Source organism: Larus michahellis, chromosome 4, assembly GCF_964199755.1.
Source record: "Larus michahellis chromosome 4, bLarMic1.1, whole genome shotgun sequence".
NCBI classification, from domain to species: domain Eukaryota; kingdom Metazoa; phylum Chordata; class Aves; order Charadriiformes; family Laridae; genus Larus; species Larus michahellis.
In genome coordinates this window covers 9119466-9407823 of record NC_133899.1, presented here as the reverse complement: position 1 = coordinate 9407823, position 288358 = coordinate 9119466, and the positions used below count along the sequence as shown (strand labels likewise).

At 37.1% G+C, this 288358-nt stretch overlaps 4 long non-coding RNA genes across 4 annotated transcripts; all 4 read right to left on the bottom strand.

Annotated features, from left to right (window-relative positions):
• Positions 1 to 63527: 63527 nt before the first annotated feature.
• Positions 63528 to 160041, bottom strand: LOC141741818 (uncharacterized). Its single transcript, XR_012586488.1, has 5 exons — positions 159810 to 160041; positions 111746 to 111820; positions 95077 to 95194; positions 67968 to 68156; positions 63528 to 64718 (listed from the first exon to the last, which is right to left on the bottom strand). It is a non-coding gene; the product is annotated as an uncharacterized LOC141741818 (long non-coding RNA).
• An 8494-nt stretch (positions 160042 to 168535) lies between these two features.
• On the bottom strand, positions 168536 to 191776 carry LOC141741816 (uncharacterized). Its single transcript, XR_012586486.1, has 5 exons — positions 191749 to 191776; positions 181233 to 181294; positions 178033 to 178172; positions 173589 to 173698; positions 168536 to 172971 (listed from the first exon to the last, which is right to left on the bottom strand). It is a non-coding gene; the product is annotated as an uncharacterized LOC141741816 (long non-coding RNA).
• Positions 191777 to 202488: 10712 nt separating this feature from the next.
• On the bottom strand, positions 202489 to 212370 carry LOC141741817 (uncharacterized). The gene is made up of 3 exons (XR_012586487.1): positions 212161 to 212370; positions 203650 to 203748; positions 202489 to 202563 (listed from the first exon to the last, which is right to left on the bottom strand). It is a non-coding gene; the product is annotated as an uncharacterized LOC141741817 (long non-coding RNA).
• Positions 212371 to 220996: 8626 nt separating this feature from the next.
• Positions 220997 to 287355, bottom strand: LOC141741815 (uncharacterized). Its single transcript, XR_012586485.1, has 3 exons — positions 287216 to 287355; positions 236360 to 236471; positions 220997 to 222363 (listed from the first exon to the last, which is right to left on the bottom strand). It is a non-coding gene; the product is annotated as an uncharacterized LOC141741815 (long non-coding RNA).
• Positions 287356 to 288358: the final 1003 nt, after the last annotated feature.

The window sequence follows — 288358 nt, the reverse complement described above, 5'->3', positions numbered from 1 at the left end:
CAAATTAGCTGATTTTGGTGACGATAACAAAATTTCAAAACAAGTTTATTTCAACCAGTCAGAAAAAAAAATAAAATTTGCCATTTAACTTTTCTGTGTGCCGGAGTCAAATCACATTTCTCAGTTTCTAATGAAAAGCGTATTTGGTCATAAGCATCTACTCTTTATTTATTACTGCCTGGCAGCCTTAGGGCCACTGATTTACTGCTAGAGTGTAGTTTTATGGGTCTATGTGATACACAACATCATTGTATTTTAAGTATGATACACTCTGAATCTAAAGTCTTATTCCTTCAAGAGTATGTAATTACGGAGTATGATTAAATTAGTTTATAATTTATTAGAGGACTTATAAAGCCAACAAGCATTGAAAAGGTATTACACCAGCATTCTTTCTTAGTGAGCTGTGCATTTTCTATTTTCTCCCAGTACAAATCTATACGTACATACCAAACACATTTTTTTCTAGGTTAAGAAGTATTTTTATTAAGAAATGAATATTTTATTAATGCCAAAACACCGTTACAGATTATTTATTTGTATGAAATATAGTCGGCACTGAACCGAAATGCCCAGGACTCTTATTCAGCTGCTATACTTTTTAAAACACTGTGTCAACAGATTCAGATGAACAGAACTTTCTTATCACTGTTGGCAGACTTTCATTCACAGCATGAGATAAGAAAAAAAGGAGCTATATTGTAAGTGTTTCAAACTGTGATTTATACTAACTCACTCCCCTAATTCTATTTATTCTATTGCCAAGTTAAAAAATGAGTAGACTGTAAATAAATCTGAGTTGTGCTATTCTGATCTGTCAACTCAGTTTGTTTAAAAGATGATACAATAAGAAATGAAGTATTCATTTGTATTCCTTTGCAATTTCTGTTTTCCTCCAATTCATCTACATAAAAATAAAGTAGAATTTAGATCTAATTTCTACATGCCTCTACACCCCCATGCTGTATAATAGATCTGATTAATGCAAGACCCCTGTATCAGCCAAGAATTGCAGATTTCCTGAGAACAAGAATTCTTGATTCAGCACAGGTTTTCCTGTTCTCACAAGAAAGAGTATCTGGGTTTTTTTTCTGAGAAACGTAACAATTTTAAGAGGAAGTAAAAGCAATAATGGGAGAAGAAAGGAAATGCAAAGTGTATAAATGAGAACTAGACAGCTCTTATTTCCTCAGGGTAGAACTTTCAAAAGGTTAAATTTCCTTCCTTAAATAAGTGAAGTGTTAGCCCTGTCTGTTGCTAAACGCTTAAGGATTTAAATAGATGCAGAAAACAGAGTTTTATCTTATGTCAAAAGTGCAAGGGTTTAACCCCATAGGTATTGATTTCAGGAAGCCTCCAACCAGATTAATAAATTCAAGCACATATTATTGATCCACTTTTGTACTTAAGCAGGAACTTAAATACTTGCCTAATTATTTTGGATTATGTCTGTAAAAAGGCAAGCAAGATACAAAGACAGACTGATGGTGCAAACTCGTATTTTCTATATCTGGACCACTCAAATATCACCATCTGTTGCTTTCCCTAAAACAATCCAAAGGTAATAAAGACACCCTGACTATTCTGATTATGTGCGATTCATATTTTGAGGAAATAACAGAGAAACGTGGGCAAGAGCAATGTGTCAGTTATAACGAGCCTTCCCTGTAACAACTTCTTTCCAAGTGAAAATTAAACTCATTCACAAGTTTTTTAAACTCAGGGATACAAATATGCAGAGACCACGAGGTTAATTATACTTGCAGTCTTGTCCTTCAAACAGAACTAGTTCAAATTAGTCCAAATGAAGTGTTTTAACTGCAATGTTTCTTTTAATATATGTCTACAGTTTAGCTCTCACTTTCTGAAATACATAAATATTTGGAGTTTTTAAATAATTTTTTAAGCCAAGGTATTTGCACATGCAATCATTTTGATGCAATGCATTTCTGGTTTATTCTCCTACCTTGTTTCTACACCGTAGCTAGAGCTTTAAAGAATGGCTTTCTCACGGACGCCAACCACAGATATATTGGTTGAAGGAGGGGAAGCTGTCTTGAACTCGGACCAAGACCGTAAATGTGAAGCACACACAGCAGTGCAAATGTCCCAGGAGACCATTTTCTCATTCCAGTTTTTACTGCATTACTTGTTTATATTAAACAAATATTCCAGGCTTCTGTCTTTTGTTTCAGTGCGATTTCTTTCACCAAATAAGAAACATCCCAGAAGTCCAGAAGATAAAAAGCAGCAGTGAGGGGAGTGAGTGGTTTCAGAGCAGTTGTCCCTCTGACTTGGAGCCGGATAGGACTACAGATCCCTCACTGCTTCCTGCTTCTTCATGAACTCTTCACTTTATAAACATACCAGACCTAGCTGGCTTTAATGCTCTGTCTTCCTTTTTGACTGCTGCTGAATATGAAGCAATCCACCATTGCTTCACAGCTTTTTCCTCATTTCAAGGTAGAAAACGTAGAGCCCATCACTTTGAATTTATTAATTCATCCACCGCAGATGCTTTTTGCTTTTTCCATTGTCATTTGTCTGCTTCCTCCTTTTTCATTCCTCCTGCTTCTTCTCTGTTTTTCAAAAAGGATATATACACATGCTCAAATCTCATGAAGTAATGACCAGATCCACTGTAAATCACACCATCCCTTCTCCTATCACATATACTTCAAATTTTAACTCAATTGGCTAAAAGGTTGCCTACAATGTACAGAATATATTTTTAACCAGCTAAATATTTGAAGATTATGATGATATAATGTTGTCCTTATAAACTAATCCTTGTCATAAGAAAAAGCATAAATGAAAGCTATACTCACTTCTGTTAAACTATTTCATTTGGACATACAAAAAATATAAATGATTAAATATTAGTATGTGCACTTTGAGGGGCCTCTTAGGGATGTTACAGTTCCCAGTCTTCCTTCTTGTTCTGTCTAAAATAGGATTTAGAGGTCTTTAATAGAATTTAGATGGGTTTAAAATCTCCATATATGAGTTGTACTTTTACTCATGTATTGCATGAATTTCCTGTTGAATTTTTATGTGACACTTGATCTCCCCTGAGGGACTTGTTCAGTTCCGATTGGATAATGTAAATTTCCAATGGAGATTAAACACAAATGAGTATGAAATTGATTTATTATAATAAGTGAAATTGAGGTCTGAGGTCTTGCTTCTCTTTTCTTTTTTACCCCAACCAACCCAAGACTGTCAGATGAAGGGTTTTTTATAATATTTTGCCAACAAAGAACAAAGAAAATTAAGAGCACATTTCTCAATTACACATTGGAAATTAGATGAAATATTGTTCCAAACTCGTTTGATTTCACGTGCACAAGAGAGTTGTTGGAATAGCTTAACACAGCTATAATTACATCACTGTGGAGCCAACATGTTGTCTTACATGATTTCTTCAGAATTCAAACTCAGTATCAATTTAATGGAGGGAACGGGAAACAACCTTTGTCAAAATCTTATGTTCGCATCTCCACGTTGGAATATTAATTCTAAACTGTTATGCAGTGGACCATTGAAAACGTAGATGGATTGACTGCAGTAAAGACTTTTTTGGTATCGCTTTCAGATGCAGCCTCGCTGGCACACAGAGGTGGGTTCATCCACGATGTATCAGTCTCAGCTCCACATTCTGAAGCAATTCAAAAGAATCTGTGGTCTCCGGTGAGAGCGCTCCTTGATGCACACACAAAAGCTGGCTCTGCGGATACTGAGCTTCTGTACCGACAAAACCACTTCTCCTGCCTGGATTTATGCATCACAAAAAATTAGAGAACTCTGATTTGCCCAAAGAGCAATTATGAACAGAAAATCATTGTCAGCTGTACCATGTAATCCCAGCTGATGAAAGATCACTTCCAGAACAGCAGGGACGTTCAGTGCTGGCATCACACTGTTTCTTGATCTCACAACAAAGGCTGAAAAAAATCATCTTTTCTGAGTATGTATGTTCCATCACTAATGCAGATGCACATGTGCATGAAGTTATGCACACTGAAACAACTGCTAGTATTTATGCCTCTAACAGTCACAATACATTTGCTAAAATACTTGGAAATACTATACTTCTGCCAGGGGAGCTTAAGCAGAAATTCCATCAATTCCACAGCATCCAGCATGCACTTTACTGTTAGCCGAAGTGAGCTAACAATATGAAACATTCAATGTCATGAGAATGGCTGGGCGTCCAACCCGTTGTGTTGGAAAATGTTATTCAGCACAGAAACCTCTAATGTCAGTGGACAGACACAGTCGATGACCCACAAGCCTAAGCTATTAATATATAAACTGAGCTTACTCTCAGTCACTGCTGTAATTTTAGGAAAAAAGCTTCCACGCTATATCCAAGAATACCGAAAGAAAAAAGATACAACTCGTACGGAGAGCCAGCCTGTGAAATCTGCATTTGCTTTAGCCAGTTTATTTTTTTCCCTTGGTTTAATTCCATTAACTTGACCATTAATAGGCCAATGGTAGGTACAATGGTGAAGATCATACAGTTCCCATCCCTCGGAATGCTATCTATGCAAATTGGGAAAGGCTGCATAAGTACCATAAAGTACAACAGCTTTTGCTGAAAAATAATCTGGCAAATTTACTTCTGCAGTTAACTCCCTTGCCTACTGTTTGAACAAAAAACTGCCCTTTGGAAATGTTAAGTTTTACACAGCAGGTACGGCAGTGGGCACAATATTTATGCTGCTTGTAACAATGTCCTGGAATCAATACAGTCATTTCTAAATGCAAAAGACTTGTATTGAAAGGGAGATGAGAATGTAAGTACAAAACCCTGAGAATCCAGTCCTTAATCTCCTTGGTGGGTTTTAAAAGGGTTTCAGATTCTCTCTCGAAACATTCACCAAAGTTAGGCCAGAAGAAGTCAAAGTAATTTAGATCCAATCTCTTTTCAAAAATGAAATGAACAGAAGTTTTATTAAAAGGAAATGAAGAGGAAATTGAACTTTCATATTTCATGGTGCAATTGTGATGACAGAAAACAATATTCGTCGATAGAAAGTTTAGAAGATAGTTATTTATATGTCTATGCTGCTGTACTGTGGGAGTTGTGTCACAACAGAGGGCAGGTAATTTTTAAAAATATAATGGAGCTGTAGTAGAATTACTTGTCGGGTATTCCATGCAAGTTCAGAATATAAAACTTTTTTACATTCTTATGATCAGGAATCAGAAACATTAATTGAAATGTGTACTTTATGAGGAATTTTATCTGGAGATGCTTATGGGTAATGCAAATTTCATCTGCATAAAAGCTGCATAGTGCTATATCTTTATGACATAAAAAACTAAATCACTTAAACTGAAATCATGGGGCCGAGCGAGATTGGTAATATAATGGAAACGTCATAATTCTGCCATGCAGAACAGCCAGAATGAAAAGGAGAAAACATGCAGCCAGACAAAAGGTGTGAATCACAGCGTGTCACGACAGAAGCAAAGGAGAGGTATTTGCATTTAGTCCTAAAATTGAATGGTTCCATAGTTAATCTAAGGATAGGAAAAGCAATGGCTTGAGTAGATGACTTTTGCTCAGGGGCGGCTCCTGGTTGTGAACTACACGCCCTGCTCTGACGCAGCGCACAGTTAGCTCACCTGCCATTTACACACTCTCTACAGGAGACTGCCGTGCGTGATCCTTCTCAGACACTGGGGTGGATGTTTAGGCATAAATTTTCAGAAATGTCCAATAATTTTGATCCTTACCACTTCAGGCTACTTTATGAAATATTTTTAAACGCAGTTCATCAAGGCATACGATTATGAAAAAGTGGTCTGGATGACTCAATCTGGGCCTGAAAGACTGTCATCTTACAGATAAATAGAAGGCACTATTTTTTCCTCTTACTGCACTGTAGCACAAACAAAAAATGTTCCTCTATCACAGGTGAAAGGAATGAAATTACATTCTTACACTTTTCTGCACTAGGTGCAGAAGTAGTAGTATATGTAGTAGTAGCATATGTAGTGCAGGTAAAGCACTCAGCTTAAAAAATAAAAAAAATTAATTTTAAAGTTTCCTAGTGTGGGGAAAAAAGTACAAACCTAAATCTTTTCCACAGCCTTAATAGTACAATATTGCCTAAGAAAATTAGTCAAAATATTCTTTAGTAAGAAAAGAGAGAAATCTGTTCTGACTCACACAATTCAACATAAAATAATGTACTTTCCCTAATACACATGTATAACATCATTACAGCTGACAGAGAAAAAGAAGAATCTATATGCCACCAAGATTTACCACTGCCACCTGATGTTCTTAATGCTTCAATTTTAAGTGTGTACCTTGAAAGAGTTCTTTATATTTAACAGAAGATTTTCCAAATACATTAAGTACTTCTAGTATGTTTGTGTTGAAAAGAAACAGCTCTCTACTTCAAAGCTGCTCCAACTCATACAATAGCCTGTAGTATCTGAGAGTCAGTGGTGAATGATGGCAAGAAAGAATTTTGAGGCGGTGTTTGGTTATGAAAATACAGACAAAAATGCTACATGACGTTATTAGCATTCCTTGAGACAACTGTGGGTTAATTACCATCTATGAGCACTATGAAAACGTTGGAAACTTGTGCATCACCGTGTCACACTAATTAGTCCATTTAGCAATTGATTTTTGATACATAGAGGACATTAAGAATCACGCAAAAAATTACCATTGAGTAAAGACTTGCAGAGTATGTGGGCGTGAGGAGAGCATGTGGCAGCTGAAAAGCATCAGACTAACACTGGTTAATAAAAATATAACTAAAAAAAAAGTGACACGGAAATGAACCTCCAGCAGCAGAAGTGCTTCTAAAGCCCATTTCAACTAACTATTTTAACTAACGAAGAGAGCAAAAACTGATTTTATGGTCCGTTCAAATACAGAAGAACCTTGTGTGTAGGATGTTCATATATTTTAAAAACATCAGGTGTATCAGTCAACTGCAGTCTTCCAAGACATCTGAAAATATTCCAGAATGGAATGGATTTTGACATACTGCTCTGTACGATCACTGTGAACACAGCCAGCTAACTACAAGAACATTTTTCAAAATTAATTTCATCCACATGTGAACATCCTACGTGCCCACCCTGAGTTTATTTAGCAATGATGCATGTTATTTTCCCATTTAATCTTTAAGAAATATTATCTTTCTTGGACAGAGGTATAGGATGGAATTTAAGGAGATGTAGGAATTGTGGCCAGAATGAGGATAACTGAAGTGATAAACATTTGTCCTGTGGTGGTTGGGCAGAGAACAAATTCATAACAACAACATAGGCACTGTGCAATGGCAGGATTCCTTACTAAGTCTCTTTTGCATGCAAAGCTTCCAGAATAATCAGATACGAAAACTCAGAAGTGGAAAGTAAAAATAAAAACAGACAATAGATTTAACACGGATTTAATCATTCCCTAAATCATTGAGAAAGAGGCCACATTCTAAACTCCCTTAATATGAAATTAATTCCAAGCATGAGAAATGTCTTTAACATCTCAGTCATGGTTTTTCTATTTGTAAATTATGAGGTGTTCACCACTCTCAGGGGATTGAGCTTTTAATCACACAGATGTCCATTATAAATCCTCTGTTTGCTTAGTAGTATAATAGGTGAACTCACAGCATCTTTGTGCTATAATAAATCTGCAGGCTCAGACAGAATGCTCATGATTACCTTCTAAATTCTTTCAAGGTCATTCTACATGATTTCATGCTACATAACATCCTTTCTCAGTCCATTTCACACTGAGAAAAGATCATGATAAACATTGATTTTTCCCCGCTGGTGTACCTGAATTCCACCACATCACCCCACTGCAGGTACACACGCACACTCTGACACACCATCTTTTAGTCATTTGATTCTAAGTTATTGTGTAGAACCTGAAAATTCAAAACCCAAATACGATAAGAGAAAAAGAAGCTGTATTTGGTGCAATTATTTGAAGACTAGACTGAAAAAATGAGAAGAAATAGGTGTTTCTTCCAGTGGGAAAAGCATTACTGGAAGAAGATAAAGAAACCCTCTGCAAAATTACTCAACAACAACCTGGGAACAGGACTAGTGAAGCACGTGGGGTAAAAAGTCCTCTGAACAAAGAATTACTTAACAATAAAATATGTTGCAAGTCCACAGTTTACAAATGCAGACAGAAACACGCTTCAAATTGTTGAAACATTTTACATGTTAAAACAAATAGACAAATTTAGACTGAATGTTTGACACGTTTCGATTAGCAAATGCTCTTCATGAATTACTCACCATCAAACACCAGACATGAATGCCTGCAAGAGCACTGAGTCCCAGCCCTAGGTGTGGTTCCTCAAGCATTCTGGCACGAAAGGAGCGCAGAAGGTGCTAATAATACTTCTCTCAAGAGAAAGAGTTAGGAGTCCTGAAAGAAATATTCACAGGCACAGACAAAAATTAGCTGCTTGATTTCTACTGAATCTTATTGCCTCAGGTGACTCATTATCTCAATGACTTCCTGTCTATGAAGAGATTTAAGATTAATGGATTAAATTCCCTAAATTCTTGGTGAATTTTTAAGCTAATATGATACTGCTGTTTGCCATCTGATTAAAAATTATTGAGAGTTCACTTTATCCTTTTATAAAGACCAGAATTATCTTCTTTTAGTCCCAGCAACCGTTTCTCACTGCCTGAGGGATAACAGGGACAACGTCAGCTCCCCAGCAGCCTCTCACAGTCCCCAGCAGTGCTTGTGATTTATACAGTTCCTCTCTCTAAGAGCTACCAAAAATCTGGGTTTTCTTCTCCTTTTCTACCTAGAAGTCCTGTTTGGGCAAAATTTAAAGCCTCTAAAGCAGTCAAGATGCAGAAAATGGTTTTCACCAGCAGCAGGTAACATTCGTCTCACACTTTTCCCAGCTGTCCTGTAAACTGCGCAATATTGCCCCTCTCTAGCTGAACAACGATTAATACAATTGCTGTTAATCAATAGAGATATTGATTCCGTTTGCAAAAATGTGCCATAGTGAGTAATACTTATCCCTTGACCTCTATCTGCCTCATGATATGGCTGTACTCAGTCATATCATGTAGGAAACAACTCCCCTTACGATGAGTTCTCCTAATGTGCTATTGCCATTACTCATAAAAAAGCAAACTTTTGTAAAATGCCTTTGGTAAAAATGAATTGGTTTCACTTTCCATGGGACTACCTTAGGAACAGGGCTCTACTACTAGTGCCACACTACCACCACATACTGAGTTTTACTGCGTTCTTGCCATACCCAGGTAAAACCCACTACACAAGACCCGTTTATGGAATGTCCACCTGTGTATGGGAAGACACTTTCCTCCTTACCACCCCAAGAACCCAGTCCTCCCACAGCATATTCCTCAGCTCCCATGTCAAGTTTAGGAGCTCTCTCAGCTGCCGCTTGCTTGTAGATCATCGTGTTTAGCTGCAACGAACAGATTTAGCTAAACCCTTTTTGCAACCCATTTACTCTTTCAGTCTCTACAGTCTCTCATGGCAATAAATTTTGCAACTTAACTACATGTTGTGGAAAAGGTAGTTCCTTTTATCTGCTTTAAACCAGAAGCTGTATTTTGGATAGTCTATAGCTTTTCTTCTCATATTTAAAGACAGATTATCAATAGCTTTAGAATAAGCCAGAAAAACAGTATTTTACCTAAATGAATGACAGAAGTCAATTCTTTGTTGACTAGCAAATAATGATTATAGTACCCCAGATCAAACCTACCAAAACTTATATTGTACAACTTACAGTGATGCATTTTCTAACAATTTCCACAGCCAAAAAATTCCTTTTTAAAGAGTTTTAAGTTCAAGACAACACACCAGAGCAGACAGATCTGGGCCTTCGAGATCACAAGACTTTGCAATGACAGTATGAAATCATAACTCTGCCAGCCACATGCTAAAATTCCACTCGGCATCTTACCGGCTTCAGAGAGCTGATGACAAGAGCACGCAGTGGGCTGATGTCTACAAAGGCAACCACCGGGCTTCAATGCAACACCACGAATGGGCTTCAGCAACCCCAGCTGATCCATCTCCACTGATCCATTGGGATCACCCACAAAACTCTACATAAGTCACACTGGTTTCAACATTAATAAAGAAAAGCTCACAAAGAAGAAAGTATTTAGCTCTGAAGCATCTTCTCAGGAGAGTTGTTTTTTGTATTTTAAAGTAGATCAAAGAAACTACAGCAGAGATACAATAAAGGGAAAGTTTACATTCGCAGGGTGGCAGATGATCTAACGAGCATTGCCCGCTTTATTATCTTGAGACATCATGCACCCAATTTTAAAAACCTGAATTCTTGAGTTAAAACTATGACTGAAAAAAGCAAGACCACACAAATGGGCCAAGGTAACAGACTGTCTATATATTTTGAAAATCAGAAGTGATTGCAGTCTAGTAACTAATGTGATCCATTATGCTCTTTACTGGGAATATTTCTGAGAGTCCTGCTAAGGTTCAGGCATAATTTACAAGAGCATTTTCAGGACAAGCATATTCACTGAGTGATTAGAGATCACAACTGAATGACAAATGCTGTCCCTGAAAATTTTGCATAGTAAAAAGGATGTACATTATTCCTTTGGCATTTTTTGTTGTTCTTGGGTTTGGTCTTAGAAAGGAGGAATGCTTTGCAAGTGGAGCACTCAGAAGGTCAGCTTTTCTGAGTCCTGTCAGCTCCCTTGAGCCAGAATTATGGGAGAAATTTCTGTTACTGTAGAAATGAAAATGAAGAGATGCATAATACACATATAGAAAAATTTATACAGAGTATGTTATTAATCTACATTCCAAGTCAATATTAGAAATAGAATTCTAATGTGGCAGAGATAAATTATCTATCTTACACTAAAATTCAGTGTCAGAATGGGTACATTTTGAGATAAAGTTCAGAATACTCAAACAAGCAGACACACATTGTTTTGTTTAGAGCCTGAGCTTTCATTCTTCACTCTATGAAAACTCCCACTGAAGTCAATTGTCCCAATCTGATTTACACCTTGGCACTACTACTAATGCACCCAGCGCCCACCAAATAGCCCAGATTCTTCCCTGCTTAGAGGCAGCTTTGTGCAAAATATCTCTAGAGCGACCCTAAGTAGCCGTGAAGGAATGCCCTCCGAGCACCGTCCATTTATGCTGTAGGTGCTGTGCTGCCACACAGGCATCCCTGTTGCAATGGAGAAGAGGAGTCATTGTGGTAGGGCAAGGGGGATTAAACCCAATCCCTCCCTCACAATAAAGACTCTCCATCTTGATGAAGCAGAAGAGCTGCAAGCTGTGGATGTGAGACCCCACTTGGCAATGGGAAAAAATAATTTCCTCCCAGGAATGCATCCACAAGTGGAAAACAATCCTGCTCAAGCTGCAGGACAAAGAGTGAGGAAATTACTGCTGAGAAGTGGAATACAACCATCGCTGAGGGGTACAGTTAAGGCAGCAGGTCCTGGGATCCTTTGAAAGGGGTCTGGGAAGAGATAATGCAATGTGTAAGGAGGGAGAGGTGTTAACTGACACATCTGAATATTCTGATACACTGATTCAATTTTCCCCTCAGATTTGAAAAAGTGGGCTCTTGGCAGGTAGACATTTCAGATTCCCAAATTTTGTGCACTGGAGGGCAAACACAGGTGGCCTCATGAGGCAGAAAAGATGGGGTCTGCAAAATTAAGCCCTGTCCTAACAACTTTACTTCAGTTAAACCTTTCATAATAGTATGAAGCTCCGAAAGTTTTAAGGGCTAAAAAAATTAAATGCTTCCCAGGAGGATTAATTCAACGAATAGCAAGTAATAAGATCACCAGCCCCAGGGAAATTCGGCAAGTTTCTTGTGTTCAGAGACTTAACAGGCCCCTGTACAGAGCACACAAAGAATAGGATGTAATTTTCTAATCCTACAGTGAAATTCAAAGTGAAAACTCAACAACGTTACAAACCATGAAGCAGTTTGTGGTAAGATTTCTGACTCTATACCTTGCAGAGAAGCAGGTATCACTCTAAATGACTTTGAGAAAGCAAGTAAAAATGTACTTCTGAAGGCCATCCTTAGCCAGGAACAGATGTAACACCCCCACGTCTCTTGGTGATTTCTGCCAAACGTCTGCAAGACATGCGATTCAAGCAATTTTCCTATAATTCTGATGACGTACGAGTACATTCAGAAAATACACCAACGCCTTTAGCAATTATTTCCCATTCTTCTCAGTCTAATCTCTGTTCCAGTCTCCTCCTAAGACTGGTCTCCCAAGTGCTTATCAGAACATACTCTACCATTTGGAACATTTATTTCTCTGTGTTATCTCTTGTTTTAAAGTTAAATATCTGTGGCTTTCTCTCTACAGAGCCCAGTTGAATGAGCAGATCACACTGATGCTATGACAACAGAAAAATGAGTACTACTAGTAATACATCTTTGCTTATATGTTAGATAGAAACATTAGATACATAGATAGAAAGCAGCATGGGTGCAACGTTGTGATACAACGACAAATGCTCACTGAAGCAGCAGCATCAGTTATCAGTATTATAATTTCTGAAACAAACAATTTTGCAGTGACACAGTGAACAGTTTTCCACAACTGTCAAAGTTTTTCTAATTTCTAAAGAAAGGAAGGTGCAAGAGAAGAATCTTTTTCTATATTTGTGCTTCAAACAGCATGAAGTTTGAGGATATTGAAGTCAGGCAACAAGATGCAATGTCTAGCTGTAAAATTCAGCTCCAGATGACCATCTAGGTTTATAGCGATGTCCAATTTTGTGGGGTAGCACTATAGACGTGGAGCCTGTTTGGACCGTCACTTATTTTATTTCTCAGAGCTAAGAAGAATTGTAACATTATATAAATGACACCTCTTTGGCTCTTAAATCACTTTGCTGTCTATAATGGATGTAATAAATGTTTCCTATTTCAGTACTACAAAAAATGGTCTAGGTGGTTTTATCCATTTGGCAGTGGAACTCACTTGACCGTGATGTATGGCACACTTGTTATTTATTTGCAGAGGCTAGAAGGCAAATGCGCTATAAGAGAATAGCTCTTTAATGTAAAGCATGAAATTAAAAGCTCACCCTCAGGACTTTGACTGCCAACAGTAGTAAATGGATGCCCAAGATAACACAGGAGCTGTTACTATTTAAAAATATGCCTTTTGATATTAAACTTTTTTATTTAACAGCAGATTTCCATACTGTCCCCCTTCCTGCAGCATTATAGACTGTATCCTTCCCATGTAGGTTTACACGAGTGTTGGGAATAACACTCGTCTCATTGTACAGATCTACATCACATCATATTCTTTAATATTTTTGCATTTTTGTAATTTTAATACTTCTAGCTCAAGGTGTTTCAAGGGCTCATGTTAAGACAATATTTATAATTCTTACAATTTAAAATGATCTCACCCATGAGGGTAGTGCTGCTATCCCCACATATGGAGTGTAGCCGAAGCACAGAAAGGCTAAGATTCCAATTTTTAAAGACTGCCTTGCTCAAGGACTACACCAAATTTGGAATATTTTTTTCCAGGAATGACTCCGGATTTGACAGATTGTGGCAGATTGTTCGGGAGTGTCACCTGAACTGCAAGTCTTCCCATCCCAGCTGACAGCTAACGATAATCTTCTCCACCCAAATTATCTCAGAGACAAGATCAGACCCACACGTTCTCAGCTCATGAATCACAGCAAACGTATCACATCCATTCCCATCTTACAAAGCATCCAAATAATTTTTTTCCATCAGTGTGGTTTTTTACCATTTATGTAAGACCTTTACAGTTTGTCAAGGGATTCCAGGAAGTAGCAAATCAGAATCTAGTATCGTAGAAAGAACTCCTATATTCAAATAAAGAAGCTAACAAACCCCAAAACAATCAAAACCCCACAAAAGACAGTAACAACCAACCTTTACAGATCATTCCGGAATGGCATAAATCAGGGCTTTTCTCTACTGTTCTGCAGATCAGGATGAAACTTGAAATAAACAGTTACAATGCTGTTAAGACCATTAGATAGAGCAAATATATACCCATGGTCAAACACCCGTCCCCCATTGTTTTCTTTCAAAACTATTTTTCAAGCTACAGAATAAAAAACAAAACAAAACAAAAACAAAACACCCAAAACATGCAAGTAATCAAGATGTTTTTATAATTTCATTCATTATCTTACCAAGTTGTTAAAAAAAGCCAGTAGATACTTTGTACAGCAGCATATTTATAAATGCAGTTATCTGCTCTTGTTATCATTTATCACCAGGCAGTGTTCAAGGCTCCAGATGTGACTCTGAAGCAAGCTAACGAAAAATTATCACTGCTACTAAAATATACGTATATTAACAGGAAACCCGAAACATTAACACAATGCCATTATCTTCCAACGCCTGTCAGCTGAACAAGCTAAATATGATTTTTTTTCCTTGTAAGAAGTTGCAACAGAAATATAAAGGTTTTCAAGTTTCTGTTCAGAAAGAAATGACTGCAGAAATTTTGTCTCTTTCAATTTGTTCTATATTTGAAATAAATCTACTGAATGTTGAAACAACTATTTTTGAGACGTCTGTGTTGATGCAGATGTTATAGAAGTTTTCTACTGTCAGCTGGATGTCTGACTCCACTTGGAAATATAGCAAAAATCTGACTTTAGCTAAGGGAATTTTCCACAGAAAGGAAAAAACAAAAGCCCAACTATTACAGATCTCTCCCCCTAAAAGGCTCATTTAATGACCACTTCTAATAACGCAGTGAGCAACAGCAACCTGAGGAAGAATTGAAGGAAGGAGATAATCTTCTGCAAGACCAAGTTCCAAGATTCCCTGGAAGAGGAGCAGCCGCCACCACCGATTCCAATCCTTGGGGGATTATTTCTTGTCCTAATAGAAGATCAGACCACAGAGATAAATGAAGGCAAACACAGTATTTGTTCCACTAGGGGACTGAAATGAAGACTCAATACTTAAATTTCACAGCGTGGTCTTCCTCCTAGTCCCCTTATCCCGGGGCTAGTGACACACCAGGGGACCATGCGCAGGGACACAGAGTCCTGGTGCGCCCCGGTGCTGGGCAGCTGTGTACCACAGAAAACCGAAGACATATTAGGTCTCCTGGACATGACACAAATCTCACCAAAGACATAACAACGCAAACCCTTGCTGCCAGTAACAGAGAGAGGATGGCAGCTGCGGGCATGGTAGGAACAATTGAGGTAATAAACCAGGCAAAACCCAAACCACTAAGAACAGACAAGAAAGCAACCAGCGATCATAGTGATCAGTGGTCTGGAAACTCTTCTCTACAGCCTGTCAGTGAAAGATCTACAAGTGCACCAGGGTTTGCCTTGCTGGGGGTTCGCTGTTCTTACAGATTAACTCACTCGGAGCTTGTGGGTGAATTTCTCAATTGAACCCTAAATAAAATGTTGTTTAGCAACTATTAGAGGGCACAGTTAAATGGAAGAAATCGCTAGCACAGCAACTAAAAGCAAACTCAAATCATTAAACCCATCAGCTCAGTCAATCACCTCAGGACAGTGGCAGTTCAGAAAGCAACAGGATGCTGCACCACCGCTGAGGATGGACACAAGGAATACAAAGCTGATATATACTTCCCACAGGAATTACTCGTTAGGTATTACTCAGAATATTAACTTAAACCTGACCACTATACCATGAATACTTCCCAAACTTTGATCAATAGCCTTTTTTATACTACTTCTTCAAATTGCCTAGTAAGTTTTGATTCCTTTTTTTCTAATTATATGAATTTTAATTCTCTTGTTTTAGTTTGACAGGGTACACAGGAAACATATCATTACTTAAAGTATTTTACCTCTCCATTTATTTTCAGAAGGGATGGAAAGGTGTTGATAATATTTAGGCTAGCTTAGGGTAAGATTAGGTTTAAATCTGAATCATGGTTTGATTTCAGAAGTGCAATAACTCCTCAAGCAGTTCCCACACAGATACTTCAAAATTACCACTCACTGGTAATCACATTACTTAAATCCATATCTAATAACATTTCTGCTGCAAATAATGGAAAAACGAAGTTAGGAAGCAGTTGATCTTGTAATACATCATCCAAATTGAATGTCAGAAATCTTGTGGGAAGTTGGGTATTCTCGCAAAATTCTGCCAATTTCTGCAAACTTATCTTTTTGCAAATGGACCGTAAAACAATCTTAGATTTAGGGTCCCAGCCAGAGTTAAATTTGAGGATGAAAAACTAATACATGCAGTTTATCAGTCTTTTATTTATTTGTGTGTTAGTCCTTTAAATTTCTATGATCTCAGTGTAGCTGAAGAGACTATACACACAGCGGAGATCCTCCTGCTCTGCTTTCTGTCATTAATGGCTCAGGTGCTTTCTTTCATCTCAATTAAAAGCTGGTGCAGAGTGAAAATGTTTTTCCTCTGCAGGTAAAAAGAAGAGGACAGAGACAATGAGGGAAGGAAGAGAGCTGCCTCAATGCGGGTTCAATTCTCTCTGTATTTTAGGAGAAAACCTTAATCCAGTTTTCAGACGTCTGCGTAGACAGATCTGCTGATCCATCCCAACGCGGCAAGGCGACGGCACCTTTGCTCCTCTTTTTAGTACAGGAGGTGCCAAGAATTATACTCCTGCCATCTCTTATTGCTGTAGGAGTGGGAGTGGGGGAGAAAACTAATTACTTCAAGTGCATTAGGTACATTAGAAGGTTAAATTAAAATTTAATTTTAAAAATGTTAGCAATGACATAGGTTTCTTAATGAAGAACCTGAAAACCACTTCCAAATCAGAAAGGGAAAGTAAGATATGTAAGGGAAACTTCTCTTCTCTCCCAGCAATTCCATTATACTTCAGCACATTGCTAAACACCGCATTCACCCGCTACTTTAACACTGGCAAATGCAGGGGTCTCGCATGAAATAGGCTATTTCATCCAAGATGGTTTAAGCTGGCCGAAGGAGCAACAAGAGAATAGAGCAAGCAGTCAGTGCTAATGACAGCATCCCATTTGCAGAGACCAAAGGTTGAGCAATGAATTTCAATTACAGAGTGTCAGGGTGCCCAAATGCAGGTACCTGATAACAAGCCTGAAGCACCAAGCTTTTGCTGATTTTTTCTTTAGAATTTCAATAAAGCCTTTTAGCCTTTAGCACTGATTTTTTTTTTTTTTTTTTTTTACCAGAAGCCACTAGATGTAATCTTTTATGAGAAACTCCGTTTTTGCTTCCCTTTAAGAGAAATTGTGTTCAGGGTAAATGAAGCATAATTATGAAATGTGGACGGTCATGAGATTGAAAAAAAAAAAAAGCAAAACCCCCAAACAAAATCCTTGCTTTATCTGTGCCTGATCCCAATACATAGCTCTATTTCATTTGCTTTTAACGTAGCATCTTTTAAAATATCTCTTTGGTTAAAAGTAGCAACTCTTATGACAGATTTTGTTAATTTAGAGCAAACACCATCATTCTCATCATATATATTTATATCACAAATAAATGAAATTATATAAGAATTTAAAAATTGCAGTCTTGACCTTGTAAAACTTTTGCATATTCTTCTGAAAGTTTTCAATTACATCAGTCCTTGCCTTTATAATTCTATCACTCAGTTCCCCCACCTTAAAAAGAGTTAATTCTGTATCTAATCTACTTAATTTTTTTTTTTTTTAAATACATAATTTCGGCTTTGTTCCTTCTTTGCTTTTACTTCGATCTTATATTAAATAATTATTTATTATGATTTAGTTACTATTTTCAATTATTTATCTTTCTCACTTTCTTTTTCTGCTAAGTCCTCCAAATTTATATTCGGAGATAATTTCTCACATGTAATTCAATGTTTTCAACAGACCTAGCTGACAAAACTTTGAAGTTATCATATATTTTTATGAAAATCTTCTTCCATAAAAACATTAACATTGTCTGAAACTAGGGAAGTTTATCAAAGTTTCATTCCGAGGTCCTCCCCCCAAAATGAATATTTTGTATTTGAGACTATATTTAACTTCCACTACGTTTTGATGACAATCAAAAAATTTAAATAAAAATAGAACCTTCTTTATTAACTTGAGGCAATTTATTCAAGGTTTTCCTTTGCAGCCCCTCATCCCCTCCCAATTCAGTTGCAGAAGAATCTTTCTAAATAGTTTCTGAAGAAGAGTAGTCATATCATCTGATCCCGGGCATATAACATAGGTGCATAAAATAGGAACATAAATTGCCATTGGAGAGCTGCACCCATAATCTGCTGTCTAGGGGAGATGACTTCTTTCTGACTTTCTGGGAGCCTATACTTTTAAAACAGGCATTTTACTAAAGGCAGGCAATATGAATAACCCACACAACGTACAATCTCAAGCATCTAGAATCACCTCTTCACCACATGGACAAGAGGAAGCAGTTTGAGAAGAGCATGATGCAAATCGTACAATATATTTATTAGTTTCTTCCCCTAAAAATAATTATCTTAAAGGAGCTTAAAAGGTGAAATACCTGCCAAAGACTTCTACTGATCCAAGGTAATTTAGGGAGGTGGGGAAAGGTTTTGTCATTGCACATACTGTTCTAGTCTTCTGAAAAACTAGGCTAAATGTCTGTATGTCCAACTAATAAGGAAAATACACTTTAAAAAGCACTGACGGTAAATGCAACCATAGTTTCAGGTTAAGCCTGTATCACATACACAACAATTTTTGGCACATAAATTAAAATCCTGTCCATTTTGCTTTTTCCAGCAGTGTGAAACCAAGTAAATATTTCTCACCATGAGTGAACTGATGTGAAGTGTACTTAAAACTAATTTTTAAATTGCATTTGATGGAGATCCCAGCTTTGAGTTTCCTAACAGTCTTTTTATGGGAAATCTCTCCAGTAACAGGAAAATACACTGTAATGATGTACCTACTTTACTTCTAATTTGACAATATTAACATGTTGCAAACAGTAAAAAAATAAAATTTAATATCAAAGATAAAAATAATGCAAGTCTCACACACCATGATGGTATCTGAGTCACCAGAGCACTGAAAAAGGTATTCTAGACCCATCCTGACCCACTCCTCCCCAAAGAAACTACAAAGCTTTTACACCTAGATGCTCAGCTTAATAAAAAGGAGAAAACCAGAATATTTTAAAATAATTCAAAACAGAGAATGAAGAGAGAGCAAAGAGTAACTCTTCCCACCTGCCGTGTCCTTGGAGGTGTGTCATCGACTCCAGGGATGCTTGCAATTAAATCCTATCTGAACAGCAGCAAATTTAACGGACCAGTCTGGTCCATAGGAGGCTCTTTCCATCCCTTTTAAGGCCCAACCAGCAGTTTACTGCAGCAGCTGCCCCTTGTCACCATCCTTTTTCCACAGATCACAGTCCTTCCATCCCTCCAGGGACATCTGCTCCACCATACCATCAGAAAGGTGAGAAATTGTGAAGGAAAGTTGAAAAAAATAAAATAAAATAAAATAAAATAAAATAAAATAAAATAAAATAAAATAAAATAAAATAAAATAAAATAAAATAAACATACCTTCATTCTTTGAGGCCTTTTAGCAATTTTATAGAACTCAGCAAAGCATTGACAGAACTGAGATAAAATGGCTTACACTCTTGATAAAGAAATCACTTCAAATTAAGTTGCCCTATACACTGCAGAAACTATTTGGAACAAGGTGGAATTACTTTTCTAGAGTGATATGCTATGATGAGAAATTCCAGATAAAAGACAGATGTAATAATAGGAGATGTAGTTACCCTGAAATGATGTTATTAGTGAAGGAACGTGGCAAGTTTGAACATTATGTGAGGCATCTGCCTTCCTTCCCATTTGCACTTAAGGTCAAAAATATCGAATAATTAAATTGGTAGAGAAATTTATATCCTAACCAACATAATATTTTGATCACTTGGAGTCTAAATTTACCCACTAAAGTACATATGATACCCTTATATAAATGAAGAATAGTATAATGCTATCTTTTTGCTTCCTCTTTTGAATGAATGATCAGTACAATAGTTAATTCCTCTTGTGTTTAATGAGATACACTTAAACGCTGAAACAGTACCTCAGATTCTTAATCTCTCTGAGAGTGGGTCAGGAGGAGTTACTGTCCTTGGCTCATCCTGTAGTACGGCTCTGCAGGTGAGATTCAGATCACGTTCTGTCTTTCAGTATAGAACTGAGAAATTAAAAGGTCCCAATTGTTACCTCCCACATCTGTTGCTGCCTGACCATATGGGTGACAGCTTGGAAGGGAAAGTCTTTGCTCCTTTCTGATATTATACCTATTGTTTAATAGCTAAATAATCATTACTCCTTTACCTTGAGATCTAGGGGGAAAAAAAGTTCATAGTCCGGGATTCAGATCCACATCCAGACTTCTCCTCTAGTCCCGTAAGCGTAACTCATAAATAAGTCTACTTCGTATTGCTTCCTTGGCAAATTCTGCATCTGCTATTTCCAAATAATCCCACAGTTATCTACAAACATTTTCGGTCATGTTGCTGCAACCTTACCGATCCCAGGGGTTTGCAAGGCAATAAGGGAGAGCACAAAATAGTTCTGCGAGTGGAACTTCATTAGCCATTACATTAACAAGACAAGTCGGAAGAGAACTCTTGGTCCGTCTACCCGAGCTGTGTGGCTTCTGCAGGAAGATAATTGTTTAGTTTCATGACAAATAAAGGCAAATCGAGCTGAATCCACCTGGGGAACTGATCTGCTACAGAGTCATTCCTTACAGTGGGACTGTGCTTTATGTTGTCACATCGAGCCATCAATACAACTCTTGTTTATCACAAAGAGCCTCCCATATTGAAAATACTTATCTTCTGCTTGCAACTGTTGATCTTACTTAATGAATATTTATCTTGCATAGTCCTGGAGGAAGTCTTTGTGATTATTCACACAAAGCACTTTATTTTATTTATTTCATTAGAAAAAGTAGTATTCTTATCTGAACAACTGTTTCACATGGTTATTAATTAAAATCCAATACTTCCTGAGTAACATTAAGCTTCAAATATTTCCTTCGCTATATTAGAAAGGCAGCAGGTTCTGATTGTTCATAAAAATGTGTATATAGCTATAAATTCAGATTATTAGATGAATACATAATATGGCAAAAGCCCCCCTTCCCCCGCAAATCGCTGAATTAAAAGCAAGAAACAAATGTATATTTCAATGATTTGTTTACAGTGATAAACTTTTAAACTAGAAACCTCATTATCCACAATTACCATAAGAATCCTAGTGGAATAATTAACTCTTTGCATAGTATATTGCACATATATTGCCAATTTGTCCAAAAAAATTATAAAAAACAATATGCCAGTTTAATAAAGCAGGCTCACAGGACTGTAATCTCAAAATATTAGGGAATTAAACAGTAATTTACTGTGATGTCTCTGCCCACATGAGCAGCAAAACTGAGCATCTGAATGCTCCAGAATAGAAGGTGAAATCAAACAGAGAGCCTATCATGGTCTAGCTCATTAAAATGGTAAATAACTATAATCTGCATCTTTTATTGTCAAGTGTTTTATAAATCTAAACCCAGTAGAAACTCCGTGACCCTCTCCATGAGTTTTCATTTTGCTCCAGGTGCAGCAGTAGCTAAGAGCCTACACTGCTTTATGCCAGGGTGTGGATCTCTATTGTTCTGGCTGCACAGATATTCAGCTGTGGATTCCCTCCCTCCTCTCCTTCCCGAGCCTTCAAACAGATTAATCGTTCTAACTATATTTTCCATGATACCTCACTTTTTCGGCATTCACAACATTAACTCCGAAAAAATCCATGTCCTCAGTAAAAAAATATGCAGGAAAACAATATTAATATCATAATGTACCACGCCAAACACTAGGGACGCTAGCTGCCCTATGAACAGAGGATGCTAGAGGGTAGTGCAGTCCAGTATCAACGTAGAGCAGCACTGAGGAATTCTTAGTGCTGGCTGATGTAAAATTCATAAAATCTTTGTCTTTTCACTTAGTTCATGCCTCCTGAGAAAAAGTTTCCCCATTGACCTCAATGGTCATACAAGGAAACTGATTCAACACATGTGCCTTGAATGAGAAGTGAGTTTGTAGTCAACTCATTTCTCAAATGGAAATACCTGCTGTATAAAAAATGGCAGCATAAAGAACTGTTGCCATTTGGCTCTTCATGACATTTCCATAGATTAGCCAGACTGTTCTTGCAACATTTCAAATCAGATCTGCTGAAATACTTTGCCAAATCATTATGGCGTCACGACAGTGAAACCTTCATTTTCAAGTGCTGTAAATACTAACAAGAGAAGGATGCAAGGTGCGCTTCAATTCAGTATGACATTTCCTGTTTAGAAACTGCACACCGTAGTTTTCCACACACCACAGTGAAAAACTAAGGAGCAGGTTCTTCAATACTTGAAGAATGGTATAAAAATGCTTCCATACTGTTAGAAGACAAATACACATTAATAAAACTTGATTTCATTCTGCCTGAAACTAGGTGTGATACAGTTACCTTGCAGATGTTCGCAAAAATTAAATAATGTGTAGGAAAACATTCCCACTTTGGCACAGGAAGACTTGTCCAAAATTCTCAGCTGGATTTCGTCTAGGGTTTTGAATGACAGAGTATGTTATTTTTTCATTACATCATGAACAAATAGGCGCTTTCTTGCCCAAAGAAGGAACTGTCACATTACCTCAGCTGCAGTGATATCTCAGACTCTCCACTGCCTCATTCTGTGTGAACTTTTCCCATACCTCCTGAGGACTTATTTGTGAAATACAAAAACAGTAATATGTTTATGAAAAAAACCTTGACTAACCAGTAAATAGTTTTGAAGATCATAATATTTAAAAGAGCACACTTGGATTATTTGTTAATTGTAGACTTGCTCCTACACAGCCTAAGAGATGATGAAATTCATTTCAAGAGGACTCCAGAGTAGTTTAATTTCTTTTTTTAAAACAGATTTCTGTAATTATAATGATAATAATAATTCTGTCAATTATGGAAAACTTAAGCTGACCCTGTGTTGAAGTCCAACAGGCTACTTGTAAAATATGTCCCGTAACATTGGTGGATATAACTTTTAAATAAATAAAGCTAGGTTCCCATTTCATCCCTCCTTTCTCTAAAAGGCATTTTGAGTTCTTCAGTCAAAAGAGCTAAGTAGTGCTGGGAACAAAATCAGAATTCGTAGAATTAAGGGGGAAAAGAAAAGAGAAAAAAGAAGAGGCTGGATAGGACCTCAAGACATACTAATCATCTTCTGTCCCCCAAAATAAACCACAATTATGTCATTCCCAGTAGCTACTTGTCCACTCTGCTCCTAACTATTCCTAAATTTGGAGACTCTATAACCTCCTCAGGCATTCTATTCCAGCAACAGCCTACCCAGCCATTAGAGGATTTTTTTCTCATTATGTCTAACCCAAGCCACACTTATTAATACCATTATTTTTATCCTCTCCATCATGGACATAACTGAGTAACATATACCTCTTTTACAATAACAGTTTTTGAATAATAAAACTAAAACTGTCCTGATTTTAGTGTTTTTTCCCTTAGACTAAACAACCTTAATTCATTTATTTTTTATTCAAAAGATATGCTCTGATATCTTTTGAAGCTGTCTTAGTGGCTCGCTTCAACTGGGCCACAAGTGCATGTCCTTCTTGAAGTGCTGTGCCCCAGACAGGGCACATCACTTCAGCCTGGTCTCACTAATGCTAAACAGATTTGAAATATTACTTCCCATCTTACTCTGAGTCCACATAACTACATGAATTTATATCTCAGTGAAGCCGAGACAGGAAATAAACAGATGAAGTAACTGTTCTGCAGTTACAGACTTACCTGCTATTTTGTGGAGATGTATCTCTTTGATTCCAAAAATCAAAAGGTATTTTCTTTTTCTCAGATCTAGAACTGTTTGGAATTTGTTGGAAAAATGCTTTTTCTCACCTTGATAGAAAACGTGAATGACACTTTTTTCTTAATTCTTCTCAAAAAGGATATAAAAATGCTTGGATGAATAAATTTCCTCTATGACCCACTAGGTCCTTATGAAATGCCCTCTTAAAATCATAATTAGACATTTGTCTTTTTTCTACCTTGTCTGTTCTTTTTATATAAAACACTTATCTTGCCCACAAATATAAAATTAGTACTTTTTTATTCCTAATCATTTATAATCACTGGAATTGTTACAAATACATTAAAAGTAATTTTGTACAGCCTGCTGTCCACAGAGGAATACAAAATAAGTTGCATTTTAAACCTATGTTATGAATTTCAAAAGCTATTAAAATACCTTGAATAGATGTTCAAATCACAAAAGCACATTAATAAAATAATTATTTTCATCCATTTCCTAGGTAATTTATGTCCATAGTCTTTTGGGGTTTGGGTATTATTTAAAAGTGTATAGAAAACAAAAAAAGTATCCCAGAAATCATTAGAGCGACTTAAGTTAATTCACTTCACACATCGTTTGGATATAAACTCAGAGCAGACTAGACAGGAGATATAAATATAGTTGAAGTAACATTGATTATTCTGCAGTTACATACTTCATATTTTCCTGTAAAATATCTATTTTGTTCCAGAAGTCAAAGTTTTTCTCTAAAAGAGCTCTAGATATAGAACCAATAGAAATAGAACCTGTAATCCTCATTTTTTGCTCTCTTACTGCTCAAGAAAACCCCCAAAAATGCAAAATTAAAAAAAAAAAAGTATGACATACTTGTGAAAAATCAGAATATGAAAGTTATCTGGAGTGCTGTAAGAGCAGTTCAGATGCCTCTTTCCAGGCTAACGTTATACATCACTTCAGATGCTCTCGGCTATTCCCGCTGGTGTGCAGGGACAGTGCCAGAGTGGGAATAGGCTTCCTCTCGGGTCGGAGCATTGGAGGGGACAGGCATCTCCTCTGAGGCACAAGCTGCGCTCAAGCCAACAGAGAGTAATGCTCCTCCAGAGAGCTACTGTAGAGGAGTACAGAATAATAATACAGTAACAGTAATAAGTATATAGTAAGAGTGCATATAGCACAATATGTACTACCGCACAACTTGTTAATACATAATAATTTAACTTCTTCCACAATGTCGCGAATACTACAGACTTCTACTAGGAAGTGGTGTGCTACTGGTAAGTAGGAAGCACACCACAGCTTCGGGTCCTCATTTTCCACGTCATAATCAAGGATGAAAATTTTAGTCTGAAACCACATTGAGGTTTCCCACTACTTCTCTTTTTTTTGAGGTCACAATAGCTGCAGCTCTTCTCATGTGACATCTGACAGAAAAATAAACACTAATCTATGTGTTAGAGGAGAGGAGGGGCTGCAGAGCTAGCTAATTTTGTTAATTAATGCATTTAGTCCACCACAGGGAGCGATGTGTTTTCTCCCTTTTTACATGTATGTGTGGGAAAAATTGGACACAATGAGATTTGTGCATTTTCATATCTTTACCTAGAGCAGCGTCATACTTTTTAGACACGACTTCCTGGAGTAAATCAGAAGTAACTTTATCCAGCCCCATCTCTTTACACTCATAAACTGACCCGTGTGAACTCAAACTCCCCCAATGTGAAACTATAAACCAGCTGAGTCCATCACAATGTACCAGAGATGCTGATAATGGAGAAAACTGTAACTAGAAATGTTGCCTCAAATGTCCACTGAAAGTGGTCATAAGTAATGTATTTCTCCAAATTTTGCAGCATATATTCCGTTACCCTTGGGGGTTGACCTGTGGCACTAGAAGATGACAGACATTCAATTTTAGTGTCGCTGCTTTTAATCAAAGGTTGTCAGTCACACCATATTATTCAACAAAAATTAAACAGAGGCTTGGCCATGTCAGCAAACGCTCTCTGGTAACGGACAAGTGTTTCATATGTTGCTGTATTTGCATTCAAGTCCAAGTTTTCATAAAAATACCCTGGGGTTTTAGGACTTTTACTGCCATTCAGTTATCACTTCCAAAGTGCATCATATCCTAATGGAAGAGTGTATGAAGTTAAGGTACTGCTGACATTAAACCAAAAAGATTTTCTTTGTTTCTCTAGGTTCAGAGTAAGAAATAAATATTTAAAAAAAAAAAAGGCAGATAGAAATGAGCCTTATGAAAGTTCATAGAAGGTAAAAACAACTCAAAACAATCCTTTTTTGGGGTTGTTTTGTTTAATAAAGTTAAATTAATTTGGGATGCAATAGCCTACTGGAGGTTCATGCATGTGTCTACACAAAATTCACTATTTCACTCAATCAGCTCAAAAAGCCTTTATTCTAGACACTGGCCACTGGCCACAAAGAGCGAGCTCCCTGAGAGCTGCTTTTGCAAGCCAAGAGCTCGCCAAGGCTGCTGGCTCCTGAGCCGCTGCCACAGGGGACAGTCATTTGAGCATTCCTGACCAAGTCCAGTTTACTTCCTACTTTCCTGAGAGACTCTTACTGAAACACTAATTTAGTTTAGGAATATACCTACAGTAATTAGTAAATGTACGTTTCAAAAAGTACAAGGGTAAAACAGACCTTTTAATAAGAAGGGCAAATTAAACAAGGTAAACACCACTGTATCCAAGTAAAAAATATCATCTTAAACTGAAGATTATTTCACTTGTTTCTTCTATTCAGTGTTAGACAGTTTATGTACAAACTAAATACTACAAGCTTTCCAATGGTCTCATTAACTTTTGATTAGTTATACTATGACAAACTGATCTGTGTTTTAAATAATGGACAACAAAGTCTACCCTTTGGTTTTAAAACTGCTTCAGGTCTTCAGGTATCTGAAATTTTCCAGCTCAAAAGTATTAATTAAAATGTTTTTCATCTTACATTAGCATCTGTTTCCAATTAAGTGATCACCATTTAAAAAGTCAACAACAAAAATCATGTTTTTACTATAGCAAGAATAAAACAGCCCACTGGACGGCTATAAAAAATAAAAGTGCTCACACTGCAATAATCTGAAAGGCTGAATTAGGCTGTAGACTGTAGTTATTAAAGGAAGTCATGCAGAAACATGCCCTTTAGCGTGATACTTATTCTAAATTATATTACTCTTTTAAGTGCTTCTTTTACCATGTGAATCTTTAAATTAAAAATGAGGCAGTTTTAGGTATATCCTGGAACGGCTTGTTTTCATCTTGTTAACCTGCAACCTTTTATCAAATACGATCAGCCAAGTTCACTAACTACCTATGCAAAACAGTTGTTCTGTTTTAAATCCATCACCTCTGCTCTTACTTGTTTTTCCTCCTTTCCTCTGAGCCTTGGGTTGTTTCCTACACACTTAGAAATCCATGCAGTGCAGCCCCAAGAGACGGAGATGAATGGGAGGACGACGCAGTCCGTGCTGGGCTGGTGTGGGTTGCCGGAGCCTGACCAAGGGCTGTATGGAGTTATTCTCACAGCTGTAGAGATGCAGGACTTCTCTAGTTTAGTTTTAAAGGTTCCGTTTTTGCCTGAAGGCTGCAACAGAGTCAGAATGATTATTATTATTACATGAAGTATCAATTTGGAAATTAATATAGTTACAAATATGGACAAAATGCAACAAGATTGTGGAGCAAACGTACCCAGGGACATATCTGTCCAAATTTCACTTAATATATTTGAATATTGGTCCAGAGTTACCCCACAAAATGGGAGATTGAAACACTTCTACTACCTCCAGGTAAATGACTTCCTGGCAGTATCTAACCCCTCTGAACACCAAGTAAGCAGAAAGTAAGCAAGCTCTTTAAATGCAGTAGTAACCTGAAAGCCTCTGCATCAATTTGGGTGCCTAAATGCAGGCATGCAGCCGTGAGTTGGCCGATGGACAAATTTTACTTCTGCTCTGAAGAGCAAAGGAGGTGGGAAAAGTGCAGAATGACCAGAGGCTTCGTTCAACTGACCATTTCAGTCAGAACAAGGCTCTGCAAGTGTGTAGGCTGGAAATAATTGAGCACCATGTAGAAATGCAAGAAGTAAATGCAGGGACAAATAGCGCTGGATACACCCTGTGGGTACTCGCAGGGTGGAGAAGCCTTTCTGCTAAGCCTGAATCCTGTCCTACCTCACCATCCTGGCACAACACTGCCGCAGGATCAATACTCCTCCTTCCCATGTCCCTGGCCTCTGGGGAGTGCTGTCTGGAGCGGGAACCATGCCATCTCATGGCTTTTATTTGCAAAGCGTTTATCACAGTAGGGCTCTGACTCTGATTTGAGCCTCCGGTACTACTGCAATCCAAACACGAAATAAGAACAACAACATAACCACAGGAAGAAGCAGGGGAGTTAAATGAAGTAAAGACTTAATACATGCCACATTTTAGCAATTCCCCTTAACCACGCAGTTCAGAAAAGGTCATTTCATCTAGAGTGGTTTGATTATTGGGTTGTAACAGACAAAGCTTTAGTTTACCCTCCAGGATAAAAAAAATAGGTCAACTTTTCATTAACAAAAAAAAAATAGTAGTTATTTAAAAATTGTTATGATATGTTAGACCATAAATAGCAATATCATAAGCACAGTTAAGTAGGTAAGAAATAAGTTACTATGAGGAAGTAGGCCACTAAAACATCACGAAGTGATTTACCTTATCTCTAATTAATGGAAATGCTGGATTTGTTTTATTCACACTACACAATTTATGATTTCCTCTTAACAATTTGTTTTTCCTCATTCCTTAAACTTTGAAGTTGCACATCTTTCACAGCCTGGTATATTACCGACTAAGATAACTGTCATTTGATAATAAGCCCAAGTGATAAGTTCATTCTTACCCTTTTGGTGGCCTTATGTTGAAATCTATTATGTCCTTCCTACACCAGGATTTTATTATAAATACAAACATAGCTTCCTCTTTATCTTTTTTTTTTAAACTTAGACTATTGGCCAGAAGCAAAGCTGATGCTTCTTTTATTGTTACACAGCAGTAAATCTTCTCCTGCTGCCTAAAGAACTAAAATACAACTGGAGACTGTCTTGCTACTTTAGTGTATGAAATTCTTACAGGCTGCTTTGTGCTTACAGTTTCTTGCCACCAGCCATCCTTTACTTGGAAGTAGAAGAAATGTGGGTTTTCCCTTATGAAGAAATTTATGACCATTTAATTGTACTTTCCTGCAAGCCCAAATCACCTATTGTACCGTCATTAGGACTAAATCTTCCTGCTTTATCTACAGCATTTTCCTATGCATCTCAGATAAAGAAAATATGGTAATATGTAATTAATGATATCCTGCAACTTTTGCTTTTACAAAAAAAAAAAAATTCTTTGAACTCCTGTGAAGCAGTTAAAAACAGTTACTGACAAATAAGAATAACTACAGACTGAAGAAGTCCAGCTCACACAGTCGCAATGAGAAAGAACTAAATAAAAGACTTCTGTAATTCTTGCAAGAGGAATCTCCAACCCAGCTACTTCAATTTTCACATTAGTTGTATTGTTATATATGGGCCAAAGTGGGTGTTAATTATAGATGAGGAAGATAAAGTGCCACAACCAGACCTGCATTATCATGCAAAACGTGTGAAAACTGAAATACTCAAGCCTAGAAGTTCTATGTCAATGATGTATCACCTCTGCAAGTCAACTGAAAGAAGGAAATCCTTTTAGAGGTGTGCATGGGCAGCTTGTTTTTATCACTGAAAGTAGAAGTAACAGATGAATTTCAATATTTGCTCTTGATTTTTTATGTTACTGAAAACTATTTGCGATGTATTTTTTCTCTCATATGCCTTGGTGACTTGCTGGATTGAGGTAAAGACAGGGAAAATAAATTTTATGGAAACATTTGCAATTGTAGTCTCAGCGTCTTTTCAGTTAATGGGAGGAATGTTCCTAAATTACAGAGATGGAATACGGATGCTCTACTGGCATAATTCTGCACACAATAGTTTAATAAAGCTGTAAAGGTCTAAGAATAAAGAGTAAGAATGAAATATCACTAAAAATATTATTGAAATAGCACAGCCAAGCAGACTTTTCAGTGAAATATTTGAGAGTGCACAATCCTATTGCTTTCTCAGACCAGGCAAAAGAACTAGAGCAATCAGAGCTATACTAAGTTTGGTAGAAAAAAAATCCCCAAAATTTGTTATTTGCTTCTTTCAGCACAAGGCGGCCAGACAGGTATCTTGACTTTTCTATCAAATTTTAAAAGATGTCGCCAGCAAACTGCAAACATTAAGAAAATATACTTTGAAATAAGCTTCAGTATGAGAGCTTGAATGTGACAGAAATACAACTGTGCAAAGGACACTTCTGTAATAATACAAGAGGCATTTGTCATTTCAATGCAACCCATGAATGATGAAAACAGTAATGGATAATAGGAATTAATTGCTGGTCATAAGATTTAGGACAAAGATCACAATACGTCTGAAAAAAGAATTATTAATCACACAGTGATTATTCCTTTTTTCCCTTAAAGGCATTTAAAGTACATAGCTATTGCATGATGTAGAATTCAGAAGGACAATCCAGATTTATCATTTACATGATGGGCTTCATAGATCTAACAATAATCATAGGGTTTCACTAGAGCACATGCAAGAGTCTCTTGTTGCAGTCATTACAGGAATTTCACCCTGGTAGTGTTTCAGTAAATTGCACTAATCTAAGTAATTTTAATCAGTGCAGGCTATCAAAGAGGACAGGGTTGGGGTAGGGATCATGAGTTTCCAATTGCCTCATCAGACTTAGTCAAGGCTTATTTAAGGCAAGTATCTGAAAAAAAAAAAATCACGTGTGCAGATTTATAAAAGGAACAGATCCTTGTTTAAACAACAGCAAAACCAGGTTAACTCTTTTAAGTGGACTGCTATTCTCTCCATCTGTCCTGAACACGCAATGTGCCTCCTCTACTCGTATCAGCCCTTAGGCCCACCAGTCATCATTTGAAATATTGCAGTTCAGAGTGTGGACTATTAGCAGTGCTGCCTATTGGACCTCCACGATACATTAGCTCCATCTGTAGTAATTCCATGTCTCATTGGCAGATGCAGACCCTCATTAAATAAATAACTGAATACATTTAAAAGAAATTTTTACAACTCTTCTCCCGCCTCCATCTCTACAAATGATACATCAAAGTGCTAGCTTATCAAGCGGCGTGATTAACAAAAGATGACCCCACGAAAAAGTAGCAACATTAGCAAATATTAAGCCTTTTTCCTTTTCTTCAGTCTGTACATTTCTGTCATACTTCATCCAAAGCAAAGTCACGTACTTATTGTTTCAGAAATTCCTTGACTTTGCAAAGGAAAATTTGCATCCTTTCTCACTTCCTTATTTTCAGTTTTTTAACGACAGCTTTTATGTTAACCCTTGCTACAGTATCGGCACAGTTAGTTTAGGAAAGACAACTCCACAACTGACAGACTTAAAAAAGAACCATCACATCCATCCCATGGAAGGGATCTTTGCTGCAGTCTTTATAGGAACCTCTGGATAACATCACTTTCACATTCTGCCTCATTCTGTGCTCCTCATTTTCAGCTGGTGTTTGCCGCCCTAGAGGAGTCATGGGGCAATGAGTTTTCCAAGTGGGCTCTACTTCCTTTCCATATAGGACTTTCCCCACAATTTCTCCACTTTGCTTAAAATGAAGATCCTTTTCTTCCAAACCAACAGAGCCCAGACACTTCCCTCTAGTTGCTCACTCAACACAGCAAAACAGTAAACAAACACTTAAATTGAAACTCAGGAGCAAGTCACCTAACCATGTGGCCGGTTTCCTGTGTCTTCAGTTGTACCTCTCACACCAGTATACCAGTTAAGTAAATGCTTAACATACATCTAGGTATGAAATACTTTATCGATAGTAACAAATACAAGCCGCACATTTAAAACTGAATGTATAATGTGAAGCTTCTTTAAGTCAAAGAACTTTCAGTAACTAGAACTTGTATTCAAAAACTTCAGACCCTGCTGCTGATGTCTGCAATTTTAGGGACCTGAAAATATGGTAAACGAGCAACTCAACACCAAAACCCAAAGCCAATCCATCAAGAAAGATGAGTAAGGTTATTGTCTTGCACAACCTCATTGCTCCAGAAACTGAGAATCAGAGAAAAAAAAAAATCTTCATTTAAATGAGCTTTAAGATCAACTAACATTGAGAAACTCCCGTGGAAAAATATGAGTCACTTCAGTTCTTTAGCCAGACCCCAGCAGATGGCATCAGCTGGCCAGCAAAGTCATACGCACATGTTTTCATGTAGTACAAACTCACAGCACGAGGAGGCACTTATTAACAAACAAGGTAATCTTTACTCCAGTAAGAAAAAAGCTAATCACTGAAGGACAACACCATTGGTTTGGTTCTTTAGAGAAAAAGAAATAGATCATTGTTGTAGAAAAGCTATGTCCTACACACAAGATCTTATTTTTACCTATAAACATTTCAAAGTATGAGAACACTTGCTTTATTGCAAGTGGAGATATTTTTCCTAGATATTGGACATATCCCGGATATTCTATCCTGTATCGCGCACAAATGGGATCCCGATTCATGACTTGGAATCTAGCTGCTACTATAATATAAATAATGTTACTTATGGGTGGTACCTTTTTAGAAGATGAAGCAGAGTTCCAAGAAATTATATAGAAAATAAGTCCGGATCATAAAAAATTACTGTATTTGCCTCTCATATTTGGAATATAAAAATGCTTATGGTTACTATTTGATTTTAGATTAAAAAAAGTATACAAAATAAAATTAACAAGGAGCTGACCTTCCTTAGCTAGTAAGAGCTCTGGCTTTTATACCTATGCAACAAGTGAAAGCAACCAAGGCAGATGCTCTGTCACTTGTTGTTTATTGCACAGACTTTTCTCCCTCATGCTGGTTTTCAAAACTAGCTGCAGTGTTTTTCTTTTGCACTTTGAATTAGTTAAAATACTTCTAGCACCAAATAATTTATCATGCTACTCGAATTTGCTAATCATTCTTGTAATTAAATCCCTAGATTCTATTTGTAAACTCATTGTTATCATCTATAGAATGATATACCTAGAAACCGGTTTTTCTGTGAGTTAACAATCTCTTGATTAAATTCTATTTACGCCGGCAGCAAATAATGAAAAGGTACCTAAAGGTAGCTTTCAATTTTCTCACTTCTTTATTAATTTCCTCAAAAGCTAGAGGCTTTACAATGAAAAGTCAAAGAAGTCGGCTACAGTGAAGGAGTAACAAAACGCTGTTGCTCACAGTACATCTCTCTGCAACTTTTATTAATGACTTGTGCTTTTCACTTTAAAGTGTGATATAGTCATTCACTTAATGAGCTTAATATTAGGCACATGAGTGATGCTGCTAATGTGTTTGTAATTAGACAGATTTCATACACTTTATTGGGCCTAAAGCAGCATTCAGGTCACTGAGGCAGAAACAGGCACAACTGAAGGGCTAAGGCTACGTCGCACATTTGGTGATGTGGCTGATAGGAGCATTATAAGCCTCTGACAGGGAGTGAAGTCAGGTCAGGACTTACTCTTCTGCACTAACAAGAGCATCTTCCACTGTTACCAAGCTGCTTCCTTCAATTCCCTTTTCCTCCCAGAATGGAGGAGTGTTTCCCTCCCGCTGAAAACATTGTGCACACCAGAGCCTGGGCAACACCGCTGCTTGGCAGAAGAATGCCCATGTCCCTGTCCCTCTGCTGCCCTGTTAGGGAGGAGGAGGGCAGGTCCAAGGTGGCAGAAAAATGAGTCAAGCCCTGGTCCCCTGGTTGCCCCCTTAGGGAGGAAGGGGGCAAGTCCAAGGTGGCAGCTCTGCACAATTTCCACCTCTGCAGCCATGGGACACTCTTTCTCAAAGTGGTGCTTGGCTGCACACCCTCCTTGCCACAGCTGCTGGTACAGGGTCGAGATATGAGTGGGTCTAAGTTTCAATGTGTTTTTTTCACAATATAAGAAGTGAATAAAAATGTGCTAGATACAACAAAAGTTGGGATGCATCTGCTTTTTGTCCACACATCTGGCTCCAATAGACTTATTTAGTACACCATCATGCTATGCAAACTTTCCTTTCTAGCTGAACTCAATGATATCATCATGTTGAAGGAAATGAGATATTCCGAATCAACAGTATTAACTTCTATTTTTGGAACTAGCTGAACATGTGGTTCACTTATCACTATTTGATAACATTTTTTCTTTTGTTGATTTATTTCATGTATGGTAAAGCAAAACTATCAGATTTAGTATTCCCACTTATTGAGTACTATGCACTTTCTAAGCCTCTTGCATTCAAAGATTTCGTACCACCTTACAGATAAACATGTATTTTCTCTTCCCTCTTGCAAAATGATCCACACTTCCTTGCTGCTGCTCCAATTGTGATATAATAAATGAATACTTTTAGAACTATTTTAAAGTTATTTACTGTTATAATAAACTCCATCTTTTAACTTTAATCAAAACATGTTGAATATAGTCCAGTAAACGGCTGACTATTTTGATTTACTTTGCTGGAGTCAAGCTGAGGCATTTTAGTTATAGGAGAGGAAAGGGTTTGTTTCACTGTCTGTTAAGGAAAGAATTAAGCAAATTAGCTCATGAAATGGGAAAAGCACTGGAAGAACTAGATGCACAGATCTTCCATTCATATCATGCCTTCACTTAAAAGAATACACAAGCCCACAGGCTGTTAGAAGTATAAAGGGATATGACTGACAATGAGTCCAGATGTTGCTGGTCAAAAGTTTTACATCGAACACATCTTTCAAGTAAGTTTTTATGACAGTGTCTCTTACACTTTCAGGGATGTGTTTGTGAAGCATTTTCTGCACTGTGTATGGTACAAAGTGATTTCAATGCATTCTGACACCAAGTTGTGGCATCTCTACAGCCGTGGGCATAATGTAATCATCTTAAAGGTAACCTTTGTGGAGGCTTTACAGGACATTTTGATAGATATTTCCTTTCCTTGGGTATTTATTTGAAATTGAGATTGTTTTCTAGCATATTGTCTGGGTCTCATGGGCAGAGAGAAGGAGCAGAGGACTGTGGAACAGGGAGTGTATCTGCCTTTACTCACAAGTGGCAACTGAAATATTATGCTTTTTTCTCCAGGTGTTTCTTAATGATGTGGGTTTACCCTCACTTGACCAGCTTTCTCAGACAATGGAAAACCATCTGCAAGTTCTAAATAGTAACATTCACTTTTTTTATCTTGTCTGATTTCTTCAGACCACCAACTACAGCAATACTCTAGGGCAAACAGTAGCCATATACAAGTGCTTTCCTTTCATAGTTAAAAAAATTATTAAAAAGGACACTATTCCATGTCTGAACTGTCAAATTATGTTCTCTTGTGTACAAGCACTACTCATGGTGAAGCTGTTTTGCAGATATAAGTAATTGCTTCTTGTAAATTACTGTCATTTAGTTACAGAGAACTCATTTTAGCTTCTCTGATCACTCTCCATTTTTCTATTCCTCCTCATTGGCTTGTTCAGATAATACATTGTAACAGTCATTAAAGGATAAGAACAAGAGTAAAAAAAAATAATCGTATTCTTCTGATTTGATTGCCAAAATTAGTAAATATCTGGTTAAAGATAAGAAAAATTATGATCCACATGAGTTCTAGCATCAGGCACTCAACTTGAACGTTAGGAATGATAGATTCTTCATTTTCCCTCCACTTTCAGATACACTTTAAATTCACATGAACAGAGAAGCAGAAACAGGTTTTCTATGACGGGGTTCTTCACTCAATCGTTTTGACGTACAAAGGAGAGGTTACCCATAGCCTGCTAAAAATTAAACTCACATCATGTGCTTCTAGTCTTACAAAACAGCAAAAAATTACAGGTGGCCTTCTCATTCCAAAAGGCTGAAATAGGAAAAGTTACTTCTGATCAAACGTAATCATCACGTAGGAACATTTAATTTAAAAAAGTAATTATGGTACAGGAAAAGAAATTACTGTGATCATTACTGTGATGTTCTTCAATAAAGAAATTAGGAATATATTTTTATTGACTGCTTTATATTAAGCATTTTCCTGCAAGAGCTTTTATTACTATTGGAAAAAATAACTCACCTCCTGTTGCTTCATATTCATTCGTGCTTTAGGTGTACACAGGATTTCTCAGCTCTTCACAACCGCGGCATTCTCTGTACATCCACAGTATGTCTCAGGTACAGCTGCCTGCGTGAGAGCTCTGTCCCAGTGCAAAGTCAGAACGTTAATACAAACCACAAATGGGCCAAAATGCCAGCAAACACATCCAAGCTGTGATTTGCCTTGTGCAACTTGTTCAGAAGGTTGAGTTTCTCAGACCGGCAAGTTTGAGCCTGAGCAAGGCAGACGGAGCGACCTCGGGCAGAGCCTTCATGCTCCAGAGTGGCTTACAGTGACTGTGCCAGGCTGGTCTTCAGGCAGATGGAATCCAGCCTTTCTCAATCCACACGTACGTCTGGTCCTATGCCTAATGCTATGCAGAAACTGGGGTTGAACTCTCGACCAGTATTTAATGCTAGACAGTATTCAGGCTGAAAATGGAAGTACGTTTACTGCCGAACTCAGACAGCTGCTACCCTTGTATCAAGAGTCTTTAAAATTTATACCCAAAACCTTGGATTTTAATTTTTTCACAACTATTCAACTTTGAACACTTAGAATTAAACTTCTTAAACTGTCCTCAGTCTTTGACTGGAGTGTTTTATGTAATTATATACCAAGAAGCATATGATTTGTCAGCTGTATCATTCCTTTAAATAGTTACCTAGAATCAATTTATATTTAAATCTCTTCCTTTCCATATCCATAAGAATTTCTGCTAAATTTCTTTCAGAAGTTGGCAAAACATTCTATATAATTGAAGTTAAAATCTCCATTTATTTCTAATTTTAGACGGAGGTTTTATTGCTCCATGTTTGAAACATTTATATGTAATGAATATGCCGGCTTTTTAGTAGGCTGTACTATATTATTTGCTTTCAGGCAAACACAAAAGTGAAACGCATTTCTGCCTTGTAAGCCTTCATTTACATTTAAAGAGTAATTTTAAGATAATAGGATTTTGAGGATGGAATTTAGCCATGGACTAGCTGTTTGCCAAGAACTGTTCTGTCTCCTAAGCAGGCAAGGCTGCTGCTTCTTGGTAAGAATTTTATTTAATTCTGTATAGATGACTACAACAGAGTCACAATGTGAACATTAAAGGTCACACTGAAATTTAGTAGAGAGATGAGAAATGCAATAATACATAGAAACATGCACTGACTTTGAAATTAAGGAGAATTAATAAACTACTCGATTCAATGCTGAAAGACTGTCTTTCTATGGAAAGAATCTCTTTCATTGGCAGTTAGTAGTTTCTCAGAATAGTTTGTATTTCTTTGTTTCACTTACAACTAAGATGATTTCCTAAACTGAACATACAATTGAACAAATCTTTTGGATAGTAACCAAACATGCCTTTAATCCTCTAATATTTTCTGTTTGCATGTGTTGAGAGTATTGATAGTTTCATCCACCTTGAATCTATGTAATCATTTGTAGTTTGTCTCTGGATACGGTCCAGCCTGTGAGCTTAAACTACCATTCAAGATGGTTAGTGAAACTCTGCAGCTATGTCTTGAAATGGCTAGAACACCCAGCCCTGCATCTTGGCAGGGAGATGGGAAAGCTGAGAAAAGCTTTAAAATCTCTCCTCGTATAAAAGTATCTTTGTCGGCACTTCTAATCTCTCTCAAGTTAAAGTTGGAAGGTTAGTTTAGTCCACTTGTGTCAAAAATGGCCTGCTTGGCTTTGCACAGAAATGGAAGAGGAGGTCTCATCATCAATGCTGCCTCTCAGCTGGGGGCTCTGGTTCTTAACGGCTGCTTTGCTGCTGCCACCCACCTCCAAAAGTCATAGTTCAGTTCATGGAAAAACATCAAACCGATTAATTTAAACTACTACTGAAAATACTTGAAACTAACAAATCTTAAGGAAGTTGCACCATAATTTCCATTAGTGCTTAGTTTTCATCCAGTCTAGAGAGAAGTAATTTAGGGAATATGGATGTGCCTCAAGCAGAACAATGAGACACTGTCAGGAAGAGTTATAGACAGAGCTTAATGAGAGTGAGTCGTGGAAGCAAACAGACCCTTTGATGTACAGGTAGGCATAGATTTGCACCCTTGTTTTTGTTTTTATAGTTGTAGCTTAATAGAATTGCTTTGGAAATCTGCAGTGGTTTGGTAGAAGTTTGTCATATCCTGTATATTCTGAAAGCAATAGGCTCAACAAATTGGTACTTCTTTCATGAAACTTTGCTTTAGCAGAGAGTTTCAATTCATTCAGAGCAGGTATTCCTACTCCAGCCCAAGCTTCATCCTTTCCATTGTCTATCAGTAATAGATGCATGGATATAAAATAAAGGGGAAATTGTGACTGAGATCCAGGATTTGAATTCCCTTGCAACTGCTAAATCAGTATTTGTTTATCCAGCCAAAACTCATAAGGGTTCAATAGAAAAAAATAAAATTATTATATTTACACTCAATCAGAGCTACAGCAACTTTACGGAGTCATGTTCCTGTGCTTCTTTATGTATTTTTTTCACCCTAAATCTTATTTAACTCCAGTTTAGGCAGATTGACAACTAATCAAAAGATATGCCTGGTTCTGGAATGAGTAAGTTCTATCTTACTGAAATCTTTAGGGTATTTCCATACCTTACAGTGAAAACAGGATCATATCCAGTAATTTTAAGAATAATTTTGTGAACATTACGTTCAGTTGTACCATCTAGAGCAATTTAATGGATTTCCCATGGTAAACATTAAGCTGAATTTTACCGACAGGAACTGATTGCCTTGATCATGATTCCATCAGGCAACTGCAACATTAGCACTTATATATGAGCAACAACAGTCCAGTTATCTAAATAACTTGCTGTCTGCTTTTCCATCTTGATCCTGTACAGAACTATCACAAGTGGGTTAAAAGAAATCTTTTTTATGTTCTCACCCATACTTGTTGATTAATAGCTTTTTATAATATTCAGGGCATTTGTCTTTTGTACAGTAACAAATATTAATGTGTTGTTCATACTTAGAATATTAGCCTACTAATTCAGGAGAATAAGCTGAAAAGCTATAGGGTAGAAATATAATTATGTGAAATGTATTAAAAGACTTCGATTTCAGTGCAGATTTAACACATAGCATCCTGTCTGTGCTTTTGCATAGGAGTCAAAAGGATTCTTCTTTTGGTTCTTTTTTCACATACTTGTTTTAATCCAGCTTCGTAAAGTGAATATTGTAGCAAACTGAAGAGATTAGGCCTGTATATGAAGAAGCAGCTGAATTAATATCTTGTGTATGTTTGGAGCAAAGAGCAAGCAAAGGTGAAATTTAGCTTGGGAAACAAAAAAAGGAAATCAAATCAGCCTTCTCAGGAGGTAACAGTAATTCAAAACAGATACTTTCTTTTAATGGAAGCTCAATACCTTTAGACTAACTGATCCTAAGAAAAAAACTTTTCATTAAGGATTATCTGTCTCTTTTGCGGAGACATTATTGAAGATTAATGAATTTAATGAGAAGGCCCATGTAAGAATCAAACTAAGAATTCCGCTGCTAAGACAGGGCAGCTGACTTCCTTCAGTTAAATCACACTGTTACCATTCGCATCTAATGCTAAGCAGGTGAACTTACTGTTTAATGGATAACTCTGAACAGCAAACTCATAAAAAAATTTGGCCTGCACTTCCAGGCAAGAAAGAAAGCGAAAGTAAAGACAATTAGTGAATTGCTGTCAATTTTCACTGAAGCTGTTGCTACAGAAGTGCTTAAAACAAATTGTGGAGAAACTTTTACTTATAGAAGCACAGAATCATAGGGTTGGAAGGGACCTCTGGAGATCATCTGGTCCAATCCCCCTGCCAGAGCAGGGTCATCTTAGAGCAGGTGGCACAGGAACGCGTCAACCACTTACATATTTTTGAGACACTGTACTGTTTTTCTTAGGAAAAAAAAAAGCATTGTTTTTTTTTCTTATTATAGTTGATATTTTTCTGTTGCTTAAGTTCCAAAAACAAAAAAAAGCATTGTTTTTTTTTCCTATTATAGTTGATATTTTTCTTTTGATTCAGTTCCAAAAACATATGGTGCGACAGTTCTCCTTTTTCTTCCCAACTTACTTACTTTGGAAGTGCACTGAGCGCTAGTGTGAGGTGACGGCTGACATCTGGGGGGCTGAAACCTTCCAGCTTTATCCATTAGAGGATCCCGCCAGCACTGCAGTCCTCTGTGTGCTTCCATAGATAACCTGCACTCCCGCCTCACAGGCTGTTATCTCCGGGAAGGGTTACAGGCACTCAGCTTTACTTGAAAGAGAGGAGTGGATGGCAGTGGTTTATCAGCAATGAAAATTGAAATTAAAGCCTTAAAGCAGGAACCTCTACACCTGTAGCTGACTCAGGCCATGGATTCTCCCAGCACCAAAAGGATACACTACAAATAGGTGTAGCACACTGACGAAACCATCTTTCAGACTCCCTGTGCATCTGGAGTAAAACCCAAAAAAGCACCCAAAACTGCTGAAAAAGCTTGACTTTATATCATATCATAAGAATTACTCAAAATTCAGACAACTAGAAGGACTCAAAAAGCTATGCATAGTTTGGAAATATAATATACATTTAGCTAAAGACAATAATACTGGAGCTATTGTTTCTGCCTATTTCAGTTTTTAAACAATGAAATATTTCACCTGCCAAAAGTCAGGAGAAAGAAGGGAATTAAAGAGAGACATTTCACCCTCAGCTGAACTCTCTCATTTTTCTGGCATCAAGTCATTCCCCCTAATTGCCTATGAATTTCCTCAGAGGCTTAATATTATTTATTTTTAGTCCATAAAATTCTCAAAAATCCAGATGTTTGAGGTAATGCTCTATTGGCCCTAATCTTTAGTATCAACAGATACGCTGTATTGATTTCAATAAGTCCAAATGATCTCTTTTTCCCCCTTACTCCCTTTCATAAAAATAGAAAATCAGTTATGACTCGCTTCTGTTGCTCAAATTTCAATGATGTGACTTGGTTTTTTTTGATTTAGCAACTGTAAAAATACCTAATATATAGCAGTATTTAAAACTATACCATTGCATTAAGAGAGCTTACATGAATCCAATTATTCTATTTTAGAAGCCAAAATAAGACAACTACTTCAAGCTTATTTCTTACCGTAGCCCTGTATCTTCTGTAGATAACTTTTACCAGACTTATCCAACGTGCCAACACAGAGCATAAAAATATCATGTGTAACCTATCCTAAGCAGCTTAGATAGGCTTGACTTTTAAATATCTCTTATTGTCCACTATGGAAAAAAGGTATTGAATATCTGCTAGGGAACCCTATCTTCTCAACAGAGTGCAAGAGAGCAACGGAACTGTATTTTTACTGTTGATCTCTGGAGATGAATTTTAAGTTACCTGCATAGCTTCATTTAGTGAGAGCATCACTTTCAGAGATGAGACCAATGACATTTTGATAAAAGCGTGCCTGCAACTTTTAGATTGCGTTTTACTCATATATGAAAAAACTACATCCCATAAGCAGAGGCAGTACATGCAGTTGGAGACTCTGTGGCGCCGTTAGGTAAACGCTGGGAAGCAACATATAAAAAGTAAGTTTTTCACAGTAATTTTTTGATGACTTAATTCTTAAATGCTTAATTCAGATATTTACTGGGCAGGCATTTGGCACTTTTAAGTTTCTATCTAAAAGTTGAGGTTCTGAGAATTTTGAAACACTCTAAAAAAATATCTTAGATCAAGCTTGCTGTTCGGCCTAGGCCAAAAATCTTTAAATCTGTAAGCAATGCTGATGAAAGCAATCTGATTTTACTCAAACATCTACCGAAGAACTAGAGTCACATACAAGAAAGAAAATACCCCCTCCCCAGTTAAGGGCCTGGTACTGCTACCCATCGTATCCAGGGAATCTCTCATTCTGAATTCTGCTCCAAATTTGTAGCTTCAAATGAGTACACTTTCCAAAGCTTTAATGTGATATAAATGGAAGTGTTCACGTCTTATTAATTCTGTAGGGAAAATAAAGTTTATCCATCCAGATACCTTTTTATTTCTTTGATAGAAATATGCATAGTCTTACAGAAAGCATTAAGTGCCTACCTGAGGACTCAAACTATCGCCAGTTACTGGGACTTAAAATGTTAGAACTAGACCAGACAAAGCACCTGTGGTATGTAAAGACAGATATAAAAGTAATACATTCTATTTTTTCTGTGCTTGTTTTCTTCCATGGTTAGTGGCTTCATCCTTTCCTGTTATCAAGGATTCTGCTGGAAAAATTCCCTTGACTTCTAGTATAAATTTAAAACTAAAATAATTAACTGTGCAAATACCTGATTCTTTTTCCTTCAGTTCAATGGTAAGCTGGAAAAAAAAGAATCAACATGTTGGACATTTAGCTGAACTAACTGTTTAGGACATCTGATTTTTAAATATTTTTTTAATTTTATTTAGTTTTCAATCTGTTTCAAACTTGAAGCTAATAAAAAAGGATTTTTTTTTTTGCTATCTTGTATTTAGATTTTTTTTTTCATAGCTTTTTACGGAGACAATTTATTGAAACTGACACAAATACATAGAAAATTTCTGATACATTGAAGCTACAGTTTTCAAGAAAGTTGCTATCAAATGTCTTTCCTAGCTCTATCTGTAACCTTTAGAAAAAGGCCTTCTGGATCAGAAAATACTACAATAAGCTTGGGTTTCTGCTCCCACCCCCTAGCTTTCAGTAAAATTATCACATTATCATGAGTATTCTACAATGCTGGGTTGGAATAGTAAAGAGGTTTCTGTTGTACTGGTGAAGACGGATCACAGCCTAAGACAAAAACATACAGCCCTTCTTGTGCAGTGACAGCAAGGATTTTCCTCTGCATTAAATGTTAATTATGCCAGTTGTTATGCTTAATATGTACACTGACTGCATATACACATGAATGTGTATCTATATATGAACATACCACATATATGGTGTGTCTGGAATTTTCTCATTGCCAATGTAAATATTTCTCTCTTATTCTTTCAAGCAGAAACATCAAGTAAAATGATACATATTGTATAGTCTCCTCTATAGCATATCACATGGGAAAATGGACTGGAGATTTCCAGTATCAGTTATTAAAATAATTTAAAAGAAATAAGATTATGTTTCGCTTTTTGAAACCACTGTGACATGACGACCAAATTCCCAGATTTTTTCCTAAGCAGCCTCCAGTGACTGGCACTGGAGTTCCAAAAAGGTCTCTCCCACGCTTCAGTATTAACCCCATGTATGAGAGGAGCCACTAGTAACAGGTGACAGTGTGCTGGTCATCTGGCTGCAGTCTAGAGAGTGCCACCAGTGGAAGGGTTAATGTAAGAGTAACGGGTTACCGTTGCTCCTCTCCCTTGGGCTGCACGCAGTGTTTTTGGAATGTTATTCAAAGGCTAACCCTGTCCCCAACCCATTTTTTCAAACAAAGCCTGCAGTACTTGAACCTGTCTACTTCAAGCCTTGATTAATGTCGTTAACTGCTATTCTTGCTCTCTCCTCATAGCTGCCAGATGGAATGCTGAAGATTATTCTGCATCACTTAATTGGAGTTTATAATTAAAAAATGGTGAGTGTTATGGACTACGCTTTGCCCCTTTGATCCCTACACAGACAAACAAGCTTCTCTAATCAGTAATTCCCCCATGTCCTTTTCCAGAGAGTGTCTGAGATCATACGCCTCTGATGTCTACAGTATATAATATTTTTACATCATCTCAAAAAATTGTGGAGACAAATTCTAGTCATACATTTTTGTGCCCTTCAAAAAAGTAATCCTACCTATGGAAATGTAGTTCTGCATATGGCCTCCTGGGCATACCTCCCACAAACATGCAGCAATACACTTTCTGTACAGAAAAAGAGCAATACGTGCCAAACTATACATACGGCTCCTGTGAAGTCAGCTCCAGGACATCTTTTTACAGTTCAGTTGAGGACAATTTTGAGACATGACTTTCTGTATCATTCTGGAGGACAGCCAAACTGAGCAAAGGCAATTATACCTCTGCTTCTGTTTGTAGCACTAGTCAAAATGTATGTGCGCGCACAGAGGAATGTATGTACGTGGACAGAAGTTTGCATTGTGATTTTAAAGCAACTGCTCCTACATTTTTCTATGTAAGCAATAACACTGCAGGCAGAGTTAACACAGGTATAACGTAATTTGCATCTGTTGTAAGAAAGTGGGTGGTCCAGACCTCTGTTTTTCTTCTGAATATGCAAGGCAAGCCATAAAACACTTCGAAGAGTCTTCTAATACACATAAAATCCTCAGTAAAAAAACAAGTCACAACAACTGAAACAATTCATTCAGAGAGAGAGACAGGTATATGAAAGATATTGTCATCGGCCTTCAATCCTATGGTAGCAAAACTGTAATGGTAGACTGTAATGCTGAGGTGAGGTAGGAAATCAACTATTACTCACATTATTGCTGAAATAGTGTGACCATTCAAGCAAAAGACAAAACCAGAACCAAAAGCCAAACCTGCCACTGCAGGGAAAACCCCTTCCTGCTCTTTCCTGAGATGAAGTTGTTCAAGGTGACACAATGACTCCAAGTCGGTGCTAAGGCTTCTGAGCTGTCTTGAAGTTAAAGCACTTGCATAGTATGGCAGCAGGCAAGAGTCCCGCTGTCTAAGTAAGGAAGAAAAATATGTCATTGTGAGCCACTGTGGCCAGAGAAGAAAGGAAATTCTTTTAACTAACAAAATGGGTCACAGACACGCAGACAGGCATTCTGATTGTAAAGAGTTAACACATGGTATACTAACATCTACTCCAAATTTTATACATACTAGACCAAGATGGACTCTAACTTATTTGCATATATGATTTTAGCTCTGATATTTGCATGGAGATACCACATAGGATTACATTGATTTGCTCATATTTGACTGTTGCACTTCCATCAGCATGAAAATAACTACCACTGGTAAGGGAAATATGTTTCTTTAGAGTGGGCATGTGGCAGGTCTGCAACCTGCTGCAAATTCCTACAAAGGTTCCAGACCCAGAATTTCCTCAGAGGCCCAGGGAAAATGTTACAGAACCAGCAACACCCAGAAAACACCAGGAAATGTCCAGAAAGGTATCAGAAGAAATTAGAAGAAAATAAAAGGCCAGATATCCTAGAAAGAGCTGAGGACCTCTTAGAAAGCTAAGGGGGAATCCTAGAATGGATCCAGATGCAGAAAGTCCTAGAAACCTTTATGAAAGATTCCTACAAAACAGGGAATTCCTAAAAAGCTGCTGGGGATACTCCTAGAAAGCTGAGGGAGGAGTGTCCTAGAATGGTTCTAGGACAAGGGAATTTTAGCAAGCCACAGCGAACTTCTAGAAAGGTTCTAGGTGTAGGAAATCCTGCAAAGCTATGGGAAATTTCTACAAAGTGAAAGAAATTCCCAGAAAGCTTGAGGAAAATTCCTATAAAGCTGTGAGGAAGTTCCAGAAAGCAAAGGGGATTCCTTAGAAAAGTTCCAGATCTGGGAATCACTAGAAATACAACCCAAACACAAAAAATATTTTAGATCAAGAAATGGCTAGGAAGTGCTGGATTACTTCTCAATTGGCATCAGATCCATAAATCCTTAGAATATCACATGAAATTTCTGGAAATATTCTAGATCCAGGTGTTGCAAGAATAACAAATCTTGCATCTGCAAGATTTTTCTGCATCACGCAACTAGTCTGGAGTCTACGTTAACAGAAACTAGCACGTCAGGTTATTATTCATAAAAAATGGCATGGAATCAGTTAATAAGAAATAATACAAAAATAATATGTTGAATTTAAGAGTGGTACACATTTTCTTTTTAATTTCCTCTTATGTTGTCACATACATACACACATATTTCTAATTGTATGATCTTTATCAGAATAGAACTTCCTATCTGTATGAAAGAGAGAGCACATTAAGAATATCATAATTGTATATACGATACCGTGATCAAGCCCCAAATTGCTTTTTGACTAAAGAAAGGACACTGTCAAACCTGATTTATTCTCATGAGGACTGTAGTCCTGACTCAGGGAAGCGTTTGAATATATGCTTTGTAAGTACTTAAATTATGCATGTGTTTATCAGTGGCATTAAATAGGTTGCTTTCTTAAAATAAAGCTAGTTATGTAATAAATCTGTATTAGTTAAGACAGCTTGTTGACTTTCACACTTACATCCAACTAAAGGAGAATTACACATTAGGGCAAAAATGAAAAACGACAGTGTAGTAGCTCATGGAGAACATACAAGATAGTAATAAAGCCGAAGCAGCCATCTAGTCCCGCATTCAAGGTCAGGTCACAGCTGTTCATATTCAGTTTGTGGACCTAGAGAAGAATCTGAGGTTTGGATTTATTTTCTTAAGCAAATGTTATTAATTGCAGTGCCCCACTTTGATTCGTTTAGCACACAGCTGTTCTCATCTAGAGTGACTTATCAAATAGCAGATCCTCAGAAAGCAACATAGGAAAAAGGACGCTACTACTGTAACATCATTTAGTGTACGTTGTGCGGATGATCTTTAAGCTGAATGTTTTATGCCCTGGACGGAAAGAACAGAACATTGCTTTTATAAAAAAAGCAAAATCCCAGAAATGACATTTGGGTATATTTTGTAATGGTAAATGATGAGCTATTTAATTACCTTATGGAGAGAAACATTTTCCCTTAAGGTTCTATTGTGAACTCACTTTGTAATGACTAGATTTTGAAGTTATTCACTTCAAAATGCTTTAGAAATATGGCACTATGGGACACTTTTTCTTTTGTTAAGCAGCCCTATGATTTATACACTGGATTGTTAACCATGCCACATTTCTTATGGAAGCATCTCCCCCCCTCCCCCCCCAATTTGCCTCATACTAATTCTTCTCTTCCATAGCTAGTTTTATTATTCATGAAAGAGCAGTGCTTCAGAGGAAGCTAGAGCCAAACTGCTAAATGTCATACAGAGCTGGAGGAGCTACGGAAAGGCTGAAAAAGGATCCACAATCCCAGAAGAAAAACTAGGTAATCCCCAGAGCAAGCCTGGACCCTCTTCAGGCCTTGAGGGCTAAGAAAACAACTGCGTACCCATCAGCTCTGTGTATCCATCAGCTCATGTACCTTTCACAATGTCAGCAGTCAACAATGGAAAATCTAATACACAGATTTTCCTGAAAAAATTTTGGTCCTGGAAATGGTTTCCTGTGTTGTTCAAACCATAAAGAAGCAGCCTAACTACCTAGCCTGGAGGTGGCAAACCTCAGCAACGCTGTCCTACAGGCTTCTGCAAACCGCAGTGAAGTATTGTCCCCAAATGGATTTACCTATACACATTCAGGGCCCATAAGTTATTATATGGTTCTCACAGTACCGGAAAAAAAAATCTGAAAATACCGAAATGATCATACTTATAGTTTAATAATATAGTTTTCAAGGAAAAGTATTCAGCTTTTAACTATAATATTTAGTGTTGTTCGAGTATAATGATTAGATACTTGAGATTCAAGTCTTTATGTGTAATTAGCTTAATCCATAAATTCTAATCCATGAAGGTAATAAAAACAGTCATTTTGAAAATCAACCAACAGAGCCCATAATTTCCTGCAGTTACTGCGTTCAGTAACAGCAGCACACAAAAGTCAAAATGCTGGTTGTTAAGGAATGCTGCTCATCACTACCCGTATTAAATTATTTGACAAAACAAGGTCCACTTTATGTTACACTTGTGGTTTCTTTGCCAATTCTCCAGATAACTGGTAAAGAAAGAGAAACCAGAAATGGAGAATGACTACTGGTTCCTCCCTTGGCCAGAGTTTATGTATGTAGTCAAGATCCTGGCTAGAAGCAGATTTCTTCTTCTGAAATTACTATTATTTCAGCATTTTATATTTTTCTATGAACAGCTATGATTGGTAATAAGGCTCAGTACTAACCTATACTTAGCAAAAAGAGTGTTTCTTTGTAATTAGGGTGTTTCATTGCAATTTAGGCCAGAGCTATGATTGAGGTACTTACTTTTTTATTTAATTCAGTGCTTTTCCTTCTAATCGTCTGTCCTTGTATGTTTTTTCTTTCATAACTTCTAAGTTCTGTAAAATACAGTGTTATAAGACAGACAATATGGAGCAGGAGGGCTGGAAGTGTGTCTTTATTTCACGTGTCCATCAGCCATAGCTTAAATGAGAATGATGCATTTATTTTTTTGTTGCATATTTTTGCGAGAAGTCAGAACAACTGTAGTGCTGGGGTCGTTCTCTGAATGACAAAATTCAAACAACTTAATGAACAGTTTAGTCAAAAATAGTTTCCTAGGCCATAATCATGGCATATAAGGAAATCAAGTGTTCCTCTAGACAGATCTGCAACATCAATGGATTTGTGCCACAACACTACTATCTGGAAGTCATTATGGTAAATTGTGTCACTGCTTATTAAATTGCAATGTATAATCAAATGTTTGATTATGATACCTTATAATCCTTAATATGCCATATACTATATTTCTATTTTTAGAATGTATGGGTTAAAATTTTAAAATGTGTTACTTGCTCACTCATTGAAGTTGTTCGTAACACTTGACAACTATGGATCAAACATTCTTGACTTACACATAGATCTAAACTTCAAATGGGCAAAAGGTAAGACTGTATATTGAAATTCACACCATTTAGTAGACACGGTTAAATCCCCAGTCTTACTAAAAATGAGTAAGTTTTTTCTTCCAACTTATGGAGACAGGATTTCACACATAATACTGCAGTATAACAATGCCTAATGCACTTCACAAATGGATATGTAGAAACTTTTAAATACGTACTTTGCTGAATTAGAATTAAAGCACATGCATGATACTTCCTATGCTTAAGTTTCAAAGAAGAGGGGCTTAGCGGGAATGTTATGTGAACTGGGAGGTGTTTAAAGTTGACACTTTCTTCACCTCCACTGCCTTGGATCATCAGTTTCTAAATTGCTTCCAGTTACAATCACACTTTTATGGTTACCCCCCAAACCAAAATGAGCAGTACATTTGTCAGATTTGTGACCCCATTCATAACAGCTGCAATCCACAACGTCGTAACCATTGCCTTAGCTAAAATTCCAACTAAGAGGCATGGCTTTTTTAAGTTCTAGAAAAGGCAAAAGAAAACACTCCTATGGGATATACAGGAGGTTCTGACTTTATGGGACTTTTCCAGAAGAGGTGAGATTCAAGAGATTTTTTTTAATCTCTTTTGCTCTTTTCTTCAAAATATTTTTTGAACTGCTAACAAACATGTCTCACCTGCCTGAACAGAACATCTGGCACATTACCTTGGGGTGCAAGTGATGGAGAATCAGACTGAAACAGATGTGGCCGCTTATCTACCACAGCATTCCTCTTGTAGTCAGGGCTCCTTAGGCAGTACTACAAAGACAACACAGCCTTCCTGAGAGACTCTGAAAACTTACATGGAGCTAGCAGAGTTTGAAAAATTCAGGTACAAACATATCTAAGGGAAAAAAAAAAAAGAAGCCAGTGATAGGTCACTGTGCAGTTGCTATTGATTAAAATGCCCTGTCCTCAGTATGGTAATATTTCATATAACTGCAAGAAATATATTTACTTTGTTCATTATAAAATGATGTGCACAACTCTTTTATTTAAAATCCCTCAGTAAAGCTGCTGCATAATTAAAGTTCCTAATGCTTAAATACTCTTTCTGCATAATCATACAAAGCAACTCTACAATCGTGTGGTCTACTTTGCTCTGAGAATTAGAAGAAAACACTACAAGGCAAAACATGATTTTTTAACAGACTGTGGTATAATGAGTTTCTGTGAGAAAGGCTTCCTGAGAAAGGCTAAAGTATTTTAAACAACAGTGCTTTTTTATAGAATAACAATAGAACTTCCAGTTTTCTTACACCAGTTAGTGGTAGCTTTTAAAGAATCATAATGTATATACTTTTTACTATTTGTATCTGTGTATTTAAACTGTGTTGTGTTGTTACACAGAAACAAAAAGGACCAACACATTAGCCGAACTATTCTTTATATGAATATCAAATTCTCTAAAAAGTTTCAGTATTTGTAACCGCTCCCAAAGATTAAATATAAGAAATAGGTAAAACTGTATTGCAATAAGAGCTGAGCATCCCAAAAAGGATTAAGGATTGAAAAGTTGTGCTAATACGTGCCATGAAGCAAGCAATAGCCTGTGATGTAAATGTTGCGCCCTCAAAATTGACTTCAATACAGTATTTGTTTCGCAAAGCAAAAGGAAAGATTCTGGTCCATGCTTTTCAGTTGCAACAGGTTCTTTCCATCTTGGCAATTTGTTGGTCCTCATTGCCTCCTTTTGTTAAAGAGAATTTGGAAGAAGGTATGGTTCCAGGTTGAGGGTGGTCAGATACCTCAAAAGAATCTACAACAAGGGACAGGAACAATGCATAAATACACTTGGCGGTTAACACTATCAGAAGTTGGCTTATTCCTTCTGCTTAGATTGCTGTCATTTGCAGTAAGGCATCAGCCTTACTGCTGTAAAGTAGCAGGAAAGCAAGACCTGTCATTGGGACCAGCCAATTAGAGTTATGTCTGCCTCTGTAGGGTGCTTGCATAAAAGGCTGAGCCATTTTCACAGATAATCCATTTATAAATCACCGTAATAAAATGGCCATCTTGACAGCAGCTCAGTAGCATTCTTCCACGTGTTCCAGTTGTATCCAGGCAACAGAAACATGCTAGCCAGATGAAAGCAGAGGTGGGGATGTAAGGGCAGGGGTTCTGGCACGTTTTCAGTGACTAGGGTGGGAAGGGCAAAGGGATAAAGATAGAGTATTGATTAACATTTGAATCTATTAGCATATTGAAATAGTTTAGTTGCTTGTTTGAGATACATGAACATGATCCAACTAATGTATAAAGACACACTGGAGAATTATTTTAGGTGAATGGTTAACTGTAAAATTACAGCTTCTTGCAATATGGATTCTTTAATGTTTTTTCCTTCCCTCTTCTACTTCATATTTCTATTAAACATTGACTCTCTGGTAAGTTCAGCCCACTGCATTAGCCAAGACTGTAGGACCAGATGGCAGAAATTTAGGTACATACTATCCAGCTGTTAGGAAAGGTATTTTGGTTTCCTACGCATTATGGAATACTAATAATAAACAGCTTAGATACAACAAGCACAATAGTAATTTTTCAAGCACAATTACAGTGAAAAATGGTGACAAGGATATCCTTCCATGAAGGAAAAGCTTTTGTAACTTCTCTATTCTATCACAGAGACAATTCAAAATCAATGAAAACTTGGTTTAATACCCAGAGATCCTTTTGAAAATGATCAGGCTTGACTATCATATAACCTAGTACAGAAATGCCAGTCCCAGTTATAAAAGCAAACGTATTGGCAGTGTTACATGTCAGTGAATAAAATATCTCCATTTAAAACAATAAGTCTGTGTAATTTAGATCCCAATTTTATTTAGTTCTGTAAATTGCCAAAACAGTTCTCCAGAATGGAAATCTTTTTTCTAATTTTGAGAAAGCACTTGCATGCAAAAAAATCCAGAGCAAAGTACTTGTAACACGAAGCAGGCTGAAAATAGTGTAACATTGGTTTAGATTGCTATTGAATAGCCTTCTTTCATATAAAATATCCTTTCTGTATATAAACAACAACCTGAAGTCAAGAGAAAGCACCTGTATGCTGGAACTTACCTGCATCTTTTTGAAAACACAGTAAGAAAAGTAATCCCCATTGCAATTCTCTAGCATGGTGAGAGGTGAGAGGGAATATCGCCTACCATGACATCTACAGCCTAACGCCGAGGAAACCAGAGGAGCCTTCAGAAAGCGCCGCACCTCGGCAGAATCTCAGCTAAGCGGGGAGCCAACTCCACAGCTCTCATGGAGGTGTCTCTTCGGCTTTGAGTCACCCTCCAGACACGCATCAAAGCATATTACTGCTAAATTGTTGAAAATGCATTTAGTTCTTATTTTATCCAGTGTATTAAAACATTAGGTGGATTAGAGAGCAATGTCCGTAACCTGACTGTGGCATCATATTCTAATAGTGTCCTGGCTCTCTGACTTCGTAGTGAAAGACAGAAAAAAAAACCATTTTGAATCAGATCGTGCCTGTGGCTACAGAAAACAATCTGGAGGGTGAAGATTTAATTGGCAAAATTAAGCCAGCTAATCAAAAAGTGCTGAAGAAGCATAAATACAAAAAAGGCTGTCCATACTGTAGAAAGTGTGCTGCTCCATTGCTTATGTCTACAAAACTCTTAGCTATGCATCCCTTGAACTATTCTCATGAAAGTACAACCTAATTAATTACTTGTGCTCTCCTGTAGTCTTGGTACTTAGAGCAGAGCGTAAGTGACTCTAGCCTGCAGTTCAAGCCCAAAACAAGGGGTTTATAAATGGAAAGCTGCACACAAAATCTAAGAACGAGGGCAAAATTTCCTTTGAAAAAAACTCTGAAGAAAAATGGTGGCATGAATTACTCTTAATATAAACACGTTGAAATTATCTGCAGAAAAGAAAGAATTGACAATAAGAATGGGACTTGCTGCAGGTTTATTTTCTGAATAGTTTAACCACTTAAGCAAATTGTGGTATCTGGGCTAAGAGACCACACAAGGCAGCAAGTTGCTGTACATTGGGGCGATTTATGAAGCATGCCTTTGCGCTCCCATTTTCCTTTCAGAAAAATGTCAAGGCTGGATTTAATTCCTTACATATAAGTGCTTATTGCCATTTCAGATGCCCTGAGGTATCCTGCCTAGCCTCACGCTGGTGATCCAAAAAGGCATAGGTCTCCTCTGAGTCCTGCGTCATACCTGCCAGGTCCTTGCCAATGTTTTGGGTGCCACAGGACACCCAAAATGGCACTAGACACCTATGATCAGGCTACTGCATTTTTCCCTCAATGTCTCATGGGTTTCTGTCATGAAAATTCTCCCATTTAAGTGAATATATGCAACACAAAAGTTCAAACAGCACTGAACAACTTGGACAACAAATTACAAAAAAAGCAAGACATACCAGACAGATGGAGTATCAAAGGAACTTCTTCTAGAAGGAGTCTTTCAAAAATCTAAAGATTTGTTACATATCTTTATTCACTGAAGAAATAAGAATAAAAAATGGAATTATATGGGGGTAATTTCTGAATAGATGCACAATTAATTCCAGCAATATAGTACATGAAAATAGTGCAAAATCTCAGTTGAAATAACAGTTAAATATTAGCTGTCTGAACACTTCATGTATTTGCAGCCTGTTTTTCATTAACAGTGACCAAAGTATGAATTTGTTTCATTCATTTCTTGTCTTGTCAAACTATTTGCTTAGTTTTTAAAGTAAGCAAATAACCATTGTCAATCAAATGAATTGAGTATATAATTATGTACAAGCAGGTTTTAAACAGCAAAATATGATCATGTCAAAAAAGGTTGCTTAACTACCAGTTTTGTGAAAGTCATGATTTGAATATCCTCTGACTGATATCCGAGCAAGACATGTCTTCTTACAGTTTGGATGACGTAATTTCCCTTGCGAGTCTCACAATTCGAGAAAAAAGGCTTGGAAAGTTTTCTATAAAATTTTCCATTAAAAAAATCAACAGTTAAATTTATTTGCCCATATTCCTACTTTCAGTTCAGTGTCAAAATCTGTTCCAAGTGTTTCCTATTTACACACTTTTTCAAGGTTAACAGGAGAAATGCAAGATTTCTACCGTGGATTTTTTTTTTTTGGTTGGGGTTTGGGTTTTTTTTATTTAATTTAACAGCAGACCTTCATTCACTGACTCTTCTCCCAAACAGAGCTCAGAAATAAATTGGTTCCTGAGCTCCAATTCATCCAGTCATCTATTGTGCAATAGCATCATGGACAAGTTCCTTTCAAAATAATATCGACATCCTTTTTCTTCTCCAGTAAGACTTCGTATTGCATATAATTGATCATATTTCTTTTTTTTTTCCATTTAATTGTTGCCATAGCGCTTAAAGAAAAGGTCCTAAAAACCTTGAGCTGGTGGCAGCTGCTTCATTCACCTGGGTAAGATGACCAGCAGTGGAAACACAAATGCCATCTCCTTGGCTTCTCCCTCTGGAAGGGCCAGGAAGGGAAGATATCAGAGGAGCACAGCGTGCCTGGGACGATGTGATATTTCATCACGGTCTGTAAGTAAGTGACAGGCAGAGAAAGTCATTGCCTTCTGCTTTCCCCTCTAATATGAAAACATCCCCACACTGAGCTGTGAACACATTCAAAGTCTGTCAAGGAGTAATAAAGTTCAGCGAGAAGGGACGCGAGAGGTGTTGCTGTGGTACCTCACATGCTTCCTTTGTTAGCAGAATTTGGCTAAGCACCACTAGGTCTTTATTTCTATTTACCAGTCTCTTATTTTTCCAGAACTGTTATCTACTTTTTCAGTACTTCAGGTAAAACTCCCTTCAACACAAACTCAACTAAACCTAGAAGAATTGAAAAATTATTGGGAAAATGGGAGCAAAAAACCCTCCAAACTTAAAAGAATTTAAAATATTTTGCAATTTTGTTAGATCAAGAATTGGCATACAGTCTTGTGATACATGCTCATATGGAAGGAATACGAAGCATAATCTCCAGGACTCCTAACCTAGCCTAGCTTTTCGCTCTACTTACTGTTAAACAAAATACCCCACTTTGGCTGTGCTGGTCTCACATACGCTCTGTGAGAGGGTGGGAGGAGGAGGAACAGAGAGAGAAACACCCTGATGATGTTTAAAACACCACATGTGAAGCGAGTTCTGTGTTTGACTTTGCACTGCTTTTTGTTCCTAATCCCACCAGCAACAGCACTGTCCTGGGCCAGTGAGTCACTAAGACACCCAGTGTTCCCCACCAGTTACTCCAGTTGGAGCGAGAGAGACTGACACTTCCCTCTTTTTCAGGAGCGCTTGCCTGCAGATTTGGCTCACATCCAGAACAGGATTCCAGTTCAGACAAATCCTTTTAATCTCTTGGGAGCAGGAGCTGCCGTGTGAGACGGATGACATATTTCAGACCACTGATATCATTATTTGGAGGCATTTATTGGTGTCTGCCTAATATTTGAAATATGGTGCATCTAGCAAAGAAGTTTTCTTTCTACAATGCCTCAAATACGTCACATAAAGTAATTCAGATAAAACAGATTGTGAGAACTACTGGTCAGCCTGGAGCTTACTTGTTCAGATATAAAAAGTCATAGCCCATTGATTAGATGTCTAATTAGATACTACTGACTCTTAGGTCATTTTGGAAATCTCATATCAAATACACACCATAAACTTCTGAGTATTAAAGAAATGGAATCACCTCTCACATTCTGGAAGCATTAACCACTGGTAATAAGGGGGGTTAGATGTGTGTGCAAGAAAAGGCTGAAGTGGCAGTAATCAGCCTATTAAATATTTCACATATGGTGTATTTCCCTTAGTTTAAACACATGAAATCATTTTAGATCCAAGCTGAACAAAAAAAAAAAAAAAGGAAAATGTCAAGCTATTATGCTAACATCTTCCAATTTCAGGTCTTTATCAACTTTCTGAGACAATGACCAGATCGAGCTTTCATGTCTGAACATGGCGAGTAGGATACAGTTGGTACAGCACTACTGTCAGACATTTGGATCATTCTTTACCGAGCATAGGGAAAAATGTCAGCTAAGATGTTCACACAGAACTTGACATTTGAGTAAGTGAATATAACCTTCAGATCCAGCTTTCCTTTTACACGCAGCAGAAAAATAAAAAAGTAATGGAGGCAGGCAAAGCGGAGTTTGAAATAATCATAGCACAACATCTTATTAGTCCAGATCCTGTCTACAGGGTCCATCTAAATACTTGTACCAGGAGCTGTATGTCACTGTAGAGAAAGAATTACAAAAAATTAAAAGAGAGAGCAACATGGTGTGCTTTTCAACCAACACTGGTGATATGCAGAACATGGAGGACTCTCTCTCTCTCTCCGATAAAGGAATTCCACACTCTCCAAAGAGAAGATGCCTCTCCCTTACAGTGCACAATCATGTGCCTGTGAGGCTGTAAGTAAAGTCTGTAAGCTGATAAGCTTAGCATCAACATCTATAAAGTACCCTCAAATTTATATTAAGTTCATAATGGAAGGGGTAAATAGCATTGAAGGGTGGTAGACACCCACCACTGCAATTGTCCAATTCTGAAGCATCAACCTGAACTTCCCCCTAAGCTTTACTATCTCAAAACAGTTCAGCAAAGTAAAAAGTTAAAAGAAAAAAAAAAGAAAAGAAAAAAAAATGAAAAGAAAAAAAAAAGGAGGGAGTGCCATTATGAGCACTGACTCTGGCTAGTGCTCTGGACGAGTGCTATTTAAAAAAATAACCAACACAGAGGCAGATTCTTCATACTAGGTTTGTTTCTGTAATTTAGAGGATTGCAACTCCATTTTTTAGAACACATTAGTGATCTGTATTATATCTTTAATGGGTTTTAGAGTTGAAAGTTACGAAAATAAATAAAACCTGGGAGCCAAATTTCAGCTAATGTCTATTTTGTCAAAAAAACTTTTGATAACATTTGAAAATTTCTCATTGATAAAATTATTTTATTCTAGGATATGCACTTTAATTACTCCATTTTTTCATGTCTTCAGAATTTTCCAGATGTCTTTTTCCCTGATACAATTTTGCAAAAGTCTTTACTGATGTTTTATGGCAGCAGAGATAAGACTATGTACATAAACCAATATTACTAAATCTTATTCCCCCAAACAAGATCTAAGAGATGCTATCAAAATCAAATAAGGGGAAAATACTGATCAGGGCTTATTCTTCTAAAACACATACTTTCAGCCACCCGAGAAGTGTGGCTGAAGGTGAGAACACAACATCTTACTGCAGGGCTCCACAGCCTGCAAGACTGAGCTTAAAAGGGATCTTAATTTTCAAGGTGCTTGACGGCAGTAAAATTTGGGAAATCTGCATCACTTTTGAAAAGTCTGTTCACTAAATGAGAATTAAGCTTTTGAAATTTGTATCTTAAATTTTCAATACATGCAAGCAAGTTCACAATGATATGCTTTTCCATAGCTTTCCTCCATAGCAGCAGGGTAATTTCTGTAAAAGACTTACTTTTTGGAAAATGTGGTCTTGCTTTTACTCTAATTCTCAAATTTTTAAAAATATAGACTTTGCTGATAGTAGTAAATTCTGCTATGTAACCTCAAAGACCATGACGTAAATCGCTTTACCATGCAATCAAAATAACCTCCCCTGCAAAATAATTGCTAACCAAAACATTAAATCAAGCAACCTTCGCTTCTCATGCATGACTGACCAAATAAGCTGGCCTCAGTTCAGCAATGACATAAATGTACAGAATCTAACAGTAAATAAATCAAAATTTCTGTCCTACCAGGCACTGAAATCATCAAGAATCAATATCTCTTTGGAGTTTTCAACATGAAGGCACAAGAGGGATTTGAAAACCTCATCAAGGACAATTCTCCTATTCAGCAAACTAGGAAAATATTAGATCTGTCAAACCGAACATAAAAGGAACAACAAATCATGGATTTGTGTTACGAGCCATGTTGTATATATATTAAAGGGACTCAGATTCTGAGCGATTTTAACTCTGACTCATTTAAAATGTTTTTCAAACTGTATCTCCTCTTATTAACTTGGTTAATAATGAATAAGCCTACTCATAAGACACGTAGCAACATTAAAATCCCTGCACAACAGGAGCTGTAGTTACCTTCAATAAATGTATTTGTATGACTTACAAAAGGTGTAACTGTGCGGTTATACCAGTATAAAGCATATCAGCATATATATCACAGATCAGCATATCTTCTATCAGAACGCCAAATGTCTTTAATTACATAATAAAGTTATCATAATCTTTGGCCTGATTTTTTAGTCAGAAACATCTCCTTGAAATCAAATGGAAATTACTCACCAACAGTCCTCGCTGGTTTTTTTATATGTTGTTCCGGCACTTGTTTCCTCCGACTTGTTATATTTCTGTCTCCTTGTATTAATCAGTTGAATAATTACCTCAAAATAGAATAAAAAAATCTAAAACTTTTCATTTCAGTAGTATCTAAATGAAACACTGAAATTTTTTTTATTTTCTAGTACTACATTCAGCTGCTTTTCCTACTTTCTGTATCAGGAGGAAAAATGAAAAGTCAAACCTTATTTTCACTTGCTTGTTTTCTGTTTAGTTCATGAACTTAGAATATCAGACCTTGTGTTCCTGCCTCTAAAGAACTAAAACTATGGACACGATAACTCAATGTAGTGTTCCAAATTTTAGTGAAGTATCCTGAGAATGACAAATGTAAAGGTTACCCTTTCATTTGGGTTATGTCTGTCTTCAGTTTTTCTTGGTGGAGAAGAGCTTTAAATAGAATTTGCATTTCTTTTATTCTGTTTCCAACTTTTTATTGTCCCACACCATAACTTAAGTAACATTGCTTTAAGTAAAACTGCATATTTAACAAGAAAAAAGATATGCTTTCAGTGTCTATCAATAAAAAGAAATATAAAACTACCTATTCAGTAAGGGCAGCTGTTGCACTAGGTGCAAGGGAAAATACTGGGAATATTAGAAGGCCATTTGGTAATAAATGACCCTATAACACTATGTACATGTCTAGTGGGAATCCAATTCAGTTTACATCTGACATCCAAGGAGAAGCACAGAAGGTGTCAATGATTATACTACCACTAAACATCAGGTGCTCTGTGTCCACTGTGCTCAAGGCAAAACCCATTCAAAATCAATGTGTTTCCAGCAGTGTGATTTTAACTCATAGAAATATGACATTAAGACGACAATGTTTTGTGGTTTTATGAACATTATCTCAAGATTAATACAAAAGTTATGTGAGAAGTTTTCAGTAAAAGCTATCTGAGGACTAAGATCACAGGAGACAACATTCTGTAAAATTAAATCCTTCTAAAGAGTTTGAGATGAGGTGTGAAGTCATTTGGAGTCTTCTCATTTTGTGTTCTATGTGCCAGAGAACACACAGCAAAGAAGTTCAGATGCGCTTCAAATAAGGTTTAATTACTTTCAGACTAGAATAAAGGTATTAAAATATGTTCAAGGATTATTAAGAAAGAACATTTAAGCGGATAGATACCACTTCTAGCTACAAATCATGAATTTCAACTGAAAAAGGCAGAAAAGCAAAAAAGTTATAAATATAATGCCATTCTAAACTTCTATCAATTACTATGTTTACAGCAAATTTAAGCTTGCTGTGGAAGACCTGCTTGGTTCTCTAGTCACTAGAGGTCACTATTACAGTTTTGAATCTTTCAACTCTACCACCTCTTATTATTTTCCTCAGTAAATTTGAAAACTTCCCTCTATAAAATGTATTCCTGTTCGAATAATGGTACTTGAAATACATACGTAAGTGTCTTCTTCAGAAAAATAAGTCAGAAGTACTAGTCAAAAGTTCTGTTTAGGAGATCACTTTAAAATAATCTATTGTGGTTCTGACAGTGACAGGTTTATCCTAATAACACCAGCAATAAGCATATTGAGATGAGCTGCCCTCAAGAGCAGCAAAGATTATCTTGACATTACAGCACACTCATGCGAGCCATAACCCACCAGAAAAAGAAAATAAATATATCAGGCAGAGTGGCTGGTTCTTGAGATACTCAGGTACTGACTCATAGGGCGTCCTTAACACAAACAGAACGAGACGTGATGGCATCTGGTGAAAAATAAAGGCTTTTTAGATGTTTTCTGGACCTCGCCTAATATCTGTTGTCACTTTGACCTACAGTAAAGTAATTTGGGGGGGGGAGGGGCTGGGATTAGCTGCAAAGCGGTGACTGTCACTCTCCCCACACCACATTTCTGGCACAGAAGTCACTGTTTTGTTCTGGTTCCATTCCACCCCTTCCTGGGTGAAGACTAAGCACAAGCACAAAAACCTTTTAAAATTATTTTCCTTTTATAAATGCAAACACAAGAAGGCATGAAGTTAATGGGTCTGATCAAAATCTCAGGTAGATCCAGTGTCTCTCAGGGACTCTGTGCTGATCATTAGGTGACCTGATAGTTCACGGATCATTGACATGCCATCACAGTGGTCAGAACTGCTGGGTAGGGATGACAGAGAAGACATGGCAACCATATTTGGGCACCAAACCCCATTAGTGCCAGCACACCAGAAAACCACAAACCAACAAAGGAAACTGGGCTCCGCAATTTAATAAGTATGTTCAGGTGCTCAAATGCGTCCAGAGGAGGGAACAGAGCTGGCGACAGGGCTGGAAAGCGTGTCCTGTGAGGAGCAGTACTTGTCTAGTTTGCAGAAAAGGAGGTTTTGGGGCAACCTCATTGCTCTCTACACCCTCCTGAGGAGGGAAAGTGGAATGGTTAAAAGTTGCGCTAGGGGAGGTTCAGACTGGACATTAGGAAACATTTCTCTACCAAGAGGGCAAAAGCCCTGGAACAGGCTTCCTAGAGAGGTGGTCGATGCCCCAAACCTGTCAGTGTTCAAGGGGCATTTGGACAATGCCCTTAATAACATGCTTTAATGCTTGGTCAGCCCTGAACTGGTCAGGCAGTTGGACTAGATGTTTGTTGTAGGTCCCCTCCAACTGAAACAGTCTATTCTGTTCTATTCTATTGAAAGTCAAAGGTGGAGGCGTCAGGATAAAAGAGCATCTATACAAAAGTGACAGGTGAGCCAAGACTGGAGTCAAAAGTCAAATTTTCTGTTACAAAGAACGTTGAGGCTCCCTATGGGCTTGGGGCTGGAGTTAGGATTCAGAGTTCACAAAAGAGAAAGAAAATTTTGGAAGTGATTATGGCCATTAAGCAAATTCCCTGCCTGGGAAGGGCAGACCATCAGTAGTTAAAGTATAAACCATGTCTGAGCTGCAAGTCCCATAATTACTGCCAGCTGCACCATCTGAAGCCAAAGATGTCATGTGAGCAGATTTTGCCTGCTGCAGGGAAAGCTGCAGGTGCTCTCTAAAAATGTCTAATTCCCTGAGACAATTTAGAGAAGAAAAAGCGCTCTCTCACCTTCAAGGCCTTTCTGGCTGGGCAGCTTCCTGGGATAATTTTACCTTGTTTATGTAGGATTAAGGACCTCTAGGAACCAGAAGGTACAAACACAGTTTTTCACATTCTTATATTTTTGCTCTTATAATGATTGATTTTTTATCTATTGACAGTATTTGTCAGATTTCTGACCTTCCCTTTCAGCATGAACTTCACCTTAATTTTCCTACCAGGAAAAGCAAACAACCTCCCAGACAAACAAAAGCAACAAAAATCCCACAACTAACATCACAGGCACTCTTTCTACATCTTCCATGCCTTTCATGAGACAGTGTCAGGGAACTTACACTTAACTGTGAATCACAACCATCACAGGAGTTCCCAAACTGATGCATTTATTCAGTAGGTGACTCAATGCCATGACACAAGATGAACCCAGCCATCCCAGCATCCTGTCTCCATTTCCATACTGTCAGTCCAGTTCCTTTCTCCTAGAGTACTGTATTTCTTGCCTTTTTTTTTTCCCCATTTAATCTTAGAATAAGAATATAACGCTATTAAAATTACAATAGTTTGTGTTGCTGGAAAATTAAATCCTGATCAGTTCTTTGTTATGTCTCTAAACAAAATACGATGAGTTTGACACAAGAAGCCCTTTTAAGGGAGCCCAAAGAAAAAGATGCAGCCAGATGTGCACAGTTTGCACAACAACTGTTTTACGTGCTTATGCTCTCAAACAACAAATGCTTAAAAATCATAAATCTAAGAATTAATTCCACTTTCACAATAGTGGAAAATGAATCTCTCCTTACGAAGAATGAGAAGAGACACAGCCTGAATACATGCTGTTAAAAGATATGAATGGATGTCTCGCCCATTCATAAGTTCTTTGTGCAGTAAACTCAGTAAAGAAGGAAATTTAGAGAGGGAACATATTCACAGATGAAGAGCAGGGAGACAAAACATGCAGGAAAACTAAAAATATTCCATCACAAAAAAGTTCTGATTGCAGAAAACGTAATCCCATAATCGGAGATTTGCAATCCTCATGGCTGGCATAAAAACATTATATTCCTATTGAAGATCAGAGTCTGTACCAAAGCATTCTTTGTATACAAAATTTTCAACAAATATAATTGTATATGCATTCAACAAATGCTCATGCAATACTAAGAAGAATTAAAGCCAGACAGTGCGGTGAACATAAAGGTCAATCAGACTTACATTAAAAACATTCTGTTCCATCTTTTATCCATTCAGCATGCAGGGGAGGTCACTATGCTTTGGAATGAAAAAAGAAGAGAATGTATGGGGGGCAATCATTTCTTCTTACCATGGAAAGAGCTGGTAGCAAGGAAAAGGCTGTTTAATGGTTTTATTTGCAGAAAAATGAAAGTGAGAGAAGAGCTGTGCTATAATGCTGTTTGCCCTTGCTGTTAAACAAAGCATAATCACTATACATGACAGTTGTAGAGAAAAAATAACCAAAGTTAAGTCTTGCTCAAGCCTTTGCTCATTTCCAAATCATTTTCCTGTTTCAGGTCTGTTCATTTTAGGCTCCCTGCTCCTAGCAGAATCGTAATTCCTCTCACAATACACAGATTTTTTTCACTTCAACAAGTTCAAGGGCTGACACTACTTTAACACTGATTTTACCTTGTACTAACGTCTCTGGCTCCTAGTTAACCCTTGTTCCATAAGATAGAAGAATAAGTTCATCCATCATGTTTTATCTATTTTTTTACTGTTCTTGAGTTTGAATAAGGTTACCTTGCTTCAACATTTTTTTTAATTATAGGGTTGAAATTACGGTGACAGTAGTTGCACAAATAGACACATCAAGATCAATAGTCAATTTGATCTGGAGAAGCTTTCTTCTTTTGTACCATGTCAGATGAAAGAGAATATCCATGGTTACTGCTATTAATATTTATACCACTCTCCTAAAGGAAAGAAAAATGCTAGACAACAGACCTGGACATTGATTCCAGTTATTGTGCAGCATTAGAAAAATGGCATCTTAAGATGGAACTGGGAATAGTTTTCTACGTTACCTAAACCTCAGAGAGCTGAGAAGGGATGACTGAGTAAAGCTGATTTCTCCAGATGCAGAACATCCAATACCTGCTGTTAAAAAGGCTTCTTTCAGTTCTCTGCCTCTGAAGCACCGGAAAATCCTGGAGAAGGTGCTGCAAGGGCACAAGGATCTGAGGACATTAGATGGCAAATGCCCAACCCATTCAAACCACAGGTTTTCCTCCTTAGCATGCTCTGAAGCTTGCTTCAAGTCAGTGAGTAAATTTGCTTTCTCCTGTTAATTTGGGCTAAAGTGCAAGTTGAGACCCACACTCATAGTTAATTCAGCTCTAGGAATGATTTTTTTTTTTTTTTTGGTATGAAACCTGTGTTTTAGGGAATGCTTTGCCACAGTGGGTTGCCAGAGAATTGCACTGGATGGATGGCACCAGGCAGCTGAAACGTATGTATCTGCCCTACTGCCTTCCTACCACAATTTACACCTATGCCAAACACAGGCCTTTGAAAACCATCCTTTTAGAGTGCGGATCTTAGCAATGGCAATGAACACGTAGGATAGATATGTATGAACATCAAGAAAAAAATAACAACAGGCAGAAGAGTATTTGTGCCAGGGATTCTTATGGTGCTTATTTATCCACTCTTTAACATAACCTTCTATAATTGCCAAGTGTGTTTTACGGTGGTAGTTACAACAGCATCATTGATGCTGCCCCTTTCCTTGGAAGGACTGCAGAATAGGCAGTTCTGCTTTAAGTAACACACAGATCACCAATTAACAGCGTTGTCCTGGAAGCTTCTGCTTCTGTAGGAGCTGCATCATCAGTCGGATTCTGTGCATTTGACTCAGCTGCTGTGGCCACGGAGCAGAAATGACACATTTTAGACGCACACATGCAGTACATGTATCACAAACTCAGATGGCAAACACAGACAGCTGAGGCAAAAATGGCTCGCTTTATTTACAAATATATATCAAGCCTGGAATATAAATAAATCATTCACAGCAGACACCTGCCTCGCTTCTTCCACCCCAAAATCTCATCCTGCATCAATAAAAGCCAGTAAGAACCGATTCTGCCTTCAAGAACCGATTCTAATAAGAGAGATTAAAGTGGAGAAAAAAAATCTCTGCGTAGTCACTACTGCCTCTCTCCAGTGACTACTGAGTTAGCAGACTAACAATACATTTCGACCTTTCTGGGAAAAATCAAATCTCACCTGAACACGGAGAAATACTTGCAGAACTATGAGTAACAGGGCCATCCCCCGTCTCCTGACATAACAGTTAGGGTGGAATAGAAATGAGTAACAAATTATAAAGGAAGCAGTAGGAAAGGAGACAAGAACAGCAAAAAAGAACCACTGCTAGGAGACAAACTAGAAGTTGACGACAGACGGTAGATTTGTTTCTGTTGCTGCAGTGAGGAATAACAGGATGGTGGGAGGCGAAGGGGAGACGTAGCCTGCAAGAAAACGGATCTGCTGACGCTGCCTGCTCTCCAGGAACGTAGCCATACTGTCACCAGTCCCCACGACCCTAATGCTGAAAAAGGCGAAGAAAATAAAATCAGGCTTCAGGGAGACTACTTTATATTGCTGTAATAAAAAAAGATGAGGAATCGCAAAAAATAACTGGCATCCTGGCTTCTAATAAATTTGACAACATATAGCGATTCTGTGTGCAGATTATGAAAAGATGAACACTCCCATTTAAGAATGATTTTTAGCTGTTGTAGACTGGATACTGCTCTACTACTACAAGGGGGAAAAGAGAACATTTGTTTTCTCTCATCTTTGTAACTCACATCTCAAACTCTAAGCTGACAGTTTATTAATTAATTAGTCTAGTTTGCAATTTTAACTAGTCTATTTATACCATCATTTATCATTCATGTTTCCTACAGTATGCCGCATGGTAATTTAGAGCAAATTTGGGCTCATGAGCAACAGCTATTGCTGCTAGCCCTTTAACATTAACATTTGGGCAACTTTCAAATTTAGGGGCAAGAGGTCAGGAAGCTTTTTATCAGTGTTTCAGAAAAGATCATGGATTATTTTTTTTCCCTCACTCTGAGACTGTACATGGCTATTTATTTAATCAGCTCCTCTGATCACTGAATACTGTTTCTTAGCCTTTCAGAAGGCATTTATTCCTATTTTAAAGGACAAGGAAAGGAGGGTCCTCCAAAGTTTAAAGTTTAAGAGGACTGATGGATGCATTCAAGTCTCCAACTCCTTCCTAAATACTGCTTTTGTTTATTATTAAAAATTATCTAAAGCTTTTTTATGCCAAAAGTATTACATTAGGAAAACAATATAAGAAACGTATAGATCTCTGTTAGATCAAGAATCAAAACCTCCAAGCCTTATCTCAATATTCTTACTTATTTCAATTGAACTTCATTAAATTTTGAACTCAGCAATTAATTTGCTTACATGGAATTCTTAAATAATCATCCAATTTGTTATAAATAGATAAGGTATATTTGAAAATACCAGAATTTATTTTTAAAACCTGTTTTATTTTTGGATAGGATTTGGTTTGTGTGGCTCTCAAAAGCGACCTGTAAATTTCTCAGATCAAGGTTTTTCCGAGTGATAAATGCTCTTACCACACGCATCATCCATTTTGAAAAGTGCTCAGCTCTTTATGAGAAGAAAAATGTGTTTTGACTTGGACTTGCAGAAACAGTGAACTGAAAGTCACTTGTCACGTTGGCAAAGCTTGGCTAATATTTGTTGAAATTAAATTAACTGTAATGACTTTAGTCGATCATACTTAAGTTGGTACTGTACAAGTACCTGTACATAATTTTCTTTTTGTTTTCATGAAAGCTAGAGAAAATTAATCCTAATTATTTTAAATGGGGCTGTGCTGACTGTTTAATGTGCTGGTACTTCAGCAAAACACCTACTCAACATATTGCACATTAACAAAGTTACCACTCTTTTCTGGGGCCAGTGCTGTAGCATTTGGAGAGAAAGACAGCTGTGCAGGAGTGCAAACCATCAAACTTCTCTACATTTAGAAGGTGTAGAAAAGGGATCAAGGGAGTAGGTGTACCTGATGTGTAGCATTAACTTTATTAGTTTGGGCAATTTTCTACGTTGTATGGAAAATGTCACTAGTCATCAATTTAGGACATACGGAGAATTGTAGGAAAACCCAATTAAGACCAAATCTATACTGCAGAGTATAAAATAAGGATACTATTATGTTATATAAAATAAGGAGTTTGTTTAGAAAATATTGTTATTACTTTACAATATGATGCACACTCCTCTCTTCAAAAGCAGCTCTCTTCAGGTGTCTGCAAAAAGACCAACTTATCTCCTAATAATTATTATATAATTTTTGCACAACCTTCCAAGGTCCTCAAACAGCAAGAGTAATAAGGTAACTAGAAATGGATGACTTAAATGGTGACATTCTACCATTGCCCTCTAGATGGAACATGACTGATATTCACATGGAAACAGCAAATGCATTCCGAGTGGGAAACAAAAACACAAGTTTGTCCACATAAGGGGGGGGCCTGTCCAGTACTATCATGACCCATTCTAGGATAGCTCTGATTTTAATAGGAGACACTACCTTCATGTATGGAGATGATAAAATCACATTCGTCGCACATCATCAGATCCTCAGATGCATTTTAAAATAATATTAATGATTGTGGTTGTGCAACTTCCTCCCCTTCCACCTTGGGCTGCTCGGTACTCAGCACAATTTCCTGCCCCCAGCCACACGCCAACCTAAGTCGGGCGTGAATTGCAAAAGGCAACGGACCAGAATGTTATGGCACCTCCTTAACGCACCTGGCTCCCATGTTCCCTCTCGCTTGGGAACAGTAATGACAACCAATTACTCCCTGACAGCCCTGTACACCTCTACCTGGATCGTGGCCCAAAGGCGGGGCACATGAGAACTTCAAGATCTAAGAAGTTCTGGGCCTGCACAACTGGTGGAAAGTACCAGAATATTTCATTGTCCAAGTGGGGCCAGAATGGAAAAGTACCTGATGAAAGTCAATTATCTCAGACCCTATAAACAGCAACCTTAATTGAGACCCTTTGAGCTCTCCTGGACTGCAGTGGGCTGAGACCAGCATCTCCCCTGAGTTGGGACACCGCTCAGGCATAACAAAGGGCCAGGGCAAAGTCAAACTTCTCAAGGCTAAATTATCACCTGTTGAGGAACGCCAATACATTGCGAGTATTTACTCTAAACTCGAGAAGAGGGACATTTTAACTATAGACTAGCCTTTTTCATCCACCTCTATATGTATCTATGTGTTTGACTTAGCCTTCACGAGTGTGGGTGTCTATATATTTTACTGGATCCAAATAATTTTTCTGTCTGTGCATGAGGAGTGGGAAAGGGGCATCAGCTCCCTGGAGTCGCCCACTGCAAAGGGACCTTGTTCCTAGCAGTTAAAGCGTCAGGTGGTGTGTGTGTGACTCCTTGAATGGTGTGTGTTTGTATGTTTGTGTTTACACATATGTACATGGAATGTATTTTGATTTAGGATGTCCTGTAGTAAGTTAGTGTGAATCTTGTCATTCTCAAATCTGTAATTAATTGCTGTTTTAATTATTCTACTGACTCACCTTGTTAATCCTTAAATTGGTTAATGATTAAGTGCTGCTAAAATCCAACCTTTTCATCTACCTTCAACCATTAATAAATCTTAAATTGTTGCTAAATCATAACCATCTCACATATTTTCATCCGCTACAATGATGGTACATACTATCTTGAAAGTGCTCATAAATTTCTCCTGCTGCTTACCTGGTGTTGCTTCCCAGTGCACTCTTGAGAATTACAAATCTCATGTCCACAGTCTGCTTTCATCCTTTAAAATAGCTGATTTGCTTTATCTTTGCAAGTGCCAACGATAAGATAGATACAATGACTCTTAATTGACTATGCAGTTTCTCTTTCTCCTTCAGGTAGGTGATCATAATTAGTTTTTTCCTGCTTAAAAAAGATGACACAAATAAAGGAAACGTAAGAATTTATGCATATGAAGATCTTTTATTATACGACTTGCCTTAAAGACATTCTTATTAATGTCATTGCATGCACTGCAGCATTCACATTGCTTTTCTTCAACTCTAATAAACAATTAATTGCCTTTTTATAAATCTGTAATCTGGTCTTAATAACACCAGTAACCATTGTATCTTTCCGCTGACAGTTTCATACGCTCTGCAGATTGACTGGGATGGCAATCACGTGCAAAGTAATAATCCCCTATGGGAAGTGAAACGCAGCCAGGTGGATTCCTTTCAGGTACAACCATGTTTTCTTGCTGATAGGTTCTGTTGTGCCTGGCAACGGGCACTTCCAAACAGCCATTCTTGCTTTTAACTGCGATTGAACTGTCCTGAACGCAGTTGCTAATTGCAGAAAGAAAGCAAATTCACAGAAGTTTGCTTAGATTAATGTTTATAAAGTGGTATAAAAATAGAAAAGCAGGTGGTATTTTTTCTTTGACTTAGAAAAGATCCAGAACAGGAAAGTACGAAACAGAATACAACTTCCTTGAAATTAATAAAAAAATGAATATATTTCTCCATCTATATAGCAAAGAATATTCAGCTGAAAGTAAAGAAATGGACCTTCTCTGACAAAGAACAACTGAGTAATTTTCTCCTATGAACTCACAAGACCGCTGGAACCAGATTCCTCACCTGTCAGAATATTTTGACAGTTTTATAGGCAAAGATGAGCCATTACAAGATACACCAAGAATAATAAAATCTGTTTTATTCTCACAGATGGTGCTGTTGGGATAACTCAAATGACATACTTAAAAGCATTTTGGAACTTAGGAAAGCAGGGACACTGCAGAAATACTCTATCTCCACGTTAGCATAACACATCTCAGGCAGCCTTTTTATCTTAAAATTTACCTACTGCTTTATTATCTTTTCATATCTACTTTCCTATATTTAATGTATATTAATTATTACCATGTCAAGGAGCTTTAACTAAGAACTCCATGTATGTGTTTGCACACAGAGAAACAGAGAGAAAACAAGAGATGTGCAGCAATAAAAGCACACTGCTATGAAGTGTAGCAAAACACATAGATACTAATTAAATCATTAGATTAAAAACAATAAATTAAACCATAAATTTCACAGCTGGCACTTCATCTCCATGCTGGCTGAAATGAAAACATCTTTTAGTACCTATTTCCTTAAACTTGAGGAACTCCTAACTGGAAATAGCCAATAAAAATACCAGTTCTTCCCTAACTGACTAAATATGCACCAGCACGCCTTTTTCTGACTGCTTTCAAGTTAAAACTTCTCCTTTTTTTGTTAGCAAGTGTAATTAGCTCTGACCGTCTTCTGTTAAAACCTGTAAAAAAACTGAGCTGAAGCTATGTCACCTGAAATCTCTCAACCGTGCAATGGCCTGTAGGAGATACAAGAATTAAAACCTCTTCACTTTCAGAGAAAATACATTTTAATGAAATAAATATTGCAAAAGCAAAACCATAATAGATAGCCTGATGGAGATGGAGAAGAATTGAACACTGGTGACTACGTAGAATTAAAGTTGAACATTATAATTAAACTATAGGCAGGAAGAGAAGCAAAACAGAAAGATTAGGCAACCTAAAAAGTCCTAAAACAAATAACACTTTCTGGGAAGTTTCTTCACTGATAAGTTTAAAATTCTCTATTTAAATATTACTCAAGTTGTGAAAATTCCATGAAAATATTTCATACGCAAAGTCTGGTAGTCCTGAAACAGTTTCATATACAGTAGTTCATAAAGTCATCCACAGAAACATCAAACGACTTGTGCATTATTTAGACATTGGGGAAGTCTCAATTTCCTGCTATTTTTGCACAGTATTACTAAATGCAAAGCCTTGCTATAGGGACCTGTAGTATATATACCTCTATTCCTCTTTACCTTATATCAGCATCTCTCCTTGAGGAACAGGATCTCCCATCATGTAACATGGATTTTCTTAGGTGCACCTGATGCACTACTCCAATTAGGCAAGGATTACAGGGATAAGCAATTGAATGTTAGATATTTTAAAAGCAATGTAAATAAACAGATTGAAACAGGACAGTATGGTCTGAAGATTACTGATTTTTTTTTACATTTTATCCAATTCATTGAAAAATTTGTATTACATAGATATTCTGAATTTTACTTTGTTGTATTTATTAAAAGGTTTAAAGGTTTATAAAAGGTTCAAAGCCATTGTAATTCCTAAGTACAATACATCTTAATCAGTTGCAAATGGCACCAAATTGAGTGGGTTTCCTAGCCTTTGAAAAATGATCTTAAGAACTTCTATTTAAAGTACTTATTTCATGTATGTTTAAATTTAACAACTGTATGTAAGAACCCTGAATGCTTAGGCACAAGGAGCTGCTTTTCACTCCTTTGCAACAAATTACCACAGAGCAACTCTGAGATAGAAAAAAAATAATTAAAAAAAATTTATATTTATATATTTTTTTATACATATATATATACATATATATATATATATATATAAACCCAGCATCTTTGCCTAGCACTGGAGCAAAACCCCCCAGCAGTGATGCAGCAGACGTGATCATGGGCACAACTGCTTTGACAACAGCTCATTACGGACCTAACAACAGCACGCCCTGAAAGCCTTTGAAAAAAGTGAGGGCAACCCTCTGCCCATCTAATCCTTGGATTTTTTCCCAACATCTTGAGTGCTAGGACAATGGTTTGTATGACACAAAACAGGACCAAGACCCCCAGCTGCTTTAATATCAGCCATCAAAAAATAGCTGTTACTATGAGCTATTAAAACCAGCCAGCCAGCCAGCCAGAATTCAAGGCTGGATTATCAACCTTGCTACAGAAAACAGACTTTGCAAACACATGACTCCATCACTTACCATTTCATATGATTCTTCATGTTATTTTAGGCTGGCATTTGTCATGTAAATAACAGACTCAGGAAAAGATGTCAGAAACCAGTATCTTGTTTCCATTGCATTCTCAAAGTTTGGATTTTCATTTTCTTATGTAGTCTGGAAAACATGGATCTTATATATGTGAAAATTATAGAAATCACAGGGGTTGTAAAGTAATTTTTTGTAAGGGTTCGCCATTCCCTTTCCTAGAATCTGAATACCAGATGTAGAATACGTTAAATAAAAGAGTAAGGAGAGAGACTAATCAACCTATAACATTTGAAATGTTGTTATTTTTAAGCACAGAACAGCAAAGCACAGCACCAATATAAACGGAAGACTCAAGATAGCAAGAGATATTAGCATTATGCTCTAAAATATGCTCTTAAGCATTCTCAGATCTTTAATAAAATCATTCATCTCATCTCCAAAACGTTAACATATTCTACACAAAGTTCATTGGTGAAACTGATCTGCTAATTCTTCTCTTTCTCACTCTATCATTGGTCACTTCAGTTTTGCCAAGAGAAAAAGCAGTACTGTCCCATGTCTTTAGCACAATTACAATTATTGAAAAATCAGGTCTCATACTGCTCATGTTTTCGTTATGCCTTTTAAGAACCATCTGCTATTTGTACTGTTTTGTGCTATATTTTCCTCTGTTAATTAGAAACAGTGACAGTTAGGTTGTTGTTAATTAGAAACAGTGACAGTAAGGTGATATCTTTCTTGTATCACTGGAATGTCTTCCAGACTTTTGTGGTACAGCTCACTTTTGCAAACCGTCCAGGAGGCATCACATATTATTATTCTTTTTCACCTGACTGACATTGTAGACTGAAGAGGAATCATATGGTATTAAAATCAGATATTAAAAAAGGATGGCTATTTTCTCCAACATTTTGGTAAATAAATGGATCTTAGAGATCTTTAACAATAGGTAGAGTATGAGCTTGCTGTGGTGTATAAAGCTGCTGAGTTTTCATGACCTGTCCTGATCTGGTAGACCCAATGGACAGGGTAATTATTTTAAAACCCATTTTGATGTATTTGATCTTACCTATTCCTGTTCAGTTTCCTCTATACAGTCAATTAAATTCATATTCTCATTAAGCTGTCATCTTTTTTTTTTCCCCCTTCTTTTTTTTCTTCCTTTTTTTGTTTTGTCTTGAAAGCTCTTTTGGTGTTTTTGAGAGCTCATTGTGGCAACAGATCAGCTTATAAACACCTCAAGCTCTGGTTGACTCAGGGTCCCATCTCAAACAACTTGGTCCAAATTCTGTTAAGTTACACAGTGTAATCATAGTTTAATCAATAGGTTGCTGTGAATTTCACCACTATAACCATAAGTAATATTTTCACCCTGATTCCAACATCCTGACACTTGAAGGGTGGAATTGGAAGGTTTAGAAAACCTTCCAACTCTGATTCCAGTTGGTCTCTGCACAGGTAACTCTGGAACATACATGGCGCAGTCCCCCAGCCTCCATGCTTCCAGATCTGGAGTCAGTAGCAACATATAGACACAATTTCTGTTTCTTATTGTTGTCTATTTTTTTCCCCATATAAAATCTGTTTTTTCTTGAACCTCTACTACATCCTCCACAGGGCTCAAAAAATAAATGAAAAAAATGTTTAAAATAATTCCACTTAAAAGTTCACCTCTTCCCCTGCAATTTTTGTCACTGATTGGGTCCTGCACTTGGGTCCCAACAACCCCATGCAGCACTATAGGCTTGGGCAAGAGTGGCTGGAAAGCTGCCTGGCGGAAAAGGACCTGGGGGTGTTGGTCGACTGCTGGCTGAATATGAGCCAGCAGTGTGTCCAGGTGGCCAAGGCCAACAGCATCCTGGCCTGGATCAGCAAAAGTGTGGCCAGCAGGACTGGGGCAGTGACCGTCCCCCCGTACTCGGCACTGGTGAGGCCCCACCTCGACTGCTGTGTCCAGTTTTGGGCCCCTCACTGCAAGAAAGACATCGAGGGGCTGGAGCTGAAGGAGCCGGGGTTGTTCAGCCTGGAGAAAAGGAGGCTGACGGGAGACCTTGTCGCTCTCTACGGCTCCCTGAAAGGAGGGTGTAGCCAGGGGGTTGGTTTCTTCTCCCAAGTAACAGGCAATAGGACAAAAGGAAACGGCCTCAAGTTGCATCAGGGGAAGTTTAGGATGGATGTTAGGAAAAATTTCTTCACTGAAAGTGTTATCAAGCATTGGAACAGGCTGCCCAGGAAGTGGTTGAATCACCATCCCTGGAGGTATTTAAAAGCTGGGTAGATGTGGTGCTGAGGGACATGGGTTAGTGGTGGCTTTGGCAGTGCTAGGTTACTTGGTTGGACTTGGTGATCTTAAAAGTCTTTTCCAACCTAAACAATTTCATGATTTTTTTCAATTTGAAAGTCATTAATAAGGGAGAGAGTGATCTGAGCTATTGAAGCTCTAGAGTGGTGCTGTAACAGCTGGCTCATTCTTCTTCTGTAAGGCAATACCATAATTGGTAATTATACAGTTAACTAGATTTTTACATCAATTTTGTTTTCCTAGGATGGATCAGATCCTATATGTATTTTTAATTGCATAACAATTCCATATAGTTCTGCCTTATTAAGGAATAGATGTTCAGTCCAAAATTACAGTCATTTAATTTCCATCGATTTCAACCCTTATTTATCTAACAGTGAGCTCAGAAAGGCTCTGTTCATTTTACTAGGGACCACGTAGAGGGACAAATGGCAATTCAGCTGATTTTGTTTCCTTGACTGCCAGTTGCCAACTGCAGGTTCTACAGATTTTTTTCCCTGCAGTATGTAGTAGGAAGTGCACATAAACAATCGATTTTGAGTAGGAGGAGAAATTTTGCCATCTGGCAAATAACTCACCCACGACCATTCTCAGTTGGATTTCACTACATAAAGACACAGAATTCCAAAACCAATAACTCATCCCTTAGAATTAACTATCCCTGGAAAAACTGCTTTAAATTATTTCTCCCATAAGTAAATTACAAACATTTTGCACAGAAATCAATATCTGACTATGTGTGTACACACACATTTATCTTAGGATGTCTCTGAAAATAAACAGAGATGCTGCTTGGGCAAGAGAAAGATGCCACCAGGTTTCCTACAACTAAACAAGGACATTAAGAAATCCCCAGTGATTCATGTGACATCTGGCACAGCGCTACTGAGCTGCCTGTCAGCACCTGATGGGCTGAAGGAAATTGGGGCAAAAAAGAGTGAACTACCTCAGGTTGAGGTTTTCTGAGCATGACAAAACAACAGGTACTGATGGCAGGGGAACAGCATGGACCTGGTTTATAAGAACTCTGAACTGATGGGGTAAATCAGGAAGAGAGAACTACGCAAAGCAATATGAGGCAATATATATTTACGCTTATGCATATAGTACGTTAAATATACAAGAATAATTTTGCAACATTAAGATACATGTTTGCTTTTGTTTAGTTTAAAAAGATACAGCCAATAATACAATGAAAACCGAGCAGACAAACGTGTCAGTGACATTGCTATTTCTAACCTAGACTGATTTGTTTTGATAGAAAACTGTTTACTCTGGCTTGATAATATTCTTTATGGCCACGTTCAAACTAAAGCCACTAATTTAAAGTGACATAACATTAAGGTCTAATTCAAAATGGTGCCATTAAAGAGCAGAGCTGGACAGCTTAAAAAAAGATGGTTTGACAGAGGTTTACTGATGAGTGACCCTACCTCAGCTCATTTAGGAAAGAAAATTGATCTAGTTTAAAAACTAAATTGGCTTTCATGGCTCTGTATGATACAAACAAAAGAAACTGTGTGGTTAATGCACAATGTACCATGTATACCAGTTTAACCATCCAACCAGGCAAATTTAGAAATACTTTCTATTTTCTTTTTAATTCACCTTGTTGGATTTGTGCTATCTCAATCTTTTGTAGTCTATATCCCTCCCTTTGGCTGATTGTGATCGTTGCATTTTCCGCCAAGGGAAAAAACATTGTCCAAAGAACCCATATGTCATTTTTCTTCATAATTTGCAATTTATTACCTCTTCCTTTAAAGTGTTTTAAGCTATTTAAGCATTTAAATTAGTAATTATTATCCATCTAGTTGACTTGTATATGACTTTAAAATACATGAAAATTAATGAATTATTTTTAACAGAGATTTCCAACTAAACACAAAAAATGTTCTAAAATAATTAATAAAGGCTACTGTAAGCTAGAAGCAAAGTTTGAGCAGTACAGCATGGCTGACAATGTCCTAAACCTAGAGAAGAACCCAGACCTAAATTCTATATCCATCAATGAATCCACAAGCTCACAGAATTGCAAACTTTTGTCTTCGTGGGTGCCTTTGATTGCTCTTATAGATTAACCCAAATATCCTTAGTTCAAACTATAAACTATGAGATTTTGAAAAATTAGATGCAAGTGAAGCAGCTTGAATTCTTCTTTGCTGATGCTACGCTTCCAGATTTGGGAAGAGTGTTTGAGTCAGTGTAGAAAACTGACTCTACGAACAACAATAAATGACACATCAGCCATTCTTCCCCTGGTCACACACTTTTCATCTGTCCGTAATCACACTAGATCTCCTGACTCTAGACTGTCAAAGATATTTGTGCTTGAGCTAGTATAAAATCTCTCCTTTCTATATTTTTCCCCATCTGATGTAATTACAGAGAAATTATTGAAATATAACATAGAAAAAAATAAATCAGATACAACAAGAAACATATGAAATTGTAGATTAACCCTGATGAAACAGCAGCATGACACATGGTTTACAAAAGACTTAGTCACACAGTAATATGAAAGCGTCTGATCTAAAATTTGATAAATCATCAACTGCCAAGTCTTTGTAAAGGAAAGTTTTATGAGCTGGGACTCCCTCATTGTGCTTCCTATCTGCGTCTTGACCTATTGTGAAAGGACTGAACAATCCCTCCTCGCAGCCCGGAGTAGTATCACACACAAGACAGAAAGCACCATAAGCTGGAGATAAAGATCTATATTCAGACATATTCCTGTCAGAATAATAGTAGCTGTACAGTCACTGGAATATTTAACTACTCTCCATTGCATCCAGTAGCTCTGTCTTTTTTTATCAAGGTTTTCAAAAACTTTGAGGAGTGTCTTACAGACACCACACAAGTATCCTGTAACATCCTGAAGAAATGTTACAGTTCTTTGAAGAACAGTATATTGGAAATGAAAAATAAGATCAAGAGTATAAATAAATAAATATAGGTGTATAGTAGAAAGATTATCCAATAACCATCAGAATGGCTGTTTTAGTCTTGACATTTTACGGACTCGATGCACTTACCTTTGAGGTTTTTGTCAGATTCATTCTTTGATGAATAATGAACCAGGTACAATTACAATCTTTCTTGTAGAGTTCAAAAAGTTGCTGATACCTACCTTTTAACTCTCCTGCACAGTCACATAGAATAAGACTTTAGCTGTCAATATCAATTGTCCTTTTTTTTTTCTTCACCTGCATCTATCACAAATTTTGAAATCCATGTTTTCTATGCCAAACTACCACCATCTGATGAACTGCAAACAATTCCGAAACATGATAAAAGTGTGAATGCAGTACTTGAGTTTCTTCCATGCTCAGAATACACAGCATCATACACATATTAAAATATTTCAAATAGTAATTTGTTTAAGAAACTTGCCACTAAAAAGACAAAACAAAATCTACAAAGTAGTTATCTGTGTGTTTCTATATGTATCATCTCCTGTGCTTTACTTAGAAGATGTAAATTGCTAAGTAGTTCGGTTTCGGGTTCAATCTTTTCCAGACTCGGTATTTTTCTCCAAAATATCACTATTCTAAATAATTACAGTCCTCTGCTAAATTGTCCTCCACACAGCTTTTAGTTATATTAGAAAGAATCACTTGTAAGTTCTCAGATTAGTTCTTCTCTCCAAAACTTGTCTGAATCTTTCCATTAAAAGAACATTCCTATTCCACTTTGAGAATTCTTAACAGGAACAACAGGTTCCTTCTCCTCCTTTTATATACAGTTCCCAAATTTCTTCAGGAGAAATATGCAAGTTTATGAGAAGAAAAAAAAAAAAGGTCGTTTAAAACACTGACCTAATAGATGACTGAAAAGAGACAAACTGAATAATTGAATTCACATAAACTGTTGATTGTCTTCAAGTTCATACAAGGCATAGGAGCCATTTAAGAACACCAACAGCAGAAATGAGAAAGAAAAAGATGATGGTAATTGACAGTGAGGCAGGAGTGAAATACATCCCACGTTCACTGATCTTAGTCACTGCCATCTAAAACATCACAGATAATACAACCAAACAACATTATCATTTCAGATTTTAAGAGCTATGAATTCATGGCAGAAAATGCGCTATCAATGGTGATCATACTGCCATAACTTTTGAGAGATCTTCTCATTAGTAACAAGAACAGCTATAAGATATATATCCCAAAGCATTCGTCTGTGGGCAGAATGTATGAAGTTTACCAGAGATGACCAGAGCACAGAAAGCTCATACAGCCCATGTACTAACAGGAGGATTCAGCACAAGACAAGGAGCAAGTGTCCAAACTATCCATCTGTGCTTCTCATAGAGTACTTGTTATGCATTCAATAGTTGAGTTTTTCACATTCCTGTGTTCCTGGGAAGCAAATGCTACATAGCAATCACAACACTGAACTTTCTCCATATATTTCTTAGACCAACACAACAAAAGTGATTAAAGAAAGCTGCCAGAACATTGTCTATGGGTCTCTGAACACGCCTGAGAAGCGGTTGTAATGCCATTACTCTTGGCTACACTAAGAGATGTTTCTGGGGGCAGATTGCTTCCTCCTCCAAACCAAACAGCAGTATGATTGTCAGGTGGATGGCCATCACGCATTCTCCTGACAGCAAGTGTAGGAGTACCAGGGCATAGGCTGAGGGGGCTGTAGAGCCACATTCCTTCCAAAATACACCACTCTGCCTGCGTGGAGCGGAATTGGACTTCTGACACTTCTGCCATATTCATGCTCATGGATGTCTTTAGGGGCTTCTCTCTTCATCTGAAAGACACCTAACTTCCAGTTATCAACAAGTGAACAGACAAAACCGTAGACTAAAGAGGCTGATTACATTATGAATTGATGATGACACATCCGAAATGGACATATTTTTTCCTGCCACATCCCATTCAGCTGGAAAATGGATTCAGAATAGTGTACTACTCTAAATGTACATTTCCTTCACCAAAGTGGAATGAAATATATTATTATAGAAATCACTGGACAATATGAAGGCTCTGCCTCAGTAAAAGTTCAAAACCAAAAGTTTTGGGTTTGTTTTTTTTTTTTTTTTAAATAACAGCATTTCTTAAGAAAGTGTAACAAGCAAATGGCTTACCTACGCTTGAGAGCTTGAGAGCAAGGGGAATTTCATCTTTCAGTTTGTGACCTACTTAACATCAGAATTAGTGTTTATCCATATGTGGCATAATGCTGAAATCATTTGGGAAAAACCAATGGTGTGATTCAGGCATTTAATAGGACATCTGACATACAGAAATGCTATTTGAAAGTATCCAAGCATCACCCTTACGGCTTTCTAAAGTTCCCAGAAATGGAAGCTCAAGAACTTACCGAATGCAGCTTTTTATCTTTAAGGGACTCCTTGGTGATACCTTCTATGAAGAACGCATCCAAAGAATTAAATCTAATTACTGTATTTTAAACAAAAGTCTTTTTAAATAAAATATGTCTACTGAGCCATTTCTGGCTGTATCCAGAAAAAGCTACTAAAATGGATGAGTCCGTTCAAAGTGCCAAATTATTTGAGAAATAACTTAAATTCTAACCATCTTTCTTAACGAAATAAGCATCAGTGTGCTTCCCAAGCAGACTGATGAGTTGTAGTAAAGTAAGTAAAGACTCTTAGCCCAAAAATTCATCAGAAAATAACACCTGATTTTAATGGTATGATAGTATTCATATACACCTGCCTTTTGTCCAGAAGTTCCTTCTTAAACAGGCTGAGACTGTAGATGCTAAATGCCAAGCACAGTTCATCATGTGTAGATCTCTCTGGTTTTATTTTTTCCCCAGTTGGTCTAGTGGTGACAAAATACTATGATCAACACTTCATGAATCACAAAGGACTGGGAACAGAGGAGTTTGCAGCAAGTATAAATTGATAATAAACGCTCTCCAAATTCCCCAACTCATGCAGACCAGTGAACGCTTACACTGTTAAATATCTTAACTTTCTATAGTGAATTTGTCCTCTGACAATCTTGGAGGAGTTTATGGCAAACAAGGGATGGGATTAACTAATCCTGCAAAGAATATTGAGATTATCAGCAACATCAATTCTGAGGAAACCAGTTAAATAGTATTTAGTTTACCACTCAATTTCCTAATCATTTATTCTAATAGCAAAGACTGGACAATGTTATAGCATATGCACCTAATTCTCAGGGGCATGCTTTTCTTTTGCACAATTGCCTGCTTATTTAGCTGTTAGCAAGCATCAGAGAAACAAACAGCACGGCAAAAAAATACTATATTGCCAACAAAAGAGAATCCTAAGGTAGGCTTTGCCTTGAGCCAGAGGCTGAGCACCCTTAGCCTGTTTAGAAACAAATGAACAGGGGAGGGGGCGGAAATTATATCCATGTAAGTACTTGATTAAAGTTCATATTCATTTCTGGACTGTTCACACCAAAAATACCTTAACCCTAATTGTGAATACATTGGGTAGTAAGTAGGTCTTCTGACTATGCAGTGATGTTAAAAGGTAACGTTAGAAACTTGTACGCAGAAAATTACAAAATATACTAGTTACTGATGTGTTGCATACTTATGCTATGACAACATAGTCATCTATTAAGACAAGTGAGTTGACTTTCAGAAAATTGTAATGAACATCACTGCCAGTTAAGCATGACCTTTGAAAGAAGGTATTTGGCCTTTAATCTTCAAGACTATATGTTGAAAGGTAATTAAGGAAAAAATAAGGAAAGAGTGACACTAACATGACAGCTATTGAGGAAGACGTAAATAAACATTTGCATCTGACAGTAGAAATATAAAGTTTAACATTTGAAGACTTATTAACGATGAGAAGTAAAAGGTCTGTCTCTATTCTCTAGACTGCTTCACTGTAATATTGGAAAAAGCTTTTAAAGTCAACTTAATAATTTGGAAAATATGCACTTACCCACAAGAAGGCACAACAGTAGCATTCTTAATTCACTGGCCTTGCAATGTGAAATCACATGACTGTTTCCCAAAAGGCCATTAATTAATTTTGAAGAAATAAATAGAGAATGGACAGGTTGAAACTCAGCTAACGGAGACAATGGTCTTAGAGAGTAAAGCCCTCTAGGGAAGATCAGTATCTGCTATTAAAGCAGTTTCTCAATATCTTTTTTAGATTAGCATTCCAGAACTTTCACTGTCTCCTTACTGACTACACAACAACTTTAAGTACAACGAGTGACTGGTTGTGCTTAAATTGGTAATTCTGTTCAAGAAAGTACTGGTAGTCTGCCTACTGGAAGGAAGCAATGGAACCTCACTGGTCACAGAAGTCTAGGGAAGTTTGCCATGGACAACATCAAAACCATCAAGCCCTTTATCAAGTTTGGCTTCACAAGAGATTCAAGAGTTTAAGAAATCAACTGTATTTTGTTTCTTCCCTATTGTAGCATATCCTGCACTTGGACTTACCGTCCTCTAATCACAGTGCAAATCCCAGCCTTTGGTATTAAGTTTTCCTGCCAAGCGATGGTTTTGACTTTAGTAATTTGCTTTGGCCCTTTACATTAATGTAACCTTAATATTTGTTTATCAGTAGTTGAACTTCATAAAGGTATTTTCCCATTCGTGTTATCTAAATAGTAGTCCTAGACACTATGGCTCATCAGAAGCATTGACCAAAAATTTCATATCTCTACAAGCAAATGCTAAGATTTGGCAGAAAAGAGCTGCATAAAGTATGACTCATTACAGGCAGATATTCAGAAAGAAATGCTAATATAAAAGAAAGAGATAAAACAGTGGAAGTGTAGTTAGTGGACCAGATCCCAATGTGTTATACCAAAGAAGAGATTGGAATTTGCCCACCTGCATTCACTGCCACTCACAGCACTGAGAGGCAGACAAAATGCCATCGTGAAACAGGCAAAACAAATACAGGTGCAGGCTTTAATAAATGAGGGCAAATATAACTTAGACATGAATGAAATGATTCTCTGATCATTCATGAAGTGCCAATATTTATAATTTTGTTCTATTTAATGTGGACGTGCATATTGTGCTTATCTTTCAGGGCAGTTCATTTAGAAAACTTATATGAGACTTTATTTTAATGTTCTAAAATCTAATCATGTAATATCTCATTGCCATTTATGTTACTCAAAGAAGACAACTATGAGACAGAGACATCCAGCCAACCTGGATATTCCTGAAAGCCTGGCAGTAACCCCACTAGGGAAACAGAATAGTGCTACAAATATATTTCTGTCATTCCAAAGTGAAATGGTTGGGAATTCTAAAAAATACCAAGAAATACCAAGTGGTCACTTGTTTTTGGATCTAGTATTGCCTTACCAGCATTCAACACAGCATGTGCACTGAAAAGATGAAAAGAAAGGAAAGAAAAAAAGGACCTACAGGGAGAGCAGTGAGAAGGAATAAAAAACCAAACCAAACAATAGTTCCTGTGCTGTGGTTGCCTCTTCTCTAAAATACAGCAACTCCATGTGCCAAGCTCAAGTCAATCAACTGTCAAGTACCATCTTCAGAGGTACATCATCGAGAGGTGTTTCACTAAAAGAGATAGTTATCCATGTCCATAAACCTCACCTTCTTGCAGGTTGCGTATTGATTTTCAATAACTACCTGCAAATTTGTCCCTCTGAAGCTGACAGCTTATACTTCTGAAAATCATTTCACTACCAAACAAAAGCTGGCATCATTGACAGCTGTTATTTAATTCTAAGCTCTGCACAGATCTTAAGCAAACTATTTCTGTGGAAGTAAGTTTTCTGGGGAAAGGGGAGAAGAAGAGAGAAGGAACTGTTTATTTAAAAGTATCATGCAAGAAAATGCATAGAACATGTTTAAACAACATAAACATTAGCTCATTTTATTGAACCAGTTCCTAGAGAATATTCAACTCAAAATAAAATAAGCCCCATATATACTTTAGAAAAAATTTAATCCAAAATATTTGATCAGATTCCTCCTTTTATTGAGATCATGCATTAGGATTTTTACTCCATACTCCAGTTGTAAACAAGAAACATTTATAAAAGAGGATAATCTGTCGCATTTAGGAAGTCCCACTCCCTGTCCCAGATACCTTTGGAAGGGAAACATCTGTCTGCTTATTTTCCAATATCCAATTTACATTAGATAACCTTGTAAAGCTTATAAAAAGAGGAGGCATGATTTCTCCTCTCCAGAAGTTACACACAGGCTGTTCTCATCAGCTGAAGATATTCCCTGGATTCATTTCCCCAGCAACTCCTCCTAGCAACCCACTCCAAATAGTTTTGGGAGACTTTTATCTATTGACTCAGCCCTGAACTGCTACAGCTGACTGGCCCGTGCTTCAGGCAGAAGACTGGAACAGAGCAATACCAGACTCATCTTAAAGTTCCCTTGAAGATAACTGCTTCATTTTACTAAAAACATACAAGAACAGAACCAAAGGTACAAGATAAAAACCTCTTCTTCCCTCTGCCAAAAGGTCATTCCTTTATGGATTTAGTCCTTTTGTAGCTCTATTTGTAAGTTACTGGCAACAAGGAACTGAGTTTTACGTTGCCATTACTCAGTCAGCTTCACATAGCAACTGCAAGAGATACTGAGCCTGAACTGCTGCCAGAGTAGCTGTCATGTTTATACCCTGTACTGCAGTTTTGTAGTTCTAATCAGTAATCAACAACAACAGGAGGTTTCCTGCATTTTCTCACTGGATGGTCTGGTTGGGACTATAAGAAGTAAGTAATTCTGTATTCTTGTAAGCACAGAATCACAGAATGGTAGGGTTGGAAGCGACCTCTGGAGATCTTCTAGTCCAACCTCCTGCCAGAGCAACAAGAATACACGTTTTTACATATGAAGAGTTTTGTTAACAAATCAAAGGAGCTTTACAGAATAGATTCACCCATTTTCGGCAACGTATCTGCAGCTGCACCGAGACAATCAATGAAACCTTATCCCATGCTCCTGCAAAAAAAAAAAAAAAAAAAAAAAAGCTTTAAGGACACCAGCACAGCACCTGTCTAGATCTTGGGACCCCTATTTGGCCAAAATCAAGAGTGAACAAGTGGCACTGGACAGAATGCAGCTCAGCTTGGAGACTGACAGATGTTTCACCGTGTGAGAGAAGTAGTTTGGCAGAGGAGAACTACTCACACCACAGAGAAGCGCTATCTATTTCCAGCAGCTCCAAAAGATCTCTTTGAAAGTAACAAAAAGCTACATTTGCTTATTTTCTTACACATCTTCCCACAAACTGTACACGTAAGAATACTAAGGTAGAAAGTGCTTTTATATTGATTGGGTTTTCCTCTTTATATTTGACAGCTGGAGTGTTAAAACAGAATTCTGAGTAAATTAAAGCAATAACAAAATTACACAGGGCAGCTGCTTCAGCTATTTCCACAGAGCAATGCTCTTTAGAAGAGCTAATGAATCTAATGGAATCTAACAGACAGTGCCAAAGCAGCAATTTGTGATTTAAAACGTAGAGGAAAGTCTCATATAAACAGCCTCACGAAGCACTAAATGAAGTAACACAAAACTCTTGGGGCTTCTCACTTTTAACAAAAAATCAAATAGATCTCTGTTCATTTATTACAATGGTGCCCACAAGCTCTCTACAGTACAGGACCTGTCAGAATTTCTATTATACTTCTCATTATTGAAGTGTTTGTATCTTACCTAATTACAAATTTGCTCGAGGCTGTGCTTGCTTTCACTTACTGCCTAGTTAATCCCCATTTCCCCTATCATTCAAATTTTGAAATGATTTTTTGTTTATTCTTTGTAACGATGAGAGATTTGTTCAACTACTGAACTTCTACTGGGCTATTCTGTTTTGCTATAAATGCTGCCTATAAAAGCTGAGATATGGGAAGGACTGCACTGTAAATCGTTCAAATACAACAAATTTGGTTTCCTTGCTGGGGGAGGAGAGCTCCAGCCAGCTCTGACTTTGCAATTTGGGGAATAAGCCTGTGGTATGCTCCAATTTCCTTGAGGGGGCTGAGTGTTTGTTTTATGGCACGCTGTTGGGTTATTTTCATTTCTTACAGGGTCCATGGGGTGCAGAGAACCCACTGCCTGGGTGAATCTGAGGGGAACCATACTCCTCAGCATCTGAGAAAAGTCACTTGCAGTCCCAGCACAGATCATTACCTGAAGAGGACTAATTTTACAACAAATTAAGCCCTGTTGGCTGTTGATGAGACCCTGAAGATACTAAATGCGCTTTTAAAGTTCTTCCCAAATACCTTCTACATATTGCCTTCACTGGGTATAGATCTCTAGCTCCTTAGTGGCTTCAAAGGGCTGCCAACACTTTGAATCAGTCTCCTGTGTGGAATTCTTGCAGAGAGATGAATTGCGCCCTTTCTTCCTCAAAGGAGGCCAAAGCTTAGCCTTCTGGTGAGATGCCATTCATGCCAGTCAGGACTAAGAATAGAAAAACTAAAAAATATAAAATAAAAAGTCAGATTTCAAGTGCCTCTGTGAACTCCTCCTCCTGGATGCCTGCAGATCTTCCTGCGGAATAATTGGAAGTCCTACTATCCATCCTACTATCCATGCCCACAGCAGGACCCTTACCTTTACACTTCAGTGGGAACTAAGGGTTCTGTGCCCTTCACAACTGATGCTTTGCCATTGGTAATATACCCAGTTTACTGGACTGATTCTCTCAGGAGTGCAGGATCTTTAAAAAAAGAGAAATTCGTTATTTTCACTCATCTTCACATCAGATAAATCACTCATTTTCCTTTAGATCAAGGTATTTCTTTCTGATTCGTATCCAATGTAAGAAACTACATTCTTCTGCTACAGACAGGTTTTTGTAATGGTCTTTAAAGCACGGTGTTTCATATCACATGTAGGAAAGCCCGATGATTTCAAATAGAAAAGATTAAATTTAAAGGCAGCTTTTCCTTTTCAGCTTGAATTTTTATGCAGCTAGATCTAAGTCATGGTGTTTACATTTCTTGGACAGAATTTATAGTATTTAATTTAGACTGCTCAAGCACAAAATAACTGGATCTGACTACAAAATATGCTTGCATGCAATGTATTTTTATTACCTTTTTCATCAGAAAGACTCATCGCTGTATTTTTTACAAATTAGTTTCATTCATTTTTCAACGTAAAGCTGCTAACAAATTAGTTTCGTTCATTTTTCAAAATAAAGCTGCTATTATATGCTCAGATTTAGACACAAAAATGAGTAGTTCTATGAGCTAACACACACACAGAGCTAAAAAACCCTCCTTAATGGTTAAGATTACACAGTGTGTATCAAAAAGGCAGATGTGTTGCCCCATGGACTTTCGAATCATATTGGCAATGTTGCCTATAATTAATAAATAATAATCTCAGCATATGCTACAAGTTGTGGCCCTGAGCAAACACATGTAAAAGATAAGCTTAGTTACCATGTAAATAAAGGAAAATGATGTACATGTCTTTAAGTAATTTTGTAAGCAAGGTTTAGAACTTTGATTAATATCTAAACAGCTATACCCTGCAACATGCTAATCAGATGTCAATTACTTGCTAAAATAGTAACATTTATAATGTTAATTGAAACTAAACTTGCTATAATGATTTATTAATCCTAGTTTTCAAACTCTTTAATTATCTTACCCATGGAAAGACCACACTCATGATTCAAGTGGTTCCATTAAATTAACATCTTGAATAGGGATGCTGAGATAATATATTCAAGAACTGTGCAGTTCATAAAAAACATATACTTTTATCATAAAGCTAATCTGATACAGTGTCTCAATTTCATTTCTCTTGAGAGGTAGGAAGTGAGTAAACACACTGCATAGAGCATATTAATCTACAATGTATTCGTGTAGAATGCTGTTCAAATTTCAGTACTGCAGAAAAGCAGTGCCTGGCTGTTTGTAACATGATGAAATCAATTGCTCTTTTTAATCACTGAATCTTTAGCTGGTCTTGACAAAATTCTAAATTCTGATTTTTAAAAAAAACAGTAATAGGAGGTCTGCTGAGTAGATTTTTTAGTATGTGCCAAGTAATTTCCAGATTTAATGATTAAAGTAATTATTTTGACTTCTCTATTATAAATTAAATTCTGATAAGTTAGTATTAATACTTAACTACGATGCCCAACAGTTACTCACAATTTAGATAAATTAATATAACACAGAAAAATAAATTAAAAAAAAGATATTAAAACCTTACTGCACTGCTTCAAATTGACCATTTATCCTGAAATAAACATTTCAAATCTCCTTTTCTTAAATCCAGGCCAAAGAGAATTTTAGGGAGATTCCACATTTGAAATGACAGTCTTTGAGTCACTCCCTGTTTAGGTTTTAGTTTATTTTATGCTAAATGTGTAATTTATTTTTACTGAATTTTTGCAGTCATACAAACTGAATCTTGCTCTCTCCCAGTAGAAACCGGAGCATGCCGACAGCACAGGCTTTTACTTCTGCTGAAAGCTGGGCTCAAAAGGGACTGCCATGGGAGCCACAAATGAATGACTAGGTGAGTCACTCCAGTCTCCCTGAGTTCCTTTGCTCTTCCCAGCCATTTTCTTTAGTGCCACTAACAGGTATATGAGACAATATATTGGTTTTGCATTTGTAGAGCCCACCTCATTAGTGACGCCACACACACTGGCCTCAGCAAAACCCAGGTCAGACATGCTAAATAAACATGTTCTCTTTCATAGCAGAAAGCTCCAAATATCTCATTGCATCGTCCCTGCCCTTCAAACTCAGGGACTAAGTTCAGCCCTCATGCAACACCAACAGCCTCAACGGAGTAACTCCACAAGTTGCTTGGCTTATTGGATCTATGCATCCTCCTCCCTCCTCCAATAAATTTGCCTCTATAGGAAGCAAAGTCTTTTTTGCTTTAAGGTTTGATGAAAAACTAATGAACTCCCTACTAACTTCAACGGGCTCTAGTTGCTGTTCTTAATGAGAAGGGCCCTGTGAAATTTGCGCAACAGACATCTTCCTGCTTATCAAGTACATTTTCTTCTTAACTAATCAGTGAAGTACAAAATTTTAACAATTGGTTCAAAATTATGTAAGCCCTGGTAAGAAGCAACACTTACAATGCAAGCTGATTAATAAACGGGCAATGCCTTTCCACTGCGCAGTTAATCACTCCCCGGTTGTCACCAATTAGGGAATCGTCCACTGGGACCTGAAACTGCCATCAGTAACAATACTACGTTGTTCTGAAGATGGACATACAACGACACTTCAACAGTATGTTTGATCCACACTCTTCTGTACTGAACACTCTTCCAGATCTTACAAACATTGTAAGAAGATGGCAGAAATGGCCAATCTCCCCTTACCCCCTCCAAAAAATGACAAACGCACTCCCACGAATGTTAGTGGAAACAACTGGGTGCTGAGGATACCTAAGAACCACCAAACTGCTCCCGCTAGAATGGGCAAAATGCAAGCCATTGAACACTGAGCTCATTTAAAAACCTAACCCTAATTAGTTAAGGCTGGACTTTCTACTACACGTCAGCTATAGCAAAATCATATTCTCTAGTTTAGCAATGAACAAATGGAACAAAGGATCAGGAGCTTCTTCAAGTTTACTGATTAATATTGGCATATTTAGTGAATACACTGGATACCCTCCTGTCCAGTAGACCATACTTAATGACACAATTTTCTGAAAGAATGGCAAAGCATCAAGAAATAGGATTCTGCTTTGTTTTCTTTATTTTCTTTTTTCTCACTAAGCCACAAGGGACACACAAGCTTCACAAACCAGTTTCACCCAGATCTTAGTGACCAAAAAGGCAAAGAATTTAAATTAGTTGTGAAAGCCTTAACACAACAGCCATTATCCACGGCTAATGATCTTGAAGGAGGTGTATTCACTTCTTAGAGACCTTTTTTTTAAAAAAAAATCACGGAAATATAGAATGGTTTGGGTTTGAAGGGACCTTTTCATGATCAACTTGTCTAAGCCTCCGTCCCCTGAGCAGTGACATTTTTCATTGGATCTGGTTGCTCAAAGTCCCTTGACTTCAAACACTTCCAGTGATGGGGGAACCACATCTTCTCTGGGCAACCTGGGACAGTGTCTTGCCACCCTCACTGCAGAAATTTTTTTCCTTATATCCAATCTAAATCTACCCTCTTTCACTTTAAAAGCCATTATCCAGGAAGGGTAGTGAAAAAAAATATTATTTTGCCTGTGACCCATAGCAAAGAGCTTTTTATTATGAAGAGCAGATTCAATTTTAAAAATTGAACCAGCCTTAAATTACTAATTACCTTATTCTGGTTTATGACTTCAATATTTCTTCATATGTAAATCTAAATTCCTGTAAAAAATCATGGCTCATATCATCCCCCCTGTAAATGTTGATATTTTCACCTGAAGTGGTGTAGTCACAAGGAAAAATCTAATCCACTCAGAAACATTATGTCTAAAAATACATAAATGATGCACTGCATTAAATGTTCCAAGGAATCTCAGTGTAACTGTGGATACAAATAAATTCAGAAGTACTGAAATTCTAAGACTCTGCTGAGAAACCTCTGCTGGTTTACATCAATTTGCAATGTGTTGTCTCCTTATTAGCATGCTTTCCTCCTTCCACTATTTAAGTTCACAGAAAAATTTTCTTGCTTTTAAGAGTTGCCTGTTTTCTTTCTAAAGAATATGAAAAATTGCTATTAAAACTCATTCAATAGTAGACTGATGTTCAACACACCGTCTTGATAAAAAAAAGTAATTTCTCCTGATACAGCCTAGCATCAGTGAACTGAAATCAGCCATAGATCTTCATTTTAGGTTTTGTATTCCTGGAAAGACTAAAGGTTATCCAGCTATGCTCATAAGGGAGATTTCTCATCCTGACTCGGCAACTGTACTTTTAATATAATCTCCTAGGAGTAAGATCCATTCAACACATATGAGCAGAATCTGCCCTGTTGTGATGAAACAGATGATGACTGATCGAGGGTTAGGGTCACTGAAGGGTAGGACAGATAGACCTCTGTCGGATTCACTAAAGCTCTTCAGTGAATTAGGTGCCTAAACAACACTATGAGACAATGGAGGTGAGATATCTACCTCACACAAGGGCTGTAATGAATCCCACAGGCATCCTTAACTGCCCATTGTTATTGCAAATCAAACTTCAAAAAACACGTGTGTGGAGGAAATAAAATCCCAAAACGTGACTGTAAAACTATTTACCATCTTAAGGCAAGATTACCAGAGGAAGAGACAGAAAAAGTGGAAAATTTGTGAAAAGCAGTATGCAGAGCTGAAGGTAAAGTGTGGAATGCAAAGAGGAAAAAAAAAAAAAACAAGCTGAGGAACTATGGAGTTGACCGTACAAACAATGGCTAAAGGATGAGGGAGAGGTTTAATTCTTGCAGACTCCAAACCTTATGTTGACAGTTCATCTACAACGTCCTGGAAAAAGATGTTCTGACAAACTCCTATTGTTGTTCTTTCATTCTTAGTAGCTATAAAGGTAAAAATACTAAGTTAAATGCATTTTTTTTAATTAGGATGGCAGAATCCAAGTAAGAACAGGCAATGTGCACATTTAGGACTTCAGGTTTCAAGACAAACTTCCTCCAAAGATTTGTAAAAAGAACAAAGCATATCTATACTTTATAAATATGAGCATTTTCTATGACAACTGCACTTCTATTAACTGTATACTAGATCCAGTATTCTCCAGTGTTTAGCTTATTTATTGCAATTCTTTTGCATTTGCCCTCATTTATTATACTAAATATCAAGTGTATGCAGTGGGATTTTTAAATTGCTTCTGCCCAAGAGCGATCATTATATAAAGATGTCCTTAGGGTACCGAAATATCTACAGCACCTCCTTACATCTACAGAAGATGCAAACAGATACTGTCTCTTGTAAAACTGAATTTTGTTTCTGTGCAAGAAGGAAACAAACGTTGCCCCTGGGTATCAATATTAATGAAGGGCCACTGGCAGACAGCTGAAGTAGGACAGGGCAACGTGGAGAAGCACAGAGCAAATTTAGAAGTATTAGACTGATACAAAAAATAGGATCATTACAGAGGAGTATCTGTTACGAAATGAAGATTATATAGTGAGCTAAAACATTTACAAGGACTTCCTTTTATCTTACTCTCTTCAATTGTTGGTTGGTTTTTTTTACTTAAAAATTCACACATGTATTTATATTCCTTCAAACTGACACACGTAACATGCAAAAGCTCTGACAAATGCTGCCAATGCAGCTAACTTTTTGCCCTTTGCAAGTCACAGTTGTCAGTAATGTATAGATGAGATGCAAAGAATATAAACTGTTTGTGAAACAGAGGAAAGAATATGCACAACAACTGTATAGATGGCTAATACTTTATTTCTTCAGCATTTCAAGAGATCCCACTTAAGAATATCATTTGAAGAGCTTTCAAGGTAGTTTTGGGAAGATTTTAAAATCAGTAACATCACTAAGAATATAGATACACACACATATAATGAATACATGGGAAAGGTGTACAAAAAAGTAAAACACAAAGTAAGCAAAAATTTGGCAGTCTATCATCTCCATTGATATTAAAATTCAAAATGGTAAGAACTATACACAGAAGGTTTGTCTTCATGTGCGACAGAATGTGGCAAAGTCAAAAACTAACACTTAAGTATACACTTAACTCAATCCCAATGCCTGGTAGCATTAATGACTGCCATTTTCATGCACAGTTACCTTATAAATAGTTAGACAAGTAAAAAAGTGCATGATGGAAGACAAAAACCAGCAGGAAAATGCATGGTGTCAGATATAAAAAAATAATTCAATGCATATGAAGGACAGACGTAGCCTTTAATTTCAGTTTGGGTGTATGGACCTAACACATACTGTTGGGTTTTCAGTACTCTAAACCAAAGGAACCCTGCCCAAGGCCTGCCCAGTCCAGCAGTGCAGCTGTGTGACTATAAGGGCAGAGGGAAACTGGTCTCTGAAGGAGATGAAATTACCAGTGGAACCCGGAGCCCTAATAGGGATCAGTGAAAGACGTACACACTGGACTGAGCCGTCCACAATTTATAGATGAGATCCCTTTACAAGTACATATAGTAGCAGGTACAGCTATACACTACTTCTGTTCCCAGATTTGCTAAAATCAACTTTCATTCTGGGGAGGAATATTCACAATGTGACTATCTGTATTATATGTGGTGTTGGTTTATATTTGTTTTTATACAGGACAGTTAGGATTACGGATAGTGATAGAGAAAAATAATATAAATTACAAATGTTTTAATATTGAAAATTATGTGATAATTTTCTAATGACTTTTGTTGCCTATATTTCATGGACTACCCTTCAAACATTAATTTAAACAAAGATTCAAAGCCCAGAGCTCATCTATCTTTAATAACTTTGTGGAACCGGCAATTACTAGTATGGGCACAGTACTATTTTACTTTATCAAAATGTCCTTTTAAAATTAGTCTGTCTGCAGTTCCTGATGTGCAGATTAAGCATCTAATTTATCTTGCCTGGTCTTCTTGGATGACTTGATCTGTCCTGTATTGCTAGGCAGCCAGAGAGTGAATGTGAAATGTAAAAAAGCAATCTCTCCTAAAATCTTTGAAAGGCAGCAATAACAGCCAAGCATAAGATCAGAGGTCACCAGCCTCAGCGAATGGTGAGAAGAATGAGAATGTTCCCAGCCTGAAACCATCTCAATTTATGCAATTTCCAGGAAGTCCTTGTATCTCCTGAGATCAGGGATTTTCCTATAAGATATATTATACAATATCCTGTTCCACCACAAGTTTGCAAAAGACTACTGGAACGAGGTTTGTGTCCAAATTTGGGTGCTGTTATTTGCACCAGTGACGTGCTAAAAGAAGATAACTGCCAGAACTTTCCAAATCTCCTTCGCACTCAGGTGGGGCCACCAGAGCCTAAAAGGGAAATTAAAAGCAAGTGAAGCTTCCCTGGCTGACAGCTTCATTATCAAGCTGTAGCTCCTAACTAGACGGAATTACACATAGGCATACAACAAGAGGGGAAGGAAACAAATGGAACCATCATAAAGGACTGCCAAAATTACCATTTTCCTCCTCAATTCTGTGGCTAGCTTTTTTCTCCAAACTCTTAAGGAGGGCAAAGGAACTTGTGTTTCTCTGAACGCAGATAATTTTTTCTCTGCAGCTATACTCTGCATTAGAATGGAACCGACAGAAAGCCCTTGCTAGAGTAATTCTTTTCACAGGGAAAAGTCTGTTAAAAGTTAAACAAAACAAGTATTACTGCAAGTTAAAAAGACTTTGCTGTCCTTGGAGATTTAGTATCAAATCTAAATAAAATGTACACAATAGTATTGTGTATTACTCTCCACAATACTACATCACTTCTCACAAACCACTTATGACCACAACTGCAACATGTGCAATTGCAGAAGATAACAACTTGCTTAGCTATTCAAACCTGATAAAATAACTAGCCATAATAATTCCTCAAGAGCATTTAATATGTTGGGCATTTCATTACTGCTTTCAAAATTCTTGATATTTTATGGCCCTATATAGATTGCAATGCTCTACATTCAGCTCCTCACTCTGTTGAATTGAAGGTAGATTAGAGATAAAACTTTAACAAAAAATTTCTGGGGAATATTTTTGATTAACGTTAGCACTGACCTGGCACTTGGATCAAATCAAGAGACAAAATTCTGCAAATTTACAATGCTTAAAGACTGCACTATCTGTCAGATATTTCTTCTAGAGTATTTCCTTCTTCCTGTTTTCTTTATGTCATAACCTCCCCTGTGGTTCTGTCTTCCTCTTTCTTAGAGCAACGTTTTTAAAAATGTACATTGCAATTTATGTACCTGTCCAAAATATATGAAAGCTATCTGGAACCAGCAGTTCTATCTGAGAAGAATTAAGAGAAGCTGGCACGGAGGAAAGTTGGCACTGTGCCCTCTTCAAAATCTGGTCATTTATTCAGAAGTCTAAACAAAAATTGTTGGGTCCTCAGCTCTTTTGTGAAGTTTGGCTCTTTCCCAACACTTGCCATGAAACCTTCACATAAATCATTTGGAGCTGTTCATTTAGCTACTTTAGAAAGCGTTTGGCAGTAATGACTCCTGTAAACAATGGAGCAGACAGCAAAGGAAAAGATTCTGCAGGGTCTAAAGATTAGGATGGGAGAATAACTGTCGTTATCTTCCAAAACTACCCACTATCTCAGTACATTTGATTTTTAGCCTTCCCACATCAAGGCCTCTTTAAAGAGAACTGTTTCCAGGGGCTTGAAACCATGACCTTTCAGAATTCTCAAACTTACAGTAACTACATCACAGTCTGAATGGAATGAATTCACTTATAGCACTATCCCCCTTACCTTCATTCCAGATATGCAAGGTCAGAAAGGCCTACCCCCTGCATCACGACCACCTCCACGAGGAAGAAAAGACGGGTAAAAGTTGTATGCTACTCCCTTCTGAGGGGAACAGAGGGCCCAATATGCCGGACAGACCCTCCTTTCAGGGAAGTCTGCTGCCGCCCTGTGTAAAGAGCTGTCTCTGAAGAACAGCCACGAGCAGGTTGAAAGCTTATGGATTAGAAAAAGAGACTGAGGCAAAAAAGGGAACCTTGTCGTTGGTGTCTACTATAGGCCGCCCGACCAAGGGAAGCCTCTTGACAAAGCCTCCTTACTCCAGCTACAGGAGGCATCGCACTCGCAGGCTCTCATCCTGCTGGGGGACTTCAACCACCCCACCTTCTGCTGGAAAAGTAGGACGGTGAGCTGTAGGCAATCCAGAAGACTCCTGGAGCACATTGAGGGTAACTTCTTAAGCCAGGTAATAGACAGCCCTACCAGAGGGGATGCAATACTGGACCTGATGGTCACCAAAGCAAATGAGCTAATTAGTGACATCAAGATTAGAGGCAGCCTGGGCTGCAGTGATCATGCACTGGTGGAGTTTGTAGTCCTGAGGGATACGGGGCTGGTGAAGAGTCAAGTCAGGACCCTCAATTTTGGGAAAACAAACTTCCAGCTCTTCAAGGAGTTAGTCAATAGGACCCCCTGGGAAACTGCCTTTGGGGACAAGGGAGCAGAACAGAGCTGGCAGATCTTTAAGGACACTTTCCACAGAGTGCAAGAGCTCTTGATTCCCAGCCACAGGGAAAAGCAAACACACTGTATAGTAGGTCGAGAAGAGCTCATAAAGAATTCAGTTGGAATTCTCCTAGCTATTAGTAACATGGATGTTTCGGTATGAATGATCACAACATAAAGGTAAATAAAGCATCTTTAAAATTTTGCACATTTTCAGGTCTATATGAATGTGTAGGTGAGCCAAACAAAGTTGGCTAAAAAGCAATGTATAGTATAATGTACCTTAGAGCTAAAAAGCCGCAAACATACAACTATTCTATTCAAAATGACTGCATATCATGTAAACCATAGATAAGGACAAAAGATCAATTGGCTAAGTTATAGGCAATACACTCAGAAGGCAATACACTAGACTATACCTAGACTTACTTTAAACCCAGTATTTGTGCGCAGAAAAAAAAAATCAATTTCTTCTGTTTACTTGTTTTATGTTATTTTCTAAATGTTTTAGTGAAAGGCTTCAAGCTGAGAACTCCAGAGAACTGCAGCCTCAATAACTTCTAAGACCACGGGCAACACTACTTTTTAACTATGCATTTCAACATACCCAAGACTCGTCCAACTGCAAGCTTCTTCCCAGCTTTATGCAGCAATAGGTCGATCCTGTTTTGTGAAAGTGCAATGATCCTTGATCCCCTTTCAGCTCTGTTTTCTATGATGGAAATCTGGAACACAAAGAAAGGAATACAGTAAGATTCTATTTGAAACCATTTTTATACCCATTTCCTCACTTTCGCGTCTGACTGTGCTCTCTCCATTAAACAGCATGCCAGAATTGTTTATTCTCTCATTCTCTGCTTAGGAGGAGGACCTTATATAGTGCTATGTTTTCATTCTGTCTTACTTAGTTTTATATATTGTGTTAGATAAACCCAAGACAAAGAAAACAGAAAAAAGCAATAATTGCAAAAGTCCTTACAAACTGATGTAATTCACTGTCTGTCTTTGTCAAAATATAAAAAGGGTCTGGCTTTGAGATAAATATGCCCTACAGCTGTTCTGAGTGCCCCATTATGCCAAAAGTAAGCAAGGTGGATTACAAACTTGACAGTCGTTAAAAACTAAAACTTCAGATAAGGCTACATAGCACATACCCGTGGTATTACTGAGAAGTCACAAAATTATCAGTGTTTGTACCTCAGAGGTAGAGGTAGCACAAGACCTACAAAGACATAACATATGCTAGAAAGCATTAAACCACAGGTACTTCTGGATCCAAGAATCAATGATGAATATAGAAATATTCCTGAGCTATGGACTGAGCTAAGTGTGGATAGGTGCTTTCAACCAAAGGAAAGTTTGTGCTAGTTAATTCTAGACTTTTTCGTACACTTTTCTGTCCACCTGCATTTTATAGTTTAATTAATTTACATGTTACTCAGACTGAGCTTCAGCAAAGCTCTTCTATACATGCAAGTGGACATTGTTCATATTAATGCAGAGACATGACCAAGTGTAAGCAGAGCTATGTATGCGCTGTATATTCATGACATACATTCTTTCCTATCATATTTTGAAAAAAACTGAGGGGGGAAAAAACTGAGGGGGAAAAGAAACCCAACAAACAAGCTAAAAACCATCCAAAAGTGAGAAACCTGGCTGTGGTAAGTGCAGTTTCTCAGCACTCCTTTTTGGCTTACTCTGCATGGTTTCTGTTTCCATTCTGGGCACTACTCTTAGGGGGCTCGTCTAAGAGGTTTGAAATGAGACTAAGGGGTTCTTGCCCCTTATCCTGACCTGGCACTCCAGGTAGTCGGAGATGAAGGCAAATGGAATCTGATCTCTGAGTTCCATCTCCTGTGTTTCTTATTTTCTGTGCTCTTTCAGAAATTCATCTCACAGAGGTTTCAAATGCCCTGCCTCATTATTCGCAGATCTCTACCCCACTGCAACTGTTCTCACTTTCTGAAAGCGCCTTAGGTCCTGTACCCTCTGACAACACACCATGTGGAGTTATTTTCTCTCTCTTGCCTAGTTAAGAAGTTATTGATTGCCACCTGCACTTTGTAGCGGATGGCTTTCCATTGCTCGCATTTGCATTCCTTTTGTATTTTAGCCTCTACTTCTTCTCTTCCCACTGATACTGTTGTTACTTGCGATGTGTGCACTGGTGTGAAGGTCAACATACTTTGCTGGACACTGCCTCAATGATTTATTTTCACACCTCCTTAACGAAAGCCTTGCAGTCCAGAGTTTTTTCAACTACTTGCCAGAAAACCACCATAAACAGTTCCTGCAAGCTTTCTGGTCATGTTAGTGCTGTTAGGTCAGTGTTTCCTCCTAGTATTTACCCATTTGTTTCATCATTGGTTTTCAGAATGAAATGCTTTTTAGCAATCATTGTTTTCTGGACATATTCTTCTGACTTTGGCATGAGCTTAAAGGTGAAGTAATTCAAAATTTCCTCTTGCCCTAGGGTTTACCAGAATTCCCCTTTTGGCACTTCCACCCTGATTAATTATATTTACCAGCTCAAAACCAAATGATCTAGCACCTCTTTAGGTCACTAAATTTGCTAGTATATGTCATGATGTGAGCTGAACAATGCAACTAATAAACTCAAAGCAATAACAAAAAAGAAAAGCAAGTACGCAATAAGGAAACAGTATGGATTTTTCTGCAAGTTTTTTTAAGATCGGTGATCTATCAGCTGAGACACTCCTCCAGAATGCCTATGGCAAGGTTAACTTAAAAGGGCAGATTACATAGTCCAGAACTGCTACAGAAACCTGTACAGAAACTTTGCTGCCCAGGAGTTGAACAGGATGGTAGAAGAGGAAATCCTAGGGATGGAGACCTTGGGCCCTCCACGAACATAAGTTTTAAAATCTTCTTCTGTTCCAGCCTGAATTTACCTACCTTTAAGATTATCTTGACCCTTTGTTAAAAACTGTCTAAAATAGCCTGCTTTCATTTAATGCAAGGTGATGAGCTGGTTTCAAATTTAAAGGTCTATTAATCTATAAGTTAAAGTGCAACCAAGGATATCAGTGCAATTTTTTTTAAAAGCTTTGCAATATAGGGTCCATATCTTACAGTTTAGCTGTCTGCAGTTACATGGGCAGCAGTTAGTGCATTAAATTCCTTGAAACAGAATTTCAACCATGTTTTATTACTTTCAGCAGACACACTGAATTGATTAAATTCACAAGCTACAGAAATGGTTTCTGACAGCTAGTAGCTACAGACTGCAAGGACAGAAGTTTGTTAGTAATGAACTCTAAAGCAATACAAACTGATAGCAAAAGGCCTTTTGGCTCATCTAGAGAAGAGTGACTTGAGGTCTTTCTCCTTTAGAAAGCAAGGATAAGCTGATTGAATTTTTCATATGAAAGGGGCTGCCTGCCTTTCAGGCTTTGGTAGTTTGACCAGTGTGTAACAGATTTGAATGTATAAGTTGCTTAAAGATTCCACAAGAACACACAAATAATCATTTTGTTCATTAAGTTCCAGGAGAAATCAGAGCACGTTTCATTTTCATTTCTGAGTTATTATTGAGACACTGTGGAAAGACACCTCTAAATAAAGTATAGACTAAAAGTATAGATTACTAAACTACTGGCAACAGGTGACTGTGAACTAAAAAAGAGCCACTTCATAACATACAAACAAATCAAAATTCTCAGTATCACTAGAAGAGTTTGATCCCAGGAGAAAAAAGCAAGCTAATTGTTTATATAAAATTGGCGTTATTGTATCAGTCCAAGAGGGACTGAATGACTACGCATAATGATATGCCAAAGCTACATATGTATCATCAATCAATTACACTTCAGAATGCTCATGCACAGCCTGGTCTGCAAAGCAGCACATTTAAGTCAACTAGAACTTATGTCAAGTGAAAAAAGACTTAAGTTTTAAAATCAGTCTAAAGCAATGTTTCAAACTATTTTTCTCCCATATGTGACCTCCTGCAATCAAACCCCTTCTTGTCATTTTATTTAAACAGATAAGTGACTTTGTAGTCTTTGATATAAGAGAAATCATGCAACTTTTAGAGCGCAGTGATTCTGGTTACTTGCTTTTTTTTCAGTTATGTGTGGCTTTGTTTTCATGGAAAGACTTGATGAGCTTTGATTAGCAAAAAGGTAAACAAAATAAACCATGTGATTAACATTATCAGGAAATACTTCATACATCATTTTTGAAGCAAGTGCTTAGAAATGCTGGGTTCAGCATTTACCATAATGGCCATTACCACTTTCATGTAGCTTTTCCCCAAAAGACTTACGCAGAGAATGCCTTTGTCTTGCTTAAACCTAATAGACAAAAATTAGCTGGTGAAAGATAGAAATACCATGAAAATTCACTAGGCGAGCAAACAGTATAGTGCAAAATAGATGCAATACTTAAAGCAAAGCAAAATATAATTAAAAAAATAGGTAGTCAGCAAACGTGATTTTTCTTCTCATTACTCATTTCAAAAATAATATACCATTCAGGTTAAGTGGCTTAGAAACCTTCAAACTTTCATGATTCCACTTAGAAGTTAAAAAAAAAAAACAACACATATATACATTGGGTTTGGGTTTTTTCCTCTCCTCCCATCACAAACTTTGGAAGAAAAATACTGTAATACTATTTTAAGTTCAAAAAAACACAAATGAAAAGTGAATCTTAAGAGTTCTCTGATGCTCTGCCTGCATATTGAAGAACAGCCCACATCATCCCCAATTCCTAGGACTCCCATCTTTCAGAAAAGTGCAAATTCAGCATCAAATTCAGACTCAAACTCATGTCCAGTCCGAAAATACTTATAAGGTATACTTTTCTCTCTTTAAATTAAATCTCATAACAAATCTCAAATTTATGAAGGGAAAAAATTATTTGCTTTTCAATAGGAAAAAATATTCAGCATATAGTGTAACAGAATTAGAGATTTGTCTTCCGAAAGTTGAGGACGTAAGATTACAATGGATAAGGACATTCAGTTTAATATTTTCCTCAACCTGTATCTAGACATATAACTTTCTCCATATAGTCCTGAGAGAAAGCTGACCTCAGAATTCCCTGAGGCAGGCCCACAGGACAGACCATGCCTGGATCACCAAGTAGGAAGGTTGTTCTCTCGGGATTTGTGCTGATGGCTGTAGAGTTGGTTTCAATCCCAGGGGCTGCGTACAGCAGTGTTTATTTCTGTATTATTTTAATAGTACGACCCAGAAGATTTAAAAAAATATATACTAAGTAGGGATAGGTAATGAGGTGAAATGTACTTGATTGACAATGACTGAAACTCCGTAACATTTAAAATGCAGTAAGCATTGCAAAATGCTCAAAACGCACATAGAATATTTTTAAAGGAACAAAAAGGAGATTCTGGTATCAGCAGCACGATTTTTCTGTAGTTCATTTAGCATAATGGGGCAGATTTGAATACCCAAACCAGACAGAAACATCAAATGAACTTTAGCTACGATTCAGCAGAATTTCAGCCAAGCAGCTTTATTTTGCCTGTCAAAGGTATATGGACATGTCGAACATAGCAACAAAACATTGTACGTGCATCATAACCAATAGCCAGATCAGATTCCATTTTCTTTTTTTCTGACTTTTTTTTTTTAAATTTATGCATTACAGGCTTCTGTGTGTATATTACCAAACTATCCCACTTCACAACCCATAAATGATAACTGAGAGTTCAAGAGGCAACTGCACGTTTGCAAATGCAGGAAAAGGAGATCTGTAGAAAAAAAAAATTATCTTCATAAAAGCAAACTGTTCACTATGTAGACACAAATGCTTCCTTGCTAGAAAAGGAAGTGTGTTATAATTTTTAAACAATAGCACTATCTTGAAATAGTGTTAGAATTAGCCATTATGGAGCTAAGACCCAAATAATTTAGTATGACCTTTAAATAAACATGATTATTGCCACAGCAGTATGATGTATACTGAAGCCTCACGTTAATTAACAGCAGTATTCCAAAACCCCAGTACCAAATAACAGGGTAAAAAATTTGCAGCTCGCAGGAATGGCAATGCATTTTTTTTGCTTTATGTTTCATCTGTGCAACATTCCTCATTCCCTCATCCAGCAGAAAAGTATAAGCAAACTCATCACACTTTTCTACCTTTTTATCAGTTCAGCTCGTGCTGTCTTTAAGTGGAAGCATCATCTCTGTTTTTATTATGAACAAAGCACCTGAACCAGGTGCACTTCGTGCCTGACTCTGCCTGGAAAAGCCCTCAGAAACGCCACCACTATTGCTGAGCTGGAGAAGTACTTCAATAAGTCCCAGCCCTTGCTCTCACAGACATTCACATCAACAGGTTGTCCCATAAAACCTGTAAGACTGCTCATTTTGAGTCCAACCCATCAGCACACTAAGACCAGAGCAGTGCTATAGCCTGCGTATCATTGCTAGCTGGATAGCACCCAGCTAGAACCTGCATTCTTCCAAAACCTGAATGGATCTCTAAAGGATAAGTCTTTCAAAAAGGAAAACAAACCCCGAATGACTTTGAGGAAATTGGTCTATGGGAAAAAAATAACTTTCAGCTCTAGTCATCATTTTTCCCGACCTGTTTTTCAAGCTTTATTTTGCAAAGAAAAAACACATTTTTAAAGATTAAAATGGGGAGAAAAGTTCTTCCCAGACTAGTAAGACTTGCTAGATATACGCCATTACAAAGGCTGGGTATTTGTGTTTGGTTGAAATGAGACAAATTAAAAGGCAACAGTAACAATGCCATTTTGCCCAGACCTTGCCATTCTCTTCAAATTGAAGTGAAAGGTCAGTGATGAAAGATGTCTGAAAAATTCATGAAACCGGAAAGTTTCATGGAAAGTGTCCTTGTAGTGAAACCCTTGAAAAGACAAGAAGCAGGGAACGTGAATTAACTCAAGGGTCCTTTCTTTGGGCTGGCTCTTACTTGATTTCTTGAGGTTTCAAATTAGATCAATCTGCCTGACTATACACATGATGTCATATACATTAAGAATTTCACTGCTGATCGAAAAATCTACTCACATTATGTAAAAATATAAACTTCTCCAATCAAACAAGAGGTATTACCCCGGGATATTTAAAGAAAAAGAACCCACAAAAACAACCAAGGTGCTTTATTTGAATCTTACAGTATGAGAAGTGTGCCCTTACGGTAACTGTCTAGACTACAATATCTTTCCCCATACTGTTTCATACGAAATAATAAGAACAGTTAAAAGATTACCTAAACTGTAAAATACTGGTGGCCTCCTGAATCCTGTCACCACATCCCAGCTGAGGTTAGAACGCTATAAAATGTCCCAGGTAGTGGTTAATAATGAGATGTTAGGCATTCATGCTTGAAATTGTGGGTCATTTTTGATTAAACATCTTGCAGAGGAAATAAGGCATGGCATTTTCATAGTGAGTTTGTAGTGTAATATGAAAGTGCATAAAACCTAAACTTGTTAGAGGTGATATATATAACTAACAGGAAGTGACAGGGGAAAACCAGTTCAGCTAAACTGAAACTTAACTGAATGCTGTTCAAAATTCATAAAGGATACTCCATCCATAGGAGTGAGCTAAGGCTTTTGTAGAATCATGGAATGATAGTTATAGTTTAAGTTTCCATGTTCAGATTAGGTTTAGAAACAGAATTTTTGCTTGTCTGTTTGTTTTTGGAGCTACTAGAAGGTGCACATTTAAAAATACAGGAATTTTAAAAGATGCTATATGCACTGAAGTCCTGATAATTTTTTGTGGGTGGAGTTGGTTCTTCAGCTTTCTGGACTTTTTTCCCAGAAACATTTTGAGAGAAAGAAAGGTTTTATCATTAAGGCATCAAACTCCGAACGCCTTCCAGTCTCATTTTGTGACATTATTCATAATTCCTGAATGACCCAAACAAATCAATACATTTCTTCGGGTAAAATATTTATTTTCTTCTACCTTCTCTCTACCCTGTTCAGCAAATATTTTTTGTCTCTGATCATGTCGTTTTTGCATATGAAATGTTAACCACAGTTAGAACCTGCAGGCACCACAACAGTACAGCCATATCCTCTGAGATAACACAATATTCATATTATGAAGGAGAATATTGTTTTTTGGTCTGAAAACAAACACAGAAACTTCAGCATTTAAGATCAATAGAGTGACCAAAAGGTTGGCACAATTTTCTGTTGTAATGCAGCTCACAGATCATGGAAGATCAACAAATGATATTAAAGAAAATAACTTGCTTCAGATTTTTGACTAAGAACGTTATTCCTTCCACCTCCAGTCAAATGCAAATAAATAAAGTAATGAAAGGCATCTTTCACTATTGCACAGCCAAAGCATTTACAATTCAAGCAACAAAACACATAAAAAAATGACATTTGTTCAAAAACAATAAATTGTGCTCTGGTTTTGGAGTCTTGAGGTGTCTAATGCTTTTTTTTTCTGCAGCCATAAGAAAGGGAGTATACTGTCTTAAAAAGGGGGGAAAAGGGGGGAAAAGGGGGGAAAAGGGGGGAAAAGGGGGGAAAAGGGGGGAAAAGGGGGGAAAAGGGGGGGACAAAGGGGGGGACAAAGGGGGGGACAAAGGGGGGGACAAAGGGGGGGACAAAGGGGGGGGAAAAGGGGGGGGAAAAGGGGGGGGAAAAGGGGGGGGAAAAGGGGGGGGAAAAGGGGGGGGAAAAGGGGGGGGAAAAGGGGGGGGAAAAAGGGGGGGAAAAAGGGGGGGAAAAAGGGGGGGAAAAAGGGGGGGAAAAGGGGGGGAAAAAGGGGGGGAAAAAGGGGGGGAAAAAGGGGGGGAAAAAGGGGCAGGGGGCGGGGGGAGGGCAAAAAACCACTTCAACCCAAGATTCTTGCCTTTCAGAAGACTACAAGGGAAAGGACTATGAAGGAGAAAAGAAAAATACCAATAGCATCAACATTAGCAATATTGTTCACTCTAACAGGGCAGAGTGAAAGCTTTCCTTATTGCAGTAGGGCACTAGTATACATAAAGAGAAGCAACATCTCTCCAGTGCAAACCCAGCTGACACATTTAATAGACATTATCCAATATCTACCCCAAAGCTGTATTTCTTACCAAGAGTGCAAAGTCTTTCAAATGTTGCATTCCCTTCCTGTTCTGAGGGATCCAAACATATCGTGTGTAGGTGCGCTACGGGGAAGGCACACTTCTAGGCACCCACCCTTGCCTCTGCCACGTGCCGGCCATACCTAGCCTGCACGCTTCGATAACAGCCAAGTACGCCCCATGCCCTTCAAGGCAGGGAAACTGCAATGCTTTCCTACACAGCCCCCCACACAAGGGCTGTGTAGATGATCAGGAGCATTGGACATGCTACAAACCATACTCAGGAAACAGGACTGAACCCAGGAATGGATAATCAGGGACTGGGAGTAGAACACACATGTAATGAGTCAAAATGATCCTAAATGCTCGTTTTGAAAACCCTTGGCAAGACACATCCATTGTGCTATTGACCCAGAATCAGTCCTTTTAAACCTCCATGTATTTAGCTGCAGCTAAGAAAGAAACTGCCAAGACCAAGATTTATACAAATCTGCAATTACAAGCTGTGACAGACCATAAAAGATAATTACTAGTATTTGGCAGATCAATTTTAGCTGTCTTCAATCTGTGCCTATGGTATATTTTATAGAATTAATCTTTCATACAATTTCATGTCTGTACAGTATTACCATTGTGTCATGGCAGTTAAACTTTTTCACTGAACAGCACAAGTCCTGCTAGAGTTGGGAACTAACACAATCAAGTCCATCATGTCTGTTCCAGAGACTAAATATAGACAACAAGATGACCTTTTGCAGATAATATTTCAAATGGGTTTTGGATTCTATTCTTTACATTATATCTTATTTCTTGTACTAGAAGAAATTTCTAAACAAGGATGCCACAGAACTGTGAAGCTCCGAATTCTCATCCCCTCAGCAAGTCCCACAGGTACACTGTGATGGATATGGGGACTTCAGAAAGGAGAACCATCATCTTCTTCACACTGTTATGTTTAGGAATGATAAAGCCAAAAGACTGAATTCTTAACATTCACATCTACCAAATGAAATGTTTTGCATCCTATGAACAAGGAATTTAAAATGTATCTGGAAAATACATTTGAATTTTAATTCAATGCTTACTATTTTCTTGAAGCACAATGGCCCATAAATGAGAACTGGAGACCTGCAAGTGTACTGCCTCGTATCATTAGTACACCTTTGTTCACAAAATGTCACAAATGGGATTTTTAAAAAGATCTATTACTTTACAAAAAACAAATGGCTTGAGATAGCTCAAAGAAGATTACATATAACTGACTTTAGGCTTTACAATTTCTAATTGCTACAGCAATCCCTAATCCATCTTGGCTGAATAATATAATTTAAATATTTTAGGAAGTTTTCTTTAACAGGCTTTTAGACTTAATGTTTCTGCTATGCTTCAGGACAACATCTTTTAATTGCTTTAAATTATCAGCGATGTCTCCAGCATTTTCACTGAACATGGATTGATTTCAATTAACTTTCTCACGCTTTAGCATAAAAGCAGTCTTATTCAATTTGCCCTAATTAGATCACACAACCTCTTGAAGCTAAAGCAATGACAGTCATTAAAAGGTTGTACAAAGAGAGAGAGAAAGAGAGTGAGAATCAAGGTTGTTTACTGCATCGTTAGTCCTTTTGTAATTTTGAAGCTGCAAGGAGAGTCTGTCCCTATGACAGTATGAAGGTTTTAAAATCAAATCCAGAATTTAGGGCTTGCGGAATTTTACAGGACCAAATTTTGTGTCAAAATCAGGATGGTTATTTCGTTACTGCTGTATTGACAAAACTCAAGCTTTGTGCTGCTGCCAATAATGCACCTGCAGCATTGTCAGCTGCACAAGTCACTGTTTTCCCCTCTTTCAATGCATCGAGAAGGGTATTATTAGTAACTAATGGATTGGTACATAAAGAAGATAGAAGGAAGGAAACTATAATGATATGTGGTTGCAATCTTCCTTCAGTTTATATTGCCTTGGAAATTTACCTTTTCCTTTACTGCAAACTGCACACAAAACAGGACTGACAAAAGACAGATTATCTCTATGCAGACACTTCAGCTAGTTACTGGAGTTAACAGGCATGAGGCAGAAAATGGTACGCTGGCTGCAAGCCAGCTGCTCTGGAAAGCAACATAACAGAAATTCTAGAAATGTTCCTGCAATGAAAAAAACAAACAAGTTTGGCAGTCTTGGGACAGGGAAAAAAGGAGGAGAGGAAATAACGGCCTCTAGTAAACGGGTCTAAAGGATCACGAGACCACACACAGTCCTTAAGTCTGGTACTCAACTATCAACAGAATCAGGTAAGAACTGCTGGTCTGCAAATATCCTCAAGAACAGTCAGTGCATTTCTCTCACATTTCAAAACCTGGAAACACCCCAGAACTTCAAAATCAATCTACTATTTCTAACACAGAAGACCGAAAGATGCAGAAAAGGAAGACAGAGGTCAAGACAGAGAGGAAGGCAGTGAGCACTCTCAGTATCTTCTGTTTTCAGTAATCATAGAAAAATACTCACGCATGCAGAAGATGATAAGTTTGTTTTCTGGGAAAAGTAGAAGAGCTGTAGCATCTCTCCCTGACCAGGACCATGGTGTTCCATGTTGCTGCTTCTTATGCAAATACTTATAAAAGAGCCCATCTTGGACCACTATGTAGGCTGGATTCAAAGTTAGGTTCAGAGCCAGGAAACTACAACTCTCCTTCATGTAACCATCTAAGTACAAAAAATTGACAGAAATGTAATCCCTTTAGCCGTGGGAGTCTGGGTCAAGCGTCTTCTAAGACTTAAGTAGTATAATATGCATCGTGGGCAAAGCTGTGATCCTTTTATGTGCTCCTCATGTATGAAAATGCATCCATTGAGTCACTAGCTCTCTGGAATTAGTTTATGTTCATCTTTTATAGACAATGCATGTAAATCCACAACAGCTCTGTTTAATTAAATATTGCAATGTTGTATAGAGGTATAAATCCTTTGAAATAATATGAAAAATTATTACATTCTTCTCTATCTAGAGTTCATATAGGACAACATTTTACACTCAAAGTCACAGGCATACAAAGGTAGCTAAAATACCGTTTATCAATTTTCCAACACAAATGAATGAAACAAGCCCAGGTTATTCATTAATACATTTGAGTAAGAAGGAGTAAATATTTACGCATTATTTAGCCATAAGAGCCTGCTTCCAAACTCAGTTTTTCCAGTGAAGGTCTTTGCTAGAGTGAATTCTCCAGTGCTGGCACCTCGTGAACCTGCCAGAACAACAAAGTTATGGACCACTAATTAGCAAAGCAGCTCTGCCAGGCTGTGATATTTCAAGTGAAATCAAAGTTGCTTGTGACTTTTTCTAGATGACACAGCTTCCATGAGCATAGCTGGTGATCACATCTGTTGTGTGGGTCGCAAGCTGGTTAACACTCCACGTTACAGTTCAGTGCTAGAAAAACACAGCACTGTCTCCTGACTCCCACTTAGGGACTAACATTTCTGTACTCAGAAAGAGCGAATGTCAGATCCAATATGGAATCTTTTCTCTTTTGCTTAATGGGATTGGTCAGTGGAGCAATAATAAGGAGCACCCTGAATTTCGCAGAAACATTTCAGATATGTATTTCAATCCATTTTAGAAAAGTTGCACTGATACGATTCTGTGTGCTGAAAGACTTAATTTGGGACTAAATCAGACAGGAAAAATCTTATTCTGGATTAAAAAAATTTCATGGAGCACATTATACCTGTAAGAGCATTCCTCCCACGTGCAGAAGAAACATCACTAACGTTAGGTCCTAGTACTTCTGTAAATGCGATGGGGTCCAAATGTGTGTAGCTTATTGGAAATTAGAGTTTCTAGTTTCTCTAAAACATTTTTAATAAGTTACTTGGCCACTGGCCAAGGTAAATTTAGTATCAAAGAGTTGAAATAATCTATTACTTTTATTAGGCTGGTGGCTGACAGACTATCTTAATTGTTTTCAGGAAGTAATAGGAAGTCACTGGAAGCAAATAGGAAAACATTTCCTAAAATTTGCACTGGCCATGAAGACTAGCATAATAAATTTAGATAGACAGCATTCTACATGCCAAACCAAAAGTTTTTAAAGTATTTCAAATTAAGTTTGGCATGTGAGAATAATCTGGGCATATTGGTGTTTGTATTTCAGTGGCCTGGAAAGGACTTTCAATGGATAGCATGTGCTCAAACAACTGGCCATTCCCAAAAGATTTTATAGCCCAAGTTACAGTAAAATACTACAGAGAGGATTAAACAATGACCTAATCAGGAAATTGGAAAGAATGCCACTATAGTCAAGTGAGTTTAAGCTTATACGGATGTACAGAGAGCTTGCGCTATGTCTGTTCAACTGCCTAACTGTTGTCAGCTGCAAGTGTCTGTTAGAGGTATTTATTTGCTGTTGGCTATATAGTTCTGCAATACCTCCTAAGGAAGAAAAATCCTCACCTACTTTGACGGGCCCTCAGCCCACCTGCAGGATAGAACAGAGAACTATTCGGCTATTTACTTCCCTCCCCCTCCCCTTGTCCGTCACACTTCATTACCACTCTCCACAGTAGGCACTTTGCCACATACAGATGATTCAAAATACTTCTGCTACATTATAACACTTACGTAAGAAATAGGGAGGATCATAGCTGCAGAGAACTGGAAACTTAATATGTTTCCATATTAAGTTTCCACGCACCCAATTCCATTGCATTAAGGAGCCTGAAATGAACGTATGGGGTTTAGAATATAATTTGAGGTGAAGGCAGGACTCTGGAAGATGTTAATACAAAAGTATAAGGATATCATTGTGCTTCTTACTTGGCTGGATTGGGTACTTGCGTTTGTGACTGTGATTATCTTTTAATTACCTTTAGAGTGCTAATCACAACAAACTGACTTATCTAGTGATCACATAACAGGGATAGCAGAGGACAATTAATTTGATTTCAAAGCAGAACAAGCTACTAGTGTATCAAGCAACTGTGCATACCAGAACAATGTGCCTAGCTTTTGCTACAATCTTAATTATAGCATAAAGTCATAATTTTTTTTCCCCCCTGAGCTTGAATTTAAGACCTGATTCAGTCCCTCTGCAAGTTATATAAAGGGTAACATGGGCACAACCCAAATCCCTGGACCTGTTGAATCCAGAGACAAACTTTACAGTTAGTCCATATTACTATAAAGGAGTGAGCCAGGCTCTGGGTAAAGATCTTCCCCACCACCTGTAAATTTATTGAAGCATGGATGCAGATATAAGCAATCTAGTTGTTATGTCCTACAGAAGAGTAAATAAATTCTACTATATATAGTCTCTGCTGAGTGACATGGCAAATTCCATGCAGAGTGAGAGAGGACTGTATCCAATCTTCTCACATTTTCTACCCACAATTTATTCCAACTAACCTGGCTCCTAAAATGTAATGGAAAATTCACAGGAGAAGCCATAGGATTGGTCTGTGATAGTGTGATTTAAGAAGCAGAAAATAAGAAAGGAAAGGTGAAAAGAAAAACACCCAAGTGAATGGCTGTTTCATATAGCTGTACATAGAGCTTCCAGGCATCCCACTGTGACACTGAAATTTAAAATTTACATTCACGGATTGAACAGGTGAGAGAAGTTCTGGACAGGTTGCTGGGAAGACCTGCTTCTGTCTCCCTTAAAGACATAAGCTTACCTCTCTCAATAGAACAGTATTCTTATTCTAAGCTATGAATTTTAGTGGAATTTAAATACAGCAGTATCCTGAAATATTTCAGAGGCAGGAAATGAACTTGGATGAACCTGCTCAATCTAAGGAAAAGTTGTATTCAGAGCCAACTAGGGAAATTTCATTAATAAGAAATAACAGGAGCAATCAAAACTAATGATGCTCAAAACCTTCCTTAAATCTCTACATTTAAACAAAAGCTGCTCTTAATTTATTTTCTCTTCTACAATATCATACAGACTCTACATAGTAAATCTGATGCTGACTACTATGTTTAAAATAAATAATAAAAAAAAACCCACCTATCTTAAAAACTATATTAATACAATATTCTTATTCACAATCAGAAATGGGGAATCTTAGCCATTTTACCATATCTTCCTGGTATTATTGTATTTGAGCCTTATGAGCTATGTAAAATTTCAATTAAAAAAAAAACTTAATTGTTTTCATAACAAAAATGATACAAAATTTTCTGTTGCTACATACTTTTCCCCAGAAATGTTAGTTTTGACATGCTCTAAGTGCAGCCTGTAAAAAACACAAATGGACTGTCTTGTTACTGAAAAACATTATCAATTATTATCCTCCCTCATAGCCTTTCTTCTTTTTTATTCTAAACAACTCACACTGTTAACTATATAAAAAGGTGGAAGCATTCTGCCAACCTGGATTACACCAACCTTTTGTGACAAAAAAGCAGTAAATTATACATTTCGACAACAAACACAGCACAGATGATATCATATACTATAATCTATTATATCAAGTGAATCTATTAAGATGCTTCTACAAGGTAAAGTGCCTAGTCTTCCTTGCATTACAGTCTAAGCAATATTAATGGACGCCAAGTTACTGTGAACACCTTGAACTATGGTGTTGAAATGCAACAGCACTGAGTATCACCAGCAAATCAGCCTACATTTTTATATTTTAGTTTGCTAACAAGCTCCAAGAAACTTGTATCCAGAAATTTCATGCAATTTGCTCGAATCTGTGGAACTTGAGGGTTGAAAATTTTTCTCTCGCTCCTATACATATATTCTACTGAAATTTCTGTTCTCTCTCTCTTTTATCTCATATCCAGTCTTACTGAGTGGATTGCACCTTTGTGTTATAACCACTTCCCTTTGGGAAAAAAAAAAAATCCTATTCTGGCTATTTCATGAAGTATGATTTGCCACTATATTTTTCCCTGGATTATTGAAACCAATAAAAAGAAACTTGAACAATTGCACTTTGCTGATTCATTTTCCAAATACTTTTCAACATGTTACTAAGAGGATAGAATTTTCAAAATGGTGAGGAAAAAATGGAACACTTGAAAAAAACCCAACACTTTCTGTATGAAGCTGACTCCTTAGTGGCTATCCTATTTTCTTTCTTTCTTTCTTTCTTTCTTTTTCTTTCTTTCTTTCTTTCTTTCCTCATGTATTTTAATGTCTTAATTATGTCTACTGCATAATACCGACAGATGTGCTTACTAAAAAGCTGGAGCAGTTAAAGATACAAAGTTAGTCTCCTGGTTCTGACACCGTAGCCGCATGTATGCGCAACTCTAATCCATTCCAGAGCAAAACAAAGCAGTTGAACTTTGAAAAACAGTCAGATGAAAGGTGGCGACCCCTTTAACCACTACAAATTGTTCCACAAATAAGGACCTGATTACATCTTAGTTGATTCAACAATTATTTCTTCTTACATCTGATTCTAATCACTCATTGCAAATGATAAGGCAAACAAAATTACTTCCCAAATGCATCACCTCGATCATTCCCGCTGCTTTCCAATTCTTTCTTTTGGGAGTATCATTCTGCTGAATGGGTGAATTAAAAAAAATTGTAAAAGTTTATTTCAAGACATCTCATACCAGCTACCTTAGCAGCTGGAAGAACTTGGACACTTATAAAGCAATATATGAATTTCCCTATTTGCAGATGTTCAGTTATAAACCCAGCCTTTATTTTTAAACTATTAGTATATATGGGGTTTATGTATTATTTTTACTGCACGTTTCTTATGAAAGCCACTTCTGAACTATTTTTACAGTGCCTTACAGTCTCCTTCAACATCATCTTTTTCCTTCAGGCACTTCAAACATATTTTATTTATCCTAACCTCCAGCACTTTTCTTTTTATTCTCCACCTTTATATTTCTTATCAGGTGTTTTTACACTTACCTGACTTTATTCTTTAATCTTTCTACTTCTCCTTTGGTCCGGATATTTTACACCTTACAGATGTCTCTTTCTGACCCCTTATTTTTCATCTACATTGGATCATTTTTTTTTGTCATAGTATATTCACTGCTAGATGAAATACCTTCATTTATCTTTCAACACTTTCCATTTCCTTTCTATGTCTTCCTTACATTGATTTTTCTCACCTTCTACTAAAATAAGATCAGATGAAATTCAACCATCATTTTATTCAATTTTGTCTCATTTCATTCCAAACAGCAAAATTAACATGATTATGGTAAGTAATATTTTGAACTTACTTAATAGATTATCATCAATGATGTCCTCTTCATTGCTAACAGTATATGGATAGCACCATTTCTGGTTGTTTCTTTCTAAATCAAAGAGACAATAAAGTACAATAAATCTTCATTCTTGTGTAGCAAATTACTTGTGTTAATGACCAACACAAAAATGTTGGCAGAACTAAACAGAGTAAGTCATATTTATGTGCTTGACTTGCAAAGCCCTGACAGTCACGAGCAGGTACATAAGCGACTAAATACAAAATCTGGAAGACTGTTTTGTAGAAAAGTTTTTGGAAGTTTGTACACAATTGTTGCAAGGCTAGTTTTCAGTTTCTTTAAAATAAATCCCTCTGGATTAACCGCTTATACTAACCATGGGGAAGCCATATTTAAAAAGTTCTGTTTTAACAGACCAAAGAAATCCTTGTTTAACTTCTGAAGTAATTTTGCTACCTGTATTGAAAACCTTTGCCTCCATACACATATCCTACGCAGTAGGGCCAATTTCATGTCATGTTTCAAAAAAGAAGGATCTAGTCTAGATCATGAGTATACTCCTTCTGCTCCTCTTTTTGTACTCTTTTCCACCATAATTTGGGAGACCTGGCAGGAACTAGAGGGTGTAAGCTTTTTCCTTTAACGGTGTAACAGCAATGTCCTTCTCCACTGACTCTTGGAAACTATAAAAGAGAAAATGAAACAGCTGGAGCTGCGCGAGCACAGGTAACTGGAAAAAGAATTAAATAAAAGAAACAATCAGCTGAAATAGATGTTCAACAGCAAACTAGGGCCAGAAGGAAGGCTGAAAATTAGCTATTAAAAGATCATGTGCAAGAGTGAGTATAAACATTTGCTATTGTTCAGGATTTTTTAAGGAGCTGTGCTACAACCCATCACTTACTTGTCTGTTCTGTTCTACTAAGAGTAAAAAGAAAAAAATATCTTGTGGTCAGCACTTTATGACAAAACAAACAAATAAACCAACCTCCATCCAGGTTGGATACACCAAACAAATAAAATGGGGAGAGGATACTTTCTTCATCAAGATTATATAGAAGAGCATGTTTGGAGGACAGCGTTTCTCAAATAAGAAATCATTCTGCATTCCAACAGATGTTGAAGGTGACAACATGGTTAACAGACTGTAGGTTACAAATCTTTAATTCATTTTTGCTAGTGTTCCTCTTGTCAGAGTTCATTACTTTTGTTTTCTGGAATAGTGACGATATGGCAGCCGAGTATAAAGCCTTTCTGAGGATAATGCTGATGACATGGAAGGACGTGACATGGAACTGCATAGCAAAATCATATCAATTTGACCTGAAAAAAAAAAATGAAGCAGCTTCCCAGAGAGTGCTCAGAATGCCCTAAGATTTTTGATTTACAATACTCCCAGTTTTTGTTAATTTTGAGCCATCACTGACGATTCATTAATATCAGTGGGAACAGAAGCATGATCCATGGGGAAATTCAGATACACCTTTAAGATTTCAGCAGTATTGTTCAATTCTGAACCCACTGATGTATTAAAAAGTCAAGCCATGTTGGAAGAGATTATGTACCTTCTACATTAAAGTATTAAGCTTATACATTTCATTTTATCAACATATTATCACCATCATGTTATCACCATGTTATTCAGTCACCCAGTTTGACTTGATCCTTCAGGAAATCTTGTTATTCTGTGAGGTTTTCTTTAGTCTAAATAATTTTCTGCTGTCAGCAATGTTCACGAACCCATCCAGCAAATCAATAATAAATATACTGAAGAACGTCAGGCCTGATGTTGTTACCTAGGGCAGCCACTACTAACTGCTTTCCACTCTCTGAAAATTATCTGCAGTTTCCAGGGAAGTGTGTCTTTTAAAGCAGGTTTGCCTGCCTGGTATGTCATATGGAGATAACTTAATGCAAGTCACATAATTACATCATGTAACTTTATATCATTTGACATGGCTGAGGCAACCTAACATAAAACATCACGGTATGAAGCATCAGCTGGAAAATTTAAACATTGCTTTTTTTTTTTTTTCCCCCAAAAGGAATGGGAGGGGAAAAAAGCCCCCACAATCTTTATTTTTTTTCAACCCTTTCAATCCTAGTCTTTGAAGAAAGAAAAAAAAAAAAAGAAAAATATAGCTTATCTACAGTATTGATTCTTATACATGTAACTAACACACTGAATTGACAGTGTCTTCACTAGAACCTGAATCTAAAAGCTTCTTGGAAAATGGTCTGTTGTCGTGATCAGAGTCCTCTACAGAGCTCAACAAACTGTCAGGACTACACTGAAAAAGAGTAGATGTCTACTACTACATTCGATTAAAGCTGTATATGTACTGCTGTACCTACATACAAGGCTGCTCCCTTGTATTCTAATATATCTCCTATTCCCCATGCAATTCCTTTCTTAAGAAACATGTTAAAATAAATTACAGTGCTAAAGACACAGATATTTTGATAGATATATTTACTTGTATCACTGTAAAATTAGTCATGATATTCTGCTGCAATTTATGCCATATTGCTTTTCTCTTTACTGTAGTTTCCTCTCTACTAGCAAGAGGATAAGAACTAAAAGATAGATTTTATATATTATGGCGCATCTACAGTTCTCCTTTCTGAAGTCTCTTCTGGTTTGCAAAAATGCAAGATTATCCTTGTACTAAAATTTCAGAAGATCAAAAAAAAAAAATAGGAGCTAGTTTATTTTCAGTTATTTACAAAACAATGAATTCAGCATTCAGAGGAGAAATTAATTTAATGGATACAAGGAATGTTATCGCTTTGTGAAGAAAGGTGATATAGAAGTGAAGCTGAGATGGATATGAGATGAAACAATGAAATTAGACTACAAAGAGTAATTTATAATAATAACCACATTCAGCTGAAGGTGAACTATGAGTTGACATGGACATTCCCAGATGGGCAGATGGCAAATTTGACTGACTGCTATAGTTAGTTATCAAGGCAGATTAATATGGGTTATTGCAACTCACACGGAAGAGCTGAACACCAACAACAAAACGAGGAGCAAGACAAAGTACAAGAAGTATTATATCAAGTTAAGAATTCTAGGGAAACAGCAAATAAGAGAAGATGCAGAAGCAGAAAGCTGTGTCTAGAACTGAAGGATTGGCCCTGGCATGCTTAATGCAGCATGGGTGAACGGATCAGACTGGCTTGGTTTTGACCTCATATTGGTTATAGTAATACAAGCAGCTAGCCTTTGGTTTCATAAATAACATGTTAAAATATGATTAGACCTCTTCAGTATTATTTTTCTTGAAGACAGATATAACTTGAGCAAAAGGTAACTAAAGGTGTCAGGAAAGGCCTCTGCAGCTTAAACAGATCATGGCTCCTTTAATAGCTCTGCTCTGCTCCCTCCTCCCTTTTCAGCCCCAAAAGTATTAAGAAGACCATCACTAGAGTGGGCTGCCAGGCTAGTGGGGACCACAAAAGCCTTTAGAGTCCATGTAGAATAAATATGAGCCCTGTATGCCTAGCCCAATCCCCTTTGTACTCCCATGTACACTACGTATCTCATTCGGGCAGTTCTTACCTTCTCTGCAATCAGTTTCTGGAGCACAAAGTTAACTGAATGAGTGAGCAGCCTTAATGCCACACATGGGTGGATGGATGATGAGAGCACAAGCATCCTTTCTGCAGGGAGATAACTATTTAGAGATTTTGGATTGGCACTTCTAGAAAAGACGTTTCATCATCAACACATACTCTGCATGTATTTTGGCCAGTGAGTGGCAAGTGGGGGCAGTGGTAGAGGAGGCAACACGATGGGATCAGATCAGCCTGCAGCCACAGGAAAGCAATCTATTGGTGTTGTGAAGAGAGGAGGGTGTATAATAACAATGAACAAAGTTCCAGCAAACCAGGACAATCAGTGACTGGCATTCAGACGCACGTTGACCTCTATTAAGCAAAGCAGGAATCTGTTAATTTTGATTTTTATCCAGTTTCCAGGAGCAAAAATCAAGTTCTAAAAACTGCAGCTTGGATACAAGGACACTACGTTCTGCTTGTCTCTAGGGAAGCAGTCAATTCCGCTTGAGATGCCCCAGTAAGTAGGCAGAGATTCTGGACTGGCACAGAAGGCCTGTCGGGCAGAGCCAATACCCTTTTTGTAATCTTTGACAGCCAAGAAATGTTCATCTGAACAATGCGTGTATTCCAATGAAAAATGATTTTTGGATTTGACAGATTCTGGACGTACTGGGAGACAAGACACTACTTCTGCAAGTGGAAATGGAGTCACTCTGAATAACAGCTTATAGATAATAGTCAATTAATTATTCCAGCATCTACCTGATGCTTATGGCAGTAGCCATAATTGCTATCTAATTGGTGCTGTTCCAGATACCAAGCATCTAAAATGTCAAAGCAGCAAGTTATTCTACTTTTGTTTTATCAGGCAAGCAGATAGCTACAGAAGCAGCTATAGCATTTTTTCCCAACGATATAACCAGCAACTAATGCGGTCCCAGAAAAAGGCTGGGTACCAGCTGCAGAGGTAGAGTATGATAAGATGTATCCTCTACAATGTGGGACTAATTAAAGAAAAAGTCATTATTGGGTCCACAGCTGGGAGAGATTCTTGTCAAATTCAGTAGGGACTGGAGCAGCTTCAAAAATCACTCAAGCTTGGTGCATTCAATTAGACTATAAGTTTGAGGTCAAGAATGGCTTAGCAGCGAGGAAAGTAACTTACTGCAGAAATACAACTCTGTTCATCAGTGCATTCACAAAAAGCATTTGAGGAGAAACTTGCATGCTTATCTGCATGACTAGCGATTATGACTGTCACATACATGATTCTGTACTAGGTTGTAGGGTTTTTTTTCAAATGCTAAAAATGTTTTGAAAAGGAGAGTGAGAGATCTTGCTAGTAAATATTTCAATAGAGTAGACAGTGGCAGGGTTGAAAGAGTAAAATGATTCACCTTGTTTTCTCATAGTTTCATTTAAAAAAGTTAAAGAAATACAGAGTTCTACTTTTTTGAATCATTCTGCAAATTTAAATTCAAAATTGCTTCTTTATGATAAAACAAATATACAGCAAAGAATTTTCCAAGGGAAAAGAATAAAACACCTGACATCGTAATAAATATTCAAACAGAAGATCTTTGACAGGATTTATTTTCAGAAGCTAGAATAGTTTTCATTAATTCACAAAACATTTTACATTGCATTTTCACTTAATAAATGCTAAATTAAATTGTTTGTGTTCATAGCTATAATCTATATTCCAATTATTTTCCATGCAAGCTGTTACGCTTTGCAAAAGGAAAGTAAACATGAAATATCTTTAATAACCAGAGGCTTAAATTTGGGTTTTTCCTTATTAATATAGGAAAGCATGGAAGCTGTAGTTAGAAAGAAATGTTTAAAATTATGTTTTCTAGCTTTAAGAACTTATCCAGCCTTCCTTTTGTACACTTTATTTTATTGTTAATAATGAAAATGTGTTGTACAGTCAATATTCACTCCCTTGTCAGGAGGCAACAAGCAAAGCAAGTTTCATAGCAGACACTTACCTCTTTCTCACAGCATATATTTTTCATCTGCTTTTTGGAATAATCCCTTTCATGTAAAAGGATATTCCTCTCACGGAGGAACAACCATTAATGTCAAGTACATGCAAGTTTATTGTGACAAGGTTTTCAAAACTATGTGATGGTAGCAAACCTTCAAGGGGCTACAGTGATGTCTTGTCTGTACAATTTATCTTTAGTTGTGACAGGAGGAGTGTACAAACGTGTACTGCACTGTCTCATTTTTCAAAAAGTTTTTTTTTTCCTTTTCTGAATACAGAAAGCCTGTTTGTCATTAAAAATGTAAAGACCCTTATGTTTTTGTCGGTTGAGGAAGAAAATGTAAGAAATGCTTTTCTGGCAACCTGGTGCAGTAAGAGTTTTCCAGTTAAGGAACTGCCAAAATACACAACATTAAAGCAGATGCAGCTTGACACAACTTGTCATTAAAAATATATGTGGACAATATGAGTACACGTCAAAACGTTAAAACGTTCAATAAATGCAACTTATTTAAAAAGTCCCAGAACACTTGCCAAATATTAATTTACCTTTCTTTTAATTCAAATTGAAAGAGTTTCCTATTGTCTCAGAAAAAAAAAAAAAAAGAAAAGAAAAAGGGGGGAGTAAAACTCATGGTTTAGAACAAGGTTTCATAGAAAATTAAGAGGATTTGCCTAATCATGGTGCAATAAGGAAACAAAAGAGGAAAGAATGGGAGCTATGCAAATAGCCGATAAGGTCTATGATATTGGAGACATATCCTATTTCTAAATTATGATGAGCTGAATCAGGCAAAGATTGAACCTGAAGCTTTCTCTTGCTTAGAAAACACAGAACCATGAAAAATAAATTTTACCCTGATAAAAAGTGGAAGGACATGGAAATCACCAAAAGTTTCAATAAACAACAAGAAAATTACATGGGATTCAGATGTGCATTTTTTACAATGACATAAAGATCCTTTTTTTAGTGGGAGAACTCCTATTCAGTACAGGAAACACAAGAAAGGATATTCATAGGCAAACTCTGGATTTTCCTCATGGTATTCTGTATTTGCTAATATAAGATAAGCATGATTATCACATAGTGTAACTTTTGTTACCAAGCATTATCAAATTAGTGACTCATTTGTAATGTAAATAAGTATTATTAGTTTTAAATATGAAAGATTTACATAGCTAATGGAATGAACGTGAAAACATTGTCTTAGGGCAGTTAAAAGCTATGTTACATTTAGCAAAACTGTGAACATGAATATTTATTCTTGAACAACAGAAAGAATAACCAATAACCAAAAATGATAAAGCAAATAGTGAAGAACATTTATAACCAACAATCATACTGGGATTAATCTGTGTAAAACTGTCCGTTTCACCTTCTGTTTCCAGTAGATTTTGAACTTAATGGACTAAGTTCAAGTTCATTAATCAACATCACAGTATTTGGCAAAGGGACGGTTCACAAAAATGTATGGCAAGCAATACAAGATTTTTCAGAAGAAAGCAGGTTATGTGAAGGAGCAGAAGATGAAAAATAATGAAAAAAAATCCTAATCATAAACTTAAAGCTCCTTTCTAACAGGAGAGAAAATCTTCAAGGACAGAAGACACTCTTTACTTCATCAAGGTGCAGAAGAGATGGTGAAGAAAAATATTTCCCCAATATTTTGGAGACGAGATAGCTAAACAATAGTATTATCATTCATCTTTTTACTCTTTTTTTTTCTTCCAGTCTGTCTCCCACTTTTTGGATTAAAGACGTCTACATTCTTCAGAGCTATATATGGCGTCTTGAACATATAATATCAATCTGGTGAAGCACAGCAACAAAAAAACGTAGCTCTTACACCTGACAAGTCAATGTGTAAGGTGCACTCACACCTGATGAGTGTGCTCAGACCTACAGATACTAAAGGTTTGTTGTGTTCTAAATGCTAACAGGGTGACTGACCTTTAGAAAAAAAATACATCGACCAACTTTGGCAAAGATTTTCTGGAAGATAGATTTTTAATCATCAGAAGGTAATACTCTGAGTAATTAAGACTCTCAATGCAAGCACAGGCTTTTATAGCATGTTTATGTACATAGCAACCATTTTTACATCCTATCAAAGTATGATTTGATAGGGATGGACAAACTCTTCCTATTTTCCTATTTGTTTTTATACACTAATTTCTTTGCAAAGCAACACGCCAGATACTGTTCATAAAAATTTCTCACACTCCAGTATCTTGGCTTACTAATTGCAAACTTGCACTAATTGGAACGCAGGATTCTTATCTCTGAATTATACTTTTCATTATTTTCCCCATTTCCACTATTTCTGAACTGAAATATTTTCCTATTTTCAAAGCTATTTTACATTATTCCTATTTTTTACAAATAGTACCAGCTTTGCGGTTGTTGAGCTAATATGGAAGGGATTCTTACAAAGAAAGCCCACAAAAACCTCACAAATCTTCTAGGAACCTTTGCTTTGCAATGATCAAGTCAGTGATATTCAGCTGCCAAACTTTAATTAATTAAAAGAAAGCTAGGCACTCAGCAGTTTTGAGAATTTGAACTACTGTGTTGCTTTTTCCCCTTATCTTTTGAAATTCAAGATAAACACCATCCATTCTTTCTCCCAGGCAGACTGCAAGGCACAGTTTGTTCACATCTCCAAAGTATCTTGAATTCATTAGATGGAAAGAGCTACAGAACTGCAACTTTAATGTATAGAACACTGTAACATGGAAAAGAGCAATGCCAGCTTTGTCAAATGAGCTCTAATCTTTCACACTATGAGAGCAGAGACAGAGCTCATCTTCATTCTTTTGCCAGTTCAGTTCCCCATCTCCCTAAATAAACAACCAGAAATAGTGCCAGGTGCCTCCAGTCATACATTTTGTGATATAAATGCTGACTTAGAAGGAACAGGGCTGAAACCATTGCCTTACTGTGCTGATAATCCATCAACCATGATCAGATGGCAGTAAGAGCTTTTGGACCAGTAAGAAGGTTCTTTTGAGCCACATCGTAAAGGCTGTCAGAAAGAAATGGTCTTTTTTTTTTCCTTGCCAATCCTATGAACCATCAAGTCCTCCAGCATTTTAGAATTAGCAAGTGCAGTGCAAAGTTATGAAAACACATTATTCGCCCAGTCTGACTTTGCATGGGGTAATTAGAATTATTTGACCCCAAAACTGCACAGTTTTTGATCAGATAATGGACTTTAATTAATAGAAAATCATTAGTAGTACTCCACAAAGTGAATTCATTAGCAAAATAGTTTTCTGCAATCATTTCTCTAGGTTCTTGAAGCCACAGAAATCACTTAGATCATAGTTCTCCAAGGCCAATGCAAGTTCATTTTAGACAGAGATCGCCTGTAACTACTCCTGCTATCATCCGTAGGAGTTTTCCCTCTAGTTCAATGAGAGCAGCACTGGAGTTCTTCAGAGAGATTACTATGTTGTGACCCGAGCGACCAGTTTTGACGCAGTGAGAAACAATTTGACATCAGGGTAAACCTTTTCAAGACACTAATATATAAGATAACATATAAGATAATATATAAGGTAATTTCATGTCTAATTGTGTAACTTCTGCTGAAGGGCAGTGCAAGTTAGCCAGATATCTAAAATCTCTTCCTCCGGTAGTTAAAACTAGTAGCAACTTTAATGCCTTTAAGTGGAGCTCTCCACTTCTGCTGAAGGCTAATGCACCAGTGCAGCGTGCTCCACCTTCCAGTTTCTATCTCCTCATCTGGTGTGCGATGGTGCCAGGCTTGGGGCAGCACGCACACCGTCTCCCTGCAGCATGCAAGGCTTAGAACTCACAAATAAGTTAAAAATTCCTGGTGCGGACTGCCCCCACTAGCCCCAGTGTAAGACCTGCCCCTTGTCAGAAAAACAGCTAACAGCTTTCCGCTATCGGCTCAGAAACACTGTATACAGTTAACTAAGAGTTCTTCTGAAAGCCCTGATTTACCACCTTACTAACAACTATGAACATCAACTTTGTACAATTCTGCAGATCAAGAATCCTGAATTTTAATACTATTTACCATTTGTCCAATTACCTTTTCAGGACTATATGTCAAGCATAATCTAGAAGAGTGGGCATTCATTTCTACAGTGTTTGGAACACTAATGTCTCTACTGGCAACTGCAATGGTGGTGCCGTCTGTCTGCAAATTTGGGGGTGCGAGGGAGGAGAAACAAAAGAGAAAAAAAGCAAAGAAAAAAAAAGGAGAGCGAGCACTCCACAGTTATTTCAATTACTATTATAATGACTTCTGTCATGTATCCTAAAAGTTACACAATGAATTGAGGGTAACAATAACACACTGGAAAAATTAAGTGTTCCTCCTGAATGAACCAGGGACTGAAAATATTTATTCACAATCAGCATGTATCCCTTCACATTCCTCATAAATATCAGAATTAATACAAGACCTTCCCTAAACCAAAAACATAGGAAACAACTCCCATCATAAGCTCGCAAAACCTAAGCAATAGAGCCGAAACCTTTAATAGAAGAGAACCAGAAAGCTAAATGGAAATATAAAGAGTATAGATCTGTGCTGCCCCTGTTTGACCTTAAGGCATCACTCCTGCTCCTTCAGGGAAGAGTACATAGCAGTACAAAAATAAAAAGTAAAAGCTGGCTGACTTTAAGCTCACCTTAAGAAGGCTGTCTATCTATGACAAAGATCCTTTTCTGCATATTATATTATGTGAGACAATTCCAGTTGGATTTATCCATGTATTTTTAACTTAGACATAAAATTTTGCTTCAGGCTGAAACTTGGCATACTAGATCTCAGCCCAACAGCAACTTTTAAAAAACAAAATCCAGAAGGTGAAGGAAGGCTGAAGCCCTAACTTTCAAGACTGCAGAGAAGCAGTATATTTAAAGTAATACAGAATAGGTACAAATCCTAGTTTTCCCTGTGAGAGTTACAGCATACCTCTTGAAATATGAACAGAAGCAGGGCACCATATATGTGAAGACAATATATGTTATTTCTTACAGTTTGGATGTAGTTTTCATGGTTATTACCAATATCTATTGTCACAGAGGGAACATTAAAAGGTGAATTGAAAGAAATGCTACAAGATTCTACTTTACAAAGAACTGTTAGCTGTATTCAGGATGGATTAAAACTAGTGTGTGTTATATAGATTTATGTGAAGCTAAGGCTAAGAAAGGAGACAATCAGTCATTCCAGTCATAAACGTTTTTGGTTGATGGAACTTTGCACTGTCTAAAATGCTTGAATATTTAGTTCAGTAGGGGTCCAAATGCTTGGAAACTGAGCAGAATGCAGTAGGAGACTACAAAAAAGTTGTTTAAAAAGATGAAAAGCCTGCTGAAGATTTGTGCCATGAGCACTGTTTTCTATTTCTTAGTTTCATTCTGAGAACACTATGAACTACTGTATTAAAATTTTAGACTCTCGCTGAAACGAATTTATCAGGGTTGATTAATCAACCTTGCTGGACCACGCCTTTTGGAAAATGTGAGATACTCTAGCAAGGGATCTTTATGGGTGTATGCACATAAAAGAATGCCAGCATAAACTGACAAACTCTGTTATTTACTGAACAATCGCTCTGCTGTAATGCTAACTAAAAATACCCAGAAAAAACTTGGGTAAACAAGAGATTCTGTGTAGGAGGGGGAAAAAATGGAAAAGCGTAGGTGTGATTTGTTAAATATAAAATTTGTTCCAATTTCCACCTATAAAATGTAAGGGGAGCTTAGGCATACACAGCCCAGAGTAAAGCAGTCCGTCTTTGAAGGGGCATAAATAGTCCGCTTCATCTAGCTATAAGCTGGGTATATTGAACCACTCCTGCTGTGAATATTGTCTCCCACAGGCAGGCAACTGAATCAGTTAAAGTTCACAAAGTGTGTAGCTTCCAGTGCCTGCAGCTACATTGCAGCAAAATTGTGCTGGTACAGGGATAGGCAAGTAATTTGAATACTCATCTGAGAGAGAAAACAAACTTGGAATTGCTGAGGACAGTGTAACCCAATGGCTTTGGTCCAGCTGCATACTTATACCCCACCATCCAAGAGCGTATGAACGGAAACCTGTCACACCACTGTCATCCTTCCACAAAAACCCCTCCCGATCGCTCCCCGATCTCAGCTCTCAAAGGTATGTCATCGCTGATCAAATATGAAGCTGAAGCGAAACTGTAAATTAATACATACATACATTTTACGTGCATATAAATAAAGTATCTACAGATGGATATAAATAAAATACAGGTATATACACACATGTTCAAAAGATTAATACTTCATGTACTAATAACATATAGACTATAGAATAGTAATCTTAAGGTGATTACTTATTACAGCGGTAGATGTACTTAGTTAACTCCATATAGTTAAACATTACAATTGTAACACAGGTGTAAGGTCTATGCTTTTTCTGGAAGAATTCCAGAGTACTTTTTATAATTTAAAGAAATGGCTGGAAAGCATATGCATATTGCATGTTTTGTAGTATGTTTTGGATAAAGGAAAGGCAGAATGAAAATGTAACGCTGCATTATAGAAGAAATTGGAAATTACTCATATAGCTCTATCAATGCATTTCTGAAGTGCACTCTAATATTCTGGTTTTTAATGCAGATGGAGAAGAAAAATGCTTTTTCAGGAAAAAGGAGAAAAGACATATAATAGATGATGAAAACCAAAGAAATACTTGAGAAATTCAGACAGCATTTTCATGGTAGACATTCTCCACCAATTTGGCTTTCTGGTATATCATACTCAGAAACTTGATTAGACACCTAAATCAATCTAAAGCTCATTTGTCATTCAGCAAACTGAGAAAAATTCATATCATTGTTTTGTACTTAAAACTGGTTGCAGCTTCTCAAGTTCTGTATCTCTTCGGCTAAAATGTCTTAACTTAGTCCCAGGTCTGTGAAAGGCCTAAGACCTAGATCAAGATTCTGATGGTTTGTGAGTCTAATGGTGTGATTTACAGACTATTCCCCATCACAGGAACATTTGCAAGACCACGAGCAAGATTTCTCTAGAAAGGGTTCAGGATGTCCCATTTTGATGCATCTGCCCACACTCGAGCTTACTGCCAACTTCATAGGGCTGAGGGTCTCAGTGGTCCCGAACTGCCTCAGGAAGCTGATCCCTTTCAGAACTAATCCAGCAAAATAAGTGATTAGTTTTATACTAAAGTCTTGAACTGGCATGACAGTGTAAGCATTCAGGATGGTTCAAGGAGAGAAAAGAAACACAACGCCATACAGAGGATGGGACCACGGCAATCCCGACTTAGATCTCTTAAACTTCCTTGGAACCCATCTCACATGCTAAATTCAATAAGCACATTCAACTTTATGCCTCATGCACACAGCCGCTATTGAATTCTGCTAAGACACAATGACCGGTGCTTATTAAAAAATGATAGGCAGAAAAGGAAGAGGAGGAAATTAAAGATGCACATTCACAAGGGGCAGGAGATAGATTAATACACGTACATTTCTTGGCTTTTTAATCAGGTAAACAAATTTTCTCTCAAAGTCCATATGAGATAGTCTCAATACTCATGCAAATGTTTTTATTAACAATGTCATAGTGTATTCTTGCACTATTATGTTATTACAAAGTTGCCTTAATCTTAATTAAAATTTAAGAAATATTGTTTTCATAATTACGCTGCTTGGTGAATATAACATAATTTTAAATTATTATTTATTTTATTAAATTGGCTGTTCAGGCTAGTAAATTCCAGGTTATTTTTGCTCAATATCACATAAATGTGAGTCAGCTTTTAAAAGAACGTGCATGTTTTGTTATAAAACTGTCCACCATATTTCCAGATACCAAAAAAATGTCCTTTAGAATTTCTCTTTCGTTCCAATTTTCTCTCTGCAAGATTTCTGTCTATTGTATTTCCAACAAATATGACAATGTTTAGTGAAAATTGTGTTTTATATAATATACAAATATATATATATATATAAAAAAACATACAAAACCACCGCATCTACTGGCTTCCCTTGGTCAACTAGATGGGTGACCTTGTCATAAAAGGAAATTAAGTTGGTAAAGCAGGACGTCCCCCTCGTGAACCTGTGTTGGTTGTGACCAATAACTGCATTCTCTCAAGTGTTTTTCAGTAACTCCCAGAATAACCTTCTCTATAATTTTATCAGGCACTGAAGTGAGACTGACAGCCCTGCAATTACCAGGGTCTTCCTTCTTACCCTTCTTGAAAATTGGGACAACATTTGCTACCTAAAGAGAAACGCACACAAAGCTGTTTCCATTCTCAGTATCACTATCATTAAAAAAAGTTTCTTAAAAGTATGTGCAGATAGACTGAAAATACTGTTTGCATGGAAAAAGGCAAGGTGTACAAACGCTGACAGCAGTTGATGGATGTGTTAGAGGTACTGACCTAACACAATTTTTACTACACTGACAAAAATGAGCAAGTGACCTGCATTACTCCCTCTCCTAAGAGCCTTCCAACCCAAAAGGTGTTGGTCAGACCTTGCATCCAGGCAGGTTAAAGAATAAACAAAAAAAAGCGCGCAGTTGTGCAGCGCATGTATTTTCTGAACATCAAGTATTTCACTAAAAATTCATAAGCTTTTTTTTTTTTAAATCAGAACCATATATTTTGCAACCATCTCAATCAAAAATATATTCTTAACCAAGATAATTCATATAACAAATCTTAAAATTTTAATTCTGTATTTTCTTCCTACGCTGCTTATTTTTTTTCAAGAGCTGATAAGAATACAGGTATCTGAAAAGGAGAACAACACAAGATACACTGCTGTTTCCCATGACGTGACTGGGCAAATTTGCAGGGATTAAACCTTTAACCTTGGGAAATAAGTATTTTAGAAACTATGACTGAAATTATCAATGCTAAAATCCACTAGAATACTTTACGAAAGAGTGAGATAAAATCAACTCCAAAAAACCCAAATATATGCTACAAAGAGTCACTTCAGTTCTACAATACAATTTCAAAATCGCTGAAGTTTATTTTACATGCTTTGATATATGTGGTTTAGGCATATATCCATATGTACACTCCCACAGGAAAAGAACTGTGGTAATTAAAACAAAACCAGTAAATCTATTTGGTTCACTGGATCACACAGAATTAATATGGGGGCATTCTGTTAAGGGACAAGTTTGCTCTGTGCTCTGCATTACGAAGCATCCGAAGTAAAACGTAAACTAATAGAGTTTCATAAGTCTTTAACACATAAAGTGTACTTCGTTTTTGCCTAAAGCATCTTAAACTTACCACCTTGGAGGAAAAGACATGATCGATAATTACCTGTATGAACTCCAAAAGGAGTTTTGTATAGTGCGGGGAAGATCAATAGGCAAACATCAATGTACCTGGAAGCAGAACTGATTTAAAGGGTCAAGAGACAGTCCAGCAGCAGCCAGAGGGCTCTCTCCAGCTCCACCGGTAACTCAACGTGTCACAAACTTGCAAACATGTTCCTTGTACGTGAGAGGAGTGGTAAATACAGGAGGTGAGCCATCCAGCTTTCACCAAGGGGATAAACTATCATAAATTACTCAACACTGACTGCAGGGAAAAAACAGGTAGTTACTGCCAAGCAGCTTACATGGAATGAGATCTCTCCCTAGCTCACCCACTGTAATTCATCTGTGTCCTTGCTGTAAGAAGCCACATGACAGACTCGGCACCTTGCACAGTTATATGCAAGATGAATTAATTTCCCTTACTCTTATTAAAGATGATGAGAAAATAAGACTTTTTAACATGACTACAAGGTAAAAATGAAGGAACGATTTCCTCTGAAGGCAAAATGTTGCCTTCTTCCTTGCTTCTCACAGACTTTTTTAAAAAGCAAATGAGCATGCTCCTTTTCATAATACATGACATAATAAACTAGCAAACAATGCATTACTTAAGAAAACTACATTGCATAATAAACCATCACACAAAACTGGAACACATGCTACCCATAACAACTCCATCTGACCTTCTTGCCATTGTTGCTTATCAATTAGGAGCAATTCCATTGATCTTTACAGAAAGACATTAGGGCTGGTCAAAAAAACCACAGATAGATTTAGCAAAACCATGTGCAGTTTGGCTCCCAGTACATAAATACCTCCCAGTTACAACAAATATATTGAGGGATGCAACATATTATTAGATCCTCTAGAGTAGTTAGAGCTTAATGCATAGCAAATCTTCTGAAATGGTAACAGGGTATTTCATAGCTAAATAGAAATTGAGAACAATTACTCTGTTGTTTTTCTTGCTGTACCAGCTGAATATTAGCTCTGCTTGTAAATCTGATCCTGCCTATAAATTTAAGCCATCCCAGCAAATTATTATTGTGTTAGTTTCATCTTTAATGTCTTCCTGGTAGTAAAAGGAGTTAGGCCCCATCAGAAAGAACAAATTATTTCTCCTTGTACACACACACACAGAGCAAAGGAATAAGAGCAGCAACCACACACAGAGCAAAGGAATAATAATGGCAAAAATGGCAGGACTACATGAAATGTAAAAGCAATGAACCAAAAGTCACTAAAAGCGAGGATGAATACTACTTAGCTTTAATGGAGATTGTATCCAGTTACCCTGTTAGAGGAACATAAACCTCATAGCACAGAAACTGCTAAAAAATTGTGCTGGTGAACTTCAAATTAGGATACATGCTGTTATTTTGTCATCTCTATCTGGGTAGTACCAGTTCTTGATTTCCCACCAGGTGACAAGTACAATATACAAATCCATATTCTAATTTCTTCCATGTCCGTAATGATTAAGGAACATGCTAAAAGTACAACAGGTTTATATGGTCTAACTGGCTAAAAATCTGTCCCTGAAAAAGTAACTTATACAACTGTATGTTACTTCTATCAACAAATTTACTGCTGCATGTACTTAAAAATTTCCAGATGATGACATTAATGACAATTAGTGCTTGAAAATGACTGAAATCATAAATAAAAAGCAGCAAAACCTGCTGGAATCCTCCCATATTCCACTCTTTGCATCAAAACAACACTCAACAAATTGGTACCTGGCAATTTCTGTGTTGCTTATATGCCAATTAGTAACCAACCTCAAAACATTTAAAATGATTGGTTTTACTTTATCAGTAAAAGCAAAGTAACTACAAGTATCAACACACTTTGAATTAAAACTTCGGTTGCTTTTGTCTCCAGAAAATACAGTCCCTTTTCTGATCTAAAGCTTTTGTGTAAAATACGTACAAATTAAAGGCAATAGTCCTAGAAACATAACACATCAGAAGTGGCCTCCAGAGTTCACCTACCCCAAACAAAACCTGACTTCATTTCTCTTTTATTTATTTAGAGTGAAATCTACTCTTACCCTGCACAGACATACCTCTCTGACTAGCACATCTCCTCTCATGCAAGCAAACTCACATGCTAAATGAAGGAGGAAGTGACAAAGGCAGTTCACAGAGGTAACAGGTCACAGAGGTAAATGTACAAAATAAGGACTTTTCCATTGCTCCCTGTATGCAAAACTTTACATTCATCTATGCTGAATTTTGTTGTGCAGTTGGTTGGTCTTACCAAGGTCTTTGTAATTTTTCAGAGCTGGACTTGATTTTTAATATCTTTAATATCTTGACTAACTTATGAGGCAGAAACTTTCTTTACAGATCTATGCTGCTTCTTCCAAGGTGTATCATATTTACCCGCGTGTCCACTATTTCTATCCTTTACTAGGCCTTGTATTCATTTGCCTGGCAAAAATATCAGATTGAGAAGTTCAAAGTTCCCCAGATCTCACCTTTTAATAAATTAGCGTCACATTTGACACCCTTCATTTCTCAGGTAATTATGCTGTTTTTAAGGAAGAAATTACATGTCAATATTAGGCACTATTGTAGTGCTGAAAGGCACAACCAGTGTGCAAAGGGCTGGCACATCACATGTGAGAACGTATAAGCATACATGGAATTGTTTTATTGAAGCCTAAAAAATTAAGCTATAAAGTCCCTACAATGTATCTACATATTTCTATTTTGCTTCTAATTACATCAGAAGTACTGCAAATTGAGGGGAAAAAAAAGCCTATCGCACCATTGCTTGGTGCGATGTCGACTGTTTGAGGTGAAAACAAAAAAATAAAATATTAAAGCAGCTTTCAAAAAATCAGTATGAAACAACTTTCAGTAGGCCCTGTTTTTTTTGACAGTCTGAGAAGACCTTTAAGTGAATAAAAGAACCTGCAGAAATCAAGCAGGGTCTACAAGGTCAGACGAAAGAATTTTGAACCCAGTAACTAGTGATTTCTTGTTTAGTATGTCAATTAAAGGTCCTGAATTTCACCAGCTATCCCCCCTCCAAACCCCATTCTCCTCTTGGTTTCATCTTACTCATTGAGAACTAGAATTAACCTGACTGTACCCATGATATTTCAGATGATCAGTTGTGAAGATTATTTCTAGTCATCATTACGTTTTATCAATACCGTCTCTTGGAGATAAAAAGAAATTTAAAACTGCCTCTTGGGGGGAAAAAGAGTTTTCTTTCCAATTTCCTTCATTTTTAACAATATTAAGATGTATCTTCAACAATTACTTACAACATAACAAGTACTTCTCAACATAAAAGCGTATCTTGTAGTTCAAGGTTTTCGTGCTTTTACAAGAATGAATACAATCTAGAAATTTTATAATCATGAAAAATCAGCCTTCAGAGAAGAATTTTGATTACAATATCAAAGTTCCACAGAAATCTCAGTAGCTGCTTAGATTCAAAGCACTCCAACTAAAAACTGAAATTAATTGTTTAAATGTTTTTCCCAGTCTTTAAAGACTTATCGTGGGATAAGTAATCTAGTAGACAGACTAAAGAAGAAAAGACAAAAAAAATCTTCCATCTCATTTTGCATAAATGAATTGAGCAGCAGAAGAAACGTTATTATGATATGTCGAGTATGTGCCTGCAGGAGCTAATTTTACTCAAATTATTGGTACACGCTTAAAAGCAAATGCAACAGCTCATTTCAGCAGGAAGCAGAAATATCTAGTACTGGAAGTATGTACACTTTACTCAAGAGATCAATCTTCTTACAAAGGGAATTATTTAAATTAAGGAAAAAAAATATATGTAAGACAGTCCGTCTAAAAGCTACATTTATCATAGATTCTCCACTGTAATCCCAGAGCAAAATATCCCACAAGGAGGAGGGACCAAAATCAGACAACTTACAGCTAATGGAGCTCTAGCAAAGTCATATCTACAAGATTTCCTGAATAACTGAAGAGACAAGATGGAATAAAAAGTATTTTTAAAGGATTCTTCAATGTCTGATAAATTCTATCTGTTTAAAATGAATTTATATTGTTTCACAAGTCTGCTACTTTTGGCAGCAACACACTTTTTCTGCTGTAATGCCAGTGATTACATAGAGTAAAATTACAAATATATCTATATATGCATACAGACATGTTGCTGCGTACATATTGGAATGAAGTCTACCTGATCCAAGAGGAAGAGGAAAATGAGATGGCATGAAACGTCTTCAAGTGAGAAGTGACTGAAAGGAGATTAATAAAATGGGAAGAAAGCTTCATCGCACAAAATGGTACAGTGAAAGTGAATCGGATGCTTTTATGTAACATTACAGCCAAAAATAAGGTCTAAGTGGAAATCTCCAAAATTACTCTCAGGGTCGTTTTAGACAAACAGTGACACGTACACACTATGGGGTCAGCATAGAATCTAATCCAGGTACTGTTCCAGTGTCTGGGGAAAGTCTAGGAAAGGGAAGGAAATCCACAGAGACGTTTACTGCAAGAGTGCCACTGAATAGCTTTAATTGAGAAGGCTGGATAAAGAGAACCACCTCTGTTTTTAGTAAAATAGTTCAGACTGAGTCTTCAGAAAAGGATCTCAGAGGCTGTTTATATCAGCAATGAATTTCTGAATCACTGTATGGGCAGAAGATACTCTGTGTTCCCACACCAGGTGAAAAAAGGGAAGACAGAAGACACGTTCCGTTCACTTGATATTATGAATGACGGCAAGAATGCTGAGAGCATCCTTCTGATTTACATGAAACTTACTACTTTCATTCATAAGGAATAGTTTCCCTCCTGATACCATCTAATGTACTTTTTATAAACCTCTGAGGGAAGTGGTTCATAAGCAACAGAAAAATAAGTAGGACTTTAAATATCTGACATTAAAAAGAAAAAAAAAATTCAGAAAATTGACAAGATTAAAGGGCTATACTAGATGGTAAATTTGAAAGAATAATCCTCTACTGTCAGGATAAAGTCAAAATAACCTAATAAATCCTTTTCCAGCTATGATAATATTTGTACAGAAGTATTTACTTTAAGAAAATAATATATCATTCACAGTGTTTTCAATGTGGCAGAAGAAAAGTCATCCTCTAGGAGCTCAATATAACTAGCTGGAGAAACAGCAGGACCCCTGATTAATTCTTCTAATCTAGTAGATTTTACAAAGCTAAGGACAGAATCATAGAATTGTCCGGGTTGGAGGGGACCTTTCAGATCATTGAGTGTAACCATCAACCTCACACTGACAAAATCACCACTAAACCACATCCCTCAGCACCACGCCTGCCCATCTTTTAAATACCTCTAGGGATAGTAATTCCACCACTTGCCTGGGCAGCCTGTTCCAATGTTTCATAATCCTTTCGGTGTAGAAACTTTTCTAATATCCAATCTAAACCTCCCCTGGCACAACTTGAGGCCATTTCCTGTTGTCCTATCGCTTGTTACTTGGGAGAAGAGACCAACTCCCTCCTCGCTACACCCTCCTTTCAGGTAGTTGTAGGGGGCGAGAAGGTCTCCCCTCAGCCTCCTTTTCTCCAGGCTGAACAACCCCAGGATGGTTATCTACCTTACAGAATGAAAAACATGGCTAGATCCTATATGTATTGCCAAAAAAAAAAAGACACTTAGAAGTCCACCCTCTGTAGAAAGCTTTAAGATAAACAACTCAAAATTGCATTTCACGTATATCTTTTCCTATAACACACACACACTTACATGTGGAAGATTAGCACAAAATGCTTTAACAGCACTGTACTCTATCATTAAAGACTGATAGCTTTTAGAATGACTGCTTTAAATATTTTGAAATTAACTTTAATAAAAAAAGTCTGCAGTAAGAAGAAAGCAAAGTCAGTAACCAGATGAGAACTGCACATTTAATCAGAAAAACTATGCACAAAATATTTGCAGAAAAACTCACTAACTTAATATGAAACGTTATTCAATTCTTGTCTTCCAGCTGGAAAGCTGACAAAATTGTATCAGAGAACACTACGGCAGTGCAAATTTCATTATTAAAAAAAGTATTCGTAATCATTCTTTGCAATATTTTTTAAAACCTTGCAAACCCAACCCCAGAACAACCTCTGAAAAAATGTATATAATACGGCTAATATTACAATGTCTTAAAAATATTAGCTTGCTGGACAAATATGTACTTTTAGATAAACAGCACCTGACCTTACAACAGCCATTCTTCTAAATGTTACAGCACTACTAATAGTTTCAATTAAATAAAAATTAAAGCTGAGAAAATATCACAAAAGGGTAATCTAATATTTGATCATTAACGTGCTTATGTAAAGTGATATTTACAACAGCATTTTGAGAACCAGGAAATTTCTCTGAAAAAAAAAAAAAAACACCAAAAAACCATTGCAGTTTTAATAACTTTTAGGACACTGCACTTTTGTGTTCACATTATCCTCAGAAGCACCAGCGAGCTTCACCTGAGATCAGTTCCTCAGGCATGAAGATGAAGCTTTCTTACACACCCACCCTTCACCTTTTGATCAAACTGAAGGTTTCCATTGCTGGCTTCTCAGATGGACAGAATCTACCATATGAGACGATCCTAACGTATGAGATGATCTTGGCATTACTGAAAGAAGGGATTTCAGGATTTTTAAGGGGCCTATTATTTGTTTCTGTTCATAAAAAAGGGTGCCCAGCACTTCCCAAATACTGAGATGAGCAATACTTACAACCACTGGTAACCTTCAGAGCTAGAAATTGCACTCATACCTATACTTGTTGCAACTAAGGATAACTTCCACAAATTAACTGGTTGTCTTCCAACTACATTCATTCAAGATATTTATATTAAAAAGGGGAAAAATGAGATAGAATAGTTGGCAAAGTAGGTGGTAAAGTATGTGATAAAATTACAGCATACACAGAGTTGGTGTTTCCTTGCTCATATCTCCACTCCTGCATGGAACAAGGAAAGAGAACTATGGGAACAGAGGTGTGCTCTGAGACACAGCTACCTTGAGGACTGGACAAAGCAAATCTCAAGAAGAGATACTTAAACAACTAACAACTACAGTAATTTCTACAGAATTGCAGTACTTACATGAACATTAGACCCCTTTCCTCAAATGTATCCCAGCTTGTTTGGCTATGGTTTGCGGTTACATCTGCACTGTAAGAAAAAAGTCTTCTCAAACTTAACTATATTCCAGCAAAGCATCATTTTTATTGTGTGTTCTTAAGAATTTTCTTTTGATTGTAGATATAGCCCGATTTCTCAGATGAAAATATTTTTACTTTAAAATTTCCTAGTAAATGTAAGTTTAACATTACTACAGTTTTTTAAAAGCGTTGAAATAAGCCATTGTCCCACTGAGGTCTACAGAAATTTGAGAGGGCAACTTTGATCTCTTCGCATTTCGAAGATAATGATATACCACGATCTATTTAATGCTTGTATCTCATAGAGTTTCTGTTGTTTATAATAAACTCTGCAGAGTGTCTCCCTAGAAAGACCTGCCTTCCTATATTACATTAATTAGTGGGCAGCCAGATGTTCTGCTCTACTAGAACACAGCGCGTACTGGCAACATGGACATTTGCTTCAGAAATCAACATTCAAATGAGAAGGAAAGAATCTAATTAGACAGCAAGATATTAATTACTAACATCCAGCTGAGAAAGCAGAGGTTTCCTTACTGCCAATATATTGATGTTACAATAGAGAATTGTTCAGTTTCTTTGTGGACCTTTCATTAAATAACAAATGTTATCATTTAATATTGCCTTATTGTAAATAGTACTAGAACTTAGATAAAATCAGAATGGCTAAGTATACTAATATTTGCTTGTTTTTCATACAGCACTGTCACTTATACGAAATAAGAGCACGTACTGTGTTAATAAATATTTCCTCCAATAATTTCTCAACCTTCTGAAATTAATTTTTATACCACACGATGGAGCAAATTTTCAGAGTTAGCCAGTTGCCACAAACGCTTTAAATAAAAAGTTGAGGATTTCTCCCAAGCCTTCAAAATCTGTTTCAGTGGGATCTAAGAAGGCGTTTCTGAAAACACTGAAACTGAAATCTTAAAAGCCAACCCTTCTCCATTTGCCATCAAGGGAAGATGTATTCATGGGGCCTGGGCTTAAAAATCTGTTGGTTTTATTTCCACAGAAATCAAGATGTGTCATCTCCTTCAATAGAAACATTTCTATTAGAAACAGAAACTGTTTTCTAACTGTCAAATAGTGTCAGAAAGACCAATCCGCACATGGGTGGCTCTTCTGCTCCTTCATGACTCGCTTCCCGCTTTTTTTTTTTTTTTTTGATAGTCTCTCCAACTACTTTATAATCCTAAGCTGTATTTTAGACTGAAAACTGCAGTCCCACTAGGAAGTTTTTCCAGTATCTCACACCTAAGGCTGTCTTTAGAAAAACTTGGAATACAAATCTCTTCCTTACGTATAGAAAACCCGTCTATTCCTTGGCACACTCACACTCCTCAGGCTCTATAAAATATTAACAACTGTGACAGCTTTCAGTGTGCCTGTCATTGTCACCTGAGCTTCACAAACAACTCCTGGAAAACCACTACAGTGAGATATCCTTACTGGCCATATCTTATATTATTATTTGAATATATAAAAAGCTGAACTGTACACAGAATCACTAGGACACTAACGTGCCTAAACCTACCAGTCATTCATTCATGTTGCGTGAAACGGGGCCAAGCGGTTTTGGCAGAAGATAAACCCCCTTGCGTTCTAACACTCCTCACCGAGGTGGGAGGCTAGGTGCGGCTAGGTTTAAATTCTGAGTGATGCCCAATTCAGCACTATCAGTCCAATCGCGTTTAATATGTATTAAACTACTACGATTTGGATACACTAATAGTGGACTGCACCTTCAGTCTAGTCGTGCTCCTGAACTAGCACGGCCTCTCTGTAGTTTTGGTCGCGTTCAGTGAGAAAGCGAAACGACTAGCTACTTAAACAGTGCAGTTTATTTAAACAACAGATATACAGGTTCTTTAGGATTGCCGGTGATAAATACACTGTCTGCAAAGCACGTGCAAATAAAGATATTGCTAAGTATACAAACGCGCGACAAAATTATAAACGATACAGCCTGGCTATAAATGTAGGGTAGAGATTCTCTAGAGAAATTTCTAAGTCCCCGAGAAAGCGCTCGGTGTAATCGAAGTCTTACCCAAAGGCGTCCCTATGGGGGGGGAAGAGAGGCTCAGCCCGTCGACTGATCCCGGAAATCAGCCGTGGAATCCTTCGCGATGGTGTCTTCCCTGACATCCCCTCTCTCTTGGGCTATTTTTATATTATTTTTTTATCTTCAAAGTGGAGTTTGAGTGACTTTAGTCATACATACTTTTATTATGATTAATGTATTCAAGGAGGAGTGTTCACACCTCGGGGGCGGATAGCCTCCGGGATGGAGGTGTGTTTTGGTACATTGTGGTGAGCAAAGTTCGCACAAAAGGACAGCATTTCATCAACATTAGACGAAATGTTGGCTCGGGTAGCGTGTAGGCCGCTTATCAGTTCCGTAGTACCATCTCGTCCCCATATCTGCTATTCGTCACAAGGGAAGGCCACGGAACAAGCGTGTTCCGTTCCATCCCTCGTGTAGTTTCGCAAACAACCTTGTACAGGGAATCACAGATGTTGCATTCTTCGTGTGCTAGCTGCGGCTGTATTCTACCTCAGAAGCCTCTTGATTTTATGACTTTCCTTAATGTGTGAACAATGCTGTATTTTTGTATTCTTGGCCAATTTAGTAATTATTCCACAATTCACACCGCATAACCTTGAACCTACTTTGATCCTATTCATTTCCTGTATTCTTCACTCATCAAATCCCATGTTCTTGTCCATAAAACTGATCACAGCATTCAGAGTGGGGCTTTGTTTTAACTCTTAAGCCGTGGAATCCCTAATGTAGCTTTGTCATGTAGAATAATTCCTCTAACCTCACATCACTCATGTAAGCAATTCTCACTGTTGATAAGAAGTCAATTCTCTTCAGAAAAGTAGTCAGTATCTGATCCTCTGGCAGTCATTACAAGGCCAACACAGGTCAGAAGGAACTTAAGTTGCTTTTAACAGGGAATAGATATTAAATATGGTTGCAGTAGTAAAACTTGACTGTAAATATATCAAGGCTAACTCTGAGAAATTGTTACTTCTTTTTGATTTTTCCTCTCGCCCTTTCTTACTACCTGCAATTCTCTGTTTTCCCAACTTTCTATTCAAATTGCCTAATATTTCCATCACACTCTCCTCTTCTGGTTTATTGCTTTTAAATTTTGTCTTCTTTTATACTTTTTAATTTCTCTTTCTTTTCCCTGATGGTTTAATTTGATTAGCTTCATTTGAGAAATTAACCACACTACAATTCTGTTGCTTTATATAATATACCTGTAGTTTACTGCCATAAGATGCACTTCCTATAACAAAACTTTCTGAGAAGATCCTAGTGCTTCTTTCTCATGCAGTAGCTTAATATGAAATAATTTTCTGAGATTAATTTTATGCATCATTTAGATGAGCTAAATCCCAAGTAAGACAGCCTTTAGCTTAATTATTCTAAGTCATTCCATAACTTTTATGTAACATAATAAATGTGGACTTTATTTGCTTCTGGGGAAATAGTTAAATTTTGCATGCATTCATAACTAACCAAAGTACAAAGTAATTAAAGCTTTTCAGTGCTTTCTGATAAGCATTACCATGACATAGCAATTAAGCCCTCAAAAAATCACAAAGAAGATGCATGAAATTATAGTCTTTTAAAATCAGTATTAAAATATGGAACCTGTTTAACTTTTTGTAGTATATACATACGTGTATCCCAGGTGATGCTCGGAAATAAAAGTATCAAAGTTCTAACAAAAGGAACTGCTGGAGTTTGGCTCTAGAGAATGACTTTCAAAAGTTCAAATACAATTTTCACCATTGGCAATGGGAGACATTACAGAATCTCTCATCTTGATGGATTCCCAGAACTGCTGCCCATTCTAAATACCCAATTTATTGTCTTTACACACACAAAGGCTGCAGATGCTGCCCTGAGTATGCACAAAGAGCGTCTGAAACAGCCTGGAAACTCAAGCTATATGGATGGGTGGCAGAAAGATCATAAGGCATTTCATACTGCAGTTACTGTGATGGCAGCTCCAGGAATGATATAGGCGTAGTCACGGAGAGCAAGGCTGTATCTATCTCACAACAACTAAAGCAAGAACGGGTTGTAAGAAGCAAGCCTATTATCTAGAGTTCTTTAGTTTTTCCTAGCTGTACTGTATAGCTGGCAAATCTTTTTTTCCACTATCTGAGTTTATTCTTAAAAAAGAAAAATCTCTTGAACTGTTATGAATCATGTAGAAAACATTTAAAAATCACATCTAAAATGCAAAACTTTTAGTTGTCAAAGACAATGACAAAAGAACTCTTGATAAAAACCAGAGTTGACAGCATGCTTGTTTAGCAGTATCCTTTCTTCTAGTAACTGAACACAGTAGCCATGTATGTTACTAATTTCACCAGACCTGGGACTGTTCTCAGACATTAGGTGAAAAGACAACTCAAAGCCGTGGCAGTCTTAGCTCATCTTTCCCGCTTCTACCATCAGCCCCCTTGCTGCTGCACCAAATGCACCTCACAAATAGTGTGGCATGACCCTTTGTCGTGGTTTAGCCTCAGATGGCAACAAAGAACCACGTGCCGCTCGCACGTGCCTTCCTAATACAGGAAGGATCGTAAGAAAAGGCAAGACTCTTGGGTTGGGACAAAGGCAGTTTAACAGAACAGCAAAGGGAACAGGCAAACAACAACAACAACAACAACAACAACAACAACAACAACAACAACAACAACAACAACAACACGGATAGGGGAATATACAAACGCGATTACGGAACCGCCGCTCCCCGCCGCTCGCCGACCAGCCGGACCTGGGACGCCCCAGCCCGCTTTTAAGCAGCAACTTCCTGCCCCCTCCCCCGGCAGCTCAGGGTGGGCGTGGCTCACATGGCATGGAATACCAGGAAAAGTTAACCCTATCCCCACCGGAACCAGGACACCCTTACTGCAACAATGCGGTAATAGAACTTAAAATTCCTGATTCTACGTCATTATTTACATACAAAATGTCACTAAGAAAGAATCCAAAGTGTAAGACAACTTCTTAATGTCTCTGCTTCTCGTGACTGTTCCTTGAAACTAAGGCCTCTGAATTAAATGACACTTCTATGCTTTTGCACCAGTAGAATACCATTAGAAGCTGGACATAAATTAGAAATAAAATGAGACTTTTGGGGGGCAGGGAAACACACCAATAATGTTATCATAAATGTATCATTTCTTTACACTAGTTATATTACACTTGCAATAGAGACTATGCCACCACTTAAGGTTACCAAAAGCTGTGGTTCAGGGAAGTGTGCTTAGTTTGCCATCACTCACGTAGACTTAGACTGAAACATTCCCTGCTCCCTTTCAAGGCTATGCAGACGTCTCAAGTCCTCCCCTGACCTCTTTTCTGAAAGTGTTTTTTGCCTTCATACCCTTCTCACTTGTCCTTTTAAGACTGAAAAATTAAAATAAAAATCCAAAACCAAACCCCACCAGTCTGGACTGAGGTTTGACATACTAAGTAGCAGTTAGTGTGCACAGCACTAGAAAGAAAAAGCAGATGAAATGAAATTCTTTAACAGATGTAAGGCTAAGAGACCTTTAGCGTTTACAGAATGCATCCAAGTCAAATGCCAAAGGTTTACTGGAATGGAAAATATCACCCTTCTACTCTCAATACCGCCTTGCTGAATAAGAGACATGCATTGAAGATACTCCATTCTCATTTCAACGTAAAAAAAGAGTAAAACATATTACAACAAGTACTACTAAATAAAAGCGTTATCCAGGCAGCAATATACACATGAATACAAAAATGGTTTGGCATCTAAAAACTTCCAACTTAGGTGTCAGAAATATCTATAAATGCCTTTGACTTCAGAAAGTGTGACCTTCTGAAAATTATGTATTACACATCTTCATTTCATCATCAATAGGAACATTTTTGAAACAAAATGCCATTCTATGCATGCCTCAGACATTACTTGTTTCATATAACTGCAAAAAATTATATGCATTGTACGGCTTAATAAAAGGGCCTAATATAACTATGTCATTAAGTATACAGTACTATGCAAGTTTGATACATCTTTTGGCCAAACCAAAACCAACACACTGGAAAGGTCATGCATTTCAACTCTTCCCCACGCAATTAACAATGAGGAAAAGAGAAGTGCAGTAAACAAGGAAGAAAAGTAAAATTTTCAGCAATCCGTTTACAGAATATTGAAAAGGTCACAGCAATATAGTATATTCCCCTAATTCTTTGAATATATGAGGCTTTAAAATTCCAATATCTCACTGAAGGTTGTAGTGAGAACGTAACAGAAATGTGAACCTATTATTTTGACAGTAATTGTAATGAGAATGTGAAATGTTATAAACTTAATGTACTCCAATGGAATCTGTCACCTTGTATTTATATACTGCTATATATATAATAATATACATACACATACATATAGATAGATAGTATAGATTTTATATACAAAAAGTAGGCTAACAGAAATGCTTTGCTTTCAATTCTAACTTGTGAGATAAAATGTAATAAAATAAGTAGTCTTATAAAAGACACTGAATTGTTTCTTTCCTTCTAGTCTCTGCTGCCAACAGCAAGAATTTAGGCACTGTGAGTTTGGACAAAATGAGTTTTCCTGTGCTTTCATAGTAATAAATTATTTAGATGATGCGCAATTTTGCAGCAAATCTGAAAATTAGACAAATTTCATATAGAATTTAATAGAATGTTAATTTCTACAGCACTGAGTTACACAGACAAGCAATAAACATTGCTTAGCCTCACCTGGGGCTAGGAGAAGACTGGGTTTTTATTTTAATGCAAACAGTTAACATTACAATCAATATCAATAGCAGAGTTAAATGAAAAAAGACATTGTCATTTCAGAAGCTGGCTTCTAATTTTATAGTAAGGCAGATATAGTGGAAATGTTTTTGTTGTGATTACCTAAATAAGATACTTATTAAAAAATTCTTAAAATACTTCTTCTGTCTTTATTAAATTGATTGGAAAAATGATATAGCTAACAGGAGAGAGTTTAAATAATTTAACTAACATGATCTTCTTTTTTATACTTTTCATGATCACATTGGTTTTATTTTCTAAACAGGGTAACCCCAAAGCTACAATCCTGTGAAACTTGGCTTTAAGTCACAATTGAAAGCATAATTGAATAGCCTCACGCAGATCAACTTCCTATTCTTGACTGGAGCCAACTCAAACCAATCATTCATTCAGTTCTGTTGTTTTCTGTAAGTATGACTGATAAAAAATGAAATCTTTAATTACCTTAAGTAAATGCAAACAAAACTACTTACATTTTTCCTTATTGTTCCCTGCTGCTTCATCGTAAGTATGTACAAGTGAATTAGTTTTAAAGAAAGCTTAGGTGACAAATTTGACCACATGTGCAGAATACACAATTAGATCAGAGCATTCTGTAATTTATTTTCTCTTAATCTGCCTTCCTTCAGCAGAAAATTTGTGGTCCTTAAGCCACTGTTATTTAAAGAATCCTTTTTATTATTTCATATCTGAAGTTACAAATGTAGAGATAATGTGATTAAGCATTTGTTCATATTATATTTCTATCTCTATATCAATTAGAATATTGTTTCTGCTGAGGACATCCAATTTTCCCCTGTGCTTGATACAACTTAAAATTTGCATTCCACTTACATTCTCATTTTTTACCTGAAATTGCTGTTCCTGCAAGGAACATGCAATGTTCCTGCAAGGAGCCATGGTCTTTAAAACAAGAATAAAAGGATGGTGAAGGTTTTTGTCTCTATAGCAATGTTTCTGTGACGAATTTCTTCCGCAGTCATAAAGTAGTGCATTAATGGACACATGCAAGGAAGCTTTTCCAATTTCTCTCTGCGTTATATATGTCTTCAGTGTCATTAGTTCTTCACTTAGATGAATATTAAAATTTAAAACAAAAGACTTCCTCCTTGTTTTAACCTTGAAGTTATACATTAGCATTGTACTGATGGATAAGCCTTTGAGAAACCAGTAGAGATGAACTTTTGGGCTAAATGCGTAAGAGACAACTGCTAAAGAAAAGGTACTGCAATGCTGCTCTATCTTTGATTTATTCTGTCAACGAAAGAATACTTTCTCTAAGTATAAGTCAGTCCAAAGAAAATAGAAGAGTATCAGAACAATGGCCTCCTCCTTTCATAGCATGTAGTATGACCAGGCAATGATCTTTTCACATCCAAACTACTTCAAGTTTCTCTTTACATCTAAGTCTAGACAACAAGAATCTATACTGAAAGAATTAAGAGAGGTGTAAGCAGCACAGTAAGTGATCCCAAATCAGATTTAGTAAATAATACTACCTTTTCTTTTTTTTTTTTTTTTAAATATAGACTTCTTAACTCCAAAGATACAATACAGGATTTCAGATATAAATACTCCTTGACATATTAAATAGCAGGGCAAGCAATTAATTTCAAAGTAGCCACATAATTAACTTGGTAAGAAAGTACAAAAGAAAGGCTTCTATTTTGGTCTGCTTTCTAGTGAAGGAATACACAGCCCACATTTGCTTTAGAAAGCTAATATTATGTAAATCAACTATATTAATCCTAATTTCCATGCAGTCTTGTCACTCTTTTTAAAGAGTTTTTTTTCTTCTCCATTTATTACCATCAGGGAAGAAACAAAAGAAAGTGAAGGTGCATCCTGCCAAAAAATAATAGCTACATTCCGTGTTGTTCTAATTACCCAGTGTTTCAAAATATCTAGTTTCACAACGTATCTTAAAGTCTTCCTGTTGCACAGGTAGAAACCTAGCTAAAATTTGAACACAAATAAAAGTTGAAGTTCATAAGTTAAAGTGTTTCAAGAAGACTATTTGGCTATTAGCAACTGCTTTCTGTAAGATAGCTGAACTCTAAATCTCTTTTCACACAGTCCTCCACTGTCACGCAAAAGCCTACTATTAAATCATAGCCTCACAAAAAATGCTTCCTTTTACATTCATTTATAAATACTGCCCATCTCTCAGATCAAAAACTTACAGGAAAGAAGCAGCAAACACTTTAGCATACACAACGGTGCATTTTTTTAAAGGGCTTTTTTTGGAACTTTGTAAAGACTCTTGTTCTTGCTTTTGGCCATTGATGACGTAAGTAGGCAATGACCTTCAACACAAGTGGTATCATTTAAGACAATGGAGTTATAATCCATTTTACTATCATCATTTCTGTGAATTCAAACATTACAAACTCATCTCCACCCTCAATATCACACTGGAATTAAATTTGAAATGTAAAAAGGAAATATTGGGGTTTTGTTTTAAAAAAAGTAAAAATAAATATGTCAAACATTTACAAAATTTCCTCTTTTTTCGCCTTTTCTCCCTCTCTCTCTCCCCCCCCCACCCCACACACTCATCCCTGTGCAGGTTGAGATTCGCGCGCACTTTGGGGATTACAGCAACTGGAATATTATGAACATAAGGAAAAAGAAAAAAGAAAAACAATAGTGTTTTCATCACTGTTAGTTTTCTTCTGACTCATGAAGGAAAACTCCCACTTAAGAGCACGGGAAAAGAAGAGATGGCCTATCCTCTTGCCCCTTCAAGATCCATTTCAATCATTCTGCTCAAGACGTTTAGGGTGCTATTGGCATTAAAACAAGAAACTGCTTAGTTTTTCTTTTGAGAAATCTTGCCAAACACTTTTCTCTTTTTCCCAGAGGAAATAAAAAGCCCAAAGATATATTTAGAAATGCTTGACTTAGTTTTACTTATTAAATATTTATTTTGCTAGAGATCACAATAGTTTAAGTTTGATTCTAGTCACAAGTCTTGAACTTAGATATACTTTGGCTTTTTTTTTTTTTTTTTTTAAATGCAGTAAGGAAAGGAGCTTCTGCAACTGTATTGTTCTACTTTTCTGGATAAATCTGCACCTAAAATATGCATGCACATCAGACACAGTGAGAGAAAGATCATCTTCACATTTTGAATATAGAAAACAAATAAAATTTTTTGCACATCAACAGAAATTGTTGCTCTTCTGAACAGTAATGTTAAGTGTTGCACAATGACTCTCCTTTTTTTCTTGACACTAGTTAAATAAGTCAAGTTTACCTGCTTGCTTATTCAAAATGAACTAAAAAGAATGACTGGCATTTGGACACTAAGCTGGAATAATTTACAGAGATAGCAGTAGAATATTAATGAGAAATGTAAGCTGTGACAAAAAAAAGGAATGTTAATCTTTTATTGTGGACTACTTCATTGCAGTATCTGTTGGGCATTGCACCTACTTAATGTAGTTATAAGAACACTAGCCTATTGTTTCCCCATTTAAAAATTGTCAATGCAAAAACCCAAAAAAAGCAGCATCTGAGCACAAAAGAAACATTATTATGGTTGCCTAGAGTTCTATCATAACACGTGCAAACCATGCCAGTATTGGCATAATTCAAAAAAATTCAAATAATTGCTACTTGCTTCACTTAAAAGTCCATCTGAACACTTTCTTTGGCATGAGCACAGGACTACAACAATCTACAACTTAAACCTAAAACAGATTCTTACAAATGCCTGGCTGTACTTCATTTTGTGAATAAATTTAAAGAGATGTATGAAATAATGCTACAAATTATTGTGCCCACACATAGAGTAAGACTGATGGAAACATGACAGTAGTAGGAAGCAAGGAGCAACAAAATACATAAACCAAAAATTTCCACTGGATTCATTCTTTATGTATGGGCTCTGCTTCACTGAGGAAAGGCGAAATAGGACAGGGAACATCAGACATCAGCATTACAGAGATAATGTTTTCAAGTGCATTCATATATGCATGTATATTAAAATCCTGTCCTGAACTTTCATCTTTACTTATTGCAATATAAACAAGAAAATGTATAGAAAGCTGGCAGAAATTAAAATCTTGACTTCGTTTAGAAAGCTTGAATTTGTTAATCTTGCAAGTAAACCCTGGAGGAAACTAAGGAGTACATAAGCAGTATTACAAGCTGTGTTACAAAACGACAATCCATCTATGGAGAAGGGAAATAAAGAACTTAAGGGAAGCCTGACATTCTCAGTACCACCAAAGTGGATAAATAAAATAGTGCTGAGAATTCTGAAAAAATGGAGAGAAGATTAGGGGTGCCTAAAGCTGTCAAAACAACAACATGAATAGACAGAGGTAGAGACAGTTTCACAGAGTCATAGGGAAGAGAAAAAGCAGCCCTGCCTACAAGCTCATGGGGAGATTTAAAAAAGGTGAACAATGATAATAAAACTATACCAAACCACAAATAAGCCTTAATAGTTCATTAGCCTGGACCAGCTAATGCACTGAAAAATAAATGCAATGCTTACTTCACTTTCAGTACCTGTTGCTTTTTATAACCAACACCACAGGGGAAATAAATGTGGGATTTGTAGAGGGCATTTAAAAAAAACCAACAAAACCCACCAACCTCATTTGCCATGTCCTCAAAACTACTGAGTAAAATTACACTAATCAGATTTAACAGCATGCACTATGTTGAGGTATATGCAACTCATAATTTAAATGAGGAGATTTACCATAAACTTAGTTGCCTATCTGCTGAGAGAGATGAGATAACCAACTGCTAACCAACCCTTAGTAGTCCCTAATGTTAAGACCACATTTGAAAATTGAGCCCAGTGAGTCACTGATGTTTCTCACTTAGAACCACAGGAAGATTTATGCTGGAAGAAAACTCTAGAAATCATCTGATCCAATCTCCTGCTCAAAGCAGAGGTAGCTTCAAAGCAAGATCATGTTGCCCAGGGCCTTGACCAGACAAGTTTTGAAAACCTCCACAGATGAAGATTACACAAACTCTCTGGGCCCCACTACTCCAGGATTAAGCAGCTCTCATGGTGACGAGTTTTTTTTTCTGTGACCAACTGGAACTTCCTTTGCTGAAACGTTAAAATGATTGCCAACCTTATTTTTGCTGTGCACTTCTAAGAAAAGTCCGGCTCCAACGTCTCTAAAACCCACCCTGCTAGGCAGCAAAAGCTTGTAAAGCCCTCATAAGCCTCCTATTCTCCACACCATAAGAAACACAACTCCTTTTAGCCTCTCCTCATACACGTGCTCATCATGTCTTCTCTTCATCCTATCGTGCATTCCACACTTCTGCTCCCCTCAACACATCACATGTGCCAGCCCCTCACCCAGCTTTCAGCTGGACTCCTAACGGTGTGTCAATCTCTCTCCAGTCCTGGATGCAAAATTTCAGATGCAGCCTCACAGACACCAAGTAAAAGAGAAGAATCACTTCTTTTTGTAGAATCGCTTTGTAATGCAGCCCTGTATGCAATTAGCCTACCACAAAGGCTTACCGCTGACTCATGCTCACCAAGATAATCAATGTCATTGACAGACCTAACCAGCACTCACCAGCCAGCAACGTTTTAGGAGGTTACTCTATCCCACATGCAAGACTTGGCATTTGTCTTTGTTTAATTTCATTAGGCCTTGAATGAAGGGATTGGAGTGAAGAGGGGAAGCAAGACCTGTTCCAACAGCTCTGTCCTGTGGTATAGCAACCATTGTCCCCGATTTGGTAAACTTGGTTAAAAAGATTTAGTTTCCTCCTGACACAAATACCTTACCATTCACTACAGGAGATGTATTTAAAGACTCAGAAAAGGTTTCTGCAAAATCCTCTGAATCTTCAGCTGTTGCAGCGAAACATTGGACATCTACTCTGCACAGCTGAATGATAAGCAGTTTAAACTACTTCTCAGATATTCTGTTACCAGATTTGTTGGGGGTTTGTTCTGTTTTGTTTTAAAATAAGTTTTGTCTGATTTATCATATTTTCAAAGCCTAAATTACATTTGATCCCTTGGTTATTAGCAGTCCTTCTAACTCTTGTTTATCCAAACCACCAGACATTGCTTTTACCAGCACATAATAACTTTTGTCTCGGTCTTTATCTGTTTACTGAAAAGCTGATGTTATTCCACTGAGGTCTGGACAACTACATCCACACTAGTAGAGTATTCAACTGCTTCAACAGTGTTTGATTCTAAAGGAAGAAAACCTACAGTTTTTCCTCTTTGGGTTTGTTTTTAGTGCCCTGCAAAATGGTGTGTTTTGGTATGCGCATTGGTTCTACGTGTACATTTCCACCCCTTTCTGCAAATTCCTATTCATAAGAACTGTGATTCTTACAAATTTCTGTTCGTAGTGTGACATTCTATGGCCAAACATACACTTGGGTAGTCAAGACTTCATTTTTATTTGGAGAGGTTTATTAGCTATAACCTAATATTAAAAAATAAGAGAAGGCGTTGCCATCGATAAATCACTATTTATGTATTTTACCAGAAATAACGCTCTCAGTAATGAAATTCAGTTGAACAATGCCATTATTCTCAAGAACTGTAAGAACACAGAACAAATTATTCTATACTATAAATATCTCTGTGGATTTCTAAAGAAAGTAGAGGTAAATATAGACTTCCTATACGACACCAGGCATACCACAGATTTTCTAAGTACTGAGATCTCCTTTAGAGCCACATTTCCCAGTGAGCTCAGAACATGACACTATCTATTTGAACATAAACGAATAGTAAAAGTTTTGGACATACACATAAGTATCCCCTTTTTTTATTATTTTTAACTAGACAGCAGACAATCACTCCCTGTCCTGATTGTCATTTAATCATCATCCATTATGCTTATTGCAAAATGGGAAGTACACAGGCTGCTGCTTTCTTCTTCTTCATTTTCATCACAACTACTTATACCACCAACATGCTCAAATTCTTTGGTGTACAGGTTTCCTTGAATTTGCTCCTCCACTTTTGTCTGTTTTATGTGCTTATACAGTACTATCACAATTTTGTCTGAGAAAAACAGTAGGGTCATTATAAAAATCAATAGCCTTATAATGATTTTACATAAAACAACTAAATTTCTTCAGCGAAAGATTAGAAAGATATATACTTTTTCCAGGATAGTCATGTACTCTTGGGAATGACCTGAAAAGAGTTAGTTTGAGTCCAGGGACTCTTAGAGGTTTCAGTGAGGAATAAGTAGGAGCTAAATCAAGGAAGAAGAGTGTTTCTGTTCCCACACCTAAGCATTTAAGTCTTACAGAAGGTCATAACGAGCCTATTCTGCTTCATTTGGTACTTGCTGCAATAACATGGATATGAATATGCTTTCCTAGCCTGTTGTCATAGTAGAGCTTACCACAAACTGTAGGTTTACTGACTACTCAAAACCTTAACGTCTGGTTAGCTCAAGCTTTATTAGGTTACACAATATAATAAAAGCAAGATGAACTTTAGGTTGCCCATGGACTGTGTCCCAAGGAAGGCAGTTCCTAGGACAGCTTCTCCTTGTGGAGTTATAGAACAATCCCAGAACGCAATCAAAGAAATGACCAAAGTGTAGTTCATCCCCTCATGTGGGAAGTCTTGATCTCAGTTCATTGCCTAGTCTTGGGATAGCACATTAAGAAGTTTCTTTTATTTTGCACCTCCAGGAAATACAACAGCACTGATGAACACACAAGAGGCCACAGGCCCTCTTGGATAATTCTCTAAACCTGAAGGCTATTGCTTCCTGCCATCATGCAAAGATTATGTGTATGATCTATGGTAGATAAGACACATGCAAAACAATTCATGTGTATGACTGCTTAAACAAACTTGAATCTATAGTCACCATTAATAATGACAGCCACCACATGGAGGTGCCTAAGGCATTCTTTACAAAGGTCAGTCATAAAGCACATTCCAATTCATTGCTTTTCACTTTTGCCATTGCCTTCTAGCACAAATCCAATTACTTCTGTTTCCTATGTCAGTATCTTCATCAGCAACACACAGCAGAAAGGAAAACACACTTAGGTGACACTTTCTTAGCCGTAGGCAGATCTGATTAATGAGGCAGGGCTGAAATTAACTTTTTTCTTCATGTCAGGAAGATTTCCTAAGAAGTGCAAAATTCCCTTTCTAATGCTGTTCATTAACATTTTAACCACCACCAAGCATGCTGAAAGCTAACACGCTTCTTAGGCTGTACTAGCCATCCATCCATGTCTTATTATCCCTGTAAATATAATGAGATATGATTTGATATTAACAGTCACAGATTTATCTATTTAGATTGGAAATGCAACTCTCGCTGCAGTACCAGCTAGCTGGAAACATGCCCACTGACTTCAATAAGGTTGCACTGATGTAAATAAGAGGAACATGGATATTTTAGATAACTTAAAAATATGACATTCAAAACCACTTAGCGTTTTGATTAATACTGAAAACATTGTTTCTTCCTGCTAGCACTATTCCTCACACATACGACCATAAAGAATGAAACCATCTATCAATATAAAAAAGTGGTTAAAAAAAAGGTCCACTTAAAATCAACAAGCAAGGAAACTCTTTCCAAGCACATTTAAACTCCTGTCAATGTGTAAAAATTCTAAGGCCAAGAAGTGATATCCTGTGGTTTTCCCTACTCCATGTACAGTCCTGCCTATGTAGCATCAGACTGCTAGACTAAAAAAAATAAAATAAAATAAAATTGCATTTTATAGTTACACATACCTATAAAATTCAAACCACAAAAAAAATCATCTAACTGGTGAAATAAGCCAAATGGTATCAATCAGTATAGCTCTACTGGAGCCCTCCATGGGAATTCCCAGTTCACTCAACCTGAAGATTCTCTATAGCTCTCTCTGTGCACAGGTAGACTATTAAACTAATCAGTTACCACACAGGAAAAAGTTATGTTACAAGTTACCCAACAAAACTTATTATTAAAAAGATAAAAAGATTAACTGCTTGTCAACAAAGGCAGAAAATAAAGACCTATTTAAAGGGAGGGGGGGAAGAAAAAAATTTTCCACTATTCCTACCAGCTAAAAAGAATTTTTAGTGCCTAATCCTATGCCCACAAGTACCATTTTCTTTTGCATGATTTTCTTAATTTCTTTGGGTTACTCATTTACATAAATCTATGCATAATCAGAATTGTGAATGCCAATGCCCACAGCCTATCATAACGTAATTAAATATCTTTTTTTCTGAATTGGGTCTGATATATGAGTTGTCTTCCCTATTTTCAAACTGGTCAAGGAAAGCAAACATGTCTTGGTTCATCCTCCATCTATCTTTAGAATGTTCCTATTGACTTAACCTTCAAGAACTAGGTATATTCAATTAATATACTCCCATCTTGTTCCTGATTTTCTCTCAAAGATACGAACCTCCAATTTCAAACAGTTCTCTCAGTTAAGTGCTCAGATTGTCAGGATTACCCATGCCAAGACAAATTAAAACACACAAATCTGTTAACACAATAATAACTACTCCCAAAGTAACATTATGTTAAAACTTAGTAAACCAGAACACTGTTATTCCTTAAGGGCTGAATTACCAAACTGTATTTCCCAAACAACATTAAGGTTTGTGTATTTAAAAATACATATACATTCTTAAGCACAAAGTGGTTTAAGATAAAAAGGTCAAAACATTCAGGAGAAAATACTTAGACGTAGTTACTTGCTGAGATGGTACCACTTTAGAATTTTGGTGCTATCATACCTCTAAACTCAAGGTCATATCATCCTTGTCAAAGCTCCACAGCATGGACAGATCACGATTATTGTACTATTCATGAATTACATATTATCACACTCCCTTGGATAAAATACAAGTGGAAATTATCTGGAAGTGAGCAGACAGAATGTAATGTTTCAAAATAGAAGTGGTGCAGGTTGTAAGAGTATGGGAACTCCACCAGAACAGACATCTGCTGATATCCAGGTATCTAGGGTGGCAGTTTTGAAAGTACTTTTGAATTTCAATAGTAATAGAAACAGGGAAACAGTTAAGTTGACCTGAGCAGTAGATTAAAATCTTCATAATTATCAAACTTGGGAAAATTACAAGAAACACCTTTATGTTTTCCTAGCTGGCAGTTCTTATTTCCTGTATGCATATTTTCAATAAGCCATTAGGAAAGGAAGAAAACATTTTTTCTAAAATGTCAATAAAATATTTCTGATTGTTATATTCTGAAATACATCATTATCAGCACATATTTTTTGAGCCATATGGGAAAGTGAATTTGAAGACCTACTGTAGAATAGTATTTTATTCATTAAGGTAATAAGTTGCATTTTCTCATCTAATTATTTAAACGGCTCCGTACAAAACTTCCTCCAACATACTCAAAATTATTTTTAAAAGCTTAATATAGACTTATGTTAGAGTTTACATTAACATAGCCAACAAATAATGTATTTTCCCTTGGAAAATGTTATTACAATAAGTGTGCTTTATCAATAATGTACCACAAGAACTCCACTGTGTCTTGATTTAAATTCTAAAACTCATTTATTATTGACCAGATCTGGGAGAAAAAAAAAAAAAAAAAAAGAAGTATTTTATTTGAAGCTGCATATGGCTACATTTAAAATAAATTTTAGATCTCTACATATTCAAATGAAATTGTTTATAACAACGCACTGTCCTACTCTGAAGAGCAGGTCAGAATTCCTGACTTTAAGAATTGAATGTCTCAAATATCAGGGCGCATATATCAAACAAAAGCATAACCTGAATAGTCTCTTATTTTTGTAATGCTATGAACAACCTGCAATTATAAACTGATAATTCTCATTTAATTTTCATTTCTTCTTTTTCATGACAAGGAGTGTGAAAATTCAGGTTTTTCTGTAACACAAAACATACAAAAAGTATTTGTTGATTTTGCAAGTACACTGCCTTACATAGCTATGGCTTTTTGCAGAATTTAACTCTTTCAGTTGTTCAGAATTTTATTCACCTGCTAGGAAGCACACGGATGTTGCATTTGAGTCAATTATTTACAGTATACCAAGTCTGACCTATCATTCTTCTCACTAGAACAGACCTTATCAGTGTGCTTGGAAATATTTTCTTTCAGTATTCTGAAGTTATTTAATTCAAGGTTAGATTTATAAAATCAGTGAGCTGCCAGTTAGAAGTTCCCATTGTGCTATTTTGTCACTTGAAGTGCTTTATCTCTCATTTGTATAGTTCTACTGTTTCCAGAAAACAGCTACACCTATCCAATTTTGCTGCTGATACTCAGTAAAATTATCTCTAGCTAAAATATTTTTTCTATATAGTCTTTTTTAAATACAAAAGAGGGTTTTAATTCAGATATTGCAAAAGCAGAAACAGAAAGGATTAGATTCTGTTCCACACGTAAAGCACCTGAGTATTTCTCAGAACTTTGAATAGACTAAATATTCAGCGACTTTACATCATTATCCATCTATGTCAGACCCATATTATTTACTTCATGGCACTGTTTGTAGCAAATGTATTAATGGTTTTGACTATTTAAAGAGTCAACACATTGAATCAAATCCATCTTGTATTTGTTCTGGTATTATATCCCAGAGGAAATGAAAACAGGCATTTCAAAGAAAAATGCTGTATATCCTATATAAACTGATATGGTGTAATTTGTTTTCTATGAATAGTCTGCAATACCAACTAGCTAATATTTGACTTTAGAGGTGAAGATCAATGTTCGTTATAGAAAACTCTTTGGAAGAGACTTTAAACTTTACAGTTCTGCACAAATTTTAATCTCTCTCCCCCCTTCAGTGTTCCTCCTGAGAAGCTTCTACACTTCATTTATTATTACTTCATGAATACACATATCTGGACCTAAGGATAAACTAAATTCTGTTTATCCCAAGCTAAAATGCAGAATTAGAACACCAGAGATTAACAGCAATTAAGTTACTATCAATAGAAAGAACAACCAAAACATGCACGGAAAAAGTTAAAATAAATTCTCACAAAATTTCTTTCTGTTGCTGCTAACACCGTTTTCTCCAAGTTCAGTAATTTTACAGTAAAAGAAAGTGCTAGGTAATGTGTAATTATATTTTGTGCATGTGTAACTGATGCACAAAACTGTGATACTTTGTTATATTGCGTCTTTAGGAGGTATATAATACAATTCACGGAAACAATTGAAATTAAAAATGCATATGCAAGGCTTAAGTGCTCAAAAGAGAGCCCTAACTAAAACAAATCATGGTGCTGAAAATTTAAAGAGTTGCAATTACAGTGCCTTTGTGCTACTCAGACAGAGGTTGTGAAACAGAGCCACTGCAATCATTTTTAGACAGGGCTCAAACACCTTAACGAGTGTTTTGAGAATGTAAATTCATGAGAAGCCATTATCCCTTCCATTATTTAATCCTATTATACATAGAGAAGTCTCGATATCAGTTCTTCCACTGAAGTACCTATGCCTATCATATCTGGAGATAGCTGTTCAGGTCTCCCGTTCCTTAACTTGGCTCATACCTTGCCCTCCCATTCCTGCAAAGCCTCTTCAGTGAGCTCATATTCTGCAGCCAGGATCAATACAACCACGCACAAGTTGTTTCCTGTTCTGAAACTCCTTTTTCCCCACTTCTGTTCTTCCTGTGCTCCTGTTGCATCCTGGATGGAATCAGGCTGCCAGAGAGCTAGGGTAACTCTGGAGTTGAGGAACAATATACCTCTACTTTCCAAGAGATTTTAAACAGGCAGCTTTCACAGGCAGGTAAAATAGAAAAGTTAAGTTCTATAAACTACCAAAACACTAGAGCTGGGATTTAACTGTTAAGATATACATATCTATGGCTCAGCCAGTCTCCTCGATTGCTTTAAAGTCAAACATAAGAAATAGGCACCTTCTACAGCATGATTCATGTCATCCTGAAGTGAGTATCTTAGGGTAAGACAAATAATGCTACAAAAGTTGCGACTTCTCAACTATAAAGGTAGCCTAAAGGACTAGTTCAAATGACACCTATTTCTCAAGTGACATCTACTTTATCAACATCTGCAGTTACATGAGATTACTCCAGTTCCAAAAACTCAAAATATTCTTGTGATCCAGATCAATAATTTTCACCTTTCAGAGAAAGGCACTGGGCCAATAACAATTTGAAGACTGAAGCACTTTATAGCTGTACAAAAGAGCAGATCTGTAGCTATGAATACTCCTTAATATGCAATACATTACAGAATTTGAGCTCTTTTTTCCTGCCAGCATGATGCACTAATTAATACTGTAAATGTATAAAATAACAACACTAAAATCAGAAAGATAATGTTTCTTTACTAGAAAAAAAACAAACAGCATTTTCCAGATGATGATACTGTTTGACCATCCAGGAACCAAGCATATCATCATTAATATTTTCAATGCCAGTTACTTTTTTGTGCACAGAAAACGACTACAAACAGTCAAGATACAGCAGCTGAAAGAACCCTTTGTTAAGGGGTATTCTAGGTTACTTAAATCTGATATACTATCATTATTCTTTTGAAGCTGTACCATAAGCAGCTCAGTAAAACACATGTGAAAGAAGTTATTGCAAAGGAAAGTTCTGCTTTTTACAGCATTGTCATCAAAATTTACTGGTATATTAAAAGTTCTAATTTGACAATAAGTTTTCTGCTTTTTTATGGTATGTGATATATTATATAGATTACATTCATGGAGGAATCTTGAAACACAATAATTAACAACATAAAGATCTTCTAAACGCCAAAGCTATTTCATGGGCTGACCAAGAACATTAAAAAGTCATGAATGATGTTGGAGAACATATTCCCCAAAATTAAATTATTTCTGAAGGAAAGATTAAAGCAGTTTACAAGCTATATCTAGTGCAAAAAACCAGTCATGGAAAAAAGGCAACAAAAAAGACAGCACAAGTAACCAAGATAAAAATAAGGATGTACTGCGACATGGTCAGAAAATAATTTCTGATATATTCCTCCTTTATTGGTTGATATGTAAAGTTTATACTAAGTGACAGTACTAGGTTTGGGGCTTTTTTTAATGTAAGAAACAAGAAGCCAAAGGGTTTGTTTTGTTTTTTTTCTGCCTCCTCAGACCATATATATTAGACCAAAAGAAAGGGGAAAAAAAAAAAAAGAATAGAAGCTGCACTTTTCCCATTTTCCCTTAGAGCCATACAGAGCCCTCCTAGAACAAACACGCTCTTTGGCCAAATGCAGCAGTGTAATGCAACTAGTTAGTTCCAAGATCATTGGCAACTAACTGGTCTGTCGATTAGAGGTACAATAACTCATCCAGAAAATACACAAAGCATTCAATAAAACAAAGCAGCACGGATGCAGGACTATATGAGAGACCAAATTATCTCATATTTGTTTTCTACACAAATGTCATTATTGTCTTCTTTCAGGTGTTCCTTTTGCTGACTTGAACAAATCACTTCACCCTGTCAGTAGGTGCTCACATGAATAAAAATCTCTGCTTTCACTCTAGCAGAATCTTAGTTGAGCAATGAACAAACACTTACTGATATAGAATTGTGTGCAGTACTTACAAGTGAACCTTGATCTATTTCAAAGTTGATCGCAATTTTCTCTTTTCTCCTTGTTAGTTGAGAAACCAAGAAAACCATATCGAAAACAAAATGTTTTCTTTGTTAGGCTGGCTGGTCTTCCTTGAATAAGTAAAATAGTACATTAGGAGTCAACAGTATTATGCATAATGACACTCAAAAAAAAAAAAAAAGATAAATACAATCAATTACATTTTACTTAAGACTGTTGTCCCAGCTTCCCTACACTCCCTACACCTTGGGGATGGGGGGGTGGGAAGTTACGGGCAATGCAAAATTTTGCTACTTTGTGTAATTGCTGAAGTGCTAATGTTCCACTGAACAGAAGAAGCCTTTGCTAACTGCACTGCACCTTCATGTATCTCATACACAATGATTGCCAGGGAAGTGATTCAGCACAGAGAGAGCAATCTCCTCGTTTGCAGACATAAATTTATCTTGCTCTGCATCCTCTTTGTGTAGGATACTGAAGGCATCCCTGGGAAATAACCAGTAAATCTCCCTTGTACACAATAAAGTCCCCAGGAAGCATACCTGTGAAACAGGCAGCTTTGCAAACATTCTCATCATGGCCCGAAATGGAATAGTGACTCCTACCAGCTTATCCTAAAGCAACCTTCCTTCCTGTTCCTGAATCACCATTCCAAGAACACCTGTATTTCTTTTTAATTATCCTTACCTGAGAGCAAATATAGCCTCTATTTCCTCAAATAACAAATACTGAAACTATGAAAATAGACAGATGCTTGTTTCTCCAAAGGCATCTTGCACATACAGTATGTTTCCTCACCTTTCACCTACTTTGGAACAAACTTTTATACAAGTTTTCCCTATTTTCACTCCCCTCTACTTTAAACACCCAAATTATAAGGTAATGGTAATTATAAGACTTCTTTCCTCTCACTTAGTATAAAAGGGTAAAATCTATGCTAGTTCAAGAGCTGATTCATGAAACAATATCACCCCTCTGAGCAGGGAAACTGATCATTCATCAGGAGAGCAAGGCAGGCAGCTGGGCTGGGAACAACTGCAGCCATCCAATTCTAGCCTATTTTGGCATCCAATTTTAATCTACTTTTGCATGTTTTTCCAATACCTTAGACGAACACATCATGGCCACCAGCGAGTTTGAAATGATTACTTACCAATTCTTTCCCTTAAAAATCAAAAAGGTAGAGAGGGAACCACTCAGGGAGAACTTCTTGCATCTCTGCATTTCTGCTGCATGTTATAAATAATCCAAGTGCTGGCTATGTTAGAAAGAATTCTTCACCTTTCAAAAATAAATTTACATGCAGCTATGCACTGCACATGGGAGTTTCTGTGCCCATTTTGAGAGGGCCTTGTGATATATCTCACAGTCTTTCTTCATTGCCATACAGCAGTAGTAGGTGGTTTACATTCTTCTTGGCTCCAGGAAGCGCAGCAGCTGAAATCCTGTTTAAATGCTGCAGAGGATGCAAGGGAAGAAGCATTATTCTGCTTCTACCTCTTTTGTAGAATTGGATTTAATTTTACTTTTTTTCTACAGCTTCTGTAACAGGCAAATACTGTGTAATCATAGCTGGGACTTTTCTCGTTTGAGTCACTGCTTCTCTCTGAGGATGGTCAAAACTTTGTTCTTCTATCAATCAGTCTTTATTTCCTCTCTGCCACCTTTCCTGTCTACTGATATAACTCCTCACAAAAGGTTAGCTTCAAATATACTGAAGAGAAGGAAAAAAAAATCACACGCAATGGAGTTTATCTACACTGAGGTCCGTTTCCATGCTATGTCTTCCAAGCCCTGCAGACACTGTGCTATGAGAATTATATTGTTATTGTTCCTTCTCTCTGACTAGATGTTGTAGCCATGATCATTGCAATAGGCAACAAAGCTGTGTAGAAAACAATGTAGATTAGCATTCCCTTAGTACTGGTGACAACTGAAAGAATAATTGTCTTAACCTAACTGTTGTCAGAAATATACACACTTTATAACAACTGCATGCATATATTCTGAAAAATATTTTATTCCCAAGACAAAACTTTTGCTATGCTCTACAAATTCATTTTTTCAGCTGCTTCTGATGCACGCATGTGTACGCTCTACTTCTTTCTTCATCCTTACCTCAAAGGTACAATTATACAGATATATGCCTACAAATTATCAAAATTCAGTAACATCTTCTGAATCAACAAATTATTATAAACTAAGCATATACTGAAGATCACAGCCAACCAACAGCCACAACAACCAACTAGTAATGTAGAGAGTCCCGAAATCCTAAAGTGAGGTAGAAGGAAGACGTCAGTATTAAACAACAGAAGGTGCAATGTTGTATCCATACAAACTGATAATTTAGACAGTGAAACCCATAGCCTGGAGTGAGTCATTTTGGATCTTTCACAGAAGATGTAAGAAAGAATTTAAAACACCATACTAGCAGATAAATCAACTGACAAGGTGTACTGAAGAGATGTGTCTGTCACAAAGAAGAGCAGACTACTCAGTCTTGCTACCTTAGCTACTACAGTGCCTGCTCTGAAAGGGAGTTGATTGTGGATTATTTTCCCCGATCCCTGAATGTATGCATTTCCTCCAAAGCGGTAAAAAGTGCAAATATTCCATAGTTGTTATTTGTGTAAGTCAAGCTCTGTGTGAGCTAGACATTGTAATATTGGAAAACGTAGAGGTATCCTAATTCAGCCATTCTCCTCTGAAAGTTACCACTATATTGTATACTCTGTATCATACAATTTTCAAAAACAAGAAAGAGGCTTTAAATAAACATTCAAAATGAGATTTTCCTTTTTGTTTATCTTTCACTTCCAGACTCTTTTTGTTCATAGTACATGGCATGTTTTCCCTATTGTCTCTGACAATGTTTGTCTTTAAGTAGAGCAGTTCATTCATTTTGATTATATTCAGATCTCCACTTATCACCACACCTATCTAATCTGATTAACATAAACTGATGAATGTTATTGCAATTAAATATGAGTAAAAACCTTAACAGCTGAATAGCCTTACTTGACAAATAATGATATTTAAGAAAAAAAAAAAAAATCTCCATTCTTCTTTTCTACCATAAACCATTTAAGAGTTCATGTTAAAATAGGTAATGTACAAAACAGCAAGGGATAAATTATCAGTGTGATATTGCATTAAAATAGTCTTAAAATCAGTCATAAACAAGGTAGTGTACAAAGTCTTTGAAAATTCTTTCGGAAAGAGAGTCTGTATCTAGAAAAAAGAATTACTCATCTCCATATTTACAGGTAAGTCACACCCCGGGATAGGTAGCCACAGCACATTCTGCAAGGCGCTGGATGTTGATCCTTACTATCTCCTATTAATCAATGGCCTACATAGGCCAGAAAGGGTTGTTCATTTCATCTCTCTTTATGAGGCACAGCTATCAAGAGTCTAATCCTCCTCCAGCATTTCCCTCCTGTTCTCTTAAAGATGGAATGACTTTATGACATGAATGGAAATGAATGACTTCATTAAAAAAAACCAAACAAACAACAAACCACGAAACAATAAAATCCAACACTTGAACTTCTGCACTCAAGAAGGGATTAAGAATCACAGCCTCGTCATTAAATAAAAAAGGTGTTTATTTACAATAAGATAAACTTATTAGCTGTTCTATTCTATTCTATGAGACATTTAGTCACTAATTATCTACTAACCTGGATTTATCACAGTTGCTGTACGTATTGATGCTAGATTATCCAGACACTGAATCAGAACTTAACCATTTTTATGAAAGCATTCATTTAAGTCCTGTTAAAGAGCCTCAGATCCCTCAAGAGTTGCACTGCGTTCTAGTGACAAAACCAAAGGTCAGCAAAAGATCTGTCATATGGAGAGAGGTGAGATTAGGAAAAATGTTTTTTATGCAGTGAATTTAAAGAAGACAACTTTGATGCGCCATATCTACTCCAAAGTTAAAACTGTTTTAAAATACTCTTACAAGGAACCCAATAATTGTTATGTTAAAGGGATTTCTGGTCTTGGAATAACAACTCTGGTTAATCTAAAGACCCAAACAACTTTTAGTGTTTCAGAAATCAAAAAAAATTCTGTAGTTCTAGGCTACCTGGAATAGTAGGCAAAAAAACATCAGTAATACTCCATCTGCTAAAAATTCAAATGAAGTTTGTGGTGATTGACCTTGGCCAGCTGCCAAACATCCACCCAGTCACTCTCTCACGCACCCTCCTCATCCAGACCAGGGGGAGAAAATCAGATGAAGAGGCTTGTGGGTCACAATAAAGACGTGGACATCATCAGTTACCATCACAGGAAAAAGAGACTCAACTTAGGAAAAAGTAATTTAATTTATTGGCAATTGAACTAGATTTGGGTGGTGGGAAACAAAGACAAAAGCTAAAATACCTTCCCTGTGCCTTTTCCTCAGGCTCAGATTCCCTCCTTCGCTCCCGACTCCCCCCTCCCTCCCGCAGCACAGGGGTACAGGGACTGGGGGGACTATAAACAGTTTATAACAGTTCCTCTCTCACGCTCTTTCCTCCTCACATTTTTCCCCTGCTCCCTCACGGGCACTCCACAGGCCACAGTTCCTTCAGGAAACAGCCACTGCCCCGCCCGCCACAAGCTGCGGTGTGGATACCCGTCTGTGTGACCGCTCCAGGGGAATGTCTGCTCCGGCGCCTGGAGCTCCTCCTCTCCCTCCTCCGGCCTTGGTGTTCACCGCGTTGTTTCTCAAACCTTTTTTCCTCCTCACTCCTTAGTGCCTGTGAGCTATTCTGCCCTTTCTTAAATGTTTTCACAGTGGAGCGGTGCGCTTGGCTGACAGGCTGGGCTCTGTGCTGCGCCGGCTCCCTCAGGAGCCGGCTGGAACCGGTCGGAACTGGCGGGACCTGGCGGTATCCGCCTGAGGGTGGCGCCGGTCTCTCCTCACAGAGCCCGCCCTGCAGCTGCCCCCGCTGCCGCCTCATCAGGTAAACTCCGCTGCGCTCTCATCAAGAGAAAGTAATGACTTTTGGTATTTTTACCGATATATAAAAATTCATCTGTGGGACAGGAGTTCAGTCGCAAAGGTGCTCCTAGAGGGCTCCGGCAGCTCTGCTCAGTTCCAGTGATATGTTCTATGCAAACCCGCTATAGACCAAATTACAAAGTTATTTACGTGTCTAAGGATGAAGATAGGCCATATGATTTTCGAGAGCTTTTAAACACCCAAAATCAGTTTAAAACTTACTGTTTTCAGAAGTGTTTTGTGAGTAAATACACAATAAAAGTTGCTGATATTCTAGACATGTAACATAACCTTTAAAAATGAATGTATAGTTATTGTAAATGTAGGAATTTGGCAAGACAAACAAGAAGGTACAAGGAAGAAGGCACAGTAGGATCTAATTTACCCAAATGAATAAAGAATGTAGTTTTCTGCTTATTAAGAATAGGGCTATTTAAAATCAAGACAAATGAAATAATTACTAAATTGAAAAATAAGATGTGCTTGCCTCCCACAAGTGAGAAAAAAATATTCATGTGCATTAGCATATGAAAAATGTTTTGATTGCTACATTATAAGAATCCCCTTGTTAACATATGAAGATACTAAATTTAAGACCGTATCAATGTTTAAGACTCTTACCTGCTTTCAATAGCAATTATTTAAAAGAATGAGTTTAATGTATATAATACTGAGAGAGCATGACAGATTAGATGACAATGACATCCTTAAAACAGAATCTGGAAGATCATTCTGTGCATTAAGCACATTAATTGATTTTAAGTATGAACTCTTGATGCAGCAAAACAAAGCTATAGTCCAGATTTAGAGAATTCACGTTCATAAACAAGAATTTGAGGAACTTTAGGACATTACAACCCTGATTTAACAAAGCAGTTATGCACAGAGAACCAGCTTTGCTTTCTGTGGGCTGAAATACATGCCTAAATGTTTTCTGGGTAGAAGTAGGATTGCTCATACCGGCTTTGCTGAATCAGAAATTTTAGACACAGCACTTTGGACACAGTCTCTTCAAAATCATGAAACTTAGGAAGCTTCAGTGATAGGAGACTTTTGTAAAGGATACACACTTTAAAAACGGAGTTTCATTTTAAGGTTGATAAAAGGGACTTGCTCCATATAAACCAAGTATTTACTATGTGTGATGAAAAACCAATGTGAAGTGAAAGTCTGAAAAGCAAACCTGATTGAAGGATATCAGAGAGTAAAAATGGATATAAGGCCAGATAACCATTTAGATTAGATAAGGATTCACAAACCTCTCAAAAAGCAATAGTGAGCTCAGCACTGAAGAAAATACCAATTTCAAAAAACTAGAATTTAAAAATATTTTCATCCTATGCTATTAAAGTTGCAGTTCTTTAATGTCATGTGCTCAAACTTAGTTCCATTTATGACGCTTTAAAAACTCTGGTGGCCAACCTCATAGGGTTTAGAGACTAGAGTCTGCTGAAGTTTCATGGAGACGTAGAGATGGAGTTCTCAGTGTAAACTGATTGTTCCCATAGTTCAGAGGACATTGGAAGACAGCCTAACACTAGTTACATTTTATTTTCTTCTAACATTCTGGAACAGTGAACTGGCATCCCTTGAAGCTGCCTGAGGCCATTGGAATTTTGCAGCACTGAAAATGAGCCTGTGTTTACTTTGATGGATCTTTCATAAAGACATTTCTCTTTAACAATTAGATAGCAAAACTTGTAACCACAATAAAATTATCAAAGGTATGGGAAGCTGCAAGTGAAGGACAGAAAATTTTTTCATCCTCACTCCCATTACACTGATTCCTGCTATTGCAATTAGATGTGTTATGGACCAAACTGGTATCAGATAAACAAAGCTGTACGGTATACCTACATACTAGTGCAATTCTGTTCTGATTCAAGAAAGAAAGAAAATCCCACTGATCTATCCGCACTGGAATCAATCTGCCTGAGAACACTGTACAAAACAGACACATCTAGAGAATATTTCTGCATGTGGTTTCAGAAGACCATTAAAATTATGAATCATATAATAAAAGCATCTGCATAGCACTGAAAATGTTTACTACTGAAGATGATGAAACGTTAAGCAGTGCTGTAAAACTGGACAATATTTGTTCTCTCTGAGAGTGAAATAAGTACTAAAGATTTCAAACTATACCTATTTGTCAAACATATCACTTTTATCTTAACAATATCATGTATTTATAAGAATATAGATGAAACCAAGATTTATAGTATTAACTTCGGCTATATAAAATTAGTTAATGCGAATATATGATAACTGTATCCTTTCACACACTTCAGCTGAAAGAGCCATAAATGACCAGTTTTTTAATCTGAAGTCTCCTATGTTTGCTAAATGACGGGCACAGATTTAAAAAAACAAAACAAAAAACCCCAACAGAAACCTAGCAACAAGCCTTCCCAAGTCTATACAGCATATAATAAGACTTGAGATCCAGCATCATATGCCAGACTCAGATTTTGTTACATGCACATTTTAACTGACCCAGAACAAGAATCAAAATTCTGTTCTGCACAGCTGGTGCAATGTAATATTCTTTTACTGCCAAGAAATATGTGTGAACACAAAAAGAACTCAATGACTTATTAATATTGTTCCTTTAACATTTAGACTTTTATGAGGACATCCAGAAATTTCAATAAAGTATAATAAAAAGTTTTATATTTGGCATATTACAGAATAGTAAATGTAACAGGCTAACCTTAAGCAAAGATGAAGGATGCAGATATTCTAACAGCTCAGACTTCCTACTGCTGTTACTTACAAGTATTTACTCCAGGTGAGGATGCAGCCCCAAACATTTCTAATTCCTCTACAGTGAGTTTTTGATTTTGATTTTGATTTTCTACATCCAAAGCTAAGTAAAAATTAAAAGTATCTTCCTTACCCCCCTCGCCTTCCCCCCCCCCCCAAATACAGAAAGAGAGCTAAGAGTAACCTAGAACATAACAAGAAAGTTTGAGCTTTCCTACCTCTAACCGCTGTAGCTCCAGTCTAGGAAAGGAAAATTGAATATGGCATTTGCAGCACCCTGCGCATTATATTCAGGATGTATTAGAGTGCTTTGCAAGGTCGAGTCCAAGTTTTAAGAAACGTCTAAATAAGAGAGGTTTAGCTAAACATATTGAGCTTCTAATTCTTTGGGGTTTTGAAAGTCTGTCTTCTGTGCTTCTTTCCTTGTCAACTGGAAATATCCAACAGGTATTTTTTCAAATTTTGAATTTAGATTTACTATCTGTGTGATTTTTGCATGGTTAAGTGACGCTTACATCCAGTAGATGAGTTCAGCACTTGTCAAGAAGAAGAAAAAAACAAAAGTACCGTCTTTATGATCATCTCAGTAACTTAGGCTGCCTGTATACTGAGCTACGATTGCTAGCCATGATGTATAATATTAGAGGATTTAATTATTTTTCTTTGTAATGACATGAGGAGAGCGGAATTAAGTGCCAGAATGGTAACCTGCCTGATAGCAAAAAAAAAACACAAAAAACCTCTTAAGTCCAGATGGGTTTTCTTCTTGTCTTTTCTTGCTAGAATGTGTGTTCAGAAAGATGCCAGAAACTCTTGTGATTTGTTGAGTGTCTCAGCTCTTTTTAAAATCAGTAGCGTATCTTACACATTGGGGCTGGGGCCAAGTCCTACTTAAGTTAATAAGTTCTTTTTAAATTATATACTGCAATAGCTACAGTGATTATACCCACTACTAATTATTGACCTTCGTTTTGTGTTTAGCATAAAAGTATTAAAAAAATAAAATGGCAGAAAAAAAACCCTGAATGAGTGTATCTGAGAGAGAACATAAGGGTATGTTAAAAAAAACCCCAGGCAGCTTTTGGATTATGTTGCTACTTCAAACTAAGAAAACCAAGATATAAAATGAAAAAAATCCCACCTCTAATTGTTGATGTAGGTGAACAACCACATACTGTAAAAATAAATAGATGACCATCCCTATTTTCCCAGTTTTCCGTGTTGGAGAAATTTATTTATTTTTTGTATGATATGTTTTGAACAACTGATTTATGAGTCCGGCTCCCAGTCTGGACAGATCCTGCTGAGTCACAAAAGAAGTTGGTGTAAAGTGTAAAAATGATACTCATAATTCGGTTGATTTGAACACATCACCCACAAAAAGGCAATTTCTGCCTGCGATCATAAGTAAATGAGTAAAAGCCTGTAGGAAAGCTCCGCCTTCAAATGTTTTTTAATTTCAGTTTTCAGTCAGATTTAGCAATAATTTACCATAACAGGTGGATCCCAAAGAGGCTTTACTGGTTGCAGCAGGTCTGCATTCATGCTCAAGCACTTAGCAATATGCATCTAATTCCTCATTCTTGGCCAGAGCTGCACCTAGTGCAAATATTTTACTTTACTATCCATTTCAGCAATTGAAAATGCAAGAAGAAAAACTTATGCATTTGTCTCAGTGAGCAGCATCTACAGTGAGAAACAAGAGTTCCTCCAGTCTGTCAGCATGTACCCCTCATTAAAATTCTGTATGTTCTCATGCACATCTTTGAAAAGTCTGCATATGTGCTTTAACTCAGATTTTATGCATGAAAAATCAAAGTAGACTTGCAAAATAAAAAGCAATAATAAAAATATTTACATAAAGCATTAGTTAATGATTTAAATAAATAATGAGGCTGTAATAAAACTGTTAAATCTTTCTAAGAGGTACTTAGCTTCAGAGCTGTAAATGTCTGCAGCTTTTTGTAAGAAGGCAGGGAACACAAGAAAGCAACATAAAAATTGATAAGACTGTGCAACACTAGTTAGTTCACTTATGCTCTATATTGTAAATTATGCCATACAACAGAATATTTAAACTTGATTTTCCTCTAACTTAACTGATGTTCCTTTCACAATCCTACTGAAGAACACCTGAGACATGCGTGCATGCTAAAATGAAGGTGCTTCAAGCTAACCTTTCTCACATTGTGAAGTAGGTGAACAAATATTATTCATACCTCTTTGAAACATCTGTAGAGTGTCACTGAAAATAGCACAGAAAAAAAGGGGGTTTTAAACAAGAATAGTTTAAAAAAAATAAAAAAGAAAAAGAATCACAATCTATTATGCTGAGTGCAGCTACCTAGACATAGTGAAGGGCGCAGAATGCTGATGAGGTCATTGCATTTACGTCCCAGGAGAAGTACTTTATTCCATGATTATTTATGCCTGAAAAATCCCAGCTTCATAAACTGGTATTTTACTAAAGAATACATTTCTTAAGCATTACATTCCAGTAGTTGCCACTAGATAATATTGACCTCATTGACCTCCTGTGAATGTCAATGGAAAAATTCCCAATGATTCCACTGAGAAATTCCTCGGCACTATCCAAGCATAAAGGATGGCGCATCTAAATAAAGAAGTTATTAACCTTGAGAATTGCTAGGCATTTTCATTGTGCACTTAATATACAATGTAATCTTTATACATCATCTCTAATATTGCTTCATAACCTTTTACGTATACTTCTGGCACACTGGTTCTTTTGGGTTTTTGTTTTTTTTTCATTTGGAGTATCCAATATAGTCAAAAATTCATCTATCTGTTATTGCTCCCACTAATTGGCCGATGACTCCAGTGGGGATTGGTGATGAAAGGAAGGCAAGAATTAACAGCAGGAGGTTGTGGTACAGAGCACAGCTCCAGATCTTACAAGACTGAGACTGTAAAAATTACTAATTTTCTATTATATCACTATCATGTTATTCTCATAATCACAACATGGGTCAGGTTTTAACCTCAACAAGCATATTCTTTCTTAATCACTTTAAGTCTATGACAATGCAATATTATACTTAATTTAACTGTACATGATGCCTTTGAACGTGCCATGGAAACTGAATAATCATAAATAAGATTATTTTATGTACAGCATTTAGAGACTGAATAATAATTCGATTTTTTTTCCTCCTCTTCTGCCCACCCCTGTGCAAAGGACGGTCTCTGTCATCCAACTCAATGAGTCACAAAGATCCACTGGAAAATGTTAGTTAACGTCTGTTCCTTTGAGGATTATTTTCTAGTGGCCGATGGCAGAGAAACCGTATATTTACTATGCCACATTTTCAGACACCAGCTTGTGTTTTGGGACCTGTGAACTGATGGATGTAGCTATTTGTCCTGATAATATAGGCTCACAGAACAGACAAAATCCAGGAATAATTTAGTAGCCTAAATTCCATTTTGACTATTTTGTGGTTAAATAACTGTTGTGCTCAGCAGAGATTTTAATAAATATAATAAGAACATATGATAAGCAAAATAAGAACAAAAATCATTGAAACAAATAGCTTGTTTGTTTGTTTGTTTTTCTGATTTTCATTAGTTGATAAGGATGAGAAAGAAATTATCATCTACAAGACAAAACTCATTTCATACCCTGGAAGCAGACAGTAGTGTGAGTGCAGTTAATAACAGGTGAAAACTAATGATACGTGTAGTATGTAATGTGTTATGACAATTAAACTTTTCCAGTCCATCGAGGTAACATTTAAAGTCCTTAAAACTGGTTTCCGTGGAGTGGAAAGTAATCGTATTTCACAAAACGTAAGGCAGGGCCTCTCTGCTATGACTTACGAATCAGTAATCAGATCTAACGATCGGAAGTAAACAATCTGAGAACAAACAACTGATCAAGCCGTGTTCTGTGTATTCAGTGTTTCTTTCATTCTTTCTTCAGTCATCAGTCTCTCAGAAGTCCGGTTCGATAACCCTCAGTGATACTCTCTCGTCAGTTGCGTGAGTAATTTTATGTAATTCCTGTCTTTATGTTATTATTGGGAAACAGAGAAAAATGCTTTATACTGACATATTTTGATATTCTAAAATTTTCAAACAGAGACAGTGCTCAAAAGTTTGTTTGATCTTGATGAAATTCATCTGACAGATGAAAGAATGCTGTTAGATTTACTATTATTTTGACCCTGGATAGAAATAGAACTGCAGCACAGGTTCCCAGTGGCCTGAATACCAGAAAACCAGTTCACCTATGTAATAAAATTTAGATGAACTATGAAAATATACATTGCTTGGATTTATTTGTAGGTATGTAGATAGATTTATTGAAATATGGGACCTAAACTTTATCATTCTCATACCATTACTGTGGCTGAAAATACACATAGACATAATTCTAATACACTAGTCATAGTTAAACCACTCTTCTGGGGATTTTGTGATTTCTGGACAAAACAATAGCTATCACATACTGTTATCATGAAGCACTGCTTTCAATATTGATCTTATGGACTGGTGCAATTATTTACAACCTTTCCCTTAATTACTTTTTCTTTCACTGCATTACAAAACACCTCCCCAACTTCTTCACTGGTTCTGTTTCATTCTGTCCTGCGCTCCTTCCCACTAGAATCCCTCTCAAGTTTTATATGATTTAAGAAACTAAACATTTTCAGGTTTTTTTTTTCTTTATACGCTGCTATAGATTTTTCTTGTTCCTTATTACCACTGTTTGTTGTTATGGATGCAGATTAAAATGACTGACACGCAGTCTTTGTTTTGAGTGGTGCCATTGAGTCTACTGGCTGCAGGCTGTAGGTGGGCAGCCAGAGATTATTTGTTGGCAAGGATTGTGACAGAGACTATCACAAACTGGCATAGTAATAAGTTTATTTCCACCCAAATGTGCTTATTACCTCCCCCCACCTCCCAACTTTAGGATGATTATTCATGTATCAGTTAAAAGTACTGCGTGGTTGATTCTGAGCATCCTTTGGAGGAGTTTTAAATTTACAGCCATTGCCCTGTATAACCAAAAAGATGAAGGTAATTGGTAATATCTCAGATCCAGGGTGTCTGCCAGTTACTTAACTTTGTGCAGTATGTGACATACAGTAGTGACTCAGTCTTTCATTTCACCCAGCATAATGACAAGATGTCATCAATAACTAAATGTAGTATTTTATTAGCTTTTACTATCTAGTGACAGTAAATTGATTTTGAACTGCAGGATATCAAGGCTTAAAAGACAATAAAGCTTAAAGCTTTCACAGGTTTGTAAGTGGGTTGATAGGTGATCTCAGGGCAACAGCTGGGTACAAAGAATAGACAAGGGCAAAGAGTGTCTCCAAAAAAACTTAAGGACCTAAGAATATACCCGTCAGATTAGGAAAACTATTAACTGGAAAAAGGAAGGATTTAGGACCAGAGTTCAAAATAAGTACAAAGACCTCCAAACTGAACAACATTTCCCAGTATTGGTAAGATATTAACGGCTTATTATCTAGAGATTATTACTGTTGCATATTAATACAATATATTATAAGCCACAAGTCTTTCCAACAAAACTGCAGTCTCCCTCTTTTACCCCAACCAGAGTCACATGCTTTATTCAACAAATGACAATTTGGCAAATAATACAAATACATTCAATTATAAAACAGAAAAACAGTCTCACTTTCTTTGATATGAATAGCAAACTAATTAGCTGCTTTAGCAGGATTTTGTGTGTTTATTTCCTGTTTAATAAAAAGCTGACAGAGTGGTCATTAGCATTTTAGGATGTACTCAGCTTAATATGCAAAGCGTACAAAAATTAACATAATAATTATGTTAGAACAAACAGGATACAAAATGTTTAGATGAATTTAACTCATTAAATATTTCCACCTTTATGCTAACGCACTAACACAGACGGTTGCAGTATTTTCCATCATGTACTACACTCAAATAAATTAAACGTACCTTGGATACCTGTATTTGTTCTCACATAGTCTTCCATTAAGAATAGAAAAATGGCTGTGATGATCAGCCCTAGGAAGAAAAGAGTTCTCAAAAAAGAGAAATCTCTTTGATGCTTTCAATACCTACACACACAGAGAGACAAAAAGTGTTGGACTACCAAAAGAGAAGGGTTCATAGACCCTCCATTCTGCCCTTACTGTCTTACATAGTTAATTTGGTTTAAATCTAAAGGGACATTAGCTCATTCCCATCCATTCACTTATGGTTTTTTAGCATCTTATTTTGTTCCAAAAATAAAACATATTGAAGTTATGTTAAGGTTGCCCAGGTGAAATCACAAAGTTTAAGGTCTAACCATAGCTTTTCATAGATCTTTCTTTTCTGAACAGCCAGAAAAACACAGAGGAAAAAAAAATACATATCCACTGCCAATTCAGTGTTGGAATCCTAGTGCAAATTTAGCATTGTTTTGTCATTTCAGTTGGGTTTTTTTTTTGATTAAGAAGTAAGGACTGGGCAGGTGGAAGTACCTGTAGAAATTCATGAATGTCTGTCTTTGTTGCAGCTGTGTCTAAGGTTTTTATGCCAGAGTTTTCTGGGGTATGTATTTCCATCCTGTACCAAGAACAGCCTTCACAATGGGCATTCCTGTTCTCAAAACTGTTTCTCAAACTGCATGTGAAAAGAATATGCAATATTTTTTAAAATGAAAGTCAGCATTCTTGCATTCTGCTGGAGAATTTTTAACTGATTCGTACTTATAAAATGTTTTCCCCAAATGTCGACTTTAATTTCAATCCCTTCCATCCCAGAAGTACCAGAATGATGAGAACCCACAATGAGAAGTAGTTCCTTGGAAGAACGAGAGAAGTGCAACTAGACACATGAACATTGGAACTATTTTCACTTTCTTAAACTTCACATAAAGGCTATACTTAATAATCTGATTTGTTTAATCTTTTGATGAAAACTTGTTTTCACGGACAGTCTTTCATTTTGTTCCTTTTAACTTTCCAGATACCACTTTTACAGAAAAAACTTCCTTTGTGCCACTGCACAGCATGACTTTGTATACACTGATAACTGTGACAAGACCCCAAGTTGGCCAGAGTTCTGCGCTGAAGCTATCACCTCAATCTTCAAGCATTAAAGAAGATTAAAAATTCTGAGTCTTTAACTTAAGAAGTAAAACCTTTAGCTTTTTATTATAATAAAAACATGAGAGCAAACAGAGATGCCAAAAGGAATAACAGGGCTTCATACACCAATCTCCCCTATCCATTGTGAACTTGCACGCCTTTCATTTTCAGGCTTCATTTTGTTCCACTCAGAGACTAAGAACAAAAGCAAACTCTGTGCATTCTCCTCTGGTCCCCAGGAAAGTCTTTTCACCTCCTCTGTAGCTCCCTGCTTTCTCATGGAAGTGTCCAAACACCATAATGTGATCTGTACAACCTTTGCTACAGTAAGCTTGCTCAAGAGCTTCTGGAGACAAGGAACAACCCCCTCCCCCTCACATCTCATTTTTCCTATAGAAAAGTAACATGATTCCAGGAAAAAAAGAAAGAAAACCACAACAAAAAAACCCACGAAAACAAACACCACCGCCCCTCACAAAACCCCTAACCAAACCCTAACCACAAATTCCCCAACAACGACATTCATCACAGTGGCACTTCTAGAACAGCTTCTTGTAACTTTGAAATAATAGCAAGCCACGATATTTTCAAATATTCTGTTTTTTATGAAGCAACTCATAGAGAATTCTATTTGATATATTCCACTATGGATATGTTATAATAAAAGTTTAATGCAGTTTTAAATCCAGTCTGCTGATCCTGGATCAAAAGATCTCTCTCTATTGGCCTTGATGTCAAGATGTTCCTAATAGCTGTATATTTCATGACTTTAAAAGAGACCCATGTTCTTTCAGATACCACCCTGCATGGCTGGCAGCAATGTCTGCAGTTTGTGTGCAAGAGACATTCTTTAGAGGGAAGTGATTCAGCAGTTATAACAGTGTATGCACATCCAGAACCAACTTCACAACTGAACCCACGCAAGGTGGTGTACCATGCCCACCTGACAAGCCAATGTGAGTAGAGGTGCATATACACAGCAGAGGAACTTAACCATATTTGTAACCTAGCTGTTAAAACAAATGGGTTTGTTAATTAAAGCCCCTTTAAAAAAAAATTGTCTACAGTTCTGCAGATTTTTTTTTCCCAGTAAGAAAAAAGATTAATCCTGGAATTTTATTCTTTCTCCCATCTTCATTTCTTACTCTTTTGAGGGTTTTCATTGGCTATAATGGCTCCTAGTTACATCTTAGCTGAGAAAATTCTGTTCAACGATTAAATCATCTTTGACTTCTCCAGAGTTTAAGGAAGAGAGCCATAGGCAATCTAACGTGAACTTCTGATTATTAGAAGCCTATATTGACCATTATGTTTGATTAAAGTATAATTTATGTTTATTAAAATCTGCCTTCCAGAGTAAAATTCAGGTTGCCTATAGTAGCGATCACACAAAACTTCTTACGTCTGTTTCCCTTCTGTTACCTGAATTTACAGCTTTGTTACAAATGTCGGTTGAAGAATATGAGCAATTGAGCTTTGACATTTTTGCTACGTTGATGTAAAATGACCATGTTTAGCTTCCCCTTCTGCATCTACATCAAAGGTGGCAAAATCTTCAGATAAACTACGTCATTAGGATTTTAGATATGCAGGCAGTTTTTGGACTTACAGAAGTGTTTATTGTTTAATTTAAAAATAAATATAATGTCAGACAAGTGTAGGAAAGCTTGAATGGAAAGGCCAATTTTGCATTTAGCCAATGCATTTGCAGTGTTTCTTTAGCAAAGAGTCAATGTCAGATGATGTGCAACTCAGACCCATCATCCCCAAAACCATTTCATTACCTTTATAGGGTTACTTATCCTCTTTCACAGTTTCTAAGCTCTGCAGAATGATATCTTCTAATGGTCCTAAGAGATTTTAGCATGTGAAGGACACATGAATGGAACAAAAAGTCTGAAGAACTATACTGGAATAAGTATCTCATAACCAAATAGCTCAATATGCCACCCATGGCACTATCCAAAAGAAGAAAAAACTAACAACAAACAAAACAACACACTTTCTGCTCAAAATAAATACCTTAATTCCTCTTTTAATTTATTTAGCTGCAATGTGTGACTCTGGGTGTAAAACCAGCCCTCTTTATGACTTAACGTTAATCTTAAAATACCTCATCTGTCTTGGTGGCAACTAGTTATTGTAATTATTTTAGGTAAGAACCATTTAGTTAACCACATAACTGAGAATAATAAGCTGGTACCGAGGGGAACCTCTATAGATGCCTATTAAATTTGCATCCATATGGATCCTTCTTCAGTCTTTAGTTCCCTTTGCATCTTCAGTGAGGCACTCTCCTTGCCACTTGGTAGTGTTTCTGATGTGCAGCATGTTGCATGCTTATTTTAAGATTGCTGACATTTCTGAGAACAGTTGGTTTGATATACATGTACTAACAAAACAGAGTTGGTGAAAGATTAATATTTTGTTGGCAAAGGTCAGTTGTGTGATAATGGCTTTCACTTACTCAACAAAACTTTTTAAGGAAGGTTACAGTAAATTAACCTAACTCCTGTCTGTCAATCACTATACGACCACATGACATGTTTGCTCTTTGATAAACTGTTATAGCTCAGCATGTATTGTACCAAGCTATAAAAGAGGTAGAAGGAAAAAGCTTCTCACGTAGACAAATTTAGATTCTTTGGTAATTTATCCAAGGAATGATAAGCTTTATTTAGAAGAAGAGTCAGAAATGTGCAGGTCAAGGTGGGTGTTTGTAGTTTCTGACTATATCAGTGTAGAACATGAGGATAAAAGACTTTATATTAATGCACTCCAGACAGAACTTGGTGAGAAACTTTTTTTTTTTTTAAATACTCTGCATTCCTCATGCTTGCCAAGCGCTTGCACACTTTCTTCTCAAAGAGGGCTGATTCAACAAAACACTTGACCATCTTCTTCACAAAAAGGCTTCAGTGACCCTAAAAATAAACATACTGGGTTAGCCCAGCAGTCCTTCCATCCCAATATCCTTATTTAAACGGTGGCTGGTGAGATGCACTTAGGAAAAGGCTGTAAGAACACGAAATACATAGCAAGATGCCTCCTGACATGCACTCTATTCACTTCTATCCACCTACAGATCATGAAAAGTTTTGCTTGACTAACACCTATTATGTTCACCTTGTCCCCCATACTTTTCAGGAAGGGATAAAAAAGTAGAAAAATGCCTTATGCTTATATCACTGCAGGCAGTCTTTGAGGAAGACTTCAGTATATGGGAAAACAGGGAAGGTGACTCTTTCCTCCCATTAGGAGTAACTGATGCATCGTGAAGCATGCTGAGACCATCAAAAACACAGTCTGATCCAGCCCAGTGACATTCTCTGACTGTTACTCATCCAGGAAATTGGGCAGACCACCAAGATGGGGCACAATAGAAAGGTATTTGCTATTATTGAGACGTTTGAGAATCACCATCTACAAACTAAGCAAAACCAAAGAAGGATGCAGTACCAGCACCCCTCACTTCACACACACAGTTAGGAACTAATATAACATTAATGTTCAAAATTACATTAACATTCAAAAATCATACATTCAGAGGTTGTCTTTGTCCTTTTCTCCTAGTCTGTTGCTTGTCTTCTTCCTAAAATCCAGGAGGCCTTGACATCATCCTATGGATTTCAAGATGCCAAAAGCAAAAATCTGGGAAATAAAAGAGGCATAAATGAATGTTACAAAAAGAAACCACATTTCTTGCATCAATGTCTGAAAATTTGCATCGTCTGTGGGATGGGAACCCAAGAGTTGAATTAGTAAAAACTCAGTATTTCAATTTTTATAAGCATGTTCACATTTCAAAATTGGCTTTTGCTCAGAAATAAAAATGCCTATCTCTAGGAAACTTCTGATATGGAAAACCAAAAACGAAATTATAATGTGTATTTTTAATTTGGATAAAATATCCATTTGAAAACTCAAAGGTAACTGCACTTTCATTTAGATTTATTTACTTTATCATTTATATTTGTACTACTCTTAGCTTGTTACAGAGGTCAACACAAAAGATGCAATGAAACTGCTAGAAAAGCATGATACACAGATCATTACTCCAGTCTCACAGCAAAGGCTACTATTTGCTGACACAACTCTAACTAATACCTAATCAATCCAGTTGGAAAATCAAAGGGTGCTGGAAGCAGCCAGTCTTCTAATTAGTACACTGAGTGCTAATCCCTTCTTCTTGAGTGTTAAAACTGCCTCATGGATAGAAACTCTGATCTAGGAGGTAAGAGAGAATTAAAATCTTTACAGGGAAACTTGTGATTAATGAATTAAAAATACAAAAAAGAAAAAGATAGTTTCTAATCATATGTGATGTGCACTATATTAAAGCATCAGGAAATAACTACATAATTACATATGTATATCAACAGGGCACTTTGTAAAGGAAAAAGATTTCTGTTGCTATCTACTATAGTAATTTTATGGCATTTTATGCTGAATTTTCATGAGAAAATGTTTTCTCTCTTTCTTGTACTTCAATTTATTTTTAAATTGAATACTATGTTTTCTGCAATCTTCTCTCATCTTCTGGTAAGATCACTGGAATTTAGATTATCAAGTAATACTATAAATTGAAAAACTAATCAATCTGAAGTTTGCACATAATCAGATTCAGTTAGTCTTGAGGTATAAAAGCTTCTGAGTATTCATGAAAAATGCTCACTCTGAAAGACCCAAAAGCCACTTCTTCCCTGTCCATCAGTCTGGTGGACTCCAGAAAAGTATAACAGTCTCTGCTATGGTCCTTTCTTGTAATGAAAGCGGAGGCCTCAGGATTAACTCTGATTTCAAAGTGACCATAAGCAATATTTGTGTATGTATCATCTTTGTATTTCTGTCCTTTGCCTCTTCATATTTTACTAGATAATGAGAGCAATCATGTAAAGAGAGTGGAATCCTGCTCCTCTATAATCATGCAGTCCTTTTCATTTCAATTTCTTCACCCTTCTAACTTACAGCTAGTACTGACAGGAAGTACTGAGCTGCCAAAAAATGACATATATTTTCTTATTATATTTTTAATGCTTCTAGGATCTCATCTACTGAACAAAGACCTTGTCTGTCCACCACAAAATGGCCAACTCTGGTAGTTACTAAAGAACCAATGTCTTTTATCAACACAGTATGGTACAACTTGTAGGAGGACTATGAACCACAGAAAAGAAGAGAACAATAATGAAAGATGATAATAGAGATTTCTTCAGTTCCTAATCATGACTAACAAACCCTGAAAAGAAGAGAGATGTGCCTTTTGCAAAGTTAAAAGCTTGGTTATATTTTGATGTTTGGTTCCATTAGAAACATCACACTATGAACGTCTGATTCATGATGAAGGATCTAATTCAGTGGAAAAATAATAATAAACCTCCCACACACATATTTACACAGCAGAATACTGTGGGTGGAAACCCAAAGGGCGTTTTACCCATCTGGACTGGTTTGGTTTTTTTTATGAAGTGGACATTCCTTGGTCTCTTATGAATTACGCAATTATCCAGTGTTCATAATACTTGGATTAGTTCCCACCAGTTTATTATTGTACATTTTTGTTACACCAGGGAGAGCAGCACTTTTACCAGGTGAGACATCTCTATGTCAGCTATTCCAGCCGAGATCTACTATGTGAGAGAACTAGCATATGAACATCACTTTCTCTTGGGAGAGAATTTCTGGGTCAAAGCCTTTGCTAGCAAAGGAATTTGAAAGGCATGACTGGGCATATTGGGTTAGGTTAAGAACAGAGGACTGCACATCGTGTTAAAGATATTTGCCTAGCAATTGGGTGAGGATAAAAGCAGCAAAGTAGGGCGACAGTACATATATATATTTTAGACAGACAGATAGATAGATATTTCTCCTCACACATGCAGGAGATGTGTTTCTTGATTTTCTGTATTCAGTGACTCAGAACTGCATCAGCTCGGTCAGTAAGCAACTTCTCGGCAATTTTTTAAAAAAAAATCTTCATGCTTTGAAATTTTTAGATGAGTATAAGAGTTGGTATTATACTAATTAAAAATGTATAGCTATACCACTAATAATCATACATGTAGGCCTGTGCCTCTGCTCTTACAAAATCTCACTTGCTTTCAGTTGGGTTTTCCAGAATCGATTGGGTACTACCTCTACAGAATAACCTCTATCAATTGGTGAGATGCTCACCATTCCTTCCCAGTTAAAAGGACACACAAACTATCACCTAGAAAAGCTAAATGCAGCCTGAATCCAGTCAAGGCAATATGGGGTACTTTAAAGTAAAATCAGGCTGTAGGCTTAAGGAAAATCCTTCAGAGAGCTTCAGTTCAGCAGGTCCTAAACTTCCGAAAAACAATACCATATCATAGTGCTTCTTACATAAGTTTAGTATAATTATTTGGAATAAAGTATAAGCAAGTTACAGAAAAAGAGAAGGGAAATTTCTAGTGAATTATAAATCCTCTGATATTCTTACAAAAATGATTGGCTTTGTGTTCCTGGAAGTGTCTAAAATGATGTTTCAAACACTTTTGTTCTGTCTTGAGCTTACAGGAACTTAGCAATGAGGGGCATCTTAAAAAGCAATGCTATTTGTAAATAAGTGTGTCTGTTTTGGTGAAGTATAACCAACAGAAGTAGCAGAAGGTAATTAGCAAAGAATCTAATCAGTAGCATTGCTTTAGTGTGTATCATTAAAACACTTAACTGTTGCGCAATCTTTCTCTGCTTTTATTAAGACTTCTTGGTAGCACAATTTAAATGACATTGCAATAGTGACAGAGTTTAAAGTAGGATTAATTACTGACCTCAGTTGCACCACACAAACATTACCTGCTGTATTATACAACCCCTCTACACTCAAACATGCAAGGCAACATGACAAGCATAGAAATTTGATGATAGTGGCTGTTCCAATATTACCTTTTATTTGCTAGTTCTATTTGAAGTTAAAACCAAATAAGATTGTGAATAAGCATGAATTATTAAAAACTGTCATTAAGGACAACACATCAGAAAGTTATTTTTGTAATTACTCAAATGATCTTACACTTCTACTACAAACTGCACTAAACAAGCTGCTCTCTTCCATACAACGTTGCTGAAATGTGGTGCCTCTTGGTAAGGGGAGGCAGTAACTAATTGGATAGCAAACTCCGGTGCGCTAAGGAGAAAAGAATCAAGTCACAGGAATAAATCTCAAATCCTACAGAAAGATTATGTTATTTCCAGTAATTAAACAGAGCAGACAGGATTTGATTCTTGAAAGCTTCAGCTAAACCCTCTCTGCAACACATTCTGTGAACTTCATAGAATGAAATTTATTAATCTCAGAAGGATAACTGTCTGCTATGGTTGTGGTAGGATTGAACACACATCTTCAGGGAGCCCAAGTATTTCAAACCGGATATTTCAGATAATAAGAGATGAGAAGTAATCAAAAGAAATTTCAGCTACTCTAAATCTGACTGCATGGTAGAAACCTCTGATGAGAGAAAGCAAAGGAAAATTACAGGCAAAATTGACAACAGGGAGAAATATAAACAGAAAAAATGGTGAATTATGATTGGCAATTCATGGAAATGTGGATGACAAAAAAATAATCAGTGCTTCCCTTATAAAAAAGTGTAACTTTGGCCATTAATGCAATGAAGTAAAGGCAAAAATGAGGAAGGGAAGCCATTAAAATTATGAAAATACTATTAAGTACATTCTTTTTAATATAAATAATAATCGGATAAATACCAATAAAATCAATAAACCTAGAGAACAATCAAATCCAAAATAAAAACATGAAACCAGATTATAGCAAAAAATACTGTACAAAGAACGAAGGACTCCAAAAATTAATAGCATACTACTTTTCTTTGGTAAACCTGACAGTACTTACTCTCCACATCAAGAACAGGAGAGAGAGATGTTTATGATGGCAGTCTACATGTGTATCCAAAGGGCTATTATAAATGAGAAGCATTTCTTTAATTTATTTCTTAACTTACTATATATGTTTGAGGGAAAAAAGTGCAGTTAGAAAGCAAGGAAAAAGCCTGTCTCTCTCTTGTGTCTTGAGGTGTGAGGACGAATCTTCAAAAGGAGAGCGAAGAACTTGTGTATCTCAAGGAACAGACCTAAACCCAACCTTTAAAAGGGATGGAAAGGAAGAGTCATTCCTCAGGACACCAAAAAACCCATTTGCAGTTTGCATAATTCAATAACCCCTTCTCCCAACCCAAGCTGCCAGACTGCTCAGCAGGACTGGAACAATGGTCTTTCTGCTAGGATCCTTTGGACAAGGTGGAGATTTATTTTTTAACCTTTTAGTTCTTCTCTCCTACCCAGAATTTCCCACAGTATTTTAAACTAATGTACTATCTTAGAATTCTAACCAACACCAATTTTAAATACTGGGCATTTGGAAGTTCACTTTACAGAAGAGGAGCAAAGCAGCAATTCCTATCAGGGCTCTGCCTGATGAAGAGTTCTTCCTCAAACAGCTGAGAGTCACAAAAAAAATATTTTAGGCATCATCATTTCTTAGCATGAAATGTTCAATGGAGGAATGATAAACCACTTTCCTTAGTAATAAATAACAGCAGTGATCTACAGAATATTAAGCAACATTTACCAGGCCTAAATAACTTACATTAAAAATCTCTGCCCTAAAGGTAAAACTTCTGTCAATTATACTTTTACCAGCAGCAATGTGAACGTGTAACAAATGATGCAATGTGAAAGCATAAAACAATAGTATTAAGCTAGTAAACTTCATCATCATAGTATCTCAGCAGGTCATAGACATCAGACAACATACTGGCTACAACTGGAATATCTGTGGAACAGGTAAAATTAAAAACATTAAAGCCACATATAGTCAAAAAAATCATATCTAAATTACCTCTCCATTCACTAGAGGTGGCCTGAATACATTCCATACTTTGAGAAAGATGACTTAAATACTCTAAAATGTTATCAAAACACACTACAAATTCTTTAGTTTTACTTTTTAGTGATTCATTGTTTCTTGGGTATCCGGTGACAGTTGTAGCACATTTCCATTTTATAGGATCACTGACTGATATGCCTGTAATTTTCCTCTGCGGAAGAATTTATGCACAGCTTTAGTGGCATGACAATTGATAAAATACTATAATTCTTACAGATAATATTTTGATGCCACTGTCACCTACTCCTGAGAATGCCAGGTACATTACTCAGCAGGTGAAGCTTTTACCCAGGGACTAATAATAGAGCAGCTTACAATCAAAAGATTATAATTAATTGGCCATTGAAACAACTCTGAAAAACAGGCCTGTTACCATCTGCACTGTACAGATGATGAATGAAAGGAAAGACGACAGTCATTCACCCAGTAAGTCCATACTAGGGTCAGAAAAGAAATGCAGAAATTCCCATTTACAACATATATATTCCCAATGTCATCTCTTTAAAAACAAATCAAATTGAGTAAGTGTTAATTATTTATTGGGATGAGGGTTTGTAAACTGCCATAAAGAGCCCCATTGGGCTTGTGAGGAATAGAAATGACAAGGGCTAGAAAGACATAAGAGGACAGAGCACACTATAATATAGCAATATTAGTTAATAATTCAAATATTGTTTACGTTTAATAGGTTATAAAGCCATTTGGGGTTAATAAACTGACTGACCTTCAACCTTGAAGTGTAGTAGGCACAAGATATATTGCTTCTTAAAGAATGAATGCCCCAGTGTTGCTTTTGAAAATTAACATGTTATTTCATACAATTCAGTGTATTACACATTATCCCTTGTCTGGAAAAGTGGATAATTAATGAGCTGTTAAATTCTGTGTATGTAATCCGCTGTAAAAGAAGTCAATATTTATCTCTTCTTGAGTTCAGGAGAAGATCACAGAGAAATCGTGTTTTTCACAAGCAGGTCTCCCAGTAGCAGGTAGAGAGAGCGTTTCAGTCTTAAAATCTGCTATCAGAACTGTTGGGTGAACCGTGGCACTCTCACAATACCAAGAGTGTATGGAGACCCATCTGCACACAAAATGAATTTCAACTCAGAAATTCTGAGCTCTTAAGAGGAAAGAGTCGCAAATCATAAATTTGCACAAGCAAATATCCATAGTTATGGGGGTTTTGGCAGAGACGTTGCAATGCATGTGCTAAAGTCCTTTGAATTCACAGTTCCTTTGCATGCAAAATAGCTGGTATGCAAATCTCAAATCTGGGTTCTACAGACTCCTTTTTCTGTTATTATGATGTGTAATAGATTTAAAATTAGTATCACCAACCATGAAGTTAAGAGTTTTGTTAGGTAGCTTGCTGTTCTGGCTGATACTTATTCACCAAGTAAATCACCAAGATTTTTCCATAATAAAGCACCTCCATATAAATTCAGGAGCCTGTAAAGTATGAGGATATTAGAAATAACAGGGTATTAGAAATGCTGAGAACATCATCAGAATGAAGAGGTCTTGGTTGCCGCGGGAACACGGATACTTATGGCACACCTAGAGTAAAGGGTTAGTCACTTGTCAGCAGGTCTCTGCATACAGTAGTGACTCAGATTTTATGAAAACCCGTCTGGGGCCATCAGTGGGTGGTTAATGGAAACATAATCATAACAAACATTATTGTTTAACCCTGCTGTTTAAGTAACATTGTGTGATTGAATGCACAGAATTATTTACCCTTACGACTGTGCATCCCATGAACAGTCTACCTTTGGTGCTAAATTACCATAATTTTTGTGCTAAACCAATTTATGTTTTCATTTAAAATGTTAATTTATGAGTGTCCCTTCGGATTGCATAAACTGAATCTCAGAAAAATATTCTACTCTGTTGTACAGACCAGTGTTCTTAGCTTAACATACAGACATACTGAATTGTAAAATACTGAACATACTACAGAAATACCACAGACCTCATATTCTTTTTATGCTATATATGGTATACTGCCTCAGTAGGCTTTGCAACATACTAATGCATAATAATCTACTTAAAAACACATTGACTTATTTCTCTTATCCTCTAAACACATTCTTGAATCTATTACTCTAAATTATATACTAGTATAATATGAAATGTGTAGATTTCTTATTTTTCTATAGCTAAATTTATTTTAATAAAGACTGTGAAGCTCAATGAGACTTAGACCATTAATTCACATTAAATAAACATGCAAGAAATGAAAGATTTATTACTAACCAATTAGACTTTCTCACAGTTAAGAAGTCACCACATTCTTGTTATCCATAGACTGTGCTTCCCTGAAATAGTAAATTAAGTGGTTAATTAAAAAGCAAGCAAAAAGAATTCATGTTCCACAGTAATTTCTAACATGCTGTTCAGAACAAATAAATCTATAGAGATCTATTGTTGACTTCTACTGTTTTAACAAAGATTTTGCATATTTGCAAAATATAAGATTACTATGAAACACTTCTGGTTTCACATTCTAAGAACTAGAAATAAAATTGAGACCTTGCCCAAAGAGGCAGTGCTACTGATTTTAAAGAGAAAAAATGAATCTATTTGTCTTCTCTGCATATTAATTGAAACCAATTTTATGAGGTACAAAAGATTTTGTCATCCCAGAAGCAAGTCAGGTGTATTTACCTAGAGATACAAGAGGATAAAGCATATGTTCTTGTAATCAAATATATGAAGCTCCAGCAATCAATGAAAATAGTCATATATCAAACAAATACAATTTATGCAGCATGAAGTGAACAGGATTACTTGTTATAAGGGTCTGTAGAACCAGTCCCATCTGCAGTTAGCCTTGTTCAAGTGCATTGCCAGAATGTGCATGATTAATATCGTGCAATAAAAATTCTTTTTGCTTTTTGTTAAAAATAAAAGGAGGCTAAAAGGAGCTGTTTCATTGGTTTAAAGGCACAGATTCTGTTTCAGCAAAAATGTAAATGGTAATTTATTACATCAAAGCTACAATATATAGGAGATTCATTGTCTTATGGCTGGATAATTTTCAGCTGTTAATCATACAGTCTTACACAGGAAGGTTTCATATATGTACGTATAGCTATATACAATAGCCACGGTATTAAAATGTAAAGCAGGAACACCACATTACAATACCCATGTATATTCATAATGAAGCACAGGCTGAGTCCACTTGAATGTGCAGTTCCTGTGATCCACAAATAAGGGATACCAAAATCCTTTGATTTTTTGCCGGACTTAAAATTAGGAGGTCAGATCTGAAGTAATCCATTCCCTGTCATGAGGCCAAGGTCCATCATCCTGCACTCTGACACCTGCTTCTGGAGGATGGATCTTGAGGGAGAGGGTTCAGGGCGTTAGTTAAGGTGAAAGAGAAATACAGCATTGTCGGCTAGAGCTGCTCATGAGAGAGTGGGGAGAAGGGCAGTGATACTGAAAGAAGAGGGAAGTCCTAGTTAGGGCTTCAGAATGCATTCTGCAGAGATGCTCCAAATCCCTTTGTTCAGCCTTAGCCAGCCAGGGAGTTCCTCTTATAGCACAGCTGCTGTTTCACTGAAGTTATGAAGGTAGATAAAACTGATTTAGCCATTTTTTTCTCCACAGGGAACATCTTTTTTGACCTCTGCTACAACCAGTGACAGGTAGAGAAAAAACTAATATTCTTTTTCAAGTTCTAAAAATGAAATACTTGCTTGGCCTAAATGAAGGCCAGTGAGTGTTGCTGCTTCCATGTTTTCCTAGAAATCATAGGAAGTACCACAAAGTGACTCCTGGGTTATGGGTCCTTTCATTCAGCCCCTCAACTCAATTCACTCTTGCTTCGTGCAAGAAAAGGCTATCAGAGTAATGCATGTTCTGAAGAGGTTCACTTACACAATTATGAACAGAAATGAGGCAAGCAGTCTAGAGCAGCAACTGGACTGTCTTCATTACATATCCATATTTATATCAAGATATCAGAGATACTCTACAGATCAGAAGAACGACCCCTCAGAATTTCTTATTTCTGTGTTTCAGAATGATCACCTCCAGACACTCACTCTTACTGGAGATTATTTAGCCCAGTCCTTTCACTGACTGGGTAAATTATGGCCATATGTTCAGTAAATAGCAGGCATAATTTTAAGCTATTTGCCTACCTTTTTTATTTGATTAATTAGCTATTAGTGATAACTACATTCCTAAGTTTCCTAACTCTCAATGCAATCTCAAGGATTTGTAGTTACATTTCTAGTGCATTTTTGAGAGAAAGGTTGATTTCACAGGCCAGTTATTTTTTCACTGGGACAGCCTTTCTCTGCGTCAGTTCCAGTTTGAAAAACTTACACTAGCTTTCCAGTAAGACATAGGCTTGTTAAGCCTATGTCTTAATATTGGTAAGGCAATATGCATTTCCCAGATTGAAAATAACTGAAAAGGGATAAATACAGTATTTCATGAGAAAATTCATTTTCAGTTTCATATATGCATAAGAATATACGGAGAAAAGCTGAGCAGTTCTGAAATCTATAACGAAAAACACAATCCATATCTCAAAAAGTATGTCCTAGCAACATTTATAAATATACTCCACATTTGTTTTCTTCCCTGCAGAGTTAATACTTAACGCAGGTTGCTTGTTTATTATTTCACAAATTCAGCTACTTGCTGTCTGAGGATTTCAGGTGAGTGCCTGCAGCCAGAGCGCAGACCAGTCTAGATTTTTGTTTGTGTTTTTATCCAACAGCTTTATCGATGCAATTGCTTTCCTTACATATGAAAACCTGTGAGGGCAGGGGGAGCAATGCAGTTATCCAGATTATTGATGTTAAAGGAGAGACTATTACTGGCCTACACGTATATGTGCAAGAATAGAAAGAGCACAGAGACCTTCTGTTTCCCATATCCCCTCCTCTCTCCACATAAATGCAGTCTCCCAGCACATTCTTGACCAGATGGTGAAATCCACTCCTCAGAAAGTAAAAGGTGGCAGGAGATCAAATGACAGCTTAGATATCCCTTATGGATCAGTCTACAAATAGAGAACGAGGGTATGCCAAGTATCAACCTAAGGTTGCAAAGCCCATATTCCTGTTAATGTCTACGCAAAGCCTGCAAAGCAGAGTCTCGCCCAGAAATTCCCTTGAGATTAACACAGTGCAGGGCACAGCCTTAAAAGTGCAATCTCGCTCTTAAGGTTACATATGAGCTTCCTAAACGCTCAGTCAGCAGCAGGAACATTAACCATCGCTTCAGTCAATCACAATTTTCAAAGGTTATGAAAGCACTGCCTGAGACGTGGTTAAGACATAATGATTTATATGATATCAATCCCTCGTAGAGTCTCAATACCTTCCTTTCACAGTTCCTCCTAGAAAGGTTTCTTCTAAGCTACTACATTAAGATTGTGAATCAATTTTACACCTATAAAATCTCTAAAAGATGCTATCGATAAAACATACTGGGCTGGTAAAAGTCAATTTGACCTTTTCAGGTTTGCATAGTTTTCTGAGAGCTTGACTTTAATTACAGTCCGATTCAACTGCTTTCTCCTGAAAATAATTATTATTTTAAAATAATAATTATTTTAAAGGTGCCTCGCAAACACTGGTTGACTGCCATTTTCTTAATCCTGTATGTTACCATATCAGTTTTAAATTTATTAGGTAAGGACACTATAGTTGCTCCAAGTTACTTCAGATTCCTTTCCTGTAACACCTACCAGGTTCTGAGCAAGGTTTTGGAGTAAGATTATCTGCCAACAAAAGCATTTCAGAGATCAAAATCTATGTCTAAGTAACAGGAAAACCATATGTAAAAGCAACCTAAAAAACAACAAATAAAAGTTCAGTCTTGCTGTCCTGCTGCTGTTAAAGGTGCTGTAATTTTATACTATAATTTACTACACCTGAGAGTAATAATCTGCGCCCCACTCATTTGAATGTTTAAGGGAATTGCTCTGATACGATTTAAAGGATGCTGGTTTGCGAAAAAACAGTATTGTCTAAAATTTTTGAGTCTTCATTTGTGACAACATCTTACTGCTATTAAGGATACGTAATTTATAATATTCAATTTTACAAAAATACACTTTCCTCCCAAATTCCACAAAAACATAAAACCCAGAAGGATTGTGTTTCTGTCAATTTGGAACATAATCTTGCAAGCTCTCTACAAAATTTTGCTCACATGAGTATTCAGGTGAAGTTACTAGAACTCTACCTGAATATGTTTATGGACATGTATACGTTTATAGAAAAATGCCTGACTTCTTGTTGAAACTTTAGCCTTAATTTCTTGCTATCACATTAAAAATAAAAGAATCCCATAGTTTTCAGAAGTCTCCAACATTTAATCTGGCTTCCAAATGCTAACAAAAATAATATTGTGACATTTCTGTTAATTAAGACACATAATCCAATTTTGAAGTTCACTGCTGTCAATGAAAGGACTCTCATTCAACAGGAACTGGATTAGGGCCATAGGTAACATCAGTCATATTCATTAGATTTGCCTTTATTTCCATTGCCTCCAAATCATTCTTTTAAGCAACGTGCAGTTGTTTGGAACAAAACATACAGACTTTGAAGCTTTTTAAGGGGTTCCTGGTAGTGGCTGCTATTTTAATGAATCAAATGAATGACACTAAATGATGCATTAACACAGTAATGGCCAGCGGGATTATTGCTCACATGATGTATTAACAATGTACTGGCCAGCAGGAATAACACTCTAGTAATATATTAAGAAACAACATCTGGCAAGTGCCCATGCTAAACCTTCAATTGCTGCAGTGTTAATTGTAGTGTTGCTCCCAAATTGTTAGTACTTTGAGTCTGCATTTATGACTTCAAGACAGGAGGTACTTCATATTTATCTGGATCATACTAGCGGACTTTTTGAAAGATCATGTGTACTGAACACTAAAGGACAGATATTACATCCGTTGGAATAAAAGAAAAAAGAGAGAAACTTAGAAAACTGTATTTTGAAGTATAAGCAAGAAATCGTTTATATTATGTACAAGGACACCTCTCGGAACACATTTCCAGTGGGTATAAATGCCTGATCTCAAGCCCCTAGCTTAACACCAATCCTGATGAGTATTCAGGATCATTTTACAGTACTTTACATGTTGCTTCTTACCTGCTGCAATATTGGACTGACTTTTGTCATCTGGCATTATGTATGTCTATGTCTTTATTTTTTCTTTCTGTGTTACAAGGTTCCTGAAATTTCTCCTTATAACCGAACACAGAAATGGAACTCCAAGTAAATACTTTCTTCAGTTCATCCTGTAGCTCTGATGACTACTTACAACTTTTTTTTTTGTGATTTTCTAGAATGTGGGAAATGTGTTTACTGGCATACAGAGTTCTGCAAAGTAGAGTAATGAGACATCATCAGACTTTCTAAACTTCATATTTTCAAATAAAGCATACAGCACTATAAATGGATCATGATAAAGCACACACTTCACAATCTTCATGCAAATTTACATTTCAAAATGTAAGAAAATGGGATCAAGGGTGTATATCAAAAAAACATTTCCCACATCTTCCGTAAGCAAGTAACTAAAATTTAACACTTCAAATACAAAGGATTTTTTTTTAATCACTCTGCTTCTTAGAAAATAGCTGTAAAAGTTATTTCCAGTAATGAAAAATGACCTACTGTGAAATATTAATGAAGAGTTTAATACCGTGGCCCATTAAAGTACATGACAAAATTCCACTACCTTCATCTGAGGGTGGAAGGTAACAAAAACTCTAGAAGAGCATTATGAAGAGCTCTAGAAGAAGGTTGTTACGTCAAATAGAAACTATTGATTTTGTCATGTCAATTTTATCATGTTATATTTCTGGAATTAAGACAAAGTTATCACTCTGGGTAAGGAAAATGGAAAGCAGATGGAGTTAACTGGTGTAAGTATAGTGAGATTTAACTCACACACTGCCTGTACAGTATCATAGATCTAGATTATACTTCAAACATAGAATGAATCTTTAATTTTCACAAAAGGTTTATATACCTTAGCCTGTATAGGGTGAACACTCAGACCTTCATTACACTGCTTCACAATAAGGTTCTCCTCATACAATACCGAAATGGCTCCTCTGATATTTGAAATTTGTAAATTAATAAATACCAATCTGAGTTTTGCAGGTACAGAATCTTGCACTGGAAAAAGGATTGATTTAAAGCTGTACCATGGTATCTTTGTTCTGTGGAGTTTGTTATCAAATAATTACTTTAAGACTTTAAATCTTGGACTGTTTGAATCTCTGCTGCGCTACTTTCTTACATGTATTACCACAGATTCTGAGCCATTCCAGACTTACACCAGTGTAAGTACCTCTGAATTTCAAAAGCAGATGTATATTCTTTCTTTCTTTCTAGTAACATCACTAAGGTTCACACTGTAACAAATGGTACCATTAAAAGCAAGGCCAGGCTGCTAAGCCATGCAGAACTAGGTTAAATCAAGAAGTGTACTGCTGTCACCACCTATTGGTTATCTGTTTAGGTGTAAAACCAAAATCATTTAGAGAACAGAACTGAAACTAATTAGAAAAACTAGCAAACACAACAGAAGAAGTAATAAGAAACATCAAGTTAAATATTTCAAATTCAAGCCATTAATTGAGAGCAATTTAAAAATCCATTTAAGCATATGCACAGGAATGAGAAACAAACGTGACCAGCTCTTTGTGCTTATCAGTAGGAAGATTACTTCACGGTGGCTGAAACATCTGACAGAGAAATGGATCCTTAATCTGGCAACATAAATAAACTAATTTCTGACAATCCATTTCAAGGACTTAATCTAAATTGCCAAGGTAATTAGCCTTGTTTACTGAGGTTTGCCCTATTAACTTTATCTGGCATTCTAAGAAGGCAAAAGATTTCCACTATCAGGAAATGCATAAACACAGTAAATAACATTTACCACCACGTTCCACTGTATGATGCTGAAGCTATAATAAAGAAAAGAATTAGATGTGCGTCAAGATGAAAACGTTGGCAGGGAAGACCAAGCAATTTGTGGTCCCGTTCAAGTAACCAGCACATTGTACAGATCACCAGCATCCAGCATTGCCAGGACACTGGGACAACCCGGGCAAGACGTGCCTGTGCGAGAAGGATGGATCAGGGATGCTGCATACGCTCTCTGCGCCCCACAGGCTGGCAAATACTAATAAACTGGTTCTGAAGGAGTGCAGGCTACTCTTTATGTAATGTGATAGCAACTACTGCATTTGGCACGACATTCAGTAGGGTGCTTTCCAAGCTTAAAAGGGCTTTCTGGGACTGTTTCTGACCCCATTCAATTCAATTCTTTGTAGCATGGCTTCCTTCCAGGAGTTTCAACATGCCATTCATTCAGGGAAATGCACTTTAAGTCAATGGTAGGTTTGCCTGCATAAGAAGTATGAGTTCTGTCTCTATTAATTATCTTTGGAAGTCAGCTTGTGTGCCATTTATTTTAAAGCCAGTTACTTTCTAATAGTACGTAGTACACACGGGAATAGTGGTATTTTGTGAGAACTCTAAGATTGGATTCCAAATGGTTTTTTTGGTTAATTTTTTAATATAAAATCCAGAATGATAGTGCTAAGAAATCATACTGTTTTCGTCCTATCATTATTTATGAATTTACTACAAAAATATGCATAAATACTTTTAAATTGTGTTTCTAAATTGATCAGGTAAGTCAAGAATTACAAGTCTTGACTTGTCAATGATCAATGTATAAAAGAATCTGGTAATTTTGGGTTACTGCGGCTTGCTTTGTTTTAGCATTTTTAAGGTGCTTTCTGTCTCTAAAGGACATTATACCAGAGAACACCTGAGTGACCAGTAAAGCAGCACGGGAGAAGAAAGTGAGATTTCAACAAAAGACAATCCATGTGCCTGTCCTTCCCAACTCAGCATACAGGGCTCCTTTCAATTCATCCCGAAAGCTCTTGCTGAATCAGGGTCTGACTGCACACAAAACATAATGGATAACAAAGGGCAGGAAACTCTGTCACAGTGACTTGTTCGTGAACACCCGAGGAATGGAAATCATTCTAAATAAAGAGCCAGACCAGGATGAGCTTACTGAGCTGAAACAACTGGGATCATTTGTGCTAGGAGCTGATCCTTTGTGCGAAGAGGTTGTCAGACTCTAGTCCCAATAGTTCAGACGCTCTTTCTTAATGCAGCGAGACTGAGCACCTCCCATTCACACCGAGAACTGCTCCTGGAACCACCAGCAGCAGGACTCCAGTAAGAGCCGGGGGTTTGCACTCCCACCCAAACAAGCGAATAGAAGTCTGCCTGCTTGCAGATAATGCCTGAGCAGCAAACAGGGCTACATTTGGCATCCAGGAGTATTCATTCGGAATCATTCACTCCGCTCTCCACTTGAAACAAACCTTCCCTTTGTGTATTTGTAATGCCCCCTAATTACTTATGACCAACCAATTATTTAAGTGTTAATACTATATATAGTCAATCTGCTTGCATTTTGTGTCACACAGATTCTCATTTTATGTACTGTACTTCTCTGTCTCCCTTAAATGATGCCAAGAAAATTAACATCAAGGTTTCTGCCTGTTAGTTTGCTCAGACAGACATGTCTTCTTAGGTATCTTTTAAACCAGTTCTGACATTTTAATGGGATATAATTATTATAATGAGAAATCCATTATAGAGACGAGATCGAGGTCATATTAGGAAAACATTTCCCCCCTTTGTTATTATATGCAATGATGTCTGCTGATCTTTGAAAACAGAGTAAGATTTCTAAAAAACAAAATAAATATAAAATGCTTATGCAAGTAAAATGAAGTAAATCTAGTGTAGAAGCACTTCTGTTTATATAGATCTAAGGCAAAACAGTTTCTATGTATATTCGCAGTGACTTTCAGAAACTCCTAATGCTGTTCTGCAGGTATACAGTCCTCAGAGAAAAAATGGAGGAGCTCTGAATTCCCCCTTTAATCTACCCCGTGTTCTGTTTTGTACATCTGTCAAACCACATAACATTTCTTATGTAACCCAGGCCTATAGAAAGCATTTTTTATTTCCAGCTGGCATACTTCTACATTCAAACGCTCAGACATAATTTAGTTATTTTTTCCCTATATGTGGATTGTTTATTTACTTTACAGACTTGCACAGAAAATGTAACTGTACACTAAACCATTAGTATTCTGTTGGGAAGATTTGTGTTTTGTGTTGGAGGCAGTTCACATTAAACTCAAGGTCTTAATACTCCTTTGAGGCTTCTGAAGCCCCATGGCAACTCTTGAAAAGACTTTTATTTCTTCAGCATATGTAAATTGGATAGGGTGAAGTCAATGTGATTTAAAGCTAACATCTCTTCAAGAACTCAGATGAGACAAAGGTTTTATTAAATGAAATAGTAGAGGAAATTGAAGTTCCACATTTCAATGTAATGTGATCATGAAGATGGAAAATAATATTTAGTGAAATTAAAAGTGCAGGCTTGAAATTTACATCACTCTTAATCTACATCTGTTCTTTTCATTTAATTTATCTGACATGCCCCACTTCTTCCAAGGGAATTACAGAACAAGATCTATTGGATATAGGGATATTAGCAAGACTGCATTGGGGTCATACACTGATTTATGCAACAACCTTTTTACTATATTAATTAGGCAGAGATAATGGCAAATTAAAAAGAAGAGTTAAAGTTTGTATTGCACACAGATCCTTGACTATGCTTATAATTAAATACAATATTTATATTCACATGCCCTATACTGTTATTTTAGATTGCTCAGAAGGGAAAAAATATATTTCTCATAAAGTTTTAGTCTGAAAAACAGACTTGGCTTCAAATTATTTCTGTTTGAAAAGTGAGTAGGTTTAACATTTAACTGAGATGTCTAATTTAAATGGTGCTACATTAGAGCTTAACAAGGTATTACTGTTTGTCAAGAGTTGATCTATGACCTGTACCAGGTTATTTGTGTCATAAAATTCTTTTGTCCTGTATGTTTTCTCAGACATTCATAATTAATTGTTCAGAGCTCAAAATAGTGCATTACCTGATAAAGTATTCATCCAGAATTTGAAAAAAAAACAAGAGAAGAGGGAATAAAATAATGCAAAACTTGTTTACAGCTATTTAAGCTTTAAGATAATTAATAACTGTCACGGCAGAAGGGACATGAACAGAAAAACCACTACAAATGTCCAAAAGGAACTTTCATTCTGGTGGGCTTTTGCACCCGAAGAGGTACCAGCAGGCATGAAACACTGGATCACAAAGGGTCAAGAACTCCAGCCTGTGCCTTTCTAACCTTCTCAGGCCATTTTTACATCTACATTCTAACAGCAGACATCGAATATTTTCAATGAATAGGAGAACATGATATAAAAGCTCCGTCTTTCTCCTTACACAGACACTCACACACCCAAGAAGATAGCAAACTATGTATCTCAGCAAAAAATTTAGCAATACAAAAATGCAATTCTGGAGTAACTGGTTTTAAGGCACCCTTTAAAAAACACATCCTTCAATATTTAATTTATAAGACAGCATTTATATTTACTTTTGATTGAGTTTCCATTTAAGTAATATGAAGTGGAACTAGATGCAGCACATTAACATAAAAAACCAGGACCAGCTGAAAATCTTACCCACTAATGGGGACTCTACTTCATGCATAAAGTGCCTTTTATGATGCACGTGAACCACCGTTGTCATGGCATATAAATCATGGAAAATGTGACTTGGAGTAACTTAGAACTATCTTACCTTTTTGGGAATCATACCAGGCCACCTGGGTTACTTGGATCGTCCCACTGTCTTCTGGGGAGAACGTAAATGGCAGGGCTTCCTTTCTACCGAGAATGTTTCAGAGTGTGATATTAATTTCTGATATCTGTTTACCCCATTACCTTTTTCGTTCAGCTAATACTGGAGACAAATTGTACCATTTGTACAGATTTATCTGTACAAATTTACCACAGTCACTGGGGAATCTCAGCAGCAATTTATTGTATAAGTTAACTTTATCTTTCCAAAACAGCAACAACTTTTCCCCTCTTTTGGTACTGAAGAAAATCACTTCTGTGATTTTTTTTTTTTTAATTCTATTTTTTCTTTTTATTCCCTACATAGAGTTGAATTAGCTAGAACAAAACAAGACAGCTGCATACACCTTTACTGAAACAATGTTGGACAACATATAAATGAACTACTCTTCAAGAACAACCTTTCCATATTGCCTGTGTATTTTGTATTTGAAACTTGAAGCTATTATTTTTTAGATATGGAAAGGCAAACACATTTGTTTTGCTGTAAAGAGTGAGTACCTAAGGCCTAACCACACACCTGGTTATCTGTTATTCATATAAATGGCTAAATCTGATCAAATTTGTCCCACCTAATTTTAGATTACTGAAGTCTCAAAATAGTTGCTTTGATAGCCTCCCTTCGCAGCAAATGGAGTACCACAGCTACCTGTAAAAACTCTTTCAGCCCACATAAACTATGAATGTTCTCTAGAGGTGCTAATACTTTTCATTGCCTACAAAAATGTCCCCAGTTGAGTAAGCTTTTATCTTAGGATTCTCCATGAAGAGTCTTCAGTAGATGGAATGAGCTTTGATTGCTCAGGGTGGCTTTGACTTATACTAGAGGAGTGTAGTAAACCCAAGTATTCTACGCAAGAATTCACATAAATATAAAGAGGTTAATTCTGGCTCTTAACATTCTTGCTTCCTGTGGACAAATTAACAATTCCAAATCACTTGCACCAGTTCACATTTCAAATGAACGTTTGTCCCTCCACTTGAATGACACAGGACGACATAATGCTTGAATCAGCAGGAGGAACCAAATCAATTAGCCAGTGATCTAATATAAAAGTGCTAGATTTGGCTCAACTCTTCACAATCGGCTCTGAAAATGAATGTAATCAAGCCAAACAATACCGCTGCTTATGAGGTTCTACGAAAATATATAGAATAGTTTTGTGAATCAGTCATGGTCTAAATGATGACCCTGAGTCTTTACACAGATAAGGAGAAATGGAAAAAATCTAGCACTCTGATGACACCAGTTCTTAAAGGCGTAACAAACTCCTCTACAAAGCTATACCGTTATACAAATAGTGCAGGTTCTTTTTGATCAATCATCATCTTATGATGATTGGATTAATCTTTTTTACAGCTTTCAGATAGGTCCCTATTTAAAATGGAAGCATATATATTTTAATTAAGCCCTCCTCATATTATGGGATATGAAGCCTGTCCTATACTGTATAAATTGGACTCTTTTTTTTAAATTTAGTTTTGAATATTAAACAATGGTGGGTTCACTTAACCAGGTGTCAAATTTTGCAAGTTTTACAGTAAGACAATTTTCAAAGTTGCAAGTTTCTATTCATATCAAAATCCTATTATTCCATCCATCTGCAGTTGGTTTTGTGGTTTTAGTAAGTCATTTCACTGTATGCTGGCTGCAAGCACTTTGCCTGATATCTAGACTCTTTCCCCTTAAAATTTAATGCATGATGGTTGAAGACAAGTATCTGTACAGTATGAAGAGTACAAACAGCACAGAGAAATAACAACACGTATATTTCAAGACAGTTAAAGAGATTATTTCCTTATCATGACAGCAAAATGGCTTTATGTGTTGTACATTCATTATCATTCAGGAAGTTGAGAATGTCATTTTCCCCCTCTCCAAAGCATACGTATTTTACATTGATTTCTGGTTCCCATGACACAGCATACCTAATTTCAACACAGTGAAAAAAAATCAATACTATGCTTGTGAGATGGTACGATTTTCTGTGAACCACCATATGCTGAGTACTACACTACCTGTGTATGACTGAAGTCAATCTTATCAGTCACCTACAGAGGTGAGGGGTGCTTTGTATAAATCAAACATTATTCTTCAAAGTGCACTGTCCATAGATAATGAATTTTTTACCATTGTTTGTATTGATCAGTTGGCCCTTTCATTGTCTGACTATCATGTGTTTCTCAGATCCACAACTGTTAAATATTTGATATAACAAATAAAGTTGTCCTGTTAGGTTGGTTCAGCCATGTGGTAACAGAATTCTGTTCTACTATGGAGATGAAAGGGAACGCAAGCGCAGGTACTTCAGGAATACTTCAGAAAGCCATGTCATGAAGTCTCAAATAACCAAGACTGTCTTTTCAGTTCTACTTCTGCTGTTCCACTTCTTTCTGATCACCTGTGTCTGTGAACAGCACGTTGATATTACACATCTAACATTTAGACAGGAATGAGAAGGACATGAAAGATTACCGTGAAATTCTCACCGTAAAGTCAATAGTGTAAGCCTTGAGCAAGGCCAGAGTTGAAGTGTTGGTGGTAGATTTATGCCTTCGTACAGCTGAAATAATAGTTTTCTGAGGTTGAGAGAAATTATGGAACTTCATTAAAGCTGCCATCATGGACAAATTTTGCAACGAAGACTGTGTGCTTGATGAACGATGCTGTGTGCCTAAGTGCACTGTCTGATTTAGAGTTCAAACCTTTTGTAGTACATTCCATGAAGATAAAATATTTAGTGCCACTATATTTTGGGCTCTATATTTTTGACAATATGTTTCATGCCTCATTTGCCACCAAAGTAATGAGATTTTAGTCAATGTTCAACGACTGACTTCACATTTTTCATGGCAAAAACCCAAATGGGTTATTTTTCTACACTAGTGTACTGCTGGTTCAATGAAGCCCTGAAGTATATGTAGACCTTGAGGCAGCCAAAGTGTAAAACATTGACTTCCCAACACAGAGAAGACAAGAAGCAAAAACACTGATTAATGACTGTAGCTGTCCATTGGTTCCTAGAATATAGTGTCCCATTTACATTTTTTCCAAATAGTAAGGGGCACTGATACAATGCTAATCTTTCCAGTAAGTAAACAACTTCTCACATACACAGCTATAGAAATATAGAACATAGACCTCACTTGGTAAGTGTTAAATAAGATTTCTGTCTCAACTCTAGTTTTGCTTTCCCTAAAACACCTGAGATTACAATGGGTTTTTGAACATATGTATTGTGAAACCACCAACAAAGCATTACATGAAACATTGATGATGATTTCCCTCCTTTTTTCATATAATAAATTATAGTTCAAACTATTGTTTTACTGAGTATTGAAATCAATACACTATGTACCCATATGTTCTGTAAAAAGACAGAACAGTCTTTCTATTTTCAAAAATGGAAGACAGAGGGAATTTTCTGATGCTTTTACACATGCAAATACTAGTATGGTCTTTTACCATGTCGACAAATAGCCTTAGCCTGAAATTATGAACATAAAGATAACAAGAAAGCAAACATAGAGGAAGAAAGACATACTTAGAAGCCCTGGAATGGCTTTTAATATATCAGTCTTGGCTTGCAGTGGTTAACAAGGACTTTGCCCACACTGTAATCAACAGCACCAACAGTTTAAATTGCTAGTTTGAAATCAGTTATCGAGTGAAAAAGTAACTGGAGCACAAACACTGAAGAACAGGGTAAAAAACCCAGGCTGAGCAGCACTGTGCTGTAGCCAGGCTTGCCATTACTGAACAATGGAATGTAAAGCCACGCTTTAGCCACTTTGTGCTGTGCAGAGCCAGAAAAGAACTAGAGATGCAAAAGATTTATGAGATGTTTTTAAAATGCAGAAAAAAATATGTTAAAATAATAACAATTGATTGCCCATGTTGCCTTTTGTACATTATGGTCTGTAAAATGGTATTGGAAAAGAGTAAATGCCTGGTTTCAAAAGGAAGGTGCGACCGCTATGGAAGGCTGTCTTTAAGAAATGGCTACCAATCACCAATCATTGTTAAGAAAGGCTAACTACTGCAAGTTCTAATAGATTAGCCGCCATCAACTGTAAAGAAGAGTGGATTTAAATTTAAGCAAAGTTTTAATGGGAGTTCCAACCTTTCTGCTTCCCCAAACCACATTTCAATAGCTAAACCTCAGGCATAGCCATTTGATAACATTCCACAACATTACTACAATAGAGCTTTTTAAAGCATGCAACACACAATACCTAAATGTGATTCTGAATTGGAGAAACACAAGCAAAACCTGGGCCTGTGTCAGAGTGGGCAAGCAACTGAATTGGGCTCCTCATCTGCAAGGGCTTTTGAGAGGGGACACCTTCCCGAGTCTGCCACTTGCAATGCCATTTCACTCCAGAACTGGATATGATAAACCCTCTGTATTAGAAGACATCTGCGGAGAGTAAAATCCTGACTTAATCTGAGGATGCATCAAGATGACACTGACTTGGGAATCTGAGAGCGTATTCCAGAGCACCTCCCTTTTGCATAGCTGTGCAGGAAGAAGGTGGTATCGCTTTCTCCTGACTACGCAGAACGTAAGGGTGCTCACGTGAATTCCAGGACAAAACAGGAGGGAAAACTAGAATTAGCAACCAAATTAGCACCTGTGCTATAGCTGAATGTTGCAGAACTGTATTTGTAGTATGGCTTGTTCCAAGTTCTCTCTCCTTCCAATCATATCCACCCTTCCCCCAGCAGCAGCAGCGCACTGTGAGCTGTATATAGGAACGGGATCTTAGAATGGCTGCTGATAACATGGAATAAGCCCATGGAGCTGTCTAGCCTCTCCCAGCCATTTCTGGCATAATTCATGCCCATCTGTTCCCTTTCATGCTGCAGTCCAGAGGGAAGCAGATGGAACCTACTCCGCAGTCTTCTTCTGAAACTCATATTCATTATAACCTAATTTTTAAAATGACAGTCTTGCTGTCAGCAATGCTGCTCAACCAATTTTTTCCTCCTCTACAGAAGCAAAAATAACCTTTACAATAATAGGCTTTGCCCATAAAGGTCATAATGTTAAAGAGATACTAACAAGTGAAGCATCTCCTCATCCCTGGAAGCAATCTTGTTTCCATTCCAAGCCTTGGACTGGATCTGGGCATGACTCCCCAGCACGTGGTGCGGCTGATGCTCCTCTGATAGTTTTCGGCAAAGGCAGAGGAGTGAATGTTTTTTCTACTGTGTCAGAAACTGCTGCTGCTTGTTTCCCTAGTTGCCAGACTGCTAGCTCTTTTTCTTCCCAACGTTCTGCTCTGAGGCAAGCACTTTGCTATTTCATGATGACTTATTTTTAATAAGTCTTTAATAAGTTTTGCTTTGCCATCATCATTAAAAGACTATACGGAAAAAATCACAGGATAGAGAAGCAGTTATGTTTTCCGCTGTCATTCTTCTTGTGTTTTTGAGCATAGGCCTATTCTTTAAATGAATTCCATTCCATTTAATGATAACTTTCTGCATGGACTCAGTGTATAATTCCCCCCTTCTGCTTTGTACCTGACTGGAGCGTACAGTGATGTTGTCCTGACATTTTAGTCAGCAGTTTTATACTCTTCATTTTTCAGATGGTTTCTTCTTTTTTTGGGATAGAAAGAAGGTTATCAGCCTTCTTCAGCATATCATCACCCATTCTTTTCCTCCTGTGGCTTTACTCAAGGAAATGATTAATTTGATATGAAAGCCTTTGCAAACAGAATAACAAAATACACAAATCTGATGGCTGCCAATATTTATTGGTAATTTTTTACTTCTAGTATTTTCTTCTGATGAGCTGTGGGAATGTGCTGATAAGCTGATAAGCAACTGCCCATTAAAATGGCTTTAATGGTTCTGTGCCAGATCAGTTCAGGTTCTGTCCTTCTCCTATGGTACCTACGTCTCAAGGAGCAAACACAACTTCTCATTAATCGTTCCTATCCAGGTCAACATTCTGTAAGTGAAAGTAAATCGTGATCAATACGAGACAGGCCAGGGTTCACCCTTCTGCTGTTACCTTGAGGGTGGAGCAGGCAATGTGTGGTTGTGAACGGACAGAATTTTACTTCTGTGTTCATCCCCGTGTCTGACAGGAGAACTGTAGAATATGAGAAATGTGCATAAATAGGTAACAACGATAAACATTAAGAAATCCAAGGCGGCAAACAGAAGTGCTGCTCATTAGCAAAGCTGCAATGACTTCCCTACGCAATGCCTCAACCCGACCTACAGCGACGAGGCATTTTTCACACTGCTGTATCTTAAGCAACAGTCCTGCTGATTAATTCCTTTGCGTTGTCCCGACATATTTTTCTTAGCTAGATATTTTTTCAGAGGGCAGAAAAAGCAAAATATTTAAGAAGTCCAGACTGACACAATCACAGAATTCTGCCCTTTCTCTCTCTGCAATGAAATACATGGGAAGTTTACAAATAATAGGTCTTTCTCTCTGCATTTTTTTCCTGTGAATTTGACCTCAGGTTCAGAACGTGTCTTTATGCCTTCTGGTAACCTTGAAGGATATCTAGGAGTATGCAGAATCTTAAACATTTCTCGTTCCCTCAAGTAAACTGGAAAACGTTAGTCTGTTGCATATACATGAGTTACTGCCGTCTAGTGCTGATGAATCAGGCATACCACATACCCGCTCTTGCCAAAAGGCAAGAGTGGTTATCACTTCCTTTTCGCACTGCTTAAGTAAATTATTTATTACGAGTTCAATTGAATTTTAAAATACAAAAATATATTGGTTCCCTTAACTTTACATTCTAATTTAATTGTGTTTTTCCCCTAAATGTTTAAGGTACTTAAAATGTAAGAAATGGAAAAGAACATTGAAGAAGTATTTAAAAATAAAACAGTGATGCAGCACATGGTTTGTTGCTGGAGTGGAAAGATCCTAATTTACCACATATGATCATGCACCACATGCAATTAGAGCATAGCTTATACATATACATATTTTGTTTTATGTGGTATATTTAGCTTCTCAAATAAATGAGAAAAGAGTGTTCAGAGCTCATGCAGAATTCTCCTGCCCAACTGCGCTATCAATTCTCTCCTCTCATCCTCTCTCTTTCACTTCAGGGTTATAAATCTTTGTTTCTCTTTGAAGAAGTTGCATTAATATTTAATTGGAAAACTTCATAAAATGTTAGAAAAACATTACACCAAACACAGAGTAATGCCCAAGAGAGTAAACAACAGGATTTGTGTTACGTAGTTTAGTTGTGCATTTGCATTTCATTCTAATATCACTGACCTACTAAAAAAACCTGCTCTCATTCTTACTGTGTGCAGGAAATCTGGTTTTGTCTAAGGAAATGAAAGCGATGAAAAAGCCCCATCTAACTTGCCATTCACCTTGGGCGTGTTGGGATGGATGCTTAAAAGGTACGGACTTGTTTTCAAGGCATTAGAGAAATGCATAATTAAATAAGTAGCTCTTAGCAATTTGCGATACATTTCATTGTGCACAACTCTTCCTTTTGATTTAATATCACTTATTTTATGATGCCAGATGCACTATAACTCTGATATTAAAAGGCATTCAAGTACTGAAGGTCAAACCCTAGATGAATCTGAAATATAAAAAATTGATAGATTTTGACACAGAAGTATCACTGAAAAGGACAAATAATTCAAAAGATTCATCTCGAGATGAGCAAATTCAAGGGCTATTCTTACGTAGCATCTAATATATTTAATTCATTGGTCTAAAATATTTATGTTACATAGGTTGAGAGTGAGAGGGAATATGTTGCACTTAACTCTGGCTGAGAAGGACCACTCTCCATTTCTGGATCCTCACTGTGGAGAAATACATTATGAGATACCCCTACCACCTACCCCTCAACTGCACACCCCCTGTGAGGCTGACAAAGGCATTTCATATCGTTATCTTTTCAGTTCTAATGCTTCTTATTAACCTTATTTATCTATTAGCTAGATAAAGCTAGGGGTCTGTCTATTAGGATTCAGGTTCTGAAACCGCGTGTGTATGATGAACTAATCAAAGCCTATGGAATGTAGCATTCTAAGGTCCTACAGTCCAAATTGGGTATCTTTTCACACACAAATGACACCATTTTAATAAACTACTAATGCGTTAAATTAAGTCATTGACAAACCCTGTATTCAAACTTTTGTTTTCATTTAATGTATTTTTAATGTTGAGCAAGACATTTAAAAATAATGATGCTCAAACCCTGCTTACATATCCAACTGCTTAATGATTTCATAAAATACTGTATTGAAAATCAAAACATAAACGTTTGTACACAGAATGCACTCCTCGATGAAAATTTAGAACCACATGTCAAAATGTTTGTGTACCAACAAGCTTAAGAGTCAATCTTTAAAACCAAGCGGACACTTTCTCAGTCGAGACCGTTTTCTCTTGATGTTACAAGTCCCTCAGATGTGACTCCAGAATGCCTGTCTGCAGCTGTGGAGTTTGAGCTTTTTCAAACACAGAACTCCACTGGTGTCTCAAGTGAGACACTGCTCCGTATCCGTCTAAGTCCCAAATGAGCACTTGTTCCAGTTTTGAAAGTCCAAGCTGTATCTTTCCCTCTAAAAGAACTCTGTATGTGGGACAAGTACGGAATATGTAATAGATATGCTGTACAGATCCACTTTGGATTAAAAGGAAGATTTTATCTTTTATCTTAATGTTTCTGATTCTCTGTAGAATAACAGAATGTGAAGTTTCACTTTTGCACGTACAAATTCCTCTCAGATCACAGCAGAGTTAGAAAGTAAATTCAACCCCTACAATTGCCTTTGTCCAGGTTTTCTGCAATACTGTCCAATGTAAATTGCCTCGTACATTTTTTTTTGTTCATCTTTTGTTTTCGAGTGCATTCCACTCTTGTACTGAGGAAAGCTTCAGATTTACAGCCAGTATTTTGAAACTCAGTAACGATAAGTATACTTTACTATGAACTGAAACCAAGTATCTAAAATCCTCCTGAAAATCAGGCATTCCTTCAAGTTGGAACACTACGATTGATGCATTAAAAAATATAATCACTACATTTTAAAAGACTATGGCTGCATTCTCTCTTGGATTTTTAATTTCTCCAACTGTAATACACAGGTTAGCAAAATACCTTTGAATTAAAGGTACTTTGAAAGAAAAAGAGCTCCACAAATTCAGGCAAAATATTATTATTTTATAAGAGTGTAATTTATTGCTGAGTCTTTTTCCCCCTTTCTCCTTTATTGTGGTTTCTCTTTCCAGTAGCTGGTTTTCCTGTTCTTTTATGCATTTTTCTATTTTCTTCTCCTTGCAGCCATCAAAGGTGTTGTGAAACAGTGTGACATTGCAAAATAAATGTGACTTGTATGATGGAGGAAAAAGGTTTTTCGTGTTTAAAAAGCAGCAACTGATGGAAGACTGTCGGAATGCAGAAAAATTCTGCTTTGTCCAGTGAGTGTTTTTGAACTGCTCTAAATTTTGCTCCTTTGTCATGGAAGTTACATTAATGTACAAGCCACTTCTGAATTTGGCCTGTCATTTTTGTCCAGGAGCTTCGTTCAAAGGTTCAAATAAATCAGATGGTGAACCTGCCCTCCTACCATTTCAAAGCTTTTTATGCTGCAATTCACGCTGCTTCACTGACATAGTCCAGAATTTTATGCCTGCTGTTACTACGATTCTATGCTGTCATTCATTATTACCAGACTTCCCCAATACAGATTTTTTTTTTCCCAATATTAGCATCTAGTACGGTATGCTCATGAGATCAAACATCTCTGGCCACAATGTTTATGTCCCCAGAGAATTCCATTGCTTCATGCTCAAAGAACAGGAAGGATTCAGGTCTGCTACTAATACGTCTCGACATAGTAACATTATTTGTAAAGAGGAAAGCTCTTCAGTCAGATCTTCTTAAGGTCCAGTGCATGTCCTAATTTGTAACGTTTCTAGAGCACCACCATAGTTATTTTTTTTCTCTGTCACTTTATCATATTTTGAAGTCAGAGAGGCTCAGTGCCTCAAATCTCTCTCATATTTTATTTTTCTGTTATCACGTTCTGTACTTTTTTGCAGCAGCAATTTGCATTGAAGATGTCTGACTACTCAACTATTTCCACATTGCGATTACATTTTTGCACTGTAAAGGTTATGACCTATTTTAAAAATCTGCCCCCAATGTCTTCAATTTGCTTGCGTATCGTCATTATTATCCTTGCATATTTATACCAATGTGCAGCTATTAATGAACGGATAAAGTAACGATATATAAAACCTCATCACTGACAGTTGAACTGAACAGAAAAAAGACAGGCTTTACATTTTCCTTTAAAATAACTCTACTGTCATTCTTTTGGTCCACCCTGTCTGCTGAAGTTCTTACCGTACAGCCAGTGAGACTCTTAGGGAACGAGACTTCTTCTAGAAATGGAATGAGTCGAAATATAAGTACATGTATAACAAACACCAGCCTGCCCCCTCACTCACCTTTCGCACTTAACTACATGCCATAAGTAACGCCAACAGCTATTAATCAACAAATTGAGTCAAAGTTCACTGAAATCAACAGAAATCTTGGATCTGCCTCTGAATGTGGTGGGATTTATGTGAGGAAAATTTCTATCCATACACACATGGGTGCAAGTATGTAAAGTAAAGTAAAAGTAAAGTAAAGGTGGTATAATATTTACCTATGGTGAGACTTAAATTTACTTGCTTGTGAGCATGCTCTTCCAAAGTCTTAGTGTTTTGCACAGAGTAGTTGTCTGTAAAATTTTAATAGGACAAAGAAATTTTACCGCATGGACAGCAACAAACTGCTTTGTCCCACCCAAAATACACACATGCAAGAGATGGGTATATTTCAGGCATAATTCTCATCTAGACACGATCCAGTAATTAAGTTTCAAATGTCTTTCCCAGATAATTTTTCTTCAATTAGCTGAAAAGTTGTATATAGTTTTAATAGAAAACAAGCACCTTACTGTGTGATGGCTCGATCATATTTGTCAATAAGAATAGTGTGAAGCTAAGCAGTAAATTGTTTCTTTTTCAATCAAGATCTCTCATAGCTCAATTGTACTGATATATTTCAGTAGTAATCTAGTTAACTTGTATGGTGCTCTAGGTTTTTTAATGATGGATAACAGATGCCAAAAAGGACACAGGTAAGGGTTCTGTGAGAAATTGTAACTCTCTTGACTTTGTGCCTTTAAAACGGGATTTAACAATGTCTTCAGGATTCGGTTTCTGCAAGTTCATTTTATGCTTTCATCCAAGTTTCATTTTATTTAATCGTTCATTTATTTCCCTTGTCGTTTTTACTGTATTTTTCAAACCAGCTGTCTCATTAAGATAGCTTTTGGCCACCAACTTGCTGAAACCCCTGCTGAGAACTCAATGTTTCTCAAATAGTATATAATTTTATACACTGTAAGTGGATGATTAGCATAATTTCATCTTTCCCGTATTGGCACAGCCTGCTCTAAATAATGTAGCTCCATGTTTTCTATACTGTTAACAAGTTGGAAGGATCTTCCACCTTACACCACAGAAATAATTCCCAGATTCAGAATCCCATGTCTTACGAGCTGAGCTCTCCTCCATCTCATACAAGAAATAAGCCTTTCCCAATCAAACGTTTGGATGAATGACTTCCCTGGCAGACCTGGAAGTATTTCACTATGACCCTTGCTATCACTGACTTCACTGGAGCTCTGCCATCAGAGCGAGTGCAAGATTAGATCTCCCTGCTTATACACTAATACATTCCATGACCTGCTGATGCTGTGGGGCAGCAAAGTCTTTTCCTCACGCCTGAGAGAATAGGAAGTTGAGAACACGATGCTTACCTTTGTGGTCACCACAGCGCCCGCTCTATAAGCCAGGCAGCAGGCTGGTCTCCAGAGCTCACGTCTTGTAGCCAGAATCCTGAGATGCCCGGGGGAGCCCTGCAATTGACACCAACACAACGTGATGCACAGAATACCTCGACCAGAAAAAAAAGAATTCCAAAATAAAGTCGAGGATATATTTGCCTTATCCATGTTTATCCTGAGACGATTAAGGAGATTATTATATCTTTTTCAAAGGACGCAGTATACAAAATTGTAGAATACCAAGAGAAGGTGATTTTGCTCAGTGATGCTATTTTGCTGGCATGAAGGTATAAAAAGAAATCGCTCCTAATTAAGAAGGTCTTCTCTAAACCGCCAACATGAAATTCTACATTATTTTGTTTTGGAGACAATGAAAACTAATAGTGTTTTTATTTAGAATATGCTCCTGGGAATAGCTGGTGGCTGTTAGCTGAAATCAAGAACACTCTCACCAGTTTCCTGACTTTTCACAAACCCACGAGCATTACTGAACCAACCAGACAGTTGACTGAGATCCTCCTGACAAGCACAGTTCCAGTTCTTTGCTATTATGCTTGTCAGAAATCAACATGCATGCTCAAAGAATCAGCATTTTGAGATGAAAAAACTGTTCTCTTGGAAAATCTCCAACCGGTACTACTTATAACTGTTTTAAGAGCAGAACACGATTTCCCTGTGCGGCTGTCAGAAGAACAGTTTTTACTCTAATGGTTCAATAAGCAATTGTCTTTTTCCAAGAGCCCAGCTGACAAAAAAGGGTTTTGTGTGAGAAATCATACTGCACACATTTGATAGAATTTTTAAAAATGCTGATCAAATGTGACCCTAAACTAGCATATTATGTTGAAATTTCAGATTCATAAAAATGAGCTTAGGTTACCGAGTTCCTCTCTGAAAGTCCTAATTCTGCCTGAAGCTCAGCACGTTAGGTTTGGTTTCGTTGGTTGGATATTCCAGATCATATCCATAATAAGGATAAACTGACTAAGATGTGCAGGGTACTACGACATTTTATTTAAAAAATAACCTTTTTTATCTTGGAATTCCAGCTGAATACACTAAACTTCAGAGAAATTCGGGAAAGCTCTGGAGAAAAAGAACCTCTGTGCACTCACCTGGAATGACAAGTTCTGTTGCAGCATTACTATGAATAAGTTCTCACAGTTAGAAGTAATTTTAGTTTTACAAGCATGAAACAATTCTATGCAAATACCTCACCCAGGATAGCAATTTATAGCCAAGACACCACTTAACATCACATCAAGTAACTATCTGTCTGAATTACAGCTAATGGGAATTACAATTCAGTATTTATTTATGCCTTTTACTATCAAAGCCTTTATTAACTTGTTCAAAAGATTAAAAAGCCTATTTTCTTCACCATTTCCATAATACTTATTTTCAGTTCTGTAACTCCTAATATAACTTTCCAAACATTCACAACATGAAGATACAAACAGAAACTCAGATCAAAATAATTTACGTTTGGGAAATGAAGTATTACTGCAACACCACATAACTTTTATCATTTCTAGACTTACTAAAACTAACATACATCAGGGATTTGGTTTCGCATTTTTTTCGGAGAAAGGGGATGTCCATCATTTTAGCCGCTTAAGTGACGCTTAAGAGACTCTGTAACTTCAGAAGACGGGAAGACCTGACTACTGCAGGTCATTGGAAGCACGGTGCAGAAAAACGTGGTTCCACATCACTGGGCTGAGCTGGTGCTCATCAGCACCAGTGGTTGCCAGGGCTGCGAAAGCACCTCTGTACCACGCTCTAAAGCACTCAGATCCCGTGAGAGCATATGACTGCAGGCAGGTGACGGGTTCAGACCTGGCTGGCCCCAGGAACTCTGTGCCCATCGTGCCCCCTTAGAACCCAGAGCGCCGGAAAGCACATTTTGGCTCCAGTACAGCACCAGTGTTGGAAGTGTATTTGACAAGGAAATAAGGGCAGTATGAGAGAGCAGTGCTATAGCACGAAGGGCAAGTAAAAGAGGAGAGAGGATGAAGGGGAAAATGGAAATGAAACGGTTAGTGCCACAAGCCTGGAGATGATATGGGAGCTGTTGTAAGATCACAGTGCTCCATCCTGCCGGTATGAATCATTTACTCAGATCCATATGTTATACCAAATAAAAATTGAGTTGAATTACAGAATACTCATTCCATTTTGAGGGTCTGAATAGTGTTCAAGATGCTCAAACTTTGCTTTTCTGGTTTATGAGATCACCAAATCCCTTTACTGGCATTATAGACTCATAGCTCACAGCTGTCTGCTATTTATTCTGTATATAATCTCCCTATTTTCAGGAAGTTATAAAGTGTGTATGAAAGGTTCCCTAAGGGACGAAACCCAGTAAAAAAAAAAAAAAAAAACCCTCAAGCCCTGAGTGATTTATTTCACAAAATGACTTTTTAAAATAAGAAAACCACTGCTCCTAGTCTTGGTCTTGTTTAAACTGTAACAGAGCCAAAGCATGAATAGTTAATAGCAGTTCTCTAAACATTTGGGCTCCTGGAAATTGAACAAAAGTAAATACCCACACACATATATGGTCATCCCAAAAGGATCCAAAAGTCATTTTAGAAATTAATGGTCCAAATTTCTCAGTCAGAAATATATCCTTAATGCAACATATGCTTACAATCTTTTAGGAATCGTGACATAAATGAGATGATTATTTTTAAAAGGAATCTGTTTAGTCTGCATTAATAAATATGCAACTAATTACTTTTCTTTTAAAAAATGTTCTTTACAACTTACAAAATGCAAGGCAGACCATAACTTGTTTGCCCTGTATTTTCCTCGCTTTAGCAATTTCTTCACGGAAGGTAATGGAATAAGGAAGTTCAGAAGTATACTCCACACACGTGACTACGAAGGACCCTCACCCCGTGTGACCAGCCGCACGCACGCGAGGGGACTTCCTTCACTTGCGCAGGTCAGTCACAGAAGTACCACGAGCCTGACATCAGACGTCCCACACGTGGGCAATCTCCCCTCCGCGCAGGCCTGTACCTGAGGAGGGCACTGAATCGCAGGGGTCATGGGAAGAGTAACTGCAGCTTTCTTCTAAACCTGACCAAACAACAGGGCTCCTGGAAATAACAGCAGGTAAGAACCATCCTGATTCATCTGTAAATCAACTTTCCTCCTTTGTGCCTGAATCCAAAACAACAAACTAGCTTAACTGCTAAGTATATTGAGAAGAAAATGAGAAGAGCAAGACATTTAGTCCTCAAAGGCAAGAGCTAAAAGTCTGTAAATTATAAACCTAGAGGGACAGATAGAATCTGATTCTACATGAATAGACCTGGTTTATTTCAGCAGTCTTGCCTTCTTTAATGGGAATTCTCTTTGTGTAAATAAGATTGCTTGCATTAGGCTGACTTTTCAAAGGAGCCTAAATAACGCAGGGATACAAAACCTACTGGGTAAGATTCACATATAAATTAATATTCCTTTCTACTGCAAGGACAGTCTGCAGTCTTTTAGTGTAAATAAGAATAAAATCCTTAAGCTTTCAGTGGGAGAAAGAGTAACTCAGTTAGGTTCCTTTGAAAATCCAAACCAGAATTCTCAAGAGGAGAACCCAGCATAAATAATAACGCGTTTCTTTATCAGAACTCTTTCATCCATCAAACGCTTGGAATCCTACACCATGCAAAAGTACCAAGTAAGGGTGTTTGCACTTTAGGATTAGAATAATGCAGGCGCATTTTGTATAGACAACCAGAAATCCCATTAATGTCGACTTTTGAACAGCAACGTATGTATCTAGGTTTCATGCTTAGGTAAATGTGCTCAATTCATATGGTTATTACGGATCTCCACTATGCACCTAAATAACTACACGTGTTGAGTCGCCGCTTGAGGCTTATACTTGCAGAATACTCAGCAAAGATACATTTTTTTTATTCTACATTTCTTTTTAAATTAATTTTAAAGTATAGATTGATAGAATGGCTGACCTGGTAAGAAACATTTTAGATAGTGAAACATAAAGGTGTTTTAAAGTATTCTTAATTTCTTTTTTATTTTTTTAAACCAAAAATCCATTCACTTCGTTTTTTTTTCATACAGTATAATAATTATAGCTATGACTCATACAAATCAACCTTTCAGATATCTTGTCATAAAATAAAGGTCAAGTCACAGAAAATCTTAACAGAATTTCTTAAAGAATAGAAATGGATAACATAACTTTCATTAGTTTTAGCTTTTAGAACACTTAGAACTTATTATTAAAGTTAATTTCTGATGACTGCTTGTGAAACTACAACCTTAAACTACCTATGCCACGTGGCTAATGCTATACACGAAAAATCTTTATGACGCACACTAAAATGTTTATGGCGCTGCTGTAATTTCATCAGTGGTTATCAATCAACAGTGTTAGAAAAGGTCTGCAGTTTTATACACCATCCTTTTATAATGCTGGCACCAACTTCCTATTTAGAATTACTCCGATCTTATTTAAAATGAAAGAGAATACAGAAAGAAGTGTCATGCAATCCAACTTTAATAATCTGTTCATCAATTAGCATTGAGAATAAATTACTCTCTTAACCAAGAAATTACAGACAACCATACAAAACTGCACAGACTCTGGCACTAGAAATCTTTATCATGTAATTATGTAGAAATATTGTATTTAATTAGCCTCAATTTAGACGGTTGTTGCCACAGTTCAAATGAAAAAAGGCAAAGGGATGTTGATAAGTCCATCTGCTTCCACAGCTTTTTAAGTCTGCCAGGTTTTGTTTCATATTTACATTCAAAAGGTAAAAGCCACACAGAACTAAAACAACTCTTTGATTGTCAGTTTAACTGAGCAGAAGAGAAAATGAGTGGCACAGTGTAAGTGGAGCTCTTGGGTGAACTAGTAAATAAAACCAAATAATTTTGTCTAAAAATTAATCAATGCATGAGGTTTGACACAAAGGTCATTTTAGAGGCAATAAATATGTCAGTGCCACCTCTGTATTCCCATCAGATTACTGTGACAATAGAATTTTGTTACCTTTCTTTTAGGGAGTATAATTTAAATAAGAATGCCTGCAGCCAAATTAACCTTTACTTATCTGCTGTAATTCCCTCCTAGATTTTGAACACACGTATAAACATATATCAAAGTGTCAAGCAAAATTTTGATTTGCGTACTTGAAAACATAACTCAAGTAAACTGATAGTATTTTTGAAAGGTTTCTTATTAAAAGGCATTTAGCAAAAGAAAGGCATGGCGATAGCAAACCCATGGGCAGATGGATGGCGTAATCTCCGCTCCTTCCTTGCCAAAGGACTCGCTTTTCCAGTTCAGATGAAGATGATCTGAGCTACGCCTTATCAAGGTTAGACTCAATGATCGTCAGGGTCTTTTCCAACCTAAATGATTCCATGATTCTTATGCTACTGAATTGTTCTACCTTTTAAAAGGGCATTGATATGTTGAGCACTGAAGCCCAGGCCACACGGAATAATTTACTACTATATTTCATGCAGAATCCACATTCCTAGTAGGTGCAAAGACCACATTTCTTCAAAGTGGATTTCATCAAAGGTCCACCCCATTTTACAAACCAACTGTAAATGTCACCTCTACCTTTTTTATTTCATTTTCCAAGTTAGTTCAGAGAATGACAGTTTAAAGACTACGTAAATTAAATCTATACATATTTTCTCTTTCAGAATAATTACTAAGGAATTATGTAACCTGTGCTGTTGTAGCAATATAAAAAGTGAAAGAAATGAAAACATTATTAATGAGATGATTACTATCGCACAAGCATGTTTTAGTAAGAGTAATACTGGAGGGCACGTTAATTCTTTTTATGGTGAAAAGCAGTGCAAGCAACATTTATGAGAAGGCATCCAAGTTTTAGTAATTTGCAGCATCATGACTCTTCCTCTTTTTCGTACATCTGCTCCGTGTAATTCAAGAGGGTTCACAGTGTCCTTTCAGAAACATCATTGCTTCTGGTGTAAATCATTCAGAGGCCAGCAGTCAGAAGAAATACATGTCAGCAGAGAAGATTTCTTATCTCATGGGAGTCAGACTCTGAAGCTGGAATCTTCAGCACACATTTCTCTGAAATTTCTTGTTAAGCAATTACATAAGCCGTGCCGTTGTTGTTGTCTCGTTAACAATTTATTCTTGAATTCCCAGAATTAAAAAAATTCATTTGTCAAGATACTGCACAGTCAGAAGGATTAAAGGTTCCTCGGTCAGCAGGAAGTTTAAAAAAAAGACAGTTCTACTCAGGGACATGATACATATACTTCTTTTCAGCACCTTAGTCTTTCAAAAGTAAGTCTCATTCTTTAGGGTAGTTTAAGCACGGAGTTGAAACTTGCTTTCAAACCAGAAGCAGTATCTAATCTCTTTTGCGGGGCAACACTGGGTATTAGGGGTTGGATTCATTAGTGCAGTTGCTTAAAAGCTAGCAATGGCATCCAGTGGGATCTTCTGCCCGATCTGATTTCATACATAGTTTCAGAGAATCACAGAACCACTTAGGTTGGAAAAGACCCTTAAGATCATCAAGTCCAACCATAAACCTAACACTGACAACTCCACCACCAAACTGAGCCCCTCAGCATCACCTCTACCTGTCTTTTAAATACCTCCAGGGATGGTGATCCCGCTTTGAGCACAGGGGTGTTGGACTAGACAAGCTCCAAAGCTCCCTTCCAACCCAGACTACTCTGTGATTTTTACTTCAACTGCATCTTCACCTTCAATGAAACAGAAGAATTCTTTGCCTACCATAGAACATCCATGAGAAGAAGCAGACTCACCCACACCTCTCCAATACACTGACTAGTCCGGGAAACGTGTAACCCAACAGCAGCTCCAGGAAACTGCTGTGGACACAAACCAGTGAAAGGCTGTTTGCATCTAAATAGAGATGAGAACGAATGCTCTACTGAAATGGTTTTCTGAGAACAAAGTTCCTTAAAAAACCCATAACAACCAAACAAAAACCCAACCAATACTTTGTCAGTATAATCTGAGTATTCCATGTTCTTATATTCCTAAGCAGTTTAATCAAAATAATAAAGAACAATACAGAGAGTTCATAATCATCACTGATTCTAGACTGCTGTCATCTGTGGATTCTCCAGAAATATCCTTCTCACAATGCAATACAAATATAGATCATCTTTTGCAAGCTACGATATCAAACGAGAGCAATCAGATGGTTCTACAATTATACGGAAAATGACTTCCATTCTCTGTGAGATGCTTCCATTCTTCCAGTGATATTCTTTTGCTAGAAAATTTGTGAATTTGTTTTTGTCCCATTTTGTAATGTAATTACAGAGAAAAACTGACATTTCTTATCCTACTTCTTTAGTTATATTTATAAATGGAAATAAACTCACAACAGAAGTTAGACTTATGTTTAAGGATTTGGAATCTTTTTTCTTCTACAGTGAAGCGTGGTCTTTAATGGGGAAGGCCCATTGTGCCTCTGCAACATTCTGCTTTTTTCCACAAGCTGTGAGATTCATCAAAAGAAGAGTAAGCAGCTGAACTTTCTAATGTCAAGCAGACAGAGCTGTAGCTGCATGCAGAAATGTGGGCGCGCATTTGGAGTGTAAATTGGTTACATAAAGAGAAGGTTCTTTAAACGTTTGGCATTTCTTTTCTTGTTCTGTCCTTTCACTTGTGAGAATATCGGTGGGACTTTATGTTCCATGAAAATATAAATACATAGCAAATGTTCTCAGAAAAACAGGACTTAAAATACACACAAATATAATTATGTCCCCTTCCAACTACCACAGTGCAACGTAAAGAGCTTTTAGTGGAGGTAGGAATCAGTTCTACCAGCTTGCCTGTCTTGCTACACTTAGATAACTACGTGGATTCTTTTTATAAAAAACTGAGACCCATGCCGTGCTGCAGCCTCAGGCTCTCCAGAACATGGTCTTTTATTAAAATTAGATGTAATACAGATCTAGAATTACCACTTTTATTTCATTAAATCCTCCACTTTCAGCTTGTCTAGCTATTGGCAAGGGCTTTTTGGTTGCTTTCTTTTTCATACCCAGGTAAGTTTATACCGGAAAACAGAAGCTGGAAGCCTTTAAACAAGTTTTCATTCTCTAGTGCCAAGAGAGACTTTTTTTTTTTGCCTTTCTGATACTACGCTGTCTGTCCAATGATTTGTTAAAAGACCTACATACCGGAAAGAAATGGTCAAAGAAATAGATGGGATGAAAAAAATCCCTGCTATTGCATTTATGTCTGTTTAAGTACAAGATCTTCACCATTTCTTTCAATGTTGGTAACACTAATACTAAAACAAACTAGCAAATGAAATATTAATATAACAGCTGAGATGTTTCTGGTACTGCATTGTACATATTAATTATTTTAAATATGAGTAGAATTTAACAAAATAGTACATAAAATACATATAGAGGGTTAGACTGCAAAACAGGAACAGCAAGCACTGAGGCACACACCTGCTGAAGCAGACAAAACCCGGCAGAATGAAGGGATTACAGGAGACGTGGCAGCGCAGTCACAGCCGCATCTTCTCACGCTCGAAGAGCAAAAAGCAGCAATGCTGATGTGTTTGCCACGAGGCAGTAAATGTTCCGGTGTGTGGGGTACATCTCATAAACAACAGGAACTCCAAATCCACCAGAATCAGTCAATAACCTGTGCTGTTCGGATATAAAACTGAATATGCAAACATCAAGGAGTATTTCTCAAAAGAATCAGAATAGTGACACAGGAAGAGGCATCTCCTGCACAGTACATTTAATCAGCAGTTCTCAAAACACTTTAAAGAATATATATATCAGAAGCACAATTTTATTCCTGGTAAAGCTCAGTCAGAGAGCAGCAGTGATTTTTCTAACACTGTTGAGCAATCTGGGGCACAAATGGGAACAAAACTCAGATCTCACTCGTCCTGGCGCGCTGCGTCCCTTCTCACAGGTGAAGCTGTTCTCTAAAGCCAGCATGCTACGAAGAACACAAAGTGTGTATGTATTGAAATTAAGCAACAATCTGTTTTTACTCGTGTAGGATGTAGCCCAATGTAACGTTTCAGACAAAATACTATAAAGGAGCTTAAATACTAAGAAAGTACAAATAAGCTAAGAAAAAATACTGTGGTATTTTAACTTAGGCAGTTCTGTCAAGGTCAGGAGAACTATTAGGTCTGTGACTTGAACAATTTCCTAAACTTACCCTGTAACTTTCTTCTTGAATTTTTTGCGTATGGATAAACTAAATTGTTCCAAATGTATATCAAATATTAAATACATTAATATGAAGGTTTCACCTCAAATTACATGTCTGTATCCCATCTAGATTCACGCTGTTTCAAGTACCCCAATGAATAATGCAAAACGATGGCTGGCATAATCCACAGGGGTGTCCTCATGCAGGCTTTGCTAAATGCCGACTGACCCCAGAAACTTTCAGTGTCTTCAGATGCTGATATTTCTGTCAAACAATACGTGCAAATCCCTCGCCGGAGTTCTAAGGTGAAACTGCTCGGCACTGGGGATTTGTAAAGGAAGCCTCAAACCACTTGAAACACACCCGATTTCAGATCTCACTTTATACTGCAAATCAGAAGTGAAGTTCTGGAATCCTCCACTGAACACCAGCCTCATGTGAAACTTTTTTTCCCTACCATAAAGTAAAGGGAAAGTTTCATTTGAAATTAACTCTGCGGTGTCATTAAATCCAGGATGTAAAACTAGGCATCATACAAATCTAGAAGTACTGTTACAAGAGAAATATGGAAAGCGTTTTAACACCAATATTCAAATCATATTTAGGCTTTATTATTTCCTATTCAAAAAAGATGCATTATATTCTTTAAACCACTGTAGTTTTGCATAAATTAATTGTAGATTTAGTTCAAAATAGATTAATTTTGCATTTTGTGAAGTATTTTTAAGTTTAAGAGACTTCAAGTTTTGTAGCATATTAGAGTAGTGTCATTTTACTAGATAATATAAACAAGATTAGAAAGATACTCACAAACTCACACTGATGGACTCAGAGCTCCGTCTCAGGCTGCCTACGCAGGGTTTTAATGGAAGAGTCCCTATCGATAGATTATTTATTACGGATTGATAAATCATCTGGGGTTAACACACTGTGCTGTCATTTGTTTTACTTATCAAACTCAATACGACAATTTTTATGTTGAGTGAAGTGGAGCTTTACCAAATAAGACCTACCCCAAAATATACCCAAAATGGCAAAGTCCCTAAAATTACGTAGAGTTGCAGACAATGTTTGGATGAGTTAGATGAACTGAGCTGAAGGAATTTCAGCAAAACTCTGTAAGGCTCTGAAGAATCAAATAAGGAAGAGAAAAACTTAAAGACTTTTTCTAATCTAACGGAGTTCACCATGAAACCTGAGGTTGCAAGTCAGATGGCTCTCAGTTGCTCTCATCTGAGATGGTCATCATGACTGAAAACATCTTATTTCTATCTCCTCCTCTTCAAGTAATACAGTATTGACGAACTTGGTACCGAGAGACGTGGATGGTGTAAGTGATAACATTAAAAGAACCCAGTTAGTAATTCGTGACTCCGGAGTCAGAGCTCCGAACGGAATCAATCAGGGGATCAATGCTGCCAGCAAGCACTGCAGCAACCCCAGCTGCTTCTCTAATGCCCTCATCTTCTTTTCAGTTGGCAGCAGCTTCTCCCTCTTGCTTTCACTGTTTTAATTTTATTTTTTTATTTACAAATTAACACCTCTCATCTAAGTGTGAAGCAAAAAAAGAAAATACACATGATGCTATAAAAAATCACAAATGACAGTAGCTCACAGATGGGCTTAGAGCTGTTGTCTGGAGAAGAAAGCAACCTAAGTGAGAGGGTTAGGTGGCACAGCGGGAGCGCTGCCACTGCCTTTGCAACTAATTAAGAGCTGTGAAATGAGGTGATTCTGCAAACACAGACCTAATACAGGGAAGGAAGGATGCGAGTGATTGTTCTGGAAAAAAAAAAAAAGAAAAAAAAAAGTACTTGAAAGCAAGTCAGGTAGTTTGTGAAAGCTCAGTTCAAGCTGAGAGGCCAGAGGAAAAGCAAGTCCAGATTAACTACTTGTTATAGTCTGAGGCAGACGGTGGAGTGAATTAGGCTGGAGACAGCTGTCCTCTTCTGGCTACAAATACGCTGCTGAAGAGAATGTTGTCCCCAGCTACTTGTTACAGTCTCCCTGCTGGAATTTACTGCAACCACATTACCGGCAGCTGAACTCCTTGCTTAATCACTCCTTGACGCACTGTTTTAATCAGCTCCCTCCAGTAAGACTGATATGAATTAGCCAGTGACCCCAGAAGCAGCTCGGCCTGTCCCAGACCCCCCTGTCCCGGGCAGCAGCGCAGTGACGGGCAGGGGGCAGCGAATCTCTGCAGCCACCTCAACTCCAGTCACAGGAGGACACACGGAGCTACCGAAACCTGCAATTAAGTTGGGCAAATGACTTGTGAGAATCACGGACATTGCAAAGGAAAGAAGGCGCTCTAAGTTCTCAGTGTGAGACAGTTCAAACTGCGGAGGAAGCAACATCAGGAATAGCGAAGTCGGACATTAAATATGGAGGGGGGTGAAACAGGATGCCTACATTTATAATGGCGGCTCTAACCACTTCTGGCACGTAGGTAAATGCTGCTGCAAATACATAGCGTTCTGATATTATCAGGTATTAGCTTATCCTTGCTACTTACACTGAAGATACTAAATCTCTAGCAGATCAAAATCTAGGTTTTTTTTCAACGTATACTCATAATATTTAAGAAGTGGTTACTAATTTCAGAACAATCATATCCCATTTAGCCTTATTTTAAAAAGCATAACGAAAAATTCCTTAAATACTAGGAGATATCTGAAAGTTATTTTATTTTTTCTTAAAGATGGTGAAATGAAAAAAAAAATAGTTTTGCTAGCAGTAGGGTAGATTTTAATTAAATACTGCATAGTACTGAGCAATTGACCCTATATCCCCTTTTTTTAATTCCAGGCTTTCGAGACTTGAAGATTGTAACTTAAAAATGTGGTTTGTTTTTTTTTTTTTTCCTCAATTTCAGTACCTTTTAATTTCTTGTGCTCTGTATTTGTTTTCATATTGAATTACACAGCTAAACGTCAGGCCCAGGAAACATTACATAAAATACTGATATATATAGGAAGCATTTAACTGTTTTTCCTGTTAAATTCCTAGACGTGCCCAGGAAACTCATTGATGAAAACTACTATCTTTCTTCTGCCTACACCTTGACTTAGACATGACAACATGGTAACTGTTCCATTCGTTTCACAGTTTAGGATACATAAATCCACTGTAAACTTACCTTCGCATTATTTTCTTCACATTTTTGTTAGGCTGTTGGTTTCCCATTCTTACATTGTGCTATTCATTTTTTCGCACTGTGTCTACTCTTTATAAGATGTGGAGGACTTTGAAAAATCTAAGTAAATCATCCCTCTACATGTAATCGGTAAATTGTAACTTTCTCTGAATGGAAGACTATTGCATTGACCGCTTTGCAACCAGCTTAATCAAAATCCTTCCTTCCACAAATTTTCTGGCTGCAGAAATTGCTCCACTTTATTTAGAATTACCACCTCAAGTGCCCTTTCCACAGAATTCTAATCTCTTAGTTTTATGAAGAGTTTAGTCCTAATATGTAGAATTATCAAATCCCATCAAGTTGATGTCTTAGAATAAGAGAGTGTATTATCAGAAAATCTTCATGGCAGTTCAGAAACGACCTGGCAAAGAATAGTGTGATGACAGTGTTTTCAGATGATAGATTCAAGAATATAAAAACAAACTGCAAAGAACAATGAAGGAAGGATGTACAATATAGAAGGACACATGACACATGCAGTGGAAGACAAAATAAAACTCAGAGGGGAATAACCTAAATTCCTAATAAATGCCAGCTCAATAGTTAGTGCCTATCGAGAAGGCTTATGAAATATAGCAGAGAGGGATGCAACAACACAAACCCCGAACATAATAATGCCAAAATACTCAGTTATAATATTGACTCCAGACAAGTCACACCCCTCACACCAGTTACGTCAAGGCATATACAGAAGGCAGAAAGGAAGCTCTTGAGTATAAATATCCTGATTTCAAAAATAAGGGCCCGACTCTATTCCCTTTCAGATCTGTGGAACTCTATGTTACAAAACGGTAACCCCAGCAATTGAAAACTGCATGAAGTTGTCATTTATGCCATCTCAAAAAAGGATACGGTGGAACTGGAAATGACACAAAGGACGACAACAAGAATCATAAGAGCTATAGTATGGCTTTCATACAGGACAAGATGAGTTGCATTAAGCCCCTTCAGTATGAAACAGAACAGATGAAAGAGGGTAAGGCCATGGTCTATAAAGAATGAATGATACATAAAAATCGTAAGATTGTTTAAAATTTCTTATACTATATAACTAGAAATCAACCACTAAAATTTTTAAAGAACTGAATTTTGTTTTTTTTCCCAAATACACCTAAGTCTGGAATATGATGTCACAAGAAGCCATGGAGACCAATATAAATGGATGGAAGAAGGTGTCAGATGAAATATATATACACTGATGGTTCACATGCAGCTCCTAGCTGTGTCCCTTAATTGCCGGTTTTTAGAATCTGGGCTGTTGTACAACAGAAATGAACTATTTATACTTGTTCCATGTCTTTTACTCTTTCCCTCATAAATTGTTGTTGACCTTCTCTGTTGGCACGTCCCGTCTTCAGTTCTCAGGAGATTCATGTTGCCCCTCCTTTGAGCTGTTCTTCCACAGCTGATGGCCAATGCAGACCTCTTGTCTGAATGTTAAAAACATCCTTCTCGTGTTTCTATATATAGCAACTGCCAAAACGTCAAAGATTTGAATTCTAATTTTGCAAGCAAAGATACTTCTTTTTCTTTTTAAATGCACATGTAGCAGCAGTAGCATAAAGAAGAGTTTACTATGTCTGTGAAGAAAAGACATACAGCTCCATGAACGGCAAGAGCCAGAGCACTCAGTGCAGTCGTCCTGCAGCAACGCATCTCCCGAGGAGTCAGACAAGTAAACATTTTCATCAGAGCAAGAAATCTAGAGAATGCATACTTTGCTTCAAGATCTAGACTTTAAAAAAAAAAAAAAAAACACACAACACAAAACCAAAAATTGTTCGACTTTTCTGCAGTGATAAAGGCAGAAAAAGCAGAGACATGCAAGCAGTTCCAGTAATGATGGCAAACTCAACCTTGATACCTGTTTATCTAACAGTCTGGAAGTAACACTGCTGCTAATGTAAGCATATAAGCATCACTCATTACAGCAAATACACGTGTCTGACCTCCTGTGTCTGTCAGTGTTAGTTCACTACTTTACAAGGTTCCATATCAGTAAGGTCACTGAAGCAGACGAACAGATAAAGCGAGCAAGAAAATGCAGGGATATTTTTCCACGTAATGGAAAGCCTAAGTACAAGACTACGTCTGGAGAAAAATATGTACTGCAATTTTCTACCAGCTGGAGATGAAAAAAAAAATGCTCAGCTTGTCACAGCTAACTATAGCTGTTAATTTTATTATTATCATTATTACTTTTTTATTGCAATAGCACCTAGATGATCAATCTGGGAGTTGAGGGCCCCACTGTGGTATGAATTGAACATATAGAGCACAAATACAGCCCCTTCCCCAAATCACTCACCTGCAAAGGTCTACAGAGAATTTAAATGCAAATTGTTTTAAAGTACAGTAGATTTTAGCATAGAATTTAGCGCAAGTAGTTACAAAATGTGGTATGTTATGCTAAAATAAAGACCTATACACATATGCATTTGTATCCAACTTGTGCTACGCAGAACAGAACTGGCCTGCTCTGGTCAGCTACAGCGATTAAATAAGAGCCAGCTCACCAGGCCAATACGAGAATAAACAACCTCCATTTTGTTAGCACGCAATGTGCTCTCAGGCACTGTGTCAGGCAAACTGCATGCATTTGATAAATACTAGATGTCACTGCTATTCAATAAAGGAAGTGGCATTAACAGTCTCCTCTCTCTTCAAGTAACCTCTTACTAGATTCCAGCAGCAAGGCTTTTTCTCTGAAAGTCTGTTCACCTTGCTGGCATTCACCCTCATTACGAAGAATCTTGCATTTCTGAAGATTCCAAATACCCAGCTGCCATTTCAAAAAACACCAGTGAACACGAGAGCCTCAGCACTTGCTAACAGGATCTGCCCTACGAGGCCACATTCCATAACGAATTAATGAAACAGTTTCTTCAATTCAAGAAAAAGTCTTAGTAAAATTTGGCTATAGAATCTACTGGATCTCAGTTCTACAGTACAGACCAGGGGAAAACCTGATCTAAAATCATCATCGTGCTCTCCTACTGCTGGGTGGGTAGAGTTATCGTGGGCTCTCGCCTGAACAGAGAAGAACTTCAGATGCCTTAAACCGATTCCTAGTTGTAAATGACCATTATGACACCTGCAAATCCGCTGAAGCACCATGTCCCTGGTCTAAGTCCCCTACTGCAGGCTGTGTAAATAATGCAGTGTTTGCAATGGAGCATAGTGTGCGCTGTGTTAAGAAATTCAATGGTAAATTATTAATTACATTCAGGCTATTATAAAGCAGACTAAGGTATTACTAAAATCCTGCCTCAAACAATGACGAGTACCAGATGCTTCAGAGAACAAATCATGAAACACTAAGATTTATAAAACCCTGCTTCTCAGCTCCAAAAATTCTTTTCAACAGTGACTTTCATATGTTAATTACATCCTGTTTAAAATCGTAGAGTGCCGCTCATATGCACTGCTGCAAGCTTTGCTGTGACCGCCACTCTAATTTTTGCCTTTTCACTGCCGAGTCCTGCAGCACGCTCAGCTGGCGGTACCATCTCCTCCTCTAGGTGTTCACCCAGCCATCCCCATTTGTTGGTAGTTCCGAGAGAGTTCTGTTTTGTTGAAGTGCGGGAGTTGAACTGTGGAACGACTGACAAAGTCATATTTTGTACAAGTGAAATCAACTATTTTAAGGTTTTAATTTTCAAGTCTCACAGAGATATTAAGCTGGTATATGAAGACAGTCTGGATCACTGTGATTTAGGTTATTGCAGTAACGTGCACTATAAGTGTAAATCTCCAAAGCTCTTAGGGTGTTGCCATGATAAAGGTTGAAAATATAGAATATAAGAAAGGAACTAGGAAAACTTAAGAGAGTTGCAAAAATGCTAGCTGTAAAATGCCAACATCTCTCAGCTGATTTGACAATTACCATTGGCATTTTTAACTTTCTAACTTGCAGACTTTAAATTAGTGAATGATTCAGATATTTGAAAGATGCCTCCTAGGACAGTAATGCTAAAAGGTACATGAACACTGTTAGCATTCAACCTTCATCTGTTGTAAAATATCTGCCTTTGCTGTAAGACATTGGGAAACCAACACCTCTCGTAAGAAGGTAACTAAATTGCATTCTATTGGCTCCTACCCTTTGCTCATGTAAAAGCCTGAGCTGCTTTTACCGATAATGCCTTTATAAATCAATGTAAGAAAATGGCTATGCTGACAGCATCGCAGCAGACTATTTGAATAGCACCAGCTGTATCCAGGCAACACTAATGTCTAAGTCAGAAAGACCACGTGAGAAATTTGTTTACCTTCAAGAGGAAGATACTCCAAAGTGTCCAAAGTTGTCATAAGAACAGAGTAAAAGAGAATAGCATTAGATTATCTTTAGTAAATAAAGTTCAAATCTAGTAATATTTGTTTAGCGGAAAAAGAACGTGGTTTACGATTATTTAAAACCAGTGATATAAGCTATGACATATGCTACGATAAAGAATTTTTAGTTGATTGTATTATACAATTTACAAACAAGAACAGCTGGATATTTTCAAATACCAGTTTACTGTACTATTTTTTTCCCTGCGTTGACACACCTGTGATCACTACATCATAAAAAAAGTGGGAAGTTTTCATACAAATTGATCCTTAAGATAAACCATCTTTAGCACATTGATAGTACCGAATTAATAGAAAGCCACAGTATGGGGGTAAAAACACCACAACGATATCTGTACATTTATTATTTACACTCAGTTGCTTTAACTTTGTGTTTGCCTTCATTGTCTTTTTGAGTTTGACAAAGTGAGAACTGAGAAAAATTCTCCCCTCCCTCCCCCAGGAAAAACACAGTCCCAGGAGAACTCGCTCTCTGGATGCACAAAGCTTTTACTAGGGCATAAAAAAAGTTTATGACACAAGTTTGGCATCTGGACTCTCATCGGAGGAGGTGAAGGGGTAGAATTTGCTCTGTATTATAAAAACACAAGTCCAGAGTAACTGCTAAAATTCATATTCAAGAACTTGTATGTCCACATAAATGTTTCAATTCAGGTGTTATTTCTCTAGCAGGTTGTAAATAAAGCTTCATAAAATACTTTATAAAGGTGTCTTCCCCTGTATCAGTACTCTTTTGAGACTGTAGCAGGAAAATTTCAATACTAAAATAAAAATGCTAGCAATAAACTAATTCCAATTCATTTATTGGTTGCAAAACTACTTGTACTTTTACAGAATTTTCAGCTATACCCACAATAATATTTATATCCACAATGGCTGTTTGATATAATAACCCTTTCATCTATATGTTTTGAAATTGAGATGTTAAGATTAATTACAGAAAGTCCGGGTGCTTCTGTTGGGTCTGGGTGTCTTTTTTTCCTTATCCAATGATAAACATCAAGTGTTAAGGAAGTAACAGCTTTAGTCATAAAATACCCAACTGCAAACTCAGAGTAGAATGCAACTTTTATGCTTCTGTTCCACTTTAAATTTACTATACCGTGTCTTGAAAGTATATTTTGGAAAACGTATGCATAAGCATTAGCTATGGTTATTTGTGATGCACATCAAATATTTAATAGATGCTTAAACTGCAAGTTGTAGATGAAGTACCAGTAATACATTTGAGAGCAAGAAATCACGTGGTCAGCAATCAAACAACAAATATGGGCATCTCCATATATATATGGTATAAGTATATATAATCAAATAAAACTTCTAAGATTTCTACCTTTATTTTTAAACATTTACTTCTGAAGTAATATGCAGCTATATCATGTTTAGAAGCAATGCCTATGGAGAGGTACGTTCTCAAGGTCTTCCACTATTTATTACAGAAGACTTCATTTTATGCTTAGACCAAGCACAGCTGTATTTTTCTTTCAGAAAAAACTTCAGTATCTTCTTCAAAATTTCATTTTAGATTTTATAAATACTGAATTTCCATTTTTACTAGGTCACCAAAAAAAGAAGATATTAATATAATCTGGAAGCAGAGCTACTCCATATTTCTGTCTCTTCATTATTAGACATGACTCTGTAGTCCTCCTTTAATTTTGCTATGGCCAAACAGTGCAGTTCTATTTCAGCCAAAGCTCCTGAAGGAAACTATTGTGTTTTGCTACTGCAGAAAACTGTATTCTCTCCCTTAGAAACAGCGAAAGGAGTAAGCACAGGAGTTCTCTGTTGAACGCCGTACAGGAAGAGCTGGAATGCTGACAGGATCCTCGCTTACTCGTTTGTTAATCAGTCACCCCCACAAGTGACACAGTCTCACTTGGCTTGACTCAAATGGCAGCTTTATCACTTGGATCTGTGGAAAAGGAATTAGTACATGAGATGAACCGTCTCCACTTTTAATACAAGGCAGCAAGAGCCCTCCGCTTTTGCCAGGGCCATGGGAGAGGAGCTCACAGCTCATGAAAAGGTAGTACCTTTTAGCTTAAATTTCATGCCCTTTTCATAGCTTCCCTTTCTCATCTCTGTTTTCTCAGTGGGTCTTCATGTATAAAGAGAATTCAGAAACCATAGATTAAAATCACAAAAATAGCACTGGCAGACTGTTCTAATGGAGCAACTGGTTTTGACTCTGCCACGGACTGGTTGCAGCCTTCACTAGTAGCCCACACTCGAAGTTCCTCTTTGACTCAGCTTTCAGTGCGTAATATTTCTCAACCAATGCAGAGCACTGGGAGCCTTTGCAAAGCATCTGGGGATCACCGATGAAGAGGCACTAGAGAAGTGTTTTTCTCATCCTCTTCATATTCACCTTTTTTCTCCCTAACTGAGCATCCTTCTACCACTTTAACTCTCACTCAGTAAAATACAGTTTGCCCTTCTCCACTCTCAGATTAAGAACTTCTTTCAGAAGGATCTGAGAGACACAGAGAATCAGTCACGAGACAGAACTCGCCTATGGCATGTGGCTGAAGGGATGAGAAATTAGTGATAAAATACTGCACACAGTGCTCTGTCAGTATTAAAACCCTCACAACTGCACTTTGGTGTTGTTCAGCTGCAGGAGGGGAGCTAGCTTGCTTCTGTGATATTAAAATGCCTTAAGTATCATTGAACGCAAAAATCTGCAAAGAACAACCCACCTGTACCCACTCTGTACGTATGTATCACTTCACTATTTACATGCTTTTTCATCTCTTCTGCTCGAAATGGTTCAGTCAAGGACTTGCTGATGAAAAAAATTAATTGGGAGGAAACAAGAAAAAGGATGCAAGTATCAAAACACCTAAAAGAGTCTTAAGTGAGTGGAAGTTTCATTCTGAAGTGTCTTCCCCCCAAAAGACACTGGTAATTCTGTGATGTCAAATTTCAAGGGAAGAATGAAAGAGGTAACTCTGTTATGGGTCATTCCTTGTAGATGAACAATTAGAATTTAATATAGAACCACTAAAAATTAAGTTTAGTATAGTGGAATTGAAAGCCATACACGGAAGACCAAACTAATTCGGAACAAACACTGCATAGTGTTACGCTCAGGCGCTAGCAGAACCCTACAGAGTGAGTTTTAGCACTATCCAAAGGCAAAATTTCCTGTGATGACAAAAGGTGGACATCAGAATTATAATCTGGGCATCCTAAAAGGCTGAATGGCAGAGCAAAGAATGGGTGGAGAAAGAACACGGAGAAGAAACAACTGGGAACTAGATTTTTTGAGTATGTTTGAGTGGTACCTTCAAGGGCAGTATCTCTAAACAGTCCTTCCAATAAGAAGTTTAAGAAATACAGAATCCCCTTAGATTTTTACAACAAATGGTACATAAAAGACAAAGCTGAAAGGACCCAAGAGCAATTCAGCAGATATCCCCCTAATTAATATTATTGTGGCTCAATAAATACACAAAAGGAAAATCCTTAGCTTTTTGAACTAAACCATTCAACCATTCAGGAAGGGTTGGTAAACAGCTTTGTGTAACACTCCAAGTCACTGTTATAACAACAGAGCAATTTCTAATGCCCGTATTTTAAAAATATTTACATTTTTAAGAATGTTTTAGAATATCATGTGCCAAAGACAGTAAAAACTTATATATTCAAGACAGCAAATCTGTTTATAGTGATGGGCTTACACAGATCGTTGTGTTGAGCTTACGCTGAGAAGACCAAAGGCAATTTGGTTGCACCGATTCAATTATTTCCCTTCACAGAGAAAAAGTTATGTGTTACTAAACACCTTCCCAAACAGCAGGAAAAACACGCAAGATCTACCGCTCGTTACTGTCCATGTACGAAACAAGGAAAGCTATTAACTATGAGCGTACATCAGCAAGCTGCACCACCTACCTCCTGCTGCCTTGATTTCCATATGGTGAATCTTTTTCAGTCTATACGTACCGGTTCAGACTAAACACCATTAAATTTCAGATCTTGAGGACAGTGCTGAGTGCGCTAGGCTTACGCTACCTTCTGTGGGACCTGAGAACACTTACTACCCTTAAAAGATTAGTGCTTTGCAAGACTGGGACGTTGATTAAAGAGTTATCTATATTACTCTTCCCTGTACCGTCTTCCCACCTGATGGGAATGAGAAACCAGCCTTGGCCCTCTACCTCGTGAAAATGCTAAGAGCAAAAGTTCTTTTCCAGGACTTTGAGAGACAAACAGCCAATTTTTCTTCTTTGAAAACACTGCAAGAAAGTGCTGTCATACAGCATTTCAGAAATGGTCTATAACTCAAGGGCAGGCAGGGGGAATCCATTAGGGATTGGAAAGAGGCGAGTCAGAACAGATGAGAGAGAAATATGCGTTTCAGCAGCAGATTTAGAAACGGAAGAAGGCTGAAAACTTCTAAAGCAGTTATCTAAAGAAAAAGTTAAAATTGTTCGAAAAGGTTCCTCTGTATAGTGAGGCTTGAATTAAGCATCAGCTTCAGCAAGTCTAACATTTTTGTACACGAGTAAGACTTCAGAGTCACGCGTAAGGTTTCATATGCTCGTTACTACACCTATTTTAAGCTATTAAATGATCTTTAGAACCAAGATGTGCAGTAACGTACACTCTATAACAAAAATTGACACACTAGAGCATAATCTCTCAATTAAGTGGCTTTTAATCACAAATAAATGTGGAGAATTTCAGTGGGAAAGGAGTGCAAAATAAAGACGACTTTCCCATACCTTACCTCAGACTGTCCAGCGAAGCCACGAATACCCTGCTACGTGAAACAATTTCTCTGGTGAAAAATTTTCTCCATGCGTTTACAGATAATGAAGGATAAAGCGTCTGAAGAGCCCCGAATGGACACAGAGATGCAGTGGAGAGAGAAATGAGGATGAAGCTACCTGACAGGAGTCGTCACTTAGGAAGGCAGGGAAAATTGTTCAGTGATGTTGCAGAGGAACGTGCGCTGGACGACAGCAACGCAGTTTACAGTGCCACAACCTGCTTGCAACACTTGTTTGCAATTGAAAGTAATGATACCGCAGTGAACACGATACAGTCATGGATGGAGTCCAGACTTCGGAAGACCTCAGTGTCTGCTATTACATCAAGTTCCGCAGTATCAGTCTCTACCCTTCCAGCACTTCTTTCATCCTTCTGTACGCACGCGATTCCCAGACAGCTACAGCATACACAGACCATGAGGGCAACTATTTACAGAAATAATACTCGACAACACTGGCAGCAGCAACAGCAGAAACACTAATGGACTTGTGCCTCTTCTAAGCACCACTGAGCATATGGTTAGCCTTCGTTATCAGCCCAATATCTTGCTGCAATACCCATCAAATTAGTCTGCCTTCATTCCGATGGAAGGAGAGTTTTGTGATGAGGTATATGTTTCTCTATAATACACTGGGACGGAAGAAACAATTTCTTTTTGGTATCTCAGAAGAAAAGAACTGATATATCTTACCAGCACTGCTGACGCTAATCAAGCCAATAGCCTTGCCCATAGAAATCTCATAATGCACATCCTGTCTAAATAAGAGCTGGCCCAGATTAACAAAAATCAGGTATGGAATATATTTTTAGTTGGAACACATTGTTGTTCCTTCTCTATTTAACTAAATGGATTTTAAAAGAACCGGTTTCTGAGCAATTTAGAAATTCTTAAGGATTTGTAAAGTTTGTATAAACACCAACTCTCAGTGTAATTTATGAACTAATGGATGAAGCAGAAATAAGAGAACACATGGTACTAATCCTTTTATGCTTCCTCAGTTACTGAGATTAATCAAACATATAAACTATATTGCTCCAAGCAAGTCTATTCTCAAATAGAATGTGCACGAAGCAGCCACTAGGCTGTGAGTGAATTATTCGAAAGAAATTAATAAGAAAAAAACATTTTTCTTCTTTCCATATTTGCTTTCAATCATGGGGACTAAAGGATTATTAGAACAGCAGCATTGATTCCACGGCCCTGCAAAATTTTTTGGATCTAGCAGATGTTACTCCTATCTCCCCCATCTATTTTAGCTTTTCTTCTGTGATCTTTGTGATCTATTTTTAGCCTGGCAGCCTATATTGGGTTTAGTAATGTGAAAGTCAAGTTACTTATTTCTACATTTTTATGTAACGTAAGAATACAAAGAAACACTTTTTTTTTTTCCTCTGAATCAACGTTTTTCAATTTTTTTTAAAGGGATGACACTGTTACTTTAAGGAGGTTTTTAAATGCCATTTAAATGTCTCCCACAGTTCACTGCTGGAAACAACATCATTTCCATATGTGGGCATTCAGGAGCTTTTAAAGTTTCTAGGCTTCAGCTTTGAAAACCATACACATCACTATATCTACATTTTTGCAAAACAGGTATTCCCCAATGGTATTTGGAATTCAGATGTCCATTAGTCTTGAGTCTACAGCTGAAAGCAACTGTGAAGGTTAGATTTTGGGCGCGAGAGCATCTCCTGAGAGAACTGCCAAGGTTTCCAACTTGCTGCTTTGGGTGGAGAACACAAGTGGGACCCAGGTAGAAAACGCTTAGCGTACCCTTTGCAGCCTCCCCAAGGTGCTACCGCATGCCATTAGGTTAACTTCAGTGTTTCCCTGGGGCAATGAAGCACCATTTTTAGCTTCTAAAATTGACTAGTAGCGTAGCTTAAAACATTGTAAGTTGAAATATTCAATGATAAATGTTCACTAAATTGCTATCATTATGTAAAATATATTACCCTTAATAGTCTGATGGTATACAATAAAGAGTTCAGAAATATCCCGCAATTAGGAGCTTAATTTCAGACTCTCATTACACTATAAGGTTTTTCTTCAAACTTAGTTTTGAACAGAATAGTTTCTTCAAAAATTGCCATTCAAAAAAAAAAAAAAAGCCAACAAACCACCAAACTTCTTTAGTGTCCGGAATCTGAAGATCATATTTCAAAGTAATTAAAAAGTTTTATTTTCCATTCAGTTAAGCAGGAGGTAACATGATGGAGTAACACCATTATTTTGAGATGCAATTAGGATATGTTCTATAACTGTGACAGGGTTATGTAAGTGTAATCACAGACCAATTAGCAAGTAATTATTTTGTTACTACCTAGATTCATGCCTTGGGTTAGTAAGTACCCTGAAGCTGCTTTCTTAAACGTAAGTCAATTATTTAATTTTATTAGATGTCTCTACACCAAAGAAAATAATAGAAAATTTTTATGCACAAAGATATATATAGCCACTATATTGCCACACTATGGACGGTTACATATCTTAAATGGTCAGAAAAGATGACTAATAGTAATGATTAATATTAAATATTAACATTATCAGGCTCTGCTCTTACAGAAGCAAGATGGCACGAATCTGACCCATTAACAATTTTAAATGTTAAGCTATCTGTTAAAAGATTCTGTGGGCTTCATTCCATACTCACCAGCGGTAACTCGGGAATAGCTTTATTAAAATGGAGAGAAGAATCCAGCTGCAAAGAAGGAGGTCTCTCAGCAGCATCGTGACCTGTATTTATTATGTCAACTTTAATCTTTTTGTTTCACATAGTTCAGGAGATACCTTCACCACAGAGGATGTTTTCTTTTGAGTGTACTAACAGCCATTTTATCTCACTCAGTCTAATAAAAATACTAACAAAAACCATTTTCCAGATTAGAGGTGTAAACTTAAAGTTAAAATATTAAAGCTTAAAATAAAATGCAAAGGAAAATTGTATGGCTTAAGGGAAACGAAACTCAATTTATTGTCTGTGTGCTATTAAAGATGAGTGATGGTCCAATCTTCGCTTCTTTTCCAAGAGCTTTGGGTCATTTTGAAAATGGTCTTCACTGTTGTAACTACGACCACAAGTTTAAAAAGTTAATCAAGATCAATATAAAAGCATCCCAGGTCACCTTCCTCGCTGCTAGGAGATATTTTTCTTTGTTTTCAGTGTTACTGCTTTCAGAGGTGCTTTTTCTCACATATCTATTTATTTCAATTTATTCTGCCTTCCAACAAAAAATTGTCTGGACCTGGGCAACTGTGTGATTTTTTTTTTTAACATAAAAAAAATTAAAGGTAAGTCATAGCTCAATCTGTTTTCTATGTCATAGCATGTTTTTTACGGGTTTTTTAGGGTTTTTTTTGTTTTTTACTTCTCTGTCAAGTTCAGATCATATGTTGTAGCTAATCCCCCAGTGCAAAACAGCACCAATCCAGAGGCTGCATTCCTAGTCTTTGGTATTTGTACAAGTGATAAAAAATGCACTTAGCATCAAAAGTGAACACAAAAAGTGTTCCAAAAAAGTAAATCCAGTCTTGAAATGAGTCTGTAAGAAAGCTACCCGCAATATTAGGAAGAACTGACACAAACACTGGAAAGCCTATGTCCAGAGACTGGTTTCAGCCTGGAATCATTAACGGTTGTGGGCAAGAAGGGGGACACTTCGGTAGGAAAAAGTCAACTCGTAGGGCCTGTGCAGGAGCTCTGATACCTATTTCAGGGGACGATGCCTTCTGTCACAGCCCTCACTAGCACACCCTGCCCGATGAAGTCCTGCTTTGCAGTCATTTCAGAAGTAACCACCTTTGCAATGAAGCTTCAGGATTGTCTAAAACCAAAGTCTGTGCAAAAGTTATTACTCTGGACACAAAATGCCAGTTGATGCAAACGTAAAAATAACAGATAACAGATTAAAACATCTATGTCTAGACCAGCAGAAGAAAATCTATAGTCTGAAACAGTGAATTACATGGTTTTTTGGCTTTTTATTCCAAGTAGCTCAAGTCTTGTGGACAAACTGCCCACCAGGGACTAGAGCAGCTTGGATGTGCCGCTGGAACACATCTTTCAGTGTTGTTTCGAGTGAAGGGAGCTCAGGTCGTGCTCTGCAAAGGGAACCGAAGTGCAGTAAACAGGGACAGGCACCGCATTTGACTCAAAAGTGAACTCCCGATATAAAATAATGACTACTGTAGGCAGTCTCAATAGACCCCACTGTGGTCTCTTAAAACAAAAGATTACAGGAAAATAGTAATGAAGTCTTTCCACAGATTCTATGAGTTAGAATACCTGTGAATGTTTATTAGAATTCCACAATGAAAATTTTTTTTATGAATGTTTTAGATTTGACTTGAACTATTAAAAGAACATCCCACACCTCCAAGCTAGTTCAAGAAAGTATTTACCCTTTACAGGTTTGAATGATGTTAAAATACATGTATCACTTATAAAAATAAAAATGCAGGTGATGTCTTCAATTTCTAACAATGCTTTGATATTTCAAATTTGTAAAACTCTTTATTCTTTCTACTTTTCGTCCCCCACAAAGTCACAACATGCTGAAATACAATATTTTGCCTTTGTGATAACTACTAAATTGGTATTTACTACACTCACCCTCTCCATTTACTGTTGTTCATCTGGCCCTGTTCCTTCTTATATATTTGCTGTTTCACATCAAGTTTTAAAAACTGTTTTATTTAAATGGTGAAATGAATTTTGTTTGTTCCTGCCATAACAAAGAGTAGTAACATTACCTCTTCTGTAGACATCCTTCGATAAAAATGGTCTCAAGTTTAAAATCAAAAGAAAAGGTTTAGTCAACCCTGCTAATTACTTTTACAGGCTTCTTAGATTTCTTCAGGCACAGCAGCGTGTTAGTTTGAAACTAGGTCATCAAGCATCTGATCAATTAGAGCTAAATTGGATTTTTCTGCAGTTCAGATGCAGTTTTCATATTTGTTTCCAAAGAATTTTGATTTATTTTCCCATTGAAGGTAAATAAGCCAGTCTCATTATTAATCAACCAATAATACACAACAAGAAGTTAGTTAATTCAAAGAAGGCCACAAAAAGTTGAGATGAGTTTACATTCATGAATTCAAGGTCAAATGCATCATTCTAGACCTGGCTAAAGTAATTTTTCCAGCCACCAACCACTTCTCAAACTTTGGTAAATGGAAGAGAGAGCTGGAGAGGTTTTACAAAACCCAAGTCACTCACAGGCAGTTTCTGCATCCTGAATAAATAGATCAGGAAAGAAAAAGATTAAGAGAAGAGTATCCATTTATTAAATGACTTCATGTAAGAAAGAGACAGCGTGCATGTGATACAGCTTGTGTACAAACCAGCCCCACACGGGTCTAAAGAAGCAGGAGAACTGGTAAGGAGCCATTCTAATTCAGACACTCACAGCTTCAAATAGGTTGGCCTGTTCCGCTACGTGGAATGTGCTGCACTATCCTATTATACTACTGCTATTTAGAATATATCCCAAGATATAGTGGATAGTTATTCTGCAAGACCAACCTTTAAGGAACTGGACCAGACAGGTTGCTCAGTAATGAGTCCTGGCCCACCTGAACTGCTCATTAATCAAAGCAACCGTTCCTCTAATGACAATTAGGAGACAGTTACATTAAACAACATCAACAGCCTTACTGTCAAACAGTCCTAAGCGTAAGAAATGCACGTGCAAATACAGTGCATTAATTACTACTATAGGTGATTAAATAAAAGACATTAACACACATTGAACTACGTATATCCTTTCTTGTTTAGAGCTTGAGTGGTTTTGGCTGCCACATTACTTTACCTATTTGTCCTTGCCCCATTTCATAATTTTCCATCAGAATTAATGTAATAACTTTGAAGACGCTCACTCTCTCACTTTTATTGGCAGTAGAATTTATTAAGAATTAGACCACTACTCCGATATCGCCCTCTTGGCTGGCAAAGCAAGACACCACAGTGCCAGATGTCCCTGCTCCACAGAAAGGCTGCAGCCCTAATATTGATGATCAAACATTCTGAACGTATAATTGTATTTCACATCACTTCGTACAAGCTTTCATGATTTTGGGCGGGGTATTTTTCTCATTCCTCTAATTATTTAGCTGCTCTTGTAGCCAGAGCCATTCGCCATGGCCTGACCATAGTATCTCTGATTTTGTGTCACAAAGATACATCGTTCTTGCTTTGGCCTTTGTTTTCCTTTGAGGACTTCACCTACTACATCCCAAACCTCATGCAGCAAGAAGACTTCTGCACAGAACAAAGAGAATAGCCCTCAGCGCAAATTCTAAACTAATTATCTACTAATATTTCTTAGATAATTTTGGGCTCCTATTAAAGATATATAATTCTTTCCAGATTTTGGTTGAAAGCAGATTTTTATTGAACAAACAAATATAAACCCCTTTTTTGATAATTTGTCTTACACAAACCACTAAAAAAGTTAAACAATACAAAAGCTAAAATAACTAAAAGAAAGTAAAGTGAATGATAAAATTAAGAACTTTACTACTGTATGAACCTCATGCATATTGTTCTAATTCCATTCTTTGAAACTGCAGTAACTATTTTTGATAGCATTTACTAGCAACGAGAGAAGAAATATTTAATAGTATAGCAGGGCTGGGTTCATCATTTACTTCTCCATTTTAACCGTTCTGTAAGATAAGGTTATCTCTGGAAACTGCAGTGACAGTAAAACATTTTCCACACACTATCAGTGACAAAAACCAGACATGGCACTACAAAAACAAACTACTCCTATTGCAAATATTTTCATGTATATTTAAATAATACTAATAATACAACAGATTCAAGCTTGAATGATGCTGCTTCAAACTTATTAGGGTAAAACTTTTTGGAACGGTTAATATTCAGTATACTTTTCCCACTCGCTACATAGATGCTATCTAAAAAGGATGGCAAAATAATCAATATTGCAGTTGTTCTAAAGGAGTCTTTTACTTTAGACAAGAGCAAAGCTTAATCCATTTCCACATGAGTTTTATGAAAGATCATGAATCTTCAAGGATTTTAGAAGATGACAGGAAAATTAATCTCCTAAATCTTTAGTTGTTCCTCCTTGATAATGCAGTATAGATGTATAACATTTGAACACTCCTATTTTTTATATTATCTATGCAAGAATTCAGCCTCATACAGGACCACTTTCAAGGTCAAAAAGCTCAATTATTTTCACAGTTTCCCTTGCATTAAGACTATTTCTCTCCACTCTCTTTCAGTCAAATTTCATAAGCTTTATACTTTGCATAGTTGAAAATGTGCCCTTTCTAGTTTGCCTTTCTTCCTAACACTGTTATAGTCCTAACAAGTATTTTGCCACTAGGCACTATGACATGTACCCGCCCAATAAAGAATACTTGCAAATATTTGCACAAATTAGTAGATAAAGCTTAGTCAAAGTCAAGGATTTGCAAATTATGACCTTAAAATGTTGCAGAGTCCTTCTGAGTTTCTAGTTTTTCTGTCTCCAAATTAAACTTGCATTTATTCTCTGACAAGCTTGAGTGAAATAACAGTTACAAAACATGTATACATCCTGTATGTCATTAAAGTTCCTGCTCTGTGAAGCCTGGGATTAGGTATTAGGAAAGAACAGTAACTAAAAACTTGGAAAGATTATTTAAAGATACCTTATTTGGAAGAAGACCAGTCCAGACCATACTTTATGTTAGTGGAAACACTTCCGTGCAGGAATGGAAGGAAGTTCACGAAAGGACCTATGTCACTGGAATTTAAACAAGTGTTTACGACCTACTTCAGGACTGGAGAGGTTTAGTCTTTCATGAAGAGTGGGATATGAATGACGTGTAATGCAATCTGAGACACCTTCCGAAATACCTGAAGAGCGTGCATCAGCCTAGCCTGGGAATTCAGAAACTTAAACCACAGATTTCTTCAGGGAAGACCAAGAAAATGGGGAAATGCATCAAGCTTAATGATTAGAGATAAACTGGCAGATTACAGAGACACACAAATTGAGTGCACTGGAATGGTATCTTTTCAATGATGACTAATCTCGACTTCACATTCGCAGATTGTGGGATGCTATTTCATTTTCTGCATCTGTAGAAAAAGACTTACGCAGTAGAGTCATAACTCGCTGGATGCTTATTATGTCTTCTTGTAATCTCACTTATCTAAATATGACTAATTTTTTCTTTGAAACTTTACAACTTAAAAGTTTAAAAATATTTTTATAAAGGAAGGATTTGTGTTTACCTAAAAGGCACAGGAGAAAACATAAAAGATACCAAAAAGTAAATGACTGTGTGAATTATGAACATCCACATTTTTTACTAGCTAAAAGCAATCAAAATCTTCAACATAGCTATCCTTGCTCTCATGTTAATGACACCTTGACAAGTCAGGAGGAAAATGAAAAACATTGATTTCTGAAGGACTTTTTTTGAATCTGCAGACAACTAGCACTAGAATAAATTAGCTTCTCATATTTTAATAAAGTGAAGTACTTTGTGATTTTTCCTCAATAGCTTATGATTCATCCCATATAGAAGTACAACAGCACAGCAGATTAACGAACAGCTACTTCTCAATACGTTGCTTTAATATGTTTTTATTCACCAAAAAAAAAAAAGGCTTAAGATAATGCAGTTTACTAAGTGCAGAACAACCCCTTCCTGAAATACAAAGCATGCTTAAAGCAGAAGCTCGCCATTTAGATCACTTTTAACATGCTTAAAATGCAATTCTTTAACAGAGAATTAGGCATCCTAAAATGAAGCTAGTGTCACTGTAGGATCCTTGAATTTCTTTTGTTTGGTCTCACCATCAATCATTAATATTTTCAAGTTTCAAACTCAAAAGATAAAGGGACAAATGTTTCAATCATAACTGCTACAAAACAAAATAAGTCACAACAGGAACAGAAAAAAAATATTTTGAGCTAAGACATTCTAGATTTGAAAAAAACAAAATACAATATCTACACAAAAATTCTACTTTACAAGCCTTTAGAAGCAGTAAATATGTTTGAAATAAAATATCACTCTGAGAGGAAAAAAAACAAACCAAAACCAACAAAACACAAACAAACCCCTGCAGATAGATCCTGGTTTTCTTACTGGTGACTTTTCAAATTCTTCAGCTTTGTTAAAATTACATTTTCAGTAACTTCTGTCAATTTAAAGCATTGTACTGTATTTCTACAAAATACCATATGCACATAAGTATTAGAGAATGGAAAACACTTAGAAAATATCTTTACATCTTAAGATCCTTGGCTGATTTTTAATAAGCTATAATTATTTCCTGTATGAAAAAAAGGAAACAATAAACCCTTCTTCTTGTGTAGACAAAAACCTCAGAAATATACCAAAATGTCTATTACTCTCTCTTTCAGACAGAATGACGATGATAAAAAGGCGACCTGAATATATCTTATCCTTTGCACAGCCAGCAAAACTTTACAAAGAAGCTTTCTGATAAGGAATTATTTAGGAAATCACCTGTTCAAAATGGAGACCGCTGCAGACGGCATACGCAAATTCACCCCCCTTGTGCTCACAGGAGTTCATTCTTGATTTGGAACTAGGGCTGGGTTTTTTTTATACAATAGGAATAAGCAGCTAACCAGGAGATTAAGATTTTAATCTCTATGGCAAAACAGGCACCTTCAAGACATTAAACAAAACAGTTTTCTGTTAGCCACTATGGAAAAACCCTTCCCTTCTTCCCAAATCAGACAAATACTATCTCATAAATTTGCCATTTCCATTCTTGACCTCACGCTACAGTTTTGGGTTTGCAGAAACCTGGTTTTGTTGAATTCCTTTTCTATTAGGCTTCCCAGTGCAATGTTTTGACCACATATGATTATATAGTGCTCTCAGAGCGCAGAAAATTACCAGTAATTCAGGAAGAAATGCTGCAACGAAGGCTGCAAGAATGTGCTCTTCAATTTAAAATGGTATTCACACAACCCGCTTGTTTGTGCTAGTTGTAAGAACTGCTTAAACCCACCGTAGCCCAATGCATCATTCAAATAAATATCATTTTATATCTTTGTCGCTCTCTCCCTCTCCAGTGAATTTAAATCAGCTTGCAGAAATCTTTCTGTTGCCACTGAATACATAACCCCCCCATTCGTTTAATTATACATACAGCGACAGGAAAGAAAACCAAAGAATATGTTAGTACTGTGAAGGAACACTGTGTGTGAAACAAAAATATATAAATAAATTTAATAAACTGAGACAGTGTTTTGGTCTTGATTCACTAATTTTTCTCCAAAACAGGGGGGAAAAGAGTGATCCTCCTCGGGTGTATTTGAAGATTCTGTTAATTTTTTATAGAAACAATTCTTCCACAAATGAAACAGAACTCGATCAATGATCGATGACCAGGGATCATCAGTTGTATATACTGGAATTGCAACCTGACCTTATACAGTGGCTTCCACTTCAATTGCTATTCCATTTTCTACTCCTTCAGTATTATTTCTATCTAGCATTTATTTCAGCTAGTCTACTATAGCTTTCTCAGTTACTCCACTGACCAAATTCTCACTACTTTGGACTGAAATCCACTTTTTTGCTACCCCCTTTTTTTAGCTAGTTTTTATGGAATAGACAAAAAAACAATGCCACAATTTTTCTACGGTCTAGTGTTTGTCAGCCCTGTTGATTATGATACACAGAGGATGTTAGGGGTCAGGTCACAGCTGAATTGAGACATCAAGGGGCTTATTTCATCCACCTGCACTTCCCTGCTGCTGCTAAATATTTTTGAAGAGTCACCAGTAGACCAAGATGTAACGACTATATGGTTCAATCCATTGAACCTCATTGAACCAAGAGACCTCATTGTCTCTTCACCATCCCTGAAAAAGCACAAGAGTAATGAAAAAACAAAACCCACAACCTTAACTGCCGGACACAACAGAAAGTGTGCGTTACAGTGTGAAGTTAATAGATGAATCTAAACAAAGTAAAAGGCTGCAGATGGAACCACAGAGCTGGTAGCATAAGACGCCTTACCTCTGGCCATGCAAGGATACTGCAGAAAACAGCAAAGAGGTATAGTTTTGACACTTGATGTAAGTGATCAATTACAACTAATTCCACCTTTCAAACTCACCAGTCTTTCTGGACTCGTACGCTGCAGGACAGGTGCAGATCATGGCACGTCTCCAGAGATCTCATTAGAAAGCAAGAAGGCTCCCTCCACACCATGCACCCAGATTTTCCTCCTGTGGAAACCACAGCACGTGGGTAGGTGGAAAACGCTCATGTCTGGCCTACATATGGCCTCAACAGTCACCCCTTACATTGTAGAAATAGCCCCCGTGTTTCAGTACAGTATTATGTTGTAGCAAGTTTGCATACTGCCTTACACCTTTATTAAGCAAACAGAAGCACCTCATCTCTTCTGGAACATACAGCATAGCTTTGTTACTCTCTATATAATTTTCAGTTCATATATCATTCTGTTTTCAACAATATTTATGTTATTTCTGCTTCCAGTCTGAATGTGAACAGGAATAAGCCCTTCTGTGATTTCAGGGCTTTGTTCCCAGCATAATACACAATGACATGTAAAACAGGATTATTGTTCTGCATTTCAGTAATCTTTAAAGTCAAAATAATGGGCAAGATTATGTCAGATCAATGAAAATCTGAAAACGAAGAAGAGCCTTCATTTGCAGTCCACGTGTTGTTCCAGGAACCATATCAGAATAGTCTTACCTCCACTCCGCAGGAGGGGGAGAATCAGTGCGTTCACAGATGACCATGAGAGGGAGCAGTATATGAAATCCATGAGTTGAAGGTAGTTAATGGGTCAATTAAAAAGTAAAAAGTGCCACAAAAACACCAGACATGTACTTTACAGAAAGATTAGCCTCAGGGTTTGGGGGTTTTCCTTTTTTTTTGGTTTTGCAAGATCTAGATTAAAACATTTATATAGTACAGGATATTATGTTAATATTAAAATATTTATATAAAAACCTCAGTAAATCTCACATGGATAACATTACTCAAATACTACAAAGAAAAAGTTAAAACAATATTTACCCTCTGAGTGAGCAGTACTTTCAAAGGAGACTCACAGCTCACTCTGTTCACTCTGGATGTAGTCCACTCAAATGTTCTTTTACACCAGAAGACACATGGGAGATAAGTAAATAGGGCTGCCTCCAAAGGAGGACTGTTCTCTTCCTTAGCCTCATTTTTTTACCCCACGTATAATCTTTGTATATTGTTGGGTGCATTCAAGTATGCTTTGACATTACTAGGTGGTTTCAACATTCATTCCCTTTTCTGTGGCATGACTACACAAGCATTAGGAGATACAGGAAAGCTTATTATTCTGGTGACCTGGGTTTCATTTTCTACCCTGATCTTTTGAGGTTAAAGATGTCAATTACAACAGATTCTAAATGTCTTCACAGGGGGACCGTATTTGGTTGCCTAGTAGCAATGGCAGTAAGCATTCAGTGCAGCTTTTAGGTTGTCAGTATACTTATGTTCTGTCATGCTAAAACTCTAATGGATCTGTAGTGATTTCTGTGATCTACACAGCTAATGACTTCTGATTGGTATTAGGAACCTCATTTACTTAAGTCAGACGGCAAAATTTTCTTCTCTACTTCTTTCTGTTGACTTGTTTTTAACTATAGTTTTAGAAGAATTCCAAAAGAGGGACAGCAGTTGTGATGATAAACTTCTGCAACCCTCTACTCATGTAGTAGGCTTCTCAAAGACAATTACTACACAGAAACCCTTTTTTTTCTCCCCAGCTCTGTAGTCTCAGAGATGACTTTACAAAGCTACACACCACCGGGTGCAGCACACTGACTATCTGTAAGTGTACTGCTCCACGAGTCATTTGCAAGCACAGATTTACTGCATCCCTTCCCATTATTTCCTACCTCTGTTCTGTTTCTTTGCTGGCACTATTTGTGTGAAGAGCACGGAGCTCTTGTTCAGCTCCTGGCCCTTCTATACAAGATTCAGTACAATGGAGTGGGCCAGGACATGGGGATGTAAGCCCTAGGAGATGCGAAATGTTTAACCAGAAGTGTGGTGCTCCAGTAATGAACACATCTGAAGGTCCAGGCAGTCTTCCAGTGCAGCCTGTATCTACTTTGGTGCGAGGATAGGCTGCTGCTGAGAAGGAAAACCCTGCTTATCCTTTTTGTTCTCCATCTCTCCTTTATTCTTCTTCTTCCCTTCAATTTCATTTAGGTTTCACAGCCACAATCAGATTTGCTGACAGGACAGCATGCCATTCCCATTTGTTGGGTAGGTTGGTTTTCAGTTGTACCAGCCCATTAATACAATTTAACCTTTTGCTGCACAATCACTTAATCCAATGTGAAGCAGTGGTGGAACTTAGCGAGGTGGAGAGAGCTGCAACCCAGAGTTACACCAAATCAAGTAGAATGTGAAACCGAGTCTTTAGGATGCACTCACCAACCACACAAACACTAGCACACACTCCAAGCTGTCATGGTCAAGAGGGAGCAGAACAACTCCCTTTAGCAGGAGCTTGCTTCTAGAGGAAATTATGCCACTCCTGAGATACATATCGCAGTTGTCAACAAATGTCATGCAGTTGGGTTTCCATGAAGTGATAGCCCAGAAAGCCAGAACCCAGAGATTCATGATGAAGATAATCAGGCGGGATGCTCTAGATGAAGCATTCTAGGGAGCAGATGGGGCTGTTAGGTTGGTGTTAAACTACACTACTCATATTGTGCAAATGTGTACAAAACTCTAGGGCTCATGAAGGGCCATGTCCAACATTCCCCATCCAGGCAGAGTTCCCACTTAATCCCAGTCAGAGGTTTTTGCTTGCATAAAGGCTGAGGAATGGAATCCAAATAGCTTTAAATGCAGACAGGTTTTAGTCATCATCTTTTTTAAAGAAAAACAAAACCCTCTCAAAGATGTTACTTTCCTTGCTATAGGTACTACAAGGAAAAAAGAACTAGCACCACAGAAAACAATTAGACAACGTTTCATTACATGGATAGTCAGCTGTAGCATTCATCAGCACATCTGACTTCCTAAGTTGTGGCCATGTACACTGAAGTAGAACTGCAGACGTTTACAGATCTGCATTATAATACAGAGCAGGCCTTCCAAAGCTGCCATAAGAAGTACTTCTCTAACGTCTCTTAGACAATTTCAGTCAATGTTGCTTGATGGTCATTTAGAAGAAAATAAAATTGAACTCCCACATCATAACGCACAGGGAATATTTATTTATTTTTATGTAGAGTTATTTAACCATAGCTGAGGATGGTAAGGTATGCGCATCTGTGGCTCACCACAAGCTTCTGTCATGTTACAGTGCTCTGATACAAGCCTTATCTCCTTGTGAAATTTGATCATATAGTTGTGCTGTATAACTGAATACATCATATAATCAGTCCCACATTATTCACAGGACTAAGTCTGGTAGCTGCCAAATGCCCAACTGTCAGCTTTCAATATGCAATATGCTTTATAGCTAGACCCACTGAAACAAGTGCAAATTTGACTTGTTTGGTTATGTGGAATTGCAGAGTCCTACGAACATTAGCGCCAATGCCTGTTATCTCTGGATGTCAAAGAAAGGAAGAGAAAGACACTTTTTATTTTGTCTTTCATCTTCTCCCAAGCCATCTAGGCACTATCAAGCAATTTCTTCTACTATTGAATAGTCTAATCCTTATTTTTCAGCAAGAAATGGGTGGGATGGGCTAAGAGTTTCATTTTCAGCAGATACCATAACTGGATTTAAAACAATCACTGCTCTAGTTTGAATAATTTTTAAAGCTCAGCATTAAACAGCATATTGATACTTTTAATCAGAAAATACTAATTTAGAAAAAAATGAAGAATTTAAGTTCTGAGCATTTACATTAGACTGCTTAATAGCTTTTCAAAACCAATACTAAGCTGGCAGTACTTTTTATACTATAAAAAGCATGTTACTGTCCATTTCGAGACAGAGTCTTGAAAGGAATTTATTTCTTATTAAGTGTTTATCAGTGTGAAAATACAGTTACCAATTAAATTTTATTATAACCAGATCTTATTTGTGCTTTTGTCCCAATAATTGTTAACATGACATCAGTGGTTTCCTGTATTCCTTGTATAAGTTGTTTGTCACACTAGCACATTTTCATTCAGTGAAGAGCTCTTTAAGATTTTACAGTAGTTGATAAATGCTATTTTTCCTAAAAAGGGGAACCTTTCAAGAACACTTAGAAAAACACCCAGCACTTCCAACAACTCTGAAAACACAAGTGAAAACACAGACCTGGTTTAAACACAAACTCGGGACGTGGGGGAGAAGCTTGAAAAGCTGGAGGCCTGGGGCAGGCCCCGGCTGCCTCCGCACCGGAGGGGGGCCATCCAACCCTCCTCCCACCGCAAACTCCCCTACAAAGATGCTTTCCAACTCTGGGAAGCCCACCCGAACAGCAGCACAAAATAGAATATTTTAAAAAGAAACTCAGGGCAACCAGAGAAGCCCATCCAGAGGGGGTTTGTACACAGCTCCACTCACCATGCCCCTGCAGCTTGATCCCCAGGTCTGGGGCTTCTCACTGGCAACTCAGGTATTTCCCCAATTAGCAGAAAACGTTTTCAGGTGCCACAGAGCTCTTTTACACACTGGCACACGCACACACCTACTTACACCCCCCCTCCCCTCCAGGCTTTGCCCCTTCCCCGGGCTGCGTCCTGGCCCTTGGCCCGCTCTGCCCCGCAGGAGAGGGGCACCTTCCTCCTCCTCAGCTGCTGACTGAGGGTAACACAGAGCCGCAGGAACACAACAATCATCACCGTCACCTTCCTTCCACTTGGCTTACGAGGCCCTTTGGCCAGGGGCCATGCCTTGGGCCAGACCTGCCTCTGGGAAGAAGGACACGGGGCAGGGCACAGAGAAGGAGCGCGACAGGCCCTACAGCTCACGGGGCCGGGCCTGGCACCGCACTCGTTCCTTCCCAAACACACAGCAGAGCCCCAAACTTCTGTCAGTGCTTATGTATACACATATCTAGCAAGAAAACTCTCTTACTTTCTGTCCCTAGCCATATTTCTTACGCATCAGCACAGCCATTCACCTTTCCTGTACCTCAAGAGCATCTCCCTTTGCACTGTTTTCCAAGTTACTATTCTTTCTAAAAACCTGAAATATGTTACACATTTTAATCCAAAACCAGTTATCACACCACCCAAATACCTGCAGTACAATAGATCTCAGTACTGTGAATTTCAGTAGAACTCGAAATTTATTTCAATGTCAAGAGAACACACACAATCCGCCTAGGGTTTATCCTCAGGTTACTAAGGAGAGCATGAAATATTTTCAGGCATGACCATGCAAACTGTCCTTTAAAAACCTCTTATTTTAACAAAAAGTAAGGAAATAACTCTGCATAGACATCTATAGGTCCCTGACTGCCCTCTAGAATTTACTCCAGGCAACAGAAGATAAGCAGATGACTATAAAACTGTCTTGGTTGCAATATACCTACGGTTCTCCTGATCAATATTTGCCCTGTAGTCTGGACAGACTTTAAAAAACTGACAACATGATGGACCTTAAGTTGATGCATAACTGTTTTCAAGAAAACAAGGAGTCAACATTAAAATTTTCTTTCAAAAGAATGTGCCCTAATCGTTTTATAAGGGAGCCAGCAGAGGATACAATTTCTTGACTAATCTAAGAAATGCCTAATGAGACCTGTGGATGCTCAGTCTCGCTGACTGCCCGGCCGGGCCAGCGATGATTCACTGAGCTCTCAGGGCACCGCTAAGACGAAGCCGTCTCTCTCGCCCAGCTTGGCTTCATTTGTAACCTCAGATGGAGAGCCTGTGGTAATACCCAGCTTTCAACATGCTGCTCCTTTGCTCCGGTGTGCTCCAACCACTGCCTCCAAGGGCACGGATCCCCTTTGGCATGGCAACGTTTCCTCTTCTGGATGTGTTGTTACAGCAGCAGAGGATAAAAGTAATGGGAAACTATGGAAGATGCCATGCATAATGGGATAACGCCACAGTGAAGCAAAGAAAACTCCAACTGCTCATTCTCCTTATGTGGGCGCTGGTTCTCCTGAAAATACTTGCTTTGTGTTGTATTGTTTCCGCTTTTCTCCTCTAGATGAAGGTTAACTATAATTCTTATTTGCAATGCTTGCAGTGAGCTGGGCTCTTTCTAATTATTTGCTGTTATGCGATATGGTCTGTTCACCACAAGCAACATGCATACTAAGATGAATATAAATAGAATTTTTAAAATTCTCCAGCACTACCTTCTTTATCCTCCTATTCCATTTCTCAGGAGGTGTGGTAGTTTTTAAATGTACTCCAAAAAACACATAACCAATTGATTTTATGTTCAACAAAACAGGATTAAATGATTTGCTGCGAGCCACATTTGCTTGCCAAATTTTTCAAGGTTGTTTTGCTTTATTAAATATATTATATTTTTTATTTTTCACAGAACACAAAACAAATTGTAAAATAACAGCTGGGTGGACAGGAAAACAAATACTTTGTTAAAGGAAGGCAGAGTATTATAGGCAGAATGGTTCAACTTAAAACTATATTCTTTGGGGTTTTTTGTGAAGTCAGTCTTCCAGTCAAAAGAATAAACTCACATGTTTATGTCAACCTTCCTGAGATCCCATATAGATACTTGCAAGTTATATTTCAATCAATTTCCTATACAATCAAGAGACTATATCTTCTATACTACACAGCTTTATTACCAAAATTGCATGTTCCTATTTGGCTGTTTTAACTGCAGAATTGTTTTGATTTTCATAAGTGGTATGTAGTATTATGCTTATCACAGCAATATGTGGCAATCCAGGACTGAAAACTATCATTATAATAAATCAGAATACAACACGAGAGTTTATAAACTATTCCTTCTTTACAGCTTTCTTCTGGCCTGGCACAAACTCAGTTTCAAAAAAATACACCAAAACCCTGGAACATTGGTTTAATTGCTTAATTTGAAAGGATACAAGGTTTTAAAAAGGCAAGTTGTAATTGGGACTGATCAGATTCTGAACTCAGCTTGGAATCAGAAGCCATCTCTAGTGGCCATTACTTCTCTCATTGTATGTTAAACCATATCATGGTTTCATACTCCCCTTCCTCTTCCCTCTCCACACATCCTAAACCCTCGTAGCTGCCACTCCAACATAACCTTTCAAGCCATTCAATAATGAGGACAACTCTTCTCAACTGCCTTGGTCATCATTCAACATAAAAAAATAAAAAATGTATTAGCAGTCTTTTGATTATTGTCATTGACTTAAAGGGTTTTAACTCATTATGAATCAGTAGGAATGCAAGATGATTATCAGTTGTCTGTATCCTCCAGTGCTAAGTAGTTTTGGACTGAACACCACTGAGCTGGCATAATGGGATTTGTATTTGCAATGATGGTCGCATTTGCGTCTTCAAATAAATGAAGCCTCAATAGAAGATTATGGGAATACAGAAAAAATAATTGAAACAAGGCCTCAGGGAACTTTAAACAGCAAGAGATTATTATGAAACATTTTTTAAGAAAATAATGAAAGCTTGGCAACAAGTGATTTCCTCCTTATGTTCTTTAATACATGGATAAGATACATTCTGTCTCTTTATTCCTGTCTAACCGTTGGTTTTAGATCCACAGACTATGCTTACATAATGCATTATTATACCAACACACCTCAAGTAGCTTAAAAGAAAGGAAATATATTTCTATGCAGATTCCTCAAAGTAAAGCACTGCCAACGTAAGTTATTTTCTACACAGTACTCATTTTTACCAGGCTGTCAGCTATTCCACTATGTATCTCCCAACTATGAATCCTTCCTATACGTACAAACAGATAATTATCTGCAAAATTGGCATCCTTGTTCATCCTGCATTCTACATTAAAATGGCACGACCTGTATACATCACTGAACTGAGGAAGTAAATCTCCAGCTTTCTCTAGCACAATTATGTCCATGCCTCTCAAATCAACTATGATGTTGGCCAGTCCTTAATTGCTCTAAAAATAAACCACTGAGAATGTAGCATTAGAGAATGACTAAGAATTAAGAAACACACACACACAAAAAATCAGTCTATCTATCCCATCAGTAACTCTCCATTGACCAGTCAGATATATTGCACTGTAGATGTAAAGATAAAATCTGCAAAGTTAATCTTCAATAAAATAATAAAAATACTGAAATTCACAGTTAAAGATATTACAATCTGCTCCATAGGAATTACTTCTATTCTTAAAATATATTTATGTGCATTTTAGAAGAGATGGATAGATTTTAAAACAAAGGAGTGTCCTCATTTTCATTGCAAATCAAGTATTTCTGTAGATGGCTATGATGCTTGGCTGCTTCTTAAGTATCACTTTTTCGTAGTAAAAAAGGATGTTATGCACATCCATCTCCCTTTTTGGTGAAATACTGTTTAGGAAATACTGTCTCGATACTGTGTCCTAGATCTTTGGAAACATAGCCGTAAAAGCGATATTTTTTTAATGATTTGCTGACATGATAGGAAAATGTTCAGCTTTCTAATTAGAGGTTGTCTAATTCCAACGTTGACACGACTGCATGCTCAAGGCAGGACAGCTGAATATGCTAACCACGTAGAATGTATATTCAACAGGAAAAACTAGTGAAAGTTTAAAAAGTTTAAAGTAGTGAGGAAAGAAGAATTGTTAGGAGGATTCTTACAGAAATTCATAGCTGTATTTACACGTGCAGGAACATATTTTACTTTGTCATAACTAAACTATCAGCTTAGGTTTTGGGGTTTTTATGGAGAATATATAATGGCACTGGAACACTTCCCAGAAAGTTTTTAGGACCTGACACTAGAAACATTAAAAAAGAATCTAAGGACTTCGTTGATTAAACATAAAATACTTTGGAAATTATGTTTCTGCAAGACGATAAAGCAGTGGTATTTTTAAGGGCTGACTGAAGCCCAAGAAACTCTGTTCAGGCTGAAAAAGAAACGCTGAAAACTTCTGAGCGCTTTCACGAATACGGAAAAGCCAAAATTGGTCAGTAAAGAAACAGACTACAAATCACTGGAAGCTACATTATAGAATTCACTGTGCAAAACACCACCTACACATCAACAGAGGATCGCAAAGTGGCAGGAGCATTTGTCAAATATGAAATACTTCCCCAGTGAGCAACTTCACATAGTGGACACATTTTCAAGTGCGCCTATAAACACTGGAATGAAGGATGCGTAGAGTGTTTGAAACAAGTATAAAAAAATAATACACTACTTACTCCTAAAACATGATAAGATGATATAGGATCACAAACATTTCAGAGAGCAAGATGATCTTGATAAATCGAAGAAACAGATATAAACCAATAAGCTACAATATTACATGGAAAAGTACAAAGTGTTGAATTTAGGTAGGAATAATCAGCTATATAGAGCACCAGGAACAACGGGCTGGGCAGCACTGAATAGTATCTGGGTTTACAGCAATTCACAAACTAATAAGAATCACCATTATCCCATTATTTTTTTAAAAATGGGATAGTATCTTACTAGAACAGTAAGATTTTACGGAAGTCACTTGAAGCAAACCTTTTACTTTATTCAGCTCTCTTAACATCCTGTGAAAAGACAAGTTAATCAACTGGAAAGAATCCAGAGGAGACCATAACAACGATTGGAGGTCTAGAAAATAATCATTTGTTAATCTTAAGGAAGTACTGATATAGTAGCTCTGTTAATGCAGAGAAACAACTGCTGGAATCAGACATCAGGAAAATCTTTACATATGTAGAAGGCAGCTGTAAAAAACAAAGATAAAAACCTGATTTTTTGAATCCACAGAGATTTAAGAGAAGTAGCGATGTTCATATGTTACAATAAGGAAGAATAAGAGTGCGTATTAGGGGGAAAAAAAAGTCATAAGAATCAGAATAGCTGATTACTGGCAATGTTGTTCATATGTGAAGGCGTGCAATCCTCATCACTGGTGTTTTTAAAAAAGAAAAAAACAAACCCACAGAGGTTACTAATACAAATATGTAATTTTGTGAAACAAACATCTGCCAGGCTATAAATATTAGTCCTGAACAAAGGAAGGGACCTAACCTTATTTCCATGTATTGCCAGGATTTTAACTACCCTGTGGTTCTAAAAGAGAAAAAAAAAAAAAACAAAACAACCCTAAAAAGTTGACACCTGCAATTGTTTGGATGATGAAGAAGGGACCGGTAGACATATCCTGGTGTACTCAAAAAAACCCCACAATCAGGGTGATGACAGAGAAGCTGAAACAAAAAGTTTTATGATAATTCCCCTTTGTCTAATGCACATAATACTAATTTAACTGGTGGGCAACCTTTCTAAACGAGGCAAAAATCAGACTTACCTTCCCCATACTTATGAGGAAGCTTTTTAGCTTATACCCTATAAAAGTTTCATTACGTAATAAAGTTAACATACAATCGCTTCTGTAACACTGACACGGGAGGATTACATGGGCATTTTATGATTTATGATCATGACATCGAAATATGGCACAGTGGAGGATTTTTATCTCAAAATCTTAAAAATTGGCTGAAATCCGAGATCACAGAAAAAAGAAGAGGGATTAACTCTGCAGAGATTGACATGAAAAACATCACTATCATCTGGGTACTTTCTAACACACAAAGATGCAATTGCTGCTGAACAGTAATAGCTTGAAATATCTGTTGTTGGTTTTGGTTTTTTTGTTTTTTTTTTTTTGTTTTGTTTTGTTTTGTTTTTTAAAAAAAGGTAAATACTTCCTTGGTAAATGTATATAAGATTAAAAGAAGATTTTTTTTTTGGTCTCTTTCAAACATATGCAGGTCATACTGTCTTAAGCTCTTCATACAAAATGCCATTTATGTTCTAAATGTGCTTCCCAGTATAATGTTTTCAGAAGTAAAAAGGCGGCATATTATTCCATTGCCCCTAATTTCACCTCAAGAAAGACAAAGTAAAAAATTAAAACACGCAATTTAACGTTGGCTGATGTCAGTAGAGTCTAATAAAGGTACAGCCTATTTAATCTCTTTCAGCTCAGGAAACTACGAACAAATTTTTCAGATTCAGCTTTGGAAAGTGCATTCTCTGTGATGCTATGTGCTCCATTTAGAAAATTTGCAGCATACTTGCTTTCTGCTTGCAAATCCGACAATAACTGCATGTTTCAGACAAATTGTGGCAATTTTCAATCAACTAATACAACCAGGCACACGCCCAAATAAGCACAGGAGTGGTGAACTCAAATTAGACAAATAAACACCACCTAGAATTGTACTGCCCGTCATTCTGTCCCTAGTGTCCTCTTCAAAGCAAGGCAAGCAAATCTTTTTGTTTGGCAAACCAAACCTGTGAACTGTAAGATACAGGTAACTTGCACCGTAACTTGCTTTCAGCCAAAGCCAAGTACATTCTTTTCAGCAATGGGAGGGGTTTGTTTTTTTCCAAAATCATTTCAGCACTTTTCTTCTACCTGAATGAGACGACAGTTGCAAAATTTGCCGGTTTATTCTGCTCTGATTTTATTCAGCTTCAGCACATGTTATCTCAAGATGTGAAATCATAAGCTTAGGATGCATTTCGCTCAAGTCCTCCTTTCTGGCTCACAAACCTGGCTTTCAGGGCTATAAAGAGTAGCTGGATATTTGCCAGAGAATGAAAAAAGGGCTATCTGTGCTGCTGGTGCTGTCCCAGAACGTACCGTTTCACTGCTGTCTGATTTCTAATCTCTGACATAATGCTTTTACCGCCTAATTCAAAACAAAGCTTAAGGACACAAAAAGACCGTAGCCGAATTTGACTGGGTTTAGCTGTCATCTCAAGTTGGTACACTCAGCCTTTTCCCCTTGATAATGGCAGACAGAGATTAAAATACAAAGTAAAAATAGACTAGCCAATGTCACAGTCCCTGAAGCCAGATACGAGGAGGTGATCTCGCACAAGTCATCTGGTTTCTGTGCTTTCCCCTTGTAAGGTGACCAAAGATATTAACCTTCAGAATTCTGTTACAGCTTTGCAGCAAAAGCTGGTGAGCTAAGCTGTTTTCTACTCTATGAGGCTGCTGAACACCATTAAAAAGCTTAATGTTTTAGCAGTTAATAAATCCAATTGTTTATCTCCATTGAACTTAAGGAGACTTGAAAGTAAAACAGTATATGAATCAAGTCAACAAATACACTCATCCTCTCTATGCCTTTTAGATTTCCCCCTCTCTGTAGAAAGTCAAATTCATGACTAAATACAGATTTTAAACTCTACATTTCATTGTAAATGAGATTTGAACTGCAGATTCTTGTTGGGATGACAAAATCAGCATAAACAGTCCATTACTTTTTTTTTTTCTTTTTGCTCTCTATTACATTATATTACCATAAGGCTGAAAAATTGTACCTGCAAAATTATTTCTTTATAACAGTGCTGCAATGGAAACAGAATATTCTATTCCTTTTACACAAACACCTGCTGGAAACTTTATTAACTGTCAAGCTAATTTCTCTTGCTCTAATATAGTAAGAGAGGGACAAAAATAACATTTTTAACCATCTGAGCATTTCCACTCCAACACAGTTGTTATTTGGGGGTGGGTTTACACCAATCTATTTCACTTTGATCTGACAAGAAAAGGGAACATGTAAATGATGTGAAGATGGAAACAAAGAGTTGTTGCAATTTAATTTCTTAAACTACTCCAGACAGATCACCAAGAGCACAGCTGTCTAAATTCAGCATTTTAATCTGCAGGCACAAAAGGGAACAAATGTTAGTTCCACAGGTGGTTGATTTGGTGTCTCTATTTATGCCTTTCCTGTAAATTCATCAAATTCCTCTTCTAAATCAAAAGAAACATTTCATGTTGCTGGAAATACGAAATTAAAAGAGATCATCTGGGGGAAAGATGTTTGGTTTATGAATGTGACAAGCACTACAGGCTAAAAGTAAAAATCTAACAAATAAACAACTTCAGCTATTTGTTCAAATCATCTTCAATAATCCAAACAGAGTTTTAAGACTACAACATTTTGCATAAGTTATTCAAATTTCAAATGTGCTCTGCAAGAACAAACAGAGCAGTTCCAATCTTAAGTGAATGAACAATTAGTCTTGTGACAGATATTGCATTTGATAACCGCTAGGTTGAATCTCCAATGGAGTCAGACTCTGAACAGAATTTGAACTAAACAATATTGAAATAACATCAACTCAGTGTAATAATTTTTCTTTGCCTCTTGTTTTTTTACATGTTAAGTGCTACTTTGTTTAGCAGAGGTAGGAAACTTGAAATAATGCAGGAAACACTGTATTAAAGATATCTGAGGTAGGAATTCAGAACCCGGGGACATGTTTCAGGTTATTGGCCTCCATATAAAATCTGACATAGAGAAATGGAGAAGGGAGAGAGAGAGAGAAAGAGACATACAAACATACACTGTTCTTGGAGCAATGTGATGTTACAGGAGATTTAAGAGGACCTACGCAAATGCTTAGCTATATTGTAAATAATCACGCTGCCCTGACAAGGGGAATGACAAGGTACCCTAAGGTGTCTTTTCCACTGCTAAGCTTCCCATTTCTGTGCCTGAGCTAAACTCCTCTCCCTCCCCCAATTATCTGGACTAATTCATAAGAAAACTGAATTTTCTGTAAAACGGTGTAAGTGTCAGTATTGCACTTTTCTTCAGGGTGATGACAGTAGCCCTGGTAACTGAAGCTCATGGGGACTTACATTTCGTTACGTCTTCCTCCATGTCTGTTCCCTTTGGAAACTAAGGCTTCTGAACGTACTTTCAGCTGTATTCAGCTGTATTGGGAGTTTGTTAACCAAAAATTGCCAACTTCATGTTGTCAACTGCTTTCCACAAGTCAGTTCATACCATTAGCAAAATCTTCTCCTCCCCACCTGCCTCTTTAATTTTAGGAAAAAGATGTCCACGGATGACAACTTGCTTATACAGTTAAGTTCTTCACCTCCCTGCTGGACAAATTTTAGTTCCTGCCCCATTTAAATCTACAGTCAGCAACATATGACAGCAACCTGTCTTACCCAAAACAGCAGCACAGTATATGCTACAAGATGTCAGTGATTTCTGTGTCAGTATCTTTCCATGCAGCACAGCGTAAGTCTGAAATAATGACCTGTCCCCCATAAAAGGCATATATGGTAGAGCAGTACTGTCAAAATCTTATTTACATCCTGCTAGTTAGGGTCCCCCGTCAGATCCATTTCTTTTGGAATGATGTCCAGTACCCTTCTTATGAGATATACCTTAACACATAACCACTTCACTAGCAATTGCTGTCGATATTTCATTTGACCAAAGAAGGAAGGCAAAACAACCTGTCAGAGTAGAGGAGCTGTAAGCGCAGAAAAAAAATCCAGCTTTTCTGATTTGGGGTTTTTTTTTTTTTTTTTTTTTAATCCTCCGTGTTCCTGTTTGGAGATCTTTTTGGCCTTAAAGTTTTAAAAATACACAGGTAAACATAATAGTGAAAATTGGAGATTCATCTGCTATGCACATGCTTTCTCCATGTTACCGAGGTTTATATTTTATAATCTCATTGATACAAACCCACAGTCTCTGGTGTTTCATCAATTATGCGCAAGAATTTCTCCACTGAGACTTTACCAGAGCGCAGCAAACCATTAAAGGGGGCAAAAAAAGCCTAAAGGCAGGGAAAGTGTTAGATAAAGCTAGACAAATAAAGTGATTCTACCTTAAATGGGAACTCCTGGTGACATTCTGATCCTGTTACAGTTTAGTGAACGTTGCTGTGAAAGAGGTTATTAGAAACTGGCAGTAGCCTACCTGGAGAGATGTCGGATCTTGCCCTCACTGCCGGGACTGCTGTCGGCTCCTCACCGTGACTCACCGCCCAGTTCCCCTCTGCAGGGAGCAGGGAAGGTGAAACAACAGTCCCAATCCACTCGGCGCTCGGGATGCGAGCAAGAAGGAACTCAAGATGAACAAGGCTCTCTTCCCTGGGCCTGATCAATGGAGGGCCTGGGGCACTGACCAGGGTGGAGATTTACTGTTTTGTCAGAAGGAAAAAAGAACAGAGCTACGCAAAACCACAACAGATTGCATTCCTAAAACTAATTTATCAATATAAATTACTAATATATAGTTTGCTGATATTCCTGAGAGAAGTTTTGACTCCCAAATTAATACACTGGAGGGTTTCAATTTGGAAAAAGTATTAAGAAATTGCAGTACAGAAACATTAATATTAGAAACCTGATCTGTAAGGAGAAATAATGATACAAAAGTATCAATTAAAATGTAACAAACATCCGCAAAGGAGGTATTTTTTTGAGCAAAACATCAGTTGATGTAGCTCTAATAATAGTATTGAATGGAAACACAGATTTTAAGTAAGAGCACCACCTAATTAAATTACTTTTTACCAATTTTGTTGACATTACTAGTGGATGTATCACAAGAATGAAATAATCTGTCTTGAAGGATATTTAGGTGCTATGTAAGACTTAGAAACACCTTAATCTGTTTTGGTGGCTGGCCAAACTATTACGGCTGTCATTCTACATTAAATACAAAAATGAACAGTCAGCATCTATTCCAACAATAAGCAATTTAGAAGTTATCAAAAATCTAATGCACCTCTCTACTGAAACAGCCACTTCTAATACTTCAAGAGAAGAGAAGGATTATAAGCATATTCCCAGGCACATGAAGGTACCCAAACCCATAAGGATTAGCATACAATAATCTTTACAAGTCTGAAGCAGCAAAACATTCTGTTCTAATTCTGCAGGAAGGGGAACCAGAGCACAGAAAGTGAGAAAAATGGGCCAAAAATCACATGAGCAGCTGGACTCTCCCGAGATCCATTCCAATAATTAGGGTAGCCTTCCCCCCCCCCATTATTTTTCTAATAGCTTTGCTACTTAATTTAGCAGTCCATCCTCAACTCTCAATAATTATGAATGGACTCTGTCTGAAGGTATCGGCTTCAGCATTTTCTCACCCATCGTACCTGGGCAAGAACCCGCATGTGCCTAACATGGATTAACAAACTGCCGCGAGACAGAGCCACACAACTGAAATTGTGACCTTAATCCCCAAAAGCAAAATACTTCTAGTTATGATAAAACTCACCCAAGGGGAGCCCAGCTGTCCCTTTCCTTACTCCCATTTCCCCCCAGTTTGAAACACTGTCTGGTTTTAATACTGAGGAATGTTTACTTTGATTTTTATTATAGAAAAACCTTGGAATTTTAATTTTCTTGAAAAGTGTTTCAAAGAAATGATAAAAATAATCTCAAAATTTATATAATACTTAAATTACAAATATTATTTTAGCTTGAAAGTTTTTGGTTAGGTGAAAACAATATTCTTTCTTTAAAATTTCCTTTCTTCCACAGTAGACAGCTTTCCTCAGGCTGACAATAAGGAAAATGATTCAGACAAGCTCCACTTGTTAATGAGACAGCTTCAGGTTTGCTGAGGCTTTTTTAGTCAGACAATTACTATCTGGGACATAGACCTGTCATTAACAACCACATCATGTCAACTGGGATTTCAGGGGTGCGCTTTGGAAACGATATTGCAAATATATTACAAGAAAACTACCATTTCACAATCACACAGTGAAAATATTCATTGTGTGACCCTGGCTGTATTGGATGTCTTCATTTCACTCCAAAATTTTTTAACTAAATTCTAAGCTGTTTTAGTACATGCTTGCATTGATTTAAGTTTTGTATTTCTTCAAAAACATCCAAGTTCATTTAACTCAAGTTAATTAGAACTTCAAGAAAATTTAATCAAGTTGTAGTTAAATGTGTTAGAATATCTTTTAGACTGAACTTCTAATGTTCAGTTCTACAAATTAATAACCACCTTAATTAGAATGAAGTTCTTATTTATTCCATTTTTAGTTTAGGATGCGTATGATTTGTCTGAATTAATTGTCCATACTGATTCAAGCCTCTTGAATCCCATTTTACCCCAAATTAACTGCTTTTCATGATCATGATTTGTTTCTTCAATACATTAATACAACATTGTACTTAAAATACCAGATCGACCCACATTCTGAGATTATTGTGGCCATTTCCTTTGAAACCTTTTTTGTCTATGTGAAAATTATTCAGCTCCTTTTTGTTGAGAAAAAAGGAAAGAAAGGATTATTAGATAGTGGTTTAGAGGACAAAAAAGCAAATAAAGTAGTAAAGAGGAAATAGACCATCTTTCTGTATTTAAAAATACATAAAAATGAAGTCTAATAACAACCTTTAAGCTTACCTACCTAGCGCTACTACTGATTTATGACTGACCACTGACCTTGCATTGTGCAAACATTTAGCTCCAAGCCACATGAGCCAACCAAATGTCCTCAGAAGAGTTCTTTAATATGCATATGGAAAATGAGGGCAAGGGTTGTCCCTCCGGTTTTTGAATTTTAAAAACATTAATTATTCACAACACTGAAAAATCACCCATACCTGAACTAAAAGGTTGATCCTGTGCTATCGTACTGCATTGTTACTTTCCCTTTATCAGCATGAAATGTAGGTATTTCTATTTCGCATTAAACTGTTAATCGTTAAAACAAAACAAACTGGTAATTTATCCAAAGCCTCACAATTAATACATCACTGAGGACCACGCTCTTCACAGAAAGTTTCTAACAGTCACTATTTGCTCAGACGCGTGCGCCGATGATGCTATTTTGATGAAAGCAACTGGGCAGAACACCCCACTGCAATGAAGAATTTTAAGAAGGTCTTTTCCATTCTCTCTCTCATCCATATTGTCATAACTCTTAGTGTAGATCACAATCATGCAGTTCTTTCAAGAAAAATTCTCCTATATGGACAAACTTCAGACAGACAGGAATAATTTGCCTCTTTTTTATTACTATTACCAAGCGGCCACTGAGTAACGCACAGGACAAGATACAAGGTCATTTCCATCTGCCAGTTCCCTGCAAGGCAGACTACATTTACACTTAATATAAGCAGAAAAAAGCCCAAGTGACTAGTCCATGTTAGTGGTAAGTCTGATTGACTTTTTTTCTCTCAGAAAAATGCAAAAAGGACTACAGAATTTATTAGTAATGATTATCACTGGATTAGAGGGGTTTTTTTTTTTGTCAGAAATAAAAAATGAGGTTTTTTTTCTCCACTGTATGATGGTGATTTAACTTTTATGCTTCCAAGAAACTGTGATTTAAGAAAGATCCAGCTGCTCTTCCCCCACTCCCCGCCTCCCCAGACAAGGCTATAGTAGGATATCCCTCTCCAACAGCTACACGTTCTCGGCTCTCCTTTAATCAGCTGCTCCATTAGAAGTCAAGAGCTCCTGAGTACGGAGCTATTACACCTCCCAAATTTATTGTCCAAAGGGAGTGCTAGGGCATGTGTAAGACTTGGGAAGGAGCTCCTCTTTACTTACGTCTTGGGAACAGAAGGGGATTAATTTGGAAGGCACTTGTCATCTGGAAACATCAAGTGGCAGAAATTGCAGCGAGACATGCTACTGAAAGAAAAACAAGACGCTGGCGCTTCCAGATGGTCCATCTCCCCCAGACCTGTGCTTTCCGGGTACAACCAGTGAAAAGAAATCTGAAGCTGAGAGCAGGAGGGAAAAACAACACGGTTACAAACGGAAGGTTCAGTGCCAGTGGGGAAAAGAAAGCGAGTGCCACAAGTGACAAAGGACCTATTCTAATATGGAAGATAAGAAATAACGAACTTTAGGAGAGATGATTTGGGTAAACAGACTTAGCCCCTACTTTAGGCAAGGATTCATCAGGAAAGGATTTATTCAATCCTTCTACTATGAGTGAAATTTCCTTCTCTCTGTACCCAAGCCCAGGCAAGTATGTAGGAGAGCGCCCTTTCCACACTCCATAATCCATATGGTGGTATCTTAGCAACTGTTATCTAGCTATGGGCTGAAAGAGCAGCTCCTGTTCCTCTTAACCCCTGGATTTAACTATATACATACAGCACACTCTCAACAGATGCTGGCTTTAGATAGCAAAGGATCTTGCATGGACTTCTACGCAGAGCAGATGGTTTAATTTCATAATACCCACACTGAGTTTCTTAACTCTTTAGTGGGTATCTGACATGAATTTCCATCTTCAAACCACTTGTCATCACTGACTGTGTGTAAGGGAAGTTTATCTTTTTATTCAAATGCGCACTTCTGCACTTAATTTGCAGAATCGGTATTAACATCAATTCCAAGTGCATTACTATATCACAGTGGGACAAGGAAACAAGTACAAAAGAAGTACTATGCTACCCACATAACGTTTATATCAGTTTTTATTATTATTTTATTTTATCTATGAGTAGCTCATTGCCACTTCTCTCTGGTATTCTTTTAAAGAGCTGCAAAATGAAAATACCAGCCAGGTACTATCAAGAGAATATCCCTAAGAGCCAGTGTGCTTTGGTTTCATACCACAAGCAATTCTGATTGTTGCTTAAGAACAATCCTTTCCCACTTTGACCATTGCTTAGGTTCCCTAATATTATGTATTATGAACCATTCTGGAGAATCAGAGATAATAAATAAATAAGTAAATCAGCTTACTTGCCAGTAAGAGCTGGGCACATCAAGACCTTGTTGTGCAGGGGGAGACCTGAGGTATCTTTACAGCAGCTGAGTAATGTGACAGATTTCCTGGGTGGTCCTGGTGAAGCACTGCTGTCTGATTGCCCTGGCATCAGCACACAGATTATGACCAGGCTTAATGGTTTCACATAACAACTAAAGCTGTGTATGACATTCACTCTGCTGTGAATTTTGCAAGTAAAATGCATTATTATTGATGCCTTCCAGCTCTCACTTTATGAACTTTTTTAGTACGTGGGTGTATTTTATAGACAAGGGAAACTGATTAGGAAGGAGCGCGTTTGTTGCAGTCCAGAGATTTCCCTATTTCCATTAACGTTTGTTTTCATTAAGGCAAAGTTGCTATTCATGTTGAACAACCTGCCATTTATCACCATGTGGACAGAAGAATTCCTACTTAAATATGAATTTAGCAGAAAGTAACTGTAATAAATGAAAAAGAAAATAATTAGTTTATCTAAAATTGCTGTATCCCTCCACTCCAGCACCCCCCAACCACCCACCCTTGAGGACAAAAGAATTCTCACATCTCCACTTTTTTTTTTTTCCCTTTCCTTCTCTTTTTATGTGCTATCAAAATCTACTTGTTTGAAGACAAGTTTCAGCACATCTAACATTTAGATCTCATGATCCAAGTACTACCTTCTCTATACTTCTACCCAAGAATCGCTTGGATTAGGTACACGAAGACTATTGCTCAATAAACAAGCCATTGCTGCACGACTGTAGGGCAGGCTCTGTTGCCCAAGTATCCATCACAGTGCAGTACAGTGACATTCTGAGGATGCTGCCCCCAGAACTGAAAAGCTACATCCTCCTTGGGAATTCGCAAAACGATCAGTCTTCCAGACAATAATTAACCAACAGCAGGTGAGGATGTGGTGCAAAACATCTTAACTGCACTGCTTCCAAATGCAGTTTCTGCAAATTAAAAAGATGCAATGATAACACGCAGTATTTCAGACAAGCACACTAGTGTTAGCATTGGGATCTAGAAGACAATTCTCATCCGTTATATGGTGAGAAATCTTATATTCACCAAAAAAGGCTGAAGGAAAAAAAAAAAGGAACCTGATCAGTAAGCATAAAGAATAAGTATGCATTATTAGATGGAAAGACTTTTTCTAAGTTTCTTTAGTGGTAAATTAGAATAACTTTGACATATACTGCAAGCTTGGAGCCTTGTTTTCTGACTTTGCTCACAATGACGTACACTGTAAGTAATACCATTTCATCTGTACAGCGGTATACTAAACAAACATCAACTTTAATATAATTCTAGCCCTTAGAAGTAGCTGGTTTAAATAATTCTAGCTTAAGTCCACTGTACTTGGATACATTATATTTTTAATTTCCAACCAATATATTTTAAGTAATGACTGATAAGAAAAGACCAGTTTGTCTGTTGACTAGACAAGATATGCTATACTGAAGACTTCTGTCTAGAAGTCGTCTGAGGAACATGCAATAGGGACTGTAAAAGAGGAGTACAGAGGTCAGTGCACAGGCCTGTCGGGAGGAGTCGTTTCTTTCTCCTGCACCTGTCTGTCAATCGACTCAAGTCCCCACAACTTCTTTCTCCCCTCCACTTCTTTGTTAAGAATATTAAGATGAAGAAGTTCATCTGATTAAAAATACTTTGGAGACCTGCACTTTAAATTGAGAGAATTAAGTCATTAACTACCATAGCTGTCTATGTACCACCCTTAGAAACACAGCATCTGTTGCAGTCACTTTCCATAAACTGCATTCAGTGACCCAGTTACTCGGCTTTGTATCTGTTTCCCAAGTGTCAGAGATGTGAATCTGTCTCAGCTTAGTGGCATCTCTAGAGAACTACACCATATATATTTAACTAGAATCAAAGTAATTTTAGAACACTTGCCTGTTACCGATTTTTCTCTTTTCTATTTTATTAAATGTGTAATCCTGATTTAACATTAATGGATATTGTCTTTCATTCTTTGGGAGCACATTTTGTCTTTGTATGTCTTTAGAAATATCTAAAGGCTTCACTATGCATTCTGTTAAAGAAAGCATCTTATTTTTATTAACATATTGCCTTTCAGATCTTCATGACTCATCTGTACAATGGAAGCATGCAAATGCAGCTACGGATAGAATTTAGCTCAAGTTCAGAGATGCATTCTCAGAGAAAACAAGACTGAAAAGTATCACACGTCCTGAAAAAGCACCACTAGGATTCTTAAAATCCTAGTGGGTCCTAAATTCACTGAAGCAACGTGGAAAATCTCCTTTCATTTGAGCAGGCTTAGAATCAGAGTAAATCATCTACAGCTCTCACCGTTTTCACCACGTACCGTGAATTCCCCTGGCAGCAAGGTCGCTCCTTTGACCACAAAGCACAGACCATATAGAAACTGGAGCAGCTGAAGAATGTTGCAACATATTTCGTTACGTTGAGGTTATTCATGTCGCCAAACTAGTAGTATGACAGATGTCGAACTAACTGTACTCCAATTAAAACAGAAATATCTTTTCATTTAACAACGTTTACCACATAATATATATTTTTAGAATAATTGGTTGATTTAGCAAATTTATATTTGCTGATTAATTTATATTTCCTTGATTAATTTAATGGCTTTTCTCTCTCTTCTGTATCATTAAACACCTATCAAGAAATATTAAAAGAAGCACCTAAATGAAATCTATGCTTTTTCCTTTAGTTCATTCTGGTTTTCATTTTCATCATCAATCCGGCAGTAGGACACGCTCATGTCACACTTTTTTTCGTCATTTTAAGCAGGAAAACATAATGAATGTACTGTCCTGCCAAACAAGGCTGTCCTCCCTTTATAGTTAAGCAGAGACTAAAGCTACACATACACAGCATCCATAAGATGAAACATTAAAATAAATAAAGCTTTAACAAGTATTTGACAGTGCCTAATTTCAGTGCAGAGAAACAAGGCAGTGCCACATATCCTGCCTGACACTAAATCCTAAATGCTACTCATTCCTTTGGACATCAAGGGACCATTAACTACAGCTTTTCTCAAGAGAGGCTTTTAATTGCTAGATAAAGGAATTATTAGAACAGCTGTCAAATTTCCCAAAGGCCTCAATTTTGTAGGTACTCTCAACTTAAGCTTTATCCAAGACTCTGCAGAAGCTGGGCAAAGTGCAGATCGGTTGGTACCTCAACTGGGTTATCTGTTCTTCCCTCCCTGGAACACTTTCAGACACAACCCATTAGAGCCTGTGGTAGCATCTTACCCTGAATAAGTTCGGAAGTATCCTATACTGTTGCACGAACCAGTTTTAGGCCCCACAGTGCAGTGTATTTTTCAAACATTTTGTTTCTTCTGCTGCTCTCCTTGTGCAGATCTCCCACTCTCAGCATGAGTGAGAAATTAATTCAACACACTGGGATTTTCTTTCTTCGAAAACAGACATCCCTCACATCAATGTGAAAAGCTCATGCCTTTTTAAAAGTTATTTCTAGTTACTGTTTTAATGAATGCAGTGTCCTCAGTATGGGTGCTGCTATACACAGTTTCCCATCCACCATACAAAACATGTAATCCTCCTTTCATTCTTTGTGGCTTAAATTTTTATTTCGTACTGTATTTATGGAGTAAGGAACACAGCATGTTTCACAGACCATACCACGGATACGTCAAGGAAGATCAAACCGCTGACAAACCCTCAACAGGGCTTGAACACCAGCTGGTAATTAAGGTGAAACACAAGTGAAAGCAGAAAGAGCTAAGGAGAATTCATAGCAAACTAGATTCTTTAGGCTGGTTTGTGTCAAGAAATTAATGTCCAGTTTTTGAGGTACAGTGCATTAATTCAGTAATAAAGGGAGATTGGATATGCTGTGACATCCAGGGAGAGGGTTGCTTTATCTAAACTGGAAGTGATCAGTTAATTCAGATCATGCCACATTCTCTTTGAGCTCCCTGGAATTGCCCTTTGCTGTCTCCTTTCTTCTGTGGTATTGGGAAAGGCAGGACAATTAAAAATCAGGGATGCCTGACTTTTGTAATAAAGGACGTCTGGTGCACTAGATTAAATAAAACTGGAAAAAGTTCTTAAAATAAAGACCCTGATAATTTGAAGCTAGATGAACATAAATATTGTATGAGGAAGAAATAAAGCTACCTGATCTCTAAAATTACAGTAGTGTAGAAAACCAGCAATACTACCTGACAAAAGTTAAGTTCTAAAACTACTCAAAACAAGCTAAAAAAGGCTATATACTAAGTATCTTAAGTCAAGAGAAGAAGTAGCAACAAAAAGATCCCATCAAGTAAAAAAAGCAGAGATTTACAAGAGAGAAAAAGAAGAATCAAGTAATAAAATAAGAAAAATGTATGGCAAGAAAATAAGTAAATCCAAAAAATATCTGTTTTGGGAGCAATGTGAGGATGTTCTAACAGACCACTGAAGGATTCATTAGACCAAAAAAAATCCAAACACTAAACACAAAAACAACTTATCACGGTCTTAAAACCTTTCTTGGTCAAACAGTTGCTCATGTGAAGTACTGAAGTGAAAGCCAAGGCCAAGCAGCATCCTGGCCCAATTATCTGGAGAAATATTAATTACAAAGTTGAAATCAGATTCTCAGAACTACAAGGCAGAAACCCCATTTTGACTAGCCAGCATTTGTTCTGCCCTCTTATTTGTTTTATCATGAAACCACAAAAGAAAACAGTAGCACAGTAAATACAAAACCCAGAAGAAACACAGTCAGCCTGCAGCCTGATAGAAACAAGTACTTTGTCACCAGCCCTGTATAAATTTTAAGTACAAATCCATAAGTGACATATAAAAGAAGTTGCTTTCAAATCAGCCACTGAGCATTTAGGATTCCAGAGTATTTGAAGAAAAACTCATTCGTGAGAGGGGTCTTTCAATTTTTGTTTCTCAGGAAATAGATAGTTTTAAGGAACGAACGTTGTCTGGGTTTCCTTCAAAGAAATATATTAATTTTCAGAGATTGAAATAATTCCTGAAGTAGTATCTGATCATTCTCCTTTGTGTCTTTTTTTATGAGCACTGCTGAGACTTACAGAACAAGGATAGTCTTGATTTGAATCTCTTTATATGTATCCTTTCAGTAAGAAGCAATGAGGTATCTGCCTTCGAGATTCTCCTCTTCAGCATCCCTACATCAGGCAGAGGGGCAGCAAGAGAACGAAGACACATTCCATGATGTCGGCACTCCTTAGCTCTCAACCCTTCCACTTCTTGGTTTTGTTTCCCTCAGATTGTGAAGGGACTGGGACATAAGAAGAGGACCATTAAAAGAATTTGTAATGTTGTGAACCCAATGTCAACCGTTCTTTCACTGCGGGCCATGAAACAACCTCAGAACCAGAGCAGCAAGTGGGGAAAAGCCCTGTGACGCTTAGAGCTGTAGTTCCTAATCCATGGAAGCAGAGAGATATGTAAGTGCAGTTTAAGAACATGAACATTCTTTGCACATTATGGGTGATTAAAAATGTACAAAATACATGAGACAAAGAAGCAAGTAAGGACTGGCACTGATTTGGAAAATTTAATAGTTTAGTTAAAAGGAATTAGTAAGTGCTATTTAGCTTGAAGAAAGGGAAGAGAATGAACTGACCTAGAAGGTGAGCTGGCTGAACTTACATCTTCTGTGAAAAGAAAAAGAAAAAAAAGATACAACTCTACTCATTAACAGTTGAGCTGCGGTCAGTCATAAACCAAAGATGATACTGGCTTTGTAAAGAGAATCCTCAGATCTAAGGGCAGCTGTTGACTGCCATCTTGTACGCATGGGAGACTGTCCCTAAAGCTGAATATGCCAAGACCTAGGTTATTTCATTTGCCCAATGGCAAAAATGAAGTTTCTTAAATATGGTTGTGGTTTTCCAGGGTTAGGCTAATTACAAGATCATATAGAATTAAAGTTATCTGTTTTGTGAGTTATCTGTATTGAAGACTGTGAAGTTTTAGATTTAGGAAAGCAAACAAGAAATTGAAGACATTCAAATTTTCCTTCCCCAAATTTGTCCCGCATAATGAAGACGAATTCTGACCCCCTCAAAAAAAAATAAATATATATTTCACATATAGCCCTTTATGCGCAACAGCAGTGTGTTTAAAGATTATTTTGCTGACTTAACATGGCATGAAACAGAGTGCTTTGAGGATTTTCATATCATTTAGAAAAAGCATTTGAGCAAGTAGAGTTAGGCTATCTCAAGGGTGTTAGTAACAGGAAGAGAGTTCATACATCCATATGTGTACATTTATACTTTGAATATGAGGGAAGAGTTCAACTATAGAGCTAGTAAAGGGATATTTGTCCAACTGAGAAGTCCTTTATTTCTGTGCTACTTGAGCTATTCATTCACTGTAGGTGATTATTGAGCAGAAGCAAAGTGAGAGCACCTTCTCTTAAGCCACTGATACACAAATGCAGATACACAACTCTGAAGCGAGAAGTCTAACAAGTCTAATTGAAACTGTGTTACTCCTTCTACTAGCTTACAACTGTTTTATAAAATGGATATTAAATAAGGCAGAGGAAACGTGTTTTAAGAAGTTTCAGTATTAAGTGGAGCAATTTGAAGGAAGAAATATTCACATAAAGGCCTAATGTTCAAAACCATGATTTTTACATGCCATATAGAGCACTATCCACCACTTCAGCTCTTCACAAGGTGCATAGAACACCCGCACTCTCTTCCTCATAGGATATACATCCACGCAGCAAGCCATTACTGGTTGTCTTAAAGCAAACTATGAGCTCAAGAACATCACTTGAGGTATACTTGGATACATTGGGGGTGTCAAGGGTAGAAGTTCCTCTGTATGTGCATAGTTCAATTAAAATGTAGTGATTTATTTGCCACTTGTGTCCTATACCATGTGCATATGCTTGATTACACCCAATATCAAAATGTGACAATGTTTAGAGGTAAATGTGTACATGCAAGTAGATATTTTCTATATCGGGTGCCTACAGTAGAGTTTATGAAAAGCTGTAACAACCTAAGGGTATCTCCTAATACTGCAAGTTTTGACTTCTAAAATAAGGGACATAGAATTGTTAACCCAGGAATTATTTTAACAAAGAGGTCATTTATACTCATCGGAACCTGATGCTGCCTTTTCATTTTATGAGTTCTTCCATTAAAAGCACAATGGCTCTGATATACATATATGGAGGACACCTACCAAAATGCAGGAAATCAATACTTAGAAAAATAATTGAACAAAAAAGAAACAGTTGCATTTGTAGATTAACTTTTTGTTTATCTCTCCTTATAAAACTAGTTTTAGCTGAAGCTATATACAGCATATACCTTAGGGAAATAAAGCAGTACACTTTTCATTGTCTTCAAATCTGTTTTATGCTCTGCTAGAGTTAGCACTAAATTTGAAACAGAAGAACATGGATAGTAGCCGTTGAACATGAAGTTCGGCAGAAATATCTGATGGAAAATTTGGTGGCTTTTCCATGAAACTGCTGATATATACAAATGGAATCCCCCGCCTAAGTCTTCAGCCAGCTGTACAAAGTGCACATAGCAGCCGAAATAGAGATGTTAGATTAGAAGTTATCATCATAGCAGAAGCCGCAAGGCTTGAGGTTCAAGTCTGATTTCATTCCAAACACAAAAGGTAAAAAAACCAAGCTATAAATTTCTCTGTTCCCTATGTCTAGCAAGTAAATCTTTAAGGATGATGAATTATTTAACTATTATTTATATCAATAATTCCTGCTTCATGTCTTTGAGGAAGTAGAACACCATCAGTATCAAGAAAATACACTTCTACATAATTGTGTCTGTTAGTTTATTCTAAGAAACAAATCATTCTGTGGCCTCACCCAGTACTTTAGCACTACATTTAGAACTAAAGTCATCCAAGGGACCTCACCTTCTTCCCCATAGGTTAGACATAGCGTGTAACTTCAGCTTTCACTTTTACTGGCTTTTTCTGTTTTCATATTAAAACTTACTTTCCATGTTTTAACCAATCCTATTTTGGATGGGTAAGCTGTTAACACTATTGTGCTTCCTTAAGTGAATGTCTAAAGGGTTTATTTTAAAGTATATCTCTCTCTACAAGGAATTAAGAGAGCCATGTCACCATCTCAGAACTACACTGTTGCATTTGCACACGCACATCACAAAACAATCCAGCCCTCAATCTTAAAACAATAACTCTTGTAAATAACATCCAGAAAGTAAAAAAACCCACCCCAATACCCAGAGATAAATAAGGTTTCAGATGATCAGTCTCTCCGCGGCATGCAGAACGGAAGACCATGTTTGTATTAGAATTCAGAGATAGACTAGATTACTTAATTCATTTAACCAAACCGGCTCCTTGCCTATTCCTGAATTTTCCTATCTTACTTTTATTTCATATACATCTTTTTCCTAAAACCTAGGTTCAGGAAGCATATTGGATATAGACAACAGGTAATTTGCTGTAAGGAATAAATAAATAATCTACTTTAATTGCACAGTCAACATGTGTTTGCAGCAGCATGCTAAAATGCTTACAGAGGACAAACTAAATTGGAAAAAGCTCTATTTATGGACAAATTCTAACCAGATGCCTCCAAGATATTTTGATTTCAACAAGGTAAATTCACAGCAATAGTTTCATTACTTGCTAAGAAGGTAAAAACATTAAGGTGTTAGTATTTTCTCCTCTACACCTCAGACTGCAGAGTCATGCTGTTTCTGTATACTGTATCCCACGTTCCCAAGGAGTGACTTTTCACACAAGTCATTAAATTTAGTCATTTCTGCATCCATTCTAACTAGTACTCCATAGGAGGGGAAAGCACTGGCCTTTAGAATTCAGACTTTAATGGAATACAAAATAAGTTAATGAAACTTGGCTGCAAAGCAATAATGCACGGGAAACCACCAGCAGAAGAATACTAAAGATTCAGCCATGCAGATGACAACTGTTTTCTTCTTCAATAATGTATATATATATAATTTTATATAAAATACAGTATATAAACAGCTAAAGTAAAGAATGGATTTCACTTTGTTGTTTGGTGCAGAACTGCATCATAGACAAAAAGAAATACATAATAAAATGTTGAAAGCCAGTTTATGAAAACGTATTAGCAAACTACACAAATATATTCTTAAAGTGATTTTCTGAACTGAAACAGAATTGCCAGCTTCTTGTATGTTGAATTATGGATTCCCACAGGGAACTTGCACATTGGTTAGAACTAATATTGCTTCTAATCTGTTCCTCTGTCTAGGTTTCTAGTAGGTACTTCAGGGAAATTTCTAGAAATTCTGTAATAAAATAAGCCACTTTTTAAATAAATTTCATCATTATTCTGCTTAATGTGTTGCTGCCTTACATGTGATGCACTGAAATTTCTACAACCCTCTACCTATTACGAAGACCAATGTTATATAGCACGCCCAAAACAGAAACCATCCAATATTCTACAGCTTGTGGCAGTGAGTTCCCCAGACTATTTTTATGTTTTTGTGAAAAAGTACATACTCATTTATAAAAGGAATAAAAATGTTTGGTGTTTTTGGTTTTTTTTGGTTTTGTTTTTGTTTTTTAATTCATTATTTTCGTGCTTCTTATGTCCTATTTCACTCCTCTCTGCTCCACAAAGAGGGTTCCAATTGTTCCAAATCTATCCTCTTACAAAGTCATCCCAGGTCTATAATTATATTGTCACCCTTCTCTGGACCTCTTCTATTTCTGCTAAATGTTTTTCAAGTACCTCCTCTGACATTTTAATTTACGTTTTTTGAAAAGAGTTACAAATCACTTAGCTTTTCAGCATAAACCTTATTCACCTTCAGTGCTCCCTTCGCTCTTTGGTGGGCCCAGTGACCCAGCAGCTCTCTCACAGACTGCATGTGTCTGAAATATTTAATTTCTTATTAACTGCTTCTCTGAAATAATTCCATCAGAGCCCTCCTAATTCCCAGCTTTTAAACTACAGTGGGTAAAACTTTATCTTCTTAATGTGCTCGACTAGATCTGCATTTCCATTTGCAGAAGATTTTTCTTAAACCTTCTTCTCATATACTTGTTCAGTAGCAATGTCAAAGGGTTTCCGCAGATTTCCTCTTCATTCTTCATTTTACAGCCCCTTTTTTTTGTTTGTTTGTTTGTTTGGGGTTTTGTTTTGGTTTTTTGTTGTTTTGTTGTGGGTTTGTGGTCTTCTGTTGTGGGGTTTTGGGTTTGGGCTTTTTTTTTTTTTCACCTTTTTCTTTGCTGTGTGCGTTTTTGATTGGGTTTGGGGTTTTTTTTTGTTTGCTTGTTTGTTTTGTTATTGTTGTTGTTTTTATAGATTCTTTTTAAAACAATCGCAAAGTGTAGTTGATTTAGATACCTCTTAGTGGCACGATTCCTCTGTCACCAGACACTGGTTGCTCTTCAGGATCACGTATGTTTAACTTCATGCTTCAGGCTAAACATACTTGACTTCTGCTTTGAGAAGACACTAACTTTTCCTACCAAATGCCCTCCTAAATAAGGACTCTGTCTGAAGGCTCCGGAATCCTGAAATGAGCTGCCAATCCCTAATGTCTGATTTTCACAGAAGTGTCTTGGCTGTTGGGCAGCTCAGAGGCTTTCAAATCAAAAAAGAGACAGATCAGCAAAAGTTCTAAAACTTCAAGGTAAGAAAAAAAATATTCTGGGGGGTGGGGGAGGAATCCGTTTGAAAAACTGCCCAGAAAGAGATAGCTTATACAACAATTACAGTCTCCATCTCTTTGGAAGCCTTCACATTGACCCGTAACTCAGCATTGTAAAGCAGAATAGTTAAGAAAGTAAACACATGCTGTCTTTCAAATACTTAATAAAAGAAAATATGCACTGCATTTAAGTTATAGCTTTTATAATTGATTTTAAAGGCAATAGAAAGACAATGTCCTAATTTATCTATAAAATCCAAAACAATGAATTTACAAATATCTTTTCATCTCATACAGCCTATTATAAATGTATACTAAGATAAGGTTTACCTCCAGATACTACTCATATTAGCAATAAACTTCTTTTCCTGAACTGTGTACATTGCGTATACTCTAAATGCAAATGGACCATCTTGAGCCTCAGAGGCATCAAAGAGGAGAGATTTTACAATTCTGCAACATATCTTACAGAGGGTGGAAATATAACAGTAATAGGAAACAATAAATTGAGATAGCGGTAACTTTGCTTACAGCCAACTTCAGAGACAACCGAGCATCCTGATAACCCTGCTGCTAAAACTATAGACCCCATAAAGACATTTTAGGTAAACGACACTGAAACAGTCAAGAGCATTTGTTGAATGCCCTTGGTACTAAAGAAAAGTTAGGAAGACACTAATGTTCAAAGACTCCGCAGAGATAAAGGTAAATGAAGAACAGGACATAAACAGGGGCACAAAAACCACTGCATGGAAGCGCCTGGTTGTCTCCACGGACACCAATCAACAAACTAACAATGTGTGATATTAATCTATAAATAAATATGGGCAAGTAATATTAACACATTCTCAGAGGCTTTTCTTCCATGCAAATTCTTCATTACTTAGACCTAAGACCAACCTGCATTTTCCCTTCCAAACGTCCTTGAGATTTTCTGGTCAGCCAGAGCTCAGAACGCTTTAGTACCATTAATACCTTCCCTGGACAATGCCAATTGCTCAGATTACAATGATTCAATAAATGCACAAAAATGACAGGTCTCCGATGCTCAGACCCTCAGGAGCTTCCTACAATACTCTTAGTAACACATAGGCTCAGCGATGAATAACTTCTGCAATTGCATAAGTGAAGATGAAAGTCAGAAATCAGTAAGTATTCTGCTGCTAAAGAACCAAAAGGATCGTCTTGTCAAGGAAAGGAATCATCAGGGAGCATCAGCTATTAGGGATGCACATCCTACTGCTTTGCCTGCAGTTGGAAGGAAAACAAATTAATTTGTAACTGGAAATATGAAAAGCCTTTGAAAAAGGTCTTATTGCAGTAGTATTGAGTGTAGTGCTGTACACTGGAAAATTACTGTCTTCCATACACCTATGTGAACCTCTGTATATTTCGGCTCTAGTTTTTGATATTCCTACAAGCAATAATCCGTGTTTTAAAAAAATATAAGCTTAGATGTAGGATAGTTGCCAACGCTTAATTGTGTTCCCTGACATGCTTTTGGAATACAGATTTGCAATTTCATCATTCAGTGCTTTGTTTACTCTTTCCCATTTATTGATTGCTGGCACTGTCTACCTATTGATAGCGATCTCCTGAAGAACAGAATCACCAAGTTAGGAGAACCATAGATAAAATAACCACCTTAAGGCACATTTGTAAACAGCTGAATTCTGAAAGCCTCTTCAATATGGCATGCTAGCACCAAAACGTAATTATCCCCGAAGCTTCTGAAACGCAGTAGCCTCATCCAGTTCTTGGGCAGGGTGTTACAGAACCCGTTAACACACGCTTAGCTCTTCCAGTTCTGGTGGAGTTTCATATCCCTTTCTTGCCCATCAGCCAATCTGCGAGGCTGAAAGGCTCATTTGGGGACTGGACTGAAGGAAGCTAATTAGCTTTCCATGCCCTAACTTCCTTAACCTTCTCTACGCTGTCTTAGTGTTTGCTCCTAAATAATCTTCCTGTAATATTGCATCTGAGCGTGTTTCAGGGATAGCAATCTCAATTAGCTTTATTCTGAGTAAAAGACTAAATCCAAACTATACCTCAAGCACAATTTAGGCACTAGGTTTTTCTGCAGTTAGAGTCACCTTCCTCAGCCACGAGGATGTGGATGAAGTTTAAGATATTGCAACTGAAAATTAAAAAAAATAATAATTTGCATATCCCACAGACAAATATCACATCAAAAAAATTTTAGCATAGGCCCTTTGTTCACATTTGCGATGATATCGTGGTGCTTGCTGGCACTTCTATTAAATATAATAAGTAATTTTCTGCATGTACTTTTTTATATTCCATTATAGCTCAATAAAGTTTTTATTACGATTTTTAGCTCTTTGTTATATCAGTCCCTGAAAAAAAAAAAAAAATGGAAACAGGTTCATAAACAGTCACAGCTATAATACCTCAGTCAAAAGTGTCTCATGGCTTTTCTTGCAGTCTAGATGCAAATTCCTATCATTTTATTATCCAGAAAATTGTAAGTGAAAGTGATCTATGCACAGAGGTCAGATAAATGATTTTAACCTGGCTAAAAATCACCCGTTCATCAGATAAAGAGCATCTCTCTTTACCTCCCTCTTGATCTGACACTGTTTCATAAACCTGTGCCTGAGGTTGCCAACAGCCTGCCCTCCATCATGACCTGGAAAACAGGCAATCTGGTTCATAGATCTCAAGTTTTTGTGTCTAATCTCTAATAAAAAAAGTCTTGGAAAAAAAATAATCTTGCCTTCCCCTCACAACAACAATTTTCCCCCTCACAACTTCAATTACACTTTCATTTTATAGATAATTAATTTATTAAATTATTAAGAGTTTTTTTTAAAACACTTCTGATGCGTTGCCATATGGTGATAACATCCCCTGACAGAAGTGTTGTGGGTGGGGCCATTTCCATAAGGAGGTCAATTGGTTTCTGTGGGTTTTTTGTATCCCAGTTTAACCGGGATACGCACAACAGAAGATACTACGTCAGTTCTCCAGGTAGCCTAAAGTGACATGTATTACTTCAGTGGCTACAAGACGGTTAATACAATCTGTTATTTTTATTCCTCAGTACTCCTTAAAAACTGTCATACAAGGAAGTATTATACAAAAAGGAATTACATAAAAAAATGCAAAACTTTGGGCTTATTGTAGCAGCACTTAAAATGACACCGTACATGCATAAACCAGGACCAGAAGGCTAAATAAGAGAACGTAACAGAACCAGCTTCCCTCTTCTTAGTGTGTGGATATACACGTTTACACACATGTATGTTTAAGTAACAAAATGCCACATTGCTATTGCTAATGTAGATGTGTGTAAGCCAAATAGTTTATAAAAGTCTTTGTCCAGAAATTTTTCAGAAATGCTTTATTGTACTACCACAACATTTTACAGTGCTCCCTAAAATTTCTGGAAAAAAAAATAAAAATCAGTAATAGAGTAACACAGTCAGGTATTACTTAAATTCATTTGAAGTGAATGTCTTCATTACAACTTACTTGAAGGATACAAATGACTTTTTCTAAGGAGATCTTAAAACATAATATGAAATCAACCCTTCAAATATTCATGAACATTTCATGAATATTCACTCCTACAGAAAGAGAGTCTCTAGTACAAAGCAATAGAAGACAGTGTATTTATTTTGCCCCACTATTTCCATCTCCTGCCTTATTTTTTTTTTTCTTTTTAAAGGATTTCTGTCAGGTGCACTCTGGCAACACGTGTAAAGCCGGCTGCTGAAATAAAGCCAGGGCAAGCGTCAGGTATGAGCCTGTCCCTGGTTACAGGAGATGGAGCTGAAGAGCCAGCAGGACAGCAGCAGCCGCCAGCTATTTATTTGCTGTTGGTTTTGGATGTAGCCTTGAAGATTCACCATTTGATGTAGATTGAAACTGAAACCAAACACTGAAGTTTGGCAGGATGGGGGGGTGTTTGTGGTTTTGTTTGTTTTAAGTCTCAGTACTCGTCATTGAGTAAAGTCCTCTCTGAAAGGATTTACTTACCTAGCTTTTACACAAGGAAAAGAAAAACTCTGCGTCTAAGCATGCTTTTAAATAAAAGGAAAAATCAATCCAAAATCAATTTAAGTACACATTTCCCCCTTCTGTACCAGGTGCACATCAACTGCTAGTCAATAAAACATAACAGAAATCAGATAAATATCTTCCTATCGCTCATAGAACCCAGCGGGCACAGTCGCACAAGCCTGATCCCTCCCATGCTACACGAATGTACACAGGCACCCTCCTCTCAGCTCAGCTCACCTCCCAAAACACCACAGCATCTCAGCCTCAGAAATCCCAGCTGGGCAGTGAACTGCAGCGGCAAAGCTTCCTTACAAAGTATTTTCAAACCATACTTGGAAGCAGTTGTACATCTGAAACCATAAAGTTCAAGGACAACGAATGAAGCAAAAGCAGCTAGTACACTTGAGAGTGCCAAGAGCTGCATCAAAAGTTAATTACCGGCCAACATGAGAAATGAAGGAAATATAACAACCATTTAAATGAGACTACACTAAATAACGTCTCTTGCTTCCGCGATTGTAGGCCACCTATATTCCATAGTGACCTGTGAGGACTGCCTAAGTGGAGAAAGAGCTTTGTCTCTCTCTCAGTGGCAAATGACAGAAGCTGGAGTTACTGTTGGGACAACCTGCTGGGACTGTAACGGCTTTTAAGAGCAGATGATGAAAATGGACCCTTTCTCCAAACAGAAGCAGTCTGTGCAGATCCAGAAGCAGCATTTAAAGAAAAAGAGACTAAGATACATGAATTTGTAAAGTGCAAAGCAAGTACTGCACAGATGACATTAATCAACACGAAAGATCAGACTGCAGCAAAGAAACAGAGCTTATGTGCCACACCCTTTATATAATATATTTCTCTCCTATTTTTCTTCCACCAGAGAGCATTCACAGCAAGTTCCACCACCTCTTCAGAACACGATGGAGCTATCTCAGCTTCCATTTCTTCCGCTTAACATTCTCAACAACACACTGTCTTCCAATATGTCCAAAAGGTCTTTTAGATTAAATACATCACCAAAAGTCAGGTGTAAGAGCTGGCCCATCTTTCATCGGAAGGTTCTGATTTATGTTCTGTGTCACGCCATCTGCATGCCCTAACAGCGTCAAAGTCTGCACAAGAGTCTACCTGGTCCTTCAACATCAGCAACTGGCAGGTCCGACTGTCACATTCCCACCAATGTGCTGGATTAGAAATGTACTCCTGGGTCACCCAAACATTTATAGCGATTAAAAGTGATCACACATACTCTCATTTAACAACACTGGAAAAACACAGGACTATGCATTTAAAAACACTTAGACTATCTTAACTATCTTTTATTCATCAAAATCTTATTACAAGTGAATTCTGGTCTTAAACTGAAATATCTTAAAAAAAATAATTAGCCACCAGACAAATATTTTAAAAGCCTCATTGGATAAAAGTTAACAGTCAGAGCTGGCCCCCCAAAATGATCAGTAATATACTTCCTTGCTCCAAATCTAGGAAAAAAAAAAAGAACACATTACTACCACTACCATGTGTCTAGTCAAAGACATCCACGTGTTCTCCTGTAAGTGCTAGAAAACTGTAGTATTGTTAGGATTGTGCTCCTTTGGCTAGACCAAATCCTAGCATCCCATCTGTGGGGACAAAAGAACCCCAGGGGCAGTTTTATTGCTGATTAGTTAGAAAAAGGCATATGAAAATATTTATAGGGAATAGTTTCAGGGACAAGTTAATTGCTGTTATTTTTAGTGAATCCTGTAAAGCATCAACACAGAAGCAGCCATTTGGCAAAAGTATTAGCATCTGAATAATGTTCTTAGAGAAGAGTACTAATGCTCTTCCAAATTTTCTGTTGCTTTAATATCACATCATTGATGAAATACTTACAGTTGAAATAGTAGGAAAGCAAATTGCTTCGCTAAAACAAAACCATGCCAAAAACCCCCTTGAAAAACAGATTTATTATTCATTTTAACAGATCATTAAAAAAAAAAAAAGGTTCTTTTATTTGCTTGGGTTTTCATCAGTCAGGAAAAATAAAGTATTTTAATGCCCTTCATTTGTTGTACTGACAGTTAAAAACTGTATAAAAATTATAATGTTAGACCTAAATAGCTTTCTACATGTCTAGTTTTCATAAGCGCAAAGTGAACAGATACAACTTATTGAAAACTCAGGCTACTGATTTAGGACATACCTTTCTATGTTGCTTTTTTTTTCCCCTCCCCCCAAGCATGCATATAATCAGAAGTTTGTAAAAGCACATGACTTGACTTCGCTTAACCTGTGGTTCTATTAGCATACACCTAATAACACCCAGAAAGAAATGCACAGCAATTTACACTGAAGGAAATCACACCATTTCAGTGATTTACGTCAATGCTGACGATTTGGAAAGACGGCATTAATGTTTAATGGAAGGGGGTTTGTGCCACTGCTTTTCTTGAGATAAGAAATACATGCTTCTCTAAAGAATTCAGTCCTGTTTTCTTCTGACTACAACACAGAGAAGTAACTGCTTGTCTTACCCAGCCAACACCAAAGAACTCCTATTGACTCAAAATCCTGAGTCCTCTCTTAAATAAGAATTAATAGGGCAGGTCATATCTTTTATAATCCCACCTCAAAAGCCAAATGGTTCTGTGCCTACACCTTGTTTCACAGCTTTCGCCATGAAGTTACATCTCACACCGTGAAGTTACTATTTAAATCCATATTAATTAATAATGAGTAACAAAGCACGTAATAAAATAATTCTTTTTCAGGATATATATAAAATTTTTATCCCAAATCAGTTTGTTTTGTTTTCCGTAAGTAATTCAGAAAAGTAAGAACAATGAGGATCTAAGATTAACTTCCTAGAACATTACCAAGGATTTCAGCATGTTTTTAAAGCAGTTTTACACAGCATGATGAATCAATCAAATGTTGTAGCAGATGTCTAATGTATTCTTTCTGCATAAGCCAAATAGAAGTGGGTAGCATCTGCGTCAGATGCAAGCACAACTGCTTGCCAGCCAGGTTGGCCACAAGATGATGGATGTTGATTGACAGCAGCTATCAAAGGTTGAACCAAAAGTTCGAGAGAAATTCACACCGAGTTATTTTAGGGATAAGAAATATGTTCCTCCAAAGAATGAATTCCTTTTTCTGCCGATTGCTGTAAAAGCTACTGTTTTCCTGGGTAACTGTTTCAACGTTGTCACATAAAAAGATTTATATAAAAAGATGTGACTATTCCAGCTCATAAAAAAATTAAATGGAAACCCTACTGATTTTGAACAAAACCTGCTAGATTAGACCCGTATTATTGATTTATGAGACTTGTATTTTGCTAATCAGAGATCAATCTTACTAAAGTTTATAGTGGTTTCAAGGGAAAGAATATCCATATTGCTTTGATAAGAAAAAACATACATAAAGAGAAAGATGTAAAATTAGTTGTACTGTACAGGTATACTGTATACTGCTCTTGCACACCTTTCCATCAACTTAAAACATGAACAGAAGTGAATTCCAGAACAAACCGTGGCTCCTCTCCCCTCCCATACTTTACCACGATCATTGCTTTCCGTTATCACTGAAGTTTGATACGTGAGACTATACCATCTGATCCATCCCCATTTCCCCCCATACAACTGCGTTTTGATGTTTTCTCCCAACAAAATTTCTCAGGTAAAATTCTCAATAGCCATCTTGTTTACTGGTTTGATTTAAATTTCCTTTTCTGCTGGATTCATTAGTACCCATGTGGAAACGTGAAAGAGTATGATCTCCAGATTCCTGCTTCATTCCTGTCCTCAAGGCTTTCATCAACCTCTGTCTTGCAGTAGTTCTCCTGACCTCCCTTTTTCCACTTCATCAGCAGGAATCAGTTCTTCCAAGATAAACACAATTGTCCGTCTCCTCACTAATCCGCCTCCTCTTTCCCATCGCTGCTGCAAAGCCTTTCTCCTACAAAGCCTGGCAGGGACAAACCATTTATCAGCTTTTTCACACCTCTCTGCACTTGCTTCCAAATGACCCTTTCTGACCTGGGACTTCCTCCAGCTCTTGCGAAATGCGATAGGAAGATTCCGCAAAACACGGCATCTCCAATACACAAAGTCTGTTCTTAATGCTGACCTGGTTCATGATGCTTAAGATAGTAAACTTGTGTTGAGAAGAATGAAGATATAAGTGGGAATCTGAGAGCTGGCAGCAGTTCAAATGAAAGCCACCTAACGCTTAATAGCAAAATTTTAAGTTTAATTTTATATTTTAGGAATTCTAAAACTGAATGTTTCCAACAAAGCTTTGGACTTTGGCTTGAAGGTAAATTTGGGGTCACTGAACAAATATATTTTGCTGGTGCCATGAAACACCATTTAGATTTGGCAGTTATAAACTACAGAGAGTCATGACTTCCCATCTGTAATTTCAATTATAAAACTTGATTTTGGCAACATGTCAAAACCCTGGAGTTTTACAGAGCCTTGCTCACATACCACGCAGAGACCACTTCAGTGTCCTGCACAGAGCTCATTCCCAAAGAGGCCCTTGTGAGCCACGGGCTCCTGGGTGCGGAGCCTCAGGCTAAAACCAGGCCACGGGATGTGGAAAATCATGAATTAGAGAGTTTGACCAGCAACTCTTTGCTATTCTGATTGCCTACATTAGAACTTCACTTGTCCAAATGCTGCCAACTAGGGTCCTCCTTCCAGATTCTCCTAGAATCAGCCTCTCCAGAAATTACAATTGCATTTCTATTTTACAAACCCAGATTATTTATTATTTATTTTCTTCAGCATTCTGACTTGGAAGAATGCATGAGTCTCACAGCACTTTTTATAGCTGAACATTTCTTTGTCATTTGAGAGTAATTTAACTCTCATTTAACTGCATTCTGCTTTCAGTAATATGATTTGGTTTGGTACAGTACGCAGAAAATGTCTTCATTTCGTAGAATCAATTGCAGTGAAAGAAAGGGAACAGAGAAGACAGGCTACAGAAAATAAATTAAGACTATTCTAGCCAATACTATACTACCCTTAGTCTTTTAGTAAGCTAAATTTGCACTGTTAAATTGTTAGCAATATTAATGCTCAACAACCATTAACATACTGGCATACAATTTTTGCCTCCCAGTTAGTTCATTGTAATCCAGCTCACTATAGAGCTATATAACAATCAGGGAAAAATATGTTAAAAGAGTTCACCAGGTACATTATAGTATCCTACAACACATACTTGAAGCCAAATCATTTTTCCACCCATGCAAAGTTACCAGTAAACACACCACAAGTTCAGCAGGTGACTACTAGTGAGGATCAGGGCTCAGCTCTCTATACTCCAACTGAAGCCATTTTATAAGGGCTTGTTTTCAGAAAGTAAGGACAAATGCTCCTTAAAGCAAGGACAACATTTCTTAAAAATCAGCCTTCTTCAAGAGACCTCAAACTGGAATATCTTTTAGCCATTAATAACATGTGAAAGTTTAGGCTGTGCTTTAAGGTGAATCAAAAAGCAGATTTTGCCTTGCAACACTACCCGCAGCCACGCACGTATCGAAGTGGGACTAGCTGAAGAGCATTTTGTTTAATCTCTGGGTTTCAGTAGTTGCTTGCTTTTTATTATGGGAATGTCAGGCTTAATTATGCTCTTGGACTGATTAAGGAATTAATTAATTTGAGTGGGCAGTTTGTCAGATATTAAGCTGCAGTGTTTTCACCTAAATGCGTAGCCTACAGTTAGAGCTTTGCGGTTATACATCTGTTGCACACATACCCATGTAACAGACTACCCTTGTTATTGCAAAGGCCAAACATAAGGCTACTGAAGTCATAAATAAGAATTTCTACAAGTTTCCTATTCCTTTTCCTACTGGCAGAAGAATTGCATCCCAAAAATGTGCGCATTTAGCTTTGCAGCACAAATCTGAATTCCACATCAATAGCTTTTCTTTCCTACCTACTGCCTCTGAGCCATTACACTAAAAAAAAAAAAAGAGATACACAGGGAAACTGCTGCTCCTTCCCTGATATTCCGACTCTTTCAAAGAGTAAGTAAGCAAATCCTTTTATTTTTCTTTCTCTGCATTAAACAAAACATAATTTGCAAGAAACAGAAGAAAGAAAACTGTAACCAATGCAAAGTAAAAGGAACAAATACTTATTTATCTTAATTCTGAGTTTAAAAACAAACCCACAAAGAAACCCCAGAGCAGTGACTTGAAGGATTTGTTTGAGGAGGGACTTTTCTCTGGGTCATGCAACAAGGACAAAAGCACTAAGCGAGAGAAAGTCATAGACATGTTTCACTTCATCTTTCAGTAATCTGATACAATGCTGTGTGTAAGGGGAACGATGATAATATTGGCGCGGCTGAGCTGCTTGAGTGGATAATGGACTGGCTGGGTTATTAAAGACAAGTGCTTATAAAAGAATTCACTTCAGAGCAGAGGGAAAATACTAGCAGCGTGCCATAAAGATCAATACCAGACCACTTTTGTTTGATTTATTTAATCAGTGACCCCAGAGAAACAACATGCGAGGAGAAAGAAAGTCTGCTGATTGTAGAGAAGAGGGGTGGGAGGGGGGCTCGGGGAGCGGGGGCCGTGGAAGGCGATGGGGCTGCCAGCTCGGGGCACAAATCCCCCGGACAAAACAGGGAAGGGGAAGGAATTAACTTATGCGAATTCTGGCCATCCAAACCAAGAAATGGACTATTTATAAAGCACTGATTTCAATCATATGATAGAGAGAGTGAAGTCATCCTTCCATTTCGCAGGTTTGAGACTATTGTAGCTTCTTATTGCAGTTTTGGCTGTATCAAACAAAATGCGGCCAGATGACCCCAACTCTGACCGTTCTATGATGTAGAGGAGACCAACAGTGTTCACGAACAGAAGGTGTTTCTGCAGATGCGAAAGGGTACATGCTCCTTCAGCGCTTATGCAAAAAACAAGTTGCGGCAAGAAAGGCGCCTTTTTTTTAATATATATAAAAATCAACAAAGTTTCTAATAATGAAATAATAGACAACGTTTCCAATATTCTGGTATTTAATGTAGTACTAGAACAGACAGCTTGAGGAGATGAAACGCGTCTATTGGCACGGAATACATACAAACACCCGTCAGGAATGGTGTGAGTAGGGTCCTGCACTAAGAAATAGTAATGAAGTTCCTTTGAGTCCTCCTGCTTATGCTGGAAACGTAAGAGAAACCACCAAAGGCCCTTGACTTCGAGCTTAACTGCAGTAAAAGCATTGTAGTGCACAAAAGCACAACAACTGTCTAAAAATATTTACAGTAAGTGAAACAAAGCAAATATAAATCAAAGGAAATTATATTACTACTCAGAATTAGTGTTCTATTAAGAACATTTTGAAGATTATTGTAAAAAGTACATCAAATACTTAGAAAGAGCGAAGCAAGGTCACACAGGATTCAAAAACTAATTAAATGAAACTTCTGTTTAGAAAACAGTAGATAAAGAGTATATGAAATTCTTCAGTGAGAAGAAAATTGTATGTCACAAAGAATTTCATGCTAATATCCAATACAGAAAAACAGAGACACTAGCTTGCGCTAATAAACTAACTAATAAAAACCTGGACAACACAAGAATCTGAGCAAAAGTTCTTTTATCACAGAAAGGTCATTCAGGATGTCCTTTAATTTATAAGGGGGAAAAAAAAGCTCCACTGAATTGGCCAGTGTACATATTTTCTCTTAAAAGACTAAGGAAAAGATGTCAAAAACCTGTGCATGTTAGTGATGAGAATTTATGCACTTTCTTCCACCCATGTACATTTAATATTTATTTAGGTGAGTAAATACATGGCTTAGGATTAGCCTTTGCTGCTGCAGCAGGTTGTTTTCCCACTTAGGCCTAGGCTCATTTTTTGTGTTTTGTTGCCTTTTTTTTTTTCCCTGAGGAGAATTGATTTCCCTGAAAACATACACAAAGAATTTTGAAAAGAACACATCAAGAACATGTACAGCATTCTATCAGCAGCTTACGATGTCTGCATGCTCACAATTGCCTTCCCTTTTGTAGAGTTCCTCCATTTGAAACAGGTCTAAATAGGAACTTATGGCTCACTGCCAGTGGGAAATGAGATTTTGGTCTCTTTGTATACTAATAATTCCTATAATCCATTACATTCTACTAGAGCATCACGTTTGTCATTGTTTTCAGAAGAAAAAAAAGTTTTTAAAATCCTCTGTGCAAGACAGGGCCTGAAATTTGAAATCTTGATGTAAGACAGCTAGTAGCATACAGTCTTTTACATACTGAGAATGAGAGCCGGCAAATAATTTTTCTCATGAAGAATCACCAAGACTTTTGTTTCTAATACATCAAGATAATATGTTTTAGAAATCTGTGCGTTCTATCGGGCATTACGGCTCCAAATAAGCTGAAGAAATATTTACCACCTCCAAGTAACCATAGTCAGAAACGTGCCAGCTGTATTCTCAACTTCATATTTTCTGGTCTATCAGCAATTCGAGGGTCCTTAGGTTTCCATATAAGACTAACACAACGATTGTTCCTCTATTTCTTCAGTAAGATCCAGGTATTATAAAACAAGACAGCCCTGGGAAAGAAGTCAACATAAGGAATAACCTCAAACAGCCAGAGTCACTGTAATATAAACCCTACTGCAAAAGCTTGTCCATGTACCCGGTACTGTATACACTGTACAGGAATAGCATGAGATCAGCAAAATTCCTTTTGAGTAAGACAGTTCCAGGATCCAGCATTTGATCCTAGCATTCTATTTTCTTACTGATGGTGGTTTTCCTCACAAACTTTGAATCCTAAATATCTTTCTGACTCTGCTATAGGAATCAACACATTTCTCAAAGGTGTTACTGAAGTGACCAGAGCGACTGCAGTGCCCATTAAAGATGCATCCTTACTCAGCTGCTCCACTGGAAAAGGAAAGAGAAATACTGGAGTAAGAAGAGAAGGGTTTGGATCATACTAAATTCACTGTGCTTTATTTCTTGACAAAATGAAAAAAAAAAAATCTTAAAAACTTATTCTGCTTAACACACAAACCTGATATAAAGACCTTCTTTTCAAGCAGACATCCATAATTCATAAAAGCTGCTCTTTACACCAGTTGTAACACCATTTTGCCCATTGTTTTTAATTGCCAAAGACCAAAAAATACTAAAGTACTTGTTCCTACCCACAGAATTAATCAGGCAAAGACTTGTTTTCGGAGCTCATCGTAAATATTTAGTAACCAATTAAAACCTTTTTTCTTTTTTCTTAGCAGAATTTTAGCTCATCATTTCGCTGTGCTCCACTGAATAGCTATAAATAAAAATGCAGCCTCTTTTAATATAGAAATGTCTGAAAGTAAAGTCAAGGGCCCAATTCATTACAAATGTTTTGCCAAGGTCTGAAGACAGTTTACACTTTTTAATTTGCAGAGCCGCCAAAGTGTTGATTGTATTCTTAATTCATATTGGATAATTTACATGCAGGTCACACGCTTTGTTGTGTGTGCTGGGTTTAATGCCATTATGAAAGTGTCTTTGGAGAAAGACAAGAGCGGAGAATATATTCCATTTTGGTAGGTATAAACAAAGTCTCATACGCCCAGTAATCAATTTTTATCTTTAGTTTGAAAGAACACAGTAGAAACAAACAGGAAGCTACTGGGAAAGGAAAAAGCTGCAATTTTGGCACTGATGAATGCACAAAACAGCAAGGCCAAACACATGGACCTTTATCACTATATTATTAATATTATCACATCGCGAAAGGTATTCTAAAAGCACCACTATGGTGGTTTTCAGTGTTGCCTGGAGCATACAGCACAGGCTAGATTCCGAAGCAAAGCCACCAGAAATTCTCAAGGGCAGAGCCTGGCATCAAAGCACATCACTCAGCTAAACTGAGGCCACACGTTACATCTCAATGCAACAAGAAAAGGACAAAAGGACGTGGCAGAGTTTGAAATCTGAAAGTTCCAAGTTTTGCTTATTCTGTGTAAAATGCAGTCTAATATGAAAACTAAATCCCAGGAGAAACATCAAGAAAAGGAGGTGTTACAGATAGTTTTCAAGGGAATCCTACTAACGGTGGTAATAAAAGTATCTAATCTAACAACAGTATTTTCTCAAATATAGTCACTCAGAAGATATATAGCAAACCTTTCAATAGACTATAACAAAGATATTATTCTGTCAATTGTAGTCACACTAGATAGTAGTTTTATGTAAATACGGATAAGTTTTGTAATACATTCTATTCTCATTATGATTTCCATAACATATAATTAATTTATATCGTATTGTTTCCTGTGGTAAAGTTCATAGCTAGCGCAGAGCACAACAAATCAGATAAGGCAATATATGTTTCGTATATTCTGAAAAAGTTAACACCAAACTGTCTTATACGGACATTTTTAGTGTTCAGTAATTTCACTTGTCATTTCCATTTTCTTTGTTTATATGCTCAGTATCTTCTAACAGTATGTACAGTCATTAAAAAACAAGGAATATCTGCATTAATTAGTTAGTGTAAGAGCCTCTTTTCATGCACTATAGTGGAAGTGTAAATTCAGTGTCCTTTACAAACAAGAAAAGGAGACGTGAAAAAGAGATACATCTTATTATGAATCCTGCATATCATTGGTCTCCTGCCCCCCAAATTAATTCTACTTAAAGTTAGCAACATTTGTTGTATTTTCAAATCATAAAACATGTGTTTCTAACTCTTTGCTCAAAACCAAACACAGCCAAGTCAAAATTCACCCGAATTTTGAAGTGTCTAGGTCATAATTTTTGAAATCGGCAATAATTTGCTTCACAGCAGGGCAGAAGTCTAAAAAAAAAAAAAACAACCAACCAACACTTTTGTATTGAGCTTCATAAACCAGACTTTCTCTCTGTGTTATATTATCTGCTTCAGGGAATTTCTGAATGCTTGTCAAAAGAAAGTAAAATAAATTTTAAATTCTGTTAAGTATTAAATAAAACCAATTTTTCAACACAGGCTACATAATTATAAATATTGGCAGGGTTCACATCTCCCAAGGAGGAGAGAATTATAATAAATAGAAGTTAAAACTTTTGTTATACAGTGATTCCACTTGCTCATAATGACGCCAAACACTCGCATCCACTCTATATACACTTATAGTTGAAACAGAAGATATTGTTTTATCCAACACTCCATCCCTAGACAATGAAGATTTCATGTTCACAGAGTATTTATGTGCACAGTCTCAAGGCAAAGTGCTCAATGTGAGCAATAACCTCACTGTTCCAGTGAAAGATGGATGCAAGATCTTCCGATTTGCGAAAGTCAAGTCATGCAAACTGAAGTCTAGTCAGAACACCGTATTATTACACAGCCATCAGCCTTTTTACGGATCTGCAGACAAAGGAACCACTTTAATCCTGTAGTTTGATTTGTGTGGTTTGTTCTGTGGTACTGCTTATTGACTGAACTAGAGCACATGTTTAGATACCCATCTCAGCTTGAAACTTGAGAAAGCTTCCCACAGCTAATAAATCATTAAAAAATTTGTATGACAAGAAATGGAAAAAAGGGAATGCAGCCACCCTAACTGCAATCCAAGTGACTCGTGAGAAATTTACTAAGAACCAGTATTTCAAATGAAAAATACAGGGTAACGTCATATTAAAAAGTATATGCTTCTGCTGCATTGAGAAAGTAAGCGCTAAGACGTGTAGGGCACGCAATCTATGTTGCACTACAGACAGGCAGGAACTGCAGATTTTCCAATTTGTTAAATCTATTCTTATGCAAACAAGGGATTCTCATATCCAATACATCAAATCAATATTTTAAAAATTCCATTCTAAAACCTGTTCTAAAATCTTCCCTGACAAAGTGCCTGTGGGACTCCTCCTACTTCTCCAAAACCTTTTTCAACCTTTCAAAGACACGGGTGCCTTCTGCAGGGCTCCTTTTTCAGCAGAACCCAGCCACTCACGCTCTGTCCCCAAAGATCACTGCGATCATCAGCCTGTTGGTACTTGCCAACTCATGTGCATCTTGTCACAGATGCAGATGAGATATTATGTCATTATACTTCCTATTACATTACTCCAAGTGCCTAATAAAATGAAGTCTGGTTATTTTTTGTTTCCAGATTTGCTTTCTATCCAGCTCAGGGAAGATATTACATGTGATTCATAAACAAAATTGCAATTTAGGCATGTGCTAGCATATATATAGAATGATACTGCATACCAAATTAGATACTAAATTCCAATTTGGACATGGCAATTTCCCTGGTGATGACATATGTGGTGGTAAATATTAATCCTTAATCAGACTATACAAATATGCTGTAATCATTAAAAATGTTAGATACTTTCTGTCACAGCAGGAAAGAAAACTTTCTAAAACTTCGAGCCTGGCAGAGTACTGGAAGAGGGACCATCTGAGAAACATTTCCACCAGAAAAGGGTATTCTCTTTTAAACTCAGAAGGGAATGCATTGTTTTATTTAAAAATCTCATCCTTAAAGCCTCTGCTAATCCGCCAGCAAAACCATTCAATTTTCTTTCTTATTTATCTAGCCATAACAAATCAGCTCTTCTTCATCTCATTGTCCACAGAAGTCATCTCTTTTCCTACTAGGTTTCTGGGAATCAAGTCTTGAATTTTGAATGTAAATACTAGTATATGTCATATTTTATTGTAAGTATATTTTAATGGATTAATTTTCCATGTATTTAATGAATTTAACTCCATTAAAAGTATTCCATTTAATTCAATTTCTATTAATGGGAAGAAGTACCAGTAAAATGGAAGCCAAATAGTATAAGACATGGATCGCAAACACAATCGGTACTGGAGATCCACATAAATCCGTCGTTCCCCCCCCCAAATCAATTCTGCAGAATGCAGTTCTTCATATAAATACTTGTGTTTTCTTCAGGAGGAAAAAATAATCTTTCTACAAGGATATGAATATTCATTATTTGCTAATGGCTTACTAAGTTCGATTTCTTGTTCCTCATCTATTACAAGCCCACATCATTATCTAGTAGAAAACTAAAATAATTTTCTTTCAGTTACAAATCAAGTGACAGCAATAGTGAACAAAAATAATTCAGAAAATGATTCATGTATCCCTATACATGTGAGTAATCTATCTGCTGAAATACATAAAACTACTTGGCAAACGCTTGATAAAGCTGTACCCAACTGGGATCAATCTGCGACTAATACACATCAGGGAGAAGACCAGGAACATTACCCAAAGCTGACTAGTCAGAGAGAGACTTTTTTTTTTTTAATGTCAACCTCAGTGGGCTTTCGATTAAGCCCTAAGAACTGTACGATAAACCTAGCATGCTGTGCTCAAAGGTGAGCCTTAAAATTAAATGTTTACTATGCCAAGAACAACCTAGGAGCTTCAATTGGAAGTTTAATACGTTAAAAATGAAAGACAGACAGATTTAAAAGGGTGCTTTGCAGAAGTAATTACTAAAACACAACCAATCTTTTAAAATGCAAGCAGATTCTGAAGATCAACAATAACTACAATCAAAAAGATATATATAACTCAAAATGTCTAATTAATACTAGGCATTGTCAATGAAAGCACCAACTGTAGTCAGTCAAATTCTGTGATAATCTCTAAAGACTTTCTGAAGTCCTGGGGACAGAAGATAGACAAACACAAGTGATCTGTATGAAAAACTGAGCTCAGAAGTTACACATTTGATGTGATGGTACATGAAGTATCTACTCTTGCTGTCCTCATTTGTTCTGTTCAATGAATATGGATTAGCAATTAACCACTGCTTCACTTGAAGTTAAGATGTATTACAGGAATAAATTCAATGTGGATTATATGATGTGAACTTCTTATTGATCAACTTGCAGAAAATGACCTCAAAACTACTGTCAGCCTTATACGATTGGAATTACTTGTTTTATTGTTGTTGTATCCAATTGTGTTAGATCTATCATTAGAGATGTGCTAGTGCTGCTAGGAAGCAATTAGGATTAAAATGGTTCCAGTATTTCCACACCTCCCCTCCCCAATAGGCAGTCAATTTTCTCCTGTTCTTCTGCATGGAGTTCCTGATAGAGGAAAATGGCTGCATCTTATACAACTCACTTCTTTTGGCACAAAACTCATCATACGATTTCAAAAAAAAAAAAAAATAATGTAGCTACAGGTGCATATATTGCAGTTTACATAGCTTCAAAACGAGAAATCCATCTTTCGGTTAGATGTGACTATTCTACAGAAAAATAACAAAACCAGAAAACCTTTTCTTTGTTGCAGAAGAATCATGAGACTATGTAACGTACTGACGTTAGGAGAAGTGGAACCTCTGATTCCGCGGCTCTGAATGGCGCTGCGGCCTGCTGTACCGTACTGTCAAACAAACTAACACACAACCAACCACAAGAAAGGAATTACAAAAAAAATTATCCCTAACTTTAAACTCTAGCACACTGAACAACCAAAAGAGGTTTAACTAGCTCACTACACTGTATCTGTCATGAGTAATTACCAGGGAAAAAAAGGAAAAATTTTCAAAATAGTTCCTTGTCACTGACAACAGCAGATACTGAGGCCCTTACTTTGAAACAAACTGGGGCAGAGCAGGATAATTATGAAACCATGTTATGAACACACAAGTGGCATAAGTATAAAAAAACCCCAAATTTGTCACAATCTAAAAAAAGTAAGAAGTTACTCAGAACAAAAAATAACCAATTAGTTCATCTTTTGGATACTGGGCATTCTTAAGGGACTAACTCACAACCAAGATCTATGACAAAACGTGACTACAAGCCTCAGAACAAATCCTTGACAAAGCAATCAGAAATTTATAAATACATGAAGTTACGCATTTCGGAATGAAGCGTAAGCATCAACAATCCTTTGATCCTCTTGAAGCTCCACTACAGCAGATATTACCAGACTGACATTTAGGAAAAGCTGATCTGTTGCAGTTTTCGCCTCATTTTCAGGAGCACCAGTGGAACAAGCACAGCAAAGATGGTAACAGTGGCAGCACCGATTCAGAAGAAATAATCATATGGACAACAAAGAATTCAGTAAAAATAATATACGATGGAAAAAAGGTAAAATCAGTGCACAGACGATTCACATCACTCCCATTAACAGGGAAAGGGGACAAAGATGTCAGAGGTGGAAGAGTGCCCTGACTTCACACAAGGGAAGGGCTTTTTCATCAGGTCACTGCACTGTACCTTGGCACTTGGCTGCACAAACATAAACGTTGTTATTTGTTTACAGAGTAATACTGAATCTGTGAATATATGGCCCTAAGTAAATGTCAATCACTAACCAATACCAGTCCATCAGCTGTAATAGTACCTAGAAGAAATACTGTTTAGAAATACCATTATAAATAAGACAGGAACTGTTGTGACGACCACATCCCTCTACAGTACAAGAACTAAATTCAGACAATTCCACCAAAAAGACTCAAATTCTAAGGGACCGTTGACCAAAAACCACCTAGAACTCTCGAACTGTTTGAAGTTTCTTCTAAGTTATTCAAGTATTGTAAATAAAACAGCTGGATGCTGTTTCAACCTGCTCAGAGCTGATGATAGAAAATGGCACCATATGGCTACTTGAGCCTTCCCAGGCACGGCACAAAGGTCAGGCACTCAAAAGGTCCGGTACCGCTGATTTGCAAGAAGGAAGTAATCTTGAGAGCTGACAAGTCTGTCTTTTGTCAACAATGGGTCATGGCCGTTCTCTCCAAATTAAAACTGAAACCACCCTTCATTTTTTCACAAATAATTACGTTTTGTGAAATAATAGAGGAAGTAGAAAGAGTAGAGACGTGCAGTAACCAAAGTTATAATCACATCATGCAACAAGATGTATTTATAATGAAGTGTGTTCATCAGTTCAACAAATCTAAGATTTTCAAAATGACATTTAACTCTCTTCACTTATAAAAATATTGTAACTGCAACATTTGTTAAGATTTAGGATAAAAATTAATGAAAAAATATGAACAATGACTTCCTTACTTTGCTTCAGAATAGAGAAGCCTAGAATACTGTCTTTATTTTGATAGTACCAACCAGACCATTTTTGATAAAGAAATAAATAGATGATCCAAAACTTATTTACTTTATACATAACACTAAGAAAATTAAAGCAAACCACAAGATATAAGCATTACAAAGTAGAAATTTCCTGGTCACCTCATGTTTCTGAAATGTTAAATTATTTTAATACCATGTAATTGCTGTACGTTCAAACACGGTAATACCAATGACTAATTGACATTCTTACAATTATACCTAATCTCTGAAACATCACCATGGAAGTCAACAAGCAGCTGTAACCATGGTATTAAAGCTCTAAACACAATATCTGGATTTAAAGTAAACAAAATATTTTTAAAAACGGGTGAAACGAGTCAGTTTTTACAAAGCACAGGAATAGGTTGCCTGCTTGTGCAAGGAATTTGGACAAGATGACCTCCGAAGGCCTCTTCTAACCTCAGCCATTCTGCGAATGTTAGCCTTTTCCCCCAGGAGAAGCTCTCATTCATGGGAGAGGGACAATAGCAATTATTTCCTGTAGCTTCAGGTTTTGAGATGACTCCAATCTCAGTTACAGGTTACCAGGGAGCAGCCTGGGAATGATAACCCACCTGGCAGGACAGGGAGCCTCACCACCCAGAGCCCATGTCACGATGTACCTCTAGGGTGAGAAGGCAGGTCTGAGGTCCAGTCAAAAAATCAAACCAGAGGTCAGGAACAAGAAGGTTCTGGACTGAGCTGGAGACCATTTCTCCTCCACAACAGCTTGGGGAGGAGCTTACTAGCCCAGGGCTGAGTTTAAGGGGACAAGGTGTGGCTGGGGCCCCAGGTGAGGCCGGGCAGGATCATTAAGGCTTCCTGGAGCAGTCAGGACTCCACCATGGTCAGCTTGTGGCTGGAAACACTTAAGCACCTTGACCCTTTCTACAGTATTACTCAGTGCAGTGAGAAAAAATGTAACTTGTTCTTACTTACCCATTTCAAGTACTGCTAATGAAGGTTATCTAAGCTCAGTACATATGAAAATTAAATGATAAATAAAGTTAATTTAACACGCATGTATATTTATATAAATTTTCTCTGAACTTCATTTTCATGGTAGTCTGTAACATCTTAAACAACAGTAAACTAGTCAGAAGGAAAAAATTTGAAGTAGGCTATTATATTTCTTGGAACAGAGTTTGTACCTAGGATTTCCCAGAGTTTACTGCCAATTTACTGAGTTAGAGTTTAGTCTATAGTTTATGCTATAGTAAAGCACCTGTAGTTAATCTATTGTTTACACTATCCATATTCAAGATTTTGAACTTTTCTTACTTTTTGTATTGTATAAATAGATTTTTAAACTTTACAATGTATTTCCTTCATTTTTTTAGGTCCACTGTTCATGGACAAAGACTACACAGTGTTGAGATTCTGCACCAGAAGGGAGAATACGATTACTGATGAAGTAGATATACAAATTTGAGACAAAAGGTAGACTTTTTTACCACTTTGGATTTCTTGATATTAAGGATGAGTCCAGTAAGATATATATATTTTATGTTATTTCAGGAAAAGCTAGCAGAGTGCCTCTATTTTCGAGGAATATCAAGTGGAATATCATCCCGATTCTCACCTCTTTCAAACCACACCATCTTTATGGTAAGGATGAATTTGCTGAGAAATAAAGACTCAGGTTAAGATTAGATACCATGATGAAATTTTTCACTATGAGGTGAGCCCCTGGCCCAAGCTGCCCAGAGAAGCTGTGG